The sequence below is a fragment of the Notamacropus eugenii genome, chromosome 6 (assembly GCF_028372415.1).
Source record: "Notamacropus eugenii isolate mMacEug1 chromosome 6, mMacEug1.pri_v2, whole genome shotgun sequence".
Classification (NCBI taxonomy): domain Eukaryota; kingdom Metazoa; phylum Chordata; class Mammalia; order Diprotodontia; family Macropodidae; genus Notamacropus; species Notamacropus eugenii.
The window spans coordinates 281166667-281455024 of NC_092877.1; the positions used below are offsets into that span (position 1 = coordinate 281166667).

A 288358-nucleotide genomic window follows, 5' to 3' on the forward strand; every position below is an offset into this window, starting at 1 on the left:
TTTGCATTATTATTTTCTCCATTATTTTGTTAAATCTAAATAATTAATAAAATAATAAATCAAGTCCTAATTTTTTAGCATTTGTCTATTTCCATGGTGTAAATTCTCACCTTGAAAATTTAACAATTAGTTCTCATGAGCTAGCACAAGCACTCCCGCATTTAAATGTATTCTGGTTAGCTCCAGAGGGTAATAGTAAAAGTTCTAAAGAGGTATATTTAGATTTAAAGAAAGGAAAAGATGTACCAGAAGTTATAGCTGCAGTAGGTTCCTTCTCACTAGAAGTATTCAAATGAAGGTTGAGTAACCATTTGATAATGTTCTAGCAATAATCCTCTATAGGAACTAGTTAGATTAGGTGGTCTTCAAGGTCCTTTCTAGATCTGTAAATTGTCCAAAATCACATGATTTGTCAGAACAACAATTATAACACAGCCAAATCATCTGATTCCGAATATCAGGCTTTTCCCATTACACTGGGTAATAAAACATTTGTACAAAGTGTACAGAAACAATAATTCTTGATTTTGGTGTATGCTGTCTCCTTTGAGGGATTGTTAATGTTAAGTAAGTCCAAGTAAAGAAAACCACTGTGACTAAAATGTTGTTAACTTTTCAAATTTTTTGATTCATTTTTGTTTTAAAGTCACATTCAATTTCTAAATTATCTTTCACTGCCTCCCCTGCTCAATGAACCATCCCTTACAATAAAGATTTTAAAAGAAAGAAAAAATTTAGCCAAATCTACCAACATATCAACATATTTGACAGTATATTCAATATTCTTCACCCATAGAATCCCACCTCTGTAATGAACAGAAAGAGGATGATTTTATCAATTTATCTTTAGACTTAAGCTTTCTCATTATAATTGTATACTCATACTTCATTTTATTTTTCTTTTCATTTACATTGTTGTAATTTTGTATATTGTCTTCCTGGGTTTGCTTACTTCATTCTGCATTAGTTTATATAAGTTTTCCCATGTTTCTCTGAATTTTTTATATTCAGTTTCTTATAATGCAATAACATTTCATTACATTCATGCATCAAAATTTGTTTGCTATTCCTCAATTAATAAGCAGATTTTATTTCTAGCTCTTTGCTATTACAAAACAAAATATGCTTTCGTAAATATTTTGGATTTTTCTTTTAGTCTTTGATCTGCTTAAAGTATATCCCTAGAAATTGGATCTCTGTATAAGAATATGGACATTTTAGTCATGTTTTAATCGTAATTCCAAATTGCCTTCCAGAATGAATGCATCAGTTCACAGTCCCACAAACACTGTAACACTGTGCCTATCTTCCAGAAACTGTTTCAGAATTTATTATTTTCATCTTTTGTGATTGTTCTGGGCTAGACTTGACTCAGATAGTCCAACGGTTCAAGCTCAGGACGGGAATAAAATGAGACTGTCACAGACCATATAACATCTTACAAAAGGAAATTTATTCAATACTAGTTTGGGAAAGATTTTTAGCAAAGAAAAAATACAGTTTTGATTCAGTTGCAGCACAGCTCCCCTTGTTTCCATACAAAGTAGCATCAGTTCATCAAGGGCTACATTTTTGATGCCTTAGAGGACAAGGAAGCTAGATTAACGGCATGAGCTTTAGGCCTGTGGACCAATTAAACTTTGACAATAGTTTGTCTTTTTAGAGGAAAACTACTACATGGAGTAATTGTTGGTCCTATTGTATCCATCTTTGACAACTTATTGGGGGTAAAAAAAAAAAACTATTATTTGTTTTGATTTGCATCTCTTTTATTAGTTTCAATTTGCAGCTTTCTTAAGATAATTTTTTGCAATTCTCTTGAGAACTCTTTATTTATATCCTTTGACCATTTATTTATTGGGAACTATCTGTTAGTCTTATATATTTGTGTTAATTCCCTATATATCTTGGATATATATATATATTATGTATATATATCCTTTATCACAGACATTTATATAAATATATTTGCTAATTAAACTTCTTATCCTAAATGTATTTATTGTATTTGTGCAAAGACTTTTCAATTTCAAGTAATCAAAATTTTCTGTTTTATCTTTTATGACTTCTGTAGCTTGCTTAGTCAAGAATTTCCCCCAGCCATAGCTGTGAAAGATACTTAACATTGTTTTTAATGATGCGACTTTATATATTGAATTTTAGTGTCCATCTGGAACTAATATACAACAGCAAATGGTAAAGGGTGCTTAATTTTTTGTTCCTAGATTTTAAAGAGAAGCGATATTACCTAGTGGAGTGAGCCCGTGAAACTAAACTAGCTACTTTACCTGTGGTATGAATACATGTGACTTCTATCAAGTCATTTTGTCAATCTTTATTTCCATTTCTTCAAACTCACTATCTACCTCACAGTTCCTACATGAGGATTACAGATTATTATTCTTCTTTTCATAAGGTAGCAATGCTGAAGTTTGATTAGCATTTTAACAGAATGATACCTTCATGGGTCTTTTCTCACGTTATTGAGATTCTTGTGAGGCAGCCTCAGGGACTGATTGTGAATACATAAAGGGTCTGAGATTTTGTCACCATGTGGAACTTTAGTGTGTGAAAACTCCTCCAGTATATCATAACCTACCTACAACTTGTAGATAAGTCCTGGAAGTAGCCCAAGTTTCTTTTTTTTTTGCATTAATAAGATGTGTTTTTTATTATTATTAAATTAATTTATTTGTTTTCCGTTTTCAACAATCACTTCCATAAGTCTTAAATTTTCTCCCCCTCCCTATCCCTTCCCTCCCCGAGATGGCATGCAGTCTTATATGGGTTCTACACATAAATTCATATTAAACACATTTTCACATTAGCAATGTTGCATAGAAGAATTAAATTGAATAGGAGAAACCATGAGAAAAACCAAGCCAAAACATAACACAAGAGAAAATAGTCTGCTTCATTCTGCGTTCCAGTTCCATAGTTGTTTCTCTGGATGTGGATGGCATTTTGCCTCGAGTCCTTTGGGAATGTATTAGGTCCTTGCATTGCTTGAAGGGCTAAGTCTATCAGAAACAGCCCTCGCACACTATGGCTGTTACTGTGTACAATGGAACATAACTTTCTTATTCAGTCAGAAAGTCACAGTGTCGGAGGTTGAATGTGAACCCAGGTTTTCCTAACTCCAATTTCTAGATCATTCTCAGAAAGTGGCTAATCAATTAGGAATGGGTCCTAAATACCTAAAGTAATTCATAGACTTTGAGAGAAAACTGCTGGATAAATGGAGCTATCTATCCTCTTTTGTTAAATATTATTTGCTATTTCCCTTAATACATAATTCCCTTATATATAAAAATAAAGACTATGAATTTTGAGATAGCATTAATTTACAATATTGTTTTTTAAGTCTTTCTTAACCTCTTTCTATTATTTCTGCCTATTTTAATCATCAGACAGGTGGATTTTTATGCAGTGAACAGCATTTCAAGTTTCCAGATTCTTTGGATATATTCAAGATTAAATAGTTCTATTTTTCATTAGAGACTTAGGTGATAGAATAGAGAGGGCACTAGACTTGGAGTCAACATAGGAGGGTTCTAGTGCTGGCTCTGACACCGTATGATTGTACAATTAGGGACCAATCATAATAACAACACTGAAATTCACATTATATAGAGGCTGCTAAATAGTGCAGTGGATAGAGCAGCAGGCCTGCAGTCAGGAAGACCAGAGTTCAAATCTGGTCTCAGACATTTAGTAGCTGTGTGATCTTGAGAAAGTGATTTAACCTCTCTCTGCCTCAGTTTCCTCAACTGAAAATGGGGATAATAATAGCACTCATCTCACAGGCTTGTTGTGAGGAACAAATTTAATAATGTTTTCAGAGTACTTAGCCCAGTGCCTGAGACATAGTGGATACTTAATATCTTTTTCCTTCCTGGTTTCCTGTGTGTAGGTATATATACTTTGCTAGTCATTTATAACCTCCCCCAAATTACTCTGGATTTATTTCCTATATATTTTGAATTGTTTGACTGTGTGTATATTGCTTCCCTCCAGTAGAATGTCTTTCCATTTAGAGTAGAACCCCTTGGTTTTGTCTTGTTTTTTGTATCCACAATTAAGTTTACAAAGTGCTTTCTTCTCTGCACCTCAGTTTCCTTATCTGTTAAATAATAGGTTTAGACTAGGTGATCTCTAGTATTCCTTTCAATTCTAAAGTAGAATAATTCTAAAATCCGGTGATTGTGTTACCAATAAAACAACTGAACTTTTAACAGGGGGAAAAGGCACCCCATTTATATCCATCCAAATTGGGGATCACAATGTAAATTATGATTGCAATTCATTTTCATGAGTACAGCAATGGAGTTTATCATCTGCTAATTTGCCTTGCCATTTTCATGGTGAAGCTTGATGGCCAGACAGATTTTTTAATGGCTTGTTTGTTCAACTATTAAATGGTAGTTAGTCACATAATGAGAAAATGGTAGCTTCAACTTGAGTTTTCTCATATATGGCAAGACCACCATCAATTAGCTTCATGTAGTTGCTTCCTTAAACACTATGAATATGTAAAGCTTAGAGATGTTAGCATCATTAACAGAACAGAGGACACAGCTTGCAGTGGTGGACACATAATGTAAAAGAAAGAAGACCCTGAACCCCTAATGAGATAAGAAGTTAAAGCTAAGATAAAGCTTAGCTTTTGGATAAAGATTTATCCAAACAAGCAGCCTTCATAGAGGTCCTCAAAAACTTCTGCTTGTATTTGGGGCAAAATTTCTTTTTTATTGTCCTCTGGTCTTTTGATACTCTAGTTCAATAATTTCCAAAATGGAGTCTGGGGTCCCCTGGAAAGAAGTGCAATGATCTTAAGGGATTTATGGTTTGACCCAGCTAACTCTCTCTCCCTTTCTCTCTCTGTCTCTCTGTCTCTCTGTCTCTGTCTCTGTCTCTCTCTCTCTCTCTCACACACACACACACACACAGAAACACATACACTCCATAGACCTCATAGTCAATACTGGGCTTGTCTCCAATACAACTATACTATCCCCTTTAAAATTCCCCCTCTCTCACCTCCTGCTCCCTGAGATCTTCCCTAACTGCACTGCACATAGGGTCCTCAGACCAATTATAACTTAACACTTCCCAGTGTCTCCACACCTTTCTCCTTTCTATCACCTTGACTCACTTGCAAGCATTTCTCAGCCAGGACCTTGTGCTCTGAGGACTATGGCCTATGTGTAAGACTTTCATGTCTCCTAAACCCCCCAAACACATACATACACACATGCACACACACATGCACATGCATGCATAGAATTTTCATTTTTTTGTTAGAATAGTGTGAAGAGCACAGATGAATTGCAATGGCATTTTCTTTCCCCAAAATCCATCATACTTCACAATTTCTATTTAGGGAACCAGCAACTTTCCAGCTTCCCATGTTCTCAACTTCATTATTCTTGACTCCTCATCAAACTGAAATTGCTTCCCTCAAAGTCACCAATGATCTCATAATTTCCAAATTAGATGACATTTTCTTAATCCTCATCTTTCCTGCAGTATTTGACATTGCAAACCACATTCTTTTTTCTGGATACTTACTCTCTCCTTTATGAATTGTGGTGACACTGATGTCTCTTGGTTCTCTTTCTATCTGCTGGACTGTGCCTCTGTCTTCTTTGATGGATCACCATCAATATCATGCCCCTAACTGTGGATGTACTCTGTCCTGAGTCCTTTTCCCTTCTCTCTCAATTTTCTTAGTCACCATGGCTTCTAGGGGGTACAATAGATAGAATGCTGGACCTGGAGTCAGGAAGACCTGACTTCAAGTCCAATTTCATGTCCTCCTAACTCTGTTACCCTGGGCAAGTCACATAACCTTTACCTGCTTCAGTTTCCCCATCCATGAAATGGGGATAATAATAGCACCTACCTCCCAGGATTGTTGTGAAAAATAAAATGAGATAATATTTGTAATGTACTTTGCAAACCTTAGAGTACTATGTAAATGCTAATTACCATTATCATCATCTCTATGACATGTGTATGTACTACATATGTGTATGTATGTACATAAACATGTGTAATGTATATATACACGTAATATATACATGTATATATACATATATATACACACATGTAATGTATTTATATATGCAGTCTAATCTCTTTCCTGAGCTCCAGTTCCACATCACCAACTGCCTATTGGATATTTAGAACTTGATGTCCCCTACATATCTCCAATTTAACATGTGCAAAACAGGACTTATTACTTTTTCCTCCAAATCTGGCTTTCCTGGGAACTCTCTATTTGTATGGCAGACATCATCATCCTTCTAGCCCCTCAGGTTTATAACCTTGACTTTCTCCTTGACTCCCTACTTTCTTCCACCTCAAATATCTAATCAATTGCCAGTTTTTGCCATTTCTGCTTCCAAAATATCTCTCACTTCCATTCCTTTCTCCCCATGCTTAATTCAAGCTTTCCCAATTTCTCATTTAGACCACTGCAATAGTCTCTTATTTATTCTCCAAGCCCCAAGTCTATCCCCACTCTAGCTTATCCCCTACAGAGCTGCCAAAATGATTTTCATAAAGTGCTGATCTGATCATATCACTTTAGTATTCAATAAATTCCAATGATTTCCTACTGACTCTAAATTATTTCACAATTTTAAATTCTTATTTTTAATATAAGTTTTATAAAGCATATAAACATGTACTCTGTGATACTGCTACACTGGCCTACTTGCAATTTCTCAAATATAACTCTCTCTCCTCTCTATGTCCTTGAACTGGCTATCCTCTTCACCCCCCCCCCAAGTTCTATTTTTCACCAATGCTTCCTAGTATCTCTGTCTCTGTCTTTCTTAAAAACTCATTTGAAATTCCACATTAAGCAGTAAGCTTCTCCTGGTCCTCTCCCTCCACAGGCTAATTTTTTCCCTTTTCAGATTAGTTATTATATATACCAATTATTTATCCTATATATACCTTATAGATACCTAATTATTTATATGTTATCTCTTCCATTAGAACATATCTTCCTTGAGGTCAAGGACTGAGTTGTTTTGTTGTCGTTATTGTTTGTTTTGGTGTTTTGCCTTTCTCTGTATCCCTAGAGATGAATAGGTGTTACCTTATACAAAGGACCTTAACTTAAAAAAGCCAGTGTCCCACTGCATCTGGGGCCATCTCTAGTCATCCTGACCTGTCTTGTCACTGGACTCTTGGCTAGAGGAGAGAGTGAGACTAATGACTTGACACTGCTCTATCTTGCTTAAATCCAGTTGGCTTGCAAGTCAAGACATCACCCTACTGAGGTCATTGAACCTCTTCAAGAAGAAGGATGAATGACAACAACAGAGCTTAGCAAAATACCTAACACTTTGTAAGTACTTAATAGATACGTGTTGACTGCGACTAGTAATTAGTTACAGCAGAACATGTATATATAACTCATAAACAAGTGAATGCATATATGTTGTGGCTATGTGCTAACGCCATCTTTGACTAACGGAATTCTCAATCAAAAAAGTTTGGAAATCATTCTTCTCCATGACCTTTTATCCTTTGGCAGTATTAAACTTTCATTACTGTTTTCTTGAATTTGACCTCAATGATTCTATTAATTCAATTCCATATCACAGATATTAATAGAGCATCTAATACGTGTGAGATAAATGCCAGGGCATTTACAAACTTTCAGTGTTTATTGGTGCATTTGCCCATGATCCTTTCATCCTCTAACCTCATTCCTGGTCACTCTCACCTATCTGCAAAGCTTCACCCAACTGTCAGTTATCTCTCATCACTCATGTCATTTGGAGCTGCGTGAATGGCATATTCTCAGGGATGTCACAGACTCAAAGCTATGAATACAGAAACTGAAGACTTCTGCCAAAGTATTTTTTTAAAAAAATTTCAGTTACCACCAATCTCATCTCTTAGATATTTCAGCTTTATGCTGAATCCCTTGGACTATAGCTGTCACTAAATGTTGCTAAAGATTTTATCATTGCTCATTTTTATGTGGCATGCTAAGACTTGCAAAGACCTTTAAAATACTGTCTCATTTTCCCCTATCAACAACCCAGGGATGGAAGTGATGTTATTACTACCATTTTTCCAAATGAATAAAATGAGGCAGATAGAAGTTGTGACTTACCCAAAAACATAAAGCTAGTATCTGAGGCAGAATATGAACTCAGATCCAACATTCTGCTTTCTGTGCCACCTTGTTGCCCTAACATAAGGAAAATATTTCTATTAACAGTGCAGGGATTTGCCTTAACTAGTAGTGAATTGGCGGTCATTAGAAGTTGTCAAACCAAGTTGGTATGACCTCTCATCAGTGATGTTATTGTCAGGCTGTTTTGGAATTTATGCTCTTAGGTAATTTTCAATTCTTACATTCTGTGATCCTCTAAAGTCATCTCCATTATCTACATTTATTTAGTTTCCCCTTTCTTTACAGATGAGGAAACTATGAACTTAAGAGGTTAAACTTGTTCCAAGTCACACAGGTATTAAGTAGAAGAGACAAGATAAAACCTGAATCTTCTGGGAAATCTGTGGAAATTCATTAAAATGGTTTATGTGACAACATTTGCATGGACAGTTTTGGCTTTCATTTTCCGAGGACACAAAATTGAAGCCAAAATTTCATTATAACACATAATATGGCAGCAATACAAACTGAAGCTCATTAATTTGAGCTGTTGGAGCCCATCAATCACATATCTGTGTGAGATTTCTGAATGGCCACACTGCATTTTAGAAGGGCTCTCATTTTCTACAAAGAGAAAACATGTCACCACTTAGCTTCTTGTCCTGTAGTTCATATAAAAGTGACTGGCAAGTTGAGACTATTCTGAGAGTCCAGGATGTACTCCATTTTCTTATAAAGCAGCCTTGGAACAAGTTGAGTAGGAAATCACCGATTAGGTGTCTATTGTGTGTCATGGCATGACTCCTGAGTAATTTCCCACACACGATGAATTCAACTGCCAAAAAACCTGAAACCCTGGGAGACTCTGGGCTAGAGAACTTTCCTAGCAGATATTCCTTTTCTTCATGTTAACTGGAGTCTCTGAGTGAGTGACAAATGGAAATCATCCTGAAGCACTGTTTGTTGTCCATGCCAATAAAACCTGTGCAGTCAGGGACCTATACTATGTGCCCAAAGGGTTTTGGTAAGAGGAGAGAGAGGTTGGCAGGATATAAAAATTACTTAGAATGGCATTTCTTCCTTTTCTTGAAGATAGACCAAGTCTAATCCTTGTTCAATTAAGAATTTATAGTTATATTCCTAAAAATATGGAGGAGCTAGAGATGAGATTTTACTTTAAGTTTTGAGCTTAATGACCTGGGAGAATACCCAGATTCTTGGGAACAATGGGCCATTCAGTAAGACACTAAAACAGAATCATAGCCATCTGATGCCTATAATGTTTTATCCTTTTCCTCTAAAGTAATGAGTCATTGCCAAATTCTACTGCCTAGAGGCCTGACAAGCCTCTATAAAGTTCATGAGTGATGTACATCCTTCTTATCCAAGAAAAAACAGATCATGCCTTCTGGAGGTTTCTGAGTTTAGTGCCTTTGAGACACTAGCATTACATAGTATTACTGAGAAGGGCTTCATTTCATTCCAAAGAAAATCTCAATCTCAGGCTTTCTATATAACACCAGTATGAGAATAAGGATTGGAGAGGGGTATTGCACTGATGAGGACCCACATAGAAAATCAGAAACTCTACCTTACAAGCCTCAGAAGCAAATATATGCCAATGAATGGCATATATCATATGATATGTGCCATTACCTCTGTCACCCCTGTCTCACATGATGAGGGCCTTACTCCTTACCAAGACTAACCACTCTTCGTGCTAAAATGATCCTCTTCCACCCCATGTCCTCCAAAGGATTGTTCCTTCTATCATCCCCATTGTATCACTTATTTTCCATTTCTTCTTCTCTACTGGCTAATTCCCTGCCTACAAACATGCCCATGTCTCCCCCATCCTGAAAAGATCTACACTTGATCATGCCATCCTCATTATGTATCATTCTATATTTCTTCAGCTAATTGTGGCTAAACTCTTTGAAAAGACCATCTATAATCCACTTTCTCTCCTCTCACTCTCTACTTAACCTCTTAAAATTTGGCTTCCAATCTTTTCATTCCACTGAAATGCTTTTTCCAAAATTATCGATGATTTCTTAATTGTCAAATCCAATGGCCTTTTCTCTACCCCCATTTTCCTCAACCTCTATGCAGTCTTTGATATTCTTAATCACACTCTCCTCCATGATATTCTCATTTCTCAAAGTTTCCAGGGCATGCTCTCTCTTGGTTCTCCTAGCTATCATCACTTGTTAGTCTCCTTTGCCGGATCCTTATCTAGCTCATGCCCTCTAACCATAGTTGTCACATAGTGTTCTGTCCCAGATCCTGTTTTCTTCTTCCTCTATGCTACTTAACTTGCTGATTTCATCAGCTTCCATGGACTGAACATCTCTATGCTGAAAATTCTCAAATCTACCTATCCTGCCCCAATCTCTGATGATCTCCAATCTTACAGTTTTGATTCCTTTTCAGACATCTTGAACTGGTTCAGTTGACATCTTAAATTTAAACTGTCCAAAACTACACTGATCAACATGTATGGAAACCTTACTCCTCTATCTCCTGAGATTGGAAGGATACCAATGGAGCACTCAGGTTATCCACATGTCAAGTTTCACCATCATCTCTTCCTATTATAGATTTCCCTAAACATCTTTTATTTCTTTCCTTATTCAAAGTACTTCACTAGTAGCCTACTGACACCTCCATATGCCCCTCCATTGACTTCTGTGTGAAATTCATTTTTAAAGTCCCATATCTTGCAACTTTACAATAAGACTACTGGAATATAAGTATTAAAAAGTGGGACCTTTGTTTCCAGGAGAAGTTTGGGGTCAAAAGTAATCCAGCATGCTGTCTTCCTCCTATTTAATTCTATGCACCAGATATACACACAAACATACACATATGTATGTGTATATATGTATGTGTGTGTACACATATATGCATATATATATGCATATATATGTATATATATATATATATATAGAGAGAGAGAGAGAGAGAGAGAGAGAGAGAGAGAGAGAGAAAGGGAGAGAAGCTCTATAGCTTATCTATTCAATGAATGCTAAAATCTCTTGATCTTCCTCTGTGGATGGTCAAGCCAAAATTTTGATTTATTATGGATTCATCTAGGAAGTTCTACAGTACTCCAGGGATCAATGAAAATTACATATTATTTGTGAAACAGGACCATTGGGAGGACCTCCCCATTCACAGAGAATCCCTCTTCCAATGGGAACCTTCACTGGGTTCCTTCCTTCACAGTATCAAACACTGCTGATGAGCATACACCTCCATGTTTTATGTCATCCACTGTTGATGATGTGATTTATGTCATCCACTGAATAATGTGATTTCAGTTATCTTTCAAGGAAACTTGTATGATTTTGATGTATGGATAGGAAACATCTAGGTAAAAAGGAACCTTTAAGGAATTTTGTTTTATGACACCAAATGCCTTTTCATAACCGACAAAGGAGAATGGGATCTTGCATTCTCTATCTCTTTCATACAATTGCATGGTGGTAAAAATATAGCCTATTTTAGAATATTGCTTGTGAAAATGTGCTAGTCCTCTACTAACACCCTCAACGAAGACCTCCTTGATACATATGTAAATGATTTTGTATTAGATGAGAAAGAAGAGAGTTGTTGGTAATATTCTCTTCATCACCTTTTCTTTTGTTGTTATTAATAAAACCTTAGTTTTCCCCCTCTGTCTTTGATATCTTTCCCTTCTTCATATACTTTGTGAATTTAATCCTTGATGCCCTCCACGATCTTATCACCTCTAGCATGGTTTTTACTAACACAGAAAGGTTGTATAAGCCCAGAAATAGATTATATATACATTCTCTGAGGTCCAGTACAGATAATTTTGGAGAAACTCCTCCCTAGATTGACCAACAGATTAGAATTTTTTATTCAGAACTACTTTCAAAGCCCATGTATACAGCACAGAGGGGTTGCAATTCGCATCAGTGGAAGGAGTAGCCACCCACCCAAATCATGGTTCCTTGGAGAATTCAAATATTTGACTATTTGGGAAAGTATTATTGAATGCCACAATTTCAAAAGGAATTAGATTTTATGTTCTTATGTTGACACAATATATGAATTCTCTAAGAAGGATAATATGGTGCTGTGTTGTAGGTAGAAAGTGTGGCAGTTTCTGTCCCATTATTATTAAATTAGATATGTAAATTATGCCCACTAAAAGAATTTTATTTTCCTTTTGAAAATTTAATACTGAAAGAATTGTTTTCATTTGCCAAATGACTGGTGCATTTAGTAAAAAAAAAAAATATGTTTGTATCACTGTGGTCAAAACATACACATGCATGAAGCTATATCTAAGCTTTACAGAAATTGCAGAGCTAAAGGTAATTTATTTGCATTTATTTTGAAAAGCACAAAGAAAAACCCATTACATGTATTACAAATTTGCCTGCAGTATTTCCATATTAAAAACTAACTGTACAGTAAGCAACTGCTGCCTTAAAAGAGCCCATTTATGAACACACAATACATATTATAGGTGCATATGTACATATATACACATCACTATGTATGTGTATGTTTCTATGTGTGTGTATGTGTGTGTGCATAGAGCCTGGTACAGAGTAGGAGCTTAATAAATGTGTGTATATATACACACATACACACACGTGTGTGTGTGTGTGTGTGTAGTCTAGTCTTACTATGATTGATTTGTATTTCTTCAACTATCAAGCTGTATCTCTGGACATATTTTAGAAGTTATACTGTATAACCCTTCTGAATTTTAATAATTATATAGTGCTGGACATCACTGCTGTCTCTCATTCCCCTCAGGGCCCTAGTCTGGGTTAAGCTAATGAACAGCACCTCTACTGAAGTGTTAATGGGTTAATGGGTTCTCCCTCCTAGGTAACATTTAATTGGGGCCTCTTGGTTACAGTAATTTAACCCCAAAGCTGAATTTTATGGTGGTAATTTCTGCCAGGGGGCTATTATGGGTCAGGAGGGCTTCTGACAGCTTTCAGATCACATATTGACAGATAGATAACCACCCTGAGAGCTGTCAGAAGCACTTCTTAAATGACTTGCCCATCATCAGAAAGCTAGCTTGTGTTGAAATCTAGACTTGAATTCAGATCTTCTAACTTTAAATCCAATCCCTTTTTCCATTATGCTGCTACGCTGCTGTTTGTTAGCAAGAGATGGCTAATCTCAATTAACCTAAATTCATTGCTCCTTTGTGAGACAGAAAGAATAATTTCTTAATATCTATTTAATGCATAGGGATATAAGGGAATATGATAGAAACACCCAGATATAATTGGCTCTACCTATAATAGATATGATTATGAACAGATAACTCACAGGTGCTGAAAGGCCCTTATCTTTCTTTCTTTGTTTATCATATCCACTCTACTATTTGGAGCAAAATTCTAAATATTAAATTAGAAGAAAGGACAAAGATGAGCAGAATCTATATGTGATTAAAGAATTATTAATCTGGTCTATTTAAATAAGTCATCAATACAAAACAAATGGACAATAAAGTCATTGATCTATCACCATTCCCTAGAAAAGTATGAGTAATAAAAAATAGGTACCATGACAAAGAGTCCATAAACAAAAGTCCATAAACAATCACACATAATACATCCAGTTACATTTTTAATAGTAAATATCTAGTAGAATGATGAAAGATTAAGAGCAATATAACACCATAAAATAGAAAAAAGAAAGCAGCACAATGAAAAATAACCCTATAGTAAGCTTGGTCAGCATGAGACTATTGGATCCTGGAAAAGCTGAGCCTGCCAATATTCTTACAGTAAACTATTCTTGCCAGAAACGGTAGACCCTCCTCATTTAGACTTCACCACTTTGATACCTAATTATGTGAAGAAATATCAATGACACTTAAGAGGATAAAGTTTAAAAGAATGACTGGATCTGACCAAATGCCAGCACAGATCAATTCTGTGCTGGAGGTAAGAGTAGGGTATATCTCGAAAATAGGGAATGAAATAGATTTCTGATAATGCTATTAACAAATAAAGAGACATTAATTCATGGATTGAAATAAGCATTTATTAAGTGCCTACTATATATATAAGGCACTATGCTAGGCACTGGGGATACAAAGACAAAAAAAGTATCTGCCCTTGATGAGCTTACATTCTATTGGGAGTTCAAGAAGACATTTGTGACTGCCATTTTATATTATATGCTTTCTTTTCTACCCAGTATCTGCATGAGAATGACCTACATGCTCACAAAAAGTATCTGAAATAAAAACGTGAGAGAGAATAAGCTTTTCCCAGCTGATTTTCTAGAACAGATCGCATCTCTGTATCTACTCAACTAAGAGGGAGAGAAAATATAAAATCTCATTATTTCCATTTTCTGCTGATTATTATTAAGTGTTTGACTTGGGAAAACAATGCACCTCAAAAAGTGCTCCACAATTAGGATTTTTTAAAAGTATGCGCTAGACTCATATAAAATTCAATGATAGTTACAACTAAGGAAAGGAGCCTGCTGACTGCTAATATCAACTGAAGAATTAAAAAGCAGAAGACCAGTTCATGTAAGGTATTTTCCAATATCATTGAGTATGCTCCATGTAGAGTCCAAACAGAAAGATTCCTTCCTGATAAGTTCTTAAAAATACCGTTTATAGATGACATAATGCTAATTTTACTGAGCTGCAAAATGCTTAAAAAGTTCCTCAGTGAATTCCATGCTCATTTGAGAGAGATCAACTTAACCACTTGCACTGGAAAAACAAAGTGGGTGAAAAATGCATGTTGCACAAATAATGATGTGAAAATGGGATAGTATACAGTGTGACTTGGACTGATACTTCAGAATGATAATAAGCTAGACTTAGAGTTTAGAAAATTAGATTAGTTCAAATTTCAGAACTTGCTCAGTATTTTCAATGACCATAAGCCCCTTGCTTCCATGAAAGCCCATTTCATTAACATCAGCATCGTTCCAATGATGCTATGACTATGAACCATGGAACACCACAGATAAGAAGAATTAAAGAGAAATTGGAGCAGCTAGGTGGTGCAATAGAGCAGGAAGACCTGAGTTCAAATCCAATCTCAGACACTAACTAGCTGTGTGACCCTGGGAAAGTCACTTAAACCTGTTTGCCTCAGTTTCCTCATCTGTAAAATGAACTGGAGAAGGAAATGGCAAAGCATTCCAGTATCTTTGCCAGGAAAATTCCAAATGGGGTCACAAAGAGTCTGACATGACTGAGATGACTAAACAATAAACAAAACGAAGAGAAAATGAAGGACCCGCCGAGGGTGTAAGAAAGTTGTGGCATATTACTAGTAATAATTTACATTTGACAAGCCTGAAAAATATACTGAGTATATAATCAGAAAAGGAAGTGGGCCAGTCATGCAGATGAATAGTTTAAATAGTACAGTAGCACCATCAAGAAATTAAAAGAACCAGAAAAAAAACCAGAAGACTGAGAGCCAGTCAGTCAACAAACATTTAGTAAGTACTTACCATGCGCCAGGTACTGTGCTAAGTGCCTACTAAATGAAGAAAGGTAAACACCTTGTCCCTTCTCCTTCATTGGGCTTTATGAAAAGTTACGGATGAGAATTATATGGGATGAGAAGGCACTTGGTAGAGCACCCTTACAGTGAGATCACAGATCTATTGAAGCAATAAAACAACATAACACGAATTCTAAATAGCTACTTTAGGAATGCATACACAGGCCAATGTAATTCACATAAAACTGAATGCTGATGGGAACAAAAATGCAACAAGTAATACTATGGACTTATATTTTATATATGTTATATTTGTTTTAGCTGGCATGGCACATATGATATGTAAAGGTAGGGCAAGGAATTACTTCATGTTTGAAAAATGCTATGGAATGTTTGAATAGTTAAAGTGTGATGAAAAAATGACAAAACTATTGAGTGGTATTTTCCCAGAGTTAGAATCTTTTGAAATCTAAATAAGTTCCTATTAAGTGGAAATGTTAACCTCTCTTTTCCTGTGAATTATTTTGCTGATATTACAAAACTGTGCAATTAAATTCAAGGGAACAAAAACAAACCAGGAGATATTTACACCCATTTGAGACCTATCTAGATAAAACCCTCATCAAATGGCAAGAAATGTTTTGGGGTCATCATGATAATTGAAAACTCCATAATGTAAAACAGGACATCACAGTCTAAGTTAGTGGCATTAACAACTTAAACAACAGCAATGATTCCAATACAGCCTCTCCTTCCATTGAGAATCAAGAGCTTTACAAACGATAACAACAAGGAAAGTACTTCATATCATTCAACTGACCACCTCAAAGATCCTTAGGAATGTGTTTTTTTTTTTTGACATCAAGCATTTCCTATAAAGAAAATTATGACTATCCACACAGACCTGACACAATTCATTTATTTATTCAGTCAGCGTTCAATGAATGGTCTGGATTTTCTTGGTATTATCTGTAAGATACAGGTCAAAATTAGATAGATAGGCTGGTTAAAGCTTCAGAAAACATCTTCCTGAGTGCCCAAAAGCACTCTTTGATTTCACAATTCTCTCATGATTGATTTTAAATGCTCATATTTGTTGAGGGTATGAGTTATGTGTCATAGGGCACATCTAGCAACTGATATGAAAACTTACATGGAGGTCAGGTGGAAAGTGCTCTCCAGTCTCTCATCATACAAATAATCACCAAGGCACACTTTGAATGATCTGCTATAAACTTCCGGTCAATCAATAAGTATTTATTAAGTACCTACTATTTGGTATACACTCTGCTAAGCCCCAGGGATACAAAAACTAACATAAAACTATCTCTGTCCTCAAGGAGCTTACATTTTATTGGGGGAGATAATGCATATACATCAAAGTGTATACAAAAGGAACACAAGGCGATTTTGGGGAGGAGGCATTAGCAGCTAAAGGGCTTGATGGGGATCAGGAATGGTATCATGCTGGAGGTGGTGTCTGAGCTGAGCTGAGAAGCAAGCTAGGGATTTTAAGTGATGAGGGAGCACAATCTGGACATGAGGACAGCCACTTCAAAGGCTTGGAGACAGGAGGTGGAATAATGTATATTTTTAGTACTGTTAAAAATTAGCATGTCAACAAATGGATGCTGGCGTCTATGGTCTTTGCCAGAGACAAAACCCTAAAGCCACATCACAGAAAAAGACTTAAGGGACTTTTCATTCTTTCTTGTGTTAGTGACAAAAAAACAATCACACAACTCTGTTACCTTATAACTTTAGTTTTTGTTCTGTTTTGTTTTTTTACATTTTTGAGTTCTTATCTAAATGCCATGCAAAGTGCCAAGCATGGCAAGTGAATAGCTGGTCTCAATATCAAAAAACTTGGATTCAAGTGCCATCTTTGACACATAATGACTGTGACTTAAACTCCCAGGGCTCCAAGAGACTCTTAAGACTACACATTGTAAATAAAGTGCCAAAACTGCATTGGAAGAGGAAGTTTTCTCACTGGGAGCTCTCCATACTGACAGTAGGGTAAATAAAATAAGTAAAATAAGATAAGAGCAGATATGGTTGTATCTATGATACTTGACTAGCAAAAGATTTCATGAGAGTGAAAAATCAATGTTCATGTTTTCCACAGGTCTATGGGGATCGTGCCTATACGGGGGGGGGGGGGGGGGTTCACTTCATCATTTGTAAGAATGCTGTGTATCTTATTAAAAGTAGCCATTTTCTCTCTCTTCAACTTGCATTACTAATGCTAAAACTACACTGACACAAGATGTTAACAATCATGTATATTAGACAGTACAGAACAATAGCTAATCCCAAAATGAAAGAGACAAAAATCCACCACTATCAAGGAGGGACCCTAGAAGAAAGACTAATATGGACTTTCAGGAAGGGTGATTATAACACTGTCAAGTGGCTCAAGACTGTTGAGTTGGGGTCTCATATTTGCAAATTTGTAAGAGGGATGAGCAGAGATTGAAAATGACACCAATGTGGTTAACTGAATTAACTGCTTTTAAATCATGAATACATTTCCTGTGGCCACATAAAAGTCTTAATTGTAGTATAGACAAACCAAATTAATTCATGATGAGGAAATTTTTAAAAATATATTTCTCATTGAAAAAAAGAAATATCTGCCACATCTTGGGGTAACAGTTGTCCTTGATGTTATCAAGGATAACTGAAAACAAAGAACTGTGTTGAGAAAACTTCCAGGAAGAGGTGATAGCTAGAACACTGGAATTAGATCCTAGCCTAAGGACAAATGAGTTGGTAGAGCCCATTAGGACTTTTTAGGAAGCTCATCTTACCTGTTGAGAAATCAAGTGAAACAATTTTGCCAACATATGAAAGGCAAACCAGCAAGGCTAGAAAATAGAAGATGCAAAGATCAAAGCAGAAGAAAAAAGTTAGGAGGATAAATATGAAAGGAATGAGTAAAAACTGTTGTTTAGTTATTTTTCAGTCCTGTCTGATTCTTTGTGACTCTTTTTTGGGTTTGCTTGGCAAAGATACTGGAGTAGTTTGCTACTTCCTTCTCTAGGTCATTTTACAAACGAGGAAACTGAGGTAAGCAGGGTTAAGTGACTTGCCTAGGGTCATATATTATTAAATATCTGAGGCCAAATTTGAAGTCAGGAAATCTTCCTCATTTCAGGCCCCCCAGCACACTGTGCCCCCTAGCTTCCCACATAAAGACTACAATAAAATTTAATTTTTTTTTTACTTTATTTCAAAGCTGAGAATAGAGCCTGAAAAAAACAGACATAAATTTTTAGTGGAAGCAAGTAACATCAGTTGTGTATACCACAGATTCCAGAGAATTATTAGCTCTTTTTCCTATCAGAAACCCCTGAGCTCTTCATACATATTCTTCTGTGTGAAAAACTTAAGAGTAATTCAACAGTCATGAGCAAGTAGATTTTTATGATGGTTTTTCAGCATCAATCATACACATACTGCTTTCAGTAACTTCAAAAAAAAAATAAAGAATACAGAGTCCCCACATGCTGTGCATTTGTGCACTACAGAAGAGTATTCAATTTGGTGGAAACAATGGCAGTATTGAAAACACTGAATGATACTGGTGTAAATCCCGCATATGCTGACATCACCAAGGAGATAAACAGTACTTGTGGAACTGTGTTGAATCATCGTTCAAAAAAGCATTGGACAGAGGGTACAATCTTCCCTAAACTATTTGTGCTTACCTTGGAAGTGTTGCTTTGGCACCTCGAATGGAAAAACAGAGTTATGACTGATGGTGAACCCTTCTTACATTTGTTTTGAGCAAACAATTGTGTTTTATTAGCATGAGAGCTGTTGACTGACAGACCCACTTGGAGTGGACCAGTGATTAAAGATGGAAACTGCTGGAAAAGCACAGAATATATAGATGACTGGAAGATGAAGAAGACAGTGAAATCAGTCATCATATATGGCATCATGGACAAAAAATAGGTCAGAATATGCAAAACGTATCTGCATTAATTCCACTTGTTTCTCTTAGGTACCCATAAAGATTAAGGGTCTAAGTTTTAATACAAAGTGCAGTCTACGATGAGCAACTCATCAGTATGTAGGTACCCCAAAAGGAAGGAAAAGCAGAAGCTGGTTTTAGAAGGCTCCATACTATTATGGAAAGGAATAAGGTTCAGAATGTTAAAGGAGGAATTCTTCACAACAGTGACAGCATGTGTTGGAGTCAGCCTATCTTAGGAAAAGAAACAGGATGGGTTATGTGTCATGGAAGAATGACTATAGACATGCTACCTGGCTAACAGACTGGATCCTACAGAACTATGAAGAGACAGCCCGGCAGCTGAAAATTCAGAGACAAGCTAGTCAAGCAAAGATAGTTGGTGCTGTTTGTCCTTGTCCTCGGAAGAGAACCATGATGCAAACAACATGGAATCCCCAAATCTAGTGTATACTATGTAGTATCTGCCCTTTGATTTTGACAGCAACATAACTAAGAGCAAATATGAACATACATCTGAGGAAGTGGCTTTTCCTTATGTTTTGGTATAATATGAATACTGAATATTCCTAAGCCCCAAGTAACAGTTGCACATTAGCCAGATAATATTCATCATTAGCTAATTGCTGGATAGAAATTATAGTAAATACATGAAAGAGGTAACAAAGCATAAAGGATAAAAGGTCTCTCAGACTGTAAGACTTGGTTTCAAGTCTTGCCTCTGATACACCAGGAAGTCCCTATACCAGTGAAATTGAAGGTTCTGATACATTTTATATGTTTGTATTTATATATATAAACATGTCACACATCTTCATGCATCACATTAAATTTTAATCAATCAGGATGTACCAACCACCTTCTAAATGTAAGGAACAATGTTCTACAAATTTTGTGATACACAGAAAAAAAGTATTTTATAGTCAAATGATAGGTATGCCTATGAAACAAAGCAGTTGAGAGGAAAAAACCCTGTACCTTTTACAAAACCTTTGCAAAAGGACTAAGAGAGTATTGATAAAAGGAAGGAAACTAGACTAGGTAAGAGATCACTAGAAATAAATGAGAATGAGCACCCTAAGATTTTCTAATTTGCCTTCTTTTTTTCAATAGCTAGAGCATGAGATACACAATCCAACTGACTTTCCTTTTCCAACTGCAGGTGGAAGGACAGCATTCCCATCGATTCCAAATTCCAAGTAAAACCTAAATTTTACTCTCTGCTTTCAAAGGTGGCACAGAATTACAGCAGCTCTTGTCAGAGTCTGTATATACAATAGTTCCCCTGCTAAAGTTCTAGTCTGCTGCCTCACTTAAGCACTAGCAGAGGTGGCTACAGTGACAGAGTATTAGCTTTGGCAGGTCCTACTTTGAGATAATGTGATGTAGGGCAAAGACAATGGGCTTCAGAGACAGAAAAGCTCCGTTTAAAACTTGGCTCCACTACTCACTGCCTGCATCACTGAGCATATCGCTTAACTTCTCTAACCTGTTGCCTTCTCTGTACAAGAAAAGGGCTAAACTGTATGACCTCTAAAGGTTCTCTTCCATCTCTAAATGACACATAGTTCTATAAGTAACCCAAGGAAACAAGTCTAGAGTTCATCCTCAGACAGGCGGCCATCAAGAAATGAGTATTTTTGGTCATTAATGCACAAACATCATCTAAAGTATGGAAGGGTCCCAACTAAAGGAGCCTATCTTGATCCCCCTTAATGCTCCTGCCTTGTCTCCACTGATAAACTATTTATCTTGCGTTCCTCCTGTTTTTATATAGTTATCTGCATGCAACCCTCTCTCCCCTATTAAACTATGAGATCCTTGAAAGCAGGGACTTTCCCTCCCCCTTTCTTTGTATCCTCAGTGGTTAGCACAGTGCCTGGTACATAGTGGGCAATAAATTAATGCTTATTGACTGACTGGAAGAATTTTGATCTACATTAGATGCAGGGAATATTCATATTTAATGAAATTAAGAATCCCAGATATAATCATACTTATTGGTAAGTTAGATTTAGATTAGAGTTTTCACCGGGGACCTTTGAACTTATCTGAATATTTTGATAACCATATTTCAATATAAATGGTCTCTTTTATAATCCTATTTTATACACTGAAAAACACCATTCTGAGAATGGTCCATGGCTTCACCAGGTTTACATGAGATAAAAAAAGGTTAAGAATCCTTGATTTAAAAATGAATCTACAAGGGAGGGTCAACCCAAATCCTTAGTACAGTTTTTCAATGCTGACTTTTGGGACATCCTGTATGTGGACTAAACTGTTCATGAAAATGAAAGTAGTAAAGGGGACATTTAACAAAAATGTTTGCGTTTATCAATGCTAAACAAAATCCTTTAATTATTATATGTTCAAGAATATATTATCTATCTGGAATTGCTGGGGAAATGAAATATTTTCTGTATGTGGATTTTTTTCAGCCAACTTGTTCCCTTTTGAAGACTGAAACTTAAAAACAAAATCAAAAACTTTTTTTGATGGAAGTCTTCCTAAGATAATGTATAATTCCCTGTCTTCTAAAACTACTAAGTATTTCACAAATGTAACCTCTTCTTCATGACTCAGGGTCATAATTATAAATATTTATTGTACAATAGTGTAATAATACAGTGGAGACCACTGAGGTGTGCAAGACTGTTTGTGCTTCTGCATTTTTACGGTACTTTACTGCTTAAAGGTCTAATCTCCTTCCTGTCTCTCAGGCTGCCAGCTGTCACTTCCCACTCTTGTCTGTGGTCACATCTTGGAGGTCCTCAGAGACTGGATGCCCATTTGTCAAGGATGTTATATATAAGGGATCTAAATCAAAAGACCAAGGAGGAATGGCCACATCAGCAAGGATGAACAGGCTTCAGAGGATACTAAATCAGGAATGACCAGAAGCAAATGACAGTGACAGCATTTCCGTGGGGTACAACCACACTTGAGAAGCCTCAAACTGCACTTCCAGTCTGATAGTTTCTGATTCTGACTGGTCCTAGGCCAGATTAGACCTTGACAAAAAGAGTACACCTGCCCTAGCTATCTGCAGGCTCACTCCTTTCTAATCTGCTGTTTAAATTTGTAGTGGCTTTATGTAAAAAGACTGGTTTTCTGATTTCTGTGTGCTTATCTAGTGTCACCTAACCCCTGAGGGTAAGCCTGAGGGTCTTTTCTCTGGAATGAAATGAATGGACTTGGTAACAACTACTGCTGACAACTCAGATTTTTTTTCCCTCGCTCACTGAAAGTCTAATACAAATAAATGAAGATGCTACAATGTCAAACATTTTGCTACACTGATCCAATCCTGTTAGGAGAAAGACTTTTAAAGTTATACGGTCAAATTAAACTGATTTAGTATATATATCTATAGCAATAAAAAATGCCTATTTTTGAATTTTATTAACTAAATTTACTTGGGAAATTCAATTGGAATGATGAACAGGAAATCCCCAAACTTTCAATACTTTTTTTAGTTATATTTAGCAAACATTATAGTACTAAAAAATACCTGTTTGACTTCGGATTTTTAAACTATTATGTGCATGTTGCTTCTCCAAGGAAAAACAGCAGACAACATAAGTGGATCCGTTGCTTTTCCTTGTAACTACAGCAGTGATAATACTATATATTTAGAGAGTCCTAAGCGTTCTATGTACATTCATTACTTCATCTGATATTCACAACTTTACAAAGTAGGTGTGCTAGCATTATTTCATTAAGCAGAAGAGAAAACTGAGGCAGAAGGTCAAAGGTTAACCCACGGTTACAGTGGCAGAGTAAACACTTCAAGGAAAAGACTTGGCCTCACATCAGGCCACCACCACAGTGATGACGTGGAAGCTTTTAAAGCACTATGATTGCAACACTTTGGGATGCAATTACCGTGGAGTCATTCCAGATAAACATGATGATAACATTAGGTCAAGAAAAGATATAATAAAGCAAGAATATATTAGTGCGCGGCTTTTATTGATAGCAGAAATAACACACTGTCGTGTTTTGTATGTAAAAAGGCATTTGCTTTATTGTAATTCAGAATATTTTTCCAAGTCTTCGTGCGGATCAATTGGATATATTTTTTCTTCAATCCACCCCATCTTTCTTCAGATAGCAATATCCACCACTTCTGCATGTTATTCTGAAGGGAAAGCTAGAGGTCCATCATCAGGTCTTGACCAGGATGGTTTTAGTCAATGGCTCCTTTTGTTAGAAACTGTTATTTCTTTAAAAGGAGAGAAGGAAAGAAGAGAAATCAGATTCCCAAACTGACTTTAAAGTGATTTTTTCAAAACATGCTTCTATTAAAACATATCTGCGAATCTAAAATATTTTTATAAATAGCAACAGAGGAGAACAAATGGGACATTTTTAGTCCAATCTGTAAGCATCATTTTTATCAAGAAATGAGTGAACGAAAGCAAAAGTTATTTTACAAAGATTACCTTCTTTCCCCCTGAGGATTTTTAAAGTGTGCTCCCTGCACCTTCACTTTCAGTGTTAATGACTTTGGGGATTTAGATGAACTGAGTAGCTTTCAGCAGTGCTAGTTTTAAAAGAAAGTATATGACAAGGACCCTCTTTATATTCTCTCTTAGATCTCCAACTGGAAAGGATTCATTCCAAATACCTTATTTCTTTGTTTTTCCCTTCTTACCAGGCTGGAGTGACTCTCTAAGAGAAACCTTTTCTTGGAGGGAATGACAAACATAAAGGAACAAGGCAAATGGTGACATTTAATGGTCTACTTAATGACAAGCAAGGTCCAAAGGTTAAGCCAGGGATTGGGTGGCCTTAAGCTGACCCAACAGTGCTACTAACTAATGTTGAATAGTTAATTATTATTAATAAAGGTGAAGTTAAAGTATGGAGTCTTATTACCCACATTTGTTTTTCCACTGTCATGTCAGGAGGAAAAAACAACACAAAACTTCTAAAAAAAAGCCCAAAAGGTTGTTATGGCAATGGGTTCAGAATCGTGTTGATGAAGCCAGGAAGACCATATTCTATTATTTTATGATTACTTTCCTCTTCAAAAAGGAAACACCTTCATTTTTGACTCTCTAATGTCTCTAGGATAAAGGTCAACCTACTCAACTTAAAATCCTTAAAGCCTTTCTACATGCTGCCTCCAAACTCTATTTTCACTTTTTTTTTTTACAATACTCTTCCATTTTGTAGTCCATAGACAACTAGTTATTTCTTTTTTTAAAAAATTCACTTATTTTTATTTTCAGTTCCAAATTTTCTCATTCCCTCTCCACACTGAGAAAGCAAGAAATAAAATACATATTATACATATGAAATCAAGTAAAACATATTTCTGTATTAACTATGTTCCAAAAAAAAAAAAGAAACAAAGAAAAAGAAAGATGCTTCCATATGAGCTGAGTCTATGTGAAGGTAGTTTTTTTCATCACAAGTACTTTAGAATTATGGTAGAACATTGTATAAATAAGAGTTGCTAATTCTTTCATAGATGACTATCTTTACAATATTGCTATTTCTGTGTAGCTTGTTCTCCTGATTCTGCTCACTTCAAATTGGCTTCAGTTCATGTGAGTTTTCAAGGTTTTTTTGAAACTATCCTCCTTCTCATTTCTTACAGCAGAATAAAAACCAGCTATTCCCAGATTCAATTTGTCTCCTGTCCCCCTACATTCAGAGAGAACAACGCTATATGAGGAATGTGCTCCTTCTTCCTTTCCTTTCATCTTTTAGAATCATCTTACTTCAAGGCTCCACTCAAGTATCACCTCCCTGTGAAGACTTGTCTAATCAATCAAGCTCAAGAGTGTTCTTTCCCTCCTCAGATTTTCCTAGAACATTTTATCTTCATTTTTCCTGTGCCCTGCCCCATTCCCACATCATATGCAAGAATGCAAATTATGCGGGGCAAAAACTTTTGTCTTTGGGTATCCCCACTGCATACAGCAGGTATATAATAAATGTTTTGTTCATGTTTTGAGTTTTAAAACATTTATAGGGGGATACACATAATTAAAGCCAGAAATGGGAGCTAGGCTTTAGAGGGGGATGAGGGTTGGGGTGGAAGAGCAGGCAGCAGAGTCTGCAAGAGTAGGAATGAGAGGAGGAAGGGGACATCATAATTACTAGTATTTGGGAATATCAGGAACTTGGGGAGTGGTGCATAGAGCTGTGCCCTGGAAACATGGGAGACAGGTAGGGGTCTGGCGCCTACAATCCCAGAGAACCTGGCCTCTTTAAACACATCAATAATGAGCAAAAAGGTCATGTTGGTCACTTAGGTGGTTGACTGATTGGCTTGGAAGCAGTGATGGGGAGGGAGCATGGAAAGAAACCAAGCACTTATGGTCAGTCTTCTGCTGAATAAGCCTGAAAAGTATTTGTGAAGTAGTACAATTAGGAAGGATTGGACAGTATTTCAGGGGTTGTGAATGAAAGAGTAAGAGAACCAGTGTCTGCAAGGGCTAGTGTGGAGTTAGAAAACAACTCCTGTGCTGAATATTGACCTGAGAAAAGCTTCATGTGATAATATGGATCATGAACCTATCATATTCTCTCTTTGGCTGCTGAGCTCCTCCCAGTTTTTCTTCAAGGAAGAAATAGCAATGGAGGAGGGGCTTAAGGGAAGAGGAAGAGGAAGGGGAAATTACAGGATGTGAAGAACACATCTGATGGTTACTCAGCCAGGGTGCGCATTTTCAGGTAACCTCTCCTATGGAAGGGACGTGCTTAAGATAATATTTCCAAAGTACTGCTTGTAATGCATTTATACTGTCCTTTACAAAGTTGATTGCTCATCAAAACTAAATTTCCACGTGGTCCAATTCTAGGATCTTAAATCCATGTCCTGTTATCATACAGGAAAGATTTTTGCTTTTAAGTACTATGACAGGGATTGGTAGAATGCCACTGTATCTATCAAAAAAGTCCATGAGTCTTCTCTAGATATATAAACTCTTCCTTATTCAATGAAGGGCTTGGGCCACAACGTTGTGCTCACACAGAAGTGTCCATCAGCCCTGCAGGCAGTGTCATTGATTAGTTCTGTGGAAGAACTTCCCAAAGCGATAGGGTATATGGTACAGTTTGTCAGCCAAGCTGACATTGTGCAGTGTAATTCTCACTGGATACAAATGGTGTCTTTAAAAACAAGCAAACAAAGGTATTTCTTCAGTTAGTACTCTGTGTGCAGCCATCTTTTTACAATACGTACAAAGTTGCACAGATGGTCCTTTCTTCACCAGAAACAAATGAAAAGGCAGGGACAGAAGACAAAAGTCCTGTCAGCACTTCCTAAAGCAAAGCACCTTGAAGCTTCTTACTATATTTTTGCTTAGACTCAGTTTTCACATAGTACTATATACCTCTCATAGAATGCAGGAAGGTGATGCAGTGGAGAGAACAGTGGGCCTAAAGTCAGGAAGACTCATCTTCCTGAGTTCAAACACTTACTAGCCACGTAACCCTAGGCCAGTGTAATGTTAAAGGGAGTTAAAAGATCTTCCCTGCCCAATAATATGCCTCAGGTGGAGCCCATTAAGGGAAGCTTGATATACATACATACACACACTCTGAGGTGAGGTTTTGCTTGAGGGCTTATTCTTTGGAAGAAGGTTCATGTGCCAGATGAGACTCTGGGCAGCTGTTAAGGAGCCGAGGTTCTGAAACCCAGATGTTGGTGCTTCTCTCTCTGGTAACTATGTATGCATGTAATGGTCAGACAGTTGGATCTGTCCTTGATCTGTGATGTATGTACTGATCATGGTCAGACAGTTAGAAGCCCTGTCTATTGGTCTTTACTTCTCTGTTTGTATTTTCTCTGTTGGTGAATGTAATTAAAGAAGATTGTTGACCCCTCAAAAGTTGTTTTCCTTTTAGAAAAGCAGTAGATGTAAGAACCTGTACCAGCAGGCCATCCTGGATGTGTCAGGGTGCTTGCTGTTACAGCAAGTAGCAAACTTCTTCAGTTTTCCCATCTATCAAATGAGCTGGAAAAGGAAATAGCAAACCACTCCAGTATCTCTGCCAGGAAAATCCCAAATGGAGTTGTGAAGAGTCAGACACAACTGAAAAATAACTGAACAACAACCTCTAATATGTTTTTACTATGTAGTATAATTATTTGTACATGTCATGTCCCTCTTCTAGACTATAAGATTCATGATGGCAGAAACTATGTGTTACTTATATAAATTTTATATCTCACTCTGCTGAGAACAGCACCCATACTTCAAATAACAGTCGACTTCAAGGATGAAGGTAATACTGAAGACAGGTAAAGATGTTTAATAATAAACATGTTGGAGAGAATTCTGGGAAGATGGTAGAGTAGGTCAGAAAATACCTAGGTCTCCAGATTTCCCCCACAAATAAGACAAAATAGCACCTAACGGTGAATGTAGAGTGGTAAAAATAAACAAGAGTTGGAGTCCTGGGACAACAGGAAAAATCTGAAGATAAATCCTAGGATCAAGATTTGGTTCCTGTGAATTGTAAAGACCTCCAAGCTAATTCTGCTGAAATAACAAACTGTAAGCCCTGGGGATAGCTGGGTGTAATGGCAAGTAAAATAGTATCTTTTGCTGGTTTTGTTTTAGTATCATCAAAAAGTATAATGCCTCTATGTGAATGTGACTAAGGAGGATCTTTCCCCATCCATTGTCAGGCCTGGGAAGATTTGTAAGAAGGTCCATTCCTTTTGTTAATGATGCACTAGTTCTCAAGGGATGTGATGCCCTCTGGCTCTAAAAAGTGTACAAAGACTCTGAGGTGGGGGTTTTATTTTGGGGCATACTGACTAGAAGTATTTATTTGGCCAGAAGAAGATTCTGAGAAGCTGCTAAGGAGCCCCCTGGCTTTGAGAACCCAGATGTCTGTGCTTCTCTCTCTGGTAACTATGGTCAGACAGTTGGACCTGTCTGTTAATGGTCAGGCAGAGGAAGCCATGTCTGTTAATCTTTGATTTCTCTGTATTATCTTTGAAGTTCAGGGTGTTGATTCCCCTGAACTAGGTGAAATGATATGTGTTTGGTTAAAGGAATGATACATGTGCTTAATTAAAGTGATTGTTAACCCCTCAAAAGTTGCCTTTTCTTTTATGAATGCAGACCTAAGAATCTAGCAGGTCTCCCTTTGTATGTTGAGGTGCTTACTGATACATTAGATTAGGAGTTGGGCATCTGAGGGAGAAAGATTGACAGAACCTCTGCTGATAAGGGATGCCAGGCCCAGCTGTGCTGCTGAGACATGGCCTTGGATAAGAAGGAAGGAGCACATGCCCCATGAGTGCAGAAGCAGTGCAGTGGGGATAGCACTGGCTGTGGCCACTTACATAAAGGCAGAGTTTTTGGTTTCATTTTCAGGCCAGAGGGAAGAATGAAAAGAATAACTGAGGCCAGAGGCACAACCCCCCTCATCCCAGGACTAGAGGATATTACAATAAGAAGCTGCTACTAATTATGAAAAAAAAAGGCACGCAAAGGAGAAAGAACCCAATAATAGAAAGTTACTATGGGAATGAGAAGACATCTCTAGATGTTCTAGAAGTTCATCTTCAGAGAAGGATACCAAAGCAAAAAAAGCCTTTCCTATCCCCAAAGAGTAATGTCAAATGGTCACTTGCTAAAAAAGAATTCACAGAAGAATTTTAAAAAGACTTTAAAAATCAAATGAGAGAGACTGAGGGGGAAAAAAAAAAGAACAATCCAAAAAAAACCAAAAAAATTATGAAAAGAAAATCAAACCAACTTGAAAAGGAGACCCTGAATCTTAAGGAAAAAAACCACTCCTTGAAAATTAGAATTGGGAAAGGGGAAGCCAGCAAAGTTTAAGAAATCAAGAAATAAGGAATGAAGAAAGAGAAGAGAATGTGAAACATCTCCTAAGAAAAACAACTGAGAAAAACCCAGATGAGAATATATCAAGAAGAGAAAATATAAGAATAATCAGACTATCTGAAAGCTACAACAAAAGAATCTTAATACAATAACACAAAAAAAAAATTAAGGAAAATTGTCCTGAAGTATTAGAACAAGAGGACAGAGCAGAAATAGAAAAACTACATCAATCACCACCTGAAAGAGATCCTTTGAGGAAAACCTAGAGAAATATCATAGTCAAATTCCAAAACCCCCAGCTCAAGGAAAAAAATATTATGAGCAATAAGGAAAAAACAATTCAAATATGGCAGAGTCAATATTAGAATCACACAGTAAGTGGCGACAATAAAAGAGTACAGGTCTTGGAACACTATATGAAAGAGAAAAAAACCCAGGGCTTCTGGTCAAAAATCTAATACCCAGAAAAATTAAGCATAATCCTGAATGGGGAAAAAAATGAAGATTCAATGAATTGCCAGACTTTCAGGATTTTGTTGCAAACAAACCTGAAATCAACAGAAAATTTGACATGCAAGATATCAAAGATTAAGTACAAGAGATTCAATAAGGACAGACTGTTTACTTGTTATATGAAGAAATGTAAACCATAGGTCTAAAATTGTTATTAGTAACAAGATAGTTTGAAAGAAAGATTAAGGTAAAGCTGAGAATGATGTAATTCTCTAAAGTAAAAACATTTAGGAAAAGGTAAAAAGAGTAAATATCTTATACAAAAGAGGTGAGAGAGGAAGAACTGACACAGAGGAATTAGATGGGGCAGGAGAACTGGTAGTTCTGGAACCCTACTCTCATCAGGAATGGGTTAAAGATGGAACAACACACACACACACACACATACACACATACACACACACACACGGGTCTAAAGGCTTCTAAATCCATTAAAAAATAAAAGGCTAAGGGGATAAGGAGGAAGGAGAGGATAAAAGAGGGATTTTTTAGAGGGAACCCTACTCACATAAGATCTGGGTTAAAAAGAGAACAAAATATACATTCACAAGAGAATAAAAGTCTTCTAAACTTATAAAGAAATAGGAGGGTGAGGGAATAGGATGGGGGCAATTATAGAAAAGTATCTAGATGAATGAGAATGGGATAAAAAGGGAATAAGATCTATTTAGAGGGCTACAAAAGTCTTCTAAATTCAGACAGGAACAAGATAGTAAGGGGAAAAGTAGGGGGGAGAGGATAAGGAGGGAATGTGTGGAGGTGGGGTAGGTTAAGTAATAGTTGATCTTCCAAGAATAAATCCTACAGTCTTACTGTTTTTGAAGAAATGACTCCAAAGTACTTTGCCTGTTCTATCATTATTATCTCTAACAAAAATCTGATTAGAGTAATGGGCAGCCAAAGAAGACACTGAGAGCATACTGAGATTAAAACTACTGGTTGAAAAATATGAGGTACAGCATATTTTAATAGATTTTAAAGCTTTAGATAAGAAAAAAAGAAAAATCTCCCTTTTAGAAAATTTTAGCAACATTATCAGGCATGTTAACAATGCTGAATTTTGAAATGTTACAGTTTCATATTCGGTTTCATGAGTCTTTATAAGCTTTCTCTTCAATTAAATGAAAATACCATAAATGATAAATACATTTTTCCCAGCTGAGCTTTAATTACCAAAGTCAAAGCCCATGTGTTTGGATTATTCTCTTATTCAAATTGTTTTTGGCAATAAGATGTTTATAATGATAGCATCTTTGGCTGCCAGAAAAAATTCATCTGGCATCAGGTATCAAAAATTCTCTTGATATTTCATATTTTCAGTGTTAGCCAATAAACCAAAAGGTAGCAAGCATCCTGAGCACACACTTGCAGCAGAGGCAATCTTCATGAATCTGCAATTCCATAAGGAAGTTTCAGATAGTTTACATACAGAGATGGATGCAATTTGCCCTGGGGGAACCAGAGACCAGAAAGATTTCTGCATTATCTTAATATCTATTTCAACATATAGCTAGAAATTTTCTCAGCTTTCACAAAAAAGAAAAAAAGTCATTCAATTATAAGAACGCTGGTCAAGTTAAAATTATATTTTCCGTATAGTTAGTAAGCAGACTTCTCATATATGAATTTGGCTTTGTTTTTTAAGTTACTTAGTGGATATAGGTTTGAACATACATACATACACACACACATACCACATTATATACATATATACATTGTTTAGAATTTAAATATTGTTCTTGTTCAGTCCTTTAGTCATGTCTGACTCATGGTGACTCTATGGACTATACTGCCCATGCAGCAAAGACTCTGGAAGAGTTTGCCATTTTTTTTTTCTCTAGTAGATTAAGGCAAAAGAGGTTAAGTGGTTTGCCTAGGGTCACACAGCTAGTAAGTGTCTGAGGCTAGATTTGAAGTCAGGTCCTCCTGACTCCAGGCCCAGCACTCTATCACTGAGCCACCTAGCTGCCTTTATTATAATATATAATAATGTGTAATATGTGTTTAGTCATATCCTCATTTTCATATATATATATATATACATGCATTCATATCTCACATTTCATATATGTATTTCATATATACATATACGTAACTTTGCCCCCTTAATATTATTGATTAAGGACAAAATTTGAAATAGTAGAGGAAGGAGACATTTAAAAAAAAAAACTGCCTCAATGATTAGTGTGACTTCAAGATACATGATGCCTCCTCCTACTATGTCTTTTCCATCTGTTTTAATGGTGCTGATTTTCGGGCAGCCCTTCTCTCTCCTAAACTCCTTAAAATGAAAGCCACATGATTATAGTCAAATAAACAATCTTGTTACTAAAGTCATACTGAGGAGCTATTTTCCTTCCTTCAAACATGAAATTATGTGAAGAGTAAAGCCAATTCTCAATTATCTAGATCAGTGGATTTTCCCTACTTTTTCTTCTTCCTGCATTTGCTTCCTAATTGTCCAACTTTTAACTACTTCCCTGTTGGCAAGTGTCACCAGGAGGTGGGCAAGAGCAGAGAAAAAAATTAACCTTTACTCAGACAGCTATGGGAGGCTTGGTAGAAAAAAAGGTTAAGGATAGTAGCATTTCATATAATGTTTCTGTCCTACCTGTGATTTTAAAATATTTGTGATTTCCATATGGCTTATGACATTGTCAAGAGTTAGATCCTATAGGTGAAATAGGAACAATACCTTTTCTTACATGAAAACCATTATGTGATGTCATATTTACCTGTTTGCTCAGTTTCTAGCCCGGGGAGGCTGGTAAAATTGCTGGGTTGGCCTTGTTGATCGTCTGGGCTGGCCATCACCCCCTCTTCGGAACTCAAGTGTTTGATCATAGGTACCTTCTTCTTCTTCCTGTATGCAAACAGCATGGATTTAAAAGTTCAAGAGAACTTGGAGATTCATCAGTCATATACATAGATACACCCTACTTATCAAGCTACCCCTAGGTTGACACTTGCTAATTTCCGCCATGGAGGGGGAAGGGGGAAGCAAAGACAATTAAAGTCTAAGAACTAGTCCTTGGGAATAAGAGCAAAATTTATAACAGAATTCTTAAAAAGAAATATTTTCATTCTAAAATATTGGCATTAATGCTTCATTAATTTAAACTGAGAGTATATAATTCAAATGCAGGAAATTAAGTTTTAGTCAATTTTTCTGGCATATTGTGGCTCATAAAAATTTTCAGTTGTTTACAAAATTTATAGAAAGTAAAGAACATTTTACCAACTATCTGCAATCATTTGATATACTATTCCATATAATTAAGAATATTCTATCTGGAGACAGGAAAAAATTAAACAGCTTTGAATAAAGGGATGACAATGCAGTCTCAGTGTTAAGGAAGTCATATTTGAGAAAGACTACTAAGGTAAGAAACGCCTTCCTATTTTCTTCCTCTTCATTCTCTTTCCTACTGAGAAGGTAAATTTTTCAGTTTAAGAAACAGACCTGGTAAATTAGGATATGCAGATTAAGTAACAGAGAGGGCAGGTTTAATTATAATATTCAAAAAGAACTTAGAAGCAACAAAAGGTCCAAAGTCACAGCAGTTTCTGTCACATTTCTATTTCAGTTTTCTAAAATTCAAAGTAGTAATAGAATTATCTTCTCAAAGAGAGAAAAAAAAGATTCTTGGTTATGTTTACAAAAGGAACAAAATGTCTTCTACTAAGTTCAGAATTTAAATTGCAATTATATTTCCAGAGAATAATGAGTTGCATAATTTTAGCAATTTATCTTTTTTTAAAGGACTTTCTGCTATACTTTTCCCTCCTTTATTCCATTTAACAATACAGGAAACTGGACCAAAGGATGAGTTTTTAATCTTTAAATTTTTATAGATATGACTATAGTAATTTTGCTGATATAAAAAAAGTTTGATTATATCATCACAGCATCTTTCTATTATTTAGTAGTTATATTAAATACTGACATATGCTTACTAATCTTTATTATTAACTATCTCATAGAAGATCATTAAAACTGAAGATATTATTCCTATTTTACACAGAGGACACAGTGGCTTGAGAAGTTATATGATTTTGCCCAGGGAACTGAGTACTTTAAGAAAACTGGAATTAGAATGTCAATGCTGTCAGGCTATACAGCTTAATCTTTCTAGCCACTTTATATGTAAAAAAAAGAATAAATAGTAGCCAAAAAGCTAATGATCCTTCTTTAGGGTTATCTAAAAAAATAATAGAACAGAGGAATCTCAATACAACATATTTGGTGCAATCCAATAAACACATTATAGAAATGAACCTTTAGATCAGCTCTTTTCTATGGCATTTTTCATTAATGATCAATCTCAAAATGTTTAGATACATTAGGTATCAATTCTATACTTTAGCAAGGCAATTTTACTGCTGGAATATGAAAGAGGAAGGGTATTCAAGGAAGGAAAGAGGATTTTTTTTTCTCTCATCATTCTAGCTGCTGCTCTAAATGGTCACAGTCAAATATTATAGCTGAATTTGAAAAGGAGCTATTTAATTTTATGAGTAATGGAAACATTTGTAGCTTTGCATATTAATACAGAAGGAAGAAAAATGCCTATTTGGCACTGCAGGAGATTATTTCAATCATCAGAAAGGAATATTATTTTTTACATACAGCACTGCAGAATTAGCTAGGAGTGTTACTAAAGGCATCTAAAATTCTGTGAAATACCAATCCTACAGACACTGCCAGTGGTAGAAAGAATGAAGTGGGTCTATTTAGCCAACTGTTCTCATCTTGTCTAAAAGATTCATAGACTATAGTGACCAGAACTAATTAATTGCCTTAACAGAAACAACTGATAACGTGACTTGACAGTCCTTCACAATAGGAAAAATGAAATTCTTTCATACCATTATGACTTTACTGTATCTTTAAAAATTAAAGAGTAAGCTAGGAATAATAATTTCTCTAACTTCCATTAAAATCAAAAGTAAAAATTCATCTTTTTCTCAAAGTTGTTTTCTCTCTCCTTTCTCCATTCCCCTTTCTTTCCTTCCTTCTTTCCACTGTCTTTCAAGCAGATATGGAGCAACTCTAGCCACTCCAACATTCTCCTTAAGCCAGTAACTAATTCATTGCATTGAAGTGGAGTTAAAGTCATATTAGATAACATATGATTTATATTAGGATATTTAGAAGTTTCATATTTGAATATAAATTCCTTTGCTCATAATCCTTTTCAATCATCTTACTTTCTGTTTTGCAATAAATTAAAAGTAGTCCAACTTGCAGACAGAAATTTTTTATATTTCAATTTTGAAATTCTGGAATATGAGAAATAAGAGAATATTAAAATTGGAAATTACTTTAGAAATTATCTAGTCTGATTCACTCATTCTATATAGTAGGAAACTAAGGCCTAGGGCTTAAGTGTGACTCAAGGTCATAGAGTGCAAACAATTGCAGGTACTAGACTAACACTTTTGACTCCCAGTCTAGTATTCTTAAAATGCATTTTTTAAAATTCCTCATGTCCAACCCCAACGTTTAATATTTTAAGAATAATTCATTCACTCAATTATTTCATTCAACAACATTTACAACTATTATGTGATAGGTAATGGGGAGGATACAGGGTTAAATAAGACACAGTCCCTGTCCTTAAGAAGTTTACTATCACATAGGGGAGGCATGATGAGACATGAAAAACTAATATTAGAGCTCTTAAGAGGTAAAGAAATGATGGGAATGTTACATGCCTTTATTCCATATATTTCAATTGTTTTGCTTCTTAATCAAAATTTTTTAAATCTCTGGTTTCTAAATATCAAATAAAAGCTTTAAAATTCAATGTGCTTAGACTCACCAGTTTACGGTTCATATGAATGTCAAAATTAAAAATAGAATAATTTAAAAACCTAATAATCACTGCTCAAAACAATCATGAAACAAGTGATGTTTGGGGGGGGAAAGGTCAAAGTGTTTGTCCAAATATGAGATATGCTCTAAATCATCTATTAAAATACATCTGACAAACCATAGCTATTACCTTGGTTGTCTACACCTAAGCACTACCATAAACTGTGTACTACCAATAATAGCATTTCTATAGTGCTTTAAGATTTGCAAAGAGCTTTACATATGTTATCTAAATTGATAACACAACAACTCTAAGAGGTAGGTGCTATTATTATTATCATCCCCATTTTACAGATGAGAAAGTGAAGCTAGGAGAGGATAAGTGATTCCTCTAGGCTTACAGAGCTAATAAGCATCTCAGGCAATATATGAACTCAGTTTTTCTGATTCCAAGTCCAGCACTCTAGGCGTCCTGCACCACCATACATAATATGTATGAAGTGGAAAAGCTGTACCTACATGTACTGTAGCATGTCACCATGTCCAAAACAGAACTAATTTTTTATATGTATTTTTTATTAATTTATTTTTAGTTTTCCAACATTCACTTCCACAAGATTTTGAGTTCCAAATTTTCTCCCCTCTACCCACTCCAAGACAGTGTGCATTCTGATTACCCCTTCCCCTCAATCTGTCCTCCCTTCTATCACACTCCCTTCTTCTCTTAACCCCTTTCCCTCTATTTTCTTGTAGGGCAAGACAGATTTTTACACCCCATTGCCTGTATGTCTTATTTCTCAGTTGTATGTAAAAACAATATTTAACATACATTTTTAAAACTTTGAGTTCCAACTTCTCTCCCTCCCTCCCTACCCATTCCCCCTGAGAAGGCAAGAAATTCCATACAGGTTATACATGTGTAGTCATGCAAAACACTTCCATAATAGTCATGTTGTGAAAGACTAACTATATTTCCCTCCATCCTATCCTGCCCCAGAACTAATTTTTTTCTCCAAATCTATCCCTCCTCCAAATTTTCTCTTTTCTGCTGAACAGATATAAGAGCAAGCAAAGTACAATCTTTTGCTGGTTTTGTTTTAGTATAATCAAGAAGCATAATGCCTCTGTTTGTTCCAGGATCCAGGGCCATTTAGATGGTAAGGCCAAGGATCCTGGAAGGGTGGAGTGTGATGGCAAGCAAAATAGGATCTTTTGCTGTTTTTGTTTTAGTATAATCAAGTGCCTCTGACTGAATCTTGCCTTTATCAATCAAGAGTCTTTACCAGGTGTAAAGTACAGAAACAAGAGTTTCTTTAACTAGAAACAGTATATGTATTTGTACTGTTAATTATTTTAATGTGATTAAAGATCTTTCCTACCCATTAAGGGGAATTTGATTAGGGAAGATTTGTCTCGAAGATCCATGCCTTTTGTTAATGAGGCACTGGTTCTCAAGGTTTGTGGTACCCTTTGGTTCTAAAAAATGTATAAATACCCTGAGCTGAGGTTTTACTTTAGTGCTGTTTTTGGAAGTGTCTGTTTGGCCAGAGGAGGACTCTGGGACGCTGCTAAGGAGACATCCCCCCCCCCCACCTGGTTTTGAAAACCCAGATGCCTGTGCTTCCCTCTCTGGTAACTAGGGTCAGACAGTTGGACCTGTCTGTTGAATTATGGTCAGGGAGAGGAAGGCATGTCTGTTGATCTTTGATTTCTTTGTATTTTCTTTGAAGTTCAGGGTGCTGACTCCCTTGAACTAGGTGAATGATATACATACTTGGTTAAAAGAACAATACATGTGCTTGTTTAAAGTGATTGCTAACTCCTCAAAAGTTGCCTTTCCTTTTATAAATGCACATCTGAGAACCTGTGATAGCAAGCTCCTCATGTATGTTGGGGCGCTTACTGATACAACCACCAGTTCATAATCTCCCTCTCTCTCACCTTTCATGGCCAACCAGTGGACAAATCTTGTTGATTCTGCCTCTAATATTATTCCTCCCATCTAGTCCCTTCATATAGCCTCTACCCTATCATACAAATGGAGGACTGCACACATTAAGATCCAGGACAAACCTTAGATGTCAAAATCCAATAAGCCCTTCTTTTACAGATGAGGCAAGTTGGGCCCTAAAAGGTAATGTGTTTTGGCCACAGTTACAAACAGATAGCAAGTAGCAGAGTGGAATTTACACTCAGGACCTCTGATTCCTGCAGTTTTTCCTACCTTCCTACTATGAGGTTGGAGATGCAGGGATGGGGAGGAGAGATTTTTTTTTTTGACCTTTTCCTGAAGCAAGGTCAAGTAGACCTAGACAGTTTTTGAAACAAGCAGCTGGTCTTTTGCACTTACATGCCCACATTTCTGAAACTCTGTCCCCTAACCCAGTTGTTCTTATACTATTCTAAGTCTCTCACTCCCTTTACTACCTCTTCCAAATTAAAATTAAAAAATATGGTTTCCTTTAGCTGAGTTCTACTAGAGAAGCAGAGGACCAAGCAATCTGATTGGACTAATTTATATCAAGGTATTGATGACTGATTACTTAAATCCTCTAGAGATATTTGTAATTTTAAATGAAATAGCCAAATACATACCTCAGTTTCAGGTAATATAACAATGAAAAGGGAATAAGCATTTATTAAATATGTACATGTGCCAAGCACTGTGCTAAATGGATTTGATCCTCACAACTCTGGGATGTAGGTGCTAACATTATTTAGGCAGGCAATAGTTAATTGACTTGCCCAGGGTAACAAAGTTAGGAAGTGCCTCAGAGTGGATTTGAACTCAGGTGTTCCTGACTCTATCCATTGCACCACTTTGCTGAAGCGAATATTTCAAGCATTGTGGGAAGATATTTTGAGGAAGAGAGTCAAATAAAAAGGCAAAATGTTTCTATCTCAGAGTTTATTTACTCCTTAAACAATTATTTCCTCATTATAGTTCATCAGCCTGAGGCTAAGACAATTTAGAAGCATTATAACAGTTCTCTAAACATAAACATAAAAAAGGATTCACATATAATAAATAGTTAAATTCAATTTAACAAAAAATTTACTGTGTCTAGTATTTGAAAGGTCCACTACAGACACATGCTAGTTGTGTGACCAAGTGAGACATTTTGCTAAAGACAAAAACAAAGTTCCTGCTGTCAAGGGGTTTACATTCTACTGGGGGTAGGGGCGGGGTGGAGGATAGAAACATGTTCTACAACTATGATGCTAACCAGAGGGTAAGGAGAGGAATTAGGAAAGGCTTTGCTGTGGAGGTGATGCCTGAATTGAACCTGGAAAGACAGAAAAGTTTTCTGAGAGGCAGAGATGAAAAGCATGAGCATTCTGGGAGGCATGGAAACAGCTTACATATTTTTATGTATGACTCCTAAGTTACACACTTGAATGGGAGGGGTATGGGTGAGTATCATCAATAGAATTAGAGAACTTTGGAAAGGTAATGTGGTACAATGGATAGAGCACTGGCGTTAGAGTTAGGAACACCTGTTTTGAATCTTGCCTCACATTCTTCCTATGTGAGCCTGTGTAAGTCATTAGCTTAACCTCTGTACTTCAGATTTCTCACTTGTAAAATAAGGGGGTTGGATTCAATAACCTCCTAGATCTCTTCTAGCTCTAAATCAGTTATCTACTACAGGAAATTCAGTAGCACACACCATACAGGCAGTAGATGATGAATGGAGTTCTAGAGAAAAAAAAAGAGAGATGTGGAGTCATGTTGAAGAAATGGAAACAGAAAATGTATTTGTCTATAGATGTCTATATGTATACATGTACACTATGAGAGAAATGTAAAGCAAATCTTTGTGTGCATTTATTCTCAAAAAATTCCGTACCTAAATCTTTCTTGCCAACCCCAAAGGCAGCTAATTCAACGTATAACTAGATGAGACTTCAAGATTTCAGTTAGCTGAAGAGGGGAGGGAGGGAGGAAGGAAGGGAGGAAGGGAGGAAGGAAGGAAGGAAGGAAGGAAGGAAGGAAGGAAGGAAGGAAGGAAGGAAGGAAGGAAGGAAGGAAGGAAGGAAGGAAGGAAGGAAGGAAGGAAGGATGGTTAAGACCCTTAGAAAGGAGAGAGGGCTTAGTTTGGTAGACATTCAAATCAGGAATACAGAAGATGGAAGATGATTCAATAGAGATCAAGAAGGAAAGGATAGACAAGCAGGAGAACTAGAGGACAGCAGTGTCACAGAGGATGGGAAAAGAAAGACTGTTAACGTTATAAAAAGCTACAGAGAAACAAAGGTAAAGGAAGATGAGAACTTAGAAAAGGTCAATGAACTGTGCTGTCAAGAAGTCAATGGTAATCTTGGAAAAAGAAAATCCACTGGAGTGATGGGGCTAGAAGCCAGATGTCAAAGGTTTAGAAAGTTTTGCCATGACAAGGGAGGGGCCACGAGCAATGTTTGGTGTGTCACTGAGGTACTAAAGTTAAGTATGATGTCAAGGCTGTGAAAAGAAGAAAATAAAGCTAGAGCCTACAGGGGTGTTACAGTAGGATAGTAGTAGATGGAGAGACTAGAAGTTTCAGTAAGCACAATGAATAGGTTTAAAAACAGTGAGAGAAAAAAGATAGGAAGATGGAAAATTATGATCAAAAAGGGTGCTTTCTGAGGTAAAAATCAAGAAGATGACAAAGTTATGGTAAAATTTAGGGTATGATCATCCCTGTCAGGTTGATGGTTAAATAAATCTTCAGGTTGCTGATGAATTGAGAGAGCAGGCTTTTAGAAGGGACATCAGTATGTATGCTAAAATCCAGAAGTATGTGAGTCTCATCTAGTTAAAGGTTGGATTAGCAAGAAAGACTTAGGTACAGAATTTCTTGAGAATAAATACAAAGACTTGCTTCTCATCTCTGTAGCAAAATACTATAAAATGTGCATAAAAAGAATAGTTGTTTATTCCAGTGAGAAAACACTCTAAGATTTAGCATGACAATGAATTTAACTAAATAGTATGAGCCCTTGGCACTATCCTAATAACCATAAATTTGTTATTAACAATATCACAGAATCAATGAGGCAGAAGGGATTTCAGAAGCCCATTCGACCTATTGCCAGATGAAACTAATGCCTGTAGGATCTTTCCAATTTGAATTTTGTTCATGTCAAATGAAGAATCTATTACCTTCCAAGGCAAATCATTGCACTTTTACTTGAAGATACTTATCACTCCCTCATCACCTCTCTCCCCATTAGTCTTCCCTTAGCCAGATCTAATATCACCAGTTTCTTCAACTGAACCTCAGAGGAAATGATTTCAAGATTCTTTACCATCCTTCTAGCCCTTGTCTATCAGAGATGGGGAACTCGTGATCTTGAGGCCACATGTGGTCCTCTAGATCCTCCAATGTAGGCCTTTGATTGAATCCAAACTTTATAGAACAAGTGAAGTGGCCTTGAAGCAGCATGTTCCCCAACTGTGGGACTCTGCCCAGAACAGTCAACAATATGGGAGATGTGAGTTAACCAGGGCAGAGTATAACTGCCTCTCCTATGCATCTCAACTATGCCTCTTTTAATGCAGCTTAAAATCACAATCATTTTTTTGTTATAGTACTTAAGTGTCGATTTATTATTGAATTTTCAGCCTTTTAGAACCACCAGATCTTTTTCATATGAACTATTGCCTAGCCATGCACCACTCATTTTGTACATGGGGGTTAAAAATTTTTTTTCTCAAGTGTTTAACTTTTAAATGATGACAAGTGTTACAGTGCATGGAGTGCTACACTTGGAATCAGGAAGACCTGAATTCCAATCTGACATCAGACACTTACCAGATGTGTGAGTCTGGACAAGTCACTTAACCTCTGCCTGCCTTAGTTTCCTCAACTGTAAAATATGAATAGTAATAGCACCAACCTCCCCATTGTTATGAGGATTAAATGAAATAGTATTTCTAAAGCACTTAGTACAGTGCCTGACACATAGTAAGCATTATATAAATATTGGCTATTATTATTAAAAGCCCAAGATCTGACCTATCAGACCAGTGTTCGAGCTCTATTATTTACAAACTGTGTGATCATAGGCAAGTTGCTTAGATTTTTCTGATCCTCACGGTTCTCATCTATAAAACCACCACACCAGACCAGACAACCTTTATGATTTTAGACAATCTTCATGGTTCTTTCCAGCTCTAAACCCTATGGTACTATAACTTTCAAACAATAATACCTGAATTACCTTACAAAAAAGTACTTTGTGGGTCAAATGAAATGATGTATCTAAATGTATTGTATTTTATGAGATGATGAGATGATATATTTTATAATCCATAAAATGCTAGAGAAATGTTTTTCTCTAGCACTTTATGCTAAAAGTCCTTAAGCCTACTTACATAATCAAAAAGAATCCTAGAAATGGATGAGACTTCAGAAATCAACATAGGGTGAACCCTTTCTACAATATACCAAACAAGTAATTATCTCATTTCTCTTTGTGTTTTGTATTGTGCAAAACTCTCTCTGAAGCGGATCTGATTTTTTTTGGTATCAATCTTGTATCTTTATATAGAATTTATATAACTGAAAATTTACATAAACATACATGGCAGCTAACTTGGTGGAGCTGTTATCTTCTCAGTTTTCAAACATTTCTTTCTATACTAAGAGTTCTGAATAAAATAATTCCTTCAAATCCACATTTCACTGGAAATATTATTCTATGTGGAATGTTTATTAGAGAGATCAACCATTGTAGATTTTTAGTGATCTTGACTGTACTCCCTATTCCCCTCTGATTAGTTATTATATACTTGGGAAATAGAAGGTACATATGGTTAAAAACAAAATTAGGGTGATTTATATTTATATATATATATTTATATAGGATGTCCCCAAAATCTTAGTCCAGTTTTAAGCTTTAAAAGCTAATAAATAGCTTCTTAAATGATAATTCTAATAAAGCTTAAACCTGGACTAACATAAGTCACTAAAGCTTAAACTAGACTAAGACTTTGGGAACGAAAATTCATTTTTTAAAAGATCACATATCCCAAGACCAAAATTAAAAAGATTTTTGGCATTATCTACTACTTGGGATTAACTGTTCTACTGCTCCAATTTATTAGAATGACCAAAACTTGAAAGTATCAGGGAAAAGATCACTATCAGTGTCTCACCATCCTTAAACATAATGGATAGATCTGATTGGTGGGTATGGAAAAGTTCTCATTAACATAAATACTGGTCCTCATTTGACTAAATAGTTCTGCGTAAGAAAAACACATGAATTAAATCATATTGCCTGGAATCTTAACATAAATAAAATATCTGATAATATTTCAGAGTGACAAATTAGTCTACATACAGGCATGTGGGGAAACAGCTATGGTATAGTGGTAAGAGCACGGGATTTGTGCACAAGTGGTTTGATTACAAATGCCTGCTCTGTTACTTAGAAACAATACTGGAATTACACTCAGAGGAGCTAGATTCAAATTCCTGTGGGATTCTGAGTAGGGGCAAACTAAAACCTCTGACTGTGAGCAAGTCACAATCTTCCAGAGCTTTATTTTTCTTAAAATGGAAACAATAATAACTAAAGTACTACATTATAGGGTTAGTCTAAGAATCAAATAAGAAAGTATAAACTACAAAATGGCACATAAATAGCAGCTGTTATTATGATTTTATTCTTAAATTTAAAAAAAATTAAGTACTCAATTCTGGATGCTATTCAGTGTTTTATCTAAGAATATAAATTTATATCTACCTGAAAATCAAATGTTACCCTAACCCATAGATACAAACATGAGCTACAGTTAAAGGCTAACACACTTAAAATTAAGTGTAAGTTAGTAAGTGTTATTATAATTGGATCTGCAACTTACTTATCTGAAGTTCTGAGAAAATGAAAGAAAATAACAAAATTAATCAAATTTTTCCATTTAAAATCTCTAGGAGTGTTGTAACCAGACAGTTAAATGAAGAATCCCCTGTGGATATGCTCAACTTTAAGAAAAATGCTGCATGTGAAAATTTAAACATACAAAACACAAATGAGAAGATGATTATGATACAAAAACCATATTTTATAAAATGAACTCCTACAGAGTTCTTTTAAGTAGCAAGTTCTTATAGTACACTTGAGAGTTAATTTAAATCATTAACTACTAATTTCCGTGGTCCCTTTTGGTCCTAAAAAATATATTCTAGTTTCTCTTGACAGAGAGACTGGAGGAAAAGGAAAATCAAATATTAAGGAACCAAGAGTCAATTAGAAATAAAGACATAACATCTCCACAACAATAATGCAAGTCAAAAGGCGAAAAAAAAATCTGGTCTAAAAATCTTATTTGCATGTAACTGTAACTTTCTAAGTCAATACTAATCCTTATAGCATGAAGCAACGTGAAATTTTTTTGGCACAGCTTTTGTGCAAAGTGAGCTGTAACACTTGAGTTAAGAACGTCACTTTTCAATAAGCTTGTTATTTTTCTTTCATTCCAGGGGAAATAAATGTAGGGGGTTCAGCAAGAGGAGAAAAATTAGCAGTGGGACGTTACTTAAAATATTTTTTATTAAGCAAAAGCTAAAGGCCTTGTTAGCATGAGAGCTGAATTTCTATTAGCTATATCAAAGTGAAAATCAAATATCTAAAATAGAAAACTAAAAACATTCTGACTTGATTTGTATGATTAACCTGTTTGAATATCCTGCCCTTAAATCAAATAATTACCATTAAAAATTGAGCAAATGTCATAAAAAGACATCAGTACGACAACATATAAATATGTAAGTATAATAACAAGCATTCATGAGAAAAATTCACTTATTCTATTTGGTTCATGAATTTCCAGCTTAATGCATGGCAAACTATGACTGTAAAGCTAACTGCCAAAGTTAGCTGAATGAACTAAGAATATATATTATAAGTATTTTATGGGTGTAGAAATAAGGGTATTTTCCCTAAGTTGTTGCATATATCACCCTCTCAGAGTTGCAGGCATATTTCTGGTACTTACGCTAACACAAAAATATGAACCATTTTCACATGGATTAACACCCTGCTGACTGTCAGCTTGTAGAATTACAAGCATAATTTCATTCCAATTTCAAACCCATGGTAATATGCTGGTGTGAGTCAGGGTTGGACCACTATATCCTCCTACTTAGTTTCTCAGGAAAGAGTAACTACAAATATCCCTACATACATACACACAAACATGGACTTCTGAATTTCTCTTTTCTCAAACACTATCCCTGAAGTCAAAGCAGTGACCACACTAGAGAAGACATGCATAATACTAAACATACCACGTTTTAAATTACATTATATTTCTAAATTTTGTTTGCAGTGTCTCTCATTTTAATGATAAACTCTTAATAAGATTTTCTTTTTAGCTCAAAATTTTATAGTCTACAATTAAGGTCCCAAAAGATTATTGAAGAAGTATTTGCTGACTGATTTTGTGCGTACAGAACTACTTAGTATTCAAAGATAACATATTTTACTGATATCCTGATGTGCAAAACAAAAGGACCAAGTCAGGTTAGCTATGAAATCATCCTAAAATAAAATTAATTAATTTGATTATCAATTTTAAGTTATTTAGATCCTTTTTCAATTTCATTAATGCAGAGTAACAATTACTCTATAAACCAAACAAAAGAATTTTTAGAGGTTATAGTAACTTTTTGTCACTAAAGGCCTCATTTTCCTTATCTGTAAAATAGGGATAATAATAGTAACTTCCAGGACTGTTGTGAGGATCAAAGGAGATAATAATTGCCAAGTGCTTAGCAATGAGCCTGGTACATTGTGTGTGTGTGTGTGTGTGTGTGTGTGTGTGTGTGTGTGTGTGTGTGTGTGTGTGTGTGTGTGTGTGTGTACACACACACATATACCATTATATACATATATATGTATAAAACAATATATAAATGTTAGATATAATTATTATTCTTGTTCTATCTGACGAAGTGTGTTCTTTGCCTCAAGTCCTATAAATATGCTGGGACAGAAGAAACACTATGAGGTCAGTGATTATTGCTGGGTCAATTTCTCTAATCCCAGGTTTCTGTTCAGTGCCCAGTGAGAAATCATGGGGAATAACAAAGGTTTTTGTGGTTCCTCAATCAATGATATACTCCTTTGCTTGGAGAATATGATATTCACATTTTCTACTATCCTTGAATGATGATATGACAGTATTTCTAAGATGTACTGTTAAAAATGAGAAATTCCTTTACAGGGTGAAATATTATGTAAGAACCTCAGCTTCTGCTAGAATCTTAGCAATGTCAAACCAGGTATATTCAGGGAAAGTTGAAAGGCTTTTCTGTCAGAGTCAGAAGAGAAACTGTCAATTTATTAAAAGCAGCTACAAACTGGTCTTTATACATAAAGAAAAAGGATGTGAGGTTTTAAAACTTTGTAGCAGACAATACTATTAGCATAAAGGAACTTGGTCCTTTCCTTTCTTTTTTTTTTTTTTTTTTTTGAGAAATACCTAGTTTACTCTAAGAGATAGAGAGGTTTTAATATTCAAAACGGTCTTTCACACTTTCAGAACTTCGTATTAAAGCTACATTTTAAGAACCCTACCATAGAAACATTTTTTCCACTACACAATGAATTACAAAAAGTAGCAATGAATAAAAAAAGGTATGGATGAGCGGGAAATGAGGAAATAGCTTTGTTTAAAGAAGGGGAGAAGGAGCTGAATTCATTTGGGAGGGTACTCTGGGTTGTATATTCCTGATTTGAAGACCAGAGTGCATAGCTGTGGCAGCATAAACAGCTGCTTTCAAGCACATCTGTAAGCCATTAGGAGCTTGGACCAAAGGTTTTGCTGAAGAAAGGCATCTGCCTCAATAAGGTTTTGGAGAATGCTCTGTTATTGCTTGTGGAAGTAGGAGGAAAGAATTGGACTAATTATGGATGAAATAATAATGTCACAAAGCTTACATAAAAACAGTATTAATATTAAGTGCCCTCCCAACTATTAATAATCAACATCAAAAGGAACACTACATGGTTTAAGTAAGAAAAAAACCTACTTCAAAGGGCACTACAATGTTCACTACATAATTCAGATCAAAGAATGTGTTACATAATCTGAAAAGTGTCCATGAAATACCAACTACATCCAGGTACTTCATGTATCAACTTGGTATCTCCAGGTCCCCAGGACACAAAGGAAAAACAACACAGTTATCTACTTTCAGAGGGATTACATCTGAAAGCAAAGTGATGAAGTAGAAAGAATGCTAGAAAAGCAGTCAAGTGAAAAGAGATTCAAATCAAATGGCCCACTAGCTGTGTGTCTTTGGTTAGGTCCCTCTACCTCTCCCAGTGGAAGTTCATTCATATGGAAAAAGGAAATGAGAGTAACTACACCACCCACCTCAATGAGCTGGTAAGAAGAAAGTACTTTTAAAAAGCATTATTCAAACGTGAGTTCCCCAATACAATAAAAATTGTATATGGGAAATATTGAAGAGTTTTAAGTAATCTCAATTTATTCTCTGGCACAAACATGAACATCTCACTAATCAACCTAGTTCTCACCCTCTTGTATTTCAGCCAACTCACTCCATTACTCATTAAATGAACTACATGATTGTAAGAGTACCATGCAAATGTAAAGCAACATATATAAATGCTTGTTGATTTTGTGGGTTGATTTTTTATTCTCTGATTGGGCAAATAAATTCAATGTCTAGGCCCCAAGACTGAACAGCAACATATACTTTTCAGTTTTCCTAACACCCCCATTGATTAGGCACCCTACTTGATTAGGCATCCAATTGAGTTAATCTACCCCTAAAAGTACAGGCTGGGAGGGTGGCATGGCATATAAATAAATAAATTTAAGTTACTGAGCTATGGCATCAAAGAAGGAATTCAGATCAGATAAAACATTCTAGAAAAATTAAAACGAATATTTAGAACCCAAATATTAAAAGACATACAAAGAGAGTAAAGAAAGCAAAATCAGGCCAATACTCACACCAAATATATCTCTGTAAAAGAAAAAAATCAGAAAGTAACATGGAAGCAAATCAATTCAGCCAACATTTATTAAGCACCTCCTATGTGCACATCTCTAGGTGCTAAGTGATGGGGATACAAAGATAAACATGAAATATTCCACTCCCAAGTACTTTAATTGCCTACAAGGAAGATACAATATACATAGAGATATGTGGGTAGAAAGTTAAATAAAGTAATTTCAAGAAGGAGAAAGTATTAAGAACAAAAGGGATAAGGAATGGCCTTAGAAGGTGGTTTCTGAGTTGGGCACTGAAGTATGCTGGGGATACTAAGATGAGGGGATAAGGAGAGAGTGAATTCATTCCTACACTTCTGCAGAAGTATGGAGGTAAAGAACAGCCAAGTTAGATTAGAAAAGAAAATTGTAAATGGGGAGTAATAAGAAAATAAAAGTGGCAGATGGAAGCCTTATTTCAGAGAAGCCAGGCTGAGATATTTATATTTTATTCTAAAGAAAATAGGGAGCAATTGGGCATGCTTAGTAAGGGAATGGCATGGTCAGACCTGTGTGTTTACAAATATCAATGTGGCAGATGAATGGATTCAATAGAAGAGGGCCTGGAAGCAGGAAGACCAATTAGGAGCCAGTGTAAAACTAAGTGAGAGTTAATGAGTGCCTGAACAAGGAGAGTAGCTATGTGGATGCAGAAAAGGAAACGGGTAGAAGAAATGGTAAGGAGGTTTTATATTCATAATATTCATATTCATAACAATATGAATCTGACTAGAATTCTGAAACTGACTGGAAAATGAAATTATAAATTGATGGGATATGGAGCAGTGGTTACTAAGTTTAGAATCAAAATGTTTTTAAAAAACATACTACAGCAATTTTATTTATTAAAACATTAAGTATACTGTACTGACATATAGCTAGGAGAGTTGCTAACAAAATATTAGTGTGGAGAAGGTTCTAAAAAAGCAATGTCTCTAAAAGATCAAGGTTATGGTGTAAATATTTTATAACCCACAGAAAGTTATTAGCTCAACTAGAATTATAAGGAAGCCAATTTATATTTACAATAAACTATACTGTTTACAAAGAACATTCCCTAGAATGTATTATTTAAAGAGTGCTAGAAAAGGAAGCAGTGATCACAAAGAACCAGTACAGTTTCAGCAAAAAAGAGGTTAAGCCAAACTGAATCCTTTTTTAACAAGATTACTCAATTGGTATGTCACAAAAATGCTAGACAGTTTACCTAGATTTTGGCAAAGTGATACAATAAATTTGATGTTCTTTTTGCAAAAGATGCAGATGTATGGACTAGACAATACTATAGTTAGTCGGATTTGGAAGCAACTGAAGAGCGGGAATCAAAAGGAAGTCATTAATGGTTCTGTGTCAAGCTGGAAGATCTTCAATAGAACACTGTTTTGTCCTGTGCTTTCTGACATCTCTATCAGTTATCAGGACAAAGGTATGTATGACATTCTTACTAGATTTTTAGGTGGCACAAAGTTAACACCTAGATGTCCAACTCATGGCCCAAACTGAACCTGACATGCTAGAAAACTGGACTGTGGAAAAACTGATATTGTATAAAGACTGCTAGATTTAGAAACAAAAGCTTTGGGTTTGAATTCTGGCTCTGCAACTTTTTTCTGCATGATCAAGAGGAAACCTCTCTAGGTCTCAGTTACTTCTTATGTAAAGTGAAAGAAGCTGATTCAGTGACCTCTAGGATCATATTATATTGTTGCTACAGGAACGAAATAATCTAATGAGCTCTTGATTTGCATAAAAAAAGGCATAGCTTCCATGAAAAGGGAAGTGATGATTGTTGTGGTGAGACAGTATCTGGAGTCTTGTGCTTAATTCTAGATACCATGTTTTAGAAAAAACATTGACAAGGTACAGATCAAAAATGGTGAAAGAACTCAAGCACGTGCCATATAAGGACTGACTGATGAAATTATGAATGTTTAATCTGGAGAAGGGAAGACTCATGGACCTGATAACCATCTTCAAGCACTTGGAAAAAAATTCTTACATTCTGTTTAGCTCCAGAATGCAGAATGGCAAACGGGGTAGAAGTTGAAAAGATATAAATTTAGAATTCATGTCAGATAAATTGTACTAATAATGAGAGTGATTCAAAGATGAAATGGGCTGCCTAAAAAAGTAGTAGATCTCCAACTGGAGGCCTTTAAGTAGAAACTAGTTGATCACTTGCTGTGCTAACCTAAAGATTGAGGGATTGGGGGTGGGAGGTGGGGAGGGGGGGGGTCAGGAAAACCCTCATTTATCTAGATGACCAGAGGTCCTTTTCAAATCTGAAATTTTGTGATATATGAAAATAGGGAGATAGGAGAAGGCTACATGGAAGTAAGTACTGAAGATGAGAAGTTTGTATTTTATCTGTTGACAACAGGCAGGTTAGAGGGAAGTGAGGAAGGGAGTATGGTATCAAAAAACTGAAGTCATGTAAAGTCAATCAGCAAAATGTTCTTTTTTTACTGATCTTACTTTTTTACGTTACTAACTTGTCAATACGTTTTTAACCTTTTTGAGATGATCTCACACTCAGAAATCTTGATCATTATTACCATTGTTCCCTCTGATGCTATGATCTGAAGTACAATCATGCTGTATAAGAACAATAAACTACGAAAGGCTAAATATACTTAAATGGGGTTTGGTATTGTAGAAATACATACAAGGTCAACCTGGGATATTTACAACTATGTGCAATAACTACAATACTGCATGTCAATTAGGCATACATGGCAAACCATTATGACTACTTTGACACAGTAACCAAGCAATCTCACTGGCAACTGGAAGGAGGGGAGAGGGAACTGGGCAGATCGGAAGGCTGCTGAGACCCTCTAAGTATCTCATGATCTGGAGCTCAGGAGCCCAAGTCTTTTTACTTCCATGACAAAGACCGCTCTTTGCCCCTAGGCATTGGGAGCTGGGAGAGCATAGACACCAGGGTTTGGAACTGTCTTCCTTAGTTTATTCTGTAGTCGTTCTCACTTTCTTTGACAGACAAAGAAAACTGGAATTTAGTTGGTTAGACCAGGGACTCCACAAAGCCAGCTAGTGAAAGAGCACTCCTTACCCCTTTGAATTACTGCCTTAGCTCAGGGGATGGGGAGAGGGGAGAGAACAGGAGACAAATTTTCCATCAGCCTCATTCTCTACCTTTCTGTTCTTACAATCACCCTCATCTCAACATTACTCCCTGCCCACTCAACCCCCCCTTTGATTCAGTGACACTGGCTTCCTTGCTTTTCCATGAACCAGACATTCTACTTGACGGTTTTAAGAATTTTTTCTGACTTTTTGCCATGAATGGAATGCTCTCCCTCCTTATCTCTGTTCTCTTGGTTTCCTTCAAGTCCTAAAGTTCCATCTTTCTAATGACTTCCCCCTGCGAATTATTTCCTATTTATCCTGTATGCAGCTTACATGTACACTTTTGTTTGCTTGTCTCCGCCATCAGACTGTGAACTTCTTGGGGACAAGGTACTCAGCACAGTAGTGGCATACAGTAGAACCTTAATAAATGTTGACTGACCTACCCACCTCCTCCAAGGTTCCTAATTCTCCTCCTAAAGGTTTCCTAATTCTTCACAACTCCTTCCTACTTCATAAAACGTCCCTACGTATCTTGGTTGTGCTTTCCCTCTTCTCCTTCGAGTTAAAGGAAGAAAGCTAGAGGGCAATAAATGTTCCTTTCTTACCTACCCTATCAGAAACTTGTTCTAAGCACAAGGATTTAAGAGAGGATACTCTGCTCAAACATCTTTCCAATTCATCTGAAATTCTACTAACTGGAAATGTACTGGGTGAACAGTTTAACCACATACCCCTGTTAACATAAAGGGAGATAGAGAGTAACTACCAATGATTCTCATTTGCAATTAGCTTAATTAGAATATTTTTCTCCTACAAATTATCATATATTCATAAAGGAGGTGAAAATAGGAGTGTTAATTTGGGGGATGGAGAGGATTCTCTCTAAGCTATTGTTGGTTTTGTCTCCTCTGCTCATCTCAGAGACTAAATTCAGCTGACGTGAACTCTTGACTTCTATGCCTTGCCTAGAATTGTATCCATGCAAAACAATCAGAAAAACAAGGGCATGGCTTTGGGTTCTTGTGCATAACAAACAGAAGGGGTAAAGAGGATTATATTCTCCTGAGCTTTGCTAGGTATACTAAATAAAAATTAGAATTAATTCTCATTTCAAGAATAAACCTTTTTTTGAAAATCAAGTTATTTTACAGAGAAAGCTGCAAAAGATTTGGTCACAATTCCAACAACAGATTATAAAAATGATCCTAAAATTATGTACTGAGTCCCCATATCCCCCTTTAACCTTTTCTTTGACCACTTTTTTCATGGCCTTAAATCAGAATCTTTCAGCCCTTATTTTCATCACTGTAATTATAGTCACTGTACTGCATAATGGCAAATTCGCATAAATTATACCTATTCAACTTTTACAAACTGAATCCCTCAAAGTATCCTATTTAAATCTTTAAAAAAAATTCCTGAGCAAATGTAGATGTGTTCCTTCTTTAAAAAGCAAAACTTATCCATTTCTATGTTGTATTTTTAATAGTTTTGATCTGGTCCTTTATTATTAATAACAGCTTCTTTATAATAACATTTAGACTTAACAGTCTCTGATTTCTTAAGTAGTTTCTGTTTCTTTTCCCAAATGAAGGAATTATAATACATATTTTCTACTCTGTATTATTTGAATTCCTAATAAGTTGCCAAACGTATGCAACAAGAACTTTTTATTTTATTTCCCTTGCTGATGTCTAAAGAATTCTGGGATACAATTCAAGTGAACTTGGCACATTAACAACTTTTTAATAGTTCTAATTTCTTTGTTATCAGCTCCAATGCTTCCCAATAGTAGTCTAGAAAGGATCTTACATTTATGAGAACTATTTCAGTAGAAATGAGTACAAAGTAAGCATTAACTCTGACTTTAATACAACTGGTAATCTTGGCAGGCAAAACCAATCAGGAGTATCAGTTTATTTGTGCCAAAGGCTTTTTAGAAATCATCTTGAGTTTTAAAAGATCATCTATTCAATCAGTTTTTAAAATTTGAGAATCAATAGGTCTATTTGGAAAAGGCACATCTTTGACATAAGAGTAAAAAAACATTAAAAATCTTAAAATGAAAAAATACAAAATAAGATAAAAAATTTTTAATCTTGATTCTATAAAATCTCTTTATAAGAGTGAGCACTAATTAAATGTTTTTTTCTAATTAGGCAAATTTAATAATTAAAAAAATGAAATTGGAATGTCACAGCAGTATAAGGGGGCAGCTAGGTGGTACAATGGATAAAGGATGAGTGAAGAAGAAAATAAGTTCAAATTCAGCCTCAAACACCAGCAATATGACCCGGGCAAGTCGCCTGCCCCTGTTTGTCTCAGTTTCCTCATCTGTAAAAAGAAGTCGAGGAGGAAATGGCAAACCATTCCAGTATCTTTGCCAAGAAAACACCAAATGGGGGTTACAAAGAGTAGAACACTACTAAAACTGCTGAACAACAACAGCACTATAAGGAAATGGATTTACACACACACACACACACACACACATGCACACACATTAATACACGCACACATACACACACATTTATAAACATATACACACACACGTATAGTTCATGAAATGGAGGAGACCTGTATGAACAGTTTAGTATAGCAGAAAAAGCATCTAGTCAGAGGACCGAGGTTCAAATTATGACTCTACCATTCACTATCTTGGGTAGGTAAATTACTCAATCTCTGAGTTCCCTAATCTGCAAAATGAGCGAGTTGAATTAAATGGCCTTCATATATGGCCTCTTCCTGCTCTAACTCTATGGTTCCATGATATTAAATGATACAAAGTAAAACAAAAAAATACACACATAGATTACAATATGTAAATAAAGTCAATGTTAAATGCAAAAAAGCAGATGAAGTAGGAACCACCTTGTTAAGGTTGAAGCATATAGCTTACCTTTAACAAACAGAAGTTACCAAAGTAAAAGTTGCTAAAAGCTAAAAGTTGCACTATGGTTTGTTTGGTTTTTTTTGCGGGGGTGGAGAGTGGGAAGGGGAATGCTTTGTAATCTATTTTTTGGGGGGGGAGGGGGAGTTGCCATTAAGACAAAATTCAACAATGATAGCACACTTTCCTATCCAAATAAATTAACATGAGATAATGATCACAGAAGGAAATTGAAAGCACTAGAGCATGTGTCCCATTGTATCTTCTTTTTTACTTTCCAGGAAACATACAGCTTTCAAATATTCAATGCTCACAACATTTACCTGATGCATTCATTAAAGAGCACCAAAAATGTGGTCATCACAACAGGAAAAACAACACACTAGGGAATGTGAATCTTAGGTTTATGAAGTTAAAGACTAGAGCTGGATATTAATGCTCCCTACTACTTGCTGTTCAGGTAGATGACATGACTAGAAGGTACCATCTGATCACCTGAAATTATAATATGGGAAAGATATCAGATAGACAAGATCATGCTGCTAGGAATGGATAGCTGAGTTTAAAGTGTCACTTTGTTCTTACGTATCCCTTTTCATGATCTCTATGAGACTCTACTGTTAGATTATAAACTCCATGAGGGTAGGAACTTGGTCATTTTTCATCTCTTTCATCTGCTTAATTAATGAGAATCACAGGATCTCAGAATGGTAGTGATTTCCGTTCACCTAGTCCTACCTGTACCTTAACAGGAATCTCCTCTACAACATCCCCCAAAAGTCAATCAGTCTACATTGGAAACCCTTCTTGAAAGAAAAGTCATTCCTTCTTGATGCACTCTCTTCTATTTCCTGACAACTAACTGTTAAATTATCTCCTTTTTGTTAAGCTGAAGATCTGCCTCTTTGGAACTTCCAACAAATTCTATTTAGTCTGTTTGTTTAAACTAAATACAGGTAATTATTAAACCTTCTAACCTTGTTATTAGTTGTCTTTTACTTCAGTCATGTACTTTTAAAAATTCTTTTAAGGGCACATGGGCCAGTTTAAAGACTAGCTTAAAAGGCTTTTAGTGTAACTAATAATAAATTTGTATCAGTAAACTAGAGTGTTTAATATCTAATCAGTATTAGACTTGATAACTGGTAAGAACATTGATAGTCCTGACTGTAACAACTTTTTTTTATTAGATAACAATGACCAGCAGGACTCTATACCACTTCAATTACCCAATAATTTCCACTAAACTTATCAGTAGTTTAATGAATGATCTGGTTAATCTGATCTGACTGGACTCCAAAACAACTAGAAAGCATTTTTATACCTCTCATTGAACTCTGGGATTAGTCAATCACATTTTTAAATATTTAGTTATATACATCCCCAATGGAATGATTATAGCACCAATAGTTGGCAATAGTAAAATAAAAAGATAATGGAGCCATGATGATGCCATCAAAATAAATAACTAACTTGAATATTAGGTTTCAAAAATCCTTAACATTTTGAAAAGTCAGCGTCAAAAATCTTAAAAAAATGACCACATCTTTATTGGCCTGGAGGAGAAAAGAACACCAAAATGAGGAAAACTTTTGGTTATTTAGGATTTCCCTTTCCTGTGTAGCTATACATACCACAAATATAGCTACACATACTGCAAAATTCACTTACAGGATTTTTTTTTGGTCTGACAGTCTTTATTAAAGACTGTTTTGACAATAAAAACAGTATTTGCTTTAGCAGAATAAAATAAAATTCAAGACAGCCGTGCTTTTTCATATAGAAACTGTGTGAAAAGGCACCAATTGTTACAATAAGAAATTTTGCAAATGCTCATTCCTTAAAGTTTCAAAACAATACACATTATATAGTATCAACACTCAAAATACTTGAGAATACAGAGTTTAAAAGAAAAATTAAAGTCCAATGTATTGGAGAGAATTACACATGAAATACAATGATTCACTAAACTACCTCTTGTGAAACATTTTTGCTAATGCCATAATCACTTAGAAGTACACCAGAACAGTCAGGAACATGAAGGATTTTAAAGGATAACGTCATCACTCAAACAAAGATAAAATAATTCTTTGGGAAGGGAAAAGAAAGCATCTTGCTTTTCACATGTCAAATTTCCATTTGGCTTTTTAAAAAATGCTTTAAGTTAAACTAATCACATGCAATTCTGTGTCATTAAGGACCTCATATCATTAATATGAGATTTCTAAAATCTTTAACAATGTAAGCCAGAAACCAAGTGCTCCATTTTACATTTGGAAAATCTAAAATATGGAAGGAATTAGTTCAACTATGCTAACAGTGACTTGTGTGCCACAGCTGGCAAGACTATGTCTCTTTTCCCTTATCAAATGCTCTAGATGCTTCATAATGTAAGCCTCTACTTCATATTTCAAAAAAAAAAAAACCAATATATTTCTATGTTTTTCTTTTAAAAAAAGAAAATAAATAAAATGTACTCACTGTTGCAGTACTTCCTTTCCCTTCTTGATGGAGCTCACCCAATGACAGGCAGCTAAGGTAGTTGTTTCAGGCCAAGGTGTCAAGCTCTTGCCAGTAGTTCCCTCCTTTAATGGAACTGGAAGCTCTATAACACCAGAGTGTTTCTCTCAAGGAGACAGCTCAACTTCACTCTTTTCCTAGAGGAGTGATGGTGAAACCTACTGCACATGATGCTGGAACAAGTGGTATGAGGTCCAGTGAAGTCCTGGGGAATTAGGATTCAAGGGACTAGGAATGGGGGAAGAACATCCATATGCTCCAATAGGTACCACAAGTCAACAGAGGTGCAGATAAACAAAGGAAATGGAAGAAGACACCAAGAGGAAGAAGGCCAAAAAGATACAATGATGAATTAGAAATAACGAACCAAGGAAAAATAATAACTGAGAAGATGAAAAAGGAACAGCATTTAGAAATGACTGGAGACAAACACATGCAAGACTGAAAAGAGGGAAAGCACAACAGATGGCCCATTATGATCTGTAGTCAGAGTGTATCAAAAATCCATTTGTAGCCCTTAACCTCATCAAGATTCACCATCACTGCCTGTAGAAGAGGAAAGTTACACTGAGGGAGCTCCATCTAAAAGGGATTAAAGTCTACAGCACAATGAGCAACATTTATTTTTTCATCCTTCTTAAGAGTGTATTTGAAACTTAGGAAATGCATCAGAAATAAAGATAGCATTAGATTAAAAAAAAAAACCCAGCTAAAGAGGATGCCTCCTGAGAGTTAAACAGGACTAGAGAAAACTCAAGAACACTGACACTAAATTATATTCTTGTTCAATGGGCATAGCTATGGGAAAATGAGTCTTATTCACTTTACCAAAAGCTTGGGGAAAGAAGAATTTGCTGCATTTTGTAGGTATTTTCAAGGAAGAAATATACAGAATTCTGAAGCTACAATTTTTCAAACACTGTATACATCTTAATTTCATGAAGTTTAGCAGAGTTTGTGAAAAAAGAAAATTTTCATGCAACAAGTGATTAACAATACAGGAATCCTTGGAATAAGAGAATATGCTCAAGTCAAAAGAAATGTGTTCCCTTGGCAACTCCATACCCTTTGAAACTATAGTTTTTTACCACCTCCATTTTTCAGGAATTACATTAAAATTTCTCTGAGAGAGAACATCATAATTGAATAAAAATCAATCTAAGTGGACCAAAATTTACTTCTTACTTTTCCAGTTCCATCAACTCAGAATTCCATATATTGGGTTGCTATTTATCAAAAGAAACATGATTTTAGTTCCTTATTTAGAAGAGGAATAATAATATATCTAGTGCTACAGTCCCACATATTTAAATAAATCTAACTAAAAGCAATTTCATTTAAACAAGAAACAGTTCATTCTATATTCGTCTATTGGGTTTTACAGAAAATCAGGTTTTTACCCTGCTACCTAAAATGTCATAAATATGTCAGAATCATTCATCTTAAGCTATTTTATAGATTACACTTGGATGTCTAAAAATATGAGTAAAGTCACATAAAATATAGCTTTAAAAAGAAAGATCACCCATCTGAGGTAATACCTTGAAATTCTAACAAATGAAGAAGGGAGCTGTCCTAACCTAAGGAAATGAAATATTCAATAATGGTACAATAGTGTATCATTAGACCGCAGATTTACAACTAGAAGGGATCTCTTACAGGTTATCTAGTTCAGAGGTGTCAAAATTTTGCCCAAAGAAGATTAAAATATAAATGGGAAATGTTTAACAAAATAAATAAAAACTCAATACAACATAATGTTAATTTATGGTTTTCTAAGTCAATATGCAGCCAGAGGAATCCCTTTTCCATTTTAGTTTGACAACACTAAGCTAGTTCATCAAAGATTCCATTTTACAGATGAGAAAACTGAGACCTAGAGAAGTTAAGTGACTTCTCCAAGGTCATACAGCTATTAAGTTAACAGGACCAGGATATGAACCCAAGTTCTTTGATTCTAAAAAGATTATCTGTCTTAATTACTATATATAGATATTCTGAGAGGATGGGAGGAAAAGAATTTGGAACTCAAATTTTAAGAAATGAATGTTAAATTTTTTGAAAATGTAACTGGGAAATAAAATAAATATTAACATATTTTAAAACATACATAGGCATTCTAACAAATGAAGGGGGAAGTCATCTTACTTTGGGAAAATATAAAATATATTCAAAAGAGTTTTATTATTGATCACTATTTCACTGCAACTGAATATAATTCAGAGACTTTAAAATCCAGAAAAACCTTTTTCTAATGCATTTGTGTAGTAGAGTGCAAAATGTATTTACAATGTATAATAACAACAGACCTCTCTGGCTCATATTCTACGGAAAAAGGAATTCTGCTATTAGTAAATCCACAGGAGAGCTACTGGAAAGGTAGGACAGGTACAAAAAATCCAGCTATCTGGATTACAGCAATGAGAAGCTAGCATTGACATACTGCTTTAACGTCTGCAAAGCATTTTAATATTATCTCATTTAATCCTCCCAACAACCTGGTGAAATGGGTGCTATCACGACTGCCATTTTAAAGACAGAAGAACTAAGATGGAGAGAAGTTATGCCCAGGGTCATACAGCTAAGTGCCTGAGGAAGGATCTGAATTTGGATCTCGCTGACTCCCATTCTAGAACTCTACATTCTTACATTGTGTGCGATGCTATTTAAAACAACTAAACCATACTTTTTCAAAACTTTGTAAAAATGATTTGAGAAAAATGTATTTCATTTAAATGATTAAAGTAGTCCATTTTTCTTAGTCTAATTAGAGGAGTAACATAAAATTGTACATGGTGCAGGTAAGATGAGAAGCAGGTAAATTTTTGCACTAGGTTTGAATTCTTTATATGAGAGAGAACTTGGAGAGGTAATGAAAAGAGTGTTCAACTTAAAAACAAAAGAAAAAGAGTTGAAGTCTTGTTACTTACTAGCTGTGTAACTTGACAAATCCTTTGCCCAGAGTCTTAGTTTCTTCCTCTATAAAATGGGGATAATTATCTACCATATAAAGTATTTTGTAACTTTATTGTGTAAACATGAATTGTTATTACTTTAATTAAATATTTCTCTACATAGTGGATGTTTTGACATACTGGATACAAATAGGGGCTAAACCTGTGATTTCATGGTTATAGTGGACTCCTGCTCCCAATGCAGCCTGGAACCTTCTATGAAACTTAGGGTCTCAAGAGTCCTGATTCTTCTCAAAGCATCTGCTGCCTTTAAAACCAATGACTACCCTGTTTTCTTGAATGTTCTCTATCCTGAATTTTTGTAACACTATTCTCTCTTGATCGATTCCTTACCCAACTGAACGCTTCTCAATTTCCTTTGCTGGCTAATCATCAATATTATATCCCATGACTGTGGGTATTCCCCAAGATTCCATCCCGAGCCTTCTCTTCTCCCTCTGTATTCACTCTTGGTAATCTCATCGGCTCCTATGGGTTTAACTATCCTCTTTATACAGCCCTCCTTTATCCCCTTTATATAGTTCCTTCTCTAGGTTTCAGTTCTGGATTACCAGTTGCCTATCAAATATTTCAAACTGAACATGCCAGAGACATTTTGTACTCCAGGTCTAAAATTGAATTCATCCTCTTTTCCCCTAAATCCCTCCCTCTTCCAACTATTCTTCCAGTGTTTCAGGTTCATAATTTGGCCTCATTACAGACTCCTCATTATCCCTAATTAGTGGCAAAATTTTATTGTTTCTCCCTTCACATCTCCCACATCTATGGCCCCACCCTACCTTTCTAATTTTCTTACTCACACCTTACACAGCCCCCTCTTTCCCCTACACACACACACACACACACACACACACACACACACACACACCCCATACTTTGTGATTCAGTGACATGGCACCTCTGCTTTTCCTTACATTAGACACTTCACCTCCTGACTCTTAGAAATTTCACTTGCTGTCCTCCATGTCTAGCATCTTCTCCCTCTTTGTCTTCACCTTCACTTCCCTGGCTTCTTTCAAGTCTCAGATAAAATATCACTCTTGGCAGGAAGCCTTTCCCAGTGTCTTAGTGTCTTCCCTCTGTAGGTTATCTACAATTTACCTTGTATATATCTCGTTTGTACATAGGTGTTTGCATGCTGTCTCCCCCGTTAGACTATAAACTCCTTGAGAGGAGAGATTTTCTTTTCCCATTCTCTGTATTTCTCAGCATATAGGAAGTGCTTGATGTGTGTGGAATGACTGACTCTCCCTCCAACTTCTACCCCCTTCTCCACCGATGTAACTACCATTGCAGTTAAGGCCCTCATTCTCTCTCACCTAGACTTTTGCAAGTCTCCTAATTTTTCTTTCTGAATTAAGTCTTGAACCATTCTAGCACATACTATACACTTCTGCTGAAGTAATTTTCTTTTGTGCATGTGACTCTACTATTCAATCAACTTCAGGGGCTTACTACTCCTTCTAGAATAAAATGTAAACTCCTCTGTTTAGCTTTTAAAGGTCTACACAAAATGGTACCATCTATACAATACTGTCTCCTTTCCAGCACTATTATCCATAATTATCAAATGAGATTAATTATAAAACGCTTAGCAGTGACTGGAACATAATTGGTACTTAATAAATACTTGTTTCCTCCCTCTTCTACACTCTGCCCTCCAATCAAACTGGCCTTTTCCTGACTCCTCACTCACATCACACCATCTTCCATCTTCTTGCCTTTGCAATGGCCATCCCCATACCTGGGATATACTCCTTCCTTTCCTCTCCCTCGTAGGGTAGAATTTGAGGTACCATTTTTAACATGAAGCCTTTCCTGATTTCCCCCACCTATTAGTCTCTTTCCTCATGATTTACCTTTTATTGAGCTACTATGTGAGTATATGTATTAACTTATATTTATGTGTGTGTGTATATATGTATGTATGTATTTTATATGTACTTGTCACCCTGTTAGAATGTAAGCTTATTACAAAAAGGCAGTTTCATTAATTCTTTGTGCCCCTGTGCCTATATGCCTGGCACAAAGTAGGTACTTAATAAATACTTGGTGATTAATTGAGAATTGAATAGAGCTTTGAGAGGATAATCCAAGGGGTCACATGACTAGTGTGTATCAGAGGCAAGAACTGAACCTGAGTTTTCTTGGCTCCAAGATTAGCACTCTACTCTCTACTTGATTATGCAGAATATATCTTTTTTACAACAGTGATTTGCAAACCTTGTATAGTTCTGGAATCCACGGGCTTCCTTTTTTTAGATTATGCCCTAGAATCCTAAATCCTAATGCAGCATTTGTGAAGGGAAGTACTGGAGAATCAACACATAAAATATATGTATTTGCCATGATCCAATAAATTTTTTCCCAAGGAAAAGACCATAAACATTTTATGTCAACTGCAAAGCTTCATGACCCTTTTGGTTCTTCTTTGTTGTGAACTTGAAAACACATTTAATATTTATAATTAGTTCTTCCTCCTCCTCCTGCCACTCCCATACCTCTTCTCCTAGTGATACAGCACTTTAAAGTTCTATTCACAACAATCCTAGGATCTAAAGAGTGCAAGTGTTATTGTTCCTATTTGACAGAGGAGGAAACTGGGGCTCAGATAATGGATGCAGCACAACAATACTAAATGTTGGAGAGCATCAGTTTGGTGACTCATTCATATAACTCCTTCTACTACAATGCAATGCTTCTGAACAATAATAAGACTCTGGAGTTTTAGAAGACAACACTTTAGACAGATTATGGAGGCAGGGAAGGATTAGTGGCTTACCCAAAGCATAGTCTGGACAGTAGCGCAGTCAGGCCTGGAACTTAAGTGGCTGAACTCCTAGGCCAGAGCTTTGCTACTTTAACTGCATACTTCAGCTAATCAAGAGTAACCTCTTCAAGTACTTATAGTGGAAAATATTAAGTATTTTACTGATATCAACTGTTTTAAGTACAAAAATTTAAGATCAAACATACTCACTAAATTAAAAATTTATCTAGATACACATGGAGCTCTTTGGATAGTGAGAAAAATAGAAAAAAAAATTTCCATTAGCTGTTACAATTTGCAAAACCTTTTGGCTTAAAACAACTGGATAAATCTTTCTGGAATGAATGGTTTATAAAGAAACCTATAAAATTTGATACAATAATTTTAATGGCCCTTTCAAATGCAAAGTCACTAAATAATGTAAATATAATTTTGTTGTGAATATTTCTTAATGTTCTTTGTTCAACTTAAATAATGAGGTTTTTTTTTTCTATTTCTAGTTTATTACCTTAAAAAGCTTTTAAGATAAAGGAAGATACTAAGATGATATTAAATACCTCAATAAGAACATTAGCCTATGATCAAAATAAAAATAAAAATCACCTTCAACACACATTGATACCACTGAGAACTGGAATCTATTTTACTGTTAATTCATTATGATGTAGACTAAAGGGCTTTGAATGGGAAAATCAAAAGATATTGATAGAGCATCTGCAAATCTGATATTACTTCTCTAAAATATTTTATACATATAAGACATTAAAGAAGTTCTTGTCATTTACTGTTTCTTTAAACACAGAAAACCCCCAGTTATCTGAGTTTTAAACCTGGAAAAAATGCTTAAAAAGAGAGATGCTATCCTTAAAATTTTAGTCTTATGAAATTCTATCCTAAGAAGGATTCTAGAAATTCAAGCGTCCAACAATAAAGTTGGTCCATAGGTCAAATGCAGTCCAATTCATCACAAGGTATGAGTTGCCTGAGATTTTTTGCAAAATAACATTGTAAGTAATCAGCTAGTACACATGAATTAGCAGGCTAATCATACTCAACCACCTGCCTGCCAGTGGCATTGTGTTACTGACTGCCAATAAGTGTCCTAAGAGCAAGCTTGAATAAATTAGCAACTGTAAATGAAACTGAATATACTTAATTTCATAGTGAAATTCATGAGACCAATAGGGATGTCTGATGATGTGGTATAACCATGGAAATATGTAAATGTTCCTGTTCTAGAATAACATAATTTTAAATACATATAAAATTATTATAACCTGGTGGTTAATTACTTTTGTCTGTGAAATTCAGAACACCACAAATTCCTGAAACTGGTGACTTTTCCTTATTTATACAGAAGATTCTTTTTTATTTTATTCATATTTTGTTTAATGGGGAGGGGAGAAAAAGGAGGCAGGATTCTGGTCTACTGCGCACAATCTTGGGAATTTTTCCCCTTTGGAATCCTGATTTTCCTTATTGGATATATGAAATATTAATATTTTCTGATACTAAAATGAAGATGTACAAACTCAAAAATAAAACAGGAAAACAGCATTCAACAGAATATTTCTTAGGACACAAAAGAAACTCTCACATTGGAATCTGGGTCATGAACATGCTTAGAAGAACAGTCCTTGGCAACATTCTTCTTGGTATTACAATAGCTTTCAGCAGCTACAACAACCTGAAAACACAAAAGGTCTGCCTGAACAGCAGAGGCAGGACATTTTATAGTGCTTCCAAAGTGCCTCTGGCATCTTTTTACTGATTTCCTGACATTAGTTTTGTAGTTAAAAGGAACCAATTCAGAGAATGCCTCCAGGTAACACAAGTAACAGTTTTTCTACCCTTGACTTTCTTTTTTTATACAGTGGAAAGAATCAAGTTCATATTCTAGGTTTTTGATAAGAATAATAGATAAGAATGTTTATTGTTTTCTTTATTTCACTTGGGAAAGTCTTCTAATCTCAGAAACCAATATGAGAAAAACAAAATAATTAGAGCCTTCATCCTGAGGATGAGTAAAATTTTTTAACCACAAATTATGTTAAACAATAAGGGCAGTAGACTATGCAAAAGATAACAAACTTAAAACTCATGACTGCAAGAAAGAATGGGAAAAATCTAGTTCCTTCAAAGAATCAAAGATTACCTATCAATAAAACTACAATCTGGCTTAGTTAAACTGTGTATGGAAAGAAGTTATTTAATAATATCAGGAAAAAAAATTTCTAGCCACCTGTAATGTCTTCAGTGAAGAATTACGAAATAAAAGAAAATGAAAGAAGTATCCAGGTGGTACTAACAAGTAAATACTTCATTTAGGCACAATTTACAAACATCATACTCCTGTACTTTATGAGAAAAAATTAACACTTTAGTTTAAGTATTATCTTGATTTTATTTTAATTTTCCACATAACAGGCTATTAATTTTCTCAGTCTCTTAATATTCATGCTTTTCATTTGATAATGTACCCTTATACCTTTAAGAAACAAAACAAGCAACTTATTTCTATAAAGGCTTTCAAAGTTTATACGTAGGGTTTTTTTTCTGTAAAATACAAAAATCATCATTGAGTGATCATTGCTACATTTAGGAAAACAGAGAGGTACATTTCTGAAAACTTTGTGCAAGAAAGAAACACATAACCTCTTAAATAAAAGATACAGTATAATTTCTCAATAAAAATAGTAATGGCCCATAAGTGGAGCAAGAGCTAAAAAGGTAGAAAAAATATCTACAATCTGCAGTGTGAATAAAGACTTGTGTAAGGCCTCTAATAATCTCCCTGCAACAAGCAGCCCTTAAATGTATCTCATATGCTTCTTTTTAAATTACTTGGTTATTGGCACAGTGAGTCTTTTACTTTTGATCATTTGGTATTTCTAATAAATATGGTGGATTTAAGCTTCAATCTTTTACAACTCACCAGACAGAAAGCCATGAAGGAAGATATAGATAGATGGCCAAAACAGAACTTTAAGAGATTACTGGGATCCCACACAATCTATAGCTTAAATTCACTAAAAATCTTATCCAGTACATTTCTTTAGGTGTTTTCTGAATGAATATAAATTTGTACATCCATTTATTTAAAAGAAAGAAGAGCCAAGAAATGTTAAGCTGATGATTTCTACATGTCAGGAATGATTTCATGAAGAAATTTAAGGCAGAGAAGAAACATATTAGACTCAATAATACTAAAAAATATCCCCAAATATGTTACATGTTTATAATACTTTTTAGAAACTGTAGTATTTCAAATTTGACAATCATTTGATTACTCACAAACAGGTGAGGAGATAATTAGATCTTCTAATGACTCTCTTGTCCTACTCTGATTCCTTTTGTAAAATAAATTCATTCATATATTACAGAAGATTACTGTCATCATTCAGATGCACTTAGAATACTGAACTGGACAATGATGCAGCACATGCTAAAAAAATGAATTGGCTAAAAAAACAAATAGTCCAAATTATGAAATTATACATAAATAAGTAGACTTGAAGAATACTGTAGTGGTTATGCATAGAATCACTACTTAGGCACCTGACAAATATAACGACCAACTGAACTTGCATATTCCTAGAAGCAAGCATAATGTAACAAAGACTATGAATGTGGGTTGGGGGAAAAAAATCATTCTGGAAGCAGCGTTCTCCTTTCAGTACAAAATAGTGCTAAATGGAAGAACTAAGGTGAAAAGATAAAATTGTGTTGGTTGTCTGTAGCCACACAAGATAAAAATGAGGGAAGAGTGAAGAAGCAAAAGTTTAAAATTAGATTTTGCTTGGGGAAAGAAGAATAAAATAAAGCTTTGACCAAAGATACTTCAAAAAACAATCTTTACAAAAACCTAGGTGGCATGAGAAACTAGGGGGCTTTGAATCCCTAACTGTAATGTAATTACTAAAATAATCTTAACAGACATAATAAGAAAAATGAAAGGCAAATAAGAACACAACCTGAAGGAATTTTGTCTGCACAAACAATTATCTTCTCCATCAAAAGCAGGTTAAAAAAATGGAAAAAGAGATGCCAATGGACAAAGAGAAGAGAGCAATAACCAAATAATCATATTAGAAGGCAGAAAGCTAAAAAATGCTAGAAAGAAAAAAAAGGGTTTGAAGTTTCTCCCAGAAAAACAAACAAATATGAATTAGAAAAGTGGCATTTCAGTCTTTCAGGAAATAACCACAAGCTCAAACATGGAGGGAAAAAAATGTACCTATGAAAGTTGTTATTGCTATGAGAACTATTATAAATCTGCGAAACAGACACCTGAGAAATTGTATTCTGTCTAAGCGAAATAGAAAAATGAGAATCCCTAAGATTAACACAACTTCAAATATTTTATTTATTGTTCCTAATTATGTTTGGTTTTGCCTGTAGAGATAACTAAAAAAGGTCATAATAATGTAAAAACAATTTGGAGAGCAACTCAAAAAAAAGTGATGGATTTTACATTAAGCAAGAAGGTAATTTATATGCTTAAAAGATGTAATTTTCCTGTCATGTTTGGAGATTTTTAGGTAAAGGAAATAATCAGCAAGAAGTTAGTCCTCTAATTATCCAATATAAAATGAAGATAAAGAAATAATAAGAAAAACTTTATAAGAAAAATTTCCAATATATCTTTATATAAATGCTAGGTAGAAGCCAAATTTTACTATGTACTCATCTTTTTACCTAAATGTAGCTGAGACTGTATCTCTATAAAGTCCACATAAAGCCTTTATAAAGTTGGACTCCACAAGGCCAATCATTTTTTAAATCATGACTTCAAAAATATAATACAGTTTTGGCATAACATTTGGCCAGTATAATTGATAAAGTAATTATTAAACAGACGTGTTTATCTATACATATACATGTAATAAAAGCAGTTAGATGTTTTTCATAAGTAGAGCTAAAAGCATTTTTTCCTAATTTTTACATGTAACTGAAACAACACAGAATAAACATGTATAATCAGATGTTTCAATTTGACACTTTCTGGGCATAATTTAATGAAATTTAAAGTAACAAACTGGGAAAGAACATATGCATTAAAGCCCACTTTGCACATACAAATAATTTTTTGGCTCTAACATGTAAATAAGGGTACTTATTTCCAAAGCACAGTACAATTTAATTTTATTATACAAGAAAAATAATTCCATAGTATTCATTTTTTACTGTTATTCAATGCACTTATTAAATGAAGATCTTATTTTTAGAGGTAACCAGTTTAAGCAAAGTACTCTTCAACTTTTGCATGACTTATGGCTAATCTTTTACAGCTATATACTTTCTTCAAAGTAGATTATGTCTTTGTACAGAATTTGTGATCACGTACCCATGCCTCTGCTTGAATGGGCCTGATGTTGCTTAGAAGCACCTCTTCGTAGTTTCCATAATCACTGAATTTAACAACTGCAGTCATGCCAGAAGAATGCAGAGCTTCAATTTCTGCCCGGTAAAACTTAAAAAAAAAAAAAAAGTTTTAAACATGTTAATATATTCTGTTCCAAAAATAAAATCTTTTATGTTAACTTACATATTCTGTTATATTCAAAAGAAAACTGATATTCAATTAATTATAAAGAGAACTAACAAATATATAATAAGTCCACCTAAGTGTGCTAAGTGAATCACAACAAAGTAGACCACTACATCTCAGATATAGGACAATGAAGAAGAGAAAACATCAAGAATAACCTCGGAAATGTTTTGCTACATTTTATATTATTAATTACAGAGACTTGGCCAAGAAAACTGTTGTACAGTGAAAAATGAGTTGAGTGTTAACAAGATTAACATATAGGCAACAGCTGGTTTGTTGGAGTTTTTTAAAACATGTAAGAATTTGTATGTCTAAATGAGTATTATCTCCTTGAGAAAATATACACTAATTCTAACAATGTTCCCATTATTCACAGTATCTCTATTAGTCCTCTTTCGGAATTGTTGTCAAGTATACGTCTAAATATTCTCTCTGGTTGAAAATTCATTTTTCTGAAGATGAATCTGGTTTTTCCAACAGTCAACATTATTAGGAATCAAATTTGGTGAATTAGATATGTGATCAAAGTACAAAACACTTCTTTGAGTCAAATACAAAGTGTGACAATGAAATAAGAAGGATAGGGTGATTTTACTTTTTTCCTATGGGTGATAAACTGTTTCTTCAGGCTATTCTATAACAGTAGTTCCAAAATAATTGGATTTTCATACTACATTAATGTTCAAGTTTCATAGTGCTATCTTTATGTGTCTATTCTATATTTCACCAGTCCCTATTATTGAAGATCTGTTCAGCCCAAACAGAATCAAAATGAAGCGTTACCTTCTCCCTGTTTCTAAGTAGAAGGAAGAAAAGCAGTATCTCCACCTTGATTACCTCTCTACAGTTTATCCTCAGGAAATATACTATATGAAGTGACTTGATTTTTAAAAAAAACTGTTAAAGAAATGTCAAACACATCATAGTGACACATGTGGGATCCTGTGACTCCCTTCCACAAAACACAATAATGGAACCAGTTGCTTTTTATTTAATTTTTAAGAATCATGATCAACTTAACCCCTCCCCTGAAAGGAATAAAGAGATACACTGTAACAAAACAAAACACGTGGGAAAGCAATTTTGCAGGGGCTCATTCTGTTTCATCAGAATTCCAAATTAGAACACTAGAGTAGATTAGCTTTATAAATTCTTTGGTAACAAAATTCTGTCTATTTAGTACTATAGCTACTCTGGTATGGTAGATGTAGATTAAAATGACACCTCTAGAGCAATTCTCTTAATTCTAAAATGAGGAAGCTGGATTCAATCTTAAAGGATCCCTCCAACTTAAAATCTATGAATAAGAGTCAGAGAACTTATGAGATCCTTTTTTTAAAATATATATTTAAACACAAACTAGGATGCCAATTTTGATTATCTATTTGGTTTTAGCATGGACCTTTGATTTCACTAGTCCTGTGTGTGTGTGGAAACTCGCATAACAAAAGAAGGTCAGGGACTTAAGGTGTCACAGTCTTAGCGAGCTGTCTGCATATGAGACAACTTGTACAAAAAGTTGTTTTCTATAAGAACCATGACTCACTTGAAAGAGCACCATGCCACTTTGGCATGCTTACAATTGGTACTGCCTTAAAATAAAACTAAATCAAACTAAGAAATCCTTTGGATTTGAAAAAATAGCAAAAGTAATGAAAAATTTCAGGACTGTTAAGAAAGTGACAGGAAAAGAAGGGATGCAACTTTTTTTACTGCTGTTCACTTCTATACCTATGCACACCAGTGAAAATGCAAACACTGTTTTATGCTGCATATGTAATTTCTACTGTACAAAATAGTTTATAAGTTTCCTTGGAGTGACTTTCACTTTTTAATAGTAAGGTTGCTTAACCTCCACTCCAAGCCTCCCTCTCATGACACTGTTTTATTTATAAGTAAGGCTGCCTTAGGAAGTAAACCTCACTAAAGGTTTCCAAGTAAAAACTGGATGATCACTCAGGTATGTCATTGAAGGAAGGTTTTGTAGAGGTACAACGGGGATCTCAAATTCAGCCCCTTGCCACCAATTAGATTAAAATACAGTTTAGGAAAAATCCAATGAAATAAATAAAAATACAAAACAACACAGATAATGTTAATTTGTGGTTTTCTAAGTATGCTGCCAGTAAGGAACTATTTCTCTTTGAATTCGATACCACTGGATGAAATGATTCGAACTCTGAAATTCTAAGACACAAATCTTCAATCTTGACTGACTCCCTACCGTCTACATTTTCCAAAACTTCTTGTAAGCTTTAGAGTGTCAATAGAAGAAAAAAAAAATTAAACCACATACTAAGTTTACAGCAAATTGATGCTACCAAGATAAACCTGGGTTCTTAATATTTGTTAGCCCTTTTATTCATCATTTTATCCATATCATATCCACCATAGCAATAATCTTCCTCTCTCTCCAATTCTCCAACCCTGCCCTTATCCCCATCATTCTCAAGAGATGATCTCATGTTCTACTTAACGAAATTCAAGTTTCCTGAACTACCCTCCTAACTTTATCAAAATTCCTTTACTTTCGCCCCTCTCTTTTCTCTCAGAAAGAAACATCTTTCTTTTCAAGGCTAACTTTCCCCTGATGCTCTTGGTACCATTGCCACTTACAACCTCCAGAGCCTTGGTCCATTAACTACCCATACTTTTGCATATCTACAGTCTCTCACATTGCATATGTTCTTCTAGCTTGTCTAAAAACATGGTAAGGTCTTCCCTTTATGAAAAGCATGAAAATCCTTTAGGAGGCAGCACAGTATAGTGAAAAGAATGCTGTATTTGCATTAGGACCTGGGTTCGAATTCTGCTTCTACCTACTAACTGTGTAGCCTTTAAGCAAGTCACTTTGCCCTTCTTTGTCTCAATCACATCATCTATAAAAGAATGGGCTTGACTCAGTCACTTCTAAGGCTTTTCCGACTATGATCCTCCCTCAACCCCGCTACCAACAAGTTGAGGTAAACTGATGAGAGAGGTAACAGCATATCCAACCAGTATGGATAAAATTCTGGACTTAAGAGTCAGGAAGACTTGGATTCAAATCCTACCATTGTCACTTGTTAAACATCCAACTAGCTACTAAACCTCGTCAATCCTACCAATGTAATCTGTCTCCCCTTTTACATTCACACTAAAACCCTAGCTCAGGTCCTCATCTCTATTCACCTACCTCACTGTAGTAACCTCCTACCTCTTCTTCCTAACTACATACTTTCTCTGATTCTCTAATTCTTTTCACCTATCTTCCACTATGATGTTTGGGTAACTCTATCATCTTGAAACTTGAGAAAAGTAACATCTCAGTGGCTCCTCACTGACCAATGAATAAAGCATAAATTATTTAGCCCAGTGATCTGGCCAGGCCCAAATGTGCTTTCAATTTTCAATCTTTTCTAAAATCATTTAATTTAATTAATCTTCATATACTCTATATGTATGGCTAACCTGGCCCACAATCCACTTCCTATTCTTGCTTGGTCCCCTTCCTGCTCCATGCCTCCACTCCAATCTCCCCATGTCAAAATCCTATTCATCCTTAAAGTCATCACCCCAACAAAGCTTCTTGCTCTCACCAACTTGAAGTGATATCTTCCTTCTCTGAACAAAAAAAACTTGTTCATATCTCCCTTATGATGCTTGTCATATTTGGCCTTGCTCAAATATTATAAGTTTCTCAAAGGGATATCTCACTTAATCTTTGTATATCTCATAGAACCTAGCAACCAGTAGGAAATAAAATATTTTTGAATGGGCAAATGAATGACTCCAATAGATCAATGTGCAGATAGGTTCAAAAAGCAACTGCAAGGACAATGCTTATTTAATATATAAGTTTTTATACTTATTCTAATTAATTAAAATGAGTAGTCTTTGGTGTTCCTAAAACAATCTAGAACCAATTTTTAAAATAGTAAACAGCACTCCTTATACCTTGTGAACAAAAAAGACAAATTTTTCCATGATTATTTCAAAAGTTAAAATGTAAAGTCCTGTTCATTAATTGGCTAACCCTTAGTTCTACAATAATCATTCCACTAGATGTTCATAAAGATGAGGTTTCACTATATTTTATTATTTCAAAGTATAGTAAATGATAATAAAGATTATGTTCCCTATACCCATGTTACACATATGGGAAAAAGTCCCTTCAAGAAACTGCCTAACAAACTTAATATTTCTATTCCTCTATGGTGCAATTTTAAAACTGTCAATAATAATATTATTCATCTTTTCTTTAAGTCTTTTGACATATTTGATTATACATATAAATGAATAGCTAAGCAGTCAGGGAATATGTCACAATAACATCCATCCATCCATCTGTACTGACAGAAGATAAGATGAAAGTGAAATGGGTCCACGTAAATAAGAAAATTAGAGAGATGAGATCCTAGCATTTTAACTGTGCCTTCTGAGAATACCCTTGGCAATGTAAAAATACTTTACAAAGGTCTTACATTTTTGTGCTATAGCTCAAATAATTACGACCTCTAAGTTTTCAAGTGACTGACCTTTAAAACAAACTACTAAACATACAAATTCAGCATAAACTTACTAAGTTCTGACACTGTGAAATTTATACCTGGACAAAACATTAAATATAATGCAAGCTCCAATAACTAAGTACCCTAAATTGAGCTTTCTGATCATTAACAAGATGTCATGGGTCAAATCTCCTTAATCTGAGAAAATTGCCTGAATGTATATTTTGTCATTTTAGGTAAGTCCTTTATGCTGAAATTAAATCTGGATAAAAGTTATGCCAAATAAGTTTCTATATCCTTGTAATAAAAACTGTATTAGTATTCATTTAAAATATGTTGCATTGTTTTCACTGTAGAGTTGTTCCCTATCATTGTGATCAATAAGAAATCACAATGATTCAAGGCCACCAGTATTCCTTTCAGCTTTAAGGTTCCCTTCAATTGAGAGAGGTAAGGGGAAAAATGAAAACTATCACTGAGAACAAAGATCGGGACAGAATAGTTTTGCTGAGCTAGATATCACCTTCTTATTACCAAGGTCTGCTAGATCGGTGAGATGACCAAACAAGATGGAGTTTGTCTCTGTTCTAGAGAGAATGCGAGAAGGCAGAAGAGTGGAGAACGGAGTCTGTTGTTTCATTACCTGAAGTAAGAATAACTCAATTGCCGTGGCTTAAGCAACAATAGCTAACGAATAGCTAGCTCTGACTCTAGCTCTAGCCGAGGGTTCTGAAGAGGTTAGTTCTAAGGCAATGCTTAGAAGTTCAAAAGACAGAATCAAATCTGCCACACCACTTTGAACGATCTGACCTGCAGATGACAAAATTATTCAAAATAATTCTGAGGGAACATCAGAGGCATATGTCAAGTAAGTCTAAACCAAAAGTCTCTTCTCTGAACAAAAGTCTACTTAACCTTTAGTGTTTCTCCAAAAATATGTTATCCCCTTTCTTGAAAACTAGTTACAAATTTCCTCCTATAATTTGTTAATAAAGAATTGATAAGTTAAAAAGGAAGAGATTTCAAAATTTCTGCAAGTCAACAGCATGCCTAAAAAGATCAAAAGGTACTGAGCTCCATCTAGTGGAAAACCAATCACACTGTGAGACACAACCACCATACATACATAGAGATACATATGCATGTACATATATACATGTACATACATATATATACACACACACACACACATATATATAAACCTGAAGGAAAACTACAAGTCATAATTCTTGAGTTTGGAAGTTTTTTGGGAAAAGTTTATCGTATGTAACATATATATAAAAAACATTTATATAAAAACATAAACCAAAAATACACTGGGGAGGGAAAGGCAGCATGAAACAGTGCATAGCAGGACAAACCTGGGGCCAGAAAAACTTGAGTTAATGTGCCACCTCCTATACATAATAGCTGTGTGACTTGGGCAACTCTAAGGCTATAAGATGCCAATCTGTTTATGTGGATATACCAGAAGTTCACCAAATTTCTACATATTGATTTAATCACAAGTTAGTGCTAAAAATATTCCCTCTCACATACATACACATAATTTTTTTTTTTGCATGTATAAGAATCAACACTGGAATATTTCAGTAGTTTCAAAGGGAAGCTTGGAAAAGGAAGAAAAACCATAGAACAATTATTTAAGTGGAGAGATGTGGGGTTTTATTTTTCAACTATATTTCAAAAAATATATTTCAATTCAACCAAAAGATAATGTGGAAGGATACAACAGCTAGTAAATAAATGGGCTGCTATTGTAGCTAAAGACTCAGCTCTTTAACATTTCTTATAACTGTCCCCTACTTTGCATTACTCTAATACCGCAGGCTCTCCTTACCACCTACCAAGACAACTGACAATGACTTTATGATCTTCCCATCTCCATTGTCTCCCCATTCAAATCCATTTTTATGCTGTTGCTAAATTAGTCTTCCTTTTACACAGATCTGGCTGTATAGTTTCTCTGTTCACCTCCAGCAGTTCCCTATTATGTAGTAAATACATTGAAAATTATGAGAAAGTCTCCAACAATTTATTGTCAGTCTTCTTTTACAGCCTCGTTCTCAACGTTTTCTTCCCTAAATGTGATAATCAACTAATAAATATTTAGAGGTCAGTAAAGAGTTTGGGACAGGATAGGCCGATGTGAGAATCATCAGCATAGAAATGATAATTTAATCCATGAGAATAGATGAAATCATCAAGTGAAGTAGTACAGACAGAGGGAAGGAGGAAGGCCCCTAACTGAACACTGAGGGACATCTATTTTAAGAAGGCATAATCTGGGACATGTCTCCAGCAATGGAGACAGAGAAGGATTGGTCAGATGACTAGAAAGAATCAGGAAAGCCTGGTGAATATCAAGGAGGAGAAAAAGTAATCAAAAGTATCAAAGGCTGCAAAAAAGAATGAGGACTGAGAAAAGACCACTGAATATGGCAACTAAATAATTATTAATTTTGGAGAGAACAGTTTCAGTGGAATGATAAGGATTATAAGAGGTTGAGAAGAGTGACAGGAAAGAAAATGGAGAAACCTATTGTAGAAGGCCTTTTAGAAGAATTTGGTTCCTTTTCTGCATCTTGAGTTCTCTCTACGGTATTTATCAAGCAATGTTTTATATTATAATTATCTGTTCATGAATCTACTTCTGTCTCTACTAATCTGTAAGTTTCATAAGGACAAGAACAATGTCTAAATCTAAAACCCATCCTTCTTCAGTGCCCAGCAAAGTGCTTTACTAGGTAACTAATCATTTAATGAATGCCGAACTGAACTGACATTGAATGTGTATCATGCTTTGATATGCTTTTCCCATAATGGTGATGAATTTGCTCTTCTAAACCAACTGGCCTGCCTTCTCTGATCCACTGCTTGCATTTGCACAATAGGTAGAAGTGGTGCAAACAGTAGCTGGTCCAGAGTTCAACTAATTTATCACAGAGACAGTAAAACAGTGACTATAGTTTCAGCACAGTCCTCTGATCAAATAAGCCAAGAAACCACAAACATAAAAATTATACTGGTAACAAAGAAAATTTTTAAAAGTCAAAAGAATAATGATGAGCAACAATAGGCTAGACATAAAAAAAAGAATTTACATCAAAAACAGTATGATCTATTTGTTCAGATTATAGAACATTCACTGTAAAGAAATTCAGCATGCCTTGTCATTCTAGTCATACAGAATCATGTTAGACAAAACAATCAAAGATATGCTTTCAGAAACAGCCTCCTTCAGAAGGGGAGGGGAGTAAACCAATCAACCTTACTGGTCTTTTCTAGTTCTCATTTCTATGATTTAATAAAATGTTAATGGACAACAGTTGGAATACTGGTACTGTATGCATTGGGATAGTTGGCCTCTAAGCTCCCTTTAAATACTAAGATTCCATAAACAAAATGGTATTTAATATTTATATAGATTTTCTTCTCATCTAGCAGTTTCAAGGTACTTAAATGGTAATTATGCAAATAAAAACATGCCTGTATGACACTAAACACCTCCAGTGATGAGGAACGCACCAATTAAGAGCAACTCACTGCATTTTTAGACATCTTCAATTGTTAGGAATGATATTCTTAGGTTGAGCAAAAAACAAAAGTTACAACCCTGTAACAAGACCATTTGGTGGTCGTGATTCTATTCTCTGGGACATAAATTTAATATTTACCTAAGGTAAGCAAATTTGGCCCAGTAGCACCTTTAGATATTGTTACAGTAGCCATCTCTAAAGAAGAGGTGGTCCTTCCTCTTGACAAGATCAACCTTCTCAACCTTTCACCTCTACCTGTGCCTTAGATTTCATCCCATGCAAAAATGTGTCCCTTTAATTATCCCCCTTCCCTTTCTAATCTTTAATCTCTTTGAATAGATCATTTCTTTTTTAATGACTACATTCTATCTTTAAAAAAAAAAAACCTTCACTTAATACTGTCTTCCCAGTAAATTATCCCACACATCTCCATTTTAAAGACAAAAACTATTAGAAAAGGTGATCTACATTTATTGCCATTACTACCTCACCTTCCACTCACATTTCAACCACTTACAATCTAGCTTCCAATCCAACCACCCAACTAAAATTACTGTCACAAAATTTACCAATTATTTCAATTGTCAAATCCATTGACCCTTTTCACTGTCCTTGTCCTTCTTGATCTCTCTGCATCATCTGACACTGTTGACCAAAAACTCCGTGGGGGGTTTTCATTACACAAATGAAAATGCTGTGGTTCACTAAGCAGACTGGCTAACATGACAAAACAGGAGAATGATAAATGTTGGAGAAATATACGAGAGCTAGAATACTAACTCGTTGTTGGTGGAGCTGTGAGCTGATCCAACCATTCTGGAGAGCAATTTGGAACTATGCCCAAAGGGCTATAAAAACGTGCATACCCTTTGACCCAGCAATACCACTTCTAGGGCTGTGTATCCCAAAGAGATCATAAAAGTGGGGAAAGGACCCACATATACAAAAATATTTATAGCAATTCTTTTTGTGGTATCCAAGAACTGGAAATCGAGGAGATGCCCATCAGTTGAGGAGGCTCAACAAGCTGTGGTATATGAATGTAATGGAATACTATTTATAAGAAATGATGAACAGGCAGACTTAAGAAAAACCTGGAAAGACATATATGAACTGATGCTGAGTGAAGTGAGCAGAGCCAGGAGAACATTATACACAGTAATAGCCACAGTGTACAAGGACTGTTTTTGATAACCTTAGCCCTTTACAGCAATGTAAGCACCTAAAATATTTTCAAAGGACTCGTGATGCAAAATGCCATCGACATCCAGAGTAAGAATTATGGAGTTGGAGTTGGAATGCAGAATGAAGCAGACTATTTTCTCCTTTGTTGTGTTTTGTTCTGTTTTTCTCATGGTTTCTCCCATTCATTTTAATTCTTCTATGCAACATGTCTAATATGAAAATGTGTCTATAGGAATGTATGTGTAGAACCCATATAAGACTTCATATTGTCTTGGGGAGGAAGAAGTGATTGCTGAAAATAAAAAACAAATAAATTAACAGATTTGGAAAAAAAGAAAAAAGAAAATGCCATGGTTATCCTGTCTGACCTCAGCTTGTATTGATGGATCCATGTCCTGCCCTTCATGTGTAAGGTATTAAATTTTAAAATTGCACTAAGGCTTTTAGGACCACAGTTTTATCAAGAGACCTCTTGTCTCTTGATTCAAATATCACCACAGAGGTAAATGACTCCTAAAATTATTTATCGAGCTTTCACTGCTCTCCTGTGCTTCCCCCCACATTACTTACTTATCATCTTCACCTGGATGTTCCAAAAGCATCTCAAACTCAGCATTCTCAAACAGAACTATCTTTCACCCTAGAGCCACCCCTCTATAATTCCCTGATTTCTGTTGAGGACACCATCTTTCCAGTCATTGAGGTTAACAACTTCAAAGTCATCATTAATTCTTCCCTTTTTCTCATTTCTCGTATCAAACCAGCTGCTGAATTAGACTGCAGATTCACCCTCCAATACTACCTCTCACAGCTACTCTCTTATCTCTGCTTACACAGCTGCCATTCAATTTGATGATCTCATTGCCTTATACCTGGACTGCTAGAACAGTGTCTTCACTGGTTGTTCCCTTATCCAATTCATCCTCCACACAGCTGCCTAACTGGACAGTCTGCCCCATCAATGCCTTGTTCAAAAGCTCCAATGGCCCCACTACTGCCTATGAGATAAAGTACAAACTCAAGTTCTTCACAGTCTGGCTCTGATATATTTCCAGACTTGATTCCCAGTGCTCCTCCCTCCAGCAGCCTTCATTCTAGCTAATCTCACCTACTTGCTGCTCTTCTCCAAACACAACATTTTCTTCTCCATCTCTGTTTCCTTTGGAGAGGCTGCTCCCACGCCTGGAACACTGTTCCTCTTCAGTAGTCTCCTGGAACCCTGGCTCTATTCAAGGCTCCACTCGGATGTCACTTCCTACACAAGCCATGCCTGATTGCTGTCATTGTTAGTGCTTCCCCACCCCTCTAAAACTACCATATATGTATATGTGTGTGTGTGTGTACATATATATATGTATATGTGTGTATATGTATAGTAGTGAACAGTACACAGAAGTAAGCTCCATAAGGGCACAGGCTAGTTTTATCTTTCTACCACAGTAACTGGCACATAGAAAGCCATTCATGTATACTTCACGACTTCATCTGAAAGAGCCAAGAAACCTGTGTTCAAATTCCAGCTATGTGACTTATAGCTGAAGGACCTTGGACAGATACCTTTACCTTTCTAGACCTCTTTACCTAAAACATGAGTCTAGACCAGGGCTTCTTAAACTTTTTCCTCTCCCCAACAGTATTTGTGGGCACTGAATGGCCTGAAGGCATCTGTAATACAAAGTGTGCATATTTTGTGTTCAGAACCATGGCAGCATAGAAGTTTTGAGATGCAGCACAGGCCAGCTTTGCCAGAAACACCTCAGATTCATTATGAATTTGATTTTTAATCAATTTTTGGTCATTGCTCATTTAGAAACCTTTTACTGTTGCCAAAATTTTCGTGACCCCATATGGGGTTGCAACCCACAGTTTAAGAATCGCTGGGCTAGGTTATATGATCATAAAACTAAACCAGATTTTATATTTTGTTTTCTCTTTTCTCTCTCTCTTTTTAAAATTACTGTGGCCTATGATCTTTCTAATAAATTGTCCATGAACTTATGAGTATGTTCTTTCCTCAAAAGGTTTTTCCTATAACAAACCAGATGACCAACAGAGCTGTTGGTCTGTTCTGACTGGGAAGACAAAAAAAAAAAAATAGAAACAAATCATCTCTCCCAGTCTAACACATAATTCTATTATTTTTGTGATTTCATAAAATTCTCTAGGTTGGAAGATATATTTAGAGAAGTAGATATTATAGTCAGTCAGTGTCAGTATCAACACAAGTTGGGCAGAGACTGAACAACTAGATGGTAAGTATAAATGACTTATTTCACTGCCACTAACAGTAGTAAATATTGTAAATAATCAGAAAATTCTAAGAGTTTGGTAGTACCAGCTTTCCAATTCAAATTTTTAAAAATCTCACACTGAGAGTTAAAGTTTTAAACAATTCATTGACATAAGGTTAGATCAAGTAAAAACAAAATACTTTCAATAACATTAGACATTTTTGTTGACTTCTTTATAAAACTTAGCATTTTTATTGCTAAATTGTGCAAATATGTAAAAAAATAAGGAAATGAAAAAATCAAAACATCCAGAAATGTGTAATAATTAAACTACATATGCACAGTAATTGAATTTTCAGAAGTATTTTTAACTAGAAATTCACCAACACACTTTTCCCCCCATCAAATCCAATTTTACATAACCATAACAGCAAAAACACTTTTAAAAGGTTTTAGATAAGGCCTGACCATACACTGACCATAAACAAATTGCTCTCATTAATGCCACTGTTAACTAACTTAGAGGAAAAACTGATTCCCAAAGAGATGCCATGGTAAAACGTAGTTTTAAAGAAGCAGTCAAAAATCTGTGAACAGTAATCAATCTTTTTGTCAGTATGAGGGACAACTTACTCTAAAACCCCTTAAAGCTATCTAGCTGCTGGGGCAAGAACATTACCAAGACCAAAAGTTCACTTTAGAACGTACTGAATTTTTCTTCTTTTCACTGTCTTTGTCTCTTTCTTTTTCACTACTCATCTTTTTTCTCCCCACTAGCAAATGGACATAATTCAGAACTAATTTATGATATATACATAAAGCATTTGCTAAAGTTATTGAACAAAGTTATATGCTTTCTATTATTAAATTAAAAATCAAGTATGTGAAATGCTGAATATCTATGTAACTTTTTAAAATCTACAAGTTGTTTGTTATTCGAATAATCTCTCAATTTTTCCCCTATGGTTCAAAGGTCCCCAAGAGAAAATATCCTAGTCAAGCTAGTTTTATAAAGTATAACTTTCCAAATAAGAAAAGTATACAAAAACTTTAATGATACCTGAAGGACAAGTTAAATTCCCCCACTTTTACAATTATTTTTGATAGTTCTCATAAGACGACAACCTTTTTCATCCACCCAGACAGGCTGATTATTTTTTCCTTTATTGTCATATTTTATAAACATTCACCAAAAGAGAATGGACATCTTATGCTGCATGGTTCTTAGTTTTTGAGTAAGTCCCAATTATGAGCCTCTGGGGCTTAGTCTCCATTTAAAGTCTCATCTGAATTTTGCACTATTAACAGTGCCATATACTTCGCTTAGAGTTACCATACCTTGTTGTCTTCCCAATAAAGTGCAAAACATTCATCTCCTGGTTTCCACATTCTTCCACATTCCATAGGAAGAGAAGATTCCAATACTTTTTCTGGTTTGATTGGCCCAGACCTCCTTTTGGGACCACTATTATAAAATAACATTTTATCCTCAAAGGTTGGTGCCCCAGTGGATCCTGCAGACTTAATAGGTCCAACTCGTCTTCCTTTCATTGAAACTTCAACCTCTCCATTTGGTACGCCAGTGAAGCCATCAGTTCTAACAGAGTTGGGGTAATCAGTATTCATACTAAAATGTTTCTCATTTTTCATACCACTAAAGGCTTCATTACTTATTGTTCGTGTTTTCCTTTCATATAACTGATCAGAGTTTGATATCTGATTTTCCCTTTTCCCACGCTTTTGATTATTATGGTCTATGGTTTCTTGAGGAAGAGGGCTTTCTTTTACCTCCAAGTAAGATGGACCTTTGCCTGGTCTATTTTGCATAGAGTTATCTCTTTTTTTAAAAGCACCATCATTCTGGTGAGAAGTCGAAGGATATGCAATATCTTTAATTCTGTCATTTCTAGCATAAGATCTATCACACTTAATTCTCTCTTCTGTCCATGCTTCATGTACCACAGAAGAGCTCTGTCTTTCAGGACCTCTGCTCCTAGGTAACCCACTGTTTTCTAAAATCTGTCTTGAATTTTGAGTGTCCCTTTGAAAACGAGGAGGTTTTTCATTCCTTGGTTGTCTGGCATCGTTTCGAGGAAGGTGTCTTGGTTGATTATAGTCTTTTATTCCATTTTGTTCATTATTCAACATTCTGTGTTGTCCCTGATGAAGCAGCTGAGACTGTGATTTGGATTCTAAAAAGTAAAAGGGTATTATATTAACACCATATTAAGGTATATACTCTTAGTTAGTATGGACACTATTACAAAGTTGGTACACATATGTACTGAATAGCCCATACATTAGTGAACATGAATTATGACTACTCTCCCTATGTCTCCTAAAAAATAAGAATAATGTTCTAAATTTATAGTTGACTTATAATTAACCACAGGTGAACAAAGATGAACAAAGGCATGGACCATGCAAATAGTGGATAATCAAAAAGTCATTTATATTTTTAACACTTACATTTGAACACAGGCAAGTCTGCTGCTCTGGAAACTCACTTAAAAGAGAAACAATTAATGAAATCATATTATGAAGAGTTAATTCATGTGTTGCTATGAAGCTGTCCAGTTTTTTTTCCATCTTGACCCCTGTTCACCTATTTCCAAAAATCACTTCCATGCTGGAAACAACCTCTCTAATATGAATAAAAATGTAATGCTATATAAAACTACTGGTTCTCAACTGAGGTACTAGGCTACATAATTTTGAAAGGTGTCATTTATGGTTCTAAATGTTTAGTTTGCAAAAGACTGTTTCTAATATGATAAATGACAGTAGTACATAGGTCAACAATGCAAGGAATTAAGTAGTTTAAATGTTAAGAGACAGAACTGTCAAAGTGAATAAGCAAGATCCTATACAGTCTATCAAATTTGAAATAAATACATGGGAAATAATAAATATAAAATAAATATTAAAATATTAAAATAAATATAAAAATAAATAGGAAACCAGTCTATATACAATTTAAAATTAACGTTCAAATTCTGGGCGCTTTTTGTTTCAAATCAGCATACAAGTTCATTAAATTATTATAAGTAAAACTATTTTAGAATTTATATTATACATTGTTACTAGTATTCTGAATTCAACAATACTAATGTTATATTACTGTTAACTGTGGCAGACAATCAAGGTAGCTTTAAAGATATTAATTTGATGGGTATCTTTCTATGTCTTTGTTTTTGCATAAGGGATATTTTAATTGCTATGTATATTTTTAAAGTAATAATGCCACATAAGTGGGATGTAAATTCTGGTAAATGATTGCTTGGGGGGAGGGAGGCAGTGAAGTCAAGATGGTACAGTGAAGGGAACATTCAAACAGAACTCTCCCAACATTCCTCTCCATAAAATCACTAAATTAACATTGAATTCTCAAGCAGCACAGCTAACAGAAAGTCAGGGTGAGACATTTTTCCAGACCAAAACAACTTAGGAGGGTAGAATAAGAAGTCTGTGACACTGGGATAGGGCCTGGTACAGTACAGTCATAACACCAGCTGTAGGCCCTGGAGATGACTCTAATAGTGGCAACAGCAGTTTTGGTAGCATTCACCACCCAGAGATAGTAAGGGTATTAGATAACTGGTCAGAAATAAATTACAGGGGATTCCTGTAATCGCACTGGGCATAGCACTGGGCACTGTCTGGTAACTCCACTACCTACTACAAAGTTCCTATTTGCAGTTCCAGGGTAGAAAGAAACACTACTGCTTCTGGTTGAAAGGGATCAGGGCTCCTATCTGGGTAAGGATCACTATCCAGATGAGGAGAGCTCAGACCATACCTCTCCCAAGATCATAATACCTTGGATGCGCAGAGAATTTACAAACATCCAGCAAAACAAAAAAGCCTGAAACTTGGGATAATAATCCCACTCCCGCATCCCACATGACCACTCATCTTCATGTAAGCAGGGCCCAACCCTAATATAAAGATCAAAGTCAAGAAATACCTTGGAAAGATGAGCAAATAAGAAAATAAGAAAATAAAAAAAGCAAATAAAAAGCTTCAATGTGACAGAGAAGTTCAAGATACAAATTCAAGAGACAATAATGTTAAAAGAGTAAAGTCTCAAAGGGAAAAAATGCGATTGGACTCAAGTCTAACAAGAATTCCCAGAAGAGCTAAAGAAAGAGATCTTTTTTAAAAAAGGAAAAAATTATATTAGAAATCAGAATGGCAGAGTTCAACTGGGAAATGAACAATGAAAGAAAATTAACAACTTGGTAAAGGAGGTACAAAAAAAAGGGGGGGGGGGTACAAAGAAAATAACACCTTAAAAAATAGAATTGGCCAAATGGTAAACATTAAAACATTAAAATTGGGGAAATGGAGGCTAACGACTCCATGAGACTTCAAGAAACAATAAAAAGGTCAAAAGAATGAAAAAAAAATGTGAACTATAGCACTGGAAAAACAACTGACTTATGAAATAGTTCAAGGAGAGATCACTGAAGAATTATTGGACTATCTAAAAGCCATGTGGGAGGGAAAGCACCCAGAAATCATATTTCAAGGAATTATAAAGGAAAAGCAGAGAATATCATGGAAATTTAAAGAATTCACCAATTAGTTACTGAAACAGATCCCAAAATGAAAATTCACAGGAATATTACAGCCAAATTCCAGAGCTCCCAGGTCACGGAGAAAATTTTAAAAAGCAGCCAGAGAGAAACCAGTCATATACTATAGAGCAGCCATAACTACACAAGATTTAGAGCTACCACTTTAAAGGAGCAGAGGGCTTAGAATATGACATTCCAGAAGGCAAAGGAGCTAGAATTACAACCAAGAATAACATACCAAGCAAATCTGAGTATAATTCTTCAAGAGGAAAAATGAATATTTAATGGAACAGAGGATTTTTGAGCTTTCTTGAAAAAAACAGAGCTAAACAGAAAATCTGACATTCAAATACATGACTCAAGAGAAGCATAAAAAGGTAAACATGAAAGAAAAATCATAAGGGACTCAAGAAGGTTAAACTCTTTATATTCCTATGTGAAAAGGTGATACATGTAACTTCGAAGAGCTTTATCATTATTAGGCCAGTTAGAAGGAGTATAAACAGAGGGCATGCCTGTGAGTCGATTACGTTGGAATGATCTTCAAAAACAAATGGAAGGGTGAGAAAGGAGGATACATTGGGACAACTGGCAAGGAAGAGGAAGAATGGGGAAAATTATCTCACATAAAAGAGACATGCAAAGAAGAATTTTTACAGTGTAAGGGAAAATGGGAGCAATCACACACACACATACACAAACACACACACACACACAGATATAAAAATCTACCTATCTTGCCAAACAGGGAAGTGGAAGGGTGCAAGAGAAAGGGAAAGTGGAACTATAAGAGGAAGGGAGGATTAAGGGAGGCAGCAGTCAAATGCAAAAAAATAAAAACAACTTTTGAGGAGGGAGACAAAAAAGAGAGAAGGATAAACAGAAGAAAATAGGATGGAGGAAAGTACACAGTAATCAATGATAAATGTGAATGTGAATGGCATAAACTCACCCATAAAACAGAAGCAGATAACAGAATGGATGAGAAATTAAGAGTACAACTATGTTTATAAGAAACACTTTTGAAATTGAGAGACACAGAGTTAAAATAAGGGACTAAAGCAGCATCTATTTTGTTCCAGCAATGATAATCTCAGACAAAGCAGAAAAAAAAACAGATCTAATTAAAAGAGATAATCAAGGAAATTATTTTATGTTAAAAGGCACCATAAACAATGAAGTACAGTACATCTCTCTGACAAAGGCCTTATTTCTTGTCAAATTCATAAAAAAGAGCTTTTCCAAAACTGATAAAATGGTCAAAGGATATGAAAAGGCAGTTTTCAGAAAAAGAAATCAAAGCTATTAATAGTCATGTAAAAATGCTCTACATCACTACTGATTAGAGAAACGCAAATTAAAACAACTCAGAGGTTTCTCCCCCAAGCAAGTGAGTCTTAGCCCAGAAATTCTGAAATCACCAAGTGACTATTCAGGGCTGGGTTAACTCAGAAAAAATTTGACAATTCAGTAGCTCTTTTTAAAAAAAAATGAATGTCAAAAGCACAATTCTGTCTTTGCATAGTTTATGCTTCAAATACAAGCCTTAAGAGACAAAATTTGAATCCCAGCCCCCAATCGTATGACTGGTTCAGAATCACTTCTAACATCAACATTACAATAAGAGACTGAAAATAAGGGAGGGATTTTACAAATAAGAATACAATTTATGATAATTCAGCACTTGCCAAATAGAAAGAAAGGCATCTCAATTCCCTCTGTTGGCTAGAAGGAAGCTAACATTAAACATTATAATAGACCGAACTTAAAAGCTTTCTAGATTTCTGTTGGAAAAGGAGTCATACTTTTTTTGATATCACTCAATAAGTTATTTTTAGAGCCTAAGTTCTCTGCAATAAACATAAAAGTCTTGCAACAATGACAAAATAAAATGGGACTGAACACAAGCAAGAAGATAGTTATTTTCACTGCTTCTAAATTCTGATTACATGAAAACATAGTTCTGAAAGAGCAAACTGCATTTATATCAAATAGTCTTTAAAGGCCCTATAAGCTCTAAATCTATGATCCTAGGATACTGTGAACCAGTTAGCTGTTTTTTCCTCACTAACAACCAGCAGTCAATATAGAACATTGCTGGGACTAACAAAAAGAAAGACAAAAGAATGACAAAAGGAGAATGTATCTGGGAACCATAGATTAACCTGCTACCCTTTCAATATAGAATGTGCCAAGGAGAAAGAATGAGATTGATCTGTAATTATTATATACCTATATGTAAATCCATTTTCAGGTTTGGATCTTCACTTTTTATCTTATTCATAAGTCACCATAAGTCAGTATAACTATTTGGAGATGGAAGATTAGAATCATAAAGCATTTACTTCTTCATCGAGTTTAGTCCTTGGAACTTGAACACTGTAAAATGACAAGCCAAAGATCAAAGAACAATCTACATATTGGTTGCTAAGTGTGGAAATGAACACTGAGTGTGGAAATGAACATTTAACTAAAAGACGTGATCCGTCCTAAAAGATCTTCTAAAACTTTTTTTACGTTGGTCATGCTCTGTGTCAGTACTCCCCTGAGTAATGCCACCACATTCTGATCTAAATTCCACTAGGTACCTACTTTTATTTAGATAACACAGACATGTTTACACTTAATAGGAAAAGGCAGTTGATGAGTATGCATTCTTCTGCGTTTTTAAAGTCTATGCCCTATCAAGTCTACTGCACTGCACACTTATTTAAGGCAAAGGCTATGCTTTTGCCTCTCCCTTTCCTCATTACACTGAACATATGTTCTGCACATAAGATTAATCATTGTTGCTATCAAAAGAAAACAAATGTAAAACTTTATTCCTCTTATTCTTTGGATGTTTTTCCATGCAGGCACATCCTGAATAAAGCATGCATTTTATTTTAATGTTCAACAGTGACATGCAATTAGTTGTTCATTAATACTTTGATGTAATTCTATTTCACCCTATTACAATAATTTCCATTTCTCAAATCAGCATCAAAACCTTTCTTATTCACTACATACTTATTAAAAGATCACTATATACTTCCACCTCTCAAAAAGTCTAAGAGAATGGAAGGAAAGAAAAACTAGGCCCAGTATGCCCAGTCACAGAATAATTTTTTTTAATTTTGTATTTGTTTTAATATTTATGTTTATAATGTTTCTTTTTTTGGAATTTAAGTTTAAAATAAATTCCTTTGTCTTGTTTGCCTCTCTGTAAAATCCCACAGAATCTACAGTGCATGCCCCCAATCCTCCACTCTTTGAAAATCAAGCACTTCACTTCCAAGGGCTACACCAAGAACAGGACCCAAGGCTGGAAATACAGCAAAACCACACACCTCTCTTTATGATTTTTGTGCTTTCCTAAGGTGGTTTGCACATTACTAAGAATTTTGTAATCAATTTAAAGGTAAATATATCTCTATTCATTTAAATCTCAAATGGACTAGCTGACCAAGGTTTCATGAGACTGTGGCAATGGCCTCTAAGAGCAAGGGACATGATTAGCTAAAGATGCCCATATGCCAAACTATACAGATCCCACTCATATCCCACTGGAAATTATACCTGAGCAGGGAGGAGAGGAAAGTGACACCTTTTTACTTTATGGCAAACTGACTATAAGCCACTTCCTTTCTCATAGCAGGATGTATGTCCTAATAGACAATATTAGCTATATTAGTTTATATTAGCTGTGGATCTGCCTTATCCAATCTCCACCTTTAAGATGAGCCTTGAATTCAAAGTTGTATTTTTTTTTTCTTTTGGTTATCAGAGGATTGTCTCTAATCAACACTTCCAACTAAGGTACTGGAAAACTGGACCCCAAAGATCTGAGAATTAGTTAGGTATACCATATTCCCTTTTATCTAGAGAAAAGTCTAATAAAAAGGAGCATCTAGGTGGCACAGTGGATAGAGTGCCAGAACTAAAGTCAAACAGATTCATCTTCCAAGTTCAAATATGACCTCAGACACTGACTAGCTCTATGTGATCCTGGGCAAGTCACTTAACTCTCTTTGCCTTAATTCCTCATCTGTAAAATGAGGTAGAGAATGAAATGGCAAACCCCCTCCAAGAAAAGTCCAAATAGGGTCACAAAGAGTCTGACATGACAAACAACTGAACAACAAGGTTTAATAAAAGGATGAAATGAAATGCTGAAACTCTATTTACACTTCCTACTAGCCTCCACCTCCCTGACAGACTAGTGTACTTGGACCTCTGATGTGGTCTATCACTTCAACAGACCATAATATTTATAGCTTCAGCCTATTAGTTGACCACATGGAAATGAACAGATCACTAGCTAGTCAAAAAAGGGATGAGGACAGTGGAAACAATACAGCCAGAGCTCATTCTTGCTCACTAAAACCAAAGAACCAGGATCTATTGACATACCCCCTTTTGAAATTCCAACTTACTCTAAGGAATAATGGAACAGTAAAGCTATTAGATCTCCCTGAAAGGAGCCATTAACATTAGGAAAATGATCTTATGTAGTACTGTATGATAAGCCACTGCCCCAGCTGGTCACAGCAAGCCTAAGGAGGCCAGGAAATGATCATCTTGGGAGAAGCCAAAGATGCCAGGAACAGGGATTCTTAACTCAGTATCTATGAAGTCTTCAAGGGGTCTATGGATAAATTTCAGATGATACGTGAACTTGGGTAAGAAGAAAATTACATTTTTGTTTTCACTAACCTATAAATGAAATTTACCATTTTTTTTTCAATTATGAAGACAGGCAACAAAGTACAGCAGTTTTAGCAACAATTGTGATTCTGTCATCAACAAAAAGCACAGCTACTTTCGTATCATATTATGGTTGTTGCAGTTATCTTGAAATATTGTTCAGATGCATCACAACTTCAAAATTCATGTAGTTATCAGACCTGCTAGTTTGATGGTGTGCTAGTCTAGATCATATGACCTCAGGAATCATATTACTTACAAAAACAATTTGCATTCAACTAAAAAGGCCTAGCAAAAAGTTCCCATCATTGCCTTGGAAAGCAAATTAGAGACGATTTAACTACATTTGCAATAATCTATCTTTACAAATCATGATTCTCAACAACTGCGATCAAAATATCAAAATAATCCAAAAAACAAACCCCAAATCAAAATTTATTAGATGTTCAATATGACAAGCATGTGGCCTTTTCAAAGGCCACCTCACAGTTTGGTGTTCTTATTCTAGCTAAGCAACAACCTTCACATTGATAGTTCTTTTAAAAATTGAAGTTCTTTAAAAACTTTAATTCACCTATATTTTAAATATATTATCTTCTTCGTATGTTAATAAAAAGGTGTATAGAAGGACTTAGTGCCCCTGGTCATAGCTGCTAAGGCAGTGAAAAGACTGCAAGGGAAGAAGGAGAAGAAATTTCTAGGAAGCTTAGAAATCCTAGAGAATTTTAGTTTCTAGAGACAAGACAAGTGTTGAAAGTACAATAAGCCAGCCTCTACTTGAATGATCACATATTCTTAATGAAAAGAGTCTAATGCCCCACCCTCCTGACTGTCTCAAGGCCACAATATTTTCTTAAATATTAAACTTTGGTGCCAGCTTCCATTTATTATCTGAATGCTTCATCCTTCTCCTGCACTGGTACCTCAGAAACCTGTACATTCTATAATAACTAACCTGATGATCTAGATCTTCCCTGAGCAAGAACCAAATAACCACAATTTGTCACCCTGTTACTCAGCTTGAGAAGTCCTATCTGATGATATATAGGACTTACATATATACATATATGGGATATATAGTGACTATAGGACATTCCAGTTTAAGTAAATTCTGTCCTTGGTCCCACCCAGGAGAAAAGGTAAGGAACATTATACATAATTAAGTATAAAAGTTACAAAAGAATTTTCTGTGTACCACATACAGGAAAAAAATTTCCAATAAAATCATTGGGATTTTTTTTCAAATTAAGAAGCACATATATTACTATACTATAAAGTTGGTGGCTTTTTTAAACATTCTAATAACTATATTTCAATGTCATTTATATGTTTTGTAATCCCATGTATTTTATTTTATGCACTTAAAAATACTATTATGAGAAGGGGTTCATAGGCTTTATCAAAATGTTAGAGGTTTCAACAAGATCTAGGTAATACCTTATTTAAGTGACAGCAAAGGAATAGCTCCCTCTTTTCTTACTAAATCCATCTTTTAGGTGGGGTTGAAGCAAAATATTCTTATAATATCCATTCATGAAGAAAAGCATCTTGATAATAACATTTTCAGAATCCTACATTATGTAATAAAAAAACTGTGTTTAAACAGTATACACAGTCATGAAGGTGACCTTGAATTTTCAAAGACTTAGTATACATACAAGCAAGTATTTATTAAATACTACGTACCAGGCACTATGCTGAGTGCTGGGGAGACAAAGAAAGGCAAAAACGTTGCTCCTTCAAGGAGTTTATATTCTTAATGGGGGAGACAATATACCAATATAATAAGATATATACAGTGTAAATGGAAGGTAATCTCAGAGGAAAGGTATTAGAAGTGGAGGACAGGGGGAAGAAGAATAAGACAATAACCAAGGGATGATTTCTGCATAAGGTAGCTGAATCCTGAAAGATGCCAGGAGGGGAAGAGGAAGAAGAAGAGAATTCCAGGGATGGGAGACTGCCAGGTAATGGGGTTGGGAGAACATCATGTGCCAGGAACACAAAGATAAATATAAATGCCAAGGAGATGACTTTGTACTTGATCCTGGAGGTAATAAGGAGAAACTGGATTGTGGAGGGCTAGAGAGGTGAGAAAGGATGGGGCTGTGACATGAAAAAATGTGTGCTTTGGCAGCTGAGTGAAAGACAAATTGCAATAGGGAGATTTAAGGCTGGGAGAAGCAACAGGTGAGAAGATGATGAAGGCCTATACTAGGGTGGCTGCTCTGTAAGTAAAGGGGACGTATGAGAGATGTCGTGAAGACGGAAACAAGATGTGGCAACAAATCAGATATGTGGGGTGCATTTAAAGGAGGAGTTGAGTATGACATTGAGGTTGCAAGCCTGCATGAATAGGAGGATGGTGATGACTTTTTCAATAGCTTTGGATATATGCTGAATTTGAAATTCCTACATGATAACTATTTGGAGATCTGAAAATCATCTGCATAGAGATGATAACTAAATCCTCAGGGGCTGATGAGATCAATGCACAAAGGACTCAGTTTCATCTCCACGCAGATGACCTACATATTACCAATGTCCTTCTGAAGCCATGAGGAACATCTAGGGGTAGTGCTAGTGACCTGGATGAGGATGAAGCAAAGGAGACAGAGAAGGAGCAGTAAGACAGGTAGGAAAAACAGGGATCAATGGTGTCAAAGATTAAAGAGGGATGAGAAAAGATGAGAAATGACTGTTAAGATGAGTAACTAAGAGATCACTGATAACTTTAAAGAGAGAAATTTCAGTTAAATAATGAAATTTGAAGTCAAACTGCAGACAGTCTAGAAGTGAGTGAAAGAAGAAGTAGAAGGACTTATGTAGATGGGTTTCTCAAGTAATTTAGTCAAAGGGAAGTAGAGATATAGGATGACAGCTAACAGGAATGGTAGAAATAAGTGAAGGTTAAGGATAAGGGACACATGGAAGTGTTCACAGGCAGAAGGAATCAGCAACAAAAAAAAAGACTGAAAATTAGAGACAGGGTGAGGGCAGTAAGTGGAGAAAATATGCTGGAGAGGATGGGATGAGTGCAAGGGGATAGGTAGAGGGGATTGTCTTGACAAAGAGAAGGGCCATCTCTTCATAAAAGATAGGAGTTAGAAGGAGATAACTGGGGAAAATGTCTGAGTGACGTGAGATGAAGAAAGAAAAAGAAAAAGCTCAGGGAATACCCTCAATTTATTTCTATGAAGTACGGGGCAAAGTGTAAAAGGTTTTACCATGTTGAAACAGCACAAAAGAGATTCAACAGAGCAAGGACAGAAATAATCATTCAATAGTATGGAGGTCACACATATCCATGAAAACTGCTGGTTATTTATATCAGGTTTCTTAAAAATATCCTTGTTTGAATAATCTCCCAAAAGGGTATGATTTTGAAATTTTTTATTTTAAATGATACCTACCTTCCATGTTTAAAGACCCCATTTTCGACTCCAAGAAATCAAATAATGTGCTGGGTGCAGAAGGCCTGGAATTTCCTAGGTCCTCTTCATCTTCACATCTTCCTCGTCCCCTGCCTTTTCCTTTACCTATAGATTTTTTGAAAAACATTTTAGAAATCACGAAAAACATATAAAAGCCAAGGACACTGAACTGTTTTAAGAGAATGTTTCACCTCCACTATTGTCTATAAGCAAGACAGCATATCTAGTAGATTCTTTCTTAGTGTCTGAGAAAATGCATTTTTTTTCCCTAGGAACATTTTCCACACAGATGATATTTAGAAAAACAGTGCTCTTTTCTACTTACGTAAAAAAAATTCTTTTCTTCCTTATCCATATGTTTCTTTTTAATGGGAAAGTCAATGATGCAGTTAAGAATTTGAAGATGGGTGGTGGGATACATATGTTTAATCTTAAAGCATCATTTAATGGACAGTGCTATCTCCTCAACTACAGGCAGTTACAGGAATAAACCGTACTCATGATATCCATCATAATGATGATCACAGCAACAGAAAGAGAATAAAGTGCAATTTACTGTTCTACACTAAACTAAACTAAAAATCAGATCATTAGACAAGAGTATCTATAACTAACCAAACACAAAAGATAGTAGGTTTTTAGGATAAGGACCCTTTCCCTTAGAGTTTTAAAAACTATTCTGTAACTTAAACCAATAAATTCAGTCTTTCAATAATTAAGTTTTCAAGGTACTTGCCATAGGGAGCTACCTTTACCCAAGTGTTCACAGGGTTTGGTTCTCATGGCTCCAGATCCTGAAAATGAACCCAGAGCAGAAGCCAGAATTCTTCAAAGTATGTAGGAGCTTCTCTCATTCTTTTGAGAGATGCCATAAAGACAATGGATACGGCCAATGAGTGAGAAACTATTACATAAAAAACCAGAACAAGTACCCTCTTGAATAAGAACTTCTTAAACTGAGGATTCTGTCAATAACAAGCAACACAAACAGCTGAATAGTCCAATGTGGTATAATCTTTTCCTAAGAAAAGATCTCCTTCATAGGTTCCCCAAGCATTATATATATCCAGCTAGTTAAGTTAGCATCACCAATAACAAATCTGTCACTAAACTGAATATAGAAGAATATATCAACATCCAGGTATTTTGCAGTCACAACAGCTTTATCAACCTTTCCTTTAAGATGGTGGAAAAACAGCTACTCTCAGAATCTGAAAGACCTCTATTCCAAACTGGGCCAATACATTTAATCTCTCTCATTATCCTAGGCATGTGCTAAAACTACAAATTGTAGGACAGCTCCCTATCTGCATTGATAGAGGAAATCTCACTGGATATTCCCTGTACCAAAGAAAAGTCTTTACCATCCCCATGCCAGTTCTGATAACGTTTCCATGGTCAACTCAACTGATTACATATAGACGCTGAAATAACTTAGCTTATTGAGACTATGTAAGTTATCTTTTTTCAAATAAATGACTATCAGTAAGGATAAATATACTAAATGAACATGAACATTTATAATGTTTAACTTGTTGATATAATTTAACCTAAAGAAAAAAAATAATATTTGTAAAATTTAGGGTAAGCAGAAAGTTGAGCCAGTTGGGCAGGCAATAAGACCATCATATTTAGGCATTTGCATTTCAGCCTCCTTTGATTTAAGATTATCACTGAGCACTACTCTTACATAAAGGCAATACAATGGAATTTCCAGCAAGCTTTAAAGCTCAGTACTTTTACAGATTTGTAAATACATATATCATATGTGCATATTTAGAAGTGTATTTAATTTAATTTTTAATTTGCTATTTGTTACTATTCAATCCCAGCATGTAGCTGGAAAACATTGAGAGCAACATAAGGAAGCTGAGCAGTTTTCTGGTTTCTTCTTGGCTAGGTGCTTTACAACAGGGATTCATTATTTCATTTTAAGTATCTTATGATTTTCCAGAATGTCTGGCATGTTTATATTTAAATACATGGAAAAAGCATATTGTAAAGTCAAAGATGAAAGATTTTTTCATTAAACACACCATTGGTCACCTACACCATTATAGATAGTAAAGAATGCACTGCATTCAAAGAATGTTATTCTTTATAAAGGGAAAATGGATACTCAAAGCAATAGACAGACAAGTAGAATTCTTCTGAGGCAAACATTCAAGCTCTTATCTTTGAGCTCTCCCGAATGTTCCAGGGATGTCCATCCACAGCAATTCATTAGTTCTAGACCAGGCCTCCATATCCCTTTCTATTTCTGGTACCACACTGTCTAAGTTCTGGCCACCATTCTCATCTCCCTCTCACCAGGTCCTGGCAATCTACTACAAGAAGGCTGGCTTTTGACAGGTGAGCTTTTGTTTAACCCTTTATCAACCCAGGCTTCCGTGCCATTTTCTAACCATCTCTAAATTATGCTACCATTCCATGCATGTCCTTGTAACTCTGACCTTCCACCTCTAGCCTTCTAGCATCCTTTCTTTGTACTGTCTTTCACAATTAGGATATCAATTTCTTAAGGACAGGTAACTGCCTTGCTTAATTATAGCTCTGGATTTTGGCTCCATCTTTAGTACATATTAAGTGCTTTATAAAATATCTATCTTATCATTGATAGGAGTTACAAAAAAGTATATGGTTGAGGAGGATTCTGGAAAGATGGCAGAGTAAGTCAGAAAATTCTAAACTCTCAAGATTTCCCCCATAAAGAGATAAAACAGAGTTTCAGGGAAAACAAAGGTGGGGAGGGTAAAAATAAATAATAAGGGCACAACAGGGGTCCTCCTAGGCCAATCTGAGAAGATCTAAAGAAAAACCCCAGGAAGAGATTTGGTCCCTGTGAAGAATAAACACCTCCAAGCTAGGATCTGCTTAAACAACAAATGACAGTGAGGAGAACTGGGCATCTAACCAGGAAAATATTTAGGGAACCTCTGCTGATAAGGAACATCAATCACAGCTGTGCTGCTGAGATGTGGCCCTGGGCAAGAAGGAACCAATACAAGCTAGGTGAGTGCAGAAGCAGAGTAGACACCCCCAACTATGGACACATGCAGGAAGCTGGAGGTTTGGTTTTGGTTCCAGGCTAGAAGGGAGAACTGAAGCTCTGAGGTGAAAAACATCATCCTCCATACCCCAGGATTACAGATGATTACAAAAATTAAGCTATTACTACCAAAAATTGCACAGGCAAAGGAGAAATAATCTAACCCTTAAAAGTTATTGTGGGAATAGAGAAGACCAGGGTTCATCTTTAGAGGAGGATATTGAATCAAAGAAACCTTCTTCTACCCAAAAGAGTAACATCAAATGGTCACCTGCCCAAAAAGAATTTAAAGAACTTTAAAAACACTTTAAAAATCAAATGAGAGAGATTGAGGAAAAACTAAAAAATAAACAAATAAAAATGGAACAATCCAAGAAAAACAAGAAAATTATGAAGAAAAAGATCAACCAACTAGAAAAGGAGATCAAGAATTTTAAGGAAGATAATGACACCTTGAAAATTAGAATCAGGAAAGGGAAGCCAGAGAAGTTATAAGAGATCCAGAAATAATAAAACAAAATATAAAGAATGAAAAAATTGAAGAGAGTGATTATCTTATAAGAAAAATAACTGATCTGAAGAACAGATCATGAAGAGAAAACATAAGATCAGACTACCTGAAAGTTATGATCAAAAAAGAATCTTGACACAATAATACAAGTAATAATTAAAGAAAATTATTCTGATGCATTAGAATAAAAGGGGAAAGTAGAAACAGAAAAAAAATACATTGATCACCACTTGAAAGAGATCCTATGAGGAAACTCATAGGAATATTATAGTTAAATTCCAAAACTCCCAGCTCAAGGATAAAATATTAAGAGCAACAAGAAAAAAATAATTTAAATACGATGATGCCACAGTTAGAATCACTAGCAGCTGAACACTAAAGGATTATAGGTCCTGGACACTATGTATTGAAAAGCAAAATAATTGGGCTTCTAATCGAAAATATCATACCCAACAAAGTTAAGCATAATCCTGAATTTTTTTAAAAAATGGACATTTGATCAACTGTCAGACTTTCATGACTTTGTTAAAAAAAGAAAAAAAAATCCTTAACAGAAGATTTGACATACAAGAGCCAAGAGAAACATGAGGTACATACCAAAGACTAATTACAATGAATTCAATAAGGACAGACCATTTACCTTTTATGTATGTAAACTGTAAAACATTATGTCTAGGATTGTCATCAGTAACTGGGTACTTCATAAGAAAGACTGGGGTAGACCTGATTATGATATGACTTTAAAAAGCAAAACTGTTTAGGAACAGCTAAAAGGAGTATTTATTTTATACAGATGAGGTGGAAGAGGAAGAATTGACACAGAGGAATTTGATAGGAGAGAAGGGCTGGTAGTTCTGATGACCTACTTTCATATGGAATGGGTTTAAGAATAATACACATATATATATATACACATACATACATATACATATATACACATATACATGTATGTATAAAAGTTCTAAATTCAGAAGAAATAAAATGGTAAGGGGAAAGGGAAGGGGGAGAGAATAAGGGAGAGATCTCTAGAGGGGAAGGTGAGGGAATAGAATGAATGGGGTTTAGATTTATGGGAATGGCAGAATAAGGGAGCAATCCCTGGAGAAGTGGAAGGTAAGTAAGAGGAGGGTAAAGTAGCAAGTAGAAGTAAAGGCGTCAGGAGGGATGAGAAATAAGAGACATGTATAAACTCAAAAACAAAGATCAGGAGTAGAATTTGTTAGGGAAAGTATATGTCTCTACATGTACACATGTATGTACGTATGTTCATATGTATACGTATGTATAAATAAAAAGGCATCTCTGATGACAACATCGTTAGGAATCAGCACAAGCTGCTTGTGAGGCAGTGTATGAGACAGTATGGAGAACTTACTAACTAAAATAAATTAAGAATGCAAAGAGACATTCTGAACAGTTATTTGTGACTACTGTAAGGACAGGGCTAAAATAGCTGGATGAGTCAAAGAAGATTCTAAGGTTTTTAGTGTGTCTGACAGGGAGAATCATGGTACTGCTGACATCAAGGGAAGTACCAAGAGAGGTGATTTTTGGAGGAAATAAGATTAATTTTGGATGCATATGAATATCAGAGTCATCAATGTAGAGGGGAGAAAAGGTGAGTTTTCTAAAGGAGAAAAGCTAGAAAGAAAGAGGAAGACTGAATCCATAGGACATCCCACAGATGGGGAGAAGAAAAGAACAGAGAGGAAGATACAGAAAAAGAGAAGTCAGAGGGATAAAAAGGGAATTTGCATAGAATAGGATGAAGTCAGATAAGCAAAGAGCAAGTTTTAGGAATGATGGGAATGCTCAAGGGTCAGTTTTGCAGAGAGAGCAAGAAAAATAAAGACTGAGAAAAGTTCTAGGAATATACTTATCTGAGGTCTTTGGGAAGCTTTAAGAGAGAGATTTCAACAGAAGGGGAAAGTGAAAGTTACAAGTGACTAAGAAAGGAATGGCTAGGGAAGAAAAAAAAGACTATGGAGCAATCCTGTGAAGAAGTATGGCAGTCAAAGGAAAGGGAGAAAGAGGACAGTAGCTATAATGAACAGCAGGGACGAGCAATTTTTTTAAGAGAAACGTGAGTATGTTTGAGGACAGAAAGGAAGAACTAAGAGGAATATAGAGAAGACGTTACATGAGGGAAGCAGTAATGTGAGAACAAGATATTTTAGGAGCTGAGAAGTGATACTGCATTATTATTTTTTTAAAAAAGAACTTAGCCTTTTTGGATCTAACGTATAAGAAAAAGGCTGTGGAACAAGCTGATGGGTATCTAGTGGGTTAAGATAATACCTTATTACAAGAAAGTATGTGAAATATGAATGGAGAAAAATAAAGTATGAATGGTGAATTTTTGTATAAACTTTTAATGTTATAAAGAAGATAGTAACCTGGGGGGGCAGAGCCAAGATGGCGGAGTAGAAACACACAAATACGCTAGCTCCAAACCCATAGCCCATGAAATATCTGTAGAAAAGAGCTGCCAATAAATTCGGGAGCAGGAGAAGCCACATAACAGCAGAGCGGACAAGATTTCTGTTCCAGAGAGCCTGAAAACCTCTCGCAAAAGGTTCTTCGAGCCACAGACCAGGAGCCGAGCACAGCCCTGCCACGGCCGCCCGGTGCCAAGAGGAGTAGATCCGAGTGCGGAGCAGATCCGAGCAGGCTTCAGGGACAGAATCTCCAGCAGCCGCGCGGGTCCCTCCACGCACAAGTGACAAGGGTCAGTGAGAGGGTCTCTTTGGCGGGTCGAGAGGGGAGTGGGGAGCCCCCATGACTCAGGCCCCCTCGGGAGGCATCAGTGGAGGTGGGAGCAGACCAGGGCTCCCCAAGCAGGCAGGAGCCTGGATCCATTGTTGAAGGTCTCTGCATAAACCCCCTGAGGGAACTGAGCCTGTGAGGCGGCCCTGCCCCCACCCAGGCAGCTGAACTTGATCTCACACTGAATAGCAGCCCTGCCCCCGCCCAAAGCCCTGAGGCTGGGAAGCAGCATTTGAGTCTCAGACCCCAAGTGCTGGCTGGGAGGATCAGGAGGTGAGGTGGGTGTGAGGAGAATATTCAGAGGTCAAGTCACTGGCTGGGAAAATGCCCAGAAAAGGGGAAAAAAACCAAGACTATAGAGGGTTACTTTCTTGGTGAGCAAGTTTCTCCTCCCCTCCTTTCTGATGAGGAAGAGCGGTGCTCACCATCAAGGAAAGACACGGAAGTGAGGACTTCTGTATCCCAGCCCACTCAATGGCATCAGACCTGGGAAAAGCTCAAAAACAGCTCAGAAAATTTTGAAAATTATGTTAGAGAGGTGGAGGAAAAACTGGGAAGAGCAATAAAAGACTTGCAAGCAAAGTAAGAACAACAGATCAGCACCCTGCTAAAGGAGACCTAAAAAAATGCTGAAGAAAATAACACCCTGAAAAAAAGCCTAACTCAATTGGCAAAGGAGGTTCAAGAAGTCAATGAGGAGAAGAATGCTTTCAAAAGCAGAATTCGCCAAATGGAAAAGGAGATTCAAAAGCTCACTGAAGAAAATAGTTCTTTCAAAATTAGAATGGAACAGATGGAGGCTAATGACTTTATGAGAAACCAAGAAATCACAAAACAAAACCCAAAGAATGAAAAAATGGAAGAGAATGTGAAATATCTCATTGGAAAAACAACTGACCTGGAAAATAGATCCAGGAGAGACAATTTAAAAATTATGAGGCTACCTGAAAGCCATGATCAAAAAAAGAGCCTAGACATCATCTTTCATGAAATTATCAAGGAAAACTGCCCTGAGATTCTAGAACCAGAGGGCAAAATAAATATTGAAAGAATCCACCGATCACCACCTGAAAAAGATCCAAAAAGAGAAACTCCTAGGAATATTGTGGCCAAATTCCAGAATTCCCAGGTCAAGGAGAAAATATTGCAAGCAGCCAGAAAGAAACAATTCAAGTATTGTGGAAATACAATCAGGATAACACAAGATCTAGCAGCTTCTACATTAAGGGATCGAAGGGCATGGAATAGGATATTCCAGAAGTCAAAGGAACTAGGACTAAAACCAAGAATCACCTACCCAGCAAAACTGAGTATAATACTTCAGGGGAAAAATTGGTCTTTCAGTGAAATAGAGGACTTTCAAGCATTCTTGATGAAAAGACCAGAGCTGAAAAGAAAATCTGACTTTCAAACACAATAATGAAGAGAAGCATGAAAAGGTAAACAGCAAAGAGAAGCCATAAGGGACTTATAAAAGTTGAACTGTTTACATCCCTACATGGAAAGACAATATTAGTAACTCTTGAAACTATTCAGTGTCTGGGTACTGGGTGGGATTACACGCACACATGCACACGCACACACACATAGAGACAGAGCGTGCAGAGTGAATTGAATAGGATGGGATCATATCTTAAAAAAAAAATGAAATCAAGCAGTGAGAGAGAAATATATGGGAGGAGAAAGGGAGAAATGGAATGGGGCAAATTATTTCTCATAAAAGAGGCAAGCAAAAGATTTTTTTAGTTTGGTGAAAAAGAGGGGAGGTGAGAGAAAAACATGAAGTTTACTCTCATCACATTCCACTAAAGGAAGGAATAAAATGCACACTCATTTTGGTATGAAAACCTATCTTACAATACAGGAAGGTGGGGGACAAGGGGATAAACAGGGTGGGGGGATGATGGAAGGGAGGGCATGGGGAGGAGGGTCCAATTTGAGGTCGACACTCACAGGGAGGGACAGAATCAAAAGAGAGAATAGAAGTAATTGGAGGCAGGATAGGATAGAGGGAAATATAGTTAGTCTTATACAACACGACTATTATGGAAGTCATTTGCAAAACTACACAGATTTGGCCTATATTGAATTGCTTGCCTTCCAAAGGGAGGGGGTGGGGAGGAAGGGAGGAAAAGAAGTTGGAACTCAAAGTTTTAGGAACAACTGTGGAGTACTGTTCTTGCCATTAGGAAATAAGAAATACAGGTAAAGGGGTATAGAAAGTTATCTGGCCCAACAGGACAGAGGAGAGGATGGAGACAAGGGCAGAGAGGAATGATGGAGGAGAGAGCAGAGTGGTGATGGGGACAATTGGAATGCTCGGTGTTTTGGAGTGGGGGGAGGGGACAAGGGGGGAGAAAATTTGGAGCCCAAAAATTTGTGAAAATGAATGATAAAAGTGAAATAAATAAATAAATTAAAATAAAAATAAAAAAAAAAAGAAGATAGTAACTGACAAGTAAAAGGGATAAAAAGGGAAGCATATGATTGGCAGACCGTCTTAAGAGAGGCAGAACATTACATGGAAAGAACATTGGCTTTAGAGTAAGATACCTTGGATTCAGTTCTCAATTTCCCTACATGACTGTGGGTAGTCACTTAACCTCTTGGCCTCTTCTTCACTTCACCTCACTGAGCATCAGGTCCAACCCCATCATTTTACAAATGGGCCCAAAGAGGTAAAGGCCTGGCGCCAACAATTCTAAAACCCCAAATCCAGATCTAGCATGCCTGTCAATAACCCATGTGACCTCTTTAGGTGAGCGGAGTCTGGGGCCAAGGTCTCTCCTACTGAGCTACCACTTATCATCACAGTAGCTGGTAGTGCCATTGTTAAACTATTAGGTAGAATTGGTGAATAAAGCATGACTCCCACGTATTATATATCCCAGGAGGTTCTTGTAGAGATTCTCCAGGTCTGAAGAATAGTCCAATAGAAGAATTAGATGATTTCAGTCCAACAGATCAGATCAAAGGTACTAATGAAAAAGACACATCCTCTGAGACTGAAAGGAAAAGCTAATTTCTAACTTCTTAAATACAATACATTCTTCTGAAAAAACAAACAGCATGATCTGATAAATTGCTTTATAAAAATAATACCTCTCATTGGTGGACCCAAAACAGGTTTCTGCTTATTGCTGTTGAGAAGAACATTTAACGCTGCTTCTAAGTTATTTCCATTATCCATAAGGGCCTGCCTGGACGCTTCTTTACTGAAGCCCATTTCTGTTATGTGTTTCAGAGCCTTTTCATCAACCTAGAGTGAAAAAAATATATATAAAGAAGTAATAGTGAATTATAATTACAATCCATAACAAAGCATGACATGACTTTAACATTGATGTCTAATGAAACATTCTATTTCAGGTTGAAAACATATTCACAAAAAGTAATTTATAAAATATTTACTGTAATACTCTCATGGAACAGTAAGCAAAAGACCAAAAAAAAAAAATGGCGTTTTTGCTTTAGCTTTCTAAACACTTGTTTCACATAAAAAAGTAAATTTGTTAAATGTTGGCATGTCTAATTTGAAAATATTTTCGACAATAGAACATTAATCGGTGAAAAATCTATGTGACATCATTTATACTTCTTCATCCAGTCTAGAAAAGAAATAATCCTATAAATAAGAGCACTCCACCAGAAAACAGGGGTGTGTCAAGCATAGCAATACAGAAGCAACAACTCAACAAATTTTTATGATTTCTTTTTTTTCTATATTCTTGTCTGTCTTCACATTTGCTTTCAATCAATTCTACCTGAATTTTTTATTTTTTCTCAAGCCTGTATTATAGGTTCACACTGCACATTCCTCTATTACAGTCATTCCAAAATTTCTAGACCAAAGGAAAAATAATTCATAAAGGTTGCTCTAGATAGTAACTACACAGAAATTTTCCTATAATCAGCTTGATTCACTATTAATTCACAATATGGAGCAGCGGTAAGGTTGGGGAGAAAATAAATGCTGAAATGGGATGGAATCTTTTGGTTGGGAGTTATGTGGGAAAACAAGGATAGAAAAAACAAGACTTCCTTATTTTGACCTAAGCACTCCTGCTAAGGAGTTTCAAGGAATAAATCACTTAGAATTTCTTCCACCCCTATGCAGGTTAGAAATTTCACTCAGATATCACCACATCCAACCACTGACAAACTCCAGTTGTACAACACCACCAACAGATGTTATAATATCCTTACTTCATGAAGCACGTACAACAGGGATCAAGGACCAACAGCACTCAGATTTATTCAGGGCAGGAGTTTCCTTTTATCTACTCTCTGTGCTCCAAAAGCCCAGTTCTTCTACTTAGCAAGTACTTAAATAACAACAATGACAGCATGAGGGCAGCCTCCTCATTCTTAGTCCTCTTCTCTCTTCTCCACTCTCGAAAGGAGCGATTTGCTTGGCTCCTGATCTTCCTACTAAGATTCACCCCCAGGTCCACATTAGTTCCATCTTTTACACTGCTGACATTCAGTAGTTTTTTCAGTCATGTGTGACAGTTCTTGACCCCATTTGGGGTTTTCTTAGCAAAGATACTGGAGTGGTTTGCCATTTCCTTCTCCACCTCTTTTTACAGATGAGAAAACTGAGGTGAAGGGGCTTCAGAGACTTGCCTAGGGTGACATAGCTAGAGGTCAGATTTCAAGTTGGAAAGCTGAGTCTTCTCAACCCCAGGCATGGCACTCTATTCACTGCATCACCTTGCTGCCTGCATTTTCTTACTACCACTTCCAATGCTTCTCATAACACACACCCCAAATTGTCCCCAAAACACTCCTGTTTTCTTCTTCAAAAAAAAAATATGTTAAAGTTCTCTTAGGCTTAATGTTATAGATCCTGGGCCCAAGGGTTAATGCTGCTCTGTCAGGTTGTCCTAATTCACTTATGACTAGAACTCACCAGACTCGTGATTTCCATGAGTACTTATTAATATTAACTGATAACGGTCCAAGTAGGCACTTTTCTTAAACACCCTGGAGTACAGAGAGACCTAACAAGGTCTTCAAAAGAATGCCTGGATCAGTGAAATGAATTAGGTAAGAACTACAATATAAATTCACTCTACACAAATATTACAAAAGTGTCTTACCTCGCAGTAAATTCTACATTTGGTAAATGTAAAAGCTACAAATATTTCATTCATTCTAATAACTAATATATGAAGAATAACTTGTTACCATAAATACCATGTGAAATACACAAAAAGAAAACTTACATTTTTAAGTTTTTTTTTTACACATGCTATGGTACTCAAATTATTTTAAAGTTTCTAATTTCTGACACTAATACTGTTAGAAGTCCTACTAAATACAATGCAATAGTCTGAAATATGCTTAGAAAATAAATTTTAAATATGAAATTATTTACATCTTTCACATTTGAAAGCAAGATAAGTACTCTAGTAAATTACTAAGCAACATTAACTGTAATATAAAATATGCCCAAAACTGAGTTTATGATCTTATCCCCAAAAGATTTACCTCCTTGAACTTGGTTTTCTGCTGGTAACTCCTCCATTTATCCCACTTGGTGTACTACTGATTCTCTTTTCTCCTTCACTGCTCATATATACTCAGTTCTAAGTCCTATAAATTATACTTCCACAAAATCCTTCACATATTTCCCCTTCTATAGTCATTACTTTAGCAGAGACATTCATTAGCATTCACTTGAACTACTACAAAATCATCCTAATGTGTATTTCTGCTTCTGATCTCTTGAATCTAAAATGTCCTTCACACTTTTGTAAGATTCATCTTCTTTATGCACAGATCTAATCAAGTCACTTCCATTCAAAATTCCTCACTTTCTCCCTATTGCACACTGGGTAAAGGTCAAACTCCTCTGTCTAGAATTCAAAGGTCCTCCATAATTAGGTAATACTTTAACTCTGCAGTCTTATTTCATATTATTTCCTTCCACACAATCTATGCTCCAGCTGAACTGGACGGCTATCTGTTTGCTGATGCAATTTATGTGATTCTATGTTTCCATCTCCCCACTATGGTTTTTTGCCTGATGAATTCTTACGTATTCTTTAAAGTCTAAATCCCACCTCCTCCAATAAGCCCTCCTTTATCTTGTCAGTCATCAATGATATTCTTTTCTCAAACCACAGAAAACACTATTTTTATCTAACTGATACACTTTTGAATTATTTTATACTAGTATTTTAAGAGAATATAGCTTCTTGATAGCAGGTTCTATATCATATCTAATCTATGTCATATTTATATATCATATATCATAATCTATATCATATCCAGCTTTCTACCCTAGCAAATAACACAATGCTTACTGTTTGTTGGATTGAAATGAGTTCTTACAGAAACACATTTTATAGTTTATGTGAACTGAAAAAAAACCTTGCATTTTTTGAAAGAGAAAAAGGAGTGATTTTCCAGTTATTTAAGACACTTATATTTCCACTAACTTTTTTTTTTAATAAATTAGGTATTTTTTCTACTATCGGCATAGGGAAGCAGACTTGTTACCTGAATGGTTAGTGGCAAACCTAGTGTTTACAGGTAAAGGTAACTGAAGGCTATATACACTCAATGCTTAAATTTAAATTATTTCAAACTGTTTCTCTGGTTTACATGGTAGGCTCAGGGTCTAAGAAGGAACAATTATCAAAAGAAAAGTATGTAGAAGGCTATGTTCTTATTCATTACAACACTGAGTATTAGGTACTTTCCCATAAATCTGGAAGGTAATGCCCTAAAAATAATATTAAAATTCCAAATAAGTTCTTTTCTATTCAAATTGAGATTTTTTTTTTGTTGTTCAAATAAATATTTCTAAAGAATGCCTTTAAGGAAGGAAGTACAGCTAAGACAGCAGAGTACAAATGCACTGAGCCAAGCTCTCTCAAATTCCCCTCCAAACAATTTTAAAATAATGACTCAAATCAATATCTAGAGCTGCAAACCAACAAAAGGTCCTGCCCAAGACAACTTGGAGGTCAGCAGGAAAGACCGTCTCATCAGGGTGGTAGCAGGCCCAAGATGCACACTGCAGGCAATGCCATGTGTTGGGAGTGGCTGCACTGGCCACAGAAACAGGTTCTGGAATTCTCAGCTCAGAGTCCAAAGGGAAGGCAGACAAAAGGAGATTAAAAGGAGATTGCAGAGGACCCTTTGCTGGCACTGTGCTCAGGACCCCGTAGCCTTGCCCACAGATAGTTCCAAACCATATTCCCAGGGCCAAAAGGAATGATAATATTTGCAGCTGCAGAGGAGCAAGGGTCTAGACTATGGTTCCAGGGAGGTGTGCTTGTGGTCACCCACAGAGGAGTAGGGATTCTAGTCTCAATTCCAAGAGTGAGGCAAGCACTAGCAATTAGGACTGCAAGATGAGGCAACCTGGTCCAGTCCCAAGCTCAGGAGGACCGCTAGTACTGTTAGCTACAGAGGAACAAAATTCATTCCTGGGTAAAACCTGAGCACAGGCCAGGAAAGCAGTAATCACAACCACTTTACGAGAACCAAAAACCTACTTACCTCCAGAGCTAGCTCTGAAAACAATAGTAAGAAGGGCCTGGAACTAGGGACTAACTTGAAAGCAGAACCCAATTGTAAAATAAATTTGAGAGCCAAGAAATAGGCTAGAATAATGAACAAACAACAAAAAAGAGCCTGATCTCAGAAAGTTGCTATGGAGACAGGGAAGATCAAGACACAGACACAGAAGACAATAATGTCAAAGCAGCTACATGCAAAGCTTCAAAGAAAAATGTAAATTTGTCACAGGCCCCAAAAGAATTTCCAGAACACAAAAAAGGATTTTTTAAACAATATTTTTTAGTTTTCCCAAATTACATGTTAAAACAATTTTTAACTTTTTAAAAATATTTTGAGTTCCAAATTCTATCCCTCCCTTCCCTTTTCCTTAGAAGTAAGCAATCAGATATAGGTTATACATGTGCAATCTTGTACAGAATCTCAAAAGGGATTTTTAAAATCAAATAAGAAAGGTAAAGGAAAAATTGGGAAAAGAAATGACTGTGATGAAAGAAAATTATTAAGTCAGTCAATAGCTTGGTGAAAGAAGACAAAAAAAAATGAAGGAAATGACACCTTTAAAAAAAAAAAAGAATTGACCACATGGTAAAAGCAGAACAAAAATTCAATGAAGAGAATACCTTTAAAAAAAAAAAGAATTGGACAAATGAAAAAAAGAGGTAGAAAAATTCATTCAAAATAACAACTCCTTAAGAAAGAGAATTGGCAAAATGGAAAACAAGGCACAAAAACTCACTGAAGTAAATAATCCTTAAAACTGAGAATCAGGCAAATGGAATCTAATAACTCCACCAGACACCAAGAAAGAAAAAACAAAGTCAAAATAATGAAAAAATAGAAGAAAATGTGAAATAGTTCATTGCAAAAACAACTGACCTGGAAAACAGTTCAAGGAGAGATCATTTAACACTTATTGGACTACCTTAAAGCCATGACCAAAAACACCCTAGATATCACACTTTAAGAAATTTTCAAGGACAACTGCCCTGATATTCTGTAACTGGAGGATAAAATGGAATCTGAAAGAATCCACCAATCACCTCCTGAAAGAGATGCCATAATGAAAACTCCCAGGAATATTTTGGCTAAATTTCAGTTTCCAGGTCAAGGAGAAAATACTAAAAGTGGCCAGAGAGAAACAATTCAAATACTGTGAAGTCATAGTTAGGACCCCACAAGATTTAGCAGTTTCCACACTAAAAGATCAAAGGACTAGGAATACGATTTTGTGGAACACAAATAAACTAGTATTACAAACAAGAATAACCTATCCATTAAAACTAAGTATAATCCTTCAGGGGGGAAAAATGGACATTTAATGAAACAGAGGACTTTCAAGCATTTCTGATAAAAAGGCCAGAGCTGAATAAAAAAATCTGACTTTTAAATATAAGACTCAAGAAGAGCATAAAAAAAGTAAACATGAAAGAGAAATTATAAGGGAATCAATAAGGTCAAAATGTTTATATTCCCATATGGGAAGATGATAATCGTAACTCCTAAGAATTTTCATTATTAGAAGGAGTATAAATAGACATAGGGCTCAGGTGTGAGATGACTATGATGGATGATTTGTGTCTGATGAAAAAGGTACTACCATCTTCCAGGAGCAGAATCCCACCAACATTAAATGGTGATACCATGGAGTCAAGTATGTTGCAGAGTCTACTACTACATTAATATCATGGAAAAGACCAGGGCTCACTTGAAAGGTTGAGCCAAGTGGGTCATTATTTCTGCCCACTCTGCTGATGTCCCTATGTTCGGGATGGGAACGAACTATGAGAAATACGTTAATTTCCTTAATACTGTCAGTAATGCCTCTAACACTACCAAATGCCTAGCTCCCTTGGCCAAGGTCATTAATAACAACTGGAATTGTAGAAGGACTCATGATCACACTCCATGACATGGCTACTACTTAGAAGAGAGTAGATGGCCCCTCTGAGACACTGTGATGTGATGAGTATGGTGCTGCCCAGAACAATATCCCTGCTTTCACTGGTGCTGTTAAGGCTGTAGGCAAGGTCGAAGTTGAATGGGAAGTTTATAAGCATGGCATTCTGTGTTTCTACTCCTGATGTATCTGATGTGGATCTGATCTACCATCTGTAGAAACCTAACAAATAGAGTTATCAAGAAAGTGGTGAAGCAAGCATCAAAGGTACACTTGAAGGGCATCTTGGGCTACTCAGAAAACCAGATTGTATCTTGTGATTTTATCAGCAACACCCACTCTTCTACCTTTGATGCTAGCACCCTCAAAGATCATTTTTTCAAGTTCATTTCCTGGTATGAGAATGAGTTTGGTTATAGAAACCATGTGGTAGACCTCAAGGTCTTCATGGACTACAAGGAGCAAAGTAGAAAGCCATGGCTCTTCATTCTCAGTCAAAACACCACTGGAGACACTACCTCCCTATCTTACCTTCCTATACTGGGGATCCCATACCACATTCACATCTTTGCCCCAAAGAACCTCTGTAGTAGGAGGGAGAACCATAGTGTCCTAAATTATGTGTCATCAATAAATTCACCATATGCAGCGCAAAACAAAAACAAAAAAAAATTGCTGGGAAAACTGGAAAGCAATATGGCATTAATTAAGTGTAGACTCAACCACTCACATCATATACTAAGATAAAATCAAAATGGATGACTTAGACATGAAGGGTGATATGATAAGCAACTTGAGGAAGCATGGAACATTTTTCCTGTCATTTATGGACAAGGGAAAAATTTATGACCAAACAAGAGATAGAAAATATTTCAGGAAATAAAATGGATTATTTTGATTACATCAAATTAAAAAGATTTTGCAAAAATAAAACCATTGCAGCCAAGATAAGGAAAGCTGGAAACAGGAAAAAAAAAATTACAGTAAATTTCTGTAATAAAGGTCTCATTTCTCAAATATATAAAGAAGTGAGTCAAATTTATAAGGATGGAAGTCATCCCCCACCTGATAAACGGTCCAAAGATATGAACAAAGCAGTTTTTAGAAGAAGAAATCAAAACTGTCTATAGTCATATGAAAAAACGCTCTAAATTACTCTTTGTCAGAGTAAAGCAAATTAAAACAACTCTAAGGTACCACCTCACACCTTTCAGATTTGGATAGCATGACAGAAAAGGAAAATAACAAATTCTGGAGGGGATGTAGAAAAATAGCAGTATTAATGTGTTGTTTGTTCTAGATGTGAACTGATCTAACCATTCTGGAGAGCAATTTGGAACTCCAAGTTACGATATATGATAGTAATGGAATACCATTGTGCTGTGAGAAATAATGAGCAGGATGCTTACAGAAAAACTTACAAAGACTGACATGAACTAGTAAAAAGTGAAACAAGCAGAAGAACATTGTACATATTAACAACAATACTGTACAATAATCAACTGTGAACTACTTTGCTATTCTCAGGAATACAATGATCCAAAACAATACTAAAGGATTTTATGATGAAAAATATTATCAAACTCCAGAGAAAGAACTGATGGTGTCTGAATACACGTTGACATATACTTATTTTACTTTCTTTCTAATTCTCCTTTTTTTGCTCTGTGTTTTCTTTTGCAATATGGCGAGTATGAAAATGTTTTGTATGGCTGCAAATGTATAATCTACATCAAAATGCTTTCCTTGTCAAGGGTGGGGAAGGAGATGGAGAGAATTTGGAACTCAAAATTAAAAAAAAAAACAAATGTTAAAATTTGTGGTTTATATGTAATTGAGAAAAATTAAATGTTTTTTTTTTAAAAAAAGAATATCTTTAGGAATAGTTATAGATCCTTATGCTCCTTGACCTCTCTGTCTTCTCTGAAAGTGTCAATCACCTACTTCTTGTTACTTTCTTCTCTTTAGATTTTCATGACAGTATTCTCACCTGGTTCTTCCCACACCAGTCTGACCACTCTTTTTTAATCCTTTCCTGGATCTTTATCCAGATTATACCCACTGAACATGAGTATTCCCCAGTGCTCTGTCTTGGGGCTCTCTTCTCTTTTCTTGTTAAACTATTTCTCTTGGCAATCATGGTAGCTATATGAATTCAAATATCATATCTCCTTATCCAGTCCTAACCTTTTGGCTGACCTCCAGTGTCCCATTTCCAAATGTCTGTGGGACATACTGAGCTGGTTGTCTGGTGGATATTTTAAACTGTTCAAAACTAAATTCACTGACTTTCCCCTAAAACCCTTCCTTCTTCCTAACTCTTATTACTGTTAAGGGTACCACCACTCTCCCAATAACCCTGGCTTACAATCTAGGTATCATCTTCAACTCTCCTATTTAGCACCCCATATCCAATTCCACGGCCTGTCAATTTTACCTTCATAACATCTCACATATATTCCCCATTCCCTTCCCTGATACTGCCACCACTCTCACGCATACCCTATTACCTCACACCTAGGCAACTGCCATGGCCTTCTGGTTGGTCTTCCTGTCTCAGGTCTCTTCCCTATTCCAGTCTAGCCTCTACTTGGTTATCACAGTGGTTTTCCTAAAGTGCAGATCTGACCATTTCATTCTCCCCATCACCCCAAACCTCCATTCAACAAATTCAAGTGGCTTCCTATTGCCTCTGGGATCAAATGTATAAAATCCTATTTGGCTTTCAAAGCCCTTCATAGCCTGGCCCCTTCCTACCATACTCTCCTCTGCATATTCTGTGATTCAGTGACAGTGGACTCTTTGCTGCTCCTCAATAAGGTATTTTCATTTGCTGTCCCTTGGGTCTCGAACTCTCCCTCACTTCCTCTGTACCTCATGCTTGCCTGGCTTTCTTCAAGTGTCAACTAAAGTCCCACATTCTACAAAAATCATTTTTCAGTTCCACTTACAGTGCCAACCTGCAACAGTAGAGGAAATTTTCTTACTTAGGTGTTCCCTATAACAACAAAATTACTGGTAAAGTTCATATTCTATTTTACTTAGAAATATAGAAATGTAAAAAATGCTTTATCAATTAGTTTCATAATTATATTACTTAGATGAAGAAATGCTACTTTAAAAAAGGTATCTAATAAATTATTTTTCAAAGAAATTTATTAACTTGTGTATGTGAATTTTTTTAGTAATCATTTAATAAAAATTTTTTTGGAATTATAGCAGCATATGACCATTATGTTCTAAATACTGCCATTAATAAAGTAATTCTAAGTGTATATACAGAGGAAAAAATCATTTAGAAAATTATACAAAATTTATTTTTTAATGCTCTTATCTACCTGTAAAGCAAAAGACATTCAAGTTTTCTGTGTTTCTTCTGCCTTACCAGCTCTCGATAGACACCTTCATATTTTCCTTCAGGTTTTGTTATCTTTTCTTTCTGGAAAACTTCTCTGTTTCGATTCCCTCCCGTACTCATGCTGAGATTACTTCTAGCATTACCACCACCTCCTCCAAATGTCTTGGTCTTTAGATAAGTGGGGAAAAAGGAAAAAAATGAGATTAAGTGAACATTTTATGAAAATAGAGATTAAGTAATAAAGTTATAAAGAATTCAATAAATCTAGAGTATGTAAATTTCTATGGCTCTATTTTACACAGAGAAGTAAAATGTTAAATTCTATTTTTTAAAAAAAGTAACTAGGCAAATTTCCTTCTCTTCTTAAGTCCAGAATAGACTATTTTTTAAAAAATGCTACATAATTTTAATTGTTATGTGCTACTTTCAGGCAAATCTCTAAAAGAAATGTAAATGCAGAATTATAAAGAAGAAAAATAAAATAGCCCCCAGATTAGGTGCTTTAAGAAAAAATTTCTTAAACATTTTAACATTAAACTTTATAGTACACATAAATTCAAATTCAATAGTTGAACAAATTCATAGAGGCAGTACACAAATGCATTCTTCTAATTTCGCTGGTCTTACTGAAGAAATATGTTCTCATTTTACCTTGCATATCTTATTTTATTGTGAGATATTATGAATAAAAAAGCAATAGTTGAAAAATAAATGATACATGCCCAAAAATAATACACATACCCATTACATGTATAATATTTTATAAACTATACTGTCTATATACTCTAATCAGTTTACAATTCCAAATAAATAATTTATACACATTTTTTAAAATTAGTCCATAATTTTAAATTTCTCTTTTTCCCTCCAATAAGAAAAAATCCAATAGACAAATCTGGGAGCAGAAAACAATAGAGATAATTACTTTTAATCAGATGGCACCCAGAAAGAAGAAAATTTAAAGATAACACTACAGCATAAATAATGGTCATAAAAGAGACTTCAGCAAATGATGTTGAAACAGGTGGATAATGTTCTGTGTAATTTTTAAAAACCCACAATTTAAAATTTTATTTCAGATCAGAATAAACTTGTAACTGCAAAAATTAAAAGCCCACAATTTTTTATAGAATTGCCAGCTCACAAAATTTAAGCAAAAATATTAAATCTACCAAGAAAGTTCTCTAACTAAAACCCATGTGACATTTTAAATGCATTAAAACTAATGATCAAGATCACTTTACTTAGGAAAAGTAATATGATTACTCATGACAGAAAAAACCATAATACTTTTTGTAGTTTAAGCATATGCTTGAATAGGGTTAGTTAAGAGGAAGCAAGGTCCAAGGGAATGAACTTTGTTAGAAGGAAATGAGGAATAAAGAACAGTTTTGTAATCAATGAAATACTGCAATGCATAATATTTTCATAGCTAAAGACAGAGAGTCAAGCAATTGGGAAGAATTAAATTCAAAAATTATCCTCTGTTTACAACTCAATTTCAAAAGGTAAGTTAAATGTTAATTAATCTAAAAGGATGTTTCATTCCAAGTCATTAGCACCTATAAAAAAATGAAACCTTGAATTTTACAAGTTAAAGTCAAGCTCAACCAATATATTCAGATACTAACATTATCTGATCAAGATATAAAAAATCAACTATAATTTAGAAGAATTTCTATTCTTAGTGAGGCTAAGACGAGGAAATAGTTTCTTCTTAGTATTAAATATAACAATATGTATCTCATTTTAAAGACAAACCATTTTAATTTCACAGATCTCAAAATCAAATATATTTTTGCCAATACTATTCAACAGAAATTTAGCAATGAAAAAAAATCAACTTAAATTCTGAGTCATTATCAATATTATGGTCTTCTCTTTGTTTGCTGCACACAATAAATGCTCAATAAAAGTTTCTAAATTAATTGCTAAAGAACAAGACTATATAGAAATTTTCAATGGAGAGTTGTTCTTCAACCTATGTCAAGGGAAATGCCTCTCCACTGGGATGAATTTTGGAAGTTAGGGACTTTAACAATAAAAGTTAACAATTATTACTACTGATAAAGGGTAGATTAACAGGTTCCCAGATCAAAATCCTATTACCAGAAGCCTTCGAGATCCATCTCCAAGAGAAAAATTTGAGAGGAAGCATCGCAGGTGCTTAGAGGAGGAAGTATACAGAATTCTCTGCCATACCCCAGCTGTCACTTGAATCCAAAATGAAAAAAAAAAACCTGGGGAGAGGCAAAGACTCCACTACTCTAAATAGGCCTCCTTGGCTCCACTCAAGTATTACCTCCCAGAGGAAACATCCTCATCTCCTTCCCATCCCCCAGCTATTATTGCCTTTCTTGGCAACAGGAAGTATTTTGTTTTTGTCTTTGAGTACCAAGTGCCTACCAGTGCTTGCAACGGAATATGTCTTTAATAAATGCATGTTAAAAGAATGAATATATGATTACCTGTTCCCTTCTCAGGAAGGCATGACCTTTGATACAGACAGAGTAAATCACAGTCCCCAGATGTTAGATGTACTTCTGAATATCCATTACCACCTCTTCTCTACTTAATCATGTCCAAATCTCAGAATCTACCACAGTCAAACCAACCTCTTTCAGGCAGATAAGATGGTCACATAATTAGCTTTTATTTTTACTACCAGCTTCAGTTAGTTTTTATGTGAAATAGGGATAATATGCTCCCTATCTAGACCTCATGGGGCTGCTGTATCAAAGTATTTATTAAGCCTTAGAACGATATACAATAAATAGAAATACTAAATAAATTGTAACTGCAGTTATTGTTACTAGAACGCCAAAGCTAAAAATGCAAAGGGTCAAGTATGTGTGGCAGGAGAAGGAAAGCATAAATACAAGAACCCATTTGCCTTATGTTTTCTTGTCACTGACAGTACTATTTCTAATATCAAATTCTAAGGCTTTGAGATAACACTTTCCTTTTTTCCAACAACATTTTTATTTCCTGCCTCAACATAACTCCATTATCTACTTGGAGCAAAAACTGTGACTAGTTGTGATTATTTTCCAATAGAGGTTAATGTATTATAATAGTCTTACATGGCCACAGGCAACTATAGCAATAGCCCATCTACAGTGCTCTAAGACTGGCAGACTGCTTTATGTATGTTAACTCATTTGATCCTCACAATAACCCTTTGAGGGAGGAACTATCATTATCCCCATTTTACAGATGTTACCTGCTTATAGTATCTGCTTCTTACCCCCTAGTTTCCTTAGTCTTTGAATCAAGCTGATCATGAAGCAAAAAAGGCATTTGCTGTGTGTAAAGTATCAATCACTTATACTTTAACCTTATGGGATAAGAATTAGACTATATCAATAAAACAAAACATAATATACATTATGTATGTTTAATATGTAAACAAGTTGTAAACACATTATACACTTATCATGTTTGTGTACATGATGAACATACTTATATAGGCACACATGTATATAATATATACACAAATATTTAAATGACAGTTTCCTACCTCTTTGCTCTTTGAAACTTCTGCAATAGCAGCTGTTCTCTGCTTTTCAAATTCATCATTATCACCTGGAGGTTTGGCAGGAGCTGTCACTTGCAATGTTTTTCTCCGATCAAGTTCTCTGCTATCCACTTGGACATGAGACACACACTTCTAGTGATATAAAACATATATAAAACCAATTTACTGTCTAACACAAGATGTCCAATTTATATTATTGCTTCTTAGATGTTTTATTTCTTAAAGAAATACCAGTTTAACTTCTAGTAACAGAATCCACAAACTGGCAGCTCTACCACATGAACTTAAATCTGAGAATTTCTTAAAAAAGAGATTAAATTGATAGTAAGATAAAATAATATTATTAGTTGTGTAACTGAGCAAGTCATAATTTCTCCTGGATTCAGTATCCTTATACATAAAATAAGAAGGATGAACCTGAAAACTTCTAAGATTCCTTTCAGCTCTAAATAAATATTCCCATAATCCTGTTATTAAGTCAGAATGCATTTGATGAATCATGTCACTGAACAACAAAATAACTTTCAGTTAACAATGGAAATATTTATAAAGTCATTCTGCTAAGGTACCTAATTTTGTTTAGGGTCATTATCTGAAAAAGTTCTAGATTTCAAAGAAATTATTATTCAAGAATAATCAGTTAATGTACTGTACAACTAAGAGAAAAAATATACAAAAAGTTTCACTTCAACATTATACTGACACCTGGCTGTTTTCAATCCTTTAATGGATCTGTTATCTTCTTGGTGTGGATATTTCCTTACACCAAAAAGTGATCAAAATTCATTCATGTCTTGTCTTCCTCTGTAATATCTGTCTATTTGCTACTTTAACACACAGCTCGAAAGCACCATTTTCTGCATAAAGCTTTCTTGATATCCTCAACTGTTAGTGCCCTTCCTCTCAAAGTATCCAGTATATAACTAATTTGTATATGTTTGTATATATTTATGGTGTGTGTGTGTGTGTGTGTGTGTGTGTGTGTATTCCCACACACTTGTTTATCTCCCACATCAGAACACAAGCTTCTTGAGAGTAGGGATTTTTTTTTATTCTTTGTACTTGCATCCTCAGATCTTGGAACATAGCAGGAACTTAATAAATAACTTGCTGATGAACTGATTGACCTGTCTTTCCATAACTCCTCTGTAAAGGATACCCAGTATAACAAGAGAAATATGAGTTAAAATTCCAGCCCCAACTGGTAAGGTTTTGTTCCATAAAACAGAGAATAATAGATATAACAAGCCTTCCTAAAGGAAATAAAAATTTCACAGTGTTTTGTAGTACATCAACTATAATTTGCCTGCAAAATAGGAATAATAAAAATCTGTTGCCCTAAATAAAGTTTGAAGTCTCTCAAAGGCAAATGCCAGAAAACATAGCATATTTCTAACGATGTAAACATATTCCAGTTATACAAGCATCAGACACGAATATCTTTCTTCAAATTACTTAAGCATAGTTTATTAAGCTGAAATAAAACTAAATATGAATGCACTTTCAATATTATCATTTCAATTTTATTTAGGTGATTATTTTATTATACTTCTTAATCCAAAAAAAAAGTCAAACCTAAGTGTCAGAATTTTCAAAATTTGAATAAAAATTGTTGATTGTAAATAAAAAGTAATTTACATAAGGATTCTGGAGATAATATTTGGGAGGGGGATTTTCAAACAGATTATTACCATCTTAAATATGAATTATTACATGTTCACATTGTTTTAATATTAAAAAAATAAGAAAAAATCCTTTCCCAATTTGAGGTGATTACAAAAGGTTTTGCACAGTAGCAAATGACTACCCATTTAGTCAATCTTTTTGATTTCCTATAAGTGATAAAAAGTCAGAATTTCCAAACATGGATTACATTATGAAACTCCACTATATCTATATATGTATATATGTATGTATGTATGTATGTATGTATGTATAATAGACCAATAAAGGTTACTAGTGTTTGTCACTGTTGAAAACTAATTTAATAATACTCATAGTTATTAACTCTACCCAAACAGCAACACTTAAAGCATAGTTTTTATTGCAAGGTAAGAAACATTTGTTCTTAATTTAATTTCCTCCCATGCTAGTCTATGTTTTCTATAACTGGGTGCCTGCCCTACTTCACAAAAGTTAAGAGCCATATGTACAGATATCTGAAAGAGACTTCTGATAGCAAAATAAAAACCATTATAATCTTGTATTGACTTCCTTTTGAGAAGCAAGATCAGACACTGGACAAATTTCCCAAAATTAAATTGAGGGAGAAGTAAAAGGAGAATGATAGTGGAAATGATACCCAGGGCACCAAAGAGGACCAGAGAAAGTGGCTGAATCTGTGAGGATTGTTAACTGCTAAGCTAGCAGTTTCAGTCAATTAGGAAAATAGGAGGAAAGATGGGACTTTATCAAATGTACAGTGGGGGTCAGGACTGAAAGATATGGAAGGTATAAAAACATGGATTGGTGGATATTCCTGGGAGGATATTGTTTATAAATTTCCTTTTTAAAAAAAATGTTTTTGTTATAAATGATAATAATTTAGATGACATTTTTAAAATAAGTTTTAAATTTTAAAATTACAGAAAACCCTAGACAAAACTTTAAAAAGCATTTTCATCAATAGGCATAAGCTTTTTAAAAAATATTAGTCTTTTTGGTGATCTCATCTTTAAATATCTTTTCCATTTAGGTACTTATAAAGCAGTGCAATTAGGTGGCACAGCAGATAGAACACTGGACTTGGAATCATAACAACTCATCTTCTCAAGTTCAAATCTGTCCTCAGAAATTTACTAGTTCTATGACCCTGGGTAAAGCACTTAACTTTGTTTACCTCATCTGTAAAATGAACTGGAGAAGGAAATGGCAAACCACTCTAGTATCTTTGCCAAGAAAATCCCAAATTGGGGTCACAAAGAGTTGGACACAACTTAAACAACCAAATAAAAACTTCTAAAGGTTTTTTTTTTTCAGGGGGATGGGGGATATGAAGGAATTAATATAATATATGATTAATATAATCATAATATAATTAATATAATCATAATTAATGAATGTACTGTCCTAATTCTGCTTTCTTTGGACTAATTCATTCTATCTTTCCATATCTCCTTGTAGTCTTCATGTTTCATTTTTAAGGAATGACATACTATTACACCAATGTCACAAAATTTATTCAGTCATACTGAATTTGGGGGGATCATTTATTATGATCTGTTTTCACCTCATAATTTTTTAATTGTCTATTCTCTGAAAATGAACTATAAGTTGATTTTTATTTGTGGTTCTTTACTAAGACAAATTATGTGTAGGTCAGTGACTGGCAACACAAATGGGTTCTTCATCCATGATTCTATTTTTGCAAAGAAATAAGGAACAATTATTAAATCCTTCTGCCTGCTTAATGATTCATTGATGAACAATTTTTGTCACCATTTCTTCCATATATAGTTTGAACAATAAAAATACTTTTTCCAGATTAAAATTCATCTTTTAAAGTAAAAGTTTAATTACCTGTCCAAAAGGCACAAAAGGAGGTGGTCCACCTTCTGTTCCAATGTTGCTTCTATTGTGTTTTGACAAGCTCTATGGAGAAAAATCAGTTTTTTCATGAAAATGAAACAAGTAAAGAATATATTTTTTCAAATTTGCAAAAATGTGTCTTTTGTCTTTACAAAAAAATTTTTAAAAATTCCTGAAATCCATATCCTAATTTTATTACTTAGCTTATATAGACTGTCACCAGATAACTACAATATTTCACTGTCACCAAAAGTCAAATTTTACTAAAATGAAGAAAATAAACTTTTTTTCAAACAAGATTTTAATAAGTATTTATTGCCGATTTTTTCACCACCACAGAATCTCAAAGCTGAATGCTACCTCAAAGTCCAACCTGCTCCTGAACAGGTCTCTCCTTCACTACTTCTTCAACAGAAAGATATCCAGCTCTTCTTAAAGACCTCCAGTGATGAAAACCTCATTACTTCCTTACACAGCTTAATCCAGTATGAGACAGATTCAATTCTTATAAAATTTTTTCTCACATTATCCTGAAATCTGCCTCTCTATAACTTTCACCCATTACCTGACAAAGAGAAAAATTTTAAAGGGAGTACAACAATAGTCCTCAAGCATTTGAAAGGTTATTCTGTAGAGGAGAAGTTAGATTTATTTTGCTTGGGTCCAGATTACAGAAATAGTTCAGTTACAGAGGCATATCTAGACTTTATGTGAGGGGAATCTTCATAACAAATAGAGCTAACTAGATACAGAACACACCAACTCAGGAGGTAATTATATATTTTCAAGTTAAAGTTGGATAAGCATTTGTGAGGGATGTTGTAGAAGGAATTCTTGTATGTGTTAGACTAGGTCAAGTATTTTGTATCATGGACCTCCTTTGGCAATCTGGTAAAGATTATAGAGTCTTTCTAGAAATAGTATTTTTAAGTCATAGAAAAATATGTAAGATTAAAATCCTAACAGAACTAATTGTATTGAAATATAATTATCAAAATATTTTTTGAGGGGGCGAAGCCAAGATGGCGGAGTAGAAAGACACACATACACTAGCTCCAAACCCACAGCCCATAAAATATCTGTAAAAAAGAACTCCCAACAAATTCTGGAGTAGCAGAAGCCACAGAACAACGGAGTGGACGAGATTTCTGTTCCACAGAGCCCTGAAAACCTCTCGCAAAAGGTCCGTCGCGCCCCAGACCCAAAGCCGAGCCCAGCCCTGCCTTGGCAGCACAGCACCAAGGGGAGCAGATCCCAGCAGGCTCCAGGGACGGAATCTCCAGCGGCCGTGCGGGTCCTCCACCCACGGGCCCCAAAGGTTGGTGAGAGGGTCTTCTCGGCTTGCCGAGAGGGGAGTGGGGTGCCCCCATAACTCAGGCCCCCTGGGAGGCAGCAGTGGAGGCAGGAGCAGACAGGGGCTCCCAAAACAGGCAGGAGCCCGGATCCATTGTTGAAGGTCTCTTCATAAACCCCCTGACGGAACTGAGCCCTGAGTGGTGGCCCTGTCCCCACCTGAGCACCTCAACTTAATCCCACACTGAATAGCAGCCCCGCCCGCACCCAAAGCCCTGAGGCTGGGAAGCAGCATTTGAATCTCAGACCCCAAGCTGTTGGCTGGGAGGATCTGGAGGCAAAGTGGGTGTGAAGAGAATACTCAGAAATCAAGTCACTGGCTAGGAAAATGCCCAGAAAAGGGGAAAAAAAATAAGACTATAGAAGGTTACTTTCTTGGTGAACAGGTATTTCTTCCCTTCCTTTCTGATGAGGAAGAACAATGCTTACCATCAGGGAAAGACACAGAAGTCAAGGCTTCTGTATCCCAGCCCACCCAATGGGCTCAGGCCATGGAAGAGCTCAAAAAGGATTTTGAAAATCAAGTTAGAGAGGTGGAGGAAAAACTGGGAAAAGAAATGGGAGAGATGCAAGTAAAGCATGAAAAGCAGGTCAACACCCTGCTAAAGGAGACCCAAAAAAATGCTGAAGAAAATAACACCTTGAAAAATATGCTAACTCAACTGGCAAAAGAGGTTCAAAAAGCCAATGAGGAGAAGAATGCTTTCAAAAGCAGAATTAGCCAAATGGAAAAGGAGGTTCAAAAGCTCACTGAAGAAAATAGTTCTTTCAAAATTAGAATGGAACAGATGGAGGCCAGTGACTTTATGAGAAACCAAGAAATCACAAAACAAAACCAAAAGAATGAAAAAATGGAAGAGAATGTGAAATATCTCATTGGAAAAACAACTGACCTGGAAAATAGATCCAGGAGAGACAATTTAAAAATTATGGGCCTACCTGAAAGCCATGATCAAAAAAAGAGCCTAGACATCATCTTTCATGAAATTATCAAGGAAAACTGCCCTGAGATTCTAGAACCAGAGAGCAAAATAAGTATTCAAGAAATCCACAGATCACCACCTGAAAGAGATCCAAAAAGAGAAACTCCTGGAAACATTGTGGCCAAATTCCAGAGTTCCTAGGTCAAGGAGAAAATATTGCAAGCAGCTAGAAAGAAACAATTCAAGTATTGTGGAAATACAATCAGGATAACACAAGATCTAGCAGCTTCTACATTAAGGGATTGAAGGGCATGGAATAGGATATTCCAGAAGTCAAAGGAACTAGGACTAAAACCAAGAATCACCTACCCAGCAAAACTGAGTATAATACTTCAAGGGAAAAATTGGTCTTTCAATGAAATAGAGGACTTTCAAGCATTCTTGATGAAAAGACCAGAGCTGAAAAGAAAATCTGACTTTCAAACACAAGAATCAAGAGAACCATGAAAAGGTAAACAGCAAAGAGAAGTCATAAGGGACTTACTAAAGTTGAACTGTTTACATTCCTACATGGAAAGACAATATTTGTAACTCTTGAAACTTTTCAGTATCTGGGTACTGGGTGGGATTACACATACACACACGCACATGCACATGCACATGCACACACACATAGAGACAGAGTGCATAGAGTGAATTGAAGAGGATGGGATCATATCTTAAAAAAATGAAATCAAGCAGTGAGAGAGAAATATATTGGGAGGAGAAAGGGAGAAATGGAATGGGGCAAATTATCTCTCATAAAAGAGGCAAGCAAAAGACTTTTAAAGTGGAGGGAAAAAGAGGGGAGGTGAGAGAAAAACATGAAGTTTACTCTCATCACATTCCACTAAAGGAAGGAATAAAATGTACACTCATTTTGGTATGAAAACCTATCTTACAATACAGGAAAGTGGGGGAGAAGGGGATAAGCAGGGGGGGGATGATGGAAGGGAGGGCATGGGGAGGAGGGAGCAATTTGAGGTCAACACTCATGGGGAGGGACAGGATCAAAAGAGAGAATAGAAGTAATGGGGGACAGGATAGGATGGAGGGAAATATAGTTAGTCTTATACAACATGACTATTATGGAAGTTATTTGCAAAACTACACAGATACGGCCTATAGTGAATTGCTTGCCTTCCAAAGGGAAGGGGTGGGGAGGGAGGGAGGAAGAGAAGTTGGAACTCAAAGTTTTAGGAACAACTGTGGAGTACTGTTCTTGCTACTAGGAAACAAGAAATACAGGTAAAGGGGTATAGAAAGTTATTTGGCCCTACAGGACAAAAGAGAAGATGGAGACAAGGGCAGAGAGGGATGATAGAAGAGAGGGCAGATTGGTGATAGGGGCAATTAGAATGCTCGGTGTTTTGGGGTGGGGGGAGGGGACAAAAGGGGAGAAAATTTGGAACCCAAAATTTTGTGAAAATGAATGTTAAAAGTTAAATAAAAAATAAATAAAATAAAATAAAAATATTTTTTGAAACAAATTAATGGACCCCAGGTTAAGAACTCTTAGGCTATATGGTCTCTAGTGTTCCTCTCAACTTTGATATTCTGTGATTTCTGTGAAACTTTAACAGAAGCAATATCTTTTTTCCCAAATTTTCTTTTGCTGTCAACTTGATAAAAATCAACAAATATGATTATCTCCATATACAAAGAACAGGAATAAAAGGAATTTATAAGAAACTGGGAATTACTATTAAAGATAGATTGCTTCTTTTCAAAATATATGTTAAATTAACACATTAAAAACAATACTATCCTGTTTGTCTGTGACCTCTTATAAACTTACTTCTGTTTTCTTCTATGTATTTTAAAAATATTTCTACAATTCTTTTCGTCTCCATCAGGGGCATTATTAATTGATCGAGCAGACTAGACATGTCTGACCCATCTTCTACACTCAGTCTTTTAACTGTTCCTCTACTCAGTCTCTCCCCATTCCATATCTAGTCCCCTACATTCTTCTTCCAACATCCAGTTCTTTTCTACTGAATGCACTATTGCCAGTTCCAAACTATTCCTAAGGTTTCCCACTGTTGAATTATCTTTACAATTCCTAAGGGATGGCTAAAGTACCAGAGTAAGAAAAAAAAAAACTTAGCCACCATTTGTACCAAATGAACAGAACTACAAAGCAGTGATCAATGAACGGATGTTATCCTGAGATGAAGTCTGCAGACAGAAACTCTTGTCTATCCTTAGGAAGTCTCCACAGTTTTCCCATAATTACACAGATAACACTCAAAAAAATTTTAAGAAGCAAAAAAAAAATACACAGTCATCAACAATTACTAATGTCCTGTTGGTTGCCATTAGTTAATTAGAAAATGAGTTAGTGAGACATGGCAGAGTGCAAAAAAGAAAGAGTATCCATATTTTTTAAAGAAAACAAAAAAATCAGAGTGATGTAAACAAGACAATTTTCTTTTTACCTTGTTAAATTAAATATTAACTTTAAAAAACATGTCAACATAAGTTCACAGTTCCACAATCTTCCTGTTTATTTCACATACTGTATACTTAAGTGATGAGGTTTAAGTTCATAATAAAAAGAAAACATAAGTACAAAAATTTTCTGCTATAGAAAAGTTGATCTTTTCCAATTTTCCAGGTTGGTGTCCACTTTCTAGTTTAATTTTTTTATTATTCATTAATTTATTTTTAGTTTTTAACATTCACTTCCACAAGATTTTGAGGTCCAAATTTTCTCCCCATCTCTGCCCTCCTCAACAGTGTGCATTCTGATTACTCCTTCCCCCAGTCTGCCCTCTCTTCTATCACATCTCCCCCTTCTCTTATTACCTTCCCTTCTACTTTCTTGTAGGGCAACATAGATTTCTATACTCCATTGCCTATATGTCTTAATTTCCAGTTGCATGTAAAAACAATTATTAACATTCATTTTTAAAACTCTCCCTTCCTCCCTCTCCACCCAACCCCATTGAGAAGGCAAGTAATTCAATATGGGTTATACATGTGAAGTCATGCAAAACACTTCCATGACAGTCATGTTGAGAAAGACTAACTATATTTCCCTCCATCCTAACCTGCCCCCCATTTATTCTATTCTCTCTTTTGACCCTGTCCCTCCTCAAGTGTTTACTTCTAATTATCCCCTCCTCCCATTTGCCCCCTCTTCTATCACCTCCCCACCCCCACTTGTCCCCTTCTCCCCTACTTTCCTGTAGTGTAAGATAGATTTTCATACCAAATTGAGTGTGCATGTTACTCCTTTCTAAAGGCAAATCCAATGACAGTAAGGTTCACTCTTTCCCTCTCACTTCCCCTCCCCTCTCCATTGAAAAAATATTTTCTTGTCTCTTTTATGTGAGAGATAATTTACCCTATTCTATTCCTCCCTTTCTCCTCCCAATATATTCCTCTCACCTCTTAATTTTATATTTTCAGATATCATCCCTTCATAATCAACTCACTCTGTGCCCTCTCTCTATATATATAATCCTTCTAACTATCCTAGTACTGAGAAAAGTCTCAAGAGTCTCAAATAATACCTTTCCATGTAGGAATATAAACAGTTCAACTTTAGTAAGTCTCTTAAGATTTCTCTTTCCTATTTACCTTTTCATGTTTCTCTTGATTCTTGAGTTTGAAAGTCAAATTTTCTATTCAGCTCTGGTCTTTTCATCAAGACTGCTTGAAAGTTCTCTATTTCATTTTTTTCCCCCTGAAATATTATACTCAGTTTTGCTGTGTAGGTGATTTTTGGTTTTAATTCTAGCTCTTTTAACCTCTGAAATATCATATTCTAAGCCCTCTGATCCTTTAATGTAGAAGCTGCTAGATCTTGTATTATCCTGACTGTTTCCACAATACCTGAATTGCTTCTTTCTGGATGCTTGCAATATTTTCTCCTTGCCTTGGAAGCTCTGGAATTTGGCTACAATATTCCTAGGACTTTTCCTTTTATCTCTTTCAGGAGGGCAATTGGTGAATTCTTTCAATATCTCTTATCAGTAGTGATTTAGAGCATTTTTCATATGACTATAGTTAGTTTTGATATCTTTGTCTGAAAACTATCTGTTCATATCCTGTGATATTAGCCAATCTAGTAGGTGAGGGGTGGTACCTCAAGGTAGTTTAATTCACATTTCTCTAATCAGTATGATTTAGAGCATCCTTCATATGACTACCGTTAGCTTTGATATCTTTGTCTGAAAACTATCTGTTCATATCCTTTGACAATTTGCCAATGGGGAAATGGCTTTTATTTTTACAAATTTGTTTGTTTCATGTAGCTCAACTTCAACTTGTCCTCAAAATGAACTTCCTTTGTACCTATTCCTTCTCTGTGGGAGGAAGTCATGCAATAGTGCTTACTGAATTTTCCAAGGACTCATTCTCAAATGGGCACTCACTATTGCACTGTAGTCCTTTTATTTTTATGAGATTGTATTTCTGTTCCCTCCCTTTCTTCTCTTGGATTCTTCCTTGTATCTGTATCCTCTTCTATTCTTCCCTTAGATTCTAGGTTGTCGCTTTCTCAGTCAATTAATAAACATTTATAAGTGTGTCTTATATACCAGTCACTGTGCTTGGTGCTTGAGGAGTATGACCAAAGTTCTTAGCAAATATTGTGAGGAATGTGCTAGACAAAAGACACACTCCTCTCTCTACATATATGGGACCTAAGTAGGCCTTGGGGGAACTAAATCTCTGTCCAGACTTCAGGACCTCAAAAGGCTGAGGACAAATTGGAAGGTCAGTAGAGAAAATCTGTGCCAGAGAGTAGAATGGTCCAGCCCCAGCCCCAGGGCAGTGGAGAAGGAGGAGGAGCCTGCAGCAGCAGGGGCAGCCACAGTAGCTGTTTCTGAAGCTATAGGTCCCCAGATTGTGGGGGTCTTGAGAGGCTGACAGTACACCTCCCCCACTTTAAGCAGAGAACTTCCTTGTTCAAAAGTCAAGTAAATAGGTAGGGAAATAAGCAAAACTGGAAAAAGAATCAAACTATAGAATATTCCTTTGGGGACAAGAGAAGGCCAAAATATACAATCAGAAGAAAACAATAGAGTGAAAGCTCCTACATCCAAAGTCTCCAAGAAAAATATGAATTGCTCCCAGGCCATGGAAGAATTCAAAAGGGATTTTGAAAATCAGGTAAGAGAAGTAGAGGAAAAACTGGAAAGAGAAATGAGAGATGCAAGAAAATCATGAAAATTGAGTCAAATGCTTGCTAAATGGAACCCCCCAAAATGCTGAAGACAGTAATACCTTAAAAAATAGGGTAACCCAAATGGCAAAAGAAATACAAAAAGTGAATGAGGAGAATGCCCTAAAAAGCAGAATTGGCCAGATGGAAAAGGAGGTCCAAAAGCTCACTGAAGAAGCAGATGGAAGCTAATGACTTTATGAAAAATCAAGAAATTATGAAACAAAATCAAAAGAATTTTTAAAAAAAGCAGACAATGTGAAATATCTCATTGGAAAAACAACTGACCTGGAAAATAGATCTAGGAGAGACAATTAAAAAATTTTTATTCTACTTGAAAGCCATGATGAAAAAAAAAAGAATCTAGACACCATCTTTCAAGAAATTATCAAGGAAAACTGCCCTGATATTCTAGAACCAGAGGGTAAAATACACACACACACACACACACACACACACACACACACACACACACACACGTATATGTAGAGAGAGAGTGTGTCATTTGTCTAGCACATTCCTCACAATATTTGCTAAGAACTTTAGTCATACTCCTCAAGCACCAAGCACAGTGACTGGTATATAAGACACACTTATAAATGTTTATTAATTGACTGAGAAAGCGACAACCTAGAATCTAAGGGAAGAATAGAAGAGGATACAGATACAAGGAAGAATCCAAGAGAAGAAAGGGAGGGAACAGAAATACAATCTCATAAAAATAAAAGGACTACAGTGCAATAGTGAGTGCCCATTTGAGAATGAGTCCTTGGAAAATTCAGTAAGCACTATTGCATGACTTCCTCCCACAGAGAAGGAATAGGTACAAAGGAAGTTCATTTTGAGGACAAGTTGAAGCTGAGCAACATGAAACAAACAAATTTGTAAAAATAAAAGCCATTTCCCCATTGGCAAATTGTCAAAGGATGTGAACAGATAGTTTTCAGACAAAATAACTACTACAAAAGCTAACTACAGTCATATGAAAAATGCTCTAAATCACTACTGATTAGAGAAATGCAAATTAAAACTACCTTGAGGTACCACCCCTCACCTACTAGATTGGCTAATATCACAGAAAAGGAAAATGACAAATATTGGAGGAGATGTGGGGAAACTGAGATACTAATGCAATGTTGACAGAGTTGTGAACAGATTCAACCATTCTGTAGAGCAATTGGGAACTATGTCTAAAAGGCTATAAAATCATACATACCCTTTGACCCAGACCACTACTAGATCTCTATCCCACAGAAATGAAAAAAACAAAAAAGGAAAAGGACCTACATGTACAAAAACATTTATAGCAAGTCCTTTAGTGGTATCAAAGAATTGGAAATTCCCTAAAGGGAGTGCCCATCAATTGTGGAAAGGCTGACCAAGTTATGATAAATGACTGTGACATAATACTATTGTGCTATTGTAAGAAATGATGAGCAGGATGCTCTCAGAAAAACCTGGGAAGATTTACATGAGATGATGCAAAGTGAAATAAGCAGAACCAGGAGAAATATGCAGTAACACCAATATTATCCAGTGATCACCTGTGAATGTCATGACTATTCTCAGCAATACCATAATCCAAAACAATTCTGAAGGACTTATGACAAAACAATGCTATCAATCTCCAAAAAAAAGAACTGACAGAGTCTGAATACAAATCAAAGCATTTTTAAAATTTTATTTTCCCTGGGGTTTTTTTTGGTCTATGTTTTCTTTCACAACATGACTAATATGGATATGTGTTTTGCCTGACTGAATATTTATAACCTATATATCAAACTGCTTGCTTTCTCAATGAGTGGGGAGAGGGGAGAGGGAAAAAAGAGAATTTGGAACTCAAAATGTTTAAAAATGAAAGCTAAAAACGGCTTGTGTGTAATTGGGAGAAAATATTAATTTTTTAAAGCAGGAATGAGAAATAAAAGTTACAATCACAAAAGTGAATTTTAGAGTTCAGAAACGTGGAGACTGCACAGTTATGGGAGAAGGGAGTTTTTATGTTAAAAGACAGAAAGTGAATTGAACGGAGTTATGAAGCTAAAAAGAGTTGAGATTCTGCTAACAAAATTTAACTAATTTAAATTCAAATCTTGTAGAAGAAAAAAAACTGGCATTTCTGGTTTAAAGAAAGTAAAGATCAGAGAAGTGGTTTGCCCAAGGTCACACAACCAATTAATTTAAAAAAACAGGTCTTCTAACTCACAGTGTTGGGTTTCTGTCTACTAAGTACAAATAGGGAGTCCTAGAAAAGCAAAGTCCAGTCAAGACCAAATTTTCAAGGACCTAATAGCTCTAATAAAGTGATAGTTACATGTGTACTTACATTGCATGTAAAGATTTATCATCCCTGGGAGTATCTAAGAGAGAATCAATATAAATGCCATGGAAACTCAGAATACTAATGAAAATTGAGGTCAGGATGTTGGAAGGGACCTCAATATATACACAGAAAAGGAAATGTCATCAACTGGAAGAGGGAACAAAAAATATGCTCACTCTTCCTCCTAGGCCAATATATCAGAAAGCATGAGATAAGTATTCTGCAATGAAGAGAATGACCAGAAAAGCAGCAAATGTCACAAGGAAACAAAATTCCATTAGCACAAAATGGCAGAAAGTATGAGAGGAAGAAGTCTAAGATGAGTCTCTTAATGTTAGAATGAGATTCCTAAGAGCATAGTAGAATGGGAAGTCACAGGCACATAAGTACTAAAAAGTGGCAGGGACGAGGTGAATGCAAATAAAAGAGCAGGGAGTAGTACAAGGAGAAGAGAGTTTTTATCTTAAAAGACAGAAAGTCAACTGAAGGAAGTTACAGAGCTAAAAAGAGTTCAGGGTTTGCTAACAAAATTGAATTAATTCAAATTCAAATCTTGTAGAAGAAAAAAATGACATTTCTGGCTTAGAGTACACAAGATAATTCCTCAAAGATAAGAGACAGTACAAAAGATAACTGGAAGGCGGGCAGAGGGGAGGTGATAAGGGATTCATAAATAGAAGATGATTTAAATGTTAGAAATCTGGAGGTTTCAAGTTCTGGCTCCAAAATCTTAGAAATGAAATTATCTAGTCCAATCTCTGCATTCTACAAAAGAAGAAAGTGAAGATCAGAGAAGGTCACAAAACCAATTAATTAAAAAAACCTAAAACATAGGTCTCCTAATTCACAGTACTGGGTTTCCATCTACTAAGAATGAATAGGGAGTCCCAGAAAAGCAAAGTCCAGCCAGGACCAAATTTTAAAGGACCTAATAGCTCCAACAAGGTGATAGTTACATGTGTACTTAGATTGCATGTAAAGATTTATTTTACAATTTTTTAATTTAATTTCAATAACTGGAGGTAGAAACCTAATTCATTCTCAAGGAATTTTTCTTGCAAAGGAAGAGGGAATAAATATATTCATAAACAGATTCTCATTACTTTGAGCCCAGAGTAATCTGGATTGGCTTACTTTACACTGAGTAATCAAAAGCCCCAAAAAAGCAGAACCAGAAAGTTTGTAAAAGTGCCAAAGGATGAGCTAAAAGTATTAGTAAGGGAATAAAGTTTTAATAGTGGTTATCACAATTTGGTTACTACCAAGAGAAGTCCATTCCCTATATATTACTCTACAGGGAAGAACAGAAATAAGTTATACGAGTACCTGAAACTGGCAGAATATCGAGAAGACACTTACGCAATCTGATTCCCTAAGGATGTTCAAACAATGAATTCTAGCCAACAAAGATTTTTATTACAACTCTGTGAAACATTTATCTACCAAAATGGTCCAGATTTTTTTTTTTGTATCTCTACAATTTACACTGATTTCTTCCTTTATTTATAGTACAGTCAAATGGGGTATTTTTTAAAAACAGTAACTCCATCAAGGATAATTACTAGGTTACTTATGTCCTATCCACAGTCTAAATAATAACTCCATTATTTAATAAATACTAGTAATAGTGATTTATTACTGTTCCACAGCATCCAGGCTACTAACACCACAGTCTGAAATTTCCATACATATTATCCATTTCTGTGATGAAGGATTGACTATACCGTATCCCAGATTTACTTTGTTTACTTTGTTTACTTTGCACAAACTGGGCAAGAATTTTTTTGCCCTTTGCTTTTTTTTTTTTTAATTCAGTTTACACTTAAATACAAAAAAAAAAAAGAAAAAGAACATTGCCACACACTGAGCAAAACATAAGAGATCATTCAATATAAAACAAATTTTCATTTCAAGAAAACCTATATAATAAATACTACTCACTGTTTTCAAAGCTACCCAGCTTTTTTTTGCTTCCTTTTTGTTTATCTTCTGGCACGCACTCTTTATTCCTCCCCTCTCAGAAGGCTCCAATTAAACTCAGATATATGCATACATACATATACATAGATATCTATAAACATACACACATATGCATATACGCTCATACATATATGTATACATAGGCATATACATACACACACACACATATATATACATGACCATACTATGCATAGTTCCACTTGTCATCTCTCTCTGAAGATGGGTAGCATCTTTCTTCATAAGTCCAAGTCTTTCCATGTTTTTCTAAATCAACCAGCTCATAATTTTCTATACCACAGTACTATTCCAACACAATTATATCCTGAGAGATTGTCTATGAAAGTTTTTTTCCCCAATTTTCTGCATTCCTTCTATTGCTGGCTACAACGGTTTTATTTTTACGAGAAAAAATTTTAAATAATCGAAATTATCCATTTTACACTTCAACAATGCTTTTACCTTATAATATAGTTTAAGGTCAGATACTGCTGAATCTGCTTCCTTTACATCTTTTTTTCCTGGTTTCCTTGAAATTCCTAACCCTTTGTCCTTCCAGATGAACTTTGTTATTATTTTTTCTAACTCAGGAAGATAATTTTTAGCAATTTAATTGGGATGGCACTGAATAGATTAGTTGGGTAAAAATTGTCATTTTAAAAATTATACTGGCTTTACCTACTCACGAACAATAAATATTATTCCAATTATCTCAATTTGACCTTATTTGTAAAAAATATTTTATGTTTATATTCATATAGTTCCTGCGTCTAGGCAGGCATATTTTCTGGTTTTTTACACTGTTTAATAATTTTAAATGATTTAAAACAGTATTAAATAACAATGGTGACACATGGCATTATTTACCTATTTTTCTTTTTTGATAAAATCTATTTTGGCATTACCCCCACTTTTTTTACATAATAAATTCTGCAGCCTTTTATTTTTATCTTTGTGTGTATCTCTCATTTTTATAGTGTTTCCTAAAAGCAATATATTGTTGAATTCAAATTTTTAATCAGCTACTTCACTTCTATTTTATGGGTAAATTCATCCCATTCACATTCTAAATTATAATTACCTGTTCCATATTTTCTTCCTTCCTATTTTTGCTCACTGTTCTTCTCCTCTTATTTCCCCTAGCCCTCTCCTCACTTCTCTGCTTTACTTCTACCTGCTACGTTGCCTTCCTATTCCATAATCTACCCATCCATCCCCAAAAAAGTACCTCCCTTATTCTTCCCCCTGCCCTATTCCCTTGCTCTTTTATTTTTTTTTCTGAATTTGGAAGACTGTTATACTCTTCTAGATAAAAATGCTGTTCTCTCTTTAACCCATTCCCGACGCAAGTAAGGTTCCAGCACTCCTCACTAACTTCTTCTATATCAGCTCTGCCTTTTATGCTAATTTGTATGAAATAATTACTCCTTTTTATCTCTCCTTACACAGTTTTTTTAATCACTCCATCATACACAGCTCACCTCAAACCTTTCTTTCAAACTACCCAAATAAATGACAGTCATAAGAGTACTGATAACTTTTTCATATATAAGAAGTAAAGAACTTAACCTTACTGAGTCTCTTTATAAATGGGTTTTAATATTTACCTTATATTTCTCCTGGATCTTATATGTCGAGCTTTTTCTTAAGTTTTGCTATTTTTGTCACAAACATCTAAAGTCTTTCAGCTCATTAAATGTTCATTTTTTCCAATTAAATTAAGGATTATAATTAAGTTTGCTGGGTAAGCTACCCTTGGTTACAACCCCAGCTCTTTTGCTCTACAAAATATAGTATTCTAATAACTATGGTCCTTCAACATAGTAGCTGCTTAGTCTTGTGCAATCCTCATTGTATCTCCATGACATTTAATTTTTTTCTTGTTTCTTCCAATATATTTTTGTTCAGTTATTTCACACATTTTTGTCCAGTTATTTTGGTCATGTCTGACTCCTGGTGAGCCCCTTTGGGATTTTCTTGGTAAAGATAATGGAATGCTTTGCCATTTCCTTCTCCAGCTCATTTTACAAATGAGGAAACTGAGGCAAATAGGATTAAGTGCCCACAGGCACACAGCTACTGTCTGAGGCCAGATTTAAACTCACAAAGATGACTCTTCCTGACTCCTGGCCCAGCATTCTATCTACTCACTACCTAGATGCCCTTACATGAAATCATATATTAAGGAGCAAGAGGCAGTAAATAAAAAGCAAACTTTTTAAAAAAATCTACAGATTTATGTATACAAAAAATAAGTAAAGAAAAAAGCAAAAATAATGACTAAAATAGATATCACAATAATATACTTCTGACTTGGGGGAGTGGGCTACAGTGACAACACTAAAATGAATTACAATATTACTATGAATAGAAAATGAGATAACATGGCATAAAGTCAGGAAGACCTGGATGTCTTTCCTTTGGTTTTTACTATCTTCATGACCTCTAAATGCTCAGACAATTCCCTAGCTGTCGCAGTGAGAGAAGTGGTGCATTAGTGCATTGATGCAAGTACTTCCCACATTGGGAACCACAGCAGTACATGAAAGGATCTACTATGATGCAGATATGTGAGATTGACAGGACAGAGAGAAGGAGGAAGGAAGTGACTGCAGTGAAAATATCCATATGGATTAAATCACAAATCCGTAAGGCAGTGTAATATTAAAGGAGAAAAACCAGTCGAAAGAAAAAAAGCTGAATCTAAAGCTAATCTATCCAAATCATGTAGGGCTCAGGATAAAATCATTTTAAGTATTAGACAATATAAGATGTATTCAGAGTAACTAAACCAATATAAAAAAGTAAGCATAAAATGCAAATGAAGCAAAAAGGACATGTCATATCTAGAATTAAAATGCTTGAGAATTACATTAATTTGAAAAATTATATTTGACACAAACTACCTAGAGTCTGTTTGCATTTAGCACTCAAATACCTAAGTCTTGACCTCTTTTCTTTACAGTTCTGCTGTCATTTTGGTATAGCTACATCACCTGCCCATAGTTACCTACCAGCATTTTGTTTAAATAGCTTCTAATGATTTCCCTTCCCTGTTTATTTTTTTTAATGCTTAGAACTCCCTAACTTCCCAAATTAACATTATGGCTATGATTTTTATCTGCACAATTCCCATGTACTGATAACCCACCTGCCAGCTGCTTGAGTAACTGAGACTCTCTATGGCTCCCTCATTGCTATGGTTACCAGACCAGAAAGCCTGCAAAAGCTGCAGAGAACCATAATGACATTAAGGTATATATTTAAAAATCTACTGCTAAGGAAAAAACCCTACGTGGATTGACAAGGGAAGTCCAGATGTATGAAATAATATTCCAAATAGCAATGTCTAAAAGTAACATGGCAGAGAATGAAGTTGGAAGAGAATTTTCCTTGATTTATTGCACAGACAGCAGTTAATGGGCTGGAATCATAAGGATATGTTGCAGTCAATAGATAGTAAAATATCATTGTATTTTGCACAGTTTGTTCCACATTAAAAAAAAAAAAGATTAACAACAGCAAACAATATATTTTCTCTGAATTCACTTTTATACAATGACATTCTTTTTATCTAAAACTAGTGCAAAGCTAGTTCTGAGTTAAGATGTTTTATGCTTTATTTAAACCAATACAATTAAAAGAAGTTATAAAATACCACATGCTACAAAATATTAAATTATATCATTATCAGGATCATAAGCAAGTCAATCTTTAGCATTAATAACATACTCAAATCCTACCCTCTTTTATCCAAAAGGAGCTATTCCAAAAGCAGTCATTCTCAAAAACAGATTTAAAAAAAAAAAAAAAAAAGGAATGTAGCATGAAATCAGAATGCCTGAAAAACTCCCAGAAACTTTATCCTACTTTACTGCTTTGGGGGTGATTCAAAAACATAAGTCTTGGCTCTAAGACCCCCATTATTAAATATCAAAAAGTCAATGTTTGCTGAGTACCTAATATATTCAAGAAACAGTACTAAGGGTTGAGGACTATAGATGAATAAGGCAGTCCTTGCCCCAAGAAGCTTACAATCCAATAGGACATATATGCACACAAATACATATAATACAAAGTAAAATGAAGTTCAGTTCATTAGAGAGATACAAATCAAGTACCAAACTCTCCACAGTTTGAAAAGTGGTAGCAATCAGGACAAATGCTGTGGGGGACTTAGAAGGCAATGGATGGGAACAAGAGAACAGAATTATAATGAAACTCCAAAGCAATTTTACTCCACAGTTTACAACAGTCTCCTCTAATAGTTTACAAAAGCAATCTTACTCAGACTTCTGAAATCTGCTTCCTTCCCCAGAACTAGTTTTGGCATATAGGAGTTTGAAAAATCTTGGGCAAGGTTTTTCACCCCATTGCTCTCCAACTCAGTCATCTTGTGTACTTCACCTTCAACCCACTGGCCAAGGCTATTTATTCCAAGTTTTACCCTATCCCCTGCACAAAACAATACAACATTTCTTTATCTGGATCCCAAAGATACATCCCCTGGGATTTCAAGAGGGAATGGCTATTGCTTTTTTGAATTTGTCGCACTCTCTTGGAAGTCTGGATGAGCCTATTAGAAACTTCTTATACTCTAGATTTCACCCTTATTTTGACTTACTCTAAAAGATTCTGTAGGGAGGAATTTTCTTGATTCAGACTTTGATAAAATTGTCTTTTCTTACACCCACACTATGTGCAACTTGTCCCTCCTCCTTTGATGGCTGCTTCCCCTGACAAACCTGATCTCTCATGATGAGCCTGTATTCTCTAACAGACTTGCCCCTGATTTCTGCCTTCTAACTGAGATAACAGACATACACGAAAGCCAAAATAAAGCAGACACCTTTCCATAGTCTTCAACTAGGGCTTTGTTCACTTCTTATCTTATAGAAACAAGCCTTGTGCTTCAGTTACTTCCCTTTGCCAGAGCTTCAATCACTTCCTCCTTCTTGAATATTATAAGTTGCAATAAGAAAAAGTGCACAGACATACAGCATTATCAATATATTCTCATCCCATCAATAACTGGACAGGACATCCACAATAATCATAATGAGATGACCAATGACTGAGAAGCTTACATCTACTCCAAAGGCACTGTAAGTCTTCAAAAATAAAAAAGACAGATATAGGTCTTGATTAGCCCACAGTGTTACTTTTTGTTGATCTAAAATACAAAGAAACAATTCATCTGTGAACTTTAAATCTTTATTAAAGGAGAACATTCTTAAATAATGCCTAAAGAGGGCAATAACATTAGAAATGCATTTTATGTGGATAAAATCATAGTTTCATACTTGGATTCTATATCAAATGTCCTATGTAAATATTCTGCTCAATTTACTTTACCAACATAAAACATTCTACAGCAGATACTTACTCTCTGTAACTCCCATTTTTCAATAAGGTGTTCTACTTCACCTCCAAGGACTACAGTGTTTGAGTCATTCAAAAGCAGGAATCCATTTTTTATATCAATAATGCCCGAGAGTTTAACTTTGGTTCCAGGTGGTGTGTTCAGACTAAAGTACGAGACAAAAAGACAAAATATTATTTTGAAAATTCCCTCCCAAAGCTGAAATTTTTTCTCATACTTTGAAAATCAATTTTCATAAATGCTAATCCCAGTGTAAAGCCATTTTTTCATCTATCTGATTATTTCCATTTTCACCTAATTTTTTTCTACTAATTATAATACAGATTATACCTGTCAAAATTTAATAGTTAAAACCCTAGGAAATACTCAATTATTAGCAATCCAAGATAATTTAACATACATGAGTCATAATCATCCAAAAAAGAATACTGAAAAAATATAACTCAATCAACCAACAAAAATTTAAGTACCTATGAAGTATCAGGAACTATTCCAGGCACTGGTAATACAAGGACAAAAATGAAATAATTGCTGCCTTCAAGGAGCTCTGTTCTTTGCAGGAAAATAGTTAAGTATACATAAAATATATGGAGCAGCCAAGTGGAGCAAATAAAGTACTGGGCCTGAAGCTAAGAAGACTCATCTTCCTGAGTTCAAATATGGCCTCACACACTTCCTGGGTATATAGCCCGGGGCAAGTCACTTAGCCCTGTTTGCCTAAGTTTCCTCATATATAAAATGATCTGGAAATGGCAAACCACTCCAGTAAGTTTGCCAAGAAAACCCCTAAAAGGGTCACAAAGAGTCAGAAATGACTGAACAGCAACAACATACATAAAATAGATTTATCTGATCAATTGAGAAGGTCCCTCCAATAATGAAAACAATAAAGACAACAATATTCACAGATGCCCACCTGCTCCCATAAGTTTGCTGGAGGGGGTCGACCCAACATAGTAGAAGGTGCTTCCTCCTTACATCATGTAAGTTCCAATGGAACAGTTGGCTTTTCCACTAGTCATCCATTCACCTTAACTATGTAACCAGACCATCTTTTCTTCTATCGCCTTTCTCTTTAATGACATCATTTACTCATGCCTCTTTGGACTTCCTCATTGGTTATGTTGCTACCTTCACACAAACACCAAACATTTCTTCCACCACTGTCTGTATGAGATACTGTTACTTTATCTTTAAGATAATTATCAATCTGTGGCCTCTCAATTGTGTTCCCTCCAGCATGATCTCCCTCCTTACACTATTTTTCTCTTTCCCACCATTTCTCCAGCAAGAAGTCCACCATCATTAGATTACAGAATGTGGAGGGGAGTAAAGTGTAAAAAGATTGCAGCGGAAAGGTAAGCACAGAAGAGAGTAGGTTATGACGATTTTAAATGCCAAATAAAAGATTTTACATTTGATCCAAGAAGCAAAAGGGAGCCACTAGAGTTAATTTAATTGGGATGGGGGGAGAGTATAGGAGATTGGCATTTTCAGACTCAGATTCAACTTCCAGATTCAACTGGGAAGTTGAATGGAAGATGGACTAGAAAGGGAAAAGACTTGAGTCAGTGAGACCAACCAGAAGGCTACTGAAATACTCTAAGTCTGAGATGGTGAAGGTCTACATCAGGGCACTGGCAATGAAGGCTGAACATACAAGAGATGTTAGGAAGGTAAAAATTAAGAAGGCCTGGCAAGAGATTGGAGAGAGTGAGGAGTTGAATATGAGACTTAGCTGTGAGCCTGTGTTACTGGGAGGATGGTGCTGCCCTTGACAGTGATAGGAAGGTTAGGAAGAATAGAGGATTTGGGGGAGAAAGATAAGGAATTCAGTTTTGGATATGTGAAGGTTAATAAGATGGCCAAAAGAAAATCAGTTCAAGATGTCCAATTCCAAGCTAGGAAAGAGGTTAGATTTAGGTGTCATAATAAATAGAGAACTGGACTTAGAGTCAGGAAGACCTGAGTTCAAATTTGGCCTAAGACACTCACTATGTGACCTGCTTGCCTCAGTTTCCTAGACTGTAAAATGGACATAATAACAGCACCTATCCCCCAAGGTTGTTGTGAGGATAAAATCAGATTTTTGTGAAGAGTTCAGCGTTAATGCCTTGCATATAAAAGACACTATATAAATGTTAGCTATTATTAGATTAGGGCTGGATAAGTAAATCTGATAATCATCAGCAAAGAAGATGATAACTGAAGCCACAGGAGATAATCAGATACCTAAGTGAAATGACTGAAAAGGAGAAGATCCAGAATGAAGCTTTGAGATTTAGATACCCATAATAAGCAAACATAGCTTGAAGATTCAGTAAAAGAGACTAAGGAGTGATCACACAGGTATGAGGAGAACCAGGACAGAGCAGTGTAACAAAAACTTAAAGGGAAAAAAATACCAAAGAGAAGAGGTGATTGATTATGCCAAAAGCTGAAGAGGTCAAGAAGAAAGAGGATTAAGGCCATTAAATCTGGTAACTAAGGGATCACTGATAACTTTGGGATCAGCAGTTTCAGTTGAATGACAAGGCTGGAAGCCAGAGTATAGAGTTAAAATGGGAGTGAGAGGAAAGAAAATGGGGACATCAATTACAGAATGGCTCTCAAAGAGTTTAACCACAAAAAGGAGGAGAGATATGGTTGACAATAACAGGGGGAGAGTGGAAGAGGGCATGTTGGTTGGTTCAAAAGAGGGTTTTTTAAGGATAAGAAGACAGCATTTTTGTAAACAGTAGGGAAGTAAACAGTACAGAGAGACTGAAGATAAGTGATAGTAAGAATGATGTAAAGAGTTTGCCTTGGGAAAAGACAAGGGTCACATCCTCATGTGAAAGAGTGTTGGAGGACATAGTCGCATGAGTGATGTGAGACGAGGAAGAGAAGAGACAGAGAACTTAGCAAACAGTTTCAGTGTTTTCATTGAAATATGAGGAAAGTCTTGCCACTAGAATGTAATGGAATATTATTGTGCTGTAAGAAATGATGTATGTGATGAATAGGGAAAAGCATGGAAAGATCTGTATGAACTGATACAGAGTGAAATAAGCAGAGCCAAGAAAACAACATACACAGTAACTACAATGATGCTAATGGTACCCCATTTCTAAGTCTGACACCACTGGACAAAGTATCCAATCTAAGCCAACTGGAAAAACTGAGATGAATGAGAATTAAGAAATGCCATCAGATCTGATAACTGAAAAATAACTGGTAATTATGAAGAAAGATGAATCAGTGAGTAGTATCTAAAAGCAAAGACAGATTGTAAAGAGTTAAAAGAAAGTGTGAGGGGAGAGGAAGTGAAGGCAAGAGATATAGACACCTTTCTGCTATGAGAAAATGTAGGATGACAGTATGGTAAAGTCTATTGAGAGATTTTTCAGAAGCACAGAGACAAGGATGGGTTTAATAGGCAACAGGCACAGAAGATCAGGAAAAGATTAAAGATTAGAGAAAGAAAAGGGATAACTGTGAGGTTTCTCTACAGCAGAATACATTAGGGGATAAGATTCAGAGTACCTTTAGAAGGATTAGCACCGGTGAAAAGAAGCATCATGCCTTAGCAAAGAAAAGAGGAAAGGAAGAAAGAATAAGGAAAGATGTGAAGGACTTTTGAGATATACAGAAAGCACAAAAAAGGAGCTTACAGTTAAACAGTCTCTATTTTCTCAATAAAATATGAGGCTAATAAAAAATAACAGACTCATTCATGTGGCAGTTATTCTTGAATCAGCTATCTTTGAAAAGTCATAGCAGTGACTAGCTGGAAATCAAAAGATCACATTTAATATAAAACTAAAAAATACAATTTTTTTAAAGGCATAAAGGTTACTAAAACTTAAATTTGATCTGTTTGAGTCATTAATAAAGTAAAATGAGATATAGGAAATTATATAGTAAATATAGAAAACAACATTATGACAATTTTATACAACCTTATCATAAAAACTAGGCCTATGAGTTCATCCATATAGAGAGCTCCAAGTGAGACACTGCCTCTATCAATGCATCTTGGCACCTTCTATGCAGGTACCTATAATCTCAGAAGAGTTGCCTGAGACACTGACAGGTTAACTGAATTGGTCAGAGCCACACAATCAGTATGTGTCACAGATATTATTAAGAAAGATTCAGGTCTTTCTGACTCTGAAATCAGTTCTCAATCCACTATGTAATGCTTCCTTACAAATATAACCAAAATACAGTTTAATAGTTGAACAACATCTTGAAATTATACCATACTGCCTCTCCAAAAGTCATTCAGAAGCTTATCTGATATTAATTAACTGCCATAAAAAGGAGACCAAATGTAGCTAAAAAGTGACTTAATCACCAAACACCTGACTGGAAGGGAAAACTTGAAGTGGAAAGAGACACATTGGAAAAAAGCTTGGCTATTGCCAAATCCAACTAATCACATGAGAACATCAACAAGCATAGACCTACTTTCTCATCTATAAAAATATTTATTAAAATAACACACAAACACATAGAAGTCATTCTTAAAGGTAATTTGTAGGGAATAAGCAGGCTTTCATAAGCAATACTCTATAGGAGATCACATCGATATTGGAAAAGAGAGAAAGAGGCTAAATGTCATCCTGAGAGGATTGAAAGAATGAAACTGAAACAAAAGCAACTAAAAGCTGAAGGACAGAAAAAATCTGGAAAGGTGTTTGTGACTTTTTAACAAAATATTATTGATACCTCTGATTTTCACATCACTTTCAATTCCCTTCTCTCCCTTCTCTCCCTCCCACAGAGCTATCCCCCGTAACAAAGAATAAAAAAAGAAAAAAAAGTTCAGCAAAACTAACCAACCCATCTTCTAAGTCTAACACTATACCGTGTTCCAAACCACGATCTCCCACCTCTACAAAGAAGGGAAGGAGATATATTTTCATATCTTATCTTTGGAGTTGAGCACGGTCATTATAAATTCAGAATATTTAGTTTTTATTTTTATTAATGTTATTTTTCTTTCCAATTATACTGTGATGATTGTGCATAGTTTTCCTTGCCATTCATGCTATAATTATTGGGCGCTGTTTTCCTAGTTCTGTTTATTTTACTTTGCATTAGCTCATACAGGTCTTCCCATGTTTTGCAGTATTTTTCATGCCCATTGGTTCTTATGGGGAATAATATTCCACTACATTTATTATCACAATTTGTTTAGCCATTCCCCAATCAACAGGCATTGCCTTTGTTTTTAGTTCTTCACAACAACCAAGAGTGCTTCTATAAATATATTGGTTTATAGGAGATCTTTATTTTTTAATACTAACTTCCTTGGGGTATGCCTAGTAATGTTATCTCTAATTTGAAGGGTATGGATTTCTTTAGCATAATTACAAACTGCTTTCTGGAATGGATAAACATATACATATACACATATAAATATATATGTATATATACACACACATATACACATATGTAAAATCTGCTTAATTAAAAGATAGGATGCTAAGAGAATCTAAAATCACCCTGCAAATCCCTAGAGCTAACACAGGTGGTTACATCAGCACAGATTACCCAAAAAATGAATACGGGGAAAAGATTTGTGAAGGGGGTCCAAACAGTTGAAAGAGAAAGGTACTTTTTTGTACCCAGCGAATACCTGTTCGAATAGCTTTTTATTGGGTCCACAGAGCACAGAACTATGAAAAGATCTGCTCACCATAATTAGCAGCACTTTTCTGAAAACCGTTCCAAATCTTCAGATCTGGTGTTCCTATAATTAACCCACTACCTCATTCAGTTAGAAACAAGAGGCAACAAGGAGGAAGGAGCACTTTATTCATTCACTAAATGTTTACTAAACAGTGCACAAGGTATCATACTAGGCTTTATGGGAAAAACACAATCACATATATGCAATGACTTCTATGAGTTTATAAAGGAAAGGAAGGGAAGAGGACAAATATTTATTAAGTTCCTACTATGTACCAGGTACTGTGCCAAGAACTTTACAAATATTATCTTATTTGATCCTAACAACCACCCTGAGAAGTAGATGTAATTATTACTCACATTTTAACAGTTGAGGAAACTGAAGCACATAGAGGATAAATGACTTGCTCAGAGTCATGAGAAATAAGGCATACCTAATAAATTAAAATAAAATGCTAACTGCCAGTATAAACAGTCTAGAAAATAAATGATACAAGAATTTCAAAGGAAAGATGGCTAGAGACCTATGGACTAAAATTCTAACAAAGTGTCAGCTCAATGAAGCTCTCAAGAATGAAATTCTGAGAAAAAAAACAATCCAAATACAAAAAAAGAGTTATCTAAAGAGACCTATAGTCATATAAAAGGAACTCATTTAATGACCTGGATTTTTAAAAGACAAGAAGATGGAAAAGCAGGTAATATAATATGAATAAAGAACATACCATAATCCTAATAAGAATAATGACAAAACTGCTGAGGTTGACAATGACTTGAGGCTGATGAGGTGAGTTAAACAAAACACAATTTTTTTAGTGAACTTGACAAGAACACAAGGATCAGTAAAGGGACAAGACCAACAGCTAGAGTGGATGGGACAACGATATCTAACAAAAGCAAAGAAGAGCTTTTATTAATTCTTATTCTTATTGTTTTCTCTACCAAAGAGAAACAAGATCCATTCTGGACTGGACAGAAGCAAACAATTATGACTTAAAAGGATAAGATCACTTAGCTTCCCATAATGAACCCAAGACTACCATCTCAAATGAGCTAAAGCGAGGACCAGGGGCGGCAGAGGGGGAGGAACAAATGGCAGAAATGACTGATGAGCCAGGATCTGAGAGCTAGCTATCGAAGATATACTCCACAACAAAGAAGAAGTGCTAATTTTAAAAAAAGAGCCTGCCAACTACACTGAGCCTGACCTCTTCCAAAACTCTGGAACATGTTACTGGAGGTATGGTTAGCAACTATCTGGAAAGGGGAAGATTTGATCATAAAAAAAAACACCAGTATGACTTCATCAAGAATAGGTCAAGCTAAACAAACTTTATTTCCTTTTTTGACCAGGTTACTAAAATGCCCAAGACAACAAAGCATAATAGAGAACACTAGACTTGGAATTACAGAGACCTGGGTTCAAAACCTATCTCTTAACTTTTAGTAGCTGTGAGACCCCGGCCAAATGTTTAACATTTGTGAGCCTCGGGCAACTCCCTAAGATTCATTTACTAAGTGACAGAGAAGTTGAAACCTACACTGGTGGACTAAATTCCCATATGACGAATTCAAACTTATGGAATACTAACATATCAAATGACAGATCAGAAGAACCCTAAATACAGTTTGCCTATACTTTAGTGAAGTATCTGGTAAAAATTTCTCAAGCTATTATTATTGAAAAAATACAAAGAAATAGGCTAAATGACAGCATAATGAGTTGGAATCATAACTGGATGAATAGCTGCACCCAAAAAGCAATCAAAAATGGTTACATGACAACTTTTCTTCTATACAGTATTCTAAGGATCTTAGCTCAATCAAAGATTTGAATTAAGGCACAGGTGGCTTGTTTAACAAATCTGCAGGTAACAGTATCTAGGACAGATATTGTTGTTGTCTTTTGTCCTTCCTTCTCAAAGAGGACAGTGACATCAGGAAGGTGAAGCCATAACATGCAAGTGAAGTGGATTGAAGTGAGGGAGGGCTGTGCAAAGTTGCCAGCCTCACTTTCTCCTCTGGAGTCATCTGGGTCCAGTGGGAAGATATAGATCAGGATGACTGGAGATGACCCTGGATGCAGTAGGAGAGTAAGACAGATAGCTAATATATTGAATGAAGCTTAGACTTTTGTTTTTAACCTTAAAATGTAATGGTAACAACAAGAAGAAGAAAATTAAGGATAAAAATAATATAGCTACTAGCATTTATATAAGGCTTTAAGGCTTGAAAAGTGCTTTATGGATATTATCTCATTTAATCCTCACAACAGTCCCAGGAGGTAGGTACTACTGCTCTCCTCATTTTACAAATGAGCAAATTGAGACAGATAAGATAGTAAAGTCACATAGCCAGTAAGTGTCCAATACCAAATTGAAACTCAGGTCTTCAAGACTCTAAATCTACTTCTTTATTTCCTGACTCATCTGCTTTATCTAAAGCAAGACAAGAGAAAAATGAAGGACCTAGATTTGTTCATTCCAAAAAAGTGAAGACTAAGAGGAAAGTCTAAGGTTAGAGTCACAGGGATGTGATGGGTATGACCAGGTGTAAGAATGTTCATTTTTGAGTGAAAAGCGGCACTCTTGTACCTTCAAAAGACAAGCACAGAAGAATATGGGAGACCTGAAGTCAAAGGGAGGGCTGCTCTTCTTTGCACTAAAAGTTCTCCACATTCCACTTGGGAGATGATACCTATCTTCAAATATCTGAAGTGGTCTCATGAAAAAGATTAAAATTTGTTCTACTTACTGCAAAGGGAGAGAAATAAGGGAAATAGATTGAAATTGCAAGGACAGAGTTAAGCTTGATGTAGGAACAAACTTTCTAACAATGAGATCTGTCCAAAAGTGGAACAGGCTCCTTCAGGATGTGGAGTCCTCCATCACTGGCAGTCTTCAAGCAGAGACTTCTTGGGAATGCTGTAGAAAAAAATTCCTATTCAGGTATAGGCTGAACTAGATAACTTGCAGATCCTTTTCAAATCTGATATTCTTTAGTTAGGATTCTGTAAGCCTTAATGAAAAAGAAGAGAAAAAAGGTAATAAGAGCAACTTCTAGACCCTAAGCACAGGTGTGTGGTAGGGATGATACTCTGTAAAGAAAGGAAAATAAGTTCTAAGGTGTTAGGAAACCTATTTAAAGAGCTTTTTCTTCTAGATATAAAAAGTGACTCCTCTGTCTTACTGAGAAGTGTAGAGAGTACTTGGTCAAGGATCTAAGTTATCACTCATCAGTACCATTTAAAGGACAATTACAGACCACAAAACAAGGTAGGAAACTGCTCGGCAAACCTGAATCACAGGGCTAGTCAAAGGAAACACGTGCTCATGAAGGAGCTATCTTCCCTGTACTCTGCAGTACTTGGCTCAGTTCTAAGCTGGCATGGTTGGGTGCTTCCAGTTAAGTTGGAAAAAGGAACAAGGAAAATGGTCTATGAGTTGATAATAATGTTAGAATCTCAGATGCCAAAGTCTAATTATACTATTATCTCTGGAAATACGCTAGATCAAAAGGATTTTTTGAATTCTGAAGAGCACACTAGGTACAAGGGACCAAAGAATGTTAGAGATAAACTGAATAAAAAGATCCTATAGTCCAACTTCCTGCTGTAACCTCACAGCCAGACTCCTCTGGTGACAAGATTTCACACCTCAGACATCTGATGTTCTCCTCCTTCCCTCTCCAGCTGAGCCCAGCATGTCTCCTAAGGAAAGGCTGCAGGCTGAGGGGCCAAACTGGGCTTCTTCCATATGTCTTAAAGCAATCACTTCCATCTGTACCAGCATAAGGCATCTGCCACCTCCTGCTGCCAGCACCATCTCCCAAGTGGGATATGGGGAACTTTTAGTGCAAAGAAGAGCAACCCTCCCTTCGACTTCAGGTCTCTCATATTCTGCTGTGCTTCTCTTTTGAAGGTACAAGAGTGCCACTCTCCACTCAAGAATGAAAATTCTCACATCTGGTCATACCCATCACATCCCAATGACTTGAACTCCTGTAGATCATCATCCAAACCTCATTCTACACCCCCTATCACTCAATTTCTCATTCCCATACTTCCCAACCCTCCCATCCTAAACTTTCATGTTAACTCCACCCAGCCTTTCCATTGTACCCTCTGTTCAATAGACAACAAACTCTGCTTCATATCCAATCCATTCCTCTACTTTCTCCATCTATTAGCTCTTACTGAAACCTGGCTTTCCCTTGCTGACAAGACTACTGGCCACCCTTTCCAGTGTTGACTGTACCTGCACTAACATTCTCTGGCTCGGTGCAGAAGAGCTGAAACACTCCTTGCTTCAAATTGCCACTTCCATGTTCTCCCCTTTTCTCCATTATTCAGTAACCTTTCTTCCTTTGAGGTTCATGTTATTCATATGTATCATCCAACCAAAATACAGACTCCCAGATAACTCCCCTTTCTTCCTCAACGAGTTCAATACCTGGTTTGCAATGTCTCTCTCATCAACTCCTGTCACTATCTAAGAAACTTCAACATACAAGTAGATTCTCCCTCAAAAACCCTAACTACTCCTTGAGCTACTCTTTTCTCATGAGATACTCCTCCACACCTGAGCCACACACTCTAACGCCTTTATGTTCAAAAATTCTGAAATTCCCTTATCCAATAAATCTATTTCATCTCTCCCTCTGCCTACCCTTTTATAATCCTATTCTTCATCCTGAACATGACCTCTAATCCTTTGACCCCTCAATTCTCTCACAGGCTATCTCTCCTACACTAGCCACTCTTTCCTCCCCACCTTGATTCCTTGGTGAATTCCTTAGTAAGCCCCCTTATCATCTCACCAATTATACCCAGTCAGGTTTTAGCCTTATATCACTCTTACCATTCACATTTACACACATACTGCTAAAAGGACAATGGAGAAAATTGCACAACCATTCTAACTGGGTCCATTTCAAATTTATATTACCTGAACTGGGCCCCCACTGATAATAGACAATCCCACTATACCTCCTTTATCCACTCACTATCACAGATTCCACAGCAGCTCTTCCAAACCTTTTCATCCCTTCTCAAATCCCCCATAGTTCTCTCAAAGCTGCTAATGATCTCTTAGTTGCCAAATCCAGTGGTCTTTTCACAGTCTTCCTTGACCTCTCTGTAGCTTCTGACACTGTTGGTCACTCTCTCCTCCTTAATATTCTCTTCTTCTAGGTTTTCAGGACACCACTCTTTCCTGGTTCTCCCCCTATCTGCTATCCTGGTTCTCCTCCTATCCTCTTTCTCTTTCTCCTTTGCTGGATTCTCCTACAGATCATGCTCTCTAACAATAGTTATCCCTCAGAACTCTATTCTGGACACCCTTCTCTTCTCTTTTTATACTATTTCACTTGGTAATTTCATCAACTCTCATGGATTTCATAACTATCTCCTTGTCCTAATTCTCAAATCTACCAATCCTTCCCTAAAGTCTCTGTTGACCACCAATCTCTCACTTCCTTTCAGATATCTTCAAACTGCCCTTCAGATATCTTCAACTGGATATCCAGGAGATACCTTAAGCTCAAAATGTTCAAAACTGAATTTATTATCTTTCCTACTAAACCCTACCTGCCTCCTACTTTCTCTATTACTTTAAAGTACAACACCATCCTCCCAGTCCCTCAAGCTCATAAGCTAAGAGTCATTTTGAATTCCTCACCATCTCTCACTGTCCCATATCCAAACTGTTGTCAAGACTATTGATTTCAACTTTGTAACTTCTCTTGAATGTGCCCCGTTTTCTTCTCTTGACATGGTCACCACTGTGGTGAAGGCTCTCATCACCTTGCTCCTGGATTACTGCAATAGCCTACTGGTAGGTCAACCTGCCTCACTCTCCCCACTCCAGTCTATCCTCATTCAGCCACTAAAATGATTCTCCTAAAATGCAGGTCCAATCTTGTCACCACCCTACTCAATAAACTCCTGTGGTTTCCTATTGCCTCCAGAAGCAAATACAAAATGCCATTTGGCATGCAAAGCCCTTCATGACCTAGCCTCCTCCTACCTTTCCAGACTTCTTACACCTTATACCCTTAGCACTTACTCTTTGATGCGGTGACACTGGCTTCCTGGGAATTACCTGAACAAGACACTCTACTTCTTGGTTCAGGCAATTTTCTCTGGCTGTCCCCCATGCCTACAATACTCTCTCTCCTCCATTCCAACTACTGACCTCCCTGGCTTCCTTCAAGTCCCAACTAAAATTCTGCCCTTTTTTACAGAAGGGCTTCCCTACACCACCTTAATTCTAAGTGTTTTCCCTCCTTTAATTATTTCGTTTTTATCCCATGTAGCCTGTTCTACACATATTTGTTTGACTGTTGTCTCCCCCCATTAGACTACAAGCTCCATGAGGGCAAGGGCTGTCCTTTGCCTCATTCTGTATGGTCAGTACTGAGTACAGTGCCTGGCACACAGTAGGTATTTCATGTTTATTAGTTACTTATTGAATAAGTTAGACCTTAATCTGAAATGTCTTGACCAAGGTGACATGTCTGACAGAACCAGGACTTGAAAAGAAGTCTAGTTACTCCTGGGGCTCCTTCTACTATGTCATGCAATCTCCAATCTACTGTGCCAGCTATCAGTGGCAATTTAACCCTCTCTAGAAGTCTAACAGCTATGGTTATAATAGAGAGTCAGCATTTTCATAGGGAGCACCTAAAATTTCTGTTTGTACTATTAATTCTGAAGCAAAATTTAATCATTGTTAGTTTCTATATATAACCATCAATATCCCTAGCACAATTACAAATATCTTCTGAAGGGGGAAAAGTACTTCGTTTTTTCAAAAGTTCATTCTCTAAGCTCAAACAATTATCTTCTAAAACTCCTAAAAAGCAGCCTATTTTGCACATAACACTTCTCTACGAAGTTAAGAATCTAACTATAAACAGAAGATTAAGAAACAACAGATAAGCAACCAGTATTTTACTCTTTCTTAAGATATTATCTATTTCAGATTTTTGGTGATATTATTTATTCTTCCCACAAATGTGGGAGAATAATTCCAATCTTTTCTTGAAGATTCATGATATATAGGCATGAGGCTTCTGTGTAATCCCAAAGCCTTCAAATTCTGGAAATCAAGCATCAACTTTAAAAACCCAAAACACAAATTTACAAATGTCACTCACCTAATTTTTGACATATAATTAAATTCTACAGCTGTGCAACTTATATGGCCATCAGTCATCTGCAAGCGCAGCATCCTTGGTGCACCTGGAGACTCTTCATTATCCTTTGGGGCAGCAACATTGCGGATTTTTTGAATCTGTAGGACACACGGGCCTAAAAGCTGTAAAGACAAAGGAAAAAGAATTACTTGTGAAAATAATATTCTCATTTTTAGTGATTCCTTTTCTTTTGTAACATTTTTGAGTACCACACTGTTGAGATTCAATTCATCAGAGAAAAATCTGAAATCAGATCAGAGACATCAGCTGTACTTTGGTAGCTTTATGTTTTAAGAGACATGTCTTCTTGAAAAAGGTCTTTTAAAAACCAGGCATCCTTCTCAGGTACACATGAGCCCAATTCCATTTTTAGAAAGTAATAAGAAGAATAAAATCTTTGGGAAGAGGGTTATTTGAGGAGAGATGAAAAGATACTAAGAGAAGACTTTAGAATTTCAGGTTGCAAGTGCTTTACTTCTGATATTTATTTATTTATTATATGAAATTCTGGTCTCTAAAGCACTTTATGCTTTCAAAGAGCGTTGTAGTAGTACAGTTACTTGCAAAGATGGAACACTTTTCCTCCGAACACACAAAGATCTAAACACACCCTCTTCTGGTAAAACTGAAGATTACTATTCTCTGTTAGCGAAGAATTTCAGCTTTCCTGAGTTCAATTTATCTGAACAACAGCGGATTCATAGAAGTTTGTAGTTATAAATGTTTTTAAATTTAGTTTTTCATTTCTTGAGATGGAGTCAGAAAGAAATTTACTTTCTCACAGGCTGTCCATTTCTATCAAACCAAAAAATAAAATACAATTAAAGTAGTAACTGGTTTTCTAATAAACATTTATGAAACAGGATAATATAATATTCAGGAAATGACTATAATTTGTCTTATTTCTCCGGAAAAAAATTTTTTTTATCACAGACTGGAAGGATCCTCTCTAAAGAAAGTACTTTTTTCATCAACACTGTAAGACAGTATACATTTTAAGTACATTGACAGAAAATGTTCTATCGTTATTCTTAATTCCTTTATTATTCTTTTTTATACTTCCTTTACGCCTGTGCATCATAAATTAATTTACAACTTCAACATATAACAAAAGCAATGTGAAATGACATACTCATTTATTTTAAAGTTCCCCTAGGTGAGTATGACCCAAAGTTTTACAAATTGCCTTCCTCAAGATACATTAATATTATATCTATTTAGCCACCAATTCAGGGTTACAGAAAATATCCAAGAGGAGAAGAAAGCAAATAATTTTATACAGCCTCTACTTTTTAACTTAAAAAAAATCAGATTTTTAAAAATATAATTTTAGTAGCATAAATTACCTCTAAACTACTAGCTATTTGAAGAAAAGAAGAAAGCTAAACATGGGAAATTTGTTCTAACACCTTTTAAAATTTTCTTATCCAAGCTTTATTAAAATAGGCATTGCCATATAAGGGCCAAAAACGTAATTATCTGAAATGACAGCTGAGTATATGATAAAGTGAATATTCCACAAACTTTTCTATGTTTATACTTATTTCTTATTTGTATGTGCATGGTCATAGCATACATAATTACCTATTAATATATAAATCATAAAGTACTTCTGTAATGATTTTGAAAATGAACCATTTCACTTTCTACTATGTTTCTCAAAGTAGAAATGACAAGCTGCCTTCATTAGTAATATTATACAAATCATAAGTTAACTAAAACTAAGTTGAAGATGATGATAACTAAAAGTCATCTTGCTTTCTATTTCTACTGGTACAACTTGACCTACTTAGCTCTGGTTGACTGTTATAGGCTCCTCTGGACCTACAAGAAGATTTTAAGTCCCCTATCATCTTTTCTGACCTTTTTACAGAGGGAGGGGTGTGGGAGCTGTGACGATTTAAGAGGGGAGAAAACATATCATTCTTGTTCCTAGGATCCCACTGAACGTTCCCATAAAAAGCAGAACTCTCACTTTCTGCAATAACCTTCACAAAAGAATAAAATCAACCAACAAGTTTTCATTAAGCATGTAAAATAGATGCAATCTACACTAAGAATTATAAGCAGAAAGTGCATAAAAATGTTACCACCACCCTCAAAGAACTTACAAAATAACCGGGAAGAGAAAACTAGCATTTGTGAAATAGCAAATCATATGAAATTATGTCTACATATTGCTATATTCAAAATACTACATGATATAAGTACTACTTTACATTTCTTATTCTTCTTACTATTTCCAGGCTAATCTGTTCAATATTCTGACTCTAATCTAGACCAAAATACATCATAAGCATGTTCTCCCTTACTGAACCCAACAAAATTCATAAGTAGAAATGGAAGGAATTTTGACTCAAGCCAAGTCTACAGAAAGTAAAGAGTTGTACTGCATTATGTAGAGATGCCAGTGAAACTATAAGGTACCTAAGAGTATGGACTGCTTTGATGTCTTTGTATCCTAATAACTTAGCATTGTTAGACACACTTTGGAACTCAATGAACTGTGAAGTTTAAGATTCTGTTGATCTCATGATTTACTCTGGACTCACTTAACACTTTTATACCAGACTTCAGAGAAAACAAACAGCTGATATGGTCAGGCCAATCATAGTGATATGTCAGCAAATGTTTGAAGATTACATCAGAAACAAGGAGATGTCCCAGTAGCAATAATGGTCCAGTCAGCAGCTGCCACCCTTCTGTACTCTAGTACTCCACTACTGACTCTCCTTGATGCTTCATAACTCCATTAGAATAAGACAGGAGACTGGTGCAGTAAATAATAAACAGGAGCCAAGGAGCAGGCAGGTAACGATTAGAGAAATATTTTTTGAGAAAAGACTTGAAGAAGCTTCAAGAGATTTTGGGCCAAACAAGAGCAAAGTGAGGTTTTCTTACTCTAAAATTAATGAGATGATGAAAAATGCTGTCTGAAAGAAACCATGGAATTCTCTGACCCCTCAGAATTTTAAGAATAAGCAATTATACCAGGTACTGAGAACAGACCAACATGATTTTGGGTCTTTATACATCTATAACTCCACAAAAGTTGTTGTGTGTTTTTTTTAGAGGCAGCAACATTCTAAAGCAAAATACATATTAGGTTCATCTTCAAGGATGGTACAGCTAGTAAAAAGGGAAGAAATCATGAGGGAATCCCAACCAGTGGTATTGTCTTTCCCAACTGAGAGGCGTCACAGTATAGTAAGAGACTTGGAGTCAAAAAAAATCTGGTCACTCAATAACTGTGAGGTCAAGGGCCAGAGTTTCCATATCTGTCAAATAGAAACAATAATTACCTATTAAACACATCAGAGGACTGCTGTGAAAATGAGAAAATGTATGGAAGGTATGCTGTCAATGGTAAAATGCTATTTTTTAAAAGGCATCAGGCATCAGTTCTTTAACGTTCCGTTTGATTAAAAATCTGCAAGTTACTTTGTGAAAGTTAGTTTTTAAATTTTGATCAACAAAATACTGAGCACCTATGATGTACAAGACACTGTTAAAAACTACACATAAATGCTACTAAAACAATAATTATTGGTAATTAAACTAATTGGTAGCTACAACTTGTTAATGCTCAAATATATTCAATGAAAACATGTTCAACATTTCATTAAGGTGAAAACTAGAGAAATCATGCTATTCTGATACAAGGAATAAAGAAACAGAAGCTTGTGGCAACTTAAATTCACAGGACTTTTTCAAAAGTATACAAGAATTTTTTTATGACTTCTTTAAACAAACTCACAAAAATGTCTTTAGACTAAGTGTACTAATTTTGAATTTTAAGACAGCAAAGCCATCTTGTGGTTAATACTGGTAATGTTCATACTTTGAGAACAAAAGGTATGTTACAATAACTTCTCATGATGAACTTAGGTCCATATTAGCAGTGTAGGACGATTCTTACACAAGTGGACTAAATACCCTCAGTACTGTGAAGATTCTTTTTAAATACTTAAATTCCCAAATTTCTTCACATTATCTGTTCGTCATAAAATACTTTCAAATAAAATCCTTTTTTAAAAAACCAACAGTTCACTTTGGTTAGGACACTTACTGTTAAGAAGCCTGAGTCATGATACTGAAATAATATTACTTTAAAAATTATATTAAATATTCTGGTATGATTGTTTTCATATTACTTATTTGTGGTTACTCAATATTGTTTATAACTTTTATATCTTAAGTCAAGGATTGTTAACATGAACTTTTAAAAAAACATTTGGTAATTGTTTCAATGTAATTGGTTTCTTTTGTAATAACACCTGTTTTGTTTTATGCATTTAAAAACATTATTCTGAGAAAATGTGTATAGGCTTTATCAGACTGCTAAAGATAACAAAAAGTCTAAGAATCCCTGCATTAAACAAAACTATAAATTCATAAAGCAAATAATACAGCATCCTAAGTTGTCAAGTCTTCTTAAGTATTTTTACCATGCTTATAATCATATTCAAATGCTCTCCTCACAATAATCTTCCTTCTATCTAGATCTCTTTTTATAACATTTAAATATGAAACTACTATGAGTTGTTTTTTTTTAATTCAGCAACTTATGTGGTTTCTCATGTTGGCAGTTTATAAAAGAAAAATACAAATACACCTTCACTGTAATAATTATAACTGGTGATGAGAAGACAAGAAGTATGACGGATACCTGCAAGTACACAAAAGGGAATCATGTGGAAGAAAGAACAAATTTCTTTAGTAATGATTGTAGAGGAAAGAACTAGAGTAAAGGGAAATATACTATAAATTAAATCTGTACCTCAATAGAATAAGCTGCTTTTTAAGGATATTTGGTCAGTCAGTTAACATTTATTATGTCTGCTATAGGCCAGGCACTGTGCTGAGTTCCGGCAGCACAAAGACAAACAAGGAGCTCCCAATCTAACGGGGAAAACCATATGTAAATAACTAAACAAATAAGCTATATCCAGGATAAACTGGAAGTAATTAAAACAGAGAAGGCACTAAAATTAAAATAGAAAAGGAAAGGCTTCTTGAAGAAGATGGAATTTTAGCTGGGACTTAAAGCCAGGGAAGCCAGGAGGCAGAGATAAGGAGGGAGAATATTCCCTGCATGAGACACTGCCAGTGAAAATGTCCAGAGTCAGGATATGGAGGGTCTTGTTCAAGGAACAGTAAGAAGGCCAGTGTCACTGGATCAAAGAGTATGGGGACAAACTGGGGTAGAGGGTAAAGAGTGAAAGTACTAGAAGGTGGTCTAGAAGTGATGGAGGTCTCCAACAGCAAGGGATTTTATGTTTGATCCTGGAGGTTAAAGGGCGCCACTGGAGCTTACTGATTAGGTGGGGCAACTTGGTCAATCCTGAGATTTAAGAAGATCACTTTGACAACTGAGTAGACATAGACTACCATGGGAAGAGACCTCAAGTAGGCTGACCAAACAATAGTCTATTCTAATAGTCTAGGCATGAGATGAGCAGGAATGGCACCAGGGTAGTGGCAGTGTCAGAGAAGAGAAGGGACATATGTGAGAAAGATGTTATGAACTTAAAATCAACAGGCTGTAGCAACAGATTGTATATGGGAGGTAAATTAGAGTGAGGAATGGAGAATAACACCTAAGTTGCAGGCCAGGGTAACAGGGAAGATGGTGGCACTCAACAGTAACAAATAAGTTTGGAATGGGGAAAAATTTGAGAAAAATGAGTTCAGTTTGGAACAAGTTGAGTTTAACATGTCTACAGGACATCCAGTTTGAAATGTTTAATAGCAACTGGAGACACAAGACTGGAGGTCAGCAGAGTGGTTAGGGCTGGAAAAGTAGATTTCAGAATCATCAGCACAGAGGTGATAAATTGAATCTATGGGAGCTGATGAGATAACTAAATGAAATAGTATAGAGGGAGAAGAGAAGAGGTCCCAGGGCAGTATCCTGGGAGACAATCACATTTAAGAAGCATGATACATAGGAAATTCTAGAAAAGAAAACTGAGGAGTAGTCAGACAGGTTGGCAAGAAACTGTATAAGAAAAGCATAACAAAGATTAAGCTATAAGAGTATCAAGAAGAGGATGGTTAGCAGTGTCAAAGGCTACAGGGAGGTAAAGAAGAATGAGAATGAAGAAAAGGCCATTCTTAAAAGATCATTAGTAATTTTGAAGAGAGTAGTTTCAATTGAAGGATGTGGTCTGAAGACAGACTACAGAAAAGTTAAGAAGAGTGAGAGAAAAGGAAGTGGAGGCACCTATTATGGACAGACTTCTCAGAGAGTTTAGCCACAAAAGGCAAGGGAAAATAATAAGATAGTAAGCAGGGACAGATGGATCAAGTGAATTTTCTGAGGACAGGGTAGATAAGGACATGTTTATAGGTAGTAGGGAAGCAGTCAGTAGACAAGGAAAGATTAAAGATAAGTAAGAAAATAGGGATGACAGAGTAGGTTATTTGTTGGAGATGACAAGACAGAATGAGAATGCAGAGCAGTTAGCTTTACCAAGGAAAAGGTCCACCTCTCATCATGTGAGATAGTGGTGGAGAGAGTAGTAGAAATATCCAGGTGATGTGAGCTGAGGAGAGAAGAGGAAGCTCTAGGCCAATGGCTTCAGTTTTTCCAATGAATATAATATGAATCACTCAGCAAAGTTCTCAGCTGAGAGGGTGAGAGAAGAAACAGCCATGTAAATGTAAAAGATTTGGAAGAGCTACTGGTGAGTGAGATAGTGAGTTAATTGTTCATTTGTTTCAGTCACGTCTGACTCTTTGTGACCTCATTTGGGGTTTTCTTGGCATAGATACTAGAGTAATTTGACATTTCCCTCTCCAGCTCATTTTATAGATGAGGAACCTCAGGAGGCAAACAGGGTTAAGTGATTGCCCAGGGTCAAAGAGGTGCTAAATGTCTGAGGCCAGCCTGGAGGCTTAAGGACTACAAAGACTAGGAATTAGACTTGAGAAGTTATAACACCTCTTTAACTCTGAGACTACTCCTCTACTATCAATTACCATCTGGAGTAAATAAAATTTTTCCTTGCCTGTGTTCATACTCCAAGAATTTGAACCATCTTCTTTCCAAGATCAACCAAGGTTTATAATGTACTGTAGAATTAAACATATCACACCTTTCTAGAGCAGTCTCACACACAGAGAATTTTAGACCTAAAAGAGGCAAGCGCCTAGTCTAACTCCCTCATGTTACATGTGAAGAAACTGCTGTAAATAAATCAATTTAGTATAATTAGTATAATTCAATTTAAGAAATATTTACTGAGCACCAACTATGCACCTATCCTAAAACATCCTTAAATCTGAGGTTTAGTGACAAGACTTAGGTTCAAGTTAGAGACCCTCAACATAATGGATAAATTTAAGTGGCAACTTTAAAAGCTTCAGTTTCCTCATTTGTAAAATGATCGTAACATTTGAAATGCCTACTTTGATGTACTTTTGCCAAAAAAAAAAAAAAATCAAACCTAGAAAACCTAAAAATTACACACACACACACACACACACACACACACACACACACACACACACACACACACAAATGTATCAATATTATTATTAACTTGAAGTTATCAGGTAATACAAGACAAACCAGCTTTTCTCTAACTTAATATTTAGACATATTAAGTTAAGTCAATAAAAAAGAATGTCTGAAAAATGAGTGGATCTCACAGAGCACTTTACAATATGTGTAGAAAAACTTTTTTCCAGAACATTCTCACTGTTAATAGCAATAATTATAGGATCATACTTGATGAAGAAAATAGTGTTGCAAGGGACAAACTTTAAAGGAGCAAAAATTATGTTCAAAGCAGTTTAAATTTATGTTAATAAAATTCTCCATTACTTTCCATTGCCTGTTTCTTAAGTAAGGGTATTTTACCTAAACAGTAGTAAAAAGGGCATTTAAAAAGATACAGTTTAGTACACATGAACCAGACAGTATAGTACTGATGTCAAGAAAGCAAACACTATTCCCCAACTGATAAATGGTCAAAGGATATGAACAGGAAATTTTCAGAGGAAGAAATTAAAGATATCTACAATCATATGAAAAAATGCTCTAAATCACTACTGATTAGAGAGACGCAAATCAAAACAACTCTGAGGTACCACATCACACCCATCAGATTGGCAAACATGACAGAACAGGAACATGATAAAATGTTAGAGAGGATGTGGGAGAGTTGGAACACTAATTCATTGTTGGTGGAGCAGTGAGCTCATCCAACCATTCTGGAGAGCAATTTGGAACTATGCCCAAAGGGCTACAAAAATGTGCATACCCTCTGACCCAGCAATATCACTTCTAGGACTGTATCCCCAAGAGATCATAAAAATGGGAAAGGGTCCCACATGTACAAAAATATTTATAGCAGCACTCTTTGTAGTGGCCAAAAACTGGAAATCAAGGGGATGCCCATCAATTGGGGAATGGCTGAATAAGTTGTGGTATATGAATATAATGGAGTACTACTGTGCCATAAGAAATGATGAACAAGAAGACTTCAGGGAGGCCGGGAAAGACTTATATGGTCTGATGCTGAGTCAAAGGAGCAGAACCAGGAGAACTCTGTGCACAGCAACGACCACAGTGCGAGAGTTTTTTCTGGTAGACTTGGAACTTCATAGCAATGCAAGGAGTTTAAAAAAAAAAAATTCTCGATGGTCTTCTAAGACAAAATGCCTTCCACATCCAGAGAAAGAACTATGGAAGTCAATCACAAAATGTAGCAGATCATTTTTTTGTGTGTATTATGTTTTGGTTTGTTATATGATTTCTCCCATTCATTTTAGTTCTTCTACATAGCATGACTATAGTGAAAATGTATTTAATAGGAATGTATGTGTAGATCCTATATAGAATTATATGCTATCTTGGGAAAGGAGGGGGGAGGTGTGGAATAGGTAGGGGAAAAAAAAATCTAAGTTATATGGTAGTGATTGTAGAACCCCCAAAATAAATAAAATTAATATTAAAAAAAAAAGAAAGCAAACACTAGGATGCATTAAGATTTACTTAATCAATCTGATAGTAGCACTATCGGATGTAAACACTTTGATTACTGAATATAATAGATACAATTAATCACAGTTATACCTTCTCTAGATGTATGCTGAGAAAGTCCACAATCTGTCAGAAATGCTGAGAATGGAGTGAACTTTAAAGGCTCTAAAATAAATGTAAGTTCAAATTCAAGGAGCTAGGTTTAATTAATTTAGAAAAGAAAATGCTTGGAATATGGACAGAATTATCAAAGTATATAAAGAGTTATTTTATAAAAAAAAGTAATCTGCTGCTCTTCATCTCCCCCAAAGATAAAACAGGAGATAATATACTTTAAATTGCAACATAAGGAATTTAGGTAAAATATAATTCAAGTTTCATAATGTTCAATGTTGTTAAATTTCTCTAGGTATCGTTAACAATAGGTTATGTTCTTATATGCCTGAACTTCAATTAATAGGTTACATGACTTCTCAAAGTATCTTCCAGCTCAATCAACCATTCTGTGGAAAATAAACCAACATTTTAGTATATGAGAACTATATACATGCTCCACCACAGCAGCCTTTTTGGTACAAATTAAAGCCAAACAAAACTGTAAGACACCCCACCCAACTCTTCCCTCCTTCACCCTAAAGCTAAGGTGCAATAACTTCTTTGGTTTGAGTATAGAAATGATAAAGATGCTATGTTTAAGATACAACCTCACAAAATGAAAAACTTAGAAATGCTTCATTTAAGTTAGACACACTGTCATATTTTACTGAAATTTAATACTAAGAGGCAGTGTGGCATAATGGACAGCTAGTTTTAGTGTCAAAGCATTAGAAGACCAGGCACAAGGCTCCCCTCTGGCACATACTGGCTGTATGACCCTGGGTAGGTTAGCTTGGCTTCTCAGTGCTGAAGGTAACTAAATTTATGACGTGCAGAAGTGCCAGCCTGAACCTCTACCACACCACACAAACATAGAGTATTCTTTGTAAACAGTGGTACACAAAAGCAGCCTGGAGCTTTGGAAAGAGTCAAAAGATGTGGGTCACAGTCTAGCTTAGTTTTTATTAGCTCAGTGACTCTGGACAAGTAATTTTATCTCTCTGAGCTTCAATTTCCTCATCTTAAAATACTTCAACATAGGTAAAAGGAATTCTCTCATCTCACCTACACTAATAAATAACAGATCTAGTCCCTATCTTTATCCTGTTCTAGCTTTAGTAATTTCTTGATTGATGACTGATAAACTCAAAAGGTCAAAACATAAAACAATGGCATATGTGGAAGTTTTTAGTTGGAATTGTTTTGTACAAATGTCCAAATGACATAAAAATGAAATTTAAGAAATCAAAGAATCAATCAGCATTCACTAAATACTCATGATGTGTCAGGCACTAGTCTGGGAATGTGAAGGAAAATAAAAAGAAGCCCCTAACCTCAAAGACTTTACGCTCTAATGGAAAAAGATAGTATGTACATAAGTAAGGATATTCAAAATACATAAATGAAAGGATTTTATTGGTATCATAACATGAGACACAATCAAAAAGGAAAAAAAGGCAAGACTACAGCAACAACAACAAAGATTTTCAATTCTCCAAAGTAGGCAGAGTGGAAAGGACATCATTTGCAATGTACTAACAGCTTTACTCCAATGTTCTCTTCTATTTTCTTACTTTCTTATGTTATTATATTCACAAATAAGAGATCTCATAACAGATCAATGAAAACTAGAAGGCACAATTACAAAACCTTAATAGTCTGTAACATATTTTGACTATTAGCATATTTTAATTTATTCATCTAACAAACATTTAGTACTTACGTGTGTAGTATACTATTCAAGAAGATACAAAGATTTAGATAAAGTAGTTCCTGCCCTTATATACTAGTAGAATAATAAGACTAGTAATTAATATAATACATAATATTACACATTAATTTAACACAATATCACTTGTATGTGTTTCCTTTTCATTATTCACACTATTGCCACCCTAATTTAGGATTTCATCACTTTTTCACCTGAACTACTTCAACAGCCTCCTTGGTCTCCCTGATTTAATCCTCTCCTTTCTCTAATCCATCCAACACACAGCTGCCAAAGTGATTTGACTGAAATCTGACCATGTCAGCCCTCTACACAATAAACTACAAAGGATCCCTCAACTGCCTCTAGGGTCAAATAAAAATTCCTTGCTTTGGCTTTTAAAGCCCTCTACAACCTATGACAAAACTTCCTTTCCAAATTTATTACATACTGTATACCCTTTTCCAGATGCTACAGTCTTTTTTTTTCTTTTTAAATTTACTTAAGTTTTCAACATTCATTTCCACAAAATTTTGGGTTCCAAATTTTCTCCCCATTTCTCCCCTCCCCCCACCTCAGAATGCTGAGCATTCTAATTACCCCTATCACCAATCTGTCCTCCCTTCTAACATCTCTCCCTTCCCTTATCCCCATCTTCTCTTTTGTCCTGTAGGGCAAGATAACTTTCTATACCCCATTACCTGCATTTCTTATTTCCTAGTTGCAAGAACAATACTCCACAGTTATTCCTAAAAGTTTGAGTTCCAACTTCTCTTCATCCCTCCCTCCCCACCCATCCCCTTTGGGAAGGCAAGCAATTCAAAATAGGTCATATCTGTGAAGTTTTACAAATGACTTCCATAACAGTCGTGTTGTGTAAGACTAATTATATTTCCTTCCATTCTATCCTACCCCCCATTGCTTCTGTTCTCTCTTTGGATCCTGTCCCTCCCCAAGAGCGTTGACTTCTAATTGCTCCCTCCTCCCATTGTCCTCCCTTCCATCATCTCCCTCGCCTTGCTTATCCCCTTCTCCCCCACTTTCCTGTATTATAATATAGGTTTTCATACCAAAATGAGTGTGCATTTTATTCCTTCCTTTAGTCAAATTTGATGAGAGTAAGTTTCACGTTTTTTCTCTCACCTCCCCACTTTGTCCCTCCACTGAAAACTCATTTACTTGCCTCTTTTATGAGAGATAATTTGCGCCATTTCATTTCTCCCTTTCTCCTCCCAATATATTTTTATCTCACTGCTTAATTTCATTTTTTTAAGATATGATCCCATCCTATTCTATTCACCCTGTGCTCTCTGCCTCTCTCTCTCTATGTGTGTGTGTATGTGTGTGAGTGAGTGTGTGTATGTGTGAGTGAGTGTGTGTGTGTGTGTGTGTGTGTGTGTGTGTGTGTGAGTAATCCCACCAACTACCTAGATACTGAAAAAAGTTTTCAAGAGTTACAAATATTGTCTTTCCATGTAGGAATGTAAACAGTTCAACTTTAGTAAGTCCCTTATGACTTCTCTTTACTGTTTACCTTTTCATGCTTCTCTTCATTCTTGTGTTTGAAAGTCAAATTTTCTTTTCAGCTCTGGTCTTTTCATCAAGAATGCTTGAAAGTCCTCAATTTCATTGAAAGACCATTTTTTCCCTGAAGTATTATACTCAGTTTTGCTGGGTAGGTGATTCTTGATTTTAGACCTAATTCCTTTGACTTCTGGAACATAATATTCCACACCCTTCAATCCCTTAATGTAGAGGATGCTAGATCTTGTATTATCCTGACTGTATTTCCACAATACTTGAATTGTTTCTTTCTAGCTGCTTGAAATATTTTCTCCTTGACCTGGGAACTCTGGAATTTGGCCACAATGTTCCTAGGAGTTTCTCTTTTTGGATCTCTTTCAGGAGGTGATCGGTGGATTCTTTCAATATTTATTTTGCCCTCTGGTTCTAGAATATCAGGGCAGTTTTCCTTGATAATTTCGTGAAAGATGATGTCTAGGCTTTTTTTTTGATCATGGCTTTCAGGTAGCCTCATAATTTTTAAATTGTCTCTCCTGGATCTATTTTCCAGATCAGTTGTTTTTCCAATGAGATATTTCACATTATCTTTCATTTTTTCATCCTTTTGGTTTTGTTTTGTGATTTCTTGGTTTCTCATAAAGTCATTAGCCTCCATCTGTTCCATTCTAATTTTGAAAGAACTATTTTCTTCAGTGAGCTTTTGAATCTCCTTTTCCATTTGGCTAATTCTGCTTTTGAAAGCATTCTTCTCCTCATTGGCTTCTTGAACCTCCTTTGCCAATTGAGTTAGCCTATTTTTAAAGGTGGTATTTTCTCAGCATTTTTTTGGGTCTCCTTTAGCAGGGTGTTTACTTGTTTTTCATGCTTTGCTTGCATGTCACTCAATTCTCTTCCCAGTTTTTCCTCTACCTCTCTAACTTATTTTTCAAAATCCTTTTTGAGCTCCTCCATGGCCTGAGGCCACTGAATATTTATTTTGGATGTTTGGGATACAGAAGCCTTGACTTTTATGTCTTTCCCTGATGGTAAGCATTGTTCTTCCTCATCTGAAAGGATGGGAGAAGATATCTGTTCACCAAGAAAGTAACCTTCTATGTGTTTATTTTTTTTCCCTTTGGGGGGCATTTTCCCAACCAGTTACTTGACTTTTGGGTCCTTTGTCAGGAGTAGGGTATACTCTGGGGATCTGTAAGATCTCAGTTCCTCCAAGGTGGCACAATCAAGCATGTACACTGATCTGGAAGCAGGAAGAGATTTTTGTGTCCAGAATCTTACCAGTTTCCTCTCCACAGCCACCTGGCCTCCAGTTCCACCAAGTCAGGACTGGGGGCTGATTTTCAGATAAGCTGGATGGGCAGGGCCACCATTCAGTGTGAGACAAAGACCAGCTCCCTCAGGGCCTCTACACAGGGCTGAGGTAACATTCAGCTCCTTAGTGCCCCAGGGGTTTTTACGATCCAACAATGGATGCAGGCTGCTGTAGGGACTGAGAAGGGAACTGGTACCGCCTGCCCGGGGCCTCTGTGGTCACTGCCTAAGGCCAGAGCTATGGGAAGGCCCTTCTCCCTTCCTGGCCAGCTGAAAAAAAACCGTCACTGACCTTTGGCGCCTGTGACTTGAGGGATCTGCAAACCGCTGCTGTGATTGGAGATTCCGCCCCCGAGGGCTGTTTGCATGGCCAAGACTGGGCTGGGCTCCACGCTCCCCTCAGCTTCAGGTGCAACCAACATTTCTCGTGGCCCTTTCAGGTCACCCTGGGCTGGAAATCTCCTCCACTCTGTTGTTCTCCACTTCTGCTGCTCCAAAATTTGTTGAGAGTCCCTCTCTACAGGTATTTTATGGGCTGTGTGGGGAGACCCTGTGTATGTGTGTCTTTCTACTCCACCATCTTCCAGATGCTACAGTTTGCCAAAATGGCCCTGTTGTTCCTTACACAGGACACTGCAACTGACAGTTCTTTGTACCTGGAGCGCACGTGGAATTCACCTCCACCTCTCACAAACTCCTGTTTCCTTCAAAACTATGCTTAAATTCACCTTTTAAATTCACCTTTTCAACTTCCTAGCAAAATAGCTACATCTGATCTCTGGAACCAAAAGATTATATCTAATTTTTCCACATGAAAGCAGTGTTGTAAGGATGTGAGTGGAAAAAAAGCTAAAAAACCCTAAATCCTGCAAGTGATTCCCCAGAACCCTTCCAATACACATTTTTGGCATTCTAGATTACCTTTTCCACCTTTCCGCCATTAATGTCACTGGGGAGGAATTTCTTGCCAATGGTTCTCAAATCTGTCTAAAATAAAAAGGATATCATTAAAATAGAATCAGAAAGGAAAATTAAACTTAAATTCTATGTCATGAATAAAGGAGTAAATTTCTTCTTAAGATGCTAAATCAAAGGGAAAATAAATATGTATTGAGTATATCTTCTTAAATAACTTCTCTCCATGGAAAGGCTATGAAATATACCAAAAAGGTTGACTATGAGAAATGAAGCTAGATTCTACAAATCTTTGGACAGGATTTTAAAACGAATTCTGTTTTTTCTTTCTCCAAGAAAGCTATCAGAGTTTCAGAAAATAGCTCTACTCTTTAACTTTTCTAAAGGTCAATGATCTAATTCAAAATATTACACACAAGCAGTTTAGCAATTCAAATAGTTAATTTTTACAAATAAACCCATTGTAAAATTCACATACAATAATAATAGATGAAATTCATATTCTAAGTCATGTTGGAATGAGAGATACAGTACCTACCACTATGTACACAGAGCACAGAACAAAACCTATGGAATAACAAGGAACTTATTATAATGGGATATTATCATGTAATTATATTTCATAATTTTAAACAACTTATGGTAACAAAATTTCACCAATGAGAAAAGAGAAAAAAAAACACCCAATTAAAAAAATATATTGAACAGTAATTAATGGCGTAGGACTATTCCCAAAAAGAAAATGCAATGTTAGGACATACCTAACAGCATAGTATACATACAGCATAGTAAATACGAAATAAAAAGAATTCTCCATCTACAGTCTTCATCATGCAGACTCTGATTTTGACCTCTTTTGCCATGTAAAGCCCTTAGCAAATAGTGGCAATTGGATTGAACATACAGAAAATAGGGATTTAATTACAGGAATTAAAATTATTAATTAACTAAATAAGATGTCTTAATAAAAACTTGATATGAATCAAAACTTTGCTTTTTACTGCTTATTATTAGTCAGAAGATAATAAATAGAAACTACTATATGAATTAAGTACAGAATAAAAGAAAATCAATTTAAAGGGGGAGAGAATGGGATATTTGGTTATGATAAGGATGAATATGAACACTGCTATGCTATGAAATAAAGACAAGAATAAATACAGAATCTTATTCCCTTAAGATCTTTAATAAAAGAATAAATATCCTTCTATCTTTCCTTCCTATGCCATTTATTTAAATTTTATATACCTTAACGTTATAGCCAGTTTACTCCTCTATATTCAGAAATTCTATTATACCTTTTTTAATCAAAAATAATAATTTTTATGTATTTTGCTACCAAATTTCATTTATCGCTTTTTGATTTTTGAAAACACAAAGATAATGACCCACAGATACAGGAACATTACTTGTGAAAACACAGCAAAAATAATCCCAACAAGGGCAAATGTAGACTCCTCAAAAAATAGAGAGATTCTTTAAATTTTCTTTTCATATCCTAGAAATTTTCAGAAGAAATCAAAACCTGAGGCATTTTCTGGAACATCTTTTAGACATAAATTCCAAATAAATGGCACTGGTATAGTTAGTTTCAACTCGTATTATATATCTACAATAAATGTTACAACATCTATAACTAATCACCTGGTTCAGAATTAAGTTGCTACATTTTCCTCTTGCCAGTGGATTCTACATAAAATATGTTCAAGAAACATCAAGCAATTCCTGGTGAAGCTGGATATTCTGAGATTTAAGAGTTAGATATCAAATTAAATAAATGACATGTTAAAAAATTAGAATTGTTCTCCATTAAAGTTATCAAATGAGATAATATTTATAAAGCACCTTGCAAACTTTAAAGCACTACATTAATGTAATTATTATCACAAAATCCTACATGTTTTGATTCATTATTCTAATTATAGTATTTGGATTAAACAGGTTAATTGGAAAAATCTTGTAAAAAAATTTATAAATATAACCTACATTGAGGGCAATCAGGATGATGTCATTTATATTGACTTTGTCAGGAGAACTTTTGCAGGCTTCAATTCCTTCATCTGACAGATACCTGTTAAAAAACAGAAATGCTTAAAATGGCAGCAATTAAATTAAAACAACCAAACAAAAATATTGCAGTCGATTTTACCAATAGGAAAAATTCCATTATGAATTGTTTCTATGAAAAACATCTCCCATTTTACTCTGTTCATGCACTAGAGCAGAGGTTTTTCACCTGGCCTCTGCAGGACAGATTTCTGGATGCCCAAAATCTCGAACAGGAAGAAAAAAAGTCTTTACTTCAATATAACTGGTTTCCTTTATAGGCCTATGTGTTATATTTTTATGTATTAAAAGACATTATTCTGGGGAGTTCAAATGCATCAACAGACTACCAAAGGAGTCCTTGACACAAAAACGATTAAGGACTGCTACCCCAAGTAAAATGCACAGCACATGTTATTCTACGGTAATCATCACAACGAATAATAAAGACAGGATTATTCAGGTGCTATCTGAGGAAATTTATTAACACACTCATATTTCTTTTGGTATTTAAGCATCTCCAAGAAAAAATACAGGACCAAGCACTGTATCAAGCATTTATTATTTTGTATTACAGTATATTGCTTTCTAAGAAGGCTCTTTACCTTTTTTGTGTCATTTAACTCCTTTGGCAGTCTGGTGAAACCTATGGATCCCTTCCAAAAGAATTTTTGAATGCATGAAATAAAAAAGACTACAAAGGAACCAACTATATGGGAATGCAGTTGTTAAAATGTTGTGTTTTTTTTAAATAAGTTCATGGACCCCAGGTTACGAACCTCTGTTTTAAGGAGACAAAACAATTCCTTAATATGTACTTTTTAAGCTTAACTAATCTTTGAACCAGAATTATTATTTTTGCTACTTCCCTACAGTAGTTCTCTTAAGTGTCATTTTCATAAGCACCCTGAGTAAAATTACCTCTATGTGTACCAGGGAGAGCAATTTCCTTAGCATTTTTAAAGCATATTTACTTGTTGAAAAAAGATACTGGGAATCCCTTCTAAAATGCTTCTTAGGAAGGGCGTGGGGAAGAAGAGATGGGAATTGCACTGTATTAATATTCTGCTTTGTAAACTGAAAATGAGTTCTATTTTTTTTTTAAGGTTTCTCTGATAATAATAACTCATAAAAGTATAGAGGTGATTATTTCAGCACAATGCAAGTTCTGGCCAGTCTTCCCCAAAAAAAGCCTTCGATGGATGTCTATTGCCTTCCCCACCTTAGGAAATTCACTGAGATTCATCTTCAGAAAACTGATGGATTTTTTTCAATTGGAGCAATTTGTAACAATGGTTAACTGTGAACACTGTGATCTGAAACTATGGAAGGTCCTTATGTTCAAGATGCTGTGCCAGTCAATGGACAATATACAGAGGAAATTAAAACAGGACTGTTGGAACTGTGGAGCTTAAATTTTAGGAAAAAAGATCGAGCATATACAAAAAATATTAAACAAGCATAAACAAACTATCCTGTAGAAAAGGCTATAAAATGGTTACAAAGTACAATGTGAGAACCAAGGAAAAGAAAAATATTATGCAATACAACAATCGTCTTTAAGGCTAATATGTACTAAATATTAGGCTATCTAATTTTAAACAAGTGAGGTTCCTAGTCTTAAGGGGTTTACAAACTGATAAAGGGATAAGAAATCAATACAAATAGCTGAGTATATTAGATAGTTTTAAAGAAAAATGACATGTGAAGTCTGAAAAAGAAAGCTTCCTGGAAGAAAGCAACATTTTAGTTGGGCTTTACAAGATTGATAGAAATTCAAATGATAAAGAGAACTGGAGGGGGAGGGGGGTTGGAATAGTACTATAGGCACAACGTAAGAGGGGAAAGGGAGGTAACAGAGTCATCTAGGAGAAATAGCAGGAAAAGTTGCTCCGAACAGCTATTCCAAACAGATGCACCTGACCAAATCCTGACAGAGAAACTTAGAAAAACTCACAGTCCTTTGTCTGGCTCAGGTCAGAAAAGAAGGTTTACAGAGAGGTCTGCTGACAATAGGGGCTGGGTGGGGCTCCTGCACCCAAGGAGACTTGGCACCAGGACAAAAAGGGGTCTCAAACTCATACTGGGGCACCCCAAAACCAGCCCCATAACCACTGTGATAAGGACAGGTGCCAACTAGTAGCTCTGTTGTCCATTCCCAGTTGAGGGTCACAGATTCAGGGAACAATGAGAAGAACGTCTGCCCAAAGTGGGACAGTGGGTGTTTGGGGCAGAGAGTGTTGGGGGAAATCAGTATTCTTGGGCAAGGAGTTCCTGGGTTATGTACCAAGAAAAGAGAAAGTTGGAGGCAGCTAGGTCATGCAGTGGATAGAGCAGTGGCTCTGTGATCAGGAGGACCCGAGTCCAAATCCAGTCTCAGGCACTTGATCACTTGATACTTACTAACGGTATATGACCCTGGACAAGTCACTTAATCCCAATTGCCTGGCAAAAAAAAAAAGACAAAGTTCAAAAGCAGAGGTCTGGATCAGACCACAGGAGTAGAGCAGAACCTCACTGGTAGCATTTAGCTGAGTTAACAGAAAAATAACCAGGGCAGGAATTCCAGACCAAAGAGGAGCCTGGAGAACTTCTAAGCTGTGGTTTGGCCAAACCATAAAGTAAATAAAGGGAAGTAATAGAAGATAATTCAATGGCTATATGATTTCCTCCACATAAATACACCCGCCTATGCCTTCACATCATCTTCAACTCTCATGCATTTCCTCCCACAAAACCTACAGAGGGTCCAACCAACATGCAGGGGGTGGGTAAGATGGATCTTCCTCTAAATTTCTGAATTTAGTACTATGCTGTAGTCTATTCACCTTCCAAGGGCCATGGGTGAAGAGTGGCTTTAATTTTTGAGGGTGTATAGCCAGACAGCATCACCAAAAGGATAAAAAAGTTAAAAGATGGGCCCATTAATCTATAGGGTACAGCAGCAAGGCAGATGGCTTTCTATCTTCTTTAGTGTCATTTCCATTGATAAAAACCATATCAGTTTCTGATGTTCAATCATTTAACATTTCCAAGAACTTTGCCTTTGTTATGTCAAGAACTTCTCTTCTAGGTCTTTAGTAGTTGTAGCTGCTAAGGAGCAGGACTGGGAGAATACATACAACAATAACATTATAAAGCCAAACAACTTGGAGAGACTTAAGAATCCTGATCAATGTAATGAATAACAAACTATTCCAGAAGAATGATGATGAAGCATGCTTCCCATCTCGACAGGTAATAGATCCACAATTCAGAAAGACACAACTTTTTGGATATGGCAAATGTGTGGGTTCGTTTTAACAAATACATGCCTATTTCTTGCAAGCACTGTGTTTTTCTTTTTGTGATGGGAGGGAGAGTAGAGACTGGAAGGCAAGTGGTAAAAGTTATAGTAATGCTACCCAAAGAAAAGATATTGTGTGGTCGAGCAAACTAACTCTAATCTGATCTCTTTTGTAAATTGACACATAAAAAACTGATAAGGAAACAGACTTTAACATAGACTATCTTACCTAAGGAATAAATAGAAATTGATTGAGACAGACTGTGTGGTTAACTCAATACCCCCAAAGGTTGCCAAAATGTTGCATGCTTAACTTTCTCTATGCTACCAGGATTGGAGTACATTAGGGCAAGCAAAGTAGACTCTTTTGCTCTTTTTGTTTTACTTAAAGGTGCCTCTAAATAAAGTGATTAAGATGATCTTTCCCACTCATTGTCCGACCAGAGAAGATTTGTAGGAAAGTCCAGGCCTTTTGTCAATGAGGCACTGGTTCTTAAGGGATGTGATGTCCTCTGGCTCTAAAAAGTGTATAAAGACTCTGAAGTGGAGGTTTCATTTTGGGGCTTATTGACTGAAAGTGTTTGTTTGGCCAGACAAGGACTGTGGGAAGCCACTAAGGAACACACCCCCAGCCCTCTCCCCTTGGAAAACCCAGTCAGTGACTGGGTTACCCTCCCTGGTAACTATGGTCAGACAGTTATACCTATCTATTGATAGTCAGGCAGAGGAAGCCATGTCTGTTAATCTTTGATTTCTCTGTATTTTCTTTTGAAGTTCAAGGTGCTGACTCTCCTGAACTAGGTGAATGATATATGTGCTTAATGACACATGCGCTTGATTAAAGTGATTGTTAACCCCTCAAAAGTTGCCTTTCCTTTTATGAACGTAGATCTAAGAACCTGGGATAGCAGGCAACCCTATGTACATTGCAGGGCTTACTGATACAGAGTAATATCAAGTGTAATACTTAATTCCACTTCATTCTTATCTCCCTCCAAGCCTAGACCAGCCCACATACCCAGCTAATAGTGAGTCCTCACTACAATAGGAAGCAATGATGAACCTTACTGGATCAAAAGCAGTACTCTAATTGTTCTAGTATTCTGACTCCTGTAAACTTTAACTCTTCATTTTTGATCGAACTCCAGTACTCTAATTTTAATAAACTGATGCATCCAAGTTTGACTCTCAGTTCCAAACTCAACTTTTTGAACCCTTGATTCCACATAGGTAACAACTATACTTCCTAGATCTGACTATTTCTGAAATCTATAAATTCTTCCTTGTGGCCTAAACCCTAGGCGTGACTCCTACATGCTAACTAATTTGCATAACTAGTTATAGCTCTTAAAATATTATATTTCATGGTAACTTCAACCTATAGGTCCCTTCTTGCCTAAGTTTCAAGGCTGATTTCAATTTTTCAGTCAACCAACAAGCATTTAAAAAGAAATTATTACACGTTAGACACTTTGGGAGATACAAAGAAAAAAAATCTCTGTTCTCAAGGAGTTTTCAAGCTTGTAAAGGAGATGATATGTATATAGATAGGCATATACAAAATACATACAAAATAGATTCAATACTGCCTTAGAGGAATAGGTACTTAACAGCTGGAGGGGACTGAGAAAAGTCTCCTATTTTAGAAGGTGATATTTGACTGAGACTTGAAGGAAGTCAGGGATTCTAAGAGACAAAAATGAAGAAGGAAAGCATTCCATTACAAGGGTGACAGCGGTTGCAAAGGCATGGAAGTGGGAGAAAGCAAGTAGTCCAATGTGGTTAGAACATAGAGAACATGGAGGGGAATAATAACTTAAAAGACTGAAAAGATAGGAAGGGGTCAAGTTGTAACACTCAATTTAAATGCCAGAGTTAATATCTAATTCTAGATGCAACAAGGAACCAATGCAAGTTTAAAAGGGAGAGAGTAGAGAGGCTTTGGGTCAGGGCTACATTTTAAGAAAATCACTGACAGCTGTGTAGAGGATGAATTGGAGTAGGGGGAGGCTTAAGGCAAAGGAAACAGGTAGAAAGCTATTGAAAGAGAAGCTAGGGTAGTGGCTATGAGAATGCAAAGAAAAGGACACACAGGAGAGACTTTATGAAGGCAAAAACAAGATTTAGCAACTTACTGGTTTGCTTCAAGTTTGGCAACTTTGTTAAAACCACTGTTTCTAAATCTCATCCCTGAATTGTCAGAAATGGGTAGGCATAAGAAATTATTAAAACAACTCTGATGACATTTATTGTTTACATAAAAGAAATTCATCTATAGGAATCAAATATATACTTCTCATTTACAGCATATTTAACAACAAATTATTAAAACGAAATTTGTTATACATTGATTGTTTTCATAACAATCATGAAGTAAGCTCTCTGACATTCAGGAAGTGAAGGTGGTTGTTTTTCTTTCCTTCTCAAAGAGGACGATAACACCAGGAAGGTGTTATGGTTTAAAGTGAGTTGGATTTAAGTGGGAGAGGGCTATGCAAAGTCACCTTCCTCACTCTCTCCTCCAGAGTCATCTGGGTATAGTGGCCAGATACAGATCAGGATGACTGAGGAAGACCCAAAATGCAATGGGAGGTGAATGGTAAATGTTCTGGACAATCAAATATTATGATAAACACAAAACCTGCCTTCTACTTATCACAGAATAAAATAACCTTTGCAATGCTTCTTGATCCAAACTGGTGATTTCATTAATATAAACAACTACCAGTGAAGCAAACTCCCTCAACAAATGAGATAAGCAAATTTCCCCAACTTGCAGCACCGGGGAGTTGCCAGAAGGTAATTACCTAGGGTCATACATATAATATGTGTCAGAGGCTGAATTTAAACACAGGTTTTTTCACACTTTCAGGCCAACTCTTTCTATTCACTATACCACACTACCTCTCAGTGCTTATGCGACTAGGTTTTCTACATTATAAGTGAACATTTAGAGCAGATGAACCTTAACATAAGCTTTTAATTATTATAAAATCCTTATGAGATTATTATACTAAATCATGATATTTTAATACATTTCCTGTGAGCACTAGCCAATTTCTCCATATCTAAAGCAATAAATAAACTAAGTAACTATATATTCAAATGAGCATCCACAACCAAATTCATGTTATATTCCTGTGTATTTTTTAATGAACAGAATAACAGCAATAGGCAACATCAAAAAATGTAGCTTGCTTAAATGTGCTTGACATACTATGAGAAAAATGATATTTTGATATAAAAAATATATTAGCATCAATGAACTGTACTTAAGATATATGCCCACACACACATTGCTTAATGGAACTAAATATTTCATTTTGAGGAATTCCACAATCTGAATTAAAAGGCTTTATCTAAAATGCTTGTTAGATAAAATACTTGACATGTTAACAAATATATCTACCTCTTTATAAAAGACACAAGGGAAGAAATCTCCAAACAAATGAATATTCCAAAAGAAGTTATAATGGGGTAAAAACATGGCTTTATTAGAGGTTTAAATTTTATTAGCTGAATGATATACAAACATATACAAACAAATCTGTTTAATTTCAAACTGTACCCTAAAAACCTGAGAGATCCCCTAGAAATATTCTATATTAAGAGCGCAGCTGTACCCTTTGCAATTCTGCTCCTACAACCAAAGAACTATGACTTACTAAATTAAGGAAATATCCTGCCAATGCCTCCATGCACCTGTCAAAAAACATTTAAAAAGAAACCAAAAGTACTAAATACTCAGTCTCTCTCTTCCCTTTGAGAGATTCAAAGTATAGGGATTACAGCCATAAATCACAAATATCCAATAAGAAAATATTCCTTTGAGAGATTCCACAAGTCTATCATTTTCACATAATTAAAGACTAAAAAGAAATTAACTAAAACAGAAGTTTATTTACCAATTAAAATTGGGGTTTGAGTTGTTTCAGTAAATTTCAGTAAACAAATTCAGTAAACAAATCAATAAGCTGTAAGACCAAAAGGAAAACATCCAAATCTGCTTAAAGATGAAAAGCAATGCCAACAGAAAACTTTTACTCAAACAAGAATAACAAAAATCAAAGAATGATATTCATCAGCACTATTGTTGTCATCAGAAGAGAAAGCAACTGAAAACTGGAGACAGCAGGCCTGATTTGATCCTTATACACACTTGAAATCAAGGACCTTGAAAAAGAGGTTCCAAGTGACTAGAGCTTTCTAATCAGTTCCCATGTGCAGTCTGAGTCAAGAGTGCCCAAGAGCAGGGAGTCTAAGAAGGAAACTTACCCTAGAGAGGCCTTGTTTACCAAAACAGCCAGCAAAAGCATAAGGTTTTTTTTTTCCTACCTGGTAGAGGTTTTGGAACAGCTGCATTCCAAATATAATCATTATTCTTCTGATCTAAAAATAAATCTGAATATATTTTACTTTATAAATAAAAGTCAGGAGTCTAAAGGTAGTCGCCAATTTTTGCATATGCATTTTTGCATATTACTCAATGAACTAATATTTTAAACAACATTTAATTCCAAATTACAAGGTTTTTTGTAAACTTATCTTAACGTTCAAACAAGTTCAAACAATTTCATAGAAAGCATTTTTCCTTTAAAAAGTAAAGAAAAAAATTAATTTTTCCTCTGACATACTTCCTTTTATAATTTTGAACAGCTTTCTCTTTGCCTCATGCTCCAATGTGTGGATTAAAAACAATCATAATTCTCCAGTTAAGTTTTTCCTCAATTAAACAGGGACTATCTGCAAGTGCATAGAACAAGGTAAGAATTTAATAAAGGCTCGTTGAATTGAACTAATTGAATGAACTAAATTCTACTGCCCAAATTTTCTTCTGACACTATTCTAGCTACTTTCTTAGGAAATTTTAGTGGTTTCCTAATGAGCTACAAATTAGATTCAAGAGATAGCAAATGTCGTTTGGATTCTAGATATCTATATTAAAAAATTCCATTACTATCCTACACCTATTCACTATATAAAATGTACATTTCCTGTTCTTATGCAACATTGTGCTAATACATTTTTTACCCCTGTCTAACCATGTTGCCCTCCACTCCCATTTAGTAAACTCTAGGAGTTCCCTATTACTTCCAGGATCTCTCTTGGGCTTTTGAAGTCGTTCAAAACTCTTCCACCTTTCCAATCAGTACCTGGGCCTCAAGCATTTTCATTTTTTTTCCCAAGGTACATAAGACAACAGCAGCTAACTGTTTAAGTAAGATTTTTTTTGTCATTATTCTTTTTATACAAGTGAAAACAATGTATTAAATAATGTTTACATGCAGATCACACTTGGTAAATACATTAATTCTTTGAAACCAAGAATTTTTTAAAAATTGAAATACTAGCTAAGAATACAGAATAATTTGTGACACAGCTCACAGAATTTTATCATGCAAGTTTCAAGTGTCCTTTAGTTATACCAGAATCTTAATCAAGAATGGGTATTAAGGATTTATAACACAAATGCATACTTAATTATTGTCCTGTTAAAAGGTATATAGATGTTTCTATTTCCCTAAAAATTATAAATGCATCTTTCATCACTCCTAGGTTTCTTTCCTCAAGTAAAACAAATGGCTACCTATCAACCTAATTGAAAGATCACTAATTTAGAAATGTAAGGATCATCTCAATCAACAACAATTCAGATTTACATATTGCTTTAAGATTTGCAAAGTGAGTTGGGCACAGTGGTTATTACCCCCACTTTGCAGAATGGAGACTCTGAAAAGATTAAGTAACTGCTCAGATTCACAAGAAAATAAGTCTCAAAATGGATACTCAAGTCCCTTGACACCAATGCCAAAACACTTTCAACTAGGCTTTGGTACCAAAAGTCTTATGTACAAACATAAACAATTATAATATGGAACTAAATCAGTACTAGATAAAGAGATTGTGCTCCCTTGATAGTGTCTAAATACACTGAGGACTGCCTGCTTTGGTTATTTTGAGCTTTATTAATTAATTTTTAGTTTTCAACATTCACTTCAGTAAGATTTTGGGTTCTAAACTTTCTCCCCATGTTTCCCCTCACCCCACCCCAAGACCCCGTGCATTCTGATTACCCTTCCCCCAATGTGCCCTCCTTTCTATTACCCCACCCTCAACCCATCTCTTATCTTTTCCTACTATTTTACTGTAGGGCAAGATATATTTCTAAACCCCATTGCCTGTATATATTATTTCCCAGTTGCACGTATAAACAATTTTTAACATGCATTTTTAAAACTCTGAGTTCCAAATTCTCTCCCTTCCTCCCTCCCCACCTACCCTCATTGAGAAAGCAAGCAATTCAATATAGATTATTCATGTGTAGTCATGCAAAACACTTCCCTAATAGTCATGTTGTGAAAGACTAACTATATTTCCCTCTATCCTAACCTGCCCCCCATTTATTCTATTCTCTCTTTTGACCCTGTCCCTCCTCAAAAGTGTTTACTTCTAATTACCCCCTCTCCCAATCTGCCCATCCCTCTAATCATCCCCTGCTCTCTTATCTCCTTCCTCTCTACTTTCCTGTAGAGTAAGCTAGATTTTCATACCCAATTGAATGTGTATGTTATTCCCTCCTTAAGCCAACTCCAATGAGAGTAAAGTTTGCTCATTCCCTCTCACCTCCTCCTCTTCCCCCTCCACTGTAAAAGCTTTTGCTTGCCTCTTTTAAGTGAGATAATTTATCCCATTCTACTTCTCCCTTTCTCCTTCTCCCAGTACATTCCTCTCTCATCCCTTAATTTTATTTTTTAGATATCATCCCTTCCTATTCAATTCACCCTGTGCCCTCTATGTGTGTGTGTGTGTATATATGTGTGTGTGTGTATATATGTGTGCGTGTGTGTGCGTGTATATGTGTGCGTGTGTGTGTGTGCTCCGCTCCTTCCAGTTATCCTAATATTGAGAAAGGTCTCATGAATTACAAATATCATCTTTCCATGTAGGAATGTAAACAGTTTAATTTTAATAAGTCCCTTATGATTTCTCTTTCTTGTTTACCTTTTGCATGCTTCTTCTGAGTCTTGTATTTGAAAATCAAATGTTCTATTCAGCTCTGGTCTTTTCATCAAGAATGCTTGAAAGTCCTGTATTTCATTGAATGTCTATTTTTTTTCCCCTGAAGGATTATACACAGTTTCGCTAGGTAGGTGATTCTTAATTTTCATCCTAGCTCCTTTGACCTCTGGAATATCATATCCCAAGCCCTCTGATCCTTTAATGCAGAGGCTGCTAATCCTGTATTAACCTGATTGTCTTTCCACAATACCTGAATTGTTTCTTTCTGGATGCTTGTAATATTTTCTCCTTGACCTGAAAACTATAGAATTTGGCTACAATATTCCTAGGAGTTTTCCTTTGGGGATCTCTTTCAGGAGGTGATCACTGGGTTCTTTCAATATCCATTTTCCTCTCTGGTTCTAGAATATCAGGGCAAGTTTCCTTGATAATTTCTTGAAAGAAGATGTGTAGGCTCTTTTTATGATCAAGGTTTTCAGGTAGTCCAATAAATTTTAAATTATCTCTCCTGGATCTATTTTCCAGGTCAGTTGTTTTTCCAATGAGTTATTATTTCACACTGTCTTCTGTTTTTTTCATTCTTTTGGTTTTGTTTTATAGTTTCTTGATTTCTCAGAGTCATTAGAGTCCATCTGCTCCATTCTACTTTTTAAGGAGTTATTTTCTGCAGTGAGTTTTTGGACCTCCTTTTCCATTTGGCCAGTTCTGCTTTTTAAGGCATTCTTCCCCTCAATGGCTTGTTGGACCTCTTTTTCCATTTTGGTTAGTCTATTTTTTAAAAGATGTTATTTTCTTCAGTATTTTGAGGGGGGTCTCTTTTAGCAAGTTATTCACTCATTTTTCATTATCTTTTTGTATCACTCTCATTTCTCTTCCCAATTTTTCCTCTATCTCTCTTACGTGATTTTCAAAATTCTTTTTGAGATGTGCCATAGCCTGAAACCAATTCATATTTTTCTTGGAGGCTTTGGATGTAGGAGCTTTGATTTTGTTGTCTTCTTCTGTTTGTATGTTTTGATCTTTATTGTCACCAAAGTAAGATTCAATAGTCTGATTTTTTTCCCACTGTTCGCTCATTTTCCCAGCCAATTACTTGACTTTTTAACTCTTTGTTAAGGTAAGATTCTGCTTTCAGTGTGGAGGATTTATTGTCCCAAGCTTCAGGGGTTTTGTGCAGCTGTTTTCAGAGATATTTCCAGGTGTTGGGGGTGTAAGCTCAGTTTTCACGTGAACAGCGTTGGGCAGGTAAAAGTGCGGACCTCTAAACCTCAGAGTTCTCACGAGGCCCCCCAGGGAACAACTGGGGATTGAGGCGTGAAACATGAGCTATCTTGTGTCTTTCCACATCTTCTCAGTGGGAAACTTGCTGGGGAGAGCATCCCACCCTTGAGATTGGTCCGTGGTCTGAGCACACCTGTTGTTAATTAGCTAGGGGATGAGAGCACACACCCACACACCGTATTCATGTGTAAACTATGCGTCTGGGAGAGCTTAAGTAGGGACAGGAAAGCCTGAAGGCCCTCTTCTTGCTGCGGGGCCCTTAGAGGGAAGAGGGTCCCTCCCCTCTTGCGCTCCCATCCTCTTGCTGTATGATCCTTGCCCCTTGGGAGGAGGAGGGTTCCTTTCTCCTGGGGAAGAACTCGCCCTGCATATGGATACGTAACTAAGACCCTGAATAATGCCTAACCCTTGTTTGACTCTGGAAAGTCTCTTCTCTCAATACGTTTATCCAGATGGCCACCGAAGACCAGGACGAAAGGTAAGAAGACTTGGGTAGCCCATCGGCCTCTAGGCCGAACATTAGGAACCTGTAATTTTAGGTTCTTTCTAGATAGTATGATCAAAGGAGAAGTGTTTACTCCTCTCCTGGCCTATAAGTAACCACAAGCACTCTTTTCTGCCTTGAAACTGTGAGGAAGATTCCCTCTCCACTGCCACAAGTTCTGCCATGTCAGAATTCTTCCTCACCCCAGGATCACCACCCAGGCCTGCAACCCAGATACAAGAAAGGACAAAGCAAGAGAATTCTGCCTCCATGACAGAAAAGAGATCCCTGCAATCCCCCTCTGATCAGCCACTCTATCCCTCTACCATCTGTGGACCAAGATCTCTGGAGGCAGCCTCTGTTACCACTGCTGCCTTGGGGCTAGGCCCAGACTGTGCTTCTCTCTCACTGAGGTCTGACAGACCTTCCCTACTGACCTTTTAAGTTATCTTCGGCATTTGTGGGTTGAAAAGTCTGGAAACCACCAGAGCTGCCAGTGATTCAGTCCCCTGAGGCCTGCTCCAGTTTCTCCAGGGCAGTCTGTGCTGCAGCAGCCACCATTGAACTGTGCTCTTCTCCCAGCCTGGTGCAATACACCTTTCTAGTCAACCTTCCAGGTTGTCTTGGGTTATATATTTGTTTCACTCTGCCATTTTGTGGGCTCTGCTGCCCTAGAATTTGTTTAGTCATTTTTTACAAATCTTTGGAGAGGTTTGGGTAAGACCTCAAGCAAGTCCCTGCTTTTACACTGCCATCTTGGCTCCACCCCGCTCCTGCTACTCTTAGGCTACATGTTATAAAATAACATTAAGACAATACTATAAAAGCAAGCACCCTGACACATCCAGGACAGCCTGCTATCACAGGTTCGTAGATCTGCTTTTCTAAAAGGAAAGCAACTTTTGAGGAGTCAACAATCACTTTAATCAAGCACATGTACCATTCACTTAGTTCAGGGGGAAAAGTCAGCACCCTGAACTTCAGAGACAATACAAAGAAATAACAATCAACAGGCAGGAGCTTCCAAATGATTGTCTGTAAGCAATACATCCATCACAGGTCAACAGGCAAATGCAACAGTCTGACCACACATACATAGTTACCATAGAGGGAAACACTAACACCTGGGTTTTCAAAGCCGAAGGGGGGGGAGGGGTGGTTGCTCCTTAGTGGCTGCCCAGAACCTCATCTGGCTAAATAAACACTTCCAATAAGTAAGACCCAAAGTAAAACCTCACCTCAAAGTGTTTATACATTTTTAAGAGTCAGAGGACATCACAACACATGCGAACCAGTGCCTCATTAACAAAAGGTGTGGGCCTTCCTACAAATCTCCTCTAATCAAACTCACCTTGATGCGCAGGCCCATTAATGGCTGGGGAAGATCTTTAATCTCATTAGCATTACATTTAGTCTAAAGTCATTGGGTACGCCAAATGAAAAATCCTTAACAGTATTTCACCAACAGTCATCATATGGCGAAGCAATATATAAAGAAGGAACCAGCCATCTCTACCAGCTGCTAAGCCAAGTCCACTAAGAGAGCAGACAACACAGACTAGCTGAAGTAGCCAGGCAACCTGAGGAAGAGACATGAGACACAAGCTGGACAAGCCATCTCATTGCCTACTATTTCCTGTCAGGTTGATAGAAACAGCCAGAATTCTGAACTTAAGTACCCTCTGAACCCAAGAACCTTTGGAATATCAGTATTTCTAATTTGGGGGCCACAGCCTTCATCTTAGGAAGCAGTCCCTGTGGTACTACTGTTGCTATTGTTGTTCAGCCATTTTTGTTGTGTATCACTCTTCATTAAAACCCCATCTGGGGTTTTCTTGGCAAAGACCATGGTTTGCCATTTTCATCTCCAGCTACTTTTACAGATGAGGAAACTGTTGTTAAGTGATTTTCCCAGGGTCACAGAGCTAGTGTCTGAGTCCACGTTTGAAGTCAGGTCTTCCTGATTCCAGGTCCAGCATTCTATCTACTGTACCATCTACCGCACCTGTGCTGATGCAGCATGGTAACTACTGCAGGTGCTATGGCAGAGGGACTCAAGGCCACATATGGCCTTCTAGGTCCTTGGGTGCAGCCTTCTAAGTTTTAAGTTTTATAGAACAGATCCTTTTATTTAGGAGATTTGTTTCAGTGAAGTTTAGATTCAGTCAAAGGGCTGCACGGGAGGACCTAGAGAGTCACATATGGCCTTGAGACTGCAGGCTCCCCATCCCAGTTGTGGCTACAGCTACAAAAGACCCAAAAAAAAGTTCCTGTTGCCAAAATCCTTGGTACTGTCAAATGGTTCAATATCAGAAACTGATACCATTCTATTAGCAGAAATAACATTAAGGAAGAGGTATTACCATTGCTTTGCTGCTGCACCATAAGGACCATGAAACTTTTCCATCCTTGTAGCTGAAACCTTCCATATGAGTTTTCTCCTCATTAGAATGAGAACTCCTTGAAATTAAGGACTATCTTACTTTTCTATTTGTATTCCTGGGACTTAGAACATTGCCTTAAATTAATAAATAAAGTGCATAGCAAGTGTTTTATTCACTTATTCATTCTAATAGAAGTTCTAACCAGTTTCCAGATTTCACTCTTCTCCATATCCACATCATCTCCATCATTTATCATTTTCCTTTTCTTTCATGTTAGCCAATCTGACAGGTATGAGGTGATACCTCAGAGTTGTTTTAATTTGTATTTCTCTAGCATTTTTTATATGACTATTGATAGTTTGATTTCTTCTGAAAGCCACCTGTAAACTACTTTCAAAATAAGATTTACTCTACTCAACAGTAAGATCTCTTTAAAGACTGATTCTAAATTTTAAATTTTTATGATCTGTATACACATAAGTTTTAAATGATTTCAGTTATTCATTTATCTTAAATTACTACCACAGAAAGCTTATTTTAATTGTATTAACAGGTCTAATCATTTCCATTTTATTTGTCACAATGATGGGAAATCTAGACAAGGAAACCATAAGGAAATCAGTGTGGTAAATTTAACATTATTTTTAAATAGGTTTCATAGAGTTTATCATCTTCACAAAGACTGAACTAAAAGCTACAATTTCACCTAGCTGCCCCATAGAATGAGGTAGTCAGGAAGAAACTTGATACTTTTTCATTGAAAAAAAAGTAAAAGTTTTTGAAAAAATAAGTGATTATCCTAAACAATTATGATAAAAGAAATAAAATGTAAAGTTTTTAGAGTAAATAATAAATTTTAATGACATGTTTGTGAGTAAAAGTAAGCCCCCAACTTTATAAGCACTTAAATAAATTTTAAACTTAGAAAACAAAAAACTGAGGAAATCCAAATGGTTAAGAATTCTGTAGGGATGCAACACTTGAAGATGCCACTGGGTGACAGCCTTGTCACACAAATAAAAATAAGTACTGTCTCTTACACCATTTTGAAACTAAAACCTTTGAGTCTTCAAAAATCTGGCTTTCATGGCTTCAAAATATTTTCATGAGTGTTTTTGTGTGTGTGTGTGTGTATAGGTGCATGTGAGAGAGAGAGAGAAACAAACAGACAGACACAATGACACAATCAGAGAGAAAGACAGAGAGAGAGAGAGAGAGAAAAGAGAAGAAACAGAAGAGACAGGAACAAAGAAGGGGGAAGAGAAGAGAGAAAAGAAAAGACTGGGCTATAATATTACAAACTATTTTGGAGACTAATATAAAGGCCTCAAAAACATATATAATATAGGTTTCTAAACTTAAACAGAAAAACTGAAATATACAAATACAGATTAGTTTCTATTAGTATAGCTCTACTTTTGCAATTAGAAAATTTAAATATTAAAGGACAAAAAATATTACAAAAGTAATTCTACTTTAATCTACATGCTTTCATTGAGCATTTCCACTGTTTTATCATCAGATATTATTCTATCAAAACAAATAAAAATATGTGGATTATAAACAAATAACCTTACTAGAAGATGGATTTCAAAATTACAAATCTCAAATTTAGAACTTTTATGATCTCAAAAAGTAATATATTAAAAAAGCTTCCCTGAGCTAATGAAAAAGTTATTAACAAAATGTAAACATACTGAAAACACAAAACAATTTCATAAACTGTAACTACTGTGAGCAAATAATATTTATTAGACATCTATTAGGTACTAGAAAAAAATCTGTGAGTTCAATAATACATGTTATATATCATAGTATGAATAGGTGATTATCATTAACTTTTTTCTGAAAATTAAGTATTTAATATGAACGTCTATTCTATATTTCGATTTTGTTGTTGTGCTAACTTTTTCAAAATCTCAACTTCTTTATACTGTCAATACAGACTTGTTGCTGGGATTCTGTTTATTTCTGTTTTTAAAGTTTCATGTTTCTCCATAGCAAAGGTGTTTTAACAATATGTTGTAACAGTGTTACACAATTCATCAGTGGTTTCAGACATTAGACCATTCACCAAATCTCCAAGCTCTCTTGATCCTCACTATGGTATTGTAACATCACTTTTCTCTAAATTAATACCATTAACAAAGGCATTCTTCCAAGGAATAAGCTTGTTTAGATTGCATAGTTCAATTAATGAGTAGAATTCTATGAATATTGAATATTATGAAACTGAATATGAATAGAATATCACACCTAAAGTCTGAAAAAAGTATTCTCATGAATGGCGTAACAAAATATTCTGTGACTTTTAAAAAAGTTTCCCAATTTAGCACAATTTACAAATACTGTGGAAGAGAATCCCCCTCAAATTAAATAATAATATTGATATTAAATATTAGAAATCTTTTCTGGGCCTTCAAAGAAAGAACAGAATGAAGCATTAGCCAACAAGATACATTTTGTTCAAAAAGTTCTTTACTAAGAAATGAATGACTAAACATAAGACACAGATTTCCTAATTTCATTTCTTTCAAACATTTCAAGAAGAAAATGTTAGAAAGCTGGGTATAATTTGCAATTCAAAGTTTTATTTGTCAAAGTGAACTTGTAATTTAATTTTCTCAGTCAAGGAGAAAATGGAAAAAAAGGTTAAGTTAAAACGACAAGTAATGCCTTTAAAAAAAGACTAATAATCAATATTACAAACTGTTTCTTTTTTAAGCACAAACTTAAGTCCCTTTTAAATCTTAGTCAAGGCTTTTTTTTGCTTTTCATTTTTTTTACATTTTTTTCATTTTATTTACTTTTAATGTTCTACAATCACTACCATAAAACTTAGATTTTCCCCCCTCCCTCCCCAAGAAGACATAGAATTCTATACAGGGTCTACACATATATTCCTACTGAATACATTTTCACTATAGTCATGCTGTGTAGAAGAACTAAAATAAATGGTAGAAATCACATAATAAACCAAAACATAATACACACACACACACACACACACACACACACACGATCTGCTACATTCTGCGATTGAATCCCATAGTTCTTTCTCTGAATGTGGAAGGCATTTTGCCTTAGAAGACCTTTGGGAATCTTTTTTTTTAATGTCCTTGCATTGCTATGAAGATCCAAGTCTACCAGAAAAAACTCTCGCACTGTGGTCGTTGCTGTGCACAAAGTTCTCCTGGTTCTGCTCCTTTCGCTCAGCATCAGGTCATATATAAGTCCTTCCAGGCCTCTCTGAAGTCTTCTTGTTCATCACTTCTTATGGCTCAATAGCATTCCATTACATTCATATACCATAATTTATTCAGCCATTCCCCAGTTGATGAGCATCCCCTTGATTTCCAGTTTTTGGCAACTACAAAGAGTGCTGCTATAAATATTTTTGTAAATGTGGGACCCCTTCCCATTTTTATGATCTCTTGGGGATACAGTCCCAGAAGTGATATTGCTGGGTCAAAGGGTATGCACATTTTTGTAGCCCTGTGGGCATAGTTCCAAATTGCTCTCCAGAATGGTTGGCTGAGCTCACAGCTCCACCAACAATGAATTAGTGTTCCAACTCTCCCACATCCTCTCCAACATTTATCATGTTCCTGTTCTGTCATGTTTGCCAATCTAATAGGTATGATGTGGTACCTCAAAGTTGTTTTGATATGCATCTCTCTAATCAAAAGCAATTTAGAGCATTTTTTCATATGATTATGGATATCTTTAATTTCTTCCTCTGAAAATTTCCTGTTCATATCCTTTGACCATTTATCAATTGGGGAATGACTTGTATTATTGTACATTTGACTCAATTCTCTATATATTCTAGAAATGAGGCCTTTATCCCTGAGATTAGCTGTAAAATTCTTTCCCAATATACTACATCCCTCCAAATTTGGGTTGCATTGGGTTTGGTTGTGCAAAAACTTTTCAGTTTAATGTAATCAAAATTATCCATCTTATACTTCATAATGCTTTCTATCTCTTCTTTAGTCAAAAATTCTTCCCTTCTCCATAAATCTGATAAATACACTATTCCTTGCTCCTCCAGTTTGTCCATGGTATCAATCTTTATACCTAGATCGTGTATGGTCTCAGGCATGAGTCTGTGCCTAGTTTCTGCCACACTGTTATCCAATTTTCCCAGCAATTTTTGTCGAACAGTGAGTTCTTATCCCAGAAGCTGGGGACCTTGGGTTTATCAAACAGGAGATTGCTATATTCATTGCCTATATGTCTTGAGTACCTAACCTATTCCACTTGTCTACCCTTCTGTTTCTTAGCCAGTACCAGTCAAGACTTTTCTTACAATTAAAATGTTTTCAGAAAGACATGTCTAAAATTGAAATCTCGTTCATCAATTTTCCTCCAGAATTTATAAGTGTGGTAAGATGGGTTGATTACTATGATCATTTCTTTAAAGTGAGTTGATCATTAATATGTACAATGGTTACTACCTTTCCAAACAATCTGCATTTTCTCTCTTCCTTCACCTAAAAACAGCTACTCAAAAGAATCTTAATTATTCTCCCTGAAGCTTCTAAAGGTTAAATTCAGATGAGTGGGAAATGATGAGATGTTTTTATTAAGTAACGAAATGGTTGCTAACATTTCATTCACTCACGTATGGCACATATATAAACCACATGCCTCATGCAATATTCATATCTTCATCAATCTAATTCATAAGAGAATTCTCTCTATATATGCTCTTAATTAAAAGGGGGTAGTGAAGCATTTCTCAAGATACTCCACATATAAAAAATTATGGACTATTACAGATTAATAAAACTTTAACATTTTATGGGGAGAAAACCTTTTATCATTTTTCCAATTACACCAAAGAAATAAATTTCAAAAGCAACAAATGTACATAAATAATCTTTAATCATATACTTTTTTGTATAATAATTCTGTTAAGAAATAAGTTATATGTATTCCTAACTGAATGTTCTCCTGTGGCAGTAGGACTGCCCCAAATATAAAGTCCAATAACATTCAAGCAAGATTGGTGAAAGAAAGGAAAAAGATGTTAAGCATGCCTACATAAAAATTTATTATGTTCCCCAAACTGCATTCTGTAGATGAATAAAAAATAAGTTTCTGTGAGTTATACTAAATTAATTTAGAAAAATCTGACACTAATTTTGACCAAATGAATTTATGTCTATAAAAAATTTTTAAAAACAGCAAAAACATCTTGGTTTAGTCATTCATTGGCACCTATCCTGTGCTGGCAAAATGGAGGAGAGAAAAAAAATGAGAAGGAAAACATGAAAAAAAATTATTAAAATATGATGGAGGTCTTCAAAAGACTTACAGTAATACTACATATACATAATGAAAATCTACCTCCCCCAAAAAACAGAATTAAAAGTCTGTATGATAGGTAATGGTTAGAGATACTATTTATATGTAGAGTAGCCTATATCAGAAAGTGTGAGGGTAGGATGATAGATGCAAAGAAAACTAAAGGAACCTAAAAACTGAAGTAACAGAATATGAGAACTTTTTTGCCAAAGATAAAATAGTTGAAGGGGAAAGAACTGCTTATTCGCCATCAAAGATGCAGATCTACACATTACCTAAGAGATCACCCAGTAAGTGTCAGAGGAATAAGAAACACCTAATTGTGGCTGATTGCTCATGTTTCTACACCTCTCTGCAGCTAGGTCGCACAGTGGATAGAATAAAAGAGTGCCAGGCCTGGAGTCAGGAAACACTTCCATATTTTCTCATATCTCCAACTATCTACTAAATATCTCACAGTGGTTATTCTGTAGACATTTTAAGTTCAACATGTCTTACAGAGTCCCTGGAACAATGAAAGGTTAAGTAAAAGAGCTAGCTAATATGTATTAGGAGGCTCACCAAGTCTTTTGACCCAAGTGGCTCTCCTTTCCATTACCCCAAGTTCTGAGTTACACAGCAGTTTTCTTAAATGGTAATTTTTCTTACATAGTAGCAACAATGACCTTAGAAGGGAAATGAGGCCACAGACTGAAAATAAGGGATAGGTTTAAGAGAACTGAGTCAAATAAACAAATTTTAGAATTCTTAATCCTGGAAGTCGAGTATCTGTGGGTAAGAATAAGAGAATGAGTATCCGTGGGTTTAAATGAGGTGGAATAAAGAACTAGGTGAGATTGAAAAACTGGGAACCTAGGGTTTTTCAGGAAACATGGTTCTCTCAATGGTGAAGACCCTTTGGAGAAGGGAGCCTGGGGGAAGAAGGAAAAAGCATCTGTCAAGTGCCAGGCACTATTAAACACTTTAGATATAAAATTTCATTTTATCACATTCGTTGCTAATAACAATTCTATGAGGTAAGTACTATTATTATCTCCATTTTACAGTTGAGGAAATTGAGGCATACAAAAGTTAAGTAATTTGCTCAGAGCCATACAACTAAGAAGTGTCTGAGACTGAATTTGAACTCAGGACTTGACTTCAGTTCCAGTGCTCTATCCACTCTATCTGTCACACAGCTGCTTCTAAGTATAAAGCATAAAGGCAAGAAGCTAGGGTTAAATAGGAATACTGTGAGTCAGGTACTGAACAGTGTCAAATGTAACTGATGGCTTGAAAAAGATTAGGAGTGAGAAAAGACCATCAGATTTGGCAGAGAGCAATTTCAGAGAGTAGAAAAGTTTTTAAAAGCCAGATTGCAAAAGATTGAGGGGAGTAAGGGAGTGAACAGGAAGACAGCAAGTGGAGCAGTGAGTGCAGTCAAGAAGTTTCCAATGAGTCTGACTTTCCAGAACTGAATGACGTTTCTGCAGAGTGACCTTCAAAGGAGGATAGGAGTGCCAACTTTCTTAGAAAAATCTCCACATTAACATGCTTTTGGAGGATATATTACATAAAATGAGAGGGAAGTGTGACCATTCTGTAAAAATTAATTCATCTTTTAGTCAATGAAAGTCTGAAATAGTCTCAAGATCTTGATAATAAATTTCATATACATATATATATATATACAATTCTAACCTTCAAGTCATGCCTTGCAAAGTATGCAAAAAGTGTTAAAAGCTGTATTGCTTATTTTCCAACTATTTCCTTTCATATTTTGCACAGATCAATAAATCTGAGCTACATAAAGACAACTTTTCTATAATTTCTAGTGGCAATGAGCTAATCCTGAATTGCCTTCACAAACCCTACCATATCTACAAGCAAATCCACATTACACAGCCATTTCTTCAGTGCATTTGTGGACATATTATTGGTTTAATTTCCATAGATATTGCTGTAATTGATTATTATTGTTGTTGTTATTTGTTGGATAAATGACTAGATGATGGCTTTCCCTAAATGTTTGCTTAAATGTTCAGTGCTTCATAAACATTATATGAGAGTATGATATCTCTAATTTCCAGAGTCCTCCTACAATTGTTCTTATGACTTGAAGTCATACTGGAAATCAGGTCCTAGAGATTAAGCTACACCTAATTTATAAATTAGATCTAGGATATCCCTAATATTTACTTCTGTATGCTTCAAGAGATACTTGGGGAATGAGACTCTTATTATTTTCCTAAGAAAAGACAAAAGGGAAGAATTAATTCGGTTTTTCTGCTATTTTGCAGCATGATCATCATGACTGTCTAGCTAACTTCCTATTTTTAGTACCTTGTATTTTTTTCTTTATAGTATCTTATATATCTCAAAAATGAATCCCTTAAAGACTTAATTTTTTATGAGAAGAAATGCACCATTCTATAAAAGCAATTTAAAGGGTAATTTAATTCATGACCATTTGTGATCACTAACTTACACTTTAATTAAACACTGGATTCATAGTATTATCAGTAATTTTAGTTCATTCCAATTCAATATTTTTACTACATCCATTTAATAAGGACAATCCAAATTATGCTATAGGAAAAACAAATATGAGTAATTAGTACTCAAAAAAACTAATCTGGTTTTTAAGCATTTTTAAATGTAAATTAAAGTCTGAAAAAACAAGATAACCAAAACAGACTAATTACTGAAGCCGAGTTCCAATAAACAGAAGGAGAAATAAAAACTCAAAAGCACACAGAAACCTAGAAAAACACATTCAGATTCTCAATTCTGTAGTAATACATTCACATCAAATTCAAATATCCTTCAGTCAGTTATATTTTTATATATTTATATAGAATATCATAATATACATTATATAATATACTTATATATTTTATATACATTTATATAACATATTATATAATTTTACATATTTATATAAATTTATATTTTATATATTTTGATTTACCTCAATAGTTTAAATCCTACAATAACTGAAATATAGTTAATTTTAAAATTTTAAGAACTTAATAGGAAAAACCATACTTAAAATAATAGTAACAATTTAGGAGATAATAATGATGAGCTAAATTAAGAATTATATCTATACTTCTCCTAATGCCCATTGAAGAGATACATCTCTAACCAAAGCCAAGAAAGTTCTATAATATTAAATATTTGTTTGCTTCTTTTTTCTTTAAAAGAAAGCTTTTCAAAAACAATGAAATCAAATACTACACTGTAATTTTTTTGGCTAAGAAAGCTAAGTTTGCAAGTAGAGGGAAATAACTACTTTCTTTATAAATTTCCAGTTTTTCAACTTACTCCTTTTTATTCAGATTTAATTTGTTTAGAATTAAAAGAAAAATGGTTTCAGTGGTTGATCATCCCATCTGAATTATGGAAGTATAGCCAAATGCATAACATGCTAACAACATCGTCTTACATAATGTTTCCCTAAATAACATATACTACTATTTACCAGATGTTACAAAAAGTTAGGAACAGCTTAAAGGCAAAACAATTTCTAGAACCAATCAAAAATAATAGTAAAATGTCAGAACAAACAAGGGTAAAGAGATGTTGTAATAGAGGTAGAAAGAATAAAGTCCGGACGCAAGAAGAATAAAAGATGAGTGTCATGTCTTTATAACTCAATCAACAAAAAATATTAAGTGCCTACCATGTACCACACATTGTGCATCACTTCTCTATTACTGTCAAGGGGACCACTATTCTTCCAAATACCTAGTTTTACAACCTTATTGTCATCCTCAACTCCTCTCATTCACCCTACATTTCCAAACAGCTGTCTAATCTTGCCATTTCTATCTCCACAATATCTTATGTATACCCTTTCTCTCTTCTCACACAGCCAGACACATTCAAGATCTTGTCACCTCTCAGGCTCCAGAGGAGAGAGTGAGACTGGTAACTTTGCACAGCCCTTCCTCACTTAAATTCAATTAACTTGCATTTCATGGCATCAACTTCCCGATGTCATCGTCCTCTTCAAGAACAAAGGACAAACAACAACCTCTCACTTGGTCTATTGCAACTGATCTCTTTTCTCAAGTGTCTCTCCCCTCTCCAATCCATTCTCCACACAACTGCCAACTGTGTAACCACTGTGTAACCACTCCTCTGTGTAACCACTCCTCTTTCCATGCCCCACAAACTCTGGAGTCTCCCTTTTTTATCAAGGGTCAAATATAAACTCCTCTAGGAGGAGTAAATCATACATCCTAAGTACACAATTTAGGCATGCAAACCTCTTCACAACCTGGCCACTTCCTACGTTTAGAATCTAGTTACAAATACTCTCCTATGTTCTCTACAATCTAACTGTACAGACCAATTTCTTATTTGTCAGCCACAATGCTCTATCACTAGCCTCCTGCTTTTTGTACTGGCTATTCCACATGCCTAGAACCTATCTCCTCAGCTCTACCTCCTGGAAATCCTTAAATTCCTTCAAGGCCACCCTGATCCACCTCCATCACCCAAAACCAGCAAGCCTTGCCCCCTCTACCCCAGCTACTACTGCCTTCCTTTTCAAGGTTATCCTTGTATGTTTTGTTTTGTTTTAATTTTTATTTTCAGTTCCAAATTCTCTTCTTCCTTCCATTCCCTCCCCTTGCCTTTGAAAAGGCAAGAAATACAATACCAATTATACTTATGAATGTGTATATATTAATATATAATGTTTAATGAAGTCACACAAAATATATTTCCACATCAGCCATGTTAAAGAGAGAGAGAAAAAAAGAAAGCAAGGGAGAGAATGCTTCAATCCACACCCAGACTTCATCAGTTCTCTATTTGGACGTAGATAGAATTTTTTCATTTCAAATCCTTTGGCACTGTTATTGATCATAGCTGGTAAGCTTTCATTACTGTTACAATGTTGCTGTTACTACATACTATGTTTTGCTGGTTTTGCTTAATTCATTTTGTATCAGTTCATAAGTTCAGGTTTTTCTGAAACCATCTTCTTCCATCATTTCTTACAGCACAACAGCATTCCATTAAAATCGTACACCATAAGTTCACAATTTAGAGATAACAGGTGATACTATGAGCAAATTAGGAGAGCAGGGAATCATTTACCTGTCAGATCTATGGAGAAGGGAAGAACTTATGCCCAAAGAAGAAACAGAGAACATTATAAAATGCAAAATGGATAATTTTGATTACATTAAATTAAAAAGGTTTTGCACAAAGTCAATGCAACCAAGATTAGAAGGGAAGCAGAAAACTGGGAAACAATTTTTACAGCCGGTGTCTTTGATAAAGGCGTCATTTCTAAAATATAGAGAGAACTCAGTCAAATTTACAAGAATACAAGTCACTCCCCAATTGATAAATATAAAGGATATGAACAGGCAGTTTTCAGAGGAAGAATTAAAGCTATCTATAGTCATATAAAATAATGCTCTAAATCACATTGATGAGAGAAATGAAAATCTAAACAACTGCAAAGCACCACATCACACCTATCAGATTGGCTAACATGACAAAACTGTAAAATAATAAATGGTGATGTGGGAAAATTGGAACACGAATGCATTGTTAGTGGAGTTGTGAACTGATCCAACCACTGTGGAGAGCAATTTGGAATTGTGCTCAAAGGCCTATAAAACTGTATGTAATGCATGTCCCAAAGGGATCATAAAAATGAAAAAGGACCCACAAGTACAAAAATATTCATAGAAGCTCTTTTTGTGGTGGTAAAGAATTGGAAACCTTTAAAAGGGATGCCCATCTACTGGGAAATGGCTGAACAAGTTGTGGTATATGAATGTAATGAAATACTATTGTGTTATAAAAAATGATGAACAGACAGATTTCAGAAAAACCTGGAGAGGCTTAGATGAATTGACGCTTAGTGAAGTGAACAGAACCAGGAGAACATTATACACAGGAACAGTTCTTCTCAGCAATGCAATGATCTGAGACAATTCCAAAACACTCATGATGTAAAATGTTCTCTATATCCACAGAAAGAACTATGGAGTCTGAATGCTGATGGAAACATACTACTTTCTCTCTCTCTTGCTTTGTTTTTTCTTTCTCATGGTTTTCCCCTTTGTTCTGATTCTTCTTTCACAGCATGACAAATGTGTAAATTTGATTGTACATGTATAGCCTATATCAGACCGCATGCCATTTTGGGGAGGGGGAAGGGGAAAGAGGTAGAAAATTTAGAATTCAAAATCTTATAAAATGAGTGCTGAAAACTAAAAATAAATAAAATTTTTGGAGTCATACACCAAATTTTTCAAGCCATTTCCCAATTGATGGCCATTCCCTTCGTTTTCAGTTCTTTTACAGTTTTTCACGTGTTTTACACATATCTATTTATGCAAGTGTTGTCTCCTCCATTAGGATCTAAATGCTTTAAAGGCAAAGACAATTTTGCTTTTGACTTTGTATCATAGAGGGTCCTTAATGAACATTTATTGACTGAATTATCATCGTCATAATGAAAAAGGAGAATGACAGATAATTTCAGACAATGTTCCCTCTAAGCTACAAGGAGGCGTGGCCATGCAGTGCCTGAGATGCTCCCTCACACGCTGAATTGTTGTTGCACAGCTGAAATTTTCTTTTAAAAACACAGCTAATTCTTTCACTATTTAAAAGGTTGTTTTTTGATTTCCTTTATTGAAGCTCTATGTATTCTGATTTATCAACTGGCAGTGGATTGGTCCAGTTAGGTCACGTGATCTTGCCTGGCTATTTCATTCCTCATAAAAGAAATAGACAGCCCTCCTATTTTCAGAAGTATGGGAAAGCAATGATTGGCTGAAGCAACTGCTTTACTATAATCAGCAGCAGCAGAGACCTGAAATTATGTGAAATAGATTCAGAGCTCCTTACTATGATGACCTCACCATCAAGAAAGAAAACAACAACAACAGCAATGTGAATAGGGACTACTTCGTTGTTGCTCAGTTGTTTTTCAGTAGTGTCCAACTCTTTTGACCACATTTGGGGTTTTCTTGGCAAAGATATTTGAGTGGTTGCCATTTCCTTCTCTAAATCATCTTACAGATGAGAAAACTGAGGCAAACAGGGTTAAGCGAGCTAGCTAGTATCTGAGACCACATTTGAACTCAAGTCTTTCTGATGCTAGGCCATGTGCTCTATCTACTATATCACCTAGCTGTCCTAAACAGTGGCTAACAATGTGGCTATTCTGATAAAATTGTACTAAATTTTAGTATTTCATTTAATAATTAAAACCAAACTAAAGTAGACTTTCAATTTTCATTGAAAATATTCATATTTCATATATTAACAAAGTTGATACATTTTATAAAATTTTCTGCTCAGAGCAGTCTGAGCAGCTATAAAAAAAGAGAATGCTGTCCTCAGAATACATTACAAACAAGTTGGGAACATACAGAAATACTTTTGAAACATATCATTTTACCAAGAGAAAACAATAGTAAAGAAAAATAGTAAAAAAACAATAATGAATGTTGACCACAGACATATCTGTCAAACATAAACCAAAATCATTTGTCTCAGGACAGAGTCTGAAATGGCTAAGATACAAGAATGGATTCAAAAGGCTCTCCATGGGCAAGATCCATGTGAACTCAGGCATCAATGTATCAACAAAAAAGATGTTTACAGAAACTTAAGGTTTTATGAAAGTGAGTCAAAATATAATCTTTGCCACCAAGAATTACTGAAAGTTTATCCTTAATAAAGACTTGCTGCTCAAGAACATTTTTCAAGGAAACGAAAGAAGCTCTGGCACTTATTATAGGTCTGCAGAAAAGTAGTAATTAACAAATACCTTGAAAGCAAAGTCATGGGCCCAGAATTATACACAAGAAGTTCATAAACTAACAGACAATAAATCCCTATACCTCAAGATACTTTTGAGAATTCAACAAACAAAGTGAATGGGAATCAAAGGTGAAACTACTGCCCATAAAAAATGCCCAGGTATAATACTGTTCCACCAAAATTTAAGAAGAGCCACTCATAATCTCTAACCTTTGTGGAGTAAAGAACTGGTCTCCAAAAAAGACCTACCTACTGGGGGAAAACAAAACCATACAGGAACAAGACAAGACACGTTTCTGCCATTTTCCTGTAAGAAGGCTATTGGATTTATCCTGTGTATGCTTTCAGTGAGCCTACAGAAGATAAGCTTAGATTCCAAAATTTTATTGAAGTGCAAAAAGTAGTCACTCTATCCAACTGTGTAATCCTCTACAGAACATTAGTTACAAAGAATAGTAACTGTATAGAGACATATCTCTGGACCACTTCTATCTTAATTCCATCAAAAAAAGATGAGAACAAAAGGTAAAACAATAATAAATAGTCATATTGAGATAGTATTTTAAGATTTGCAAAGTACCTTCCTAACAAAATCCCCATAAGATATGAAGAAAAGATGCCTGCAATGCCACAGACCACAGGTGTCAAACTTGTGGCTGAAACAAGCGGTTCCCAAAACTCCCCTGTGCAGACTGAAACAGATTAAAATGTAATTAGAAAATGTTTAACAAAACAAAAATACAATACAACACAGATAGTGTTAATTTATGGTTTTCTAAGTCAATGTGGGACCTACAAGGATCTGTTTCTATTTAAGCTCCACATGAACACAATTGCCATAGATCAAGCTATACTTTTCATAACTCTCTAACCCATGCATCTATGATATAATTCCTACCTGGTCTGAACTGTAAAAAGTACTATTGTGCTTTTATTGGCCATTTGGATTCATTCCATCCTTCCACTCAGCCATCACTAAGACCTGTATGGGTTCCTATCAATTTCATACCAAGGTACAGTCTAGGAAAAAAAAAAACTGTGGCAGGTTTATATATTCTTGGAGTAGCTATGGAGAGGAAAGGCAGACCAGGTACAAAACTAAAAGTTAAGCTAATAAAATCAATCAGTAAGGAACATCACTTCCAAATAAATAATTTCAAATTAACTGACCCTTCACTAGGGAAGTCTTAGAGGAAATGAAGTGGCATATCAGGGGAAAAACAGATATGAAAAATCATCTACCTAACCCCAAATGAACCAGTCAGAGGACAAGCTTATGAAAGTTCCAGAACAGAAAGATAGGGGTGAAAATGAATAACTATGCTGGGAAAATGAGGATCTAAAAAGATTTCAATAGGCTAGTCCACCTATTAAACTACATATACCCTTTAACTCAGCAATAATGATAATTAGGACTAAACCTCAAAGAGTTCAAGGAAAGAGGAAAGGAATCAATACATTAGACAGATAGACAGACAGACAGACAGACAGAACGTGATAGAACACTATTGTGCTTTAAGAAATGCTGAAGGGGATGATTTCAGAGAAACCTGGGAAGACGTGTATGAACTGATGCAAAGTGAAGCAAGCACAACCAGGAAAACAATTTATTCAATAATAACATTATTGTAAAGACAAACAACTTTGAAAGACTTGGGAATTCTAAGCAATGCAATGACTAACCAAAATTCCAGAGGTCTAGAGATGAAATATGCTCTGTCCCCTCCAATAGAGAGGTGATAAACTCAATGTGCAGAATGAGTCATATTTGGGAGGGGGAAGAGAAGGAGAACATGGTCAATGTGGCAATTTGTTTTGCCTGACTATATATGTAATAGATTTTCTTTTTCCTGTTTACTTGGGGGAAGAAGGGGGAATTAGAATATGAACCCGAAAAAAAACACTTGTTGAGTGTCTGATGATTTCCAGAGTTTCTTCCAACTCTCTCAAATATTAAAATGGATCTGTGATCTCATCAGTTTGGAAGTTCCCTCCAACAAAGTTGCTTACATCCCATCCATGTGGGTCTATCCCTATTAACTCCTGTCCATGTTCTCCCAAAAGTACAGAACAAATGGGGCAGTCCACACAACATGCTGAAAGTCTTCTTCAATTTCTCCCAAAATCATCAGGATACCATGGAGCACCATGACTGTCTACCTGTGTCACCTCTTGCTCTTACTATGTAATCAGCCCACCTTTTCTTCCTCTCACAAAATCCCTTCATAGTCTCCTTTTTTTCCTTCCAACTCTAAGACTCCATAATACTAACAACTTATTTCAAAAAATGTATGACTTCATTATCATGGAAGTCTCCCCTCCAATGATACAGAGAGACCACAATCCCTTCACACCTTAACAAAAAAAAGTTCATCATTTAGAGATCACTCTTCTAATGGGGAATCTCTCCAAACTTGATTAGGTTAGTCTTGGAATGTTAGCACATTCCTAAGTCAGAATTTGAGTCTTTCTAGATTGGTAGGATCTATCAAATATTGTACTTCACTGGCATGGCCTGAATGAACTCAAGGCCACTTCCATTCCACAATAAGGAAAACCTAAATGGATAACCTATACAACATTTAAAGTAATCAGTATTCCACATTTAGATTTTATAAAAAAAAAAAAAAAAATCCATGTCCCTCAACCAACATTGTCCCTCTACCCAAAATCACTTTGGAGACACAACACCACTGATTTGGTGTTGGTACTGATTTAACTGTCCTTATGAGAAATAATGCCAGACTTAGAATCAAGAAGAAGACATAGGTCCAAATCCTACCTCCAACACTTACTAGCTGTGACCACGCATTCATCAATTAACTTCTGTTTCCTCGTTTGCAAAATGGGCATAATAATACATTTAATTCTCCAGGATGTTTTGAGGACCAAATGAAATAATATTATGTAAAATGCTTTGCAAACTTAAAAGTAATAAGTAAATGACAGTTATTATAGTTATTAAAAGTTGAAATGTACATGAATGAAAGATGGCACTGGAATGCTTCCCTGATTCAGTATAATAAATAGTATCCTGCTATCCTGAAAACCACTACCACTTATCTTCAATAAGGCTTAATTTATAAGGAAACATGTTCAAAAGAAAAACAGTATGATTCAACAAGTACTAAATTTTCTAAAATATAATTACATCATTTAAGAATGAAAGTATTAGTATAGCAAACTGAGGTTATATTTTAAATAAAAAATAAATTATAACTAAATTAACAGTTGATCCAATATAACAGATTAAGCTAAATATGGTTCTCTAAATATGAGTCTCTAAATTTATGTTTCCATCAAATGAATGTCTGCTATTGTTCATTTCACTTAAATAGTGTTAATATAACATATATTTGTTGCTATAAGTTTTCTATAGAATCAAACAGTTGGCCAGGTATGACATAAATGCTGAAGAGGAACCAATGGAGGATGTCTATCTCATCAGCCTCCAGATTTAATAGAAAAGTTCCACTAAAATCAATGGAGCATTTCCAAAACATCTCACAACTCTAAAACTGACAGAAATCTTCTCCCAAAATTAGTGAAGCACTCTTGTCAAATACTCAGGATTTACTAATCTGCAGATCAGTTCCATTCATTCCAATTGTTATGAGAAAGAATAATACAACTTTTAGGGTTGTTTTAGGAAGTCCTCTGATGAACATAAGCACAACATGGCCATTTGATATAATCTCAATTTTTCAATTAAGTGTAACTGACAAATATAAATACATTACAGGAATTTATTATTAAAGGAATTATTTATTATTAAAGGAATTTACCCATAAATTACTAATGGTTTTAGGCAGTCCTGGAAAATTTTTTGATCTCACAAGTGTTTTATGATTCCCTCCATATTCAAGACCAAGATTCAAAAGATATCTATCCAAATAATTTTATTTAATTTTTTAAAAATCATGAACCTTTCAGCTGAATCAAATGATGCTGAATAAAAGGATCTACACACCTGACTCACAAGTACTTTTCAATGTGTTGTGAGAAGGTCTTCTGTAGACATGTCAGTTTTCATAAACAATGCAATGACAGCTCAGATAATTCAATTCAACAAACTCATATTAAGCACCTACAACATATGTAGCAAATACTCAACACTGAGAAAAGAAAAAAAAACAGTTCCCTCATAGAGTTTACATTCTACTGGGGAATACAACATGTACACAAGTAAATATAAGGCATATATAAAATAACTGCAAAAGGAATAAAGTGCTAGTAACCAGGGAAGCCTTCAGTAAAGGTCTCATGCTCTAAGAGGTAGCACCTAAGCTATGCTTTGAAAGAAGCTGAGGATTTTGTAAAGTACAAGTTAATGTAACAGATTACCGATGATCCCTTTGCAAAGGCATGGAGGTGAGAGAGGGACCATTGCTTAAAGAAAATAGGTAGCAAGTCAGTTTGACTTTAACAGAGGTTTTGTGAATAGGGGAGACATGAAATAGGTCTGCAAAGCAAATAGTAGACAGATTGTGAAGGGCTTTAAACACCAAGCTAAGGAGTTTATATTTTACCCAAGGGGCAACAAAGAGATTAAAAAAATAATTTGGAGTGGGCTGACATGATCAATGTTCTAAGACCATCAAGTTTGGAGTCATGTGAAGGATAAAAATGGGCAGACTGATTAGGAGGCTACTGCAACAATCTGGGAGAAAGTAAATGGGATCTAACCAAGGAAGAGGCTACGTGAGGTGAGAGAAGGAGACAAATCTGAAAGAGAGAAAGTCAACAAGATTTAATGACTGGATATAGAGGTTAAAAATACAGTTAAGTTCAAAGGTACAGTTAAAGTCAAACGTAACTCCTGGATGACCAGGCTGGATGACTGGCAAGATGGTGGTGCCATCAACAGTAATGGTAAAATTTGCAGAAAGAGTTTTTAGGTTTTGTGGGGCTTTTGGAGGGGAGGGGGAGAGAATAAGTGAATTCTGTTTTGATATCCTAAATTTGAATTTCCTTCAAGACATCAAGTAGAGCTGTTCGACAGGAAATAAAATCACAATTCAGGAAAAATTAGAACTGAGTATGTAAATAAGGAAGTATTGTATATACTATGTATCTAATATGTATCTGTATATTAGATACTTATAATATATTTACCTATAAATGTTACATATAATATATAAATATGGAAGTATATAAATATGCACAGAAATAACTGAGCCCAAGAGATTTAATGAGATTACTAGGAGAGAGTATACAGTCAAAAGGAAAGTTCAAGACAGAGGTCTGGAGGATGACTAAATTTAGTGGATGAGTGGTAATCCAGCAGAGGATACTAAGGAGAAGCAAACAGTAGAAGCAGAATCAAGAGAGAACGGTGTCACAGAAGCCAAGGAAAGAGTAAAGGGGAGTTGTGAAACCTGCAGAAAGTTTGAGGACTGAGAAAAAGTCATTGGAATTTGAACAACCTTGGCAGGAAAAGTGTCTTTACAAAGGGAGAGTGGGAAGTGATATACATACATGTGTGTGTCTGTGTACATGCATACAAAGGTCTCCCAGTGCATCCTAGGTCATCTCCAGTCATCCTGAGGAATATCAGGTCACTGGATTCAGATGGCTCTGGAGAAGTGAGGCTGGTGACTTTGCACAGCCCTCTCTCACTCAAAACAAAGTCACATACAAGTCCTTCTGCCACTGAAGCCATATCCTCAGGCTAGCCTCCCTTCCCTTTCCTTTCCTTCCTTCCCCTCCCTACTTTTCTGTGCCTCATTAAAAGGGTTCTGCCCTGGCTACTTCTTAAACAGGCCTATTCAATAAATGGGTGTTACCTCATCCTAAGTGAGTACCTGTATAGACCTTGGCCTAAAGGGGCCAAGGTCTCCCAGTGCATCCTAGGCCATCTCCAATCATCCTGATGAATATCTGATCACTGGATTCAGATGGCTCTGGACAAGAAGTGAGGCACAGCCCTCCCTCACTCAAAACAAAGTCAAGTGCAAGTCATGTCATCATTTCTCTGATAGCATGGTCTTCAGCAATAAAGGACGAACACAACTTCACAATTTATAAAGTACCTTCCCTCACAACGACCCAGTAAAATAGGTATTGCAAGTATCATATCTCTCCATTTTACAGATAAGGAAATTAAGGCTCTGAAAGGTAAAGTGACTAATCTTAAGTTAGACACAAGTAAATATCAAAGCTAGGACACCTGACACATGAATGCTTAATGAATGTTTTGCTGACTGACAGACAAGTCAGCAATACTTTTTCCACTATACTACACTGTCTTTTCAAAAAGAGTACCCCTCATAAGTTCTTAATATTATTCTCAATTTACTATAGCTTCTCTTTGAGACACACAAGATTCACAGCGCATTCAGGCATATGATGAGATAATAATGATTTTTTCTCACACTGTTTTCCATTTCAGAAGCCACAGAACAATGGAGTGGAGGAGATTTCTAGCCCAGAGTGACCTGAAAGACGGGAAAGGTCTGTCCCACCAGACCTGGAGCAGAGACTTGGCCACGTGGCACCAGGAGGAGCAGAACCAAGCAGGCTTCAGGGACAGAATCTCCAGCAGCAGCGCAGATCCTTCAACCCACAGGCGCCAAAGGTCAGTGAAAGGGTCTTTTCAGCTGGCCAAGAAGGGAGCAGGGTATCCCCATAGCTTGGGCCTCCTCAGGGGGCAGAAGTACAGGCAGAATTGGACAGGGCTCTCAAGACAGGCAGGAGCCCATATCCATTGTTGAAGGTCTCATCTTAAACCTACTGAGGGAACTGAGACCTGTGTGGCTGCCCTGCCCCCTCCTGAGCAGCTGATCTTAATCTGACACTGAATAGCAGCCCTGCCCCTGCCTAAAGCCCCTGAGGGTTTGGAGCAGCTCATCTGAATGTCAGGCCCCAGTGCTGGTTTGGTGGAGCAGGAGGCCAGGAGGTTGTGGAGAGGAAACTGAGAAGTCAAGTAACTGGCTGAGAAAATGCCAAAAAAAGGGGAAAAAATAAGACCATAGAAGATTACTTTCTTGGGAAACAGGTGTCTCCCCCCATTCTTTTGGATGAGGAAGAACAAGGCATACTGTCAGAGGAAGTCGAGGCCTCTGCCTCCAGGGTCTCCAAAGGGAACTTACGCTGGGCTCAGGCAATGGAAGACCTTAAAAAACAAGTTAGCAGCTTACTAAAGGAGAACCAAAAAAATGCTGAGGAAAATAACAGCTTTAAAAAGAGGCTAACTCAATTGGAAAAAGAGGTCCAAAAAGCCAATGAGGAGAAGGAGGTTTTAAAAAACAGAATTAGCCAAATGGAGGAGAAGGTTCAAAAGCTCACTGAACAAAATAATTCATTGAAAGAGAGAACTGAGTTCAGGGAAATGAATGACTATGAGTTAAACCAAGCAGTTAGTAAACAAAACCAAAAATTTGAAAAAATAGAAGATTATGTGAAACATCTCATTGGAAAAACAACTGACCTGGAAAATAGATCCAGGAGAAACAATTTAAAAATTACCTTATCCAATGACACCACAGGTCTGAGTACAAGTTTTACAGAACAAATCCTTTTATTAAGGGAATTTGTTCTGTGAAGTTTGGATTCAATCAAAGGGCATCACCTGAGGACCTAGAAGGCCACACGTGGCCTTGAGGTCACAGGTTTCCCACCAAGGGAAATCTTACTACTATTAACTGGTTTCTCAAAATACTATCTCTACTCTAAACATTTATCCATAGTCTTCTGTCACAGCAGGAAAGCATTACCTCTAAGCACAAATAAAATAATTTTTTTATTATTTATTTTCCTGAGAGTCCTATAAAAAGTACAATCTCTCCCCTATTTAAAACCCAGAACTATAAGCACAGGACATGTGCAGAACCCAAAAAAGGTACTCTAACACAGTACAGGATGAGGTTCACGTGCTTTTGTCTTTCCAATAGTGAAGCACTGACTGTGCCAAGCTGAGGACTTATCTCATGAGGGCTTATATCTTTACAGAAATATTTTATTCTAACCTGTGGAACACATGTATGAGATATTTAGCCAATATTCTTTTCAAAACTGACAATCCAATGGAGATTATACCTACAACCCTTGGTTTTGTTAGTAGTCTGTTCCAAACCAAATAAATTAACTGATAATGATTAATAAATGGAAGTAAAACTAACTAGTAATCTAGTTATCATCACAAGGCACCTAAGTTTTATTAGCCCTTTCCCTTTACAAATATTGCTTCAGCAATCAATGAACTAGGTCAAAATACAATAAGAATTAACCAAACTCATATTATTACGATATTCCCTACTTATTCCTTAGACAAATCTATGTGAGTATTCAAGAAAAATCAACCAGTACTAGTAGTATTTTTTCATTTTCAGATAAACCAGGAATTTACAAACTGAAAAGGCACTAGTATAAAATTACAAATGAAAAGGCATGACTTTAATTCTATGGTATTGAAGATTAGGAATACTACATAAGAAATTTAGTGAACTAAGTCTGTCATGATTCTAGGTCAGAGTAATAACCTGCTGGCTAAAGACAGGTTTTGAGGTGCCTAAGAAAATCAATTCAAGCAGTCCTTCACTTCCTCAAAGAAAAAAAAAAAGGGTTTCGACAGAAGAAAAAGGTAGTTTGTGCCTTCCTTCTTGATAGCATATGAAAAATTGTACAACAGTGCAATAACTCTTTACAGAGAGCTCACCTTTCCTAATATCTAACATAAATCTTTCCTTTTCCTTTCAAAACTGCTGCATGGTAAAAAGCCCAATACCCCTCCTTCCCACTTCAAAAAAACATACTTGTCATGCCAGCATTTTCAAATGGGACCACTTTCTAGTCATTTGACAATACTTTTTTTTAAGAGTTGCAGTAAACAGAATAGTCAGTTCTATAAGCAAGAATTCTACATGTAATTGTATTAAAACTATATAATTTAATTATAAAAGTACTAAAAGCAAGTAATGAAAGCTTAATCAGCAACTGAGACATTCACTTTTTTAAACTGCAAAATGTTAACTTCAGATCAAAGTAGAAAACATTTATTTGGTAGACATACATTACACATACAGTTCTAGAAATTTTAGGATACAAACATATCACACATTTCTCAAATACATGCACAAACATACAAAGACAAACACACATAGGCAGGATGATACAGTGGTTAGAGTACTGGCTCTGGAGAAAGAGGATGTGAGTAAAAATGCCGCCTCTGATGTTTGCTATATGTATCACCTTAGCAAGTCACTTAACCTCCGTAGGTCTCAGTTTCCTCATCTGTAAAATGAGGATAATAATAGCACCTGCCTCCCAGGGTTGTTTTGAGGGTAAAATAAGAAAATAAAGTGCTTTGCTAACTTTAAAATTCTATATAATTGCTAGCTAACATTACTTAACATGCCTTCAACTTCAACAAATTTTGGTTTCAATATTCCCTCAAGTGACATACAACACAAACTCCTCTATATCTTAGTAGATAAATTTCTTTCAGTGCCATGGGTTAAAAATCATCATCTCAACTAGACGATGAGTCTTTCCATTCTTAGACAAGAGATATATTATCTCTTAGGAGACTCCAGTTTATACCAACTTCCAGAGTTCTCACTCTATCCAATAACCTTCAAGAACAGGATTATCTCTACATCACAATGAAGCATGAGGAGAGATTAAAGGGCAAAATAAAAATGTACTCTAGAATGTATACTCAATGATAATTATAGGAGCATGCTAGCAAAACTTTACTTCTTTAAAGAATAACAGATTTGGAGCTAGAAGAGACTTTGTCCATCAAGTCCAGTCCTCTCATTTTATAAATAAACTGAGGTACAGAGGTTAAGTAACTTGTTCAGGTTCAAACAGGTAGGATTTGAACCCCGATACTGACTCTACTATAGCATATCTCCCAAATATTCACCATCTCAACAGCTCTGATTCAGGAGCATAAAAGCATTAGGAGCTAGAAGACCCTTAAAGATAATACAGCCCAGCAGTTTCCAGATAAAAAACTTTACTGCTCACTCTTCCTCCATATTTTTTTTCTCCTCATGGTAATCACCAGTCCCTCTCTTAGTACTTTCCAGGCCATCAATCCTGCTCTGATTACACTCCTCCTATTCCATATTCAACCCTTTATTTAACCAATTCTACTCTACAGTACCTTCTACTCTAAATCCCTTGCTTCAAGTACTATTGCTGCTTATACCCTTCTAAACCTGCCTCGACTTCTTTACCCACTGACTCCTAAATCCTTACAATGTGATACTTGTCCATACCACTCCTGATTATACTGTTATTGTTCCTGAAATCTCACTATGCAATTTTCACTTGACTTAGCAAATACTGCTGAGTTGGAGGAGCAAATATTTTTCATGCCTGCTGAGATGGCAAGTTTCTTTTTACATCCATTTTTGCTTCAAGCAGTCAACTCTACAGGCAGTTGAAACTAGATTTATAGTTTATTCACCAAAAACCACTGCAAACAGCACATGAAGACTTGAAACATATAGGGTCTAACTTACAGAAGCCTATTCATTGAATGGGTGTATCTCACTCAAAGTGAGAATGTGATAAGACCTTAGCCGGAAAGGGCCAGGGTCTTCCATTGCATCCTGGGCTATCTCCAATCGCCTTGACGAATATCAGGCCACTGGACTCAGACGGCTCAGGAGAAGAAACTGAGGTTGGTGATCTTGCACAGCCCTCTCTCAAATCAAAGTCAACTGCAAGTCATGTCATCATCTTGATGTCATGGTCCTCTTCCAGAATGAAGGACAAACGCAAAGCAAGTTACAATGACAGTACAGGAAACAAAGTATACAACTTATACTGTGAGTCAAGTGGTCAATAATGCTTATTGCCTTTAGACACTGCAGTGTCACAAACCACATAAACCAAATGTGACAGCTACTAATTGTATGTTAAGAGAAATAGAAAAATATTTTTAAATAGAAAGATACTACGTATAGCATCCGTTCCCCAAACCCCACCTACCTAACACATGTACACAGAAACCTTGAGTACTCATCACTACATGTTCTATTTTGCTTATATTGAAAAGGAAAAACTCGGAATATCAATAACATTTAAATGAAAATTGTGGTGAAAAATACTCTAGACCTCTAAACAATAAGGAAAACACTCTATCTTATGATTCACAACTTAACTATAAATACAAAAAGTCATCAATAAATTATTTTTAATTTTTAAAAAAACAAAAGTCTAGGAATAAGACAAGTAGGCAAGAACCATTTATTCAAAGATTCATGTGTGATCAATATATCAATCCTTATTCAACAATGTAAGGACTAGAACAAAAGAGGCAATATAGGTAAGTTCAAACACACTGTCATTATTACTTGGTTTGTTTCAAAGAGCAATTTCCAGGGCCTACAAGTTACGCTTCTCTGTTAACTGAACTTGACGAAGAATCAACTGTTAGCTTTGCCATTCTGAAATGTTAAGGTGGTTTCCAAAAATTTAGACACAGAGGAGAAGCACAGGGAGAAGAAGATGATGATTCAGGGCCTCTCTCAAGTCAAATAAAATACCTTTTTTTTTTTTTTACTTGGGAGCTTTCACACTGGTGGTCATGAAAAGAAGTGCAGCATGACCCAAAGAAATATGTGATAAACCAATCAGAAGGTAGGAAGTTAGGTTGATTCTCAACCTCTTAGCAACAGGCAGTTATGGGGGACTTGTTTCCAAAACAATTACATGTATCCTTCACCCATTATACTTAAAATTGTGCAAGCTTCCACTTCCCCAGATTCTACACCATAAATCAACCAATCCACCAGGGTAGTTATTACCTATTCCTGACCCAGGTACCCACTGCAAGCAGCTGCTCAAATGTCACAGTACAAACTTCCCTGCTTGCCCCCAACATACGGACCCTTGACCCTCAGAAGACTTTGTGGCTATAGTAGGTTCCTCATAGAAAGAAGAATGTTTAGGATCCCCATTCTTTGCTCTTTCTTCTTCCTTTTCCTGCTGGGTAGGGCAAGATGAGTAAGCGCAGACAGATTGTATCACAGATCTCATTGAATCCCCACCCCAATCCACTCTTCAACTTAGGAATTTCTGTATTTCTTTTGGAGGCACGATCCTTCTAGGAACACTAGTTCATGACCTACATGTCATCCTAAGTTCCTCAGTCTCATATATATATATATAATATCAATAATCATACCTTGTCATTTCTGAACCCACATACCTTTCATATTCATCATCTTATCTCCATTTAAACAGCCCAAACACTAATTTGGACCTTCATCTCCCTAGCCTGGACTTACTGAACAGTAGCTTCCTTGCATTAAGCACTCCCCAACACCAATTCATTCTCCACATAATTGCCAAAGTGATTTTCCTGAAGTCCAAATCTGACTGTCACACTTATCTCACCCCACCTCAATTCCCACTCCCTACTCAATAAATTCCAATGGTGCCCAATGTCTCATTGGTCATTTAAAGCCCTACAACATGATCTAACCACCACACCCCTCACCCCCGGCCCATTCTACACTACAACCCAATTTAGGGTTATTCCTCTCAATGAAATAAAAACACAACTAAAATATTGAAACAAGAAATTGAGGTATGATAGCTTTTGTTTTAAACAGAACCACATAAAGAAGTATGGATTTATAATGAAAACTTCATTTGAGTTTAAACCAGAGAAAATTTATTTCTGTTTATTGTTGCAGCAAAGTATATGAAGAACATCTATTTACCCACTAGAAACACGATACCTGATGGAAAGCTATTATATTCATCACTGACCTTTATGCCCCATTATATAAGCTTTTCCAATTCATCAGGTACTCCCCCTCCACCCCTCACACCTACCCACCCTTTGCTGGAATACAGACTCCCAGTTGTTCAGGTCACTCATCACATAGATCCAGTTCTTGGCCAGATCTTACTGTACCTACCTTCACAAAATCTCTCACATAAGTCCTCTTCTCCCTATTCAGAGCTACAACCCTTGTTCCAGCACTCACCACCTCAGACCTGGCTATTAAAATTGCTTTCCAATTATCTCCATAGCTCAAGTACCTACCCACTCCAGTCCAATCTCCACAGATCTGCCAGTAATCTGATCCTGTCATCCACTTCTCAGAGAGCTCCAAGGGCTCCTAATTACCTCCCAGATATAAGGTACTCTATTTGACATTTAAAGCTCTTTATAACCTGGCCCCTTTGTACCTCTCCAAAGTCCCACATACTCTACAATTGAACTACATTGACCTATTCAAATACAACCATGTGTTCAACTTTCCACTGGCTCTCCCAATCAGAACTGTAACACTAACTCTTTGATTACAGGGGCTGTAGGATTTGTAGGAGGTGTTTTCTTGCTTTCTTTGTAAAATCTTCGAGGTTTAACATAGTGCTTGGTACACAGTTAGTGCTTAATAAATGTTTGTTGACAGCCATTACACTATGGCATGATGAGAACTCTTCCAGTTTAGTTTTCAGAAGTGTAAATTCTAAACCAAAAGGGAGTCAATTTAAGGTGATATCTGGATTGTGAGATATGAAAGGTTTCCAACTGGCTATTCCAACAGTACGTGTAGAGAAAGGCATAAGTGCATAAAATTAATTCCAGAAAAAGGACAAAATTCATCTCAAGCATCCTTCTGCGTATACTACTTACTTAAAATTTTATTTCAATCCAAATAAAAAACTATACGGATCAACAAAATTTCCTGGAAATCCTCTTTTCTACCATATTCATTCCCCAGATAACTCCTATATAAGACAATCCATGAAATGATAACTCAGCTATTCATGATGAACTAGGCAATAGCTGGATGTTAATTTCAAGATGCAGTAAAAACTCATATAAAATGAGTATTAAACAAAAATTATTACCCAACTTAAGAGACTAACTGCATTATATCAAGCTTTTGCTAAATCACATGTGTATTCATCCTTCCTTGCCAAAGAAGACCATGCCATCAGAGAAGTGATGACATGACTTGCACTTGACTTTACTTTGAGTGAGGGAGGGCTGTGCAGGTCACCAGCCTCACTCCTCCTCCAGAGCCATCTGAATCCAGTGACCAGATATTCAAATCAGGATGACTGGAGATGACCCAGGATGAGGCAATTGGGGTTAAGTGACTTGCCCAAGGTCACACAGCTGAGTGTCAAGTGTCTGAGGTGAGATTTGAACTCAGGTCCTCCTGACTCCTGCACTGGTGCTCTATCCAATACACCACATGTAGTCATATTACAAACAACAAGACTTGACTTGGTTGTGGTAAAGGTTCCGAACTGAAGGCCGAATTCAGGCTTGGATAACAAACTGCTTCAAACCATATTTAACCAAAGAGTTACAGAATTTTCATATTGCAGGAAACCTCAGAGATCATCTAGATTAACCTCCTTATTTTACAAACTGAGGAACCTTAGGTCAGAGTTCATTACTGACCATTAGGAGTACAGAAACCAGATCTCCAGGTCCACAAACAAATACACTGCTTCCCTGAATAAAAAGAAGAAAAACTTTGTCTGTCTTTACAACTTTTATCTAAAAATACCACTAATCCTCCAATCCAGCTAAACTGGTTGACTCACAGTCCCCAGAATACACCTTGAATTTCCCTTTGTGCAAGGTGTTCCCCAGCCTAAAATGTCATCCTTCTACCTCTCTATTCAATTTAATTCAAATCAAATATGTATTAAATCCTACTACAAGTAAGGCAATATGCTTGGCACTGAAGCTACAAAGAAGAAAAGTAACTACCCTTCTTGGAGACTTTCTCCTAAAAGTATAGCGTACACACACACACACACACACACACACACACACACTCTCTCTCTCTCTCTCTCTCTCTCTCTCTCTCTCTCTCTCTCTCTCTCTCTAACACAAAACAGAATGTGAAGAGAAGAGGGGAAACAAAAAAAGGACAACAGGAAAAATATCCTAGAAAGTGTGAAGAGGGAGAACGTCTCTATTTCACAGCTTATCTATTCTAAAGATGAAGCCATTGAGCCTCACAGAGACCAGTTATTCACCAGGGTCATGAAGCTAGGTAGCAAGTGTATGGATTAAAAGACAGGCCTGTGTCTTCCAGTTACATGCCATTAAAAGTAGTAATTAGTAAAATTAAATAAAACTTAGTAAAATCTCTCAAGATAAGTTTATTGAACCAGGATCTTTTAAATGAAAACTTTAAAACATGACAGACAATTCTACATGACCTTTTCACAAAAGCAAAGCCTCAGCAACTCGTGTCAGTCAACATGCCTTAAGTGCTCACTGTGTCAACAGTTGAATTTCCATCTGTATCATTTTAATTGCTCTTAAAATACTAAGAGTTCTATTATGAAACCTGATTTTTTTTAGGACAAAACAGGCTATTCTTTTATGGAAAAGATCTCCCTGGCACAAGTCTTCAATATCACTTGATAAATTAATGGAAGGACAGCGGTCTGGCCTTTAGTTTAAAACCAAATGAAGAGACAGTGCCCGCAAAGAAAGGCTGATGGGCTTTTCGGACTCGCACTCAATCAGTTTTCCTCCCCAGCTTTCGGGTAATGTTTGTGATCACCACCTTGGGCCCTTTTTCCGAGAACAGCACTCTTCCTACAGGCTGCCAGGGCCAAGGTGGCGGGCGGTGGCGCGGCCCAAAGCCCTGGCACGTCTGGCAGCGCATGGGAGCAATCCATCAAGTATCCATTAAGCGCCTGTCTAAGAGTCGGGCACGCAACGCGGAGCTAGGGACACAAAGACACACAAAACCTGCCCCTGGCCTCAGTGAGCTCGCAGTCTAAGAAGGGTACATCATGCAAACCACCATGGAGAAAACAAGATAAGGCCAGGGCAATTAAAAAAGGAGAGCCTCTCATAACGGGGGGCTGGGAGAAGCCACAAGACGAGGCGTTCCAGGCGTGGGGAGCCGCCAGTGCAAAGGCACGGAGTCGGGAGATGGAGCGCCTGGAGCGAGGGGCGGCCGGGGGGGGGGGGGGGGGGGTCGCTGGGAATCCGAGGATGGGCCGCCTTGGGGGTAGGGTTTAGGAAGCCTGGAAGGACACGGGGCTTGGAAAGCAGCGTGGGGCCGGCAGGCAGGCAGGCAGGCTGCGGAGGACTGGAGAGGCCTAGCAGGGCGCCGGCCCTGGGCCTCGAACCCGCGGCCGCCAGTTTGCGGAGTTTGGGGGGCAGGGCGGAGGGAGGCCCCCGCGTGGTTCCGACCGGCCGGGTCGGGCCGGGTCCGGCCGGGACCGGGGCGGGGCCGAGCCCGGCTGGAGGCGGCAGAAGAGGCCTCGGGCGGCCTGCCCCAGCCCCTGCCCCCGCTCCTACCCCCACCCCCCAGGTACGCGCACTCCCTCCGCCCTCCGGCCCTCCCTCCAGCCCTCGCCGGCCTCCGGGGCCCGGGCCCGGCTCGAAGCGGGGGGGAGGCGGGGGCGGCCGAGACAAGCCACTTACCAACCCGCCTGGGACAGCGCCGCGCTCGGGACCTCAGCCATGGCAGCTCTCCGGCTGGGAGGGGGGGGGGTGAATTGGGGGGGGAGGGAGGAGGGGGAGGGGGGATTGAAGGCCTCAGACTGGAGACCAAAAAAAAAAAAAAAAGCCCCGCACCCCCCCGCTCGGCTACTGAGCATGCTCAGTGCGCCCGCCGGCGCGACCCAGTGCCGTGCCGCTGCTTCCCGGCCTCCTGGTTTTCGCGCCTGCCCCAGGAGGAAGAGGAGGGATCAGGAGGGGAGGGAGGGGCTTTGAACGTTTGTAGTCCCAGGGCAGTCCCTGGCCCGAGAGTCCTTGTATGGGCGGGGCGGGGAGGAGTGCCACCTACGGAGGAGCGCAAATGCGTGGGGCGCTTGGATTCCAAAGTCCGGTCCTCCTGCTGAAAATCTGCTGCCGGGTTTTCTCTGGGCCGACACTGAGCCACGTAGGGCATCACCTCCAGCCCCGTCCCTCTAAGGGAGGATTGAAATCCGGACTGCAAGCATGGTTAAGCCCCTACTGTGTGCCTGAGACTGTGCTTCGCAAAAGGAAACTCAGCAAACCGTGCTTTTTAGCAAATAGGGGCAGTCCCAGAAGCTTTAGTGCGACATCAAGCTTTAATGACTTAAAAAAAAACCTGTATAAGCCCCACTAATAATAAATAGCATTTATAGAGCGCTTTAAGTTTGGCAAAGTTTACACGTTTAATTCATCTGATCGTTACCCCCCGGGAGTGGTGCTATTATAAGTGCTATGATAATCCCCATTTTACAGACCAGGAAACTGAAGCTAAGAGAGGTTCAGTGATTTAGCCGGGATCACACAGCTAGGGTCTGAGACAGAACTGGAGCTCAGGTCCTCCTGACGCCAGTTCCTGCATTCTGTCCTTTTCTGTTCCTGCAGCAAGTACAATTCATGAAAGACAACTAGCCGATAGAGTGGACAGAGGGCTTGGCTTGGGGTCCAGAAGGCCTGCGTTCAGTCACTCCTAGGACACCCCTGAGAGCTCTGGGGAAGTCACTTACCTTTCAGCCTCAGTTCCCTCATCTGTAAAACGGGATAACAGCCACACCTACCTCATGGGGTTGTTGTGAGGATAAAATAATAATAACTAGCATTTATATGCCTCTTAAAACGTTTTACAGATATCTCATTTGGTGCTCACAACAATCCTAGAAAGTAGGTGCTATTGTTCATTTTAATTTACAGATGAGGGAAACTGAGGCTGAGATAGGATAAGTGACTTGCACTGCCAAGCAATCGTCTGAGGAGGGATTGAGTCTAGGTCGGGTCTATCCACTGCGCTACCTAGGTGCCTCTTACTGGCAAACCTGTAATTGCTAGTTTGTTATCGTTGTTAAAACAAGGGAATCTGGTGGCCACCTTGAGTGCTAACCCCGCCACCCTCTTCCCTGCACAGCCCTCCTGCCCTTGCAGATTAGGCTCCCCTCCTCCATTCTTTGTTTGGTTCCTTCTGGCTGATTAGCGCCCTTCTGTGCTCTCAGCTGCCACTGATCGTACAGAAGGTTGCAAGGCACGGCCTGGCATGCCCTGCAGCAGCCAGCACTTGTAGGTCATTCAGAAGCTTTCTGCGCTAAAGGAATTCTGGGGCTGTTCATAACCAATCAGGAAGGAATGCCAGGCAGAACTTAGCCAGCAGTGCGGAGGCCGGCTTTTCCTAAAAAGTTCTATCCATTTCACTACCCCCCTCCTTGTTCTCCTGTTGGGGGAAAAGTGCCGGTGAATGCAGCTGTGCCTGGCATCCAGGTAGAGTGACTGCAAGAAAGTTTTGGAAATTCAGCCGTTGCCATCCACCCGCCCGCTTGCCCAGGCGGCAAATGCTGCCACAGACAAGCTTGCTGCAGCCTTTCTCATCTGGGGTTTCTGACGCTTAATGCAGCTCGGAGGCCAAGGGTTTGACAGAAGAGCTCCCCATTAAATGCGGAGGTGCAAAAAGAAAAGCAACTGCGGTTACCTGACTGGAACAGAAGCTCCTCAGACTCATTTCTCCTGTTTCCCAGGCTCTGGGACCTTGCATTCTGAGTAATGAATGATTCTTCGTGAACATTAACACATCAATATTGCACACAGAAAACATTACTGGATTCTGGTTTGAGACACTAGGCTGCAGAACAGATGTTTGTGTTTTTACAATAACAGCTAGCACTTTAAGGCTTGTGAATATCTCACCCTCACAACAACTGTGGCAGGCAGGTGCTATTATTAACCCCTTTTACAGGTAAGGAAACTGAGGAAAACAGGTTGAGTTGCCCCAGAGTCACGAATCTACTAAATTCCTGAGGCTATCAGGTACCATTATTGTCTCCATTTTACAGTTGAGGAAACTGAGGCAAACAGGTGACTTACCCATAGACAAACAGCTAGTAAGTGTCTGGAGGCTGAATTTGAATTCAGATCTGTGTGACTACAGATGAAGTCCTCTATTTCCTAGGTCACCAGAGGATATAAACTCCTTGACTACAGGGACTATTAGACTGGGAAGTGGGGAGAGGAAGAGATTGGTTTTCTATCCTCAGTGCCTGGCCCTTAGTCATTTAGTAAATGCTTTTTGAATAACCTTCACCTCCAACCTTAGAAATGATGGAAGTATGAAAGAGACATTTTCAGACGTGGCCAATGTGAGGATTTGTTTGACTAAACTATGCCTGTTTGTAATGAGGGTTTTATTTTCCCAATTTTTTTTATTTGTTCCCTGGAGGGATGAAATTAAAGTGTGTTTAAGACAACTGTACTCAAACCAAGCCTAGTTCTAAAAAGTGAATTTTTAACAACAGATAAAAGCCACTGCCTTCACTTGTCCTCATATCTAATGCTAAATTCCTTAATCAACCAGGTTTTTCTCCCATTCATAACAATTCCAAAAGATGGCCTGAAAATAGAGCATTTTTCCCAGGTAAACTGACCAAAAATATAAATATTAAGTCCAAACCTTTCAACTGGGACAAACTTGGTGTAGACTGGATATACGGTGGGCCAATATGTCAGAGAGTGACTTAGCAGTATCTTCAAGAACTTGTTTGCAATGTAACTCACAGTTGTCTTGCCTGATGCTTTCTGTAAACCTATAAAAAAGGAGGCTTTATTAATTAACTAGTAAGATAAACCTTCCCCAAGGTTAGGGAAGAAGATCCTTCCCAAGAACTACCTGACTTCAGATGACTGAGCAAGAAGGAAATCTTCACTGATCCAAGCTCATTATCAATATAAGGGTAACATAGAGTGTTCAGGTTACTAAAATATGGAAATATCTATGGCATGGCTCTGGGATCCATAGTTTTTCATGCTCTCCCCTCCCCCCCAGTCAATTTATTAAGCCCCTAATATGTATCAGACAAGGTGCGAAGTAAGCGGGAAATAGAAGCTGATCCCTGGCCTCAAGGTCCTTACAATTTAATGGTCCCTCTTTCCTGCTAAACTGCCCTGCTGAAGTTGCTGCTATTGCTGTCTGAGAACACCCATTCTGAGGCTGTGTTGTCTCAATAGGCTAGAGCTCACTATATCTGGTCCCAGATCTCTAGCCTTCCTGTTGAATATCCCTGACCCTATTTTCACCTTACCTTCTCCGAAGAGGAATCAAAGTAACCCTACTGACACATCTGGAAAGACCTCTCAATAGATACTCTGTGGCTCCACTCCCTATCCCTACATCTCCTTATCCTCAGCCCTTCCAGTTTTCTCTTCCATTCAAATGTAAGCTCCTTAAAGACAGACTGTATCCTTTGTTTTGGTCTTCCCAGCTTTGCACAGTGCCTAGTTCTCAGCACATAACAAATGCTTAATCGTTCACATTTTTTTTTTTTGCCTACTTACCACCACATTCATAAAACTCAGGCAAATAGCTTTCAACACAGCCTCGTGGTTATTCAACATAGTAAAACTGCACAAAGACTACCTTGTGCTCCCTCTCCTGGGAGCCCACTCAGTTCCCAAACCAAAACTTTATGCTGAGGCCTGCAAGCTTTCCAAGATGTTAATGTAGCGTAACTACAGTCAGGCACAACTGGTTCAGTGGATGTAGACTCTGTACATGGAGAGTGTTTAGGAGCTTGTTTCTGAGGTATTCAGGATAGTGTAAGGGAAGTGCCTTGATGACTGGAGCATGCATGGACATTCTGTAACTGGATATGGTGTGCTAACCAAGTGAACAAGAAGAGACTCATTGAATGGCTATGGAGATTCAAAAGGACATGTCAACTTCAGTCACTTACTTTTGCAGTTCAGCATATGGTCCATGGGATGGCTTCTATAAGCTCAACCCTGGTGCTCCATATTCCATAGCATGCAGCCTCTGCATCATTGAAATTAAGGAGGGTTTGGGAGAGGGAACAAGCGTTTAGTAAGCACCTACTTCATCCCAGGCTATGTATTAAGTGCTTTAGAATTATCTCATTTGATCCTCAGACTAACTCTGGGGGAAAGGTGCTATTATTACCCTCATTTACAGATGAGGAAACTAAGGCAGACAGAGAATTTTTTTATGACTTGCTGGGGTCACATAACTATTAATCTCATGGCAAATTTGAATTCAGGTCTTCATGACTCCAAGTCCAGCACACTATCCATTGTTTCACCTAGCCACCCCAAAACAGGTGAGGAAAAAGCATTTCATAGCCCATAATAGTAAAATGTGATTTCATCAGTGTATGGGACTGATGAGAGTTACCTGGGCACTGAGAAGTTAATTGACTTGCCCAAGATCATACCGCTAGTAAATATCAGGAGCAAGACTTGAACACAAGTCTTCCTGCTTCTACAACCTGCACTTTATTCTCTAGGCTATGCTTCATTCTGTATCAGCCAACCAGGGGTGGGACTATGGTTAATTATACAATACTGTATAATACATAAACTAAATTCACATATATAACACAATGCTTCACTGAACTCAAATAAAATGATGATTTGTACCAGAATACTGATTTGTATTGTACTTATCAGCTGGAAGAGGAGAAAAGCACTGGACACAGGGAAACTTAAAACCAGAAATCAAAGAAAGAAAGAATGAATGAATACGTCCATGGATGGAGAAAGGTACTCTCCAAGAATTAGTGCCAGGTTCTATTTTATTTAGTATTTTTGTAGATGATCTTCCTCCACTGAGGTACTATTCTAATGCCTCATCAGTGCATGGAGGTAATATTATGAATTTGAAGGCTTCCCCAGGAGAGCATAATTATCTGCCTAGTTATATTCATCTGAAAAAGACCTCAAACATAGGCCCCAAAGAAGATTGATATGTCTTTTGTTCTAGAACCAGCCTAGAACAATTCAGAGAGGCTCCTTATAAGATTGGTTTCAGAGTGATGAATTTTTCAGGTACTGCAAATCAGAAAGACCTAATAGAAAGGTTTTGAAATGTGTTCATGGACGGAGTACCACATTCTACCACCACCCCCCGAGATGGAATCATAAATCATAGGATCATTCCAAAAGTATGAATGTTCTCTAGAGGATTTAGAGATGAAGGGGATCTTAGAGGACATCTAACTCAACCCCCTCATTTTACAGATGAAGTGAGCCCAGAGTGAATTGCCCAAAGTTACCTAGGTGGCAGACATGAGATTTAAGCTCTGGCCATATTGCCTGATTCCAAACCCATTGTTCTTTTCACTGTACTACTCTAGCCTACCTCTCTAGGGGGCTGAGCAGTATCTCCAAGTTTGCAAATGACAGGAAACTTTTTTGGGGAAGTGAAAAAACAAGCAGATATTCATAGACTTCAGAGACCTGGACTAGTAAACTGCTAAGTCTCTTTTAGACCTTAAGATTGTATAACTCTGAGTCTTATTACTACAATTTTTAGAATATGGTAACCTAAAAAAATGTAGCAAATGTAGACAGTCAGATAGATGGATTCTATTTTATTACCTGTAATCAGGGATGTGCCGGAGCCAGCTTGAACCGGCCTTCTGTAAGCCGATTGTCTCAGAAATTGGCTAATGCTACAAACTGGGACTTGATTTATTGTTTTGTTAATTGTATAGAATTAAGAAAATAGAGGAAAAAATGTTAATAATGCAGATTAAACCTAAAACTTTGTCTTGCATACATCACCCCTAAGCCAGTTGTTAAACATTTACCAGGATACTACTACCTATAAATTTTAAGCAATAATAAATTATTATTATTATACATAGTATAGGATAGTGACCACAGAGCCAGTCTCAGAATCGGCAAGTTCTAGGTTCAAGTCCAGTCTCCAAGAAATACTATCTATGTGACCACAGACAAGTCACCTAATTTACCCTAGGCAGCATACTAAAACTTTACGTTGTGCAACAGATACAAATCTGCATTGGTGGAGGGCTTTTTTTCCACAAAGAATTACAGAATCACAAGTCTGGTCCCTACAAGAAAATCACTGTGATTCAATTCATCCGACGAGATCTCAGTCTAGATGTACTGATTCTTAACTAACATTCTTGGGGTAGTAGAGAAGAGAAACATTTACCATGTGCCGATTAAACTATGGCACACATAATATCAAATTTCAGATAAATCTGAACTGAACTGAAATTCATGCTAGGGACAGGGATTGAGTTCTTGTACAGGGTTTAGCAGTAAAAGAATTCTGTTTTAAACTAATAATATTTTGTATTTAGTGTAACTTATTAAATATCTAACAATAGCATGTCCTTCAATTAGCTGAAATGCCCTCTCATAGATCCTCTATGATGTTTACATACATTTCTCTCCATGCAGAAAATAATGATTAGAACAAAATATTCAATTTTGTGTTTGTATAAATATTCTGAATCTGATTAACATTTCAGTAACAATTAATAGTGTATAAGTAGTACAAAAATTAAATATCTTATTTTTTCTGTAATAAGAATTCTACTTCTGACCATTCTATAGGCCCCTAATTTTGTGGGGCTAGGGAGATCAGAGGTGTAGGTAGTAAGTGGATTTGATTTAAACCAGACCAAATTTAATCTGAGAACCAACTTCCACAAAAAGTGCATTCTACTTTGTTATAATTCATACTTCAGAACTGTACAATGGATACAATTTTTATGTTTAAAAGATATGACAGACTCCATTTTGACACAACAAGCCTTTGTCACTTTGGGGGCATCTCATTTTTCTGACTCATTTATATGATACCTTACTGCACTTTCAAGAGTGATCATCCACTGACTAACTTTGATTGACTTATCTCTTCTTAGCAATGCAAGGATCCAAGATAACTCCAAAGGACTCATAATGGAAAATGCTGTCCACATCCAGAAAAAGAACTAGGGAGTCTGAATGCAGATTGAAGCATATTATTTGCTCTCTTTTTTTTTCCTCTTTTTTTTTTTGTTTCTTCTTTCATTTCTCCTATTGGTTCTAATTCTTTTTTTTTCTTTTACAACATAACTAATGTAAAATTAGGTTCAATATGAATGTGTACATAAAACCTACATAAAATTACACTCCCTCTTGGGGTGGGGGAGAAAATTCAGAACTCAAAATCATGGAAGTGCATATTGAAAACTAAAAATAAATAGTTTTGGTTTTGTTTTTTTTTTGAAGAGTAGTCATCTACTTCTCTTATAAGACCTGGGGCTCTCAAGGAATCAAATAAATAAAACAGGTTTTATTTACACAGTAAAAAAACATGGAAAGAAAGGACTTGTATCTAAGCCCATGAAGAGTCCAGGGTTTTGGTTTTGTTTTTTTTTTTTCATTTTTCCAGTAGGACTCCACCTTTCTGTCCCACTCCAGTGGAAGTATACTGTCCCTGTGACTCAAGACTGCCCTGTATGGAACTGTAACAGGGTTCAAGTTAGGTACTTACCACTGAGGTTCAGCATTCCGTTATTTAGTGATAAGATTTCACCTCATAGTTGCTCAATACTGTGGTTCTTCTTCCATTTATTCATTGCCATGGGTCTATTTCCCATTTTTCACAGTAGTGGCTTCCCTTCTCAGTCACTCATTGAGTACACTCCCTCTGCCGATTATTTCAAATCTATCTTGCGTATAGTTAATTTAATAGTCCATAGTTGTTTGCATGTTGCCCCTCATTAGACTGAATTCCTTGAAAGCAGGATTGCCTTTTACCTTTCTTTGTATCTCTAACAACTTCACAAAGTGCCTGGCACGTAGTAGGTGCTTAATAAAAGTTTATTGACTGACTGGCTCACTGTTCAGCTCTCTTCTTTTTCTTAGAATATGGTCCAAACTCTTGAGCAAGCACATCTTAAGAGCCTAGCATGTAGCTCCTTTACCTCCAGGGCTAGAGTGACTTCAGGCTATATATTCTCTTTACTGCAGACGTTACTCAGCCAATGTTTCTGTTCTTTAGGGGAAGAAAGGAGGTGCCCTGCAAATGAATCAAAGGAGTTGAGAGCGTGGCAGCTTTTCACACTGGAGCTGGAATGGCTCTAGGCTATTTATCCTTCTCCTCTTTAGCATTAGATCTCTACAAACAAAGACTCTACAAACAAAGGCTTCTGGCTCTTCAAGTGCTAGAGGAAATTTTCTGTTCTCCCTTCCTAATAAAAATTCCCTATTCCCAGTGGAATTAAGACAAATTCATCCGGTTCTTCTATTCCCTGATGGTGTGCTGTTTGGCTGCCTCCTACTCATTAAAAAAAAAAAAAAAGCTGAATAGTATTCATAGTCCCTTTCCCTTTAAATTCCCATTCCTACCTTCCTTGGTGACCAGTGGGACAGTCCACAAATTAGTCAGGGGCTTTTCTGAACCTCAAGAAAGGAAAGGAAATAAAATTAGGGAACAACAGAACTGGCTCTTCCCTGAACAGGTGCCTGTGACAAAGAGAGACCTTTATGCAGTGGTAAAGCTTCATCTGTTCGCTACATATAAAATAAAAAACCCTCAGAATTTGTGGATTATATTAACGTGTAGTAGAGAATACTATATATTTGGAGTCCAAGGACCTGAGTTGGGATACTGACTCTGTTACTTACTATCCCTGTTATAAGGTAGCATTATATTACTTTGTCTCCACATTAGTAGCTTCCAATGAATCACGAAGCTTAATCACTGCCACCAGTTCTCTGATCAGATGTGTTAAAAAGAAATTGTTAGAACCATTATAATTAATATTATAGACTTTTGTATCACAACCAACTCTTCTACAGTAATTGAAGTCACCCTAACATTAATCATTCAGAAAATTAGCCAAAATTCAAACTATTACATAAGAGATCTTAGATTAAAGCTGTCAGGGATCTTGGATCTTCTGATCTAACCCCCTGCTTTTTTACAGAAGGGGAGACTGAAGCAGAGAAAAGTAAAGTACCCTATCCAAGTTATCATGGATCAATCAAACAAGTACTTACTAAGCACCTACTGTGTGTTGGGAACTGGAGAAGATGAATGAAACGATCCCTACTAACAATGAACTTACATTTTAATGGAGGGGACAACAAGTACATGCCAAAATGTATATAGCATGAATATAAAGTTAGAAATACAAATATAGATAGATAAATATAGATATTGTAGTACATTTATTAAAAAGTAGAACACACAAATATAGATGTTTATATATATATCAAATCTATGTAGATATAGGTATATAGTATATTTATTAAAATCTATAACATAAATATAGTTAGACATTTTAAAGTATTTATATCTATATCTTTGTAGATATAGACAGGTAGCATGTTTACTAAAAAATAGAAAATAAATATAAATAGATATAGATCTATATATCTATGTAGATATAGATACATAGTATATTTATTAAAATGTAGAACATAGGAATATAGATATTGTTATATATCCATATTTATATCTTTGTATATATCTTAGGTAGTATACTTATTAAAATATGGAACATAAATATAGATAGATATTGATATGTATCTATATCTATGTAGGTATAGATATGTAACATATTTATCAAAATGAAGAATATATTGATATAGATATGTATTTATTCATATATCTACATATATTTCTAACTTTATATTCATGCTGTGTACATTTTTATTTGTTCCTGTTATCTCCTCCATTAAAATGAAAGTTCACTGTAAGTAGAGATTATTTTATATAGCATATAGTAGTTGAACACAAGGTAGTTTAGGAGTGAGGGCACTAGAGTTATGAGGATGAGGAAGGACTTCATGCAGATGTTAGCTGAGCTTCATCTTAAAGAAAGAGAGGGACTCTGTGAGGCAGAGGTAAGGAGTGAGTGCATTCAAGGCATAGAAGATGACCAGGACAAAGGCACAGAGGTGGAAGGTGGATGGACTGTTTTTGTGAGAGACTAATTTAAATGGGGATTAGAGTCCTTTGAAGCTGGAAAGGTAGATTGGGGTAAGGCTGTATAGGGCTTTAAAAGCTAAACAGAGACATTTCTATTTTATACTAGTGGCAAAAGCTACTGCAATTGGTTGACTAGGGAATTCTCATGGTCAGATAGTCACTAAAGGAAAGTCACTTCGGCAACAATGTATCAGATGAACTGTAGTGGTTCAAGACTCCTTCAGTTCCTTTTCCGAATGTGGATAGCATTTTCCATCATGAGTTCTTTGTATTTGTCTCTGATCTTTGTATTGTTAAGGAAAGCAAAATCATTTAAAGTTGATTATCACACAATGTTGATGTTACAGTGTACACAGTTCTCCTGGTTCTGCTCATTTTACTTTGCATCAGTTCCATAAGTATTTCCATACTAAGCATATCTACATAAGCATATGTAAGTTCATATAAGGATTTCTGAAATCTGCCTTGTACATGTTGATTTTAAGATGTCCTTGAGGCATCCTGTTTGATGTCCAATAAGCAATTGGCAATCCATCCAGAACTGAATTTTGAAGGAGACACTAGGACTGAATACATAAATGTGAGAGTCATCAGCATAGACACGATAGTTAAATCTACAGGAACTGATGAGGTTACAAAAAAGAGAGAAACAATGATAGATGGAGAGAGGCAGAGATAAAGGTAGAGACAGAGGAAGAGAAAGAAAAAAAGGAGAAGAAAAGAGGACTCAAGGAAGAACCTTGGGATATAATCTAGGGGTATAATAGAACCAACTAAAATAATGTTCATGAGAAACCTATTCTTAAATTGTCGGTGTGAGTATTTTCACCTTGGAAATCAGAAATCGCTATAAACCAAAACTTGATTCATTATTTTATTGATTGTTTAGATTAAGGAAATGATGAAGAAAAGGTTAATAATTCAGATTAAATTTAAAAGTATATCCTGCATACATTTGTTCCCTTAAAGAGCCAACTGTTAAACATTTAGAGAATCCCTACATAAGACCTGTGATCTGGATTATAAGCCAACAAAGGAGACTGAAAAAGAACAATCTGGTGAACTTGATTAGAGTAGGGTCATGAACACCAAAAAGAAGACTATATCTAGTAGAAGAAGGTGTACAAAAAAGTCCCTTGCAGAACACAGGTGGAGAAGAATTAGAACTGAGTAAAGATCTTGGGTATTTAGGCTGCAGGAATAATAAGGTCCCACTAACCTCTGCTCTGGTCAGACAGGTTGTTGTGTTTGCCCTTTGCTCACAAAGAGGGATATGACATCAAGATGAGGACATGATTTGCAGTTGATTTGAGTGACGGAGGGTTGTGCAAGGTCACCAACCTCACTTTCTTCTCCAGAGCCATCCCTAGTCAGACAACATCTGGTGCATTATATTTAATTCTGGGAGCTACATTTTAGAAATTATTTGATAATGTGGAGAATTTCCCATGGAGGATAATCAGGGTAGGGAAGGACCTTAGTTAGGTTCATGTCATATTGGGAATGCTTGAAGGAAATGGGGGTGTTTAGACTGTGGAAAAGAAAACTTAGAGGCAACATGCTAGCTATCACAGCATTCCAAGGGTTCTTATGGGGAAGAGGAATAGCGAATAGAAGTTTCAAAGAAACAAAATTAAAGTTTACATGAGAATCAATTTCTCAAGAATTAGTGCTGTTGAGAAGAAGAAAGGGATGCCTAGTGAAGTAGTAAATTTCCTCTCAGGGTCTTTAAAAAAACAACAACAGCTAGATGACAATTTCAATCAGTCTACAAGCATTTAGTGTGTCTACTACATGCCAGACATTGCTTCAGGTACTGTGTTAGCCAGTGAGAATACAAGTAAAAGACAGAAACAATGGTGGGGGAAACAATAAGGATATGTATAAATATATAACCCCAAAATAGAAAATAAGTGACTTGCAAAGTTAAATACAAGGCAGCTTAAGGGGGAAGAACCCTAGTATTTGAGGGGATCAAGAAAGGATTTATGCAGAAGGATATTTGAACAACATCTTGAATAAAGAGAGAGATTACATTAGGTGTAGGGAAGGAGATAGCATATTCCAGATAGGAGAAATGTACTCTGTGCAGAAGTTTGAAAATAAGCAATGGAAGAAAGGCCTGTTTAGCTAGATGACAGAATGTAAAAGGAGGGGTATCATACAGTGAGTCTGAAAAAATAGTTTGGGGGCAGAGTTGTGAAGACTTTGACCTACTTGAAGGCAATAGGAAGGAACTAATAGATAGGGGAAAGTTGAAGATTAGAAGAAGGGTTGATTATTGAGGCTGCAATATACCAGAGAAGAGAAAGGGAATAGGATCAAGGGCACATGTGGGGAGGTTAGCCCACTGTCAGAGACTAGAAGAAAGGAGAAGAGAATGGGCAATGATGTCAAATAGTTTTGATATAAAGAGAATGGAAGCAGAGGAGCTCATGTCAAATGTCCACAATTTTCTCATTAAAGTAAGAAGAGAGAGAAAACAAGCAGAAGGAGAAGGAGGAAGTAGATGAGGAGGAGGAGGAGAACAAGAACAAGAAGAAGGAACTTGTAGGGGGCCTGAGAAAAGAAGGTTTGGAAAAGCTTTTGTAGAGAGTAGAGAGGGAATCAATTAGGGAAGAATAAATAGGTTGCCAGTGAGGGCCTAGTTGAAGTCAGATAATTTGAATTTATTATGTTGATTAGCACAATTGTGTGATTTCTTCCAGCTTGGTTCAGAACATGTGAGTAGGAGCAGCAGCAGCTAATAGTAGGAATATTTCAAGAGTGAGGTTTGGCAGGGGATGAGAGTTCAGGACAGTACAGAGGTAAATTGGGGCTAACTATAAGGTCAACATTAAAAAGAGAAGAAAATGAAATCAGAGCAGGGGTCATGGACTGAGAAAATACTAAAGGGTGGAGGAATAAGAGATTCAGATGAGGGCCAAGTATGGGTTTAGGAGGGGTGAGGCATAAGGAGAAATGGAATGATAGGAGGTTATGGTCAGGTATCGTAATGGCAGATTGGGGGCACAGTGCCTGGAGTCAGGAAAACTCAAGTTCAAATGTGACCTCAGACACTTAGGAACTGTGTGACTCTGGACAAATCACTTAACTTCTCTTTGTCTCAGTTTCCTCATTTGTAAAATGGGGATAACAATAGCACCTACCTTCCGGTTGTTGTGAGCATCAAATGATATATTTTTTAAGTGTTTAGCATAGTACTTTGCACATAGTAGGCACTATATAAAATATTAGCTATTGTTATTGTTAGAGCAGGGTTTGACAGTGTCAGTGTTGGGTATACTGTAGAATGGATAATTTTTCAGGTTAGATGGCCACTGGAATCCACTCCAACTCTGAAATTCTCTGATGGTGTGAGTTTGTGATTTGTTGTGACAAAATTATGTAACTTTTTTTAAAAGTCTATATGACTATTTTGTTTTGTATAATGACCATCATCCAACACCAGAGGTTGCTGTGAGCATCAGCAAAGCTGCTTTTCCCTTTTTGTCAGAATGTAAGATCAGCTAGCTATCAATTACCTTTTAGCACTTTAACTGTTGCCTGTTTAGGTCATGATGGATTGTGATGTCTCAGTTGAGGGTTATGTATATGCATGCATTTCACAATCAAATTATCATTCCCTTTCAAGCTGTGATTCAGCGAATGCTATTTACCAAGATCAATACTTTAGAAAACATTTAATCAAAATGGTAAAAATAAAGATAAGTATGTTTAATGTTGAAACTATAGCTACACGTATCTTAAACTTTAACCTCCATTTGATTCTTATGCTCCACCCCCATGCAGGGAAAAACCTCTGCTGGATTGCTCTCTATTTCCTCAGACCTAGCTGAAACTTCCTACTGCAAGATATGGCTTACAGGATGGTAAAGAACCAGTATCTGCTCATAAATATTCCAACTCCCAGTAAAATGAGATGCATGTGGTTAATTCATGGCTGGTTTGGAAAATTCTGCAGAAAACTAGAGTTTCTCGTGGTTATAACTATACAAGCAATCAGGACAGCATGATGCTGGCTCCAGAGTTTTAGGCATTGTCCCTCCCTCAGATCAGAAACTTCAATGGATTTATTCTATCTCTCCCTCTACTATAGAAATTCAGAGCAAATGTTAAAAAAGATTTTTTAGAAAAGCTCCAAAAGCTATTCCCACAGGGTAACACCTTGTAATAAATCAAGTATCCAAAGTACCTGAGGAACACCTGTACTCGTAGGTGCTCCTGGGTCCTTCCAAGTTCCCTCCTTTTACTTTCAAAGACACCATGTTTTTGCTATGCCTCTAGGCACCCCAAGTCTCAGGCAAATGAAGCCATGCCTAAAATCAACACGCTCCCTTCATTTAAATGCCCCACTGCCTTTAAATGCTGCTTCATTAGGTGTAATGACCTCTGTTAACAGATGCAAGGTGGAGGGTTGGTTTTTGGTTTTTTGCCTTTTGTTTTGAATAAAATGCCCCCCTTATCTTTCCTTGATTTTGCAGTTTTTACAATATTTTAAATATAGTTTTTGATAAGAAATTGCCTAGAGAAAAGACTAGCTGTTTTTACTGAATAAGTTGAAATTGGAGAAGATGTATGTGCTTTTTTTCCCCCCTTTTGCTATAGATGTATTCTCCCAAATATGCAGAACCCGGTTGGGGATGGGGGGTGGGGAGGAGAGAGATGAGTTTAGAGGGAATTTATGCCCTTCCTTTCAGAAAGCTCTAAACATTCCATCTGGACATAGCATATTTCTGGGTGTTTCATCTGCAGACGCTTCTTCCTCATTTCCTGGGAGAAAGTTCTGCCATTTCACAGAGAACCCATACACACATTTCCCTTTCTTCAGAGAGAGTACTTCTAGTTATTTGTCAGCAGAGGCTACAGTGTTTCTTGTTTTATTTACACATTTGAAATACTGTAGCTCTCTAGTCTAGGTCTCTTAAATGCTAGTTCACCTAGTCATTCGTTTATGTCTCTCAATTCTTTTAATATGGGGGGGTGGGGGGGTGGGATGGGGAGGATTATTGCTTGAACTGCCAGGATCTGGGGTTCGGGGCAGGGCAGGGATGAAATCCTAAGAGAAGTAATTGGGGGGAGAACTATGGAGACAGAAGTGGAAACTTTGTGTGTCACTCTGTGAGTCACTCTGTGATGCCACCTAGAAGCTTTGTTTCAGTGGTCTTTTTTTTAAAATTAATTTTATTTATTTTCAGTGTTCTACAATCACTACCATATAACTTAGATTTTCCCTCCCTTCCCCCCTCCCTACCCTTTTCTCCCTCCCTCCCTCCCTCTTCCCTCCCCAAGACGGCATACACTTTTATATAGGTTCTGCACATGCATTCCTATTAAATACATTTTCACTATAGTCATGCTGTATAGAAGAATTAAAATGAATGAGAGAAATCATAAAACAAGCCAAAACGTAATAATACACAAAAAAATTGATCTGCTACATTGTGCGATTGAATTCCATAGTTCTTTCTCTGGATGTGGAAGGCATTTTGCCTTAAAAGACCATTGGGAATTTTTTTAAGTCCTTGCATTGCAGTGAAGTTCTAAGTCTACCAGAAAAAACTCTCACACACTGTGGTCATTGCTGTGCACAGAGTTCTCCTGGTTCTTCTCCTTTTGCTCAGCATCAGATGATATAAGTCTTTTCAGGCCTCTCTGAAGTCTTCCTGTTCATCTTTTCTTATAGCAAAATAGTATTTCATTACATTCATATACCATAATTTATTCAGTCATTCTGCAATTGATGGGCATCCCCTTGATTTCCAGTTTTTGACTACCACAAAGAGGGCTTCTATAAATATTTTTGTACATATGGGACCCTTTCCCATTTTTATGATCTCTTGGGGATAGTCCTAGAAGCAATATTGCTGGGTCAAAGGGTATGCATATTTTTGTAGCCCTTTGGGCATAGTTCCAAATTGCTCTCCAGAATAGTTGGATCAGCTCACAGCTCACCAACAATGAATTAGTGTTCCAACTCAGTGGTCTTTTCCATTACAACAAGTTGCCTCATATGTGAAAATCTAGATTTACATACATGATATATTGGCAAAGGTGAAAGAATGGGGCAGGGGAAAATATTCATTCCACAAAACAATTCCAGGCTTATAAAAGATATCACAAAGGGATTTTTAAAAACAACATATTATTTTATAGATTTAAAAATATGATTCAAGTTCAAAAATGTTATTTACATACAATTTAAAGTGACACTAAAACATCCACTTCTCTAATCTATAAAGTTCTCTTTATTAGAGACCTATGGAAATGAGCAAATAATCTCCCTGTCCCTCTCTCCTTTCCTTTCTCCTCTCCTCTCTCTTCTCATATCTCCCTCTCCGCCCCCCCAACTGAACATAGGAGTATAATGGTAAACAGAAAGAATCAAGAGGGCAAAGGCAAATGTTCACAGTCCCTCAAAGGACACTGAAGCAGGTGTCTCTCCGTACACTTCTGGATAACAGCTACCTAGAGGACATCACAGAAGGAAGCCAGAGGCCACTTCAACTATCTACTACAGAGACCAATTTCTTTTTAGGTGGCCTAAGACCAGCCTTCTTCCCAAGGCACTGGGGGAAAAGATAATTGTATATAGAAGGCAATTAAGGATTGTTTAGACTCCTTTGAAGTTCCTAACTCTTTCTGAGTTTCTAGAATACCCAGAGAAGTAGAACAGAAAGAAGTAGAGGGCTGAGAGATGATATCAGAGACCACCCTTCCTTTGGAACAAGAAAATAACTAGAACTTCAACTGCAGGTAAGCTGTACATGTGCATGAGTGTGTGTGTGTGTGTGTGTGTGTGTGTGTGTGTGTGTGTGTGTGTGTGTGTGTGTGTGAAAAGGCCTACTGGAAATACCTGAGGCATTCTGGGTCACAAGGTAAGAGAGCACAGGCAAAATAAATAATTAATTATATGTTGTTTCCTAATGACACACATTGCCTTAAGATAAAAGTACTTTTGCATCATTGAAAAATTGGATTTCCTTTGATATATCCACCCTTACCCACCAGAGTTTTGAAGCTGTTTGGCTGGAATTAGGAATAAATCTATGACTAGGATTAGAAGTCATTAGTTACCCTACATATCACTCTCTGAGTCTGGGGTTTGAAGGCCAGTTGAGGGAAAAAATGTCAGAGATGGATTGATACTAAGTTAGATTGGAGGCCCCATAGAACCAGTAACTAAATACACTTTTTTCATTTTTTAAATAATTTGTATCCGAATTTAAGACAGATGTGGAAAACAAGACAAAGAAGCATCAAACACTGGCTCCTTCCATTCTCAATGCCCACAGTCAATCAGATAGTCAAGCTTCAGTGACTTTCTTCTTTTCTTTCCTTCTGCTCTTAATGTGTGAAACAGCACATTTGGGATGCTCAGATATTGCCAGTCCTATGATGAGGCACCTCCAGGTATGTGAAATATGGACCTGGAAAGAAGCATGCCACTGTTCCATTAGAAACAAAAGAAAGTATACATCCATAGAACATCTTTTCTTTGCCTTCTCCACTAACATCCAAAACCTGGATACATGCCAGAGGCTCATTTGTCCTTATCAAATAGCCACCAACTAAACATATTCTTCCATCATGGACAGCAACTCTGGATACATTTTTACCTGTTAACAGGTTGAAATTGTAGCGTGTCCACTCATCTGTATCTATGATATAAGAATTTATATGTAGCACTAGGGTTCCTAAAATGATTGAGGCCCTAACCATAAGAATCAATCTGTATCTTCGCACACACCACCAGGTTTTTCCATACATATCCTTTTTAGTGACTTCCAAGCTTACCACAAGACGATCAGACACAGCAAAACCTAGAAGTAGAGGCTACCTGATGTTTGGCTGTTAGGTTGTTCAAGCTAGAGACCCAGTCTTTGAAGTCTTTCTTAAAAATAATATTTTATCTCCCCCCCCCCTCAGTTATAGGTAAAGACAATTTTTAACATTTGTTTTAAAAATTTTGAGTTCCAAATTTTCCCTCCGTCTCCCTTACCCTCCTTCTCCCCGAGAAAGCAAGAAATTTGATATAGAATATATATTTTCAGTCATGTAAAACATTATGATGTATTTCATGTTGTGAAAGGAGACAGAAACCCAAAGGAAAAAAAAACATGAAAAAATACAGAAAGTGAAAAATAGTATGCTGTGACCTTCATTTGACTCCTTCAGTTCTTTCTCTGGAAATGGATAGCATTTTTCGTCATGAGTCCTTTGGAATTGTCTTGCATCATTGAATTGCAGATAATAAGTAAGTCATTCACAGTTGATCCTTGTACAGTTTTGCTGTTATAGTGTACCGTGTTCTCTTGATTCTGCTCATTTCATTTTTCATCAGTTCACATAAGTCTTTTCAGATTTTTTCTGAAATCAAACTATTCATCATTTCTTAAAGGATAGTAATATTCCATTACAATCATATACCACAACTTGTTCAGCTATTCCCCAGTTGATGGGCATCTCCTCAATTTACAATTCTTTGCCATGACGGAAAGAACTATTACAAATATTTCTGTACAGATAGATCACCCCCCCCCTTTTTTTTTAACCCTGTGGGATACAGACCTAGTAGTGGTATTGCTAGATCAAAAGGTATGCACAATTTCATAGCCCTTTGGGCATAGTTCCATGTTACCCTCCAGAATGACTGGATTCATTCACAACTCCACCAAGACTGCATTGGTCTCCCAATTTTCCCACATTCCCTCCAACATTTATTATTTTCCTTTTCTGTTATATTAGCTCATATGATAGGTGTTTTTCAGAGTTATTTTAATTTGCATTTCTCTAATCAATAGTGATTTAGAGGCATTTTTTCATGTGCTTGTAGATAGCTTTCTACTTCAGAAAACTGACTTAATTGGGGAATGACTCATATTTTTATAAATTTGACTCAGTTCTCTATGTATTTGAGAAACAAGACCTTTATCAGAGAAACATTTTAATTGTCTCCTTCCCTGTTTCCTACTTTTCTTCTAATCTTGGTAGCATTTGTTTCGTTTGTGCAAAAAATTTAAAATGTAATATAATCAAAATTATCCATTTTATATCCCATAATGCTCTCTATCTCTTGTTTGCTCATAAATTCTTCCCTTTTCTATAGATTTGACAGGTGAACTATTTCTTGCTGTCCTGATTTGTTTGTGGTATCACACTTTATATTTAAATCATGTCCCCATTTTGATCTTATCTTGGTGTACAGTATAAAATGTTGGTCTTTACCTAATTTCTGCCATAATGTTTTCTAGTTTTCCCGGCAGTTTTTGTCAAACAGTAAGTTCTTACCCCAAAAGCTGGGGTCTTTGGGTTTATCAAACATTAGGTTATTATAACATTTACTACTGAATCTGGTGTACCTAATCTATTCCAGTGATCCACCACTCCATTTCTTAGCCAGTGCCATATAGCCTTCATAATTACTGCTTTATAATACAAATTTGAGATCTGGTACAGCTAGGCCCCCTTCCTTTACATTTGTTTTTATTAACTTCCTTGATGGCCTCAATCTTTTGTTCTTACAGATGAATCTTGTTATTATTTTTTCTGGCTCTATAAAAGACTTCTTGGTAGTTTGATTGGTATGGCATTGAATAAGCTAATTTAAATAGAATTATCATCTTTACTATATTGGCCCAGTCTGCCCACAAGCAATTTTTATCTTTCCAATTGTTTATATCTGACTTCATTTGTATGAAAAGTGTTTTGTAATTGTGTTCATATAGTTCCTGGGTTTGTCTTGGCAGGTGGACTCCTAAGTATTATACATTAGCTACAGTTACTTTAAAAAGAAATTTGACTTTTTATCCCTTGCTGCTGGACTTTGTTATTATATAGAGAAATGAGGATGATTTATGTGGGTTTATCTTATATCCTGCAACTTTGTGAAAGTTGCTAATTATTTCAACTAGTTTTTTAGTTGATTCTCTAGGATTCTCTAAGTATATCATTATATCATCTACAAAGAGTGATAGTCTTATTTCCTCATTGCTTATTTTAATTTCTTTTTCTCCTCTTATTGCTATAGCTAATATTTCTAATATAATATTGAATAAGAGTGGTGATAATGGGCATCCTTGCTTCACCCTGATCTCCTTGGAAAGGATTTTAACTTATTACCATTACACATAATGCTTGCTGGTGACCTTAGTACTTAAGAAAAGCTTCATTTATTTCCATGTTCTCCAGTGTTTTTCATAGGAATGGGTGTGGTATTTTGTCAAAAGCATTTTCTGTATCTGTTGAGATAATTATATGATTTTTGTTGGTTTTATTTTTGATATGGTCAATTATGACAATAGTTTAACTAATATTGAACCAGCCCTGCATTCCTAAGTGTTTGAAGTCCTGAACTAATAAGATGTTCCATGCCTCTTTGAGTTATGGAGTTGAGAAAATCTCTTTGATTGAATTATGGAATCAATCAGAGGTATAAACCAAACTGCATATGTCAAGTACAGGTTCTGATAGGCTGCAGAGATTGCTATTAAGAGTGGGGAAATAAAATTCCTTCCTTTTGTTTCAGTGAAAATTTCTTAATTTTGACTATTCTTTTGCTTCTTACTAAAAATGTATAAGGAGAGCTTTATCCATCCCCAAATCTCCTTCAGCCTTACTATCCTCTAGCAGTTTTACAAGTCATTTATGCTTTTTAAAGGTTGCCAATAAAAGCAGACTTGATTTGGAGCCCCACTCTCAGCACCTCCCCAGAACTTAATATCCTGCCATTTATCACTGCTCTTTGGAACTTAGCCACTTTTAGGTCCATGGATAAGACTCTTATCTAAACCAATTTGAATTAATTTTACAAGTAACATTTCACAAGAAACTGTGTCAAATACGAAAATGAAATCCAAGTCTACTTTCTTCCTTTCCTCTTCTTTCTCATCAACCTGCATTAATTCAGTACCTTACAGGGATATCCGTTATGTAATGAAATAGACTCTAAGATATACTGTAACGAAATTTCTTGCTGAAGGATGACTGATAAATATTCATGACCTTGCAAGGATTCCTGATTAAGGGGAAGGGGAGTAGAAATATAATAGGGGGAAGAGCAAATTTTATTCCTTGTGTAGTTTTCCTGGCTGTAGCCTAGGGAAATAAGGCCTCCATTGCTATTTCAGTCTCTGGTCCTAAGCCTAAATTTGTCTCTCTGCAATTTGTATCCATTGGTCCTAATTCTACACTCTGGGGCCAACTGGTCTAAATCTAATACCTTTTCTCTGCAGGTAGCTAAGTACAGGGGACAGAGTGCCAGCCATAGAGAAAGGAGAACTGTATTCAAATTTGACCTTAGATATATATTAGCTGTGTGACCTTGGGCAAGTCACTTAACCTTGTTCCTCATCTGTAAAAATGAGCTGGAAAAGGAAATGGAAAACCACTCCAGTATCTTTACCAAGAAAACCCCAGAAGCTGTCATGGAAAGTCAGACAAGACTGAAACAACTCAATGACAAGTCCTCTTCACTGGACAACCCTTCAAATGCTTGAAAACAGCCTTATCCTACTCTGAGACTTCTTTCTCTAGGTTAATCACTCCAGGTTAATTTTTCAACTGATCTTCATATAACATGAGCTTCACCATCTTGATTACCCTGCTCTGCTTGTCAATATTCTTCCTATACTTCCTTCCATAACTGAACATAATATAGTAAGAAATGTATCAGGAATGTAACTAAGAAAACGTTCTACACTTTGATACCTTTGTGAGAACACCTCTTTGAATGAGTTATTGAATCAACCAATTAGAGATGTAAACCATACATGAACATTACCTGGACATCACTGTTGAATAAATCAAAGGCATTCTAGCTGCAATGAGTTCTTAATTAATTTAGGAGCAGTGAAATATTTTTGAGTCATTGATGAAATCAGATGACCCAAGATGCAATGGATTTGGTTGAAATAATTAGACCCAGCTCTAAGCCTATATATATCAGAGGAGATTCTAGCAGGAGCTAGGAATCCTAGAATCCTAGTAGTCAAGCTTCAAGAGTGATTTGAGTATACAGGTTTTTGCATCTGTAGCACAGGGTACAGCAAGGGAAAGTTGGGAAGTGAGCTGAGAAGAAGGTATCATAAATACTCCCAGTCCCACTCCACCAGTAAACATGACATTAGACAGAATGAATCAGTAACAAATAATTTATCCAGCTGGGACCTGAGAGAGGACAAGCTAGACAAGCTGAGAAAAGGGAGCCCTTCCTCAAGATAGAGAGAAGGTCAGCTTTGTTCTCTATAAGGGCACGGACCCTCTGCACCTAGCAGAAAGCTGCAAATGATGAGATATTCATGAGGACTCCAGGAAAGATAAAAATCCAGAGCTGTGAGTTTGTCCTTTGGCCACATAAACTCTCTTGGTTTGGGTCTCAACCCTCAGGGGAGCTCAGAAATTACCCCATATATATAAAATCAACCAATCAGAGGGTAAGAGGATGGATCACATAATTTCCTGAGAGCACTCTGAAGGACTGACTTCTTATGTTGAAGAGGAGAGGTTGGGAACTTAAGAAGAGATCAGTGGCAGGATTGGGGAGTATTAAGCCATAATGGAGGAGGTGGCGTGGTTATGCCTTAGAGACAAGTCCAGAGAGTCGCAACTAGCAGACTTGCTCTATACAGACCACCAGGATTGTAGTCAATCTTTGGCCAGCTAGTGCAAAGCTGTTCTTCCAATTTCATCAGAGTTAATTCTTCACAATTTATAAAGGCGTTGGGGATAGACACAGCCTTGTATTTTGTTTATTTTTCTGACCCTTCCTCTGATTGCAACAACTGGGGGCAAATTAGCTTCTCAGATGAAATGATTTTAAAATATTTATTTTTTAACATTCTCCACCAAAAATGTCATTGAGTATATACCTTGAAGCATTTCTAAAATGCTTCACAACAATCTCTTCCTTTATACCACACAAATACAGGTATATATACACATGCACATGTACAATATACTTTTAATCACAATCTATTCTTGGACATTGTATCATAAGGCAAGTTGTCATAAAACATCACACTCATCAGTGCTTCTCTGGGCATTTTCTCTGGCTGTTCTGAATGCCTGGAATGATCTCCCTCCTCATGTCTGCCTATTGGCTTCCCTGGCTTCCTTCCTTGAAGTCCCAACTGAAAATCCCATTTCTTCCAGTAAGCCTTTCCCAACTCCAATTAATTTTAGTGCTTTCCCTCTTATAGTAACAATTAGGGCTGGAAGAGACCTTAAAGGTCAGGTGGTGCACCTCCCTTACTTTATAGTTAAGGAAGTTAAGGCCCAAAGAGATTTTTATAAAGTGTTCAAAGTCATACAGCAGTAACAGGCAAAGCTAGGACTATACTTAGATCCTCTTAGAACAAATCAAGAACTCTATCCACTTCAGCAAACCAACTCTAGGGGTAACAATCCTCTTTTCCACAAGAACCTGGTGCTACTTAGGAACTCTCTCTTCTCTGACAGAAGTCTGCATGCTGGAATTCTTAAACTTGGAGTTTCTAGAGAGGCAACCCTAGAGGCCAACACTCTCTAGAGGGTCTGCTCTGCCAGAAGGCCAAATTCTGGTATCATGTTGTGTAGGAAATCTCCTCTCATCTGGCTAGGAAGCCAGAGTTCAGGAATACTCACCAGTTGGACCATGTGGTCCCTTCTCCTTAACTGTCACATATTTAAGAGGTACGGATGTAAGGTTAGAGCTAGAAATTCTACAAGACTAGGGTCAGGAACCCTACCCTTAGGTTACACGGGCTGGTTGTTATCTTTCATTCCAGAAAAGGACCAAAATGACATCACCCAGTTAGAGTCAAGTTACAGTGTGTTTGACTGTGGCTGATAAAACCAATATGAACTCAGAATGTTCACATGAACTCAGATTGGGCACAAATAGTTCATGTGAACATTTGGGGTAGATTTTCTAAATTTGTGACTCCCATTAGACTTAGGCCAAACCAGCCAATAATGGTACCTTTCTCAGAACCTTGGTCTGCGTTTAGTTCTTCAGCACTGTGGCTCTCTCAGACACGTAGAAGTGGGCAAATAGACTTTTTTTTTCAGTTCAGAACAAAGAATGACTCCTTCTATAATATCTGTCCCACAGGAGTGTGTCAGCTAATTAATTCTGAGAATAGCCTTACTCACTGTGTCTTGTATTTTCAGTGGTACCAGTGATCATTTCCACACTGACTGTAGGAACATGTTCATAAAAGTTTTTAACAAAAACTCACCTCTCTTTAACCACATCAAGTGAATAAGGGCACTCCCTTGGTCAGTTCCCCTACATATATTTAACTCCTCCAGTATAGTTTTCTACTTTAGGAATCTAGTGGGATTTATAGTTAGGAGTCAGGGATAGAAACCGTTTACCCATTAAATCTCAAAAGCATAGGTTTTATGTGGGCATCAGAAATGGTAAGGATAAAATCACCTCTGAAAGTTAATGTCAAAGCGCACTTTTAATGATTCATTTAATGGAGACAAAGAACCCTAGATGCAAATATTAATCTTGTCTCATCACTACATTCTTAAGGGGTGGAGTGGAGGTGGGAGGAAGGAAGAAATAACTTGAACTGAAAGTGGCAATTCAAAAACGCTTTTTTATGGATTTTCTACAAAATTGAACAGATGCAGTATTTTGTTGACAGATTCTATTCAGTGGTATATTGGAACTTGCTCTAGAAACACTTGTGAATATTAAAGTCATAAATAATTCAATCCTTTGGATAGTAAGTATCTGACCTTCCACTAACCCCATTCAATCTGACGCCACTGGTAATGGCTGAAAATTCTGCAAGGTCAAATCATATCCCGCTACACACGGTCAAAGGCTGTAGCATGGACTTTTGACAATGAAAGTACAGTTAGCATAATGATGAGGTATTAGCTAGAATACATAAGATGTTGACTGGAAACAAACAAACAAAAAATAAAAAGAGGGTTTGTTCAGAGAGGTGCTGACAAAATTAGATGAGTAACTAAAATACTGGACAGATTAAAATATTGCAAATCACAAGTCCTGTCTTGGTAACTTAAGCTCTGGATTAGCATGCTTCATAGTCTTTTGAGACAATATTACTGTCTGGTTATGCTATGGAATAATCCAAAAGTAATATATGTGCATATACCCTAAGTGCCACCTTGTTTATTTCATTCTCTGTCATTCATTAACTAAAAGGCTTGAATCTAAATTGGGCATAGGCTTCAACACATAAGCTAGGCAGGCTAATAATTCAATACAACCTAGTGTAGCACACCCCCAATGTCTTTGTGGATGATATCCAATAAATGCCCATGCCAATCCTCATACACTGCAATGAGAAGTAATGGCTAGTAGCGTGACTTGAGTCTATCTATCTCCCTGATACAGAACTTCCTAGGATGCACAGAAGCCAAAACAAAAGATGAACATCAATAAATTCATAATTAAATAGGGCATATTAAATACACATGCTTGGTCAATTCTATCATCATTAATATACAAAACAAGCTAAAAATGTAGGGTCCTTGGCTAAAGCTAATATTCCCTGCGAAGAGACACAAGTACAAATGCACGTAAAGACATAAATGAACAGGGAAAACCATTTAATGATACCATGAACTCTTCACTATATAGTAAGGCATGTGAGGATGGAATAAAAATTATAACACTTTTACATAGTAATTTAAGATTTGCAAAGTACTTTTCTTTCAAATGTGAGGTCTTTAGTGTAAATATAGCCCCATTTTATGGATGAAAAAACTGAACCCAGAAAGACAAAGTGAACTTTCCCAGAATCACATGGCTAACTTTATGTCAGAGTCTCAGTTCAAACTCAGGTCTCCTAATTTCAACACTTTGCCTTAATATGTTGACTCTTTCTGACCTTGCTCCTACAAAAAGATAAGAATATGAAATTGCATTCTGTGGATGAATTTATTCCAGACATTTCAACTGATGCAGATAAGCCTCATTCTTAGTCACTGAATAGAGATGGTAAGGAGTTGGGTTTTTTTCTGACTCTATTTTCCTACTTGCATGGCTTTGGGCTCTATCCCTGGCAATTTCAGGCTAGTATCATAGACTATACACAGCAGAGATCACACTTTGGAGCAATACCCCTTTGTAGTAAAGAGATGGAAGACAATCTCCTACCCTTTACATAAAACTGAAGAATAAGTCTGAGGGCTGATTGAGAGACAAATATATATCTTGGACAAATACTGCCAAAAGATAATTAGATGGGCCCAGATTATTCAGGAGAAGATCATGCTATACTGTGTGTATGTATATAGATATATGTACATATATCTATATACATATATGTATATATATAGATATATATATATATAAAATGTGCACATGTACATACTCACAGATATAGTTTGTATATCTATATGTACGTGTGTATATATGTACAAATATACATAAAGATAGATGATGTGTGTGTTGCATTGTTAAATCAGCAGGTAGTTTGGGACCAGCAAAAAAACTTCCGTTTTCCAAATACATGTATGGATGTGGACACACACACACATATACATACCTATGTATGTGTGTATATATATGCATATGTGTGTGTACATATACACATACCCAGATGTGTACGTATATACACACATACATACATACACACAGATATACAGATATATAAAATACCCCTGTGGCTAGGGACTTGTTTGTTTTTCCCTCTGAAATACATATCAGAATGCTTTGAGACTCCACTGGTACCACCCTACTTCTCTTGCCTTATCTCATACTATTCTTCTATTTCAAAGATTCTTAACTTTTTTTTTGTAGCATAGACCCCTTTGGCAGTTTAGTGAAACCTATGGATGTTTGATGAAGCCTATGTACACCTTCTCAGAATAATGTTCTTAACTAATTGAAGGACATGCTAAATTTTAGACAGTGGTTAGGAAAAAAAGATGTATTTTTTTCTTATTCCAGTTAACAGGTCCACTGAAATCAATCCACAGACCTCTTACTGGAGTGTACATTCTATGCTCCTGCCAGACTGGAAAAGAAAAGAGTTTCAGCAGAATGTGTATATGATCAGAAAAGAAAGTAGGCTTATCGAGAAGCAAGAATGACAAACCATACACAGACCTGAGAGATACATGGGTTCCCTTTGATGAAAAAGAACCAAAAGATTTCACCTCCAGTACATTGGATAGTTATTCTATGGCATGTTTGGGGGAAGCAGGGAGAGGGAAGGACAGGAAAATCACACTGGGTGAGAAAATATGGAAGTGATCTGTGTTATTGAAGGGGCTACCTATACCAGTGAAATCATGATAGTATCATTTCAAATATCAAAGTGACACTGAAAGCATCCTCCTACTATTTAAAGTAGTCTGGGGAACTGGAAAGCAATTGGGCTAAATGGCAATGATTTTAAAATCTTAGCAAAAATTGCCTCTAGTTTCACTACTCATTTCTTCTTTGTGCTTAGATTTTTTATAGAAATATCAAGTGAACAGTAAATTTGTTATCACTTCTGAGCATATGTTCTATCAACAAATTTTTATTCCATTTTTATCTCCATTACATATAAAATTGAAAGATATCTAAAATTCATTAAAATACTTAGATCTCCTAGCAATCAGTAGCTTTAAAAAAGCATAGATTACCTTGAAGTGAATGAAATAAATAATCCAGGAATCCAGGTAAGAACTGATAAGTGAAATTAGATATAAATGTATAAAAATGTGAATAGAATAGTAATATAAGTTATACTTATATAAAATAGTCATACCTTATGTCACCTGTTTCAGTCTCTAACCTGTGACAGATTGGGTTCAATCTTGGAGACTTTTCTCTACTTATCATGTTCTGTGGCTGACTGTGCCCTCATCTGCCCTCACCTCACTTTGACTTCCCCACTACTCACTCCCACATACCATACCCCCTCCCATCCGCTACGCCCTGGGAACAACAGAACCAGATATTGGTCTTTCTCTACGACCTCCCAGATACCTGAAAGTCTCAGGTTAACAAGGTAATAAGACAGAATAGATTTATTGAAACAGAAAAGAACAAAAAATAGCATATTACTAAAGCTCCTTTAACAAGATAATGGGACTTTTCCTTTCCCAGAAATTCAGTCATAATCCCTCAAAGTCAGCATCTGTTAGGGAAGTCTCTGAGTCATAGGCTCAACTGTAACCATATTGCAGTACAGGTTCAGCATTTCTGAGTCAAGTTGGCTTTAAAGCTTCTCCTCAGGTTCTGGGAGCCATCATGGCTCCAGTAGGCTGTAATATGTCCATTACTCCCATGTATATACTATCAGCTTGAGTCCTCCCCCCCATCTCCACATCTCTATAACCTTTTATACCTCTACATGGCACTGTGGGGTATCATGGCTCCTGTTGCCTGGTTCTGGAATTTTTTGCAGGTCAACTGGCAATGTGATCCAATTACCCATCCAGCTTCCTTGTGACTGTTCTATTTGGAAGGTTTTCTTTAGGTATTTTTATAAAGGTTTCTCTCAGTTTTTTTCTCAGCTATGAAAATCTTAGCATCCTTTGGATTATGGAAGATAAGAGCTAGTGTTCTTTATTAAACAATCAAATGACACAGCCACATCATAATATAGCAATCCTCCTATTAATGAATGAATTTAAAAGTATTTATTAAATACTTACTATGTGCCAACCACTGGGGACAAATATAAAAGCAAAGATAGTCACTGCACTCAACATTCTAATAGGTAAAAACCACATATTGGGGGAGTGGAAATCAGAGAGAGGCCTTTTGGTTCTGAAAATTGCAGAGATGGTGAATGGGAATATGAAGGAGTAGATTGACATACCCCAAAGTTGAAATTGATTTATCATAGTTTCAGAACTGGTAGAAGGGGTTAGAAAGGGTATGCATTGGGTGATAGTAAGTCAATAAACATTTATAAGTACCTATTACATGCCAAACACCATGTGCACTGAGGGTACAAGAAAAAACAAAAGACAGTTCCTTCTCTGAAGGAGGTTATTTTCCTAAGGGGATGAGGGGAAATAACATGCTACAGGCAGTAAACATTGCAGTCAGCAGAAGTTAGTGTCAAGTATGCTTCAAGACCTTCCCTACAATAGGGATTTCTTTGTTTAAGACATTATTACTAAGTGGATACAGTAGAGAAAGGCACCGGACTTGTGATTTTGTTGACCCTTATGTGGACCTCCCAGTGAGGAACTTCCTCTATCAGTGCAAGTCAGAATCTTCTCAGCAATTTGTAGTTTTAGAGAGATGACTAGATCATTCAGGATTAAGTGAGTCGTCCAGGGTTACACAACCAGTGTTTGTTGAAGGATGAGATGGGCGGGGGGAGAAGGGAGTGAGTGAGGAGGGGACATTACTACTATTTGACAGAAATAAAGTACTTGATATTAATTTGCATTTCAGGATGCCAGAAAAGGGAGCCATGGAACAAAATATCATTAAATACAAATGACAATTATGCTGCATTTGATAGAGAACAGTAATTTCTCAGGGTCTTGGAGAAGAGAGAGGAGAGACTGGTCTAAAATTAGAATTTGAAATACCTATGCATACATGTGTGTATACACACACACACACACACACATATATATGTGAACAAGACATGTGTACTGTACTGATGGTAAGTTCTTTAATTTGAAAAGGCTACAAACCAAGACCAAAGTGGAGGGAGTGTTGGTGCATGATTTTCTGTTTGCAGATGATTGTGCACTCAATGCAGCCTCTGAAACTGAGACACAACGAAGTATGCATCAATTCTCTGCTGCCTGTGCTAATTTTGGCCTAATGATTAACACCAAGAAAACACAGGTGCTGAATCAGCCACCACCACACCATCCATACGTGGAACTATTGGTTACAAAAAATGGAGAATTTTTTTTGAATGCTGGGGATAAATTCACTTACCTTGGTAATGTACTTTCCAGGGATGTACACATTGACAATGAGGTTGACACACGCATTGTCAGAGCTAGCTCAGTGTTTAGGAGGCTCTGAAGAAAAGTTTGGGAGAAAAGAGATATTAGACTGATTACCAAACTGAAGGTCTACAGAACCATTGTGCTGACCTCGTTGTATGGCTGTGAAACATGGACAGTCTGCCAGAGCCATGCCAGAAAACTGAATCACTTCCATTTGAACTGTCTTAGGAAGATTCTGAGGATCATCTGGCAGGATAAGGTACCAGACACCAAAGTCCTTGCTCGAGTTGAACTGCCAAGCATTCAAACTATGCTTCAGAGAGCACAACTCTGATGGGCTGGCCACATTGTTTGAATGCAAAATGTACGCTCGCCAAAAAAAATATTTTATGAAGAACTCACATGGGCCAGGTGATCACATGGTGGTCAGAAGAAGTGATACAAGGACTCTCTCAAGGTCTCTCTCAAGAACTTTGGATTTGACTGTGTAACATGGGGAGACACTGGCACAGGATCACTCAGCATGGCATGCCCACATCAGAAAGGATGCTGTGCTCTATGAGCAAAGCAGAATTGAGACAGCACAAAGTAGGACGCACACATTTGGAGTACAGACACCAAATATTCACACAGACTATCTATGCCCACCCTGTGGTAGAGCATTCTGAGCTCATATTGGTCTCATCAGCCACATCAACCATAGTTGGACACACTGGAACTTCACTTTATCACAGTGATGTCATTTTGGTCCTCTTCGAAAACTAAGGACCAACAACCAACATATATATATGAAAGGAGTAGCAAGTTGTGCATAGTAGGTTTGCAGTTTCATGGGCAATCATCTTTTTGTTGTGCTATGTTATGGAAAGGCTTGGTTTTTTTCCATAGATAAATAAAATTAGAACTTGGAAGAGATAGAGCTCAAACAGTCAAAACTAATGAACATAATTAATTGAATCCAACTGTACATGCAATACTTCATACCCATGACCCTCTCTTTATCTGGGCAAAGAAGGGAAGGAGATGCATTCTCCTAGCTCTTATTTAGGCCAAGTTTGGTCATTATAATCATGAAGGATTCAAGTTCAATTTTTTTTTTGTTCCTTTTTATCTACATTGTCATGTTAATTTTGTATACTGTTTTTCTACTCCTTATTCATCAGTTCTTCTAAGTGGTCTCATTCTGTAGTCATCATATTCATCTTTTCTTAAATCAGCTTCACTTTTCATAAAATATGTAGTTTTTTTAAACATAATATAGGTTAATAAAAGCTTTTTATTACCAGAGATCTTACTTATTGAGTTTTCACAGTATTAAAAATTAAACTCTTTAATGATATTCTCTAAGAGGGATAGGCAAATGAAACAAATTGCCATGTGAAAAGGTAAAAAAAAAAAACAAGACATAAATGCCAGCGTCATCAGGTCTTTCTCTGAGTCAAACTATTATGTTTTTTCTATGGTTTCATTCTTGATTCCATGCATGGTCTAACCTGATTTTTGCAATCCATATCATATTTTATTTCTTATCTTAGAGACCTTTTCTTTCCCTCTGGGAATTATTTCCTCCTGCTCCAAGTATCCTTTTCAATCTAAGTCTTTTCTCAAGTGACAAAAGTCTCCTTGGCCCAGTGGAGAGAATTTTCTCACCTCACTCTTCTCTTACTAATCAATATCCCAGTGATTCCTGCTCCTTTATATTTTTTTTATGAGGAGAGCTTGTTTTTGATCTATCTTTTTTGGCTTTTAACAAAAAGAGAAACAAGTATTCTAGCTATTGACGGTTTCAAATTGCATTTGTGTTTGTACAATTGTAATTTACAAATTACATATTTATGAGTGACAAAAATTTTTCATCCTGTTTTGTTATAGTAGTTAATTTGAATTATTTTGGACATTAAGCCCACTCCCTCCTATCTTTTCTCTTCTTTCCTTTTCTTTTTTAAAAAGCAGAGATGAATTGGGCCTGAATTACTTGATAAATGCTTCAATTCTGAGTTAAACTTTGTCTATGAAGACATGACCTATGTGACTCAGCAATGAAGTTGTGCCCAAGTGAGCAGCTCATTTACCATTCATGACATTTTCATTTAACCCAAAATAGTTTTCTTTCATGCTTCTTAGCTTTAGTCTAGTTTTAGGAAAAACAAGCAAATGGAACAAGAATAATTTGGTTCAAAGTAATATGTTATGTTTCTGTCATCCAAAGGACAATGGAGAGATTGAGAGTGCAAGGATAGAGTACTACTAGTCACATAGTAAGAGTGGAGGATAACAGATGAATGGCCTGTGGCTGCTTGGAACCTATGTAGCGTTAGAATGCCTAGAGGGGCGGAGCCAAGATGGCGGAGTAGAAAGACGCACATACACATAGCTCCAAACCCACAACCCCTAGAACGGCTACAGGGAAGTAACTCATGGTGAATTCTGTACCCAGAGGCCACGGAATATTGGAGTGAGGGAGATTTCTGTTCCAGAGAGACCTGCAAACCTCTCGTGGGGGGTCCTTCGCGCTGCGGACTGGGCGCCGGGACTGGGAGCTGAGTGCAGCCCTGCCGGGGCCGTGGCACCGAGAGGAAAAGATCCGAGCGGGCTTCAGGGACGGGATCTCCAGGGGCCATGTGGGTCCCTCCACCCATAGAGGGACCTGCAAACCTCTCGCAAAAGGTCCATCGAGCTGCAGACGCGGAGCCCAGCCCAGACCTGCCCCGGCCGCGGCACCGAGAGATACAGATCCGAGCAGGCTTCAGGGATGGGATCTCCAGTGGCCGCACAAGTCCCTCCACACACAGGTGATGGGGGTTGGTGAGAGAGTCTCTTTGGCGGGTTGAGAGGGGAGTGGGGTGCCCCCATAACTCAGGCCCCCCCCAGGAGGTAGAAGCTGAGAGGTGGCTGCAGAACGGGGCTCCCCAAGGGGGCAGGAGCCTGGATCCATTGTGGAAGGTCTGTGCATAAACCCCCTGAGGGAACCGAGCCTGAGAGGCGGCCCTGCCCTGACCTGACCACCTGAACTTAATCTCACACTGAATAGCAGCCCTGCCCCCACCAAAAGCCCTAAGGCTGGAAGCAGCATTTGAATCTCAGACCCCAAATGCTGGCTGGGAGGATCAGGAGGCGAGGTGGGTGTGAGGAGAATATTCAGAGGTCAAGTCACTGGCTGGGAAAATGCCCAGAAAGGGGAAAAGAAATAAGACTATAGAAGGCTACTTTCTTGGAGAACAGGCATTTCCTCCCTTCCTTTCTGATGAGGAAGAACAATGCTTACCATCAGGCAAAGACACAGAAATCCAGGCTTCTGTATCCCAGCCCACCCAATGGGCTCAGGCCATGGAAGAGCTCAAAAAGAATTCTGAAAATCAAGTTAGAGAGGTAGAGGAAAAGCTGGGAAGAGAAATGAGAGACATGAAGTCAAAGCATGAACAGCAGATCAGCTGCCTGCTAAAGAAGACCCAAAAAAATGTTGAAGAAATTAACACCTTGAAAACTAGCCTAACTCAATTGGCAAAAGAGGTTCAAAAAGCCAATGAGGAGAAGAATGCTTTCAAAAGCAGAATTAGCCAAATGGAAAAGGAGATTCAAAAGCTCACTGAAGAAAATAGTTCTTTCAAAATTGGAATAGCACAGATGGAGGCTAATGACTTTATGCAAAACCAAGAAATCACAGAACAAAGAGAAAAGAATGGAAAAATGGAAGACAATGTGAAATATCTCATTGGAAAAACAACAGACCTGGAAAATAGATCCAGGAGAGACAATTTAAAAATTATGGGACTACCTGAAAGCCATGATCAAAAGAAGAGCCTAGACATCATCTTTCATGAAATTATCAAGGAAAACTGCCCTGAGATTCTAGAACCAGAGGGCAAAATAAATATTCAAGGAATCCACAGAACACCGCCTGAAAGAGATCCAAAAAGAGAAACTCCTAGGAACATTGTGGCCAAATTCCAGAGTTCCCAGGTCAAGGAGAAAATATTGCAAGCAGCTAGAAAGAAACAATTCAAGTATTGTGGAAATACAATCAGGATAACACAAGATCTAGCAGCCTCTACATTAAGGGATCGAAGGGAATGGAATAGGATATTCCAGAAGTCAAAGGAACTAGGACTAAAACCAAGAATCACCTACCCAGCAAAACTGAGTATAATACTTCAGGGGAAAAATTGGTCTTTCAATGAAATAGAGGATTTTCAAGTATTCTTGATGAAAAGACCAGAGCTGAAAAGAAAATTTGACTTTCAAACACAAGAATGAAGAGAACCATGAAAAGGTGAACAGCAAAGAGAAGTCATAAGGGACTTACTAAAGCTGAACTGTTTACATTCCTACATGGAAAGACAATATTTGTAACTCTTGAAACATTTCAGTATCTGGGTACTGGGTGGGATTACACACACACACATGCACACACGCACACATACATAGAGACAGAGTGCACAGAGTGAATTGAAGAGGATGGGATCATATCTTTAAAAAAAATGAAATCAAGCAGTGAGAGAGAAATATATTGGGAAGAGAAAGGGAGAAATTGAATGGGGCAAATTATCTCTCATAAAAGAGGCAAGCAAAAGACTCATTAGTGGAGGGATAAAGAGGGGAGGTGAGAGAAAAACATGAAGTCTACTCGCATCACATTCCACTAAAGGAAAGAATAAAATGCACACTCATTTTGGTAGGAAAACCTATCTCACAATACAGGAAAGTGGGGGATAAGGGGACAAGCAGGGTGGGGGGGGATGATAGAAGGGAGGGCATGGGGAGGAGAGTGCAATTCGAGGTCGACACTCATGGGGAGGGATAGGATCAAAAGAGAATGGAAGTAATGGGGGACAGGATAGGATGGAGGGAAATATAGTTAGTCCTATACAACACAACTATTATGGAAGTCATTTGCAAAACTACACAGATTTGGCCTATATTGAATTGCTTGCCTTCCAAAGGGAAGGGGTGGAGAGGGAGGGAGCTAAAGAAGTTGGAACTCAAAGTGTTAGGATCAACTGTCGAGTAATGTTCTTGCCACTAGGAAATAAGAAATACAGGTAAAGGGGTATAGAAAGCTATCTGGCCCTACAGGACAAAAGAGAAGACGGAGACAAGGGCAGAGAGGGATGATAGAAGAGAGAGCAGATTGGTCATAGGGGCAATTAGAATGCTTGGTGTTTGGGGGGGGAGGGGATAAAAGGGGAGAAAATTTGTAACCCAAAATTTTGTGAAAATGAATGTTACAAGTTAAATAAATAAATTTAATTAAAAAAAAAAAAAGAATGCCTAGAAGAAGGTCTCTAACAACATGGGATGGACTCCCTCTGGAAGATATGAGGAAGGACATATACCAGTGTCACTCAAGATAAGGAGGCACAGATAAGTTACTATCCCTTTGGAGGAAATGCCAAAACTGATGAGATCATAGGTCCATTAAAATATTAATGCTTCTGAAACCCTCATAACAGAGCAATATCTATCTGTTGTTGTTCAGTTGTGTCAGTTATGTCTGACTCTTTGTGACCCTATTTGGGGTTTTCTTGACAAATATACTGGAATGGCTTGCCTTTTTCTTCTCCAGCTCATTTTTACAGAAGAGGAAATTGAGGCAAATAGGGTTAAGTGACTTGCCCAGGGTCACACAGCTAGTGTCTGAGGCCAGATTTGAAATCAGGAAGATGAATCTTCCTGGTTCCAAACCCAGTGGTTTATGCAGTCAATTAAATGGATAGATAACCAAGCTGTTTCTACACACCTGGTAAAAAACAAACTCAGCTGGGTGTGGTGGGTGTGGTGGCACATGCCTGTCATTCTAGTTACCAGAGACAGAAGCTGCTTTAGGAAGTTCTGAAGTACAGAGTTCATCCTGTGTCTGAATCCCACACCAATTTGCTTCAGTATAGTGATACCAGGCAGCCTAGGGAAGGTTAAATTAGTCCAGGTTGGATAAAGAGAACATATTAAAACTTCTCTATTTGAATAGGTCACTGCATTTCCAGCCTATGTAAGATAGGCAAACCCAGTAGGAGGGAGACAAGGAAGGAAAGAAGGAAGAAAACAGGGAAGGAAAGAAGGAAGAAAGGAAAGAAGAAAGGAAGGAAGGGAGAGAAAGAGGAAGGGAGAGAGAGAAGGAGGAAAAGGAAAAGGAAAGAGAAACAATGGAAAACCAAACCCAATAGCAGAATCTCTTGAACAAACAAGGCTTGGGCTATAAGTACTAAAGACAAATCCATCTGAAGGTTCCACAGCAAACTTGGGGGGGGGGGGGGCCGGGGTAGCGGATATCATAACCCTAACCCTACAAATCTTGAAAATTTATGTTTATGTTTTTGTACTACCTGAATTTCAAGTGAACAAGAACAATTTTCAGAGTTCCAAGGCTATGTGACTTCATGTAAGGTTGAGTAGAGATGTTTTCATATAACAAATCCTGAAAGTATGACACCAAAATCTATTTTGACTGAGACTTCTACTCAGGAAGCTGGAATGTGAGTTTGAGTAAAATATTTTTAAATATACTTTATTTTTTCTCTGTTACATGTAAAAACAATTTTTAACATTCATTTAAATTTTTTTGAATTCAAAATTTTTTCTCTCCTTTCCTCACTTCCCCTCTCTTTGTGATGGCAAGAAAATTGATAATGGGTTATACATGTTCAATCATGCAAAACACATTACCATATTAGTCATGTTGTGAAAGAAGACACAGACCTAGAGGAAAAGAAAAACACAGAAAGTATAAAATAGATTTCTTTGATCTGCATTCAGATTCCTTCAGTTCATTCTCTGGAGGTGGATAGCATTTTTCATCATGAGTCCTTTGGAAAGTCTTGCCTTATTGTATTGCTGAGAATAACTAAGTCATTGACAGTTGATCATCTTACGGTATCACTGTTACTGTGTACAATATTCTCCTGATTCTGCTTATTTCACTTTACATCTGTTCATACAAGTCTTTCCAGGTTTTTCTGAAATCAGCCTGCTCATTATTTCTTACAGGACAGCAATATTCCATTACTATCATATATCACAACTTGTTCAGTCATTTCCCCGATTGATAGGCATTCTCAATTTCCAATTCTTTGCCACCACAAAAAAAGTGAACAAAATATTTTTAAAAAATATTTTACAGGGCAGAAATCAGTTTAAATTTTAAGATGCACTGTTTCTTATGACCCTCTGCACCAGGTTGTTCTTTCCCATATGCAGATTTATACTTTTATGATTATTTGAATAGAGAATTATGGGTAAGGCCTAGCCTGGGACACAGATTTCCTGGCTTCTCAGTTTGTAGTTTCCCCCTTGACCATATTTCCTCTCAGAAAGAACTCTGGACAATTAGAAACTTGAGAACAGTGTATAGCTTATAACCAGTAGCAGCTATTCACTCATTTCCACCAACCCTCAAAGACTCTCACAAAGGGCTCACAAAGACCCTGGGGACTCTCACTGACTCATCTTCCTTACCCCACTCGCCACCTGGAGGTACTCCAGAGAAATATTCTAATACAATAGTATATTTTAACTTGTGTTACCTAAATATGGATAACTGGGTCCCTAGTTTTCATACAAACATTTAAGGTCACTATGGTGTATCAGACATGGGACAGTCTTTATTTCACATCATATAGAAACCTACAAAAAGATACAAAAAACACATAAAGCATTAGCCCATAAATTCCTTCTTATTTGCATAACTTTTGACAGTCCAGTGAGTCCCAGTTTTCTGCTGAGTCATAAACAATATTCCCTGTCTTTCCTGCACCCTCAGGATATTAGATACTGAGATTTGTATCACTTTGTAGTTTCTGTTTCCCCTGGAAGGTAAATGCACTTTGGGGACTGGAGAATATAAGTAGTTCCATTCTCATAACACTGGCATTGTCTGAATTAAGTCACTGATTCTACTTTGAGTAAGTCATTGATCAGGACTGGCTGATCTTCTTTCTCTAAAAACCTGATGTTGCATCAGAAAACCTCTTTCTCTCGAAGATATGATGCATGAACTATCTATTGAATTTGGGATCACACACAAAACCACCTCCAAAGCTAATATTCAACTCTTGGGCCAAGTGAGAATATCTAGCTACTTCTGCAGAAAATCTGACCTCTTTTATTCTGGCAAATTCTGTCCTTAGGACCTCTCCTCTCAAGCTGAATGTAAGCATAAGCAGCTCTCATATATTTCTGCCCCTAAGACAACGATTTCTGGTTGCTTGAGGAGGAGATTATGCTACTTTCTTTAAGGGGCTCTGGGCAGCTAGGTGATACAGTGGATAGAGTGTCAGGAAGACTAATCTTCCCAGTTCAAATCTGGTCTCAGATTCTTAATAGCTGTGTGACCCAGGCAACTCACTTAACCCTATTTGCCTTAGTTTCCTCATCTGTAAAATGAAGTGAAGAAGGAAAGGGCAACTCACTTAACCCTATTTGCCTTAGTTTCCTCATCTGTAAAATGAAGTGAAGAAGGAAATGGCAAACTATTCCAATATATTTGCCAAGATAATACCTAATAAGGTCACAAAGAGTTAGACACAACTCAAAAGTAACATCAACAAGAAGCTCTGGATCTTTCCCAGTCTCTCCTTCCTCTCCATCTAGGTTTGATCTACTGGATGAGTCTTTTGAATCAGGAAAGAAGAAAAGAAATTCAAATAAGGAAGAAATCTGGTTACCAGTTTGCTTTCTATAGAAAATGGAGAAAGGCAGCTGCTCCAACAGGAATGTAGCTGGTGGTCCAGCCAGCCAATCATTCTAAAGGAAGCTCAAATCTTTGGGACCTTATTAGGACCTACCTATCCCCCATCTTCTGGACGGGACCATACTCTGCTTTGGAAGAGTGCTTCTACTTTGAGTACCAAACAAAGGCAAGGTGATTTGAAAACTCAATAAATTCTTTCACTCCCTAGATCAACTCCTTTACAAGTTTTATTTAAGAATTTTGAATAGTTTCCTCTAAAACATATCTGCAATTTCTATTCTTTTCTGAATTCTCTCAACTCCTGAAAAATTTTAATGTATTTTCTATTATAGCTAAATACAGTTACAAAAGGACCAAAATTAAATTCAAAAGTGTTCATTTCCCTTTCTCAATCATTTCTAATTTATTCTAAAATATAAAGTTGTACCTTCATTACTAGCCATTTATTTGTACACATATGTATGTCAACTGACTTGATCTGAATACAAATGCAAAATTATTATTGTTTATTATGCTCATATAAAAACCATCTAAATACAAAGTTGAAAAACAGCATTTTCTTTTACATTCCAGAAAAAAATAATCACTTGTTTTTATTCCTTAGGGGAAACCTAAAAATATCTCTCTAAAAATGGCAATTAGTTTATAGACTGAACATGCTAATATTTTATAGGATGCTGGAACTACAAGGAAGGAAAGGAAACATCAGTTCAGCCATTCTCAGTCATGTCTGACTCTTTATGACCCCATTTGGGGTTTTCTTGGCAAAAATACTGGAGTGGCAGATCATTTCCATCTCTAGCACATTTTACAGATGAGCAAATTATGACAAATACAGTTAAGTGACTTGCCCAGCATCACACAGCTAGTAAGTGTCTGAGGCCAGATTTGAACTCAGGAAGATGAGTCTTCTTTACTTCAGGAAGTCATTCTATCCGTTGTGCCCCCTACCTGCCCAACGGAAGCATCCATTTATTAAATGCCAACTATGTGCCAAGCACTTGGCAAATGTTGTCTCATTTGACTCTCACAAGAACCCTTAAGACATAGGTGCTATTACTGTGCCCATTTTACAGCTGAGGAAATGGAGGTAGGCAGAGTTCTAATGACTCGTCCAGGGTCACTCAGCTAGTATGTCTGAGGCCAGATTTGAATTTAGGTCTTCTTGAGTCAAGGTCTACCACTTTCTCCACTGCGCTACCTATGGAACCCTTTAGTCAATCCCTTCATTTCAGAGATCCTTCTCACTAACAGGAATAGAAATTAGAAAATCTCTGGGGTACCTCTTTAGAGGTAAAAAGAAGATTCCTCTGAAGGTTTCAGAAGGTTCTTAAGAACTTTCATTAGTTGTTTGGGTTTTTGGATACTTGGTTGGGAGGGTGATTTAGAACTTCGTGGTGATTGTAATTGACCAAGGAAGCTGGGGCATGAGAAGGCTAACAAAAAGGGGCGAGAGGGACTCAACCTTGGAAATCACAAGTCATTTTCCTTATTCCTGGAAATCATATGGTCCTCACCTCAAGGTACAGCCAAGGTCGTTAAGTGGTTCCTGGGTTTTAGCCTGATACATCACTGACTGCATCATTTCAGCCCCTTGAAGCACTGAGGACTGGGCAAATAAAAGAGAGCTAGGCTCCTTATCAATCTGTTAATCTGAGGAGAGTGGAAGGGGTTATTTGCTGAGCCTTGTCCCAAAGGCCACGGGAATCAGCTACCCTGTTCATTTAGATAGCCTGGGAATGAACAGAGACTGGAAAGGGAAGAGCCATTTCAGGGAAAGGATAGGAAGCAGAACAGCAGGTGTCTGCACTATTCGTGGATATTTTATCCAGACCTTTTGGCTCTAAAGCTATCTTTGTTTTTGTTTGTTGTTTAGTCATTTTCAGTCATGTTTGAGTCTTTGTGACTCCTTTTTGGGTTTTTCTTGGCAAAGATACTAGAGTGGTTTGTCATTTCCTTCTCCAGCTCATTCTACAGGTGAGGAAACTGAGGCAAATAGGGCTAAGTGACTTTTTCAGGGTCACACAGTTGTCTGAGGTGAGATTTCAATTCAGAAAAGGAATCTCCCCGACTCTAGGACCAGCATTCTATCCATCTAGCTGCCCAAAGCTACCTTAGCCCCCTAATGTGGAAATGATTCTCCCATCTACTATACTCTGGACAAAGTAATTTTTCTCCAAGGCTAGAGAACTTTTCATGGGATGGATGAAATTAAGTCAGGCAATTTCTTACTTCTACCATAAATATCTTTTTCTAGATCAGGGATTCTTAACATTTTTCTGTGTCCTGGATCTTTTTGACAGTCCAGTGAAGCTTATGAATTCCTAGTATATATTTTTTTAAATTAACAGTTGGTGGAAATGCTAAATTCCAGTTAGAAGCTACTGAAAATAAAGGTGCAATTTTTTTTCTCATTCAAGGACACTTGGGGGTCCATGGACCATGGTTTAAGAACCCCTGGTCTAGATGATAGATCAAGTTAGATAGTATTTGTAATTTGCTTAGCAGTTTACATATGTACATGACCTGTGGTAGACCTTAAGTAAATGGTTATTCCTTTGTTTTCCCTTTCCCAAACATCATGACTAAAAATGAAAAATGTTCCTCCCAGATATTTGGACATCTGACATCATGTCCGCAGCTTTAAGATACTGTCTGAATCTTTCAACTTTTATGAGATAGTTTTGGCAACTGGTAAACAACCAAGTAATAGAGCTTGAGGAACTTTACTGCTAATATTTGGTTCACCGCCTAACACTATGCTAGAGGCTCTGCTACCTTATTCATAAGAATTTATTCAAAATAGAAATTAAAGCTAAATTTGAAGTTAAGGTCACTATCATAGAAAATCACAATTTTCTCTCTCTGCCTGTCTCCCAGGTGGTTGTTCAGTCCACATTTAGTAAGTATCACCCATAGATTTATTCAACGTCTGTTAGCAAGGTATTACTGTTAGCAAGAATTACTAGGAGAATTATTAGGTTTCTTGATTTCCGGATAGTTGTTCTTGGGAACTGGCAAGTTAAAATGAAGAAAGATTGAAAATAATTTTATCATAAGCATTGAAGTAAAGCACTGCAGCCTCAGAAACCTGACTGGTAGCTTTTATTTTATTTTATTCAGGAACTCTGTAGCAGAAGGGGTTTAAAATTACTGACAGATGCAGCCAGCAGTTTCCTGAAATGTTGTCCCTCTATTTAATAGGGACAGGTTCAGCTTAACTGAATATTTGCATGGACCATAGTATAAGAAGCGGCTTGCATTATGTCATGGAATAACTTCATTTATAACGTCACACATTTTTCTTCATAGTGGTTACCACAGTTAGCACCTCATCAGGGAAATGCACTCAAATTTCTCAAAACCTTGAGGTGAATTAAAAACCAAACAATGCAATACTTAAGAACTCCACGTCTGAGAGCTTTGAACTGTATTAATGCAGAAAACACTGAGCATTTGTCTGACAATATTCTTACTATGTCTCACACTCAATGTGAGTATAGGCAGCCAATTTGAATAATTAAGACATTGACAGGAATTCTATTTTTAAAAAATACAGATAGCATATTTAAAAAAGAAATTGCTCATTCTTGGTATTTCTTAGAAGTTTTCTTAAATAATTTTTTAAAATTCAGGGTCCAGATGATTTTATTTTTTGCTGTCTTTTAGGGACTAAATTTTTTGACCTTTGATCTACTAACTCTGTTCTCCAAAAAAGTGCTTTTCTTCCTATGTTAGGGTGGTGTTAAAATTATCTCCATTCCATTTAACCCTGTTTATAGCTATCTGGTGAAAAAATATCTTGATTGTTCATTGAGTATGAATAAGACCTTAATAACTCCCCAGGTGGAGAAGTCTGTTTGGATTGGCTGAGGGGTTTGGTCATGCCCTTTGGGGCCTATATAAAGCCACTAAGCTGACTGGAACCGAGTGTCTGACATGGAGAGGAAAAAGAATTATCACTGAGGAAGAATGACTCGGGGACAGAGGTAGGGATTGGAGCACGTTGGCCTTTAGCCTAGATCTCTTCCCAACTCTTTCCCTTCTTGACTGAAAAAAAATATCATGAACTTTTGAGAACTATGGTATTTAACTTTTCCCATAGGCATCCAAGTCTTGGCGGGTTTGTTGGAACAAAGGACATAGACTCTGAGTGCACTGGGAGTGGAGATGGGAAAACGCAGGCACATGACTCCACAAGAACCCCAGAGAAGCTACACCATGCCTAAAGGGAATTTCTGGAACATTTCATGAAGAGAGAAAAGAGCCAGCAACGAAAAGCTATGAATGTTACCCCTTTACCACATGTGCGTTCTAGAGCTGAGCTTCCTTTCCCTGGATTCTGTACTGGTAGGAAAGTGTCATAGACTTTGAGAAGGATGTTTTGTGTCAATTGTTCTCAGCATATTGCTTTGGTGAATATTCATTTCTACAAGTTAATAAGATCTGGCTTAGTAATTGATATCAACTAATAATTATGGCAAGAAGCCTCCTGGTGGGAATTGTGAGTTATGCCACTAGTTATGCCACTCAACCCCTTAGAGCTATCCCTATACTCTGAGAGGACAAGCAGAAGTCATACTTCTTGGATTCCCCATGCCTATGGAGCTAGGTTTGGGAGGATAGCAACATGGAGCATGTTCTGCTTCTCTACTGTCTCCAATTAATTGTCTGTTTCGGTACTATTCCAGATCATTCTTATACTTTTGTCATCCATTCTTTGTTTAAGTTTATCAACACTATTTTTACTCCTTTCTCCATTTCTGAAAGCTTTTGTTTTGCCAAAGGAAAACAATCAACGTTGTACTTTGTTTTAGGCACAAGTCTACCTAACCTAATACATAATCCATTTCTAGTTCAGAGAAGGATATGTCTAAATGGGCATTTTTCTCCATATTCTCCAATATTCTCTCTCAAGATAATTTTAGATAACATTTATAGGAATCTTAAAGAAGAAACAAATACAATATATAAAAGTATAGTCTGGGGCTCATATTCCAATTCTGAGACTGAAATGCCAAGGCTAGACTTTGTTCCATTTTTCAGTCTTGGACAAAGTGGACAGACCCTGTCCTCACCTGTTGTCTGGATGCCGCTGCTGCTGATTTTCTGTAGTTCAGGACTGGCTGATAAGTTCCTGGTCTTCCTCTGGGCTTTCTTCTGAAGTCCAGACTTGGGATAGGGAATTGGAGGAAGAGTAACTAGTTATATATCAGAGATTACCTTGATTTTAAGCCTTACAGAGGACATTAGGCCACCTCTATTGCATCTGTGTATCCTCGATTCCCTGACAGAGTCACTGAATATTAGCAATGGTGTTTATTTTAGATGTCTTGGAGAGTGCCCTGGTAGGCTCCCCAGATAATATACCTCTATATTTTCCTTGCCCAAGTCCCGTGCCAGGAAGTATCAAATCTCTTGACAGGTACCAAGATTTTTAGCATCATGGGCTCCATGCACAATGACTGGAAATTGGCTTTGCCCTTCTGCAGCTGAGGAAGTCGATGACTCAGATCTGGCTGGCTTCAGGCACCATTTACCAGAGACTGAGATGTCTTTGAGCTTTCTTGGAATATTCCTGGTTAGAACGTTCACAGATTTCTGGTCTACGGAATGGATGGAGGTCCTTAATGATACTTTGGTTTTATTGATAATTGCTTCATCTAGCACTGTTTTAAATATTTTCTGAGGAATTTCTTGGGGGAGCTTAGCTTGTTTGTAATCTCTCACATTTTACTGGAAGCCCGGAAGTATTTTTCTTCAATAACATTTTGCAAAGGAGATTTCCTTTTAAATCAGCATATGTATATCATGAGTACTACAAGACAAAAAGAAATGATGTTTCTTGCTACCTTTGTATACATGATGAAATAAATTCTGCTAGCTGCTTTACATGCTTCTCCAAGTAGGACCGATAAACTATACTTCCATTTAGTTGAACTTCCTTATATCATTTGAAACCGAAGATCATAAATTTAGAGCTGCTAATCCAATCCTCTTATTTTACATATGAGGAAACTAAGGTTCAGAGAAAGTGACTTGACCAAAGTTACAAAGGTAGTAAGTGACATAGCTAAGCTTTGGATCTTGGTGTTCTCTGGCCACAGATCTAGTTCCCCCATTATGCCATTCTGCCTCTCATTTACTGCTGTTTACTGCCAATACTGAATAAAGCACAGTTCTTTCAGTAATCATCTTAATGGTTGCTGAACAGAGATATAACATTAAGAACATTAAATTAAGCAAATGTTCATTAGTTTGTTGAGTTTGTTGAACACACTATAAATTGTATGGTTCTTAGCACCCTTTGCTCCCTCTCTCTACCCTTTATTTTCTTTACCAGTATGCCAACATCACCACCAAATCAAAAGAGAGATACACAAAAATGAGAAATATTTTATATTTTTCCTTGATTTATGAGATGCTGTGGCCAAATAATTCGCCACTTAGTAGCCAATCTACTTTTGATAAGGTTCTCCACACTAAAAACAGTTGCCCCAACTGTACTGGAAGTCTTTATATTATCATAAACCTGATACAACTTGAGGTCCACTAACACAGCCTTTGAGAACCCAGGATTACCTCCATGCCATGAAAATGCATTGAAACAGGACCTCTGGGCAGGGATTCTGGGTTTAGGAGGAATAAAGCTAGAGAATACACTAGACTGAATTTCTAAACTGTACAATTATGGAATTATTTCCCCAAATGTATAACTTGTTACTACATCTGGTTATCATACTGGAAGGCTAGTGAATTGCCATTGTAATTTCTGTACTTAGGAAAGATTCCCTCAGCAGTTCTAGAAACAAGAGATCAATGATTTCTTTAAAGGTCATGGTGAACAAATCCATAATAAGTCTTGAATCAATGAGCAACATACTATGGAAAAGAAAGCATGACTAATATTATAGAGTTCTGTGAATCAGTAAACAGATAATGTGGGGAGGGACCAAAGGGCTGGTGTGTATAATTTAGATGAAAACAAATCCTTTGAAAAAGTATGATACTACATGTACTGGAAAGAGGCTAAAGCTATGGTTTCCATGACTGATTGCTCAAAATACTCCATATCAAATTTGGAAGTACCTAGGGAGTTAGGGGGGAAGTTACAGGGAGACAGGTACCTTTTCATGTCATGGATCAAGAACCATTTAAAAATATTATTGTAAATAATTCTAAAGAATTATTAAGTATTATGAAAATTCTAAGTCTTTGGATGACTTAAGAATCAACATTAAAATGGTTAAAGGGAGAGAATTATTTTAAGACTAATGTCACAGGTTGGTACAATAGAATTAATAGCTGGGTCTGGGGTCAAATGACTTTGGTTGTGAATAATAACTCTGCTACTTGGGTGACCTCATGTAAGTCACAAACCTTTTCTGAGTATCAGTCTCCTTAACTGTTAAAATGAGAGGCTGGTACTAGCTAACATCCGATATCCTTCCCAGTTCCGAATCTATGATCTTATCCTTTATTACCCCTTGGTGTCATGGTCAGAGACAGATAATTGGACTGAACGGCTACAGGGCTGACACAATGTGACATTTCTTATGTTCTCATTCTTCCTTGAAACATCTAGATAATTGTTTCAAGCCTCCATTTCACGTTGTTTTATTATATACAACCTTAATATTGTTCCCTCCTTTATAACTTGAGACCTTTGGTATTGAGGTTTAATACAAGTATTTTATTTCTGGTTTTAACTTTTCATATCTCTTTGCTCTTTTAGCATTGCATTATTTAATGCTGAGCTTCCAATTCCTAGAATATTGACCTTTAGCAAATCGGAGAACAGATCTATAGAGAATGATAAAATCAGGTTTTCATAAAATGCCTTTTATTCCTAAACTACCTCCACAAATGAAATGAGAATCATTTATTATCGTCACCAAGGTATCTACTTTGTAACCTCCAAGCACAGCAACAGGGAAAACAAGCTCTCAGCTACCCTTCCTGTCTGTACCTCATTATTCTACACCCAAGAGCAGGCATTAGTGTTGTTAATATACTATCAAAACCCTACAAAGACATGAAACTCCTTTTTAAAGCATTCATCCTATCACCCTTTTATTTTTAAGTTATTGATCCTGTCAGGGACTGAGAAGGGGCATTAACAGGCATAGTCTATAGGCCCTAGGTCGACATAATACAAAGTCAAGGCACAAGGAAGATGTCAGGTGTAATGAAAAAGGAAACAAGGTCTAAAGAATAGAAAAAGGAAGGAAGAGAATAAGCATTTATGTAGTGCCTGCTATGTTCCAGGTACTGAAACTGGAAAAAGCTAAGTGCTTTTTACAAATATTATCTCATTTGATCATCACAACAACCCTGAGAGGTTGGTGCTATTATCTCTGTTTTACAGGTGAAAAATCCAAAGCAAAAAGAGGTTAAGTGATTTGATAAGGGTCACACAGCTAGTAAGTGTCAGAGGGCAGATTTGAACTTGAGTCTTTCTGACTCCAGGTCCATCACTTTATCTAATACCACCAGCTGCCTGTAAACTGGAGCCTTGGTAGCATCAAAGAGGATAGAAGATGAAGAAATGGACATGTATGAGTCAACTGCTTCTCTGCACAGAAGTGCAAGGAAAAGGTCAAACTTTCCTGTTATAAGATAGTGTAAGAGGTAGGAGATTGGTCAGCATGCTCTGTCCATCCCTCCCTCCCCCCAACTCCACACAAGGAAATAGATTGAGAATCAGATGCCAGAGCTCGAGTTCAGTTATGACTTTTTGGCCATTGGAGGTCAATTGTATCTAATTACTTTCCAGTATATTCATTAGGAATAAGTCTATTTAAGACAAGTTCAGAGAGGACGGGTTAATGTTGGTGATCATTAAACCAACCTCTTTAACTGGAGAAGTCAGTATAATTGTATTTTGCCACAAGGACAGAGTGTGACTCAGAAAAAGGGTTTGGGGTTGTGATTCCAAGTTCCCTCCCTTTCCTATCCCTGTACTTAGGATTTTCTTCCATAGGTAAGTCGCTCTATGGAAGAAAGGACTTGACTAGAATGGTCCCAAGAAGTTGTAATGTGTGCAGTGGCAACACTCCATAAAACTGTCTTGGCAGATGGGCTAACCTAGGTTGAAGATAACTGGCAATGCTCAAACCTGTCAGTGAGCAGGAAGGATGCCTGCCCCAAGCATGTGAAGATTTCTCCTGCAGAAGGAGGCAGATGAAAACAATTTGTTCCAATGGTCATGAAGGTGACTGAAGCAGTCTTTGAGCTTAACAAGACACTGAAGATGCCAAGGCCTTCCCCTGTATCCCTGACTTTTGTCTTACCACTGAACTTCAGTGATTCTGGAAGAGAGAGTGAGGCTGACAACTGCGCAACTCTGCCTCACTTAAATCCAATTCAAGCATTAGTCAAGACATCACTCAACATGATGTCATTGGTCTTCTTCAAAAATGAAGGATGAACAATAACTTAGCTATAAGTACCTAGATCCTACTGTGTTCTAGGCCCTTTACAAAGAACTCATTTTTATCCTTACAATAACCCTAAGAGGTAGGTGCTATTATTATGCCTATTATTATTCCTATAGTTGAGGAAAGGGAGGCAAACAGAGGTTAAGATATTTGTCAAATATCAACTAGCTAGTAAGTGTCTGAGGTTGGATTTGAATTCAGATCTTCCTTTCTCACTGCCCCAGTGTTGTATCTACTTGCTCTTTCTCCTCTTTCCCTAAGTCGTTGTGTAAGGTTCCCATATTTATAGACTGGAAGACATTCCTACTCTTACCTTTCAGTCTTTTAGCTTGAGCTTGAGCAGTTGATAGTTCCCTACCACTGCTCATGTATCCCCTAATGAAAGCAGCTGCATTTGTATGCCAGTAGGCAACAGGCAGGATGACATTTGATCATGAAATTTAGATTTAGAAAGGATCTTAGAGACAACACTTATTCTACAGATGAGAAAACAGAGGAACAGAGAGGTGACTTGAACAAGTCACAGAGGGACTAAATATCAGGAAAAGAATTTGAATTCAAAGCCCTAAAGTTGGGGCTTCTTCCCCTGCACCACTGTTAAGGATGTGTTAGAAAAGAGAAGGCAGATAGAACATGATAGCCAACTTCACACAATGAAGGGGGCTTGGACTTATTATATGCTTGGCTACAGATACTAGCTACAGAACCAGGAATCATGGGTGGAAATTGTAGAACAGACTTTGGGTCAATGTAAAGAAAAAATCCCACAATTTAAGCCAAATAAAGGTGAAAGAGAGAGGAATGGAAACCTAGAGAGGGAATGACTTCTCTAACACAGGAAGACTCCAAGCAAAGGCTGGATGACCAGTTATCAAGGATGTAATAAAGCAAATTCTTGGCCAAGAATAGGTTGAACTAAATAATCTCAAATGTTCTTGCTAATTCTAAAGTTCTGTGGTACTGTGTTTCAAAAAGAGAATTATAATTCACAGTGTGGCAGAATAATGTGGCAAAATTTAAAGGACGAATTTAAAAATGTTAAATTATATTTGTCCTTACAGTTCTTTTTTTTTCATTTTTTGACTTCTAAAAAAGAAATGAAAAAGTTAATGTTCTTGACCTCTTTAGAAGTGGGCTAAACACTGAACAGCTAAATGGAGTAAGTTTTCAAAGATAAGTCAGGTAGATTCCTGTATATACTGTAGGGCTGTTAACAACTTAATTTGTACCTGTTGTGTTCAAATTAATCACCCTATTATCTTCATTTAACAACTCTCTACACTCAGCTAAGCACATTGTTTGAAATATATTAGAGAATGATACCCTAAAATAAGAATTAGATAGGCCTTTGATATGATCAGTAAATTAAATTAGGTTGGTTCTAGAAAAAGATAAGAGGGAAATACCTGTTCATATAAAAAGATAATGAACAAAGAATGTTAACTGCTAAGTATGGTTTTCATAGTATCTCACAGAGTATATATATATATATATATATATATAATATACACACTATGGTTAAGTTTTGTTCCCAGATGCTGGTTACTTCTCTCCTAAGCACCCGTTTTCATGGTTTTATCTCAAAATAAAGAAAGATTTTCCCCAACAACCCTACTGTGCTTTCCTGGCACTATGTTATGAATTCCTTATGCCTTTTCATGCAAGGTCATAGACTCCAAGTTGGAAGAGACCTCAAAGACCACCTAGTCCAATTTGCATCTGATCAAAAATCTCTATAACTTCCCTATTAACACAGACCAGTTTCTTCTTGAAGATCTCTAGTTAGGGGGAACCCACTACTTCTTGGGGCAGTCCACTCCACTTTTAGACAGTGTTAACTTCTTAGGAAGGTTTTTCTTCCCCTTGAATCAAGGTGAAATTTACCTCTTTGCAACTTTTACCCACATCTAGCACTGTCCTCTAGGATGAACAAATCCTTATGAAAAAATTTAAAAATTCTGAACAGAAACATCAAATAAAAAGGCATTTTCATTCACACAGTAGAACACAAAAAGAGAATTCTCTGAGACACTGTGACTCTCCATTTCAACACATTGCTTAAATATATGTATATATAATAAATTCTACGTGTTATTTTCAAAACTATCCTGCTCACCTGGGCTTCCTTCTCAACTTCCTTCATTTCTCAGTTACACATTAAAAAAAAAGTTTCAGTGACTATTTTTGGACATCACTCTTCCTAATCCCCATCTGGTCCCTACCTTCTTCCTTTATTAATTGTAAGAATAAACAAAAGTCCAACAACCTTACAACTAATAAACATAGTCAAGTAAAAAAGAATCCACATGGTGGTGTAATGTTAATAGAATAGGAAGATCTTCCCCACCCATTAATAGGTCTAACACATGGAGCCTTGGTCACATGGAGTTCGGACTGTGAGGAGCTTACCCAGTTAGGAGAGAGAGAGAGAGAGAGAGAGAGAGAGAGAGAGAGAGAGAGAGAGAGAGAGAGAGAGAGAGAGAAGCAAGCTGTGAGTGAGAGCTGCTGGCCCAAGGAGAAGAGAGTAATTTGTCTAGGAGAACTTGTTTTTGTGGGGAGGCCTAGCAGAAAGAAGGTTTAGGATGTTGGCTGCTTCATGGATAAGTACCCTGTTAAATTTTTACCTTTTGGTATTCTAATGATGTCCCAAATAGATACTTTGGTTTTTTAAGGAAGAGAGTTATTTATATTTTGCAAATTTACTCTGGAAATATGCATGCATATTCATAGCAGATGCCATAGGTATCATATTGGCATTACAGGTGGCCCTGTTTAAAAAAATGTGTGTTTTCTGCACTTTGTGTCCATCATCTTTCTGTCAAGAAAGGACTAACATCCCTCTTGTAGATGACAGTCCTTTGAGCACTGGAAGAAAGGTATCATTCTGTCTTCCCTCTCCCACATACCACTGCACATTTTCTTTTCTGAATAACTCCAGTTTATTCAATTGATCCTTGTGTCTTGTTTCTACTGTGTTCTTTATCATCTTAGTCAGAGTTTTTGTCACTTGTTCTATTTTTGTCTATGTCTTTCTTAAAAAGTAGCATCTAGAACTGATCACAGTGCTTTAAATATGACTTGGTCAGGATGATTAACTTCCCTGCATATTGTTTTACCCAAGTTTATGTGAAAATAAATAGTACTTACCCCTAATTCATTTATTAATGTAATATACATATTAACATAACATCTATCAAACACCTTAAAAGTTTTGAAGAGTAATGTTATGTATATAAATACAAGGTGTGATAACAGTGGGACTTGGATTTGGAATGAGAAGACTAGGGCTTGAATCTCAGTTCTGTCACTTATGTGTGGCCTGGAACAAGTTACTTCACCTTTCTGGGTTCTTAGCTGCCTTGCTTGGAAATTGACAAATTTGGACTAGATGACCTCCAAGGTCAAGTCTAGTTCCAGATCCATGGCTTTATTAAGAGACTCATATTCTAAGTAAAGTGTGGAGTGCATAGATGGTACCATTAAGGTTCCCTGCATCTTTGAAATTTGACAGCATCAGGACCTTTGTGATCACTACAAATGGTAAGGACTGGTTATAGAACTTCTTGACTTTTGTAATGATAACAAGACCCTCTTTGCATAGTTAAATTTTATAGATAGCTCTGTCCTTGAGTAGTAAGCAAATAGTGCCTGAGTGTCATCTGGCATTTTGTGAGGAAGCAAAATCCTAGCACCACTTTGTGGAATCAATGATAATAAGAAACAAAAAATGATGTCCACAATAATGTATTGGCACAATCCCAGAAGTCAATAGCTACTTGGCATTCCAGAAAGTGTTCTTATACGGTCCAAAGTCACTCAAAGTCTTTTTCCAGTGGGTGATGGAATTTCTCAGCCATGGTTGTCTTATGTGAAAGAAAAATATGGTAGAAACTAGAAGGTTTCCCATTTTTGTGTTGTTTTGTAGTAGATATAATATATACTCATACTTCATTTGGATTTGGTGAATCCCAGAATTAATGCATAGCTTAAATATGTGACAGTGGCCATTCATATATACATATGAATATATATATATACACGTGTATGTATGTATATGCATATATATATATCTATGTATGTATACATGCACACACATACAATTTGGGACCTAGATATGGGTATTGTATAGGTGCCTCATAATAGTTACATTTGTGGTATCCATAATATCATTCAGTCTTGTTGCTATTCAGTCATTTTCAGTTATTTCCAACTCTTCATGACCCCACTTTGGGCTTTCTTGGCAAAGATACTGGAGTGGTTTGCTATTTCCTTCTCTAGCTAATGGGGTTAAGTGACTTGCCCAGGGTCACACAGCTGTTAAGAGTCTGAAACCAGATCTGAATCCAGGAAGATGGCTTTTCCTGACCTCAGGAAGTCAAACTATCCTCTGTAGCATCTAAAGTCAGTTTAAATGTTATAGATTATCAGGTACATGTTATTGATTGGAGAACACTTTGATAAGATGCCCAGGGTATTATTTAATCTTCCCCTTAGAACAAAAGTTGTGTTTTATCTAGCTTTGAAGTAAATGACAAAATAGCAGCTGGGTGGCACAGTAGATTGGGTGCTGGGCCAGGACTTGAGCAGACCTGAATTCAAATCTGGTCTCAGACACTTACTAGCTGTCATATCCTGGTCAGGTCACTTAACCTCTGTCTGCCTTGGTTTCTTGAACTCTAAAATGGGACTACAATATCACCTACCTTCTAGGGTTGTTGTAGGGATCAAATGAGATAATATTTGTAAAGTCCTTAGCACAGTCCTTGGCACATAATAAGCATTTTAAAAATTCTTATTTCCTTCCAAATGGAAAGGTATTTGTAAACTTCCCATGGTACAATAGTTAGGATGCAAGCCTTGGAATCAGGAAGCCTCATTTATTTGTTAGCTATGTGATCCTGCACAGCTGCTCTTTGAACTTCAGTTTCTTCATGTTAAAATGAGAATAAAAAGATCACCTGTCTCACAGGGTTACTTCATGAGATAATATATAGAAAAACACTTCCTAAATGTGAAGGTTATGTAATGCTATTATGCTATTACTTATATTGTGCTTTATGGTTTTTTGCCAACATTATCTCATTCATTCCTCACAATAACCCTGGGAGATTGACAAGCAGGTATTTTTAATGTAATGCGTTAGCTCTGTGATCACTCAAGACCATGGCGCTGGTAGCCCTCATTGAGTACCTTCCCTAAGCTCTTATGTCTAAGATTACTCATCACTCTCCTGACATTGGTTAAATTTTCTCTGGCAGGCCTGACTAATTAGCATTCACTCAGTCCTCAAGAACATAAATGAGCAAGCAGCTTAATTATATTAGATGAAAGCAGAGTAAAAAATCAAAAGCAATCACACATATAATATAGAGTGCAACATTTCCACTCACTTTGCTAGTTCTAATTCCTGAAGGCAGAAAAACTCTATGTAGGTTAGAGTCTGGCTGTCCTGGAATCAGCCTCTTGGTCATCTCTGGTAGTGGAGGACAGAATCTGATAATGAACTTCCTAGCTCTTGGCCATCCAGAGGGACATGGAGAGACAGGAGTTTTGTGGACTCCACAAAGAAACTGGGAAGCACTGGATAAAATCTGATGATTGTTCTGGTAGCCATCACATTCATGGATAGGAAAGGAGGATCTCTCCATCAGGGCTCCCTCCTGGTCTGAGGCACATCAGTCTGGTTCACAGGCATGTCTGTCTTTGGAGACCTTTGCATGCATTAAAAGGTTCCTAGACCAATACTGGAGAGAATGCCACTCTCACAAGGCTACAGCCAGCAAGTGTTGAGTGGAACCTATGTGGTTGTGCTATGCTAATAGCTTCCATTGTATGTTTCCTTTCTCCTTCAAAATTCCCAGTCCCTCCTGTGATTAACTTCTCATCCATAACACCATTATGGTACATCGCAACAGTATAGTACCATTCTAAAAAAACAGCAATTGTTCTTGTCCAGAGTTCCTGTGCCAATATTGTCCTCAACAGACATATTTCCTACACTGTTTTCCCCATTTTCAGGGAAGGAGACTGAGGCTCAGGGAGGGTTGGCCCCTTGCCCAAGATTTTAGCATAGTGCTTATTATATAATAGGTGCTGGATAAATGTTTATTGACTGACTAAGGAGTAATGCCAGTCCTGAAAACAAGGTTTCTTGTCTCCTAATCTTTGCCTTCAGGATTTTCTTTCTTTCTTTCTTTCTTTTTTTTTTTTTTTTTTACTGCTAATTGTTGTTTAGCTATATGAACCATATTCTTTGCTGGAAAGCTTGTTGGGTTTTTTTGAGGAAAAGTGCAATAGAATTCAATACACAAAGTAGCTAGGCCGCTATACTACATTTTTTATTTCAAATCTAAAAATCCAAGAGTAAGCATACTTCATGTTTTGCCCAATCTTTTTTTTTTAAACTGTAGGTAGTTTTCTCCTTCAGTCAGATTTGTGGCTAGCAAAAAGTACCTAAATATTTGCTTACAAATCGTTATAATGAAAACCTGCAGCTTACTGCAGTAAGATTCATGACTGCAATTGCATTGGGAACATTTCTTTACACTGGGAGCAGGGGAATCATTTAAAGGAAAAATTTTCCATAAGTTATTTATGTGCTAAGTCCAGGATGCAGAGCAATTACTATAAAATTTTTTGAAAGTGAGAAAGAAGTGTAAAATTCACAAATCCCCCCCCTTTACATGTTGACTGAGCTCAATGTGGTTTTCTATAAAGCTTTATTTTGTGTTTGAATAGTGATTAGCTATTTTCCCTCTTTCTAACAGATGGCAGCCAAGGATTGTGAACATTTTTATTAAAACAGCAAATGAAGCCATGAAAGAAGTGTCACATTGCCAAGTATTCATCTTGCAAATTAAATTCTACAACTTAGCAGGTGGTTTAAGTTCCCTTTAGAAATTTAAAATCAGCTTACTTGAGTTCTCTGTGGTGTAACTGTGACATGGGTTCACTGTTATATTCCCTAACACAAAATCAGTTTGCATGTCTTCTAAAATTGACAGCTGGGAAAGTATTTGGGAGATCTCACTCAGAGCTGAGATTGACTGATGCCATCAAATGACCAAGAGGCTGCCACTTCCTTTCCTACTGGCATCCACCATTTTACTGCCAGAGTTGCATTTCAATGACATGGGTATGACCAACCTTTTAAAGCCTGGTTTTAACCTGAAAGTACCATTTTTGAGATCAACTCAAAGATTTTGCATGTAAAGTTACATTGGCAATTTGGCAAAAACTGTTTCCCTGAATGGGCCTTACACCATCAAATTTGACCAACTAGAAGCTAAAATTGCCTTCAACAGAGCATGAGCAAATTCCATTGAATTCAACAGACATTTAATAAATACTTACCTCATACAAAGTACCATGGTAGGTGCTAAACGAGACACAAAGTTTAGACAAAGAGCACAATCAGGTAACTGTAAGAAAGAGTATTACATTCTAAACACTTCAGAGAGATGTAAAACAATATGCCCTGTGACGTCCTAGCAAGGTAAAAGGATTAGGAACCAATAGCAAGGATGAGAAAAGGTTTCATGAAGAAATGACCTTTGAGCTGAGCTTTTGCATAAATAAAAATTCAACAGGTAAAGAGGGGTAAAGAGTAAAAAGGGCATTGTGGGGAATAATATGAGGAAAGGCATAGTTACAAGAAGAGCAGGGATTGTCTTTTGCCTTTTTTTTTATCCCTGGTGCTTAGTGCCTACCTGGCACATAGTAGGCATTTAATAAATGCTTATTGACTGACTGACTATAGAAAAGAGTCCGTGGCCTGTCATTGAATGTTCTCCTCACTTAAGATAATTTCACATGAATTATTTACTATTATCCCCTTTGTCATTTTTTATTATGTAATTGATTTTTTGAATCCAAGTTCTGAATTGACATTTATTGCTATTAAATTCAATCTTATTAGATTTGGCCCATTATTATTTCCTATCGAGAGCTTTCTAGATCTTGATGCTGCCATCAAATAAGCTGTTCCTCTCAGTTTGTTTGGGTTTTTTTCCATCTCAAAAATAAGCATGTTTTCTGTGCCTTAATGCAGGTCATTGGTAAAACTTTTAAAGAACCCATGAGCGAGAATATCTCTCTAGGGTATGCAGTTACAGATTATAGTTGATGAATATTCTTTAACTAGTTCTACTATGTACCAGATGCTGGTACTGGAAACACAAGGATAATGCCCAAGTTCACACAGCCAGTATTTGTAGCATTTAAACCCAGTTCTTCCTGAATTCAAGTGTAGTACTTTAGCCACCAGGGTATATAGCTACTAAGGTATATTTTTATAGGTCAAAGCACATTTGTAGTTTCCTTATGATCATGGTTGGGGCAGAGTGATTGATCTTCTAAAAGATTCTCACAAACAGCAACTGACAACAAAATCATTGCTTGATTGAAGGTTTTCCTTTCCAAAGGGTTGAGTAGGCATTTGATTTTCAATAGCCTTTGGGTCCCTGGTATGCCTCTTTTACCCATCTCATTAGTGGTTACAGTAGAATCTTTTGAACTCCCAAGATGTGTGCTAGATGATCCAGGGAACCATTGTTTCCCCCTTCTTCTCTCCTACAAGGAAGGAAGCAAACTAATCAAAAAAAGACTTCACAGGCATTATTTGTTTTGCATGAACAAACAGTGATTGCTCTTTGTTTAAATGTGATAGTTACAAACAAACTGTTCTGATGATAATTACACCATATTTATATTGGCATTTTAACTTTGAAGTTCTAGGAGTTCAGCAATTTAAATGATATTTAAATTAAATAACTGAATAATATTTACTGAGCCAAAAGTCAAGGACTACATCTTTTAAAGCTAGAAAAGACAATGAATCCACAAAGAAAATATCCTAATTAATAAAATCACAAACTCAAATTGGAAGAGCTACCAGAGGTCAAATATCCCTATCAAGGTCTGCATAGAAATATATTTTACAATGCCATTCCTCCAGCTTCACCTTGAAAATCTTCTGACATAACTCATTCCACTCATGGAGAACATTGGTAACTAATTTTTCTTTGCATAGAACCTAAAGATAACTTTCTTCCATCTTTCAACTGCTCTTTCTGGTTCTAGTATGCCCTCTGGGGTCAAACAAAAGCAGTCTTTTCCCAAATGACAGTCCTTCCAGTACACCAAGATAGTTATCAAGTCTACTCCTGGTCTTTTTTTCTCTTGGATAAATATCTCCCATTATATCACATGATCCTCAGGTAGCATATTCTCCAGTCTTTTCGCCATGCTGGTTGCCCTTGCTTTGCCCTGCCTCAGTTTGCCAATAACAGTGAAGCAGAGATAACTTACATAACAGTTACCTTATACTTTATGGAGATTGTGTGGGAGATCAGTATCACCAGACTAAACCATTCTCAGCCTCAGCTGTCAGATGAAAAATTGGTCTTGACACAGTGGAAACTATCGCACAGATCAACTCAGTTACAGTCACAGAATCGCAGTGACTTCAAAGATCATCTAGTTTAGCTTCTACCTGAAAATTCCCTTCTACAACATGCCCAACACACATTCACCTTGCCTCTGCTTGGAGACTTAAAATGGGGGTGAGGGGTGGACCAACTCACTACCTTTCGGTTTGTTTGTTGGTTTGGACTGGGACTCCCTGTCTCACTTAATCTAGAAGTGAACATTCCTCATCATCATAGGAGTTTTGATCTGTTCTATTTTTTTTTTTACAAGGGCTGGTTTGCCCCTCCTTTCTCATCCTCTGTTCTCAAGGAATAAGAAAAATTGGCCAAAGCAGTTGACTTTATTCAATTAATCTACCAGCCTTAGCCTCCCCAGTAGCATGGAGTAAAAGTTTATGTCCTGAGTCCAGGGAACCCACTACCTTATGAGATTAAAAAAACCAAGCCCAACCAAACCTGTTCCAATTTAGTTTGACTTTAATTGTCCTGTTCTCCAAGGGGTGTGCTATAAGTATTTAACAACTGACTCTCTAAAAGAAAAAGTATGCTGTAAAACACACTTTTAAATTTAATTTGCATTATTAATGCTTTCTCTGGCACTTTCTTATGTTTAAACAATCAACAAAACAACAAATAAAGCCCTCATTTGTAGGATTTCCAAGACATCAGTGTTCACATAAGAATCAGGTCAAGAGGGCCTGGCACCTCCCTGCTTACACAAAACCTAATCTGCCTCTCTGCAACCTCCATACATCACTTTCAGCCAAGCAGAACAATTATCTTCCCTCTTCCATGGGAAACCCCTTCTAATACTTCATGCAACTATCCCATCCCCTTCTCTTCTCCAGATGAAATATTCCCAGTTACATTAACTAGTCATGGGAGGGATATATTCTGAAGCCCTCTCTCACTACCTTTGTCATTCTCTTCTGGATATGCTAAATTTGTCTGTCTTTTCTAAAATGTGGGGTCCAGAGCTAAACCCAATTCCCTAGGTGTGGCCTGATGAGGGTGGGGTATAATGGACTATTACTTTCTCCATTTTGGACACTATGTCTCTTTTAATGAAGCCTAACCTAACATCCAGTTGTTTGGCTGTCATACCACAAAGGTGACAAGTTATACTGAATTTGTGGTCCAATAAAGCCCCCTCAGATACTTTTTCCCCAAAACTATTATCCAGTTTTCTCATCTGAAGTTTGTGAAGGTGACTTCTGGATTTTAGTCTACTCCTAGTAAATTTCAATTTATTTGATTTAGTCCATCCATCTGGCCTGTTGGGAAATTTTGCATTTGTGTTTAGACTATTTATCCAACTTGTCAGCTGTCTTTCTAATCTTTTTTTACTATAACCATCACAACATTCCAGCTGTGAGGAACATGTGTCACAAAATACTGGAAAGAGTTCTGGACTGTGAATTGGAATATGATGGCTCTACCACTTTTTAGTTGGGTCGCTTTTTTGAAGTCATTTAACCTCTCCTGAATTTTGATTTCTTCATTTGTAAAATGGGTGTAATTATGTTTGACTCTCTAATGGGATAAAATAAAATGATGTATCTAACACATTTTGTAACCTAAAGTTCTATATAAATGTCATTAATTATTATAGGAGAGTATTGATAACAGGAGCCTGATCAGCTTGATGGTGCTTAGGAGAGGTGAATTTTTGTTTGGTACATTGATGGTATCTCCCTTTGGAGAATATAAACATGCCCGCTGGCATTTGTATTGAGCAGGTTGAGAAAATCCTGAGCTCAGAAATTCTGTTGACCTATTTATACCTCATTGAACAACTATGTCTCAGCTTCCGGGGATAATTTGATTGACTCAGGTTATTGTAGATAGGAGAGAGCCTATACAATATATCAAGCTTATAAGTAGGTTACAATGTCAGTCATCCATGTCAGAGGATGAGAGACCCGTTTAGGTACCTATGGAAGAGGAAGGGAGAGAAAGGCTATGTTATCTACATATCCCCATCAAGAACAGTTAACGTTAGATACGCATAGACAGAAGCAGAGATACGTTACAGTTGCACGTGTTCTCATTTACATGTCTGGAGCAGAATCTGTGAGAGGCAGTAGTAGCAGAGACTCTCAAGCACATAGCCCCTGGAGAAAATAGATCCCAATGATCCAATTTCTTGGAAAGAGGGGGAGATATTTCCTGAACAATGCTGAGTTCCTGACACAAATTTCCTAGAAAGGAGAAGGGGAGCTCCTGGACTGTTTCAGGACTGAGGAAATTTTCTTTTGCTATATGTTAACAGACTGTTATTTCTGGATGCTGCAGGTCCAGTGAGGAGGATTCTTCTCCAGCATCCCCGAGTTCACTTCCTTCCAGAGGAAATTTAAAGTCCTCAGGATAGTGCCATAGGTTGAAGAACTGTAGAAGTCTCTGAGTGGTGAAAGTGGAACTCATAAGAAGAAAGAGGGAAACTCTATCGATGGCCTACTTGGTCCACTGTGCTATTTTTCACCTTCTATGTATGGCAAAATAAAGGCTGCCCTGATGTGCATTGTTATTTCTAATGCTTATATGGGAGATGGGATCTTTTACCCTATATCTGCAGTGACCAATAACATGAGTCATTTTCTAGTGCTCCAAGAAGAGATTCTGGGTGGAAATAAAATGAACTAAAGAGAGATAGTTTGGGGAAGAAGCCCCCAAATTGAAACTAGTCCATATAAAAACAGCACTTAGGGCACTGGACCACAGGTTACAATACTATTTTTGGCTATGATTTATATTTATAATAAATGTATTTTATGAAATTTATTACATATGTAATGTAAATTATAATCTCAGGGATTTTCCAAGTGCTACACTTGTGATTTTTACTACCTTGAGTAATTTTAATCTGGAATTTGATGACCACAATTTAGATAATTCAAGTTTTCTTCCTTCACTTGCAGTGGCCACTTCCACACATAATACTACTACTTCCCATCTGTATAAATGAGTAGACTGATCTGCACTGCAGAACAGAAATGGCCCATCCCACAGAAAGATGGCGTGACTCTTAGCTCCTACGTTTCAAAGGTGGTAGATGCTTGAGCCATTTAAGCAAAGCCAATTGCTTTCTTTGAAGTTTTGTCTTGATCACCTTTAATTTCTAGTTGTGGAGTTGCTTAACCCTAATCTTATGTTCATCTCTTCTCTCTCCATATAACCTGATGATTTAATGCTCTTATCCATTGCTAAAATTCCCTGCTTCTGATTCCTCAGTTGAGGAGGATGAACTGATGCCATCAACAACACCAACATGCACTTATTAAGTATGGCAGGCCCATGTGCATCTGATTTGGCACTATACTTCAGGAAGCTTATATCCAGACCTTGGACATTTGTCATTCTTCTATTACCTGTTATGTGGCACTGCCTCAGAGAAGGCTCAGACTTTGCCTAATAGGTACTGGAGGTCTATTCCACCTACTTTTGCCTGAATCTCAAACACTACCTCTTCTTCTCCTATCACAGATTTGAAGTTCTTTAAGGACAACTGGTTGTTATGTCATGTCTATGTGCTAGGCACAGGGGATACATAAAAGAATGAAGCAATCCCTACCCTCAATGAGCTTTCAGTCTGCTGGGGAATCAACAAACATTTATGCAAATATGTACAGAATAAATAAAAGGTAATTACAGAAGTAATTGGGGGCAGGAGTAACTGGGGGAGCAGAAAGGTTTCAGGTTGCAAGGTGGCACTTGAGTGTATCTGAGGCATTGAGATGGAGAGAAAGTCTTAATTTTGTACTATGTTTAAGAAACAGAGAAGGCCAATTTCACTAGATCATAGATTTTTAGAAAGTGAATAATATATAATGAATCTAGAAAGACAGGACCAGGTCAACAAATGAGACTCATTCCTGGGTGGGGCCAGGTGGAACAGGGCATTAATAGCCTATTTGTGTACTTTGTGCCTGACTCTTTGAAAACTGGGTCATGAATAACAACATAGCTATTTTTAAAAATTCTTCCATTTCAAATCCTCCTACCTGCTCTTAGTAAGAGATCTCTGTAGAAAGGTTATGAATTGGAAGCAATTACCAACTTGGAATTAGAAATACAGGAGATAAAGTGTGCTCGTGTATATAATTATTTTTACATTAGCAGTTTGACAGAATTTATTATAGACATTTAGTGCAGAAAGAGAATTTAAAAGATCAACTATCCAACCCCCTCTTTTTGATGAAGATGAAGAGCTGAGGCCCCAGGAGGTAAACTCACTTACTTAGTTCCCATAGCTCTCTAGTGACACAGCTGGGGCTCAAATCCAGGTCTCCTACCTCCCAGTCCACTAGTCATCCACTGTGCTATAGCTGCCCCTGGGCTTCAAAAGCCAATACATTTAATTTTAAAGGGCTGTGTTTGTCTCAGCTTTGGATAGATCAATTTTCCAAGAAAAATAGTAATATCAATATATTCAACCACACCATTGGTGTTTGTGTAAATATCTCCCCATTTTGAGCTACTTTGTATATTTAATATTCAAGGTGTCCTTTCCATAGACCTAATTTCTCATCCCTACAATTATTCAGTAGTGATGGAAGAATGAGATAGAGACTTTCAATATTTGCACTTTCATACCATATGAAAGTCCAAAATATTAAGTTTTTGATGAGGTTTTAGTATCAAAAACATGACTGGAATCTAGAGAAGACATTAATTTGAAATATATATATGCATGTATATATTTATCCTTATAGTTAGAAAAGTGAAATACTTCATCTATTACTCCTAAGTTGATTTTTCAATTTTCCATAAGTTTTAGACAGCTGATTCAATTTAGTTAGAAAAGTATTTTACCACATCTACTGTACAGAAACTTATATAATTTATTCTCATTGGACTAATCTGAGTAATATGTGACACTCTATTTAAAATTAAAAGGCACATTTGTCTACCACCAATAGATATTTCAACATACCTTACTTACATTTTTATCACTTTGCTAATAGAGAAATGGGCATTAAGTAGAAGAAAAATGAAAATAGTAGTCATGGATAATAATAAAAAAAATTTAATGTTATTAGCCCCTACTGGTATACCTGAAAGGGGAAGGACTAGCAAGTTGGCAGCCTAGAGTTATATCAGCAAATTCTCTTTAAATATGAAGGGACTGCTTAGTTTGTCCTGAGTCTCAGAGCTGTCTGGGAAAATAACAATACCTCAGTCCTCCATAAACACCAAACGCTGAGATAAGTGGGAATTATAGCTGATGTCCATGACATCTATCTACTGTGCTACGCTACTGTGTTTGCCAACACTGGACTCATAAAGGTGGCACTCCATCCTGTCTAAATCATAACATCATACCAAAAAAACCCACCCACCAAACAAACCTCAAAACCCATAGCATCTCAGTTTTCTTTAACCACAGAGCATCTAGATAGAAGGCTACTTGCCACTAGACCCCTATCCAGAACCAGTGCTTTAGAAAGCAGAGCTAGGAAGAAGTCAACTGTAGGTTCCCACTGAGTATATCTCCTGGGTATCTTTCATTTCCCATTGTTTTAGGACTAGGTAAAGAAACGGAAACCAAGTGTAATTTCAATAAGGTGCCTATGGACTCAATTACTTTACAGACCCAGAGGCCTAACCCATTTTCCCTGCTCATGCAACCTATGTTGCTTTGGTTTTTGGAGAGAAAACACTGAGATTGCACTTATTGATTGCAGGATGCTGTTGGGTAGAGGCACCAATCAACTGATATTTCATTTTATCCTACAATAAACTTTCATCTCTTTCCCCTCTAATCTCTGATTCAGTCACTATCTGCCAATGCAAAACAAGTTAGGGGGCACAGAATGGAATCCTGTGCCTGGACTCAGAAAGACTTGAGTTCAAATTTAGCCCCAGACGCTTATATTCTATGTGACCCTGGCTGTTGCGAGGATAAAATACAAAATCTGTAAAGTACCTTACAAACTTTAAAGTGATGTATAAATGCTGCTCATTTATATAGTAGTTCCTGTCTTCTCTGCCCTTACTCTTCTACTGAGTCCTCTGGAATCCTTGTTCTGAAGTTAACAGTTGCATGTTCCTCCTCATCCTCAATCTGCACCCTTCATCCTAGACATCTCTCAGCCTCTGACTCCATTTCTCTCTCTCTCTACCCCTTTTCTGTCTGTCTTTTTCCTTACACTCCTAGAAATCTGATTCTCTCTCCAGAAGACATTCCATTTTGTATGTCTTCTGTAGTACTTAGGTGCTCCTATTCTCATTGGGCAAGGGGAGAAGTAGGATTGCATACTCTGTTTCTCATGGCTACTGCCAGACCTCCTTTCTGTCATCATCACTCAGTAACCTTTTCCCCATAAGGTTCCTTCTGTCAGTCTGTATTGTCCTGTCCTTATCTCCTGCATTTATTTTCTAGCCTCCAAGTCATTCTCTCTCATTTTCCAAGGATCTTAGTATCAGACTCATAGTTCTGCTCGCCATGCCAATCTCTGTCCTCATTCAATATATACAACATATACTCCAATACTTTGTCGACTCATTTGATCAGCCTCCTACTTTCATGTCTTATACTTTCACTCTACTCTAGCTACATCCTTAGCCAAAGATGATTATCATCTAGATCTCATCATTGCCCATAACTATGCTTTCTCCAAGACCTTGAACTCTACATTTCTTTTGTCTGTTTGTAGCCTCCACTCCCTCCATCTCCCCCTTTTCCTGACTCCTCCTCTATTTATTCGTTATACTCACTGGAACTTTTCATCCTTCTTTTCCACCCTTTTCTTATGGTCTAAAAGTAGTCTTTGCTCTGGTCATCATTTCATCCCCTCACAATCTTCACCTTATGATTGAATAAATCAACTATATGCTATCCTCTACACTAGAATCATTTTCTCTCATTTTTATTGTCACCTACGACTTGCCAAATCCCCAACTCTGGGTAATCACCATGATCAGCTTTCACTACTAAGTTGCTATTGAATGCCACTACAATGTCACACACACACACACACACACACTCACACACACACACACACACTCACACCCGAATAAATCTACTGAAAATTTAAGTAATTTAATCTCAATTACTCCCTTGATACTGCATGACATTCCTTTTATTCTTCCTGACTTCATTCTGTTATATTCCTTCCCCTTTCCTTTCTATTTTCAGGTCCACTACACTCTCTCCTCTTCCTTCCCTGTCAGTGGAGGACATTGCTTGATACTTATTAAAAAAAAATCAAGGTTAATGTCAAAGATCTGAGAAGGAAGCATGCTACTCACTTTTTAACAGAGTGGTAATGGACTCAAGGGGAAAAGTTAGATACACATTTTTAGACATGACAAATATGTGTATTTGTTTTGCTTAACTGTTTCCTTTGGAGGGGGGGAGATTAGGAATAAGAAAGCTAGCTTTAAAAAAGGAAGAAAAAGGAGAAAAAATAAGGCCATTAAAGCATTTAAATGCACAAAAAACCTGAAAAGATCTGAGAAACAGGATACTAACATGTTGAATATATGTACATATTATATATGTTTTTAAAAACCAATCTCTATATAATAGAGCCTTTCATTCTCATGTAACCTTTTTAATTCTACTTTACATATGAAAATGTTCTCTCTCTTTTTTAAATAGTAACTAAATTAAGAATTTAAAAAGTTAACTAAAAAATCAAGGACATCTACACTGAGGTGTTTCTTTTTTCTCAAAACCCCTCCACATTATTACCCATTCTCTCTTCCTTTGTTCGAGATAAAGAGGTAGATCTCATCCTTACCAAGATGAACCTTCTACCTGTGCCTTGGATCCCATTCATCTATTCATTTATTTTTTAAAAGCATTTATTAAGCACTTACTAAATGCCCAAAACTGTGGTAACACCTGAGATATAAATACAAAAACAGAACTACCCTTGTCCTTAATGCAAATGTGCATGATATGGAAACAACAGGAATACACACAAAGAAAAGCTACACACAAAGTATATAGAAAGTAATTTCTTGGGTTAAGGGCACTAATAACTGGGGCAATTGGGATGGATCCATCCTTTCTTCTCCAAGAATTTTCTCCTTTAATCACTCCCCTCACTCTCATCTTCAAATATTTGCTTACGTACTTACTCCTTTCTTGCTACCCCAAAACATTCCCAGATCTTTCCTGCCATTAAAAAAAGAGTTTTGGTTGTATTTTGCCATTTATCCATACTCTAATCTCTTCTCATCTTCACAGTCAAAGTCCTTTTCTCCCACTCAATTCTTCTAGAACAACCATACACCTTGGCTTTCCTTTCTTGTTTATTAGATGATCATTTATTTCCTTCCACTATGAGTGAGAGCCCCCAAAGGCTCTGTCCTTAGTCCTTTCGTTTTCATTTGTAACATCACCTTTCTTAATGGTTTGATCATTCCCACAATTTCAAATGCCATTTCTAAGCAGATGACTCCCTATATTCCAAATCGATATTCCAAATCCATCTCTACATATACCCCAAGGAGTTAAAAGACAAAAAGACCCTATATACCAAAATATATACAGCAGGACTTTTTGTGATTGTCTAAAGCCAGAAAGTAAAATGAGTTGCTATTGATTGGGGAATGGCTAAGTAAATTGTGATTCATGAACGTAATGGAATATTATTGTAGAATAAGAAAACTTGAACAAACTAATGCAGAATCAATGAATAAATTAATGAAAAAAATTTATTAAGCTGCTACTCTTCACCAAGCACTAGGAATACAAGTAGAAAAAAACTAAACAGTTCTTGCTCTCAAGGAGCTCACATTTTAATGGAGGGGGGGGCAAACATATAAAAGAAAGTTCAGTTGTAGAGTAGATGGAAAAGTCTAGAAATCCTAAGGATACAGTAGAAAGGAGATAGCAAGGTCCAAGGGTCTTTTGGTTACATCAGAAGGTCAGATGATCATGCTGGAGGTCTGAAGTACATAAATGCAGAGCAGATGGTAAGGACTGGAAGACTTTATGATACAGTGGCAGGGCAGATGGTAAAGGTCTGGTAGTCCTGTATCTCACTGGAAGGAATTATGTTGGTGAATCTCATCCCATCTAAGTCCTGTGATCAGTCAAGCATCATGGATGGGTTCTTGTGGACCCAAGCAGTACAAGAGGAAAAGTAGAGGACAAGTAGGGAAGGCACTTGGCAAATAAGCAGAACTAGAAAAACAGTATTCACAATCACCAAAATAATGTAAATGAAAAAAATCACAAAAAAAGCCAACCTCAAAATAATTTTAATGATCAGTCATGGCCCCAAGAAGGGATAAGAAAGCACCATTCTCTTTTCAGTAGGGAAGTGTAAAACAATAAGTGCAGAATCTTAAATACACTCAGACTTGATCCTCTTTGTTGGTTATTTCTGTCTAATTGTTTTGATAGGTTTTAAGGAAGGTTTCCTATGGTGTTAGTGTGCATTACAGAATGACTATCTTATAAAAAAGTTATTGATATCAGACAAGGTATGCAATGGTGAGATTCATATTCACCAATGGTGACACTTCATGCATTGTATAAAGTCCAAAAATAAAAGGATTCTACCCTGATTGAAATGTTCCTATTCATAAAGGACCTTTCATTGATTACATTGAGGAAACTGAGACTCTGATAGCATAAGTAAATTGCCCATCTGTAATGGTAATTTAAATGGAAAGATCTTTTCCATTCTTTAATAGACCCATGTGACCTGCCTGGGTCTCATGGAAGTCTGAGACATACGGAATCTGTGGTGGGAGGAGCTTGCTGAACTGGTGGAACAGGAAGGTGAAGCAGAGCTGAGAGGGAGTTAGTCAGAGAGCAGTCAGAATGGAAGGATACAGGCAAGCAGGCAGCGGTGAGGGAAATAAGGGCATTTTGTTTAAGGGATTTTGTTTGTGATTTGTTTAATGGTGCTGGTTTGTGGGAAGCCTAGCAGGGGGAAGGCTTGATTTTAGTTACTGTGATGTATTTGGCTTTCTGGTGTCTGAATAAATGTTTTGATTCTGTCTTCCATATGTATTTCTGTTGTTTTTCTCAATTCAGAATTGCACTAGAATATTCATGGCCACTTGTAAATATCTCATTGGTGCTACAATCCACTACATTACACCATCTATACTGGAAAAACGAAGTGAATGGAAAACACAAATTACCCAACAAATGATCTATATCTAAATGAAATCCCATAGCAGTAGTCTAGCAATGTGTACATAGTGAGTAGATACCGTAGATAGACAATGAACTGGGCCTTGGACTGAATGGTGGAAGGAAATCTGAATTGCACTTACAGGCCGATACAGAGGCTGTTACTTTTGGAAAATTATGTGAGATTTACAAACTGCTCTCTGGTGCAAAATTCATCTCTTTAATGCTTATAATCTTTTAGTCATGTTACTTGGCTTCCAATCTTAGAACTACACAATCATAGAAAGGCAACTGGAACACACATGGTAGGCCTAATCAAGTTGCGATATTCTCTAATCAATGATGAACATGAAACGTATCATAAAAGACATTATTGAGGAAAAGAGTGAATGGGCTGGTTATGTACTGAAAATGAGACAGCAGCTGGATAGTCTGAGTGGCACGCTGGGAAAGGCCTCTGGCGTATTGATTAATATTCTGGAGAGAATTTTTTATGGGAAAAATATTGAAAGGATACAGATGAATGAATGAAAAAGCACTTACTATGCACAAAGCACTGTGTTAAGCATTGGGGATACAAATAGAAAAGCTGAAATAGTCTTTTCTTTCAAGGAACTCACACTTTTAGAGGGAGACAAAAGTAAATAGAAGATTTCAACTGCAAGTTAGATGGTCCTTAGGGTGCGGAGGCAAAGTAGATGATAAGTAACCTATTTTCTCTAATGTTATTCCCACTGATGAAATATCCTTTAATGATACTGAGCTATTTGATAATGCCAAGGACTTTGGTAGCAAGAACTTTCCTTTCTGGATCTTCAGTAACTGTGACCTAGAGGGCTTATAATTCACATTGGCACAGAACACCCACAATGATAAAATTGTTGTTCCACCAAAGTACTTGTGAAGGAATTTTGAAGTATAAACTACTTACAGAATGAATGTTTCAGATACCTAGGTTGTCATTATTCAGCTCAACTTGACTCAGATCATTATTCAGACTCTTACAGGTGATTTCCTTTATATTTCATTCCCAAGGTCTCCTGGCAGGTTTCTGTACTCCTGATCTTTGGGTCACAGCATCTTCTTAGAACTAAATCTGCTCAGTTCTTGGTTAGTCATTTCAGTCATGTCCGATTCTTCATGACCCCATTTGGGGTTTTCTTGGCAAAGATATTGGAATGGCTTGCCACATCTTTCTCTAGCTCATTTTTACAGATGAGAAACTGAGACAAACAGGGTTAAGTGACTTGTCCAGGGTGACACAGCTAGCAAGTGCCTGAGGCCAGATTTGAACTCAGCAAGATGAATCTTCTTGACTACAGGCCTGCTACTCTATCCACTGTGCCACCTAGTGGCTTAGCACCTTCCTTCTACCCATAGAATAAATCAAAATTGTCTCAGTTTCCTTGCTCAAGGAGGAAACAAGGTCATTTTAGTTACCTACCCAAGTCTATTCCTCACTTCTAATATAAAACCGTTCTTCCCATAACCAACCTGACTGTTCATTCTTATGCCTCTGCAGTCAATTAACAACTGCTCTTTCCACATTGCCTCTATCACAGCTTGTCCTTGCTTTCACGATTTTGCTGTTTCTTCTGTCCTCTAAAATTTCATAAATTGTTTCATCTTAATTTGTGGCATGGTTCCCATCACCTACGCTCTTATTTTGTCTTTCTGGGGTTATCATTCCCTCTCAGACAGTCACAACTTCAAGATATATATATCTCCTGGATTAATAGTCTTTTTAAACAGAAGTTAGTATGTTTAAATCCCACATTTGTGTTTTATAACTTTCCTCTAATCAGTCCTGTTACAATTAAATCTGAATATACTTTGGGGGAAGTTGGGTTTGCCACACACTTACCTCTTTTGTAGAGGGATGGAAGACTGTTCTTTCCCATGTAGGTGGGAAAGGGGGTAAGAGTATTGGGGAGGGAGAAAGCAGAGGGGGTAGTGTTTTTAAAGCTGCTTATGTGACTGTGATGTGGTAATCTAGTGCCCAGTGTGGTTTCAGTGGAGAAAAAAATAATGCTCGATATGGAGTCAGATGACTGGAGTTCCAGAACTAGTTCTGTCATTTGATACTTGGATGACCTTGGGCAAATTGCTAGCTGAATCTAAGGCCTCAGTTTCCTCATCTTTAAAGTGAAGAGATTGGGCAAGATAACTTCTAAATCTCTTATCATTCTAAATCTATTTGGTTTAGAATTTCATCCTCTGAAGGATGCAGTTGAGCATTCAACTAAACTCTATATATGGATGTATTTGCTCCCATGTGGTAGTTCAGACACAGTAAGATCAAGCTTATCTATGTAAGATCTTAAGATCCAAGCACCAGTTTTGGTTCTGTTAAATCTTCTGATTTTATCTGTGAATCTGATCTGAATAAAGGATTGCAGCACATAGAATTCCTTTTATGCTATCAGTGTAATTGAAACACCTCCCTCCAAAAGGATTATTTTGAACTCACTGAACTTCTTTTTTATTTTTTTTAAATGGCAATGAAAGCCCAAAGGACATTCAATATGAAACCAAATTATTATAGCATTAAAGGATCTAAGTTAAACCTACGAAAGCAAAAAAAATTCAAAGGCAGGTTTTAAGACTAAGATTCCTTCAGTTTCATGTTTCTCTGCTTGTATATGGCCATTACCCAAAAAAACAGAGGCGGGAAGATGAGGCAATTAAATTATACGGCTGACATCAACTCTTAAGTACCTTTAGATCAGCAAAGGAACTCCAAGTTTAAGTTAATAGAGGAAAGATTAGGAGGAAACAGCTTCTAAAGATGGATAAAGGCAACAAATACTGGGAAGGTTATTTTTATTCATTCATTCATTCATTCATTTATTCATTCATTCATTCCATAGGATAGCAATGAAACCTTTCAAGCAGAGATAATTCTCCTATGGCTTCTTTCCTCCTAAGATTTTCTCTGGAATTTCAATTCTTAGCATTCTTTGACTTTTTTTTTCCTCCTCTTTCCCCACATTCATGGGTGTCAACATTTCCTTTAACAACAAATTTATTAGCCATTTATTAAGTGTCTATTAGGCAAGACATATTGGAAGGTTCTGGGGTTACAAACAAAAAAAGATTGGCCAATTGACCTGGTCTTTACCAATCAATCAATAAACATTTATTAAGTGCCTGCTATTTACCAGCAACTGTGCTAAGTATGGAGATACAAAAAGAGACAACGGAGGATCCCTGACCTGAAGGAGCTTCCAATTTAATGAGCATATGTAGTGTGTTAAGCCTGATGCAATCCCTCATTTAGACTTTGGAACATGAACAAGAATTCTATGACTGTTTCTGCTCTGCTTACTACAGAACAAAGAAAAGCTTCTCGATGGACTTCAGAGTCAGAACAGAATATACCTATGAAACATCCCAATAGTCTAGCATTGTTCCTTTCCCTGCCTATCTGCGTTGTGTGGGCAGCTAATCAGTGCTATAAGCGTCCCAGTGAGGAGAGCACCAGTGGCCTCTTCTCCCACCTGAGCTAACATGAAGCCGTGAGCCATCCTGAGCACAACATGGGGCCCTGTTTTTGTCTCTGTCTCTGCTGTGTCAGTTGTTCCTTGCCTCAGGTAAGTGGAGTATCTGAGACAGAATGTACCAGCCCATGACTTTGTGACTTCTAAAGTTGGGAGGCTACCAGGAAGTCATTGGCTGGTGAATGTTTAACAACTGGCTCTCTTGCAGAGAGGAGAGGAATGTGTACAGGACACGCTTTTAAATTTAATTTGCATTGTCAACATTTTTTCCATCATTTTCTTAAATCTAGAGAATCAACAAAACACTAAGTGGAGACCTAATTTCTAGCATGTTTCTCTGCTAGATATAAATGTGCACCTTAGAAATTTAACACTCACTTCTTAAGAGCCAGTTTGAGCTGGTTCCAATACATCCCTGGTACCAGAGGTCCAGGAGATGCCAGAGTTTGTGGGTGGCCAAGTCTGGTGAGGAGTGAAACCCTGAGTGACCGGCTTGATGTAGCCAAGCGGTGGATCAACATCAAAACACTGTTGGGTTTTTTTTTAAGCCAAAAATCTTCTCATTCATTGTTCAGGCTGCATTCAGAAATGAGCTGGTTGAGACAAATGCTTTCTAGCATCTTCTTTAAATTGAGCCCACTCTCTCCAGAGACTGAGGTTGGACTGGAGATATTGCCTTTATTTTGATGGCTATTTAATACTTCTGCTCTTGCTATATGATTCTCAGTAAATATCTTTGTACAAGCTAATTGATGTTATTTGGGCTAAATGATCCAGAAGAGCTAATCGCTGAGTCAACCAATGACAAAAGGGAGATGCAAACTATTACTGGTGATACAGAGAATATACCAGAAAGAGGGCTTGAATCAGTAGCATTAGAAAGACACATTTATTGTCTCCCTCCTTGAAGGGAGGTACTGTCATTTGCCTTTCTCTGTATCCTTAGGGCTTAGCACAGTGCCTGATACATAACTGGCATTTAATAAATGCTTATTCACTGACTGAATGACTGAATATCTCTTGAATACTGAGAAGAATAGGTAGCCTTACATTGAAAACCCAATTTACTGATGAGAATAGAGGTCAGAATGAGTATCCCCAGAATACAGAGAGAGACTACACAAAGATGAGGGGCAGCTAGGTGGCACAATGGATAGATTGCTGGGCCTGGAGTCAGGAAGATTCATCTTTGTGAGTTCAAATCTGACCCCAGGCATGCACACCAGAAACACACTTTTACTGCCTCTTGTTGGATGCTGTGCTATTCCCACATGAAGGCCATCCCTCAACCACTTCAAAGCTACATGAAAAATACTCTGGCTACCTCATGATGTGGGCAGCTAGGTGGCACAGTGGATTGAGTGGAGTCAAGAATATCTAAGGTCAAATTCGACCTCAGAAACATACTAGTAATGTGACTTTGGGCAAGTCATTTTACCCCATTTGCCTCAGTTTCCTCACCTGTAAAATGAACTAGAGAAGAAAATGGCAAACGACTCCAGTATCTTCACCAAGAAAACTCCAAATGGGGTCATGAGGAGTTGGACACAACTGAACAACCAAACAGCAACAACTTCATGATGCTCCATTTCTTTCCTTAGAAGAGGAGACAATTGAAATAACTGAACAAGAATACACAGATAGAGAATGACATGGCCCCTGACCTCATGGAATTAAAAGGAGGTATGCAACATATATGAAAATAAGTAGGATGCAAGATAGAATGTGAGAGGGGCAAACGAGAGACAACTATAACGAAAGCAATAGCCTCCCCCTTTCTTTGTGCTAATCAATAACTTTGGTTTCAGGAATGGGTTCACATTTGTAATTCATAGTATCAAAGATTTAGAACTGAAAAGGATCTTAGAGGTCACGGAATGCAACTCCCTTACTTTATAGAACAGGAAGCTCTGAGGTTGAGAGGTTAGAAGATTTGCCCAGGTTCATAGAGCTAGCGAGTATCTGAGGCAGGATTTGAACTTAGTTCTTTCTGACTTCAAGTTTAGCACTATACCTACTATAAAGCCCATAAAGAATAAGATTTTATTGTTTACTATGTGCCGGGTACTGGGCTAAGTACTAGTCTACTGGATAGACATGGAAATTTGGAACTTAAAAGGACCTTAAGGATTGCCTGGTTCAACCCATTTATCTTTTAACATAAGAAAAACTGAGGTCCATGGAAAAGAAATAACTTACCCAAAGCTAGCTACTTAGTGGTAAAGTAGGACCAGAAGAGATATTACCTCCAAGTCCAATACTTATTTCACTATACTACTCAGTCCCTCATTCTAAGTTTCCAGCAGCATCTTTGCTCTGCTCCTTTTCAAAGATGATGCTGAAAGATGGTCAATTCCTCTATACAATTACACAATATTACCTCAAGAATTCACATTTTCCTTCCTGATGTTACTTCTAAAACTCTCGGGAATGTTATAGAAATCTCTGACCTTACCTTCAAGAAAACAAGTGACAACAAATAAACCCTAACTTCTATTAAATTTAAATTTAAACCTAAGAAAGTCAAGAATAATGTTTTGTTTAATCTTTATTATACACATCTTTTTTTCCCCAGCTCTATAAATTTTCCCAGTTTAAAATTTCACTCATCTGAATGATGGATCTTATATAATTCCATGTTCTTGTCACTAGGTGGCAGTAGAAGTTTCCATATTCACTCACAGGTAGGGAAACATCATGAAATTCTAAGAATTCAAATTCAAATTACATAAAGAGTATTTTAATATTCAAGTTAACATAATGGCAAAAATGTTTCATGATGATTTAATGTCCTCTTGAAATAAATTGATCTCTTTAACAAAATAACAATAATTCACATTTTATATATCACTAAGTTTTGCCAAGGTGTTTTCTCATAACTCTGTGGAAATATGTTTTCTAAACCACTCCCTTGTTTTGATATCCATATTACTGGAGAAAGTTTTCTCCTTCTCGATGTGATATTGGCATTTCCATTGGTGTGAAGATGCCAGACTGTATGACTTCCATCTGCTTTCCTAATCTATCTCATATAATAATTTCATAGCCAAACACATGGAATTAAATTGTAATTGAGAAACAGAAGTTTAATACTTTTTAGGAAATTTGGAACTCAGGTAAAATAATACAACCCTAATTCAAACTGGAATCCTAACGCATATCAACTATATGAATGGCTGTGTAGGGCAATAGAAGAATATTGAGATAGGTGCCAGGAAACCTAGGTTTAGTAACAACTTTGCCAATAACTGGCTATGTGACATTGAAGAAGTACCTATTTTTCTGGGTCTCTTTTCCCCTTTCTGTAAAAGAACTCAGTGCCTCCAAGTTCCCTTTGAGTTCAACATTATTTTCTCAAAACCATATTTACTTGGCACTTTCCCAGAAAATTGTAATCAACTTATTCTGAGAGAAACAGAAAAAAATGTAGGAGAAAATACCTTTGTAAAATAAATGAGCAAATTGGTATGCCATTAAAAAGGCGCTTTTCTCACATTAGTATGTTTTTCTGTATTATCTACAATATTAATTTAGTAGCTTTATTAAACTAGGACACAACTTGGCCAATATATAACACACTCCCATACCAGGGTAGATACTTAGTAAGTAATGAATACTTGAGTACCTGAGTGGTCCCTGACCTTACTTAATAACAGCTTCTAAAAGCACCAGGTTGAGGCACAAGATGGCATTAAAAAAAAGTTAGCTATTAAAACCTATCTTACATGCATAAGAAAACAGTTTTAATTTGTCAGAAATTAAAATTGCAGAGCTTAAAAGTGCCTTTTGGAACGAGAGAGAGAGAGAGAGAGAGAGAGAGAGAGAGAGAGAATCGATATGGAAACAGGGACATTTTCTGTTGTCCAATAGAAAATGCAACTATTGTGCTTAGTTAGGGTCAAAAAAACTAAAAGGTTTATGAAAATGCAACAACCACATTTTAAAAAGAGGTATGACTAAAAACCTGTAAGATATGGCAGAGTTCAGCACAACGTATTCAATAAGTCAGAGTTGTGTCAATGCTGTTTCTTTTTCATAAGAAAAATTAACACTGAAGATAAACTTTCCAAGACTTTTTATTTAGAAATCATATACACTTCTAAAAATATATCCACCAAAGGACTTATGAAACAGAAATGTCTAGAGCCTAGAAAGGACCTTAATCTGGACCTACCTGCAAAGACTAGGAGCAGTGACTTTCTTCTATCTTTCACCCCCTCTTTTCTGCTCCTCTCTCAACTGCCAAGTCCCACAGCTGGTCTCTGGTACTGAGCTAGGAGCACCAAGCCCATCAGTTTTTTACCCACAAAGCCTGTTGTTCGCACCTGGTGCCTCTATACTAGGTACATATGGCATGGTGCAGCTGCCATCAGTAGTCTAGGGGAATCAGAACTTGCGTCCATTTTAAAGGTCAGTGAAAGGGAAAATGTGCAGTACAACATTGTTCCCTGCTGTAGAAAGGATTTTTCAAAACAAATTTCTAAGTTATGGGTTGGTAGCTCTCAAATGATTGCCAGAAGGCAGCATCCAATATCTGGCCTACTGGGGGAAGCCACCAGTTCCCAACTGTTATATCCCATGTGTCAAGAAGAGATAGGTACTCAGACCTAGTACACTCTCATTACCCTGCAGGCACTCAATTAAAGGCATGAAAATCCTCCTATCTGCTAAGTTTCAGTGGGCCAGGTTTAACATAGAAGCATTTTCACTTCAAACCTGTGGGTATGACTTGTTATTCTTTCTGTCTCCTGGATGTGAAGGTTTTCTCCTTATCATTATCATCATAATTAATACCTGAGATTCATATAGTCCTTCTAATTTGCACCAGGTACTTTCAGATCTGAGATCTCTTTTGATGCTGATAATAATATTTTGTAGTAGGGAGGAAAGATATTATTATCACTATTTGACAGATGAGAAATGTTTACCAACACTGTCTTGACACCACACAGGAGCCCACTGGGATTCCTCATGCATATTTTAATAGGTTTGGAAAATGGTACAGTTATTTGAATGACCCTAAACTTCTCCCTGAAACAAAGACACATCTCTTTACATTAATATTCATGCTGTATGCAGGGAATGCCACAGTCTATATAGAATTAAAGTTGAATATCACTTCAAAGGACAATAGGGAAATACGTAGTGGGTATAAGTAGGCTGTTATACATAACCAATGAAATGTTGTGCTGGAAAATGACAGAAGGGATATCTTCAGAGAGATATATGACTACTAGAAAACGAGGTGTGTTGGTCAAAATAACGAAGGGATAGTCTGTGTGCTCCATTAGTAGCAATGTCATGAGATATAGAGCATGGTCACAGCATCTTGGGTGTATCCTCCCTGGAGGACTTACAGTAGAACATGGACAAGAGTTGCACAAGATGGGAAGGCCCATAGGTTGAAATCCATACCATTGGAGGGGTATTCACATCAAAGAGATTACAGCTACATAGAAATATCTTAATATATAAGCACAATTCAAATGTTTTAAGAGATATATCCACAAATAACTAAAATACAAAATGGAATGTGAAAATGAAAATCAAAGAGCTATAGGAGTTCAGAGGAGGTATAGATCAGTTCAAGCTGAGAAGGATCAAAGAAGGCTTTATGGAGGAAAAGGCATTTGAACTTAGACTTGAAGAAAGAGCTGGATATTGATAAGTGAAGATGGGGAAAAGAGAGCTTACCAAAGGGAAGAATCAGCACAGATAAAGAAAAAGAGACAGGAAATCTTGGAGACAATTTGAGGGAATTCTGAGTAGTGCAGTAACTCACCATAGATTGTGGTGAGATAAGGCTAGATAGGTGTTCAGTTGAGGAAGACTTCGAACATCAGGCTAACTAAGGAGTTTCGAATTTAATGGGCAATGGAGAGCTGTTGAATATATCTTAGTAGAAGGACATTTAATGGTGGTATGTAGAACTGTTTAGAAAGAGGAGAGACTAGAGACTAGGGGACCAGTTTAGGGGGCTATTGTATAGTTCAAAATGAGGGATTGAGCAGTGAATGATGGCAATGAAAATGGTGAAATGGGGAGAGACTGGAGAGCTATTGTGAAGGTCTGTCAGTAATTAATTGAATGCGGGAAGGGACAGGAAAGGCAAAGATCAAAGCTGACTTATAAATTAGGTAACTGGGAGTCAAAGATGATTTAAAACTTTGGTGGGTGGGAGAATGATGGATATAGGGAAATTGAGATCAAGTTTAGCTTGGATGGGGAAGATGAGTTCTATTTGAGGCATGCTAATTTTTAGGGGCCAACAGGACATCAAGATTGAGATACCTAAGTGATAGTTGGAAATATTGGTCTACTAATATACATTTGGGAAGGATATGAATATAGGTGATCATTAAAGCTATGGAAGTTGATGAAATAGCCAAGACAAAGAGTAAGGAAAGAAGATCGTGGAGAACAGAACTGTACAAAACACCAATATTCAGACTAGAAGAAATTTTTTGAAAATCATTGAAGAAAAAAATAGTTAAGAAGGCAGAAAGAAAATTGTAAGAGCTCATTGTCAAAGAAGCAAAAGGGAAAGAGAGTTTGAAGAGATTAGGGTTGGTAAACAATGAAAACCGAAAGGACTAGGCAAAGGTTATTGGATTTAGGGATTAGGAAGCTGAAGTAGAGGGCATTATGGGCCCATTGGCACTCTTCTAGAATGGTAGTTCATACATGATCAAGTCAGAATTGCAGAAGGTAAGGCAGAATATGGAACGTAAAGAGGTGCTGGCATTGGATTATCTCACATCAATGACAAAACTCTGAGGAGTAGAGTGAGAGGATGTCAGTTGGTAGGAAGAGGTGCCCTGTACCAGAGCATAACAAGGAGATATGACCTAAGGGCAGTGGCTTTGCAGCCTTGAAGATTTCCGGCTCCATGAAGGTCCATTCCATCCAGGGCTACAAGTGTATTTTCTCTAGGGAATGAAGAAGGCACAAGGAGATGCACTGAACCATCATGTGTCCTTGATAGTTATTTACTAATATTCTCTCGTGGACAATGTGCATAGTACTTTGAGTTCTCATATTCGTAGATCATTAGACCTGGACCAGAACAAAGATTATCAGTGATCTTAGAGAGAGGACTTTCAGTATAATTGAAGAGGAAGAAACCATATTGGAAGCGATTGAGAAGTAATTGATTAGTGAAGTAGAAGAGAAAGTACAGATTACTCTTTAAGAAATTTGACATTGAAGAAAAGGATCATTGAATAACCAATTTTTAGGGGGGATCTCAGTGACCACATGATTCAGCATACCCCGAGAAGGGACAACCTTTACAATACACTTGATATATGGTCATCCAGTTTTCATTTGAAGACTTTTAGTGAAGGGAAACCCATCTTCTCAGAAGCAGCTTATCCCATTCTTAAATAATTCTATTAGGAAGTGTTGTGGGGTTTTTTTTCACTAAGGTGGGGGATGTTGATTTCCTCCTTAAACCAAGCCTGAATTTTTCACTTTGCAATTTTCATTTTTGTTTCTTGTCATGACCACTGAGGTCAAAAGGAAAAAATCTAATCCTTCTCCCACATTAACTTATCAAGTACTTGAAGACAGTTATCATGTGGTAAAAAAGTCTATGCAAAACTTCCCTGGGTCCTTCATCTGATTTGAATTTGACATGGGCTCCAGGTCCTTCAACTGTCTGTAGAGAGATGTGATAATAGCTTAAGAGGATAGCAAAATCGGATGAAGTTTCCTTAGTATAGCTGAAGGTATAGGCAAGTTTAGTTATACAAACAAGTAATTGAATTTAAAATATAGAATTTTTCTTGGAGTACAGAACCATCATTTAAATACAATTAGACATAAGAAACAAGAAAACAATATATGCAGCAACAACAATGTGAAATGGAAAGAATGAAGTGCCAAAAAATTAGAAGTAATTTAGCAAAATTATAAAGATCAAACAGAACTCAAATAAAGAGATAAGCAAAGACATCCCTAACCTACCCCTTTTTGAAGATAGGAGGTTGACACGTATTACACATTGCATGTATTTTCAGACTTTTTCGGTGTGCTGACTTTTTTTTTTAATTCTCTAAAAAACACTATTTGTCATATGGGATAGTTTTCTAGGAGAAGTAGGAGGTGTACAGAAAATGCTATGGTGAGTATTGTGGAAAGCACACCGAGCTCAGAGGAGACCTGGCTTCACATACTTCATCCTGGCTTCACATTCACACATTTAGGATCACGATGGAGTCTCTTAAACCCCTCCGAGCCTTAGTTTCCTCAGCTGGGGAATGATAATTCTTAATATTAGGGATAATAATAACTGTAGTAGCTACCTCAGAGGAGAGGATCAAATGAGATTTGATCTCAGGTTTAATATTTTACAAACCCATAGAAATGGCCAGTTATTTTTCTTGTTCAGGAAGATTTTCTTTCCTTCTTTCACCATTTTGGAATCAATTGGAAGGGAAACCCCTTGTCTTTTCTTCTAAGGAAAGAAATAGGGCATCCTAAGGTTATTGCTGTTCAGTTGTTCAATCATATTTGATTCTTTGTGACCCCATTTGGGGTTTTCTTGGCAAAGACACTGGA

General features: G+C 36.6%; 1 protein-coding gene across 1 annotated transcript; it reads right to left on the reverse strand.

Moving 5' to 3' along the window:
• Positions 1 to 23612: 23612 nt before the first annotated feature.
• Positions 23613 to 208632, reverse strand: TDRD3 (tudor domain containing 3). The gene is made up of 14 exons (XM_072617065.1): positions 208493 to 208632; positions 164493 to 164577; positions 162513 to 162578; positions 147925 to 148085; positions 135091 to 135232; positions 117905 to 117976; positions 114368 to 114517; positions 110875 to 111015; positions 101159 to 101315; positions 91710 to 91835; positions 80369 to 81222; positions 67379 to 67504; positions 32685 to 32812; positions 23613 to 23837 (listed from the first exon to the last, which is right to left on the reverse strand). The coding sequence occupies exons 1-13, from the start codon at positions 208531 to 208533 to the stop codon at positions 32693 to 32695; spliced, it is 2241 nt and encodes a 746-aa protein (XP_072473166.1). The 5' UTR covers positions 208534 to 208632; the 3' UTR covers positions 23613 to 23837; positions 32685 to 32692.
• Positions 208633 to 288358: the final 79726 nt, after the last annotated feature.

Coding starts and splice junctions, on each gene's coding strand:
- TDRD3 (XM_072617065.1), bottom strand. CDS start 208,533: ATGGCTGAGGTCCCGAGCGCGGCGCTGTCCCAGGCGGGTTG. Junction 111,016..114,367: donor AAGTTTCAAAGAGCAAAGAG/GTAGGAAACTGT, acceptor ACTTATCTAAAG/ACCAAGACATTTGGAGGAGG. Junction 101,316..110,874: donor AAGGTGTCTATCGAGAGCTG/GTAAGGCAGAAG, acceptor TTTTCACTCTAG/GTTGATGAAAAGGCTCTGAA.